The following is a 288,358-nucleotide window of genomic DNA, read 5'->3' on the forward strand; positions in this document are numbered from 1 at the left end:
GTGTGTGTAATGTAATTGTTCAGTATTACATGTTAGTGTGCTCTCCTGTATTGCAAATGCTTGCAATCAACTATGTGGATTTGGCTGTGGAACCTGTACAGTGCCACCTGTTGGTTGCAAGGAACTAGCAGCCACTTTATGCACAACTTGAATAGCAAGGTAGCAAAATCTTGTGTTAAATGTTGTCTTCCCCATCCCTTTATAAATATGTTGTTATGTTATTATAATTCCCTGTATGCTTTCTGACACGTTTTGTTGTCACAGCAATCTAAGTGTAATGAGCGTATGGGCTAGTCGCGAGTTATGTTAGTTCTTTAATGTTAGTTCGTTTTGGAAATGTGTCCTGTGTGAATTTTTGGGGATCCCAGTGACAGAGTCTTCGGACCTGTTGGCTGGCTGCGCAATCCCTCTAACCCTGGGATAAATCAAGAGGGCTAGGCTTGAGAGATGCAAGTGTCTTTGCAAAGGCAATAGCAAACACTGTAAGCAGAGCTGCAAAGGAATAGGCAGAAGGGATGACACTTGCCTGCAAGAAGGGCTGCATTGGAATAGGCAGAGGGGACGATACCTGCCTGAAAGGAGAGCTGCAGCCTGGTCAGGTGGAAAAGCTCCAATAGGACCTGTCACCTTGTGGTGTCCGTGAGGATAACTACCTTCCTGGCATTGGTGGAGATGCTGGTCGGCAGCCCTGTGCCAGTGTATCTGGCTCCTGCGGCATGCTGAAAGACACCGGCCGCTGCAGATCCGTGCTAATTTGTAGCCCCACATCCGCCCACAGTATTGACGATGTCAACGTGCGTGTGATGTCATGCAAAGGACGTGCACGCACATTATGGGGTCATAGGCTGGGTACGGACAATCAGATTTAAAGGAGACTTATTTGCCCTTGGCATGTTGTGGAGAGAGTTAACACAGTGACATGCCTAGGGTACTTAGCAACCAGGGTGAAACTGTATGATGGTACCTGCAGAATTTTCTTTTTTTCTGTGTGTATTTCTTGACCCCCTTGTGTTCTCTCCTAATACTCTCTTAACTCTTAGCCTACTTGTGCATCTCTTAATCCCCCGTACCCATTCGTGTCTCCTACCCTCCTTTATACCTTTCATGTATTTTACCTTCTCTTTTGAAATTCTAACCCTATTTTGTCTATCTTATCCCCTTTTGTATCTCTTTTCTTTTTTTAGCCATCCTTTTGTGTCTCTTACCCATCCTTTTATCCCTTTTGTGCATTGTATCATCCTTTTGTTCCTGTCACCCTGTTATTCCTTCTTTAGCATTTTGTACTCTCCTATTGTGGTCTCTTTCCGTGCCTCTTGTATCTCTTACGTCATTACATTTTGAAGAGTGTGGTACAATCCACCAACAATGTATCTACAATTTGAAAGTGACAGCATGCAGCCTAATATAGACCCATAAGGAATATCTTTGTGGGAAGGATGGTTACACAGTCAACAATCATGTGGATACATAGCTTTTCGGGTAAGAGACAGCGTTGGATAACTGTGTTGTTGTAAGATGTTGAGTTTACCACAAAATGTGAACTGTGGACTATATGCCGCCTCTGGATTGAGGCAGGTTGAGTAGGCAATCCCTTTGTTGCCTGTGTCTAGGGGTATCCCAGGATGCTTTACGTAGTAGATTGATCCAGATACACAGCATTGGGAACCATACCAAATGTATACCAAATAATGCCATTTCTATGTAACGATATAAACAATAGCAGTGTTTAGTGTAAGAACTAAAGTGGCTGTCGCTGTCACGCCAACCGGGCTGAAGAAAACCTCTATCTAGAGCTGGTAGTTCCATGGCTCTGGTGAATGGTGCAACAACTTGGTGTGTCACTATGGAGATCATCTTGTCTCTGTGATTCACATTAAGAGCAAAAGGGAAACCCATTCCCTGACTTTACGGCCCCTTATTGCAAGGATCTGTACACAATTCCTGGAAGCTGAAAACATCCTAGTTTTTGCATGGCCAGCATACTCACTGGACATGTCACCCATTCAGCCTGTTTGGGATGCTCTGGAGCGGTGTATACGATAGCGTGTTCCAGGTCCTGCCAATATCCAGCAACTTCGCACAGCCATTGAATAGAGTGGAACAACATTCCACAAGCCACAATCAACAAGCTGATCAACTATATGCGAAGGAGATGTGTTGCACTGTGTGAGGCAAATGGTGGTCAGACCAGGTACTAACTGGTTTTCGGACCCTCCCAGACCCCCTAATACAGTAAAACTGCACATTTTAGAGTGGCCTTTTATTGTGGCCAGCCTAAGGCACACCTGTGCAATAATCATGCTGTCTAATCAGCATCTTGATATGCCACACCTGTGAGGTGGATGGATTATCTCGGCAAAGGAGAGGTGCTCACTAACACAGATTTAGACAGATTTGTGAACAATATTTGAGAGAAATAGGCCTTTTGTGTACATAGAAAAAGTCTTAGATCTTTGAGTCCAGCTCATGAAAAATGGGGCAAAAACAAAAGTGTTGCGTTTAGAATTTTGTTCAGTGTATGTCCCCGGTCCGTGGTCACCATATCTGAGTTAGAGCAATAGCTGACAATGACTGGGCTTCTACCACAGTTAAACATTAGGTAGGGAGTGTTATATGTGATATCAAGTAGACAAAGTGTTGGCTAAGGGGTCCCTATATACACAACAAATCAATAAGCATCAGATTCGCTGCAAGCACATACAACTTGTTCAGTGATCTCACAACGATTCGGTAGGTGTTCGCCCACTGAGCCTGCACAGTGTAAAGTTCAGACAGTGATCTAAGCAGCAGTCTATTTGTGTGCAACAGGCTAGAACCACCTGATAACCAGGGACTCAGTCAACGGAGGCATAAAGTCACTGTTCATGGTCCCTATGAATGTCTTTGGTCTTTCGTCGCTTAATGTCCATGATGTGGAGCCAATGCTGTAAGTCTTGGATAAAGACGGAGAGGCATCAAGCCATCCAGGAGAAGGAAATGGGAAAAGTTGTCAGTCCAGGAATCCAGGGTATAGTCCAATGCATGGAGAAGGGATCATGCCAGTGTCGTGTTGTCTTTTGGCCTGGTCTGAGGCATTTGGAGGCTCTGTCCTTCTCTTCTTTAGGTGTGTGCACCCCCTTGGTGACTGCTGATTGCTGATGTGAGTATTTTCTGGCATGTACCAGTCCAGAACAAGGCTGTCCAGCAGTTCCATGGCTCTGGTGAAGGGTGCAACTACTTGGTGTGTCACTATGGAGATCATCTTGCCTCTGTGATTCACAATAAGAGCAAAAGGGAAACCCCATTCCCTGACATTACGTGCCCGAAGTTGATCTTTTATGGTCTTCAGGGCTCGCCTTGCTTGCAGTGTAAGCCAAGAGAGGTCAGGGTAGATTTGCATCTCGTCGGCATGGAACAGTAGTGGGGAGGTGGTGTCCCGCAGTGCCTTTAGTACTTCTTTCACTGAGAAGTAGTGGAGACAACAGATTATATCACGTGGTCCTGTCAAATATCATGGGTTCAATGTAATATTGAGGAGCTCTGTGTGGTGTAACACCAAATTAATATAAATATTACTCAAGGTTCGTCTACATTAAAAGGTATTTATTTAGAAGACAACAACACAATACTATAAATATATCACAAACACACAGCCCAGACCCACGGAGCAACAACCCTTTTAAATCTATCTATCTATCTATATAGTAATCCCCTTCCCCACAAGTTTGATCTCACCCACGGTTAGGCCTTCACCATCCACCAAGGAAGAAAAGGAAGCAACAGAGTATAACATGGTTCACCAAGATAGCACATGGCGTCTGCACATCTGCTCTGCACAGCCAAGAAGGAACAGAGAGGAATGAGGATAGAGGGGGGAGTGGCTATCTCATTCCTGACTTGTAAATTACCATATCAATTACCATATCAAAGTAAAGCTTATCCCCCTGTAAGAAAGATCTACATGAACTTGATCACATGACCCCTAGTCACCATGCTAGTTTGATGACAGAATGTCACCACACTCTGTTACTATTTTCTGAAGGTCCTCATTTGCGTCCTCTGGTAAGCCCCTAATCCACAGGTTAATTTTGCGACCCCTGTTCACTACGTGATCTACGTCGAAAGAGTGTTGTAGCTGAGCTATATACATTGAGTGGGATTCCACTGTTGAGGTAAGTGATTGTAGTTGGGTCTGGATAATCTCCCTGTCGTCTTCCAGATCCTGGACCATGAGGCCTACCTGGCGAATGTCAGAGCCCAAGCCTTCTAGCTTTGATTGTAGCAAAATTTCAAGTCTGCCCAGCATCATTTCCAGATCTCTATGGGACGGTTAGTTTCTGATAATATCCTTTAGATCTGAGTCTAAACCACATGGAGCCTTCTAACAGTGTTGGGCTAGGCGGGTTGTAATCCGCCTGATAGGCCGTCAGTGCCATGTTGGAATCCGCCGAGTCCGACATGCGGTCCGCATAATCCTTGAACAATTTAGTTAATGTGCTGGCAGCCGGGGTCTTTCCAAATATTTTGTGATCTTTTGGGGTTCTTAATCGTCGTTTAATACCTCCAGTAAGTTGGATTTAGAGCCTGCAGTGCCCGGAGCTAAATCAGCCATTAAGCTTGGTAGTTAGCAACGCCCCCCCACCACACCTTTTTTGTTTCTCTTATTCCCCCTTTTAGCCACTGACTTCTCACTTATTTCTCGTAATCAAACTCTTTCTCTTGTGTCTCTTGCTCTTCCCCTCTTCTGTAACTTACTACCTTCCAATTATCCGGGGTAGAGTGAACTTCCAGATTGCAAATCTATATATATATCCTCTATATGCTCTGGCCTGTACTGCAGTCCACATGGCTATGCTACAAAGAGTGACTGGCAGGATAGGGGAGCTCTGCACACCCCACCACTTCTATAACCTCGGGCAGGCCCCCTCTCACTGCTGGTTTGTATATCAGTAAGCTAACATTTTTTTTTTTTTTAAAGGGTCAGGTTGATGGTGGAAATGTCTATGAAAAATATTTGCCTATTAAAATCAGTTTAACAAACTATGGCCTTGATTTAAGGGCAGACAAAGACTAAGTGATGGCTAAAGTTAATAGAAAATGGATCTGTATTTGGGGAAATGTTGGTAGAAAGCATGAGAATAGAATCAGAAATAAATGTTTTAGCATGGCTAATATGGAGTAGCCTAGGCGGTGGAGTCAGCAGCCTTCTCAGTCAGACACATGCAATGGGAGCTCCACACAGGTTTCTTGAGAAACACGGTTACCAAACTTACAATCTTGGATTGTATGGCAGAGCAACTATCTCCGTAGCTGATGGGGAAGAAAACAAAAATATTGCAAACCGAACTGAGCCATGGTTCCTGTGATAGTGGGCTCTTCTGCACCACGCCCATTAAAATGGGGCCTCGATCTCAGCTTCCTCGGATGAGGAGAGCTTGCCTGAAAGGCTATCTACCTTCGCAAAAGCATATGCAGTGTCACAGGGGCCGCTTCCTGATGGGGACACTGCCCCTTTCACTAAGGCAGATATCAATGCATTGCACCAGGTACTGTTTCAGGCAGATGTAGCAGTAGTGAATGAAGAAGTAGCTACACTTGCCAGCAGAATTATACAGCAGAGGTAGACTTGGGTACCAAAAAGGTTGCACAAACAGCTATGGATGTAGTACTTTCCTCATTACAAAAAGATAACCACACGGCTGCCCTGGAGGACAGAACTAAGGCCAGGAATGTCAGACTCAGGGGGTTTCCTGAGACCATTGCTGCAAATGAGTTGCCTCACCTTATTCAATGGTTCTAAGGCAACACACTTACCTTCTATCGGGATTTGTCCGGACACACCGTTCTGTGGAGGCAGTCCCTTCAACAACAAAATAGGGCATGTATTGGGGAAAAGGGTGACAGAACCTGCTCCCTCGCACACCTCTGCCAACAGCCTCCTGTGTGAGATAAATGTCTTATGAGAAAACTAAAAAAAAAGTCTGCACATAACACAAGGACAGAATCAGAGATCATACAACATTATTGTAAATATATCTATTTTCATAGTTTCCAAATGAATTTAAGATATATTTACTAAACTGTTATTTAAGTAAGTATTCAAAATATGTTATCTTGTGCTCCCTCTTTCCACAATACTTCTCTATGAGAATCATTTAATAGGACACTGACAGCAAGCACTAACAAGTATGCTTTTGTTGGCCAAAAAAGAGGGAAGGTCAGCTCCAAAAGCAACTTCTGCAACGAACAAAGTAGGATTTTACAAAGTAGGATTATGAACACAATTTAGAAAAACTAACAAAACAATTTTTTTGTTTTAACTCTTTTGTACATCTTTAAATTATATGCATTATTTTATACTAGACATTGTAACCTAGAAGCATTACAAACACATGAGAACCTACAGGTGATACTCGAAAAAATGTTATATTGTGCAAAAGCTCATTTATTTCAGTAATGCAACATAAAAGGGGAAACTAATATATGAGATAAACGCATTACATGCAAAGCAAGATAGTTCAAGCCGGGATTTGTCATAAGTGCGATGATTATGACTTACAGCTCATGAAAACCCCCAAACCACAATCTCAGTAAATTAGAATATTGTGAAAAAGTGCAATATTCTAGGCTCACAGTGTCCCACCCTAATAAGCTAAGTAAGCCATAACACTTGCAAAGGGTTTCTGAGCCTTTAACCCCTTCAGGACCGGCCTGTTTTTGCGATGTTTGTACGTTAAGGACCAGAGCAGTTTTAACACTTTTGTGGTGTTTGTGTTTAGCTGTAATTTTCCGCTCTCTCATTTACGGTTCCCATACAAGTTATATATTGTTTTTTTCAGGACAAAAGGGGCTTTCTTTACATACCATTATTTGTATTATGTCCAATATTGTATTTAAAAAAAATAATAAAATATGGTGAAAAATTAAAAAAAAAAAACATGTTTTTGGACTTTTACTTGAAAAATCTTTTACTTATCTACAAAAGCTAATGAAAAAAACTGCTAAATAGATTCAAAATTTTGTCCCGAGTTTAAAAACACCCAGTGTTTACATGCTTTATTGCTTTTTTTTTGCAAGTTATAGGCCTATAAATACAAGTAGGAAATTGCTGTTTCAATATATATATTTTAAATGTATCAATAGTGACCTTGTAACACCGTTATCTGTCATAAATCCCTGAAACACACCTAACATGTACATATTTTTTTAAAGTAGACAACCCAGGGTATTCAAAATTGGGTATGTCCAGTTTTTTTTAGTAGCCACTTAGTCACAAACACTGGCCAAAGTTAGCATTTATATTTGTTTGTGTGTTAAAAATGCAAGAAACGCTAACTTTGGCCGGTGTTTGTGACTAAGTGGCTACTAAAAAAGGCTGAACATACCCCATTTGCAATACCTTGGGTTGTCTTCTTTTGCAAATGGTATGCCATCATGGGCTAATTCTCATTCCTTGGCTACCATACGCTCTCAAAGGCAACCTAACCAATCCGACAAATTTCAATTAAAAAAAAAAGTAAAATCAAGCCTTATATTTGACCCTGTAACTTTCACAAACACTATAAAACCTCTACATGTGGGGTACTGTTATACTCAGGAGACTTCGCTGAACACAAATATTAGTGTATCAGAACAGTAAAATGTATCACAGCAATAATATCCTCAGTGAAAGTGCTGTTTGTGTGTGAAAAATGCAAAAAACTTCACTTTCACTGACAATATCATCGCTGTGATATGTTTTACTGTTTTGAAACACTAATATTTGTGTTCAGCGAAGTCTCCCGAGTAAAACAGTACCCCCATGTACAGGTTTTAGGGTGTCATAGAAAGTTACAGGGTTAAACACAGTGCTAGCAAATTAAATTATCTGGACTTTCGGCCTGGGTTGGCAGGCAGGTCCCTCAAATTGCAATCATTAAAATTACTTAATTAGGTAAAAATATTACATAAATACACATGTAGAATTTTAATATATATACATATTTATATATTTGACGTCTACGTGTATATTTATGAAATTATTTATGTAATTATGTATATGGACATATGTATATTTCGTATTGTTTTTATTTAATTATTTATACATAGATATATATATCATTACATTCTAAGTATATTTTGATATAAATATATATATATATATATATATATATATATATCAAAATACTGTTAGAATAAAATTGCATATATAAATATTTTTTTATAATTATTAAAAATTATTTTTATTTTTTGTTATTTATTTTTATTAACATATTATTTGTATTTTATAATAATATATATATACCATATATATAGCAATTATATATATTGTATATATTCGTGTGTAATTTAAATATAAGTGTATTTTTATATTAATATACGTATATATATAAATATAAAAATACACTTAATATGACATTATATATATGATACATATACATATATTATATATAGATATAATACATGTATATATATCATATATATATATACACATATTATTATTATTTTTTTTTACACTGATTTTACACTGTTTTTTTTTAACTTTATTTTTTTGATTTTTCACTTGCAGGGAGACTGCCTGTCAGCACAGACAGTCCCCCTGCAGGCATATACACAGACACCTATTGCGGTCATGTGATCGAGTGATCACATGGCCGCAGGGTCCTGATCTGCCGAGGGGGGACTGCCCGGGCAGACAGGCAACCCCCCTGGACTGGGTGGAGCACTGATCGCCGCCGTGGGACCGACGGCGATCAGGTAAGTAGCCCCAGACCGTTATGACGGTTCAGGACCGTCAGCGGTCCAAACGCATGTTTTACCGCTGACGGTCCTGAACCGTCAGCGGTCCTGAAAGGGTTAAATGGTCTCTCAGTCTGGTTCAGTAGGAATCACAATCATGGAGAAGACTGCTGACCTGACAGTTGTGCAGAAAACCATCATTGACACCCTCCATAAGGAGGGAAAGCCTCAAAAGGTAATTGCGAAGGAAGTTGGATGTTCCCAAAATGTTGTATCAAAGCACATTAATAGAAAGTTATGTGGAAGGGAAAAATGTAGAAGTAAAAGGTGCACAAGCAGCAGGGATGACCGCAGCCTGGAGAGGTTTGTCAGGAAAAGGCCATTCAAAAGTGTTGGGGACTTTTACAAGGAGTGGACTGAGGCTGGAGTCAGTGCATCAAGAGCCACCACACACAGACGGATCCTGGACATGGGCTTCAGATGTCGTATTCCTCTTGTCAAGCCGCTCCTGAACAACAAACAATGTCAGAAGCATCTTACCTGGGCTAAAGAAAAACAGACCTGGTCTGTTGCTCAGTGGTTCAAAGTCCTCTTTTCTGATGAGAGCAACTTTTTCATCTCATTTGGAAACCAAGGACCCAGAGTCTGGAGGAAGAATGGAGAGGCACACACTGCAAGATGCTTGAAGTCCAGTGTGAAGTTTCCACAATCTGTGTTGATTTGGGGAGCCATGTCCTCTACTAGTGTTGGTCCACTGTGCTTCATTAAGTCTAGGGTCAACGCAGCCGTCTACCAGGAGATTTTAGAGAACATCATGCTTCCTTCCGCAGATGAGCTTTATGGGGATGCTGACTTAATTTTCCAGCAGGACTTGGCACCTGCCCAAACTGCCAAAATCACCAAAGCTTGGTTCAATGACTATGGGATTACTGTGCTTGATTGGCCAGCAAACTCACCTGACCTGAACCCCATAGAGAATCTATGGGGCATTGCCAAGAGAAAGACGAGAGACATAAGACTGAAAAATGCAGAAGAGCTGAAGGCCGCTATTGAAACATCCTGGTCTTCCATAACAACTCAGCAGTGCCACAGGCTGATAGCTTCCATGCCACGCCGCATTGAGGCAGTAATTGCTGCAAAAGGGGCCCAAACCAAGTACTGAGTCCATATGCATGCTTATACTTTTCAGAGGTCCAATATCGTTCTATGTACACTCCTTGTTTTATTGATTGCATGTAATATTCTAATTTACTGAGATTGTGGATTTGGGGTTTTCATGAGCTGTAAGTCATAATCATCGCACTTATGACAAATCACAGCTTGAACTATCTAGCTTTGCATGTAATGTGTCTATCTCATGTATTAGTTTCCCCTTTTACATTGCATTACTGAAATAAATAAACTTTTGCACGATATTCTAATTTTTCGAGTTTCACCTGTACATGTAAGACTATTTAATTTTGAAGTGACTTAAGGGACTTCGGTGTTGTTTTTATGAAATTATTATAATAGACATATATAAATAAAAGGTTAGTAGGTAATCACACAAGAACAAAATCAAAATTGAAAAATAATATACAAGTGCTATCTAGAACCACGTGTTTTGTTTTGTTTTGAGTTTATGCTGTTCCATAGTATTTCCTTTATGTTGGTAGTTTTTGCAATAATACTGTATCAGTCGTGCCTCTTGTTTTCCTCTGGCATTGATGGGTTGTTCTTTTTGCTTATTTGCAATCTCCAGGATTGGTGCCTTATCCTTTTGCTAGATGGCAGTCACTGCATTACATCCAGCATCTCCCAACAAGATGACATGCACATATAACCATAGCCAGTAGAAGAACTCTTCTGAATTCTAACCACTGGAAAATACTACAGAACTACCAGCAATCATCACAGCAAATAGCTTTGCTTTTTTTTAACCTCAGGTACCCAACTATCTCAATTTGCAAATCCAGAATCCAAGAGATTCACAGTGCCACAGTAATCCTATTGCATAATTTATTTCAATTCCAATATCTTATTTTTTAACAAAGCTTCACAATGATTTCTCATTTATTTTTAAGAATGTATATCTTGGTTCTGTTATGTACTTTATTCTAATATAAGTTACTCTCAGCAGTGCATTACATTATGCTAGTAGCTCCTTCAGAATTCTCGAAAAATTATGTTTATGCCAGTAAAAATGCCAAAGCAAAGTTCTGCCAACATCACAATTTAGAAAATACAACTGCCATCCATCATCCTTTTTTTTAGAATAAAACTTACAGGAAAATAAAACATTTTCAATATAGTCTTTAGTATATAGAAATATCGATGACGACATGGTACAATTTACCAACAAAATAATATGTGAGTACTAGATTACACAAAAACAACTCAACAAGTGAAAAAAATATTTTTAAAATGTTCACATCTGAATTTTTTTATTCAACATTTATAATTTTACTTATGGATATTAATTTTATTATGACAGCTCAAATAAACAACCATTTGGCTGTATGAGTGTGACTATCCATGACCTGTGTACATCAAAGGTTAGTAAGCTGAAAAAAATATTTTGTTGGTATAAATGATTTCCCTTTAGATTAAACACAAGAGAAAAAAATATTTATCCATTTAAATAGATATTGAAGCTGCCTACCTATTGCGATTAATTGGCGCAGTGCAGTGCCCACTGCCCAGTTCCCAACAGCTGGCCACACTGGCACATGGCAGCATCTCAACAGTCTTTGAGATAATGACTTTGGCATCTGTCTATGAATCCCTGCTACTGCCCACAGAATTTACAACTCACAAGTGGGAGACATAGGCTCCAACAGAACTTTTTTCATGCAAGGCCTTTGAAATCTATTAATGTAATGCAAACACAAGCCTTCCAACCCATTAAATTGTTGATGTTATGCGAATCCACTCTGGAATTGCAGATCCTCATTAACATTATTTGCATGTTAATCTGCATCTTTTTAATTAGTGATATTATTTATGCACATAATTTTTGACTACCGGTGCCAAGGCTGAAGCGCATTAATTAATCTACTGAGATGCCAAACTGTTTATTTTCTCCCATACTTTTATTTGTTTACATGGTGTTTTGGATTCATGGAAAATAAAAAAAGAGCCCGAAGAATAAAAGCAGAAACACAAGATTAACTAAAAGCTCTTTTTGTTTTCATAATTTAAATTGTAATATTAGCCAAATGTTGTGATTCTTCCCTCAGAGATCGGTTATTCAGTTACATTACCTTGATGTATTATTAAAATTTATAATGGACTCTAGAGATTTCTTTTAGTTCTCTCCTTCATTTACAGAATATACTCAATGTTATTTTAATCTTCCTACAACGCTTCCATGCATAGGCAATGAGTAATTCTCCCCAGTGAATCTCCGGGGCTGCTCTACTTTGCACAACTGATAAACATTTAAATAAGCCTTTTCATAAAGGAAAAGAATGCTAAAATTATTAACCCATGAACGTAGTTAAAAGTTGTCAGAAACATCATATTTTCCATATGTTGCATGCAAAACTAGAACTCTTTTGTTATTTTATTTTGTATTCATATTATTATAATTTGTAATGTCAGAAAGGCGCTTTACTTTTGCATAAACAAAGCGCATTTGGTATGGAAATGAAAGCTGTTACCTTGCCACGCTTTTACATACACTTTATTTATTTATTTGACTTGTTGTGGATCAAAAAATAGAAGCACTTGGGAAAGTTGAACTTGATGGACTGTTTTCTTCTTTTTCTTCAATATTTTGTTAATTAATAATGTAGCAAGCCAGATAATCAGGAATTTTTTTTTTGCATTAAAACACTGTCTCGTTAAAACAGTATATATGATTTAAGCTCTATGTTGACTGTTAATACATATATTTCAGAGCGTATATCTGCTTGCATTCATTATTTATTATTTTAGAAATACTAAATGGAGAGTCATTGTAAGAGTTTGCATGTTTAATTTTCCACATTATGTCTTTTTGGTGCCAATGATAATTTAAGTACATTAACAATTGTCAATAATAGTATTGAAAAAGGGATGTAACATTGATCTCATGTACAGTGAAGAAAAAAAAAGTATTTGATCCCCTGCTGATTTTGAATGTTTGTCCACTGACAAAGAAATGATCAGTCTATAATTTTAATGGTAGGTGTATTTTAACAGTGAGAGACAGAATAACAAAAAAAAAAATCCAGAAAACGCATGTCAAAAAAGTTATAAATTGATTTGCATGTCAATGAGTGAAATAACTATTTGATCCTCTATCAATCAGCAAGATTTCTGTCTCCCAGGTGTCTTTTATAGGTAATGAGGTGAGATTAGAAGCACTCCTTTAAAGGGAGTGCTCCTAATATCAACTCGTTACCTGTATAAAAGACACCTGTCCACAGAAGTAATCAATCAATCAGATTCCAAACTCTCCACCATGGCCAAGACCAAAGAGCTGTCCAAGGATGTCAGGGACCAGATTGTAGACCTACACAAGGCTGGAGTGGGCGACAAGACCAGCTTGGTGAGAAGGTGAAAACAGTTGGTGCGATTATTCGCAAATGGAAGAAACACAAAATAATTGTCAGTCTCCCTCGATCTGGTGCTCCATGCAAGATCTCACCTTATGGTGAGGCATCAGCTCAGAACTACACGGGAGGATCTTGTTAGTAATCCCAAGGCATCTGGGACCACAGTGAGCAAGAAAACAATTGGTAACACACAACGCTGAGAAGGACTGAAATCCTGCAGCGCCCACAAGGTCCCACTGCTCTAGAAAAAACTTAATTTATTATATATAAAAAGAATCCGTAATTGTTACAATAAAATAAAATAATTTATATCAAACAACACATCAAATGTCCAGATCAAATATCTGCAAAGTAGATAGTATGGGGCCCCTTATTTGTTTTTATTTTCCACAAATAAGCTGATGTTAGGAACTGGAGATGTGCACATGAAAAATATAAAAAATTGGATAGATTCAAATGTATTCCAAAGAAAAAAATAAAGTTAAGAATAATACCCAAATGTATGCACCGTCTCAGGTGGAGGGAGCTCGTAAACCAACCAAAATACCGGGTCGAGACTAAGGGGGTTGCGGTCAGGATATCCCCAAGTGTAAAGCCATATCCGCAAGATATTAAACACTCTGGGGGTTCACCAAGGCAACTTACCCTGTTCGTCCAACCTCGGATAAGGTAATGGGAGCACGCCAACTCCAAGCGATGGGAGGTGCAAACGATGCTGTTCCTGCCAGGCCAGTCGCCGAAAATCAATACCAGATCGTAAGTGAAAGACCGGGTGAAAAAACCAGGTCGGCGGTGTAGTGAAGAAGCAGACAGCACGTCTACGCGTTTCGTCCTTACTAGAGGACTTTCTCAAGACTTAAGAAGACTTACAGTTGAAAATCACTTTGAATTCACCTTGAACTTTACACTTTAGTAAATATGATAGTTTATCATTTCTCCCTATATTTAGTGTAGAGATTAGGTTATATATATGTAAGCTTTCATGGCAGCTTGCAATTTCCTTTGGAATATAGGTGCTTGTATGTTATCATTATGAACACATATACTAAGTAGGTTTGCTTTCTAATGGCATTTGAGGAATCTGCATGCCAAAAAAGGCCAGCGTAACTAAAAACTATCCATCAATAGGGCATGCAAGGCCGGTGCAAGGATTTTTGCCGACTTAGGCAAACAAAAATGTGCTGCTCCCGCCCCCTCCCCCCATCACAATGCCCCACCCATATGATCTGCCAAAGCCAGTGCTGTGCACAATGTATTTTTTTTTGAAAAGTCAGTGTTTACATTAAAAAGCCTGCAGGGACAGGCTATAGACACCAGAACCACTACATTAAGCTGTAGAGAGTTCTGGTGACTATAATGTCTCTTTAATGAGGTAAATTAGGAATTAGTGCCACTAATAATATACTGGATAGCCTACTTACCACCAGATGAGGAAAAGACGATAATGATGGGTTCAGGCTGCAGTCTGACTCCACTGGTCTGGTGTTAAAACAGGCTTTTTGGACGCAGTGCTCACAAAAACAATGATAATTTTTGGGGCCCCTTGCACAGATCACGGTATGGGCCCCCAGGGCCTGACCCTGAGTATGCCTACAAGACCTGCTCATAAACCTGATGCCTACAAGGACCACCCATGAGTTCGTTCACAGGATGTGGAGTGTATGTGTGTAGGGGATGTGTTATGTGTTATTGTAGAGGATGTAATGTGTGTGTGTTCTTATGGAATGTAATGTAAAGGGATACCAGTTTGTGTAAGGGATGTAGTGGCTGTGTATAGGGGAGGTAGTATGTCAGTGGCATACATAAAGGGGTCACAGGGGTCGTAGCTGCGACCGGGCCCGTCACTCCAGGGGGCCCAGCCGCCCTGCGGACCCCTGCGACCAGGTACCAGTCGCCATGTTTTGCGGCCCCAGCTCACGTGGCAAACAGCCGGGGCCGCACGTTCAAGGGGCTCATCGAGTGGCCCATGCTGCTAGGGCCACCCAATGGGTATGGATTTCCAGGGGGCCAGGTCGCGCTGGAGGGAGGAAGTAACTGCCCATCATTCCTCCCAATCTTTAGAGAGCCGCACGGGAGGAAGGAGAGGGATTCAGAGTGGGAACTCTAACTCCCATCAACTTGAGCCACCACTAGAAGCCAGGGAAAGTTGTTTGTATGTATGTATGTGTGTATTGTGTGTGTGTGTGTCTGTCTGTGTGTATGTATGTGTCTTTGTATGTATGTGTGTCTTGTGTGTCTGTATGTATGTGTCTGTGTGTATGTATGTGTTTTTGTATGTATGTATATGTGTGTGTATCTGTGTGTATGTATGTGTATGTGTGTGTGTGTCTGTATGTGTCTGTGTGTATGTGTGTATCTTTGTATGTACAGTATGTGTGTCTTGTGTGTGTGTGTCTCTGTGTATGTATGTATGTATCTTTGTATGTTTGTGTGTCTCTCTGTGTGTATGTATGTGTGTATGTGTCTGTATGTATTTGTCTGTCTGTATGTATGTATCTATGTGTGTGTCTCTATGTATGTATGTATGTGTTTGTATGTATGTGTCTGTGTGTATGTATGTGTTTCTGTATGTATGTGTGTCTGTATGTATGTGTGTGTGTGTGTGTCTGTCGGGTGGGGAGTAAGAGGGGGGGATAGGGCGGGAAGGAGGGGGGAAGAGGGTGGGAGGGAGGGGGGGAAGAGGGAGGGAAAAGGGAGGGAAGAAGGGGGAGAGAAGGAGTGAGGGGACCCCATGGATCAGTTTTGCACCGGGGCACCATGGATTGTGTAAAAGCCACTGCAGTGTGTGTCTGTTTGTAAGGAATGCACTGTGCGCTTCTGGGTGTGTGTGTGTAAGGGATGCATTGTGTGAATCTGTGTTTGTATGTGTAATGGATGCAAGGTGTGTTTCTATGTATGTTAAACAATGTGTGTGCCTGTAAGAGATGCATTAAGAGAAGCAGTATGTGTGTAAGAGATGCATTGCGTGCTTCTGTGTATGTGTGCAAGGGCTGCATTGTGTGTGTGTCTGTGTGTGTATTTGTTTTTGATGTCTCTCCACAAATTAGCCAAATATTACAAAGCTTAGATATGTCACCACATTGACAAAATGTAACTATAACTTGCTCTGCCCTCATACAAACCCTTCACCTATTCTTCATGCTTACTCAGAGGTAAGTAATTACCCAGCAAATTATACACTTTATGCTAAATAGTAAGGATTTATAATAACAAAGTGTAGCATGGATAACACATTATCTATGGTCATATTACCATTTTAGAAGCATAGACAATGCATTAACATTGATCTGTGGACATGATTAATCTTTAAGTTTTTACTTTGACACTCTCACTACTTAAAAAAATACTCCAAACACCATGAAACTTAGGTGTTTTGAAGTGGTCATGGTGAAGTCTGTATGTGCAGCATTTACCTGTCTTCCTTGGCCGTCCTCCCTGACATTTCTCCCCCTCCAGCCTGGGGTGAGTGACTTCAACAGAAGAAGATAAGGCTGCTGTGAGAACCTGACCTTGGCGCTGTAATGGAAGCCAGTTTTAACTCTTTTTTTTTCTTTCTTTCTATAATTTCTTAGTTTGGAGTAACTCTCTAAGGGTATCTCTGTACAGTAAAGAATGCTTCAGGAATATGTATCTCGTGTTCCTAGATGTTTTATTCCTTCTTTTAACATTGTCTTGAAATCAATTTTCTTTTAAAGATTTCTATTAGTGAAAATGTGTTACTAATCAGTCTAGAGTAATTGCACAAATTAATAGGTTTAATAAAAAGATTTAGATCCTAATGTTGTACCCTTTAGAAATAAATAGGATCACAGTTTTCTTAATGTCTCAGCTATTGCATTCTGATCTAAACAGCGTTCTTTTAAATATGCTTGAGACTGCAACTTAAAGGAAGATAACGTTAGAATAGACATGTTAAACAACTCACAGCCTATAGAAAAAACTAACAAAAAATGCATTGTTACTTTAAGAATAGTTCACTAACCCAGGTAATAAGAAGCAAACATGTTGATACATAACAAGGAAAATGTAGGTTTGGGCTTTCAGCTGTATGTTTTATAAATAATGAATAATTTTCATGTTAAATAGTGATTGACGCAATTAACTTCTTCCAATTATTTCATATGTAGGCTACTATCATTTTAATTTAAAAAAATAAAATAAAAATAATGTACTCAGACAGAATTATCCCCAAAATTACTTTACATATCCATGCTTTTAATAAGAATCAGTCAGGAATCAACTCATTCACAATATGTCAACTAGCTTTTAAATAAATAAATAGACCCATTTATTTATTTAAATATCTATTTAAATAAATAAAAATGCTTCATCTACCACCTATAACTTTACATTTGTACTTAATTGGGCAAGATAGAAATTATATTCTTCGCTTTAAAGCTTGATACCTCACCATAACCCCTGTTGACTCACACAAGGGTCTTTGAACAGTCTCTGACATCTCACGATCATTTTGTCTACACCGATGCATAGCCAGGCCTATCGTGATCATAATAATGCAGACACTCTGGTGCCTAGGCTTGATAGGCCCTAGGTACAGCTATATACAGCTTTACACCCTGCAGAGTACTTATGAAAGCTTTAGGGCGCGCAGCAACTGTTGTGTTTCTGATTCCTTACTTTACTGTACTCCTGATCCTTAACAACACAAAAAACGGTGCACATCACAAGAATGCTATGCCGTTCTACCATGTCATTTTTCTTGTAACTTGCAACCATTTACATTGTATTCTCATTTATGCCTCCATGCACAACTAAAAATAAAGATTGTAACAAAAAAAAAAAAGCTTAGTAATTTTTGGCAACATTTGAAAAAACTTCAAATTGGAGTGTTAGGAGTTTCATTTAAAACTATTAATGTCATCATTAATAACAGATGTAGTATATTGATCGAAGTGAGGTGGCAGTGGTCTATGACCTCCTATTTGTCTATTTGAAATATGTTAACACTTGTAGAGAAACCTTTGGACTCCGACTTTGCTGCCTTGGACTCTCATTTGACCCGTTTAGTCTATCCTGAATGCCTTTGCCATGCTTACCTGTTTTAACCATTGTTGCATATCTGCTGCACCTCTGTGCAAGAGAGGTATCACAGCAGAATGAAATTCAGAATTCTCACCATGACCTATAAAGCCCTTACTAACTCCACTCCCCACAATGTGTTCTCACTGATCAAAACATGCATTCGCGGACGCTCCCTAAAATGATAATAACCTGCTCCTTGATTCCCCTTACCCAATAAATGCCCTCATCACACTCTGTATTAACATCATTTTCGCCTTTGCAGTCCCCACGAACTGTTTCTCATACATATTGTAAGCTCTCATTTGAATATGACCCTCCTGTACTTGCTTGTATTTTCTCAGATATATTCCATCTTTGAATTTTTACTAGTTGTATCCATGAACAGTGTTGCAGAAAGTGTTATTGCTTTGAACAAAAATAATAATAAAAAAGGAATGGACCACATATATAATTTTACTAATGCTCACATTCCATTGCTAATGGGATGGGGGTAATATTGGTTGATCAACCATTGACCTATTAACATCCCTACTGCTTATGGATAGGAGCAAAAGAGGGACAACAATTATTTAACCCCTTAAGGACGGCGGGCGTGCTATGCCGTCCTTGGGGACATGGCTCTAAACACTGGGGGCAGCATAGCATGTCCCCGCCGTCCTATTTACTTACCCGCTCTACGACGATCCCACGCAGGCGATCGCGGTGAGGGGGACTCACCTGGCATCCCAGGGAGTCCCCCTGCTGCCGTACTGGCCCTCCTGGGCCATTTGATCGCGAGGTCCTTGCGAGGACCTCATGATTACATGGACGGCATAGCTGTCCATAGCAGTGCCAGCCGGGGAGTGCCTGTAATGATAGGTACTTCCCCTGCTGCCTGTAAAAAGTTAAAATAACGTTTTAAAAACAGTTTAAATTAAAATATATATAAAATATATCTGATCTAAGTATATATATATATATATATATATATATATATACACATACATACACATACAAAGTCTAAGTGTATTTTAATATTGATATATATAATTATATATATATTAATATCAAAATACACGTAGAATGATATTGATTATATATATATATATATAAGTATAATTATATATTTATATATAATATCAAATAAATTCATATGTAAATACGTTAAAAAATAAAACGAAAAAATTATAAAAAAGAAATAATTCAAAAATATATGTGTGTAATTTCGTTCTAACTGTATTTTGATATCAAAATACATGTAAAATGAAGTAATATATATAGGCATAAGGCTATCCTAACTATAAGATAAGGCCAGGGACTAATGAAAGTATTTAGAAAACTGGGCAGACTAGATGGGCCGAATGGTTCTTATCTGCCGTCACATTCTATGTTTCTATGTTTCTATATACCTATATATGAATAAAAAGAATTATCAAAACATTATATACATATATATATATACACATTGATCCTGATGAAAGTCCTAAGAGAGGACTGAAAAATCTAGGACCTTATGTTATAATTCTTCTTGAATAAAGAAGATTTTTAACTGAAGACCTTGAGTGCTACCATCACTACTTTTCACTGGATATTTAAAGTCCCAGGTTAAGCACCCAGCAAGTATACTTTATTATTATAGCCTGAGTGCATTCTAAATAATGTGGATTTTCAGCTGTTTTGAAAAATCAAAAAAAGAGACATGAAATGTCAATATCAGTGGCCAACTTGTTTTATATAAAATGTAGTAGAGGGGAATGCAACCCAGTAATAATTGGGTTACTGCCCTGGTAGATGGAGGGAGTGTAGCGGTAAGGTCCTAAATAGTGCTCAACTGGATCAGGATACACCAATCCTGTACAAGAAAGTAAATATAAAACACTGAAATTATAGTGGGGTATCCAAGAACTACTATTTAGGGTGTAAAGGGAACATAGTGATATAATAATACGTGAAGGCAGGAGAAAGATAAGGAAAACATTACTTTGCTGCAGAAGGATTTAGATAGACTGGAGGACTGGGCACTCAAATGGCAGATGAAATTTAATGTTGAAAAATGCAAAGTTATGCACTTCGGCGTAAAGAATACACAAGCAACGTATACCCTTAATGGAAGTGAATTAGGGATAACAACACACGAAAAGGACTTGGGAATTGTTATAGACAACAAACGATGCAACAATGTGCAATGTCAATCAGCAGTGGCCAAGGCCAGTAAGGTATTGTCATGCATGAAAAAGGGCATTCATTCTCGGGACGAGAATATCATTTTGCCTCTCTATAAATCACTGGTAAGACCACATATTGAATATGTTGTGCAATTTTGGGCACCTGTTCTAAAGAAGGATATCATGGCACTAGAAAAAGTGCAGAGGCGGGCTACAAAATTAATAAAAGGAATGGAACATATCAGTATGAAGAAAGGTTAACAAATTTAAACCTATTTAGTTTAGAAAAACGTCGCCTGAGAGGGGATATGATAACATTATACAAATATATTCGGGGCCAATACAAACCATTGTGTGGAAATCTATTCACAAACCGGACTTTACATAGGACACGAGGCCATGCGTTTAGACCAGAAGAAAGAAGATTTCGTCTACGGCAAAGGAAAGGTTTTTTTACTGTAAGAACAATCAGGATGTGGAATTCTCTGCCTGAAGAAGTGGTTTTATCAGAGTCCATACAGATGTTCAAACAGCTACTAGATGCATACTTGCAAAGACAGAATATTCAAGGATATAATCTTTCAATGTAGGGTAATATGTGCTTGATTCAAGGATAAATCTGACTGCCATTCTGGGGTCAAGAAGGATTTTTTTGTCCTAGCTTGTTGCAAAATTGTGCTTCAAACTGTTGTTTTTTTTTTTTTGCCTTTTGGATCAACAGCAAAAAACAGGTGTGAGGAAGGCTGAACTTGATGGACGCAAGTCTCTTTTCAGCTATATAACTATGTAACTATGTAACTATGTAACTATGTCTCTAATGCATTATTAATATAGAAAATAAAAAAGTAAACATATAGAAACTACATAAGATAAATTAAAACCAAATGATATTGTAAAATAGTAAAATACCTAAATGGTAAAACTCCTGAATTAGAGACAGTATAAAACATGAGACTAAAATAGGTATAAGAAAAATAGCATGAACTAGGGTGGATAACAGGAATATATATCTCAAAATGCATATTAAGTACAAGTTCCAGAAGCTTCTGCCTTCTTCCCATAGAGCATCCTGTTGCCATCTTTTCCCCAAGTAAATGATGCAGAGGCACCTGACCACCCACCTGATCTACACGAAAATGTGTTTCATCAGACCAGGCAACCTTTTTCCATTGTTCTGTGGCCCAGTTCTGACACTCACATCTCTACTCAAGGTGCTTTCACCAGTGGACAGAGTTCATCATGGGCACTCTGACTGGGCTGCGGCTACGCAGACCATATGCAACAAACTGTTATGACAGCATTCTATAATGGCCATTTTAGGTTTTTCATCAATTTGGGCTACAGTAGCTCCTCTATGTGATCGAACCAGACTGGCTAGCCTTTGCTCCTCACATGCATCATTAAACCTTGGGCGCCCATAACCCTGACACCGGTTCACCTGTTACCCTTATATGTACCACTTTTGGTAGGTACTAACCTCTGTATATTGGCAACACACCAAAAGACTTGATGTTTTAGAGATGTTCTGACCCATTTGTCTAGCCGTCATAATTGGGCCCTTATCAAGGTCACTCCGATCTTTTCTTTTGCCCATTTTTCCTGCTTCCAACACATGAAATTCAAGAACTGACTGTTCTCTTGCTCCCTAATAATTCCACCCCTTGACAGGTGCCATTGTAACAATATAATTAATATTATTCTCTTCACCTGTCAGTGGTTTTAATGTTGTGGCTCATCAGTGTATATTTAATATTTATTATGTGTAACTCAAGTTCATTTAAACAATAATTTTTAATTGTTAATGTGTGATGGTTGTGATAAGTCATGGTATTATTAAGTTGGAAAATGTTATACACAAAGTAGAAACTACCACAAGATTATAAAGACAAATATTTGATTAGAGTAGCATGATGGTGGTATTCAAAGAGCATAGGTAAATGGTCACACTTGCACTTTGTATTCCCATTTATAACCCTTTTAATTATAACCAGACTATAAAGTACTCACCCAATGCTTTTAAATATAGCTAAACCTTTTTATTTAATTTCATTTGCCTGTTAGTGTTTGGAGAGTATCCAGAAAAGCACTTCGGTAAATTCAATAATGCGTATGCTATAATTAATATAAGACACAATAAACCTGCGTGGAAAACAAGGTTCTACTGTTATATCGGTATCAGGACATCTTGATTTGTTTATCAATATGTTATTAAAAGAAAGATACAGATGGACATGAAATGGAAAATGCAGCAAAAATATGTCCCATTCAGCAACGAGTATATGGCAGAACAGCATCACTTACTAGGATATTTTAATTAAAGAAATATAATATGCTGAATAATACCATTAAATGTATTTCATAAAATTACATAAGGAATTTAAATTATAAACAAGCTGCACAAAACATACATACTTCTTTATTCTTTATTTCTTTATGTATTTCTTTATTTATTCATGTATTTATTTATCCTATATTTTACTCTAGTTCAGTGTATCAGAAAATCAAGCTAATGATTTTTTTATATAACATAAACAAAAAAATGTGGGACATCTTCCATTCGATGGCTAACCCCGTACTACCTAATTAATAACAATGACAACTTTACAAATATTTTAGATCATGTATTGATATGTTGATTATGGCAAAAGTTTCAGAGATTTCTTTACTCTAAATGTCTAATCTTGGAATATCATCAAAATGCATTTACTGTATACAGATTCCTATATTAATTTTTCTGTAGTATCAAACAAGCTTCTGAAAAGTGAACCAAGAGTGAAAATAGGCTGTGAAACAAGGCAGCCTTTACTTCAAATAAATGGTTATATCTACTTTTTAAAAAGGATAGAAAGCTATAGTAAAATTTAATGTGTCACTGTCATGGCCGCATATGCTTTTTTTAACACCTCACCCAATTCCTCTACACGTTATTGTCCCCCTTGTCACCTCCAAATGTCTCTAAGTCCTCAATATTACCTATTTTTACTGGCTCATTTCTTCTTTATATGTCCTAAGCACCGTCATCTTTGTGTTCCTGGATGACGTATCAGCATTGCCCTTATCTACTCACACTAGCCCATGCTATAAAATTGTAAAAATAATTCCCTCCCCACCAGTGACTAGGGATCCCCAAGCCTCTAGTGACCCCTCTAGTCACCCCCCTTATATACAAATACCCTACCTAGTCCCTTTACCATACTAGTAGTGTGGGGGACAAAAATATAATACAAATATATAAATATAAATGGATATATAAAAATCCATAAAGTCTTGTTAACAGCTGCCACTTCAAACTATAATAAATATGTAGAAGTATGTCTATTAAATAGTGAGCAGCCAGTGACTGCTCACTGTAATGAAAGCAAGTGACTGGGCAGCTATTAATGGCTAGTCACAAGTCATATAGTAGGGGAAGCCCTGTAAATAGTTCCCCTATGCCCCTACCTGTAGGCTTAGGGGTGGGGCAGATATTAATTAATGGGTGTTGACACATCATTATCCACCCACTGCATCAACCATGACAATAAGGGGATGAACATGCCATTGCCCACACCCCAACATTTATGACCATTCTCCCCCTCTCCATCAGTATCTAGGAATCCCCAAATCCCTAGTAACCCCCCCCCCCCCATTCCCCCCCAAAAATAATTTTACCTAATATTAAAACCTAATAATATTGTAGGGGAATATATATATATATATTTAATACATATTTTTCTTTATATTTAAGCAAAAATATTAGGGTGGCTAGGGGTTCTGGGGCCTCTAGCCTCCGAATGTCAGTGAGTAAATGCCTACTCTTACTTTATTACAAATGGATAGAAAAATTGATGGGATAGATTGCAGCCATGTCCTGGATGAAGTGAACTTTTGAGTAGTTGGGTCAGAATGTGTTAATGTAAAACTTTTCTGAGCTTACAAATTAATTATGGGCATTTAATGTCCCTATTGGTAGCATAGCGATGCATTTACAGGAAAAAGCAATGAAAAAGAAAATTACTCGGTTCGGCTTTTAATCTTCATAGTGATGTGGAATTATTAAAAATTATTATTGTATTTGTATTGAATTATTGTACTAACTCCATTTTTACTTTATACTGTGACTTCTTCCTCCATTTTGTCCTCCTAACCTGACTTCTTCCATCCTCCATTTTGTCCTCATGACTTAACTTGTTCATTTTAAAACTACCTTACGTGACTGAACTTCTCAACCCAATTAGTATAGTAGACAAAGACTGTGTTTCCTGCAAGGACAAGCACCAGGAGGTGCTGGCTACTCCTTAAACCTTGCTGGCTACTCCTTAGAACTTGTAAGATAATGCAGTTTGAAGGCCACGAGAACACAGTAGTAATGAAATGTTCTATTCATAAGAGACCTTGCACCTGGACATGAAGCCTGATATCATTGACCGTGTAAAATGACGCTCAAGACCCCCTTATCCCCACCCGTGTCCAGAATAATCCCACCTCTGATGGGTGGGCACGGGACTAACCTCTTAATTTTTCGAACCAATAGGTAAGACACTAACCCCGACACTTAACAATTAATCCAATTGATGATGTTTATTTGCCGATATTCTAATAATCAATGATGACGCAAAATGCCTCTTAAAAGGGCCTGCGTGCCCGCTTTTACTTCACTTGCCAATAAACTTTCTCGAAGTTATTTTAACCTGAACCTTGTGTGTCAAACTTAATTACTTCAGCGTATATACGCAATTTAATTTTATTGATTTGGACAGGAACAGATAGACATTTGAACATTTTGGTTTACTTTCAAAAAGTACCATAACAATCTTGGCGCCCAACGTGGGGCATCGGGCTATGTCCGGCCGGTGAGCCGTCCTAAGGAAGACAAGGGTGGACGGAGGAATCCGGGGGGAAGGAAAGGAGATTGATCACCTCCAGGTACACGGTAGAGACTTCTGCAGAGCCACCGGTATGTTCCGGCCCCTTTGATTGACCCGTCCACGTGTCTGTGACTGCTTCCCGGGAGGACATCAAAGACAGGTAATATCTTGCCCGGTGTCTCGTTACTCACTTGTTTACCTGCATTTTAGTCTATCTGTTGCCTGGGTGTGTTTGAATTGTTTGCCTGTTTCCCCATTTTGAGATAAAGGGGGGTGGACCTGCAGGGGATTTGCCTGGGGTTCTCTGTTTTGCTTGTTTTCCCCTTTTTGGGATAAAGGGGGGTGGACCTGAGGGGACTTGCCTGGGTCTTCAGTATATCTGTCTGTTTGTATTTTACCCCTTTTGGGATAAAGGGGGGGGGACCTGAGGGGATTTGCCTGGGTCTTCTTTGCCTGTTTACTTCTTTTAGGAGCCTCGTGGCTGTGGCTGTATGGAAAAAGAAGTTTGTGGAACTGTGGGATCTGTGTAGAATCATAGTTTCCTGTGATCCAATTTTGTGTCACTTTGATAGCCTAGCTAGCTTCACTGTGCGCTTTCGGACCATCCAGCTCTAGTTGAGTTGGGGACGTCCTGACCCGGACCATCCAGCTCTAGTTGAGTTGGGGACGTCCTGACCCGGACCATCCAGCTCTAGTTGAGTTGGGGACGTCCTGACCCGGACCATCCAGCTCTAGTTGAGTTGGGGACGTCCACTGATTATTTAATTGTGGTAGGAGACTTAGCCTTGTGGCAAGGGACTCAGTTTCCTGGGGGGATTCAGGCAGGCATTGCTTGTTTTCCGCATCACGTGGTAGTGAGACTTATAAAGTGGGTTTTATAGGGGCACTACGGGAGTGAGGGTGGCGCGGCCACTTTAAGTGGACTGCTGTAACAAGGGAGGCTAGAAAGGATTTCGGACCGGTGTTAGCTGTTATCCTTGGCCGCTGGTAGTGAGACTTGAGGAAGTCATTCTCCGAGCGGGGACACTACGAGGTTGAGGGAGGTGACTTTGGAGTAAGCACATGTAGAAGGAAAGGGATTATTGTTGATTTCATTCGAACTGTGATGCATGCACTGTATTTCAACTGTATTGTTGTCTTGTTTGTCTAATAGGAGTCTTATGAACTCCTGTGTCTGTCTCTAAGGATTTTCCTTGCCTTTCATCTTTTCTGTACTTCCTATATTATTATACTATCCACTCCCATTCCTCTTAAAAGAGAAGTGATTGGTCACACACTTCTCACCTCGCTCCAATCCGTGTCTACCACCCCGGGTAGGCGGATTCAGTGACTAGTCTACGTTTTGGGAAGACGCATCTGAGAAAGTTCCACGGTTCTCAGGTGGCAGTCGAGCATTGTAGACGTTCTTGTTCAGTTTTCTCTCTCTCTCTCTATATCTAGGACGCTGGTATAGGGGTAGAGGGATTATGGGGCAGGATTTAGGTAAGCCCAGTAAGGGCTGGTTAGCATGTGATTTGGTAGAAAACAGAGAGGGTGAGGAGATGGTTAAAGGTGTTGTAAAGATTGCAAAAGTATGTAAAATTACTGTACCAACGGGTGGAAGATTACAACCAGAAAGTTGGCGTAAGTTACTGGCAGAAATGAAAGGCAAGCTTACAGATAATGGTTTATTAAAGACTGCTGAAGCATGGTACAGAGTAGCGAAGGCTATTCAGCTAGAAGGTTGGGTTGAGGAAGAAATAAATCACAAAGGTGTGAAATTGTTTGTGTATCATAATAATTGTGTTACTGGGGTCTACCCTCAGCCAGCGCCCCAAAATGGCGCCCAGGGGATATCTATCCCCAAGGTTCAGTCAGCCATAAGTGATAGTCAGCTGACTATGTTCCCCACTCCCAACCCTCCCAATACCCTTCCCATCACCTCCCCTGTCTGCCCGGTCCTGAATTCTGATGGATCTTTCTTTTCCCCTTCCCCGTCTCTAACATTCCCATCATCCTCATCCATCCCTACGCTACCTACTTTACCTTCCCCTAACATTTCATCTGCCATTCCTTCCCTCTCCGTTCATGATCCCCTCCCCTCCTCATCCGCCCAGCTAACCACCTCTTCCACCTTCGCCCCGGCTCCTCCCTCTACACCCACCCCGACCAATCCCTCTCCGTCCCCTCCTATCTCCACCCCGATCCAATACCCCACCTCCTTCCCCTCCCCAGCCTGGCCCTACCCCTTCCCGTATCCCATGGCCCTGCCCTATCCCGGATATCCACTACCCCTTCCCCAAGCCACTCCCCAGGTTCCGGTCATGCCCAATCCGGCACAGTCTGCTCCGGATGTGCCCACATCCAACATGGCCGCCACTTCTTCCCTTAACCCTAATACAGTACCTTTTCCGGCCACCAATATGGCGGCCCCCAGTACAGCCCTGATGCCGGTAATTCCCGGTGACTACCTATCCCCAGGTTATGACTCGCTAGCCACCCCCGCATCTGGGACCCCCGCTCATCCTCCGGTCCTGTCACCTTACCCGGGCCCTGCACGAAAGAAAGCTCAGATCATAGAATTAGATGAGAGAGATGAGGATAGTTCATCCCAGGACTCGTCGGAGGCTGCAGGAGCCGCTGCAGGAGCCTCAACTCATCGTTCCATCGATGATCCCTTTGGACACAAGGGCCGGGGAGAACGGACCCCTCCTAAATATGTTGCCTTTAACCCCACTCAAGCTAGCGCATTAATGAAATCGCTCCCTGACCCAGAAAAACAGCCTATGCCTTTTTACCGAGGGATAGTTCAAATCCAAAAGACCTATTCCGCCGCATGGCGTGATTTGCTGAGCATTTGTGCTATTAAAGCAGGGGATGCATACTGGCCGAGCATGGCCCGTCACCTCAGTACAGATCTGCTTTCCAGTGATGTTGATTACCCCTCCGGGGTAACCTTTTGCACCCAATTAAGAGAATGGGCTAAAGACAAACTTGCAGATCAGGCTGCTGGCCTTACTGATGTTATTCAAGATAAAGGAGAATCAGTGGAAAGGTTCCATGCAAGACTGTATCAAATGTTTACAGATTTAGGATTTGATCTTACTGACAAAATTCATTCACAAATGCTGTCAGGTGCGTTTGTCCAAGGTGTTAAAGACTCTATACGTAAGGGAATCATTGCTGCACGCCCTGAATATAAGGTTGTTCCCCTGGATACCCTGCTTTTAGTTGCTAGAGGTTTGGAATCTGTTCAGACCCCAAGAAGACCCAATCCAGCTCCCCTCATGGTGGCCCGCGCTACCCCCATCACCTCTGGCACCAAGGGAGTCAAGTTAGAGGATGTAATTTGTTTTAATTGTGGGGCTCAAGGACACTACAGAAGTGACTGTCCGGAACCTAAAAGGGAACCAGGGGCACCCAAAAAGTTCTCCAAGCCTGCCCCAGGCCCCAAGACCGAGAAAAAGGTTCCAATTGTTGAAGAACCAGATGATTAGGAAGTTGGCAAGCCTGTGTCTGTAACCCCTGTAATGGCAGTGTCTACAGGGGATAAAGGGGGGCCACTTGCCACAGTGACTTTGCCCATTGAAGGCCACCCTACCACATTCCTTGTTGACACAGGTGCAGCCCGTAGTGTTCTGCAAGAACAAGACCTGCCAGACCCATCTTTTCTGTCACACATCGATGTCTCTTGTGTTGGAGTGGATGGCCAGCCGAGACATAGCCCTCTAACAACTCCACTACGCCTGCTCGCTCGCTTTGTAGTATCCTCCACATGCCCAATTAACCTGTTAGGTGCTGATGTTCTCTCACGCCTGCAAGCATCCATCACTTTTACCCCAGATGGGCAGGTAGAAATGTTTACACCTCTATCTGTATCAGACACTTCAGCCCTGTGCTCCTTGCCTCTGATGCTGCACTTAGAAAAGCCCCGTGAGGTAGCAGCAGAATTAAAGTCTAATTTCCCAGAGGAATTAAAAACACAGGTGCCCGCCAAGTTATGGTCCTCAGGCCCAGAGGACATAGGTCACCTAAATGTTCCCCCTGTGGTGGTAAAGCTCATTCCAGGAGCTAAGCTACCAAGAAAACCACAATATCCCTTAAAACCAGCGCAGTCTGCTGCCATTTCTATCCACATCAAGGCACTCTTAGAGAAGGGTGCCCTGGTAAAATGTAAATCTGAATGCAACACCCCATTATTTCCTGTGAAAAAGAAAACTCCAAAGGGTGAGCCAGAGAAGTACAGGATGGTCCAGGATCTCCGTGCTGTCAATGAAGCTACTGTCCTGGATACCCCTCTTGTACCAAATCCCCATACTCTGCTCTCTGGAGTCCCACCATCTGCAAAATTCTTCACAGTCATTGACCTGGCCAATGCCTTTTTCAGTGTCCCACTGGACCCTTCCTGTCAATACCTGTTTGCTTTCACTCATGAGATGCAACAGTATACCTGGACTGTCATGCCCCAAGGGGCACAAAATTCTCCAAGTCAATTTGCAAAGGCCATGGGTACTATCCTTGATCCATGGCAAGCCGAGCACCCAGAAGTTGTTCTGCTCCAGTATGTGGATGATTTGTTACTCTGTGGAGATGATATACCCACTACTGAAAATTGCTCAATTAGTCTCCTTTGCTATTTGGCAGAACAGGGATGCAAAGCTTCGCTCATCAAGCTACAATTCTGCCTACCTTCAGTAATTTTCCTTGGACATTGCCTATCTCAAGGTACCAGACATCTTACTCGGGACCGGGTGAGAGCTGTGCTGGACATTCCGCCTCCAAGGACTTCAAAGTCTCTTCATGCCTTCCTAGGCCTCATTTCCTACTGCAGAGCATGGATCCCAGAAGCCTCTCTGCTTATGCAACCTCTCTATGATGCTCTTAAGTCTGACCCATTCTGTCTGACCAATGACGCTCTGGACAATTTCAATGCTCTCAAACGTGCCATTGCTTCTGCTCCTGCCTTGGGCCTACCTGACTACTCCAAACCTTTCAAATTATTTGTCTCTGAAAGACAAGGCCATGCAACAGGAGTTCTCACCCAAACTAATGACTTAAGAGGCCGCCAGAGGCCTATTGGATATTTCTCATGTCAACTGGACATTGTGGCCAGAGGGACTCCTTCCTGTCTCAGGGCTGTTTTTGCCGTGAGAGAACTCATAGAAAGAACTTCAGACCTGGTCCTTGGCCACCCTCTGGTTGTTTTGGCCCCTCATGACATTTCTGCTATTATCAACCAAGTCCAGCTTAAGCACGTGTCTCCAGCCAGACACCTGCGCCTACAGTGTCATCTTCTTTTGCCTGACAACATTTCCATCCAAAGATGTCAAGTGCTTAATCCGTCCACTCTTCTTCCACTCCCTGAGGGGGGTATCTATTATGGGTTTATCACGGATGAAACCTACATCTACCTGCTCTGTGGATGTATCAAGAAAGTCATGCATCCACATTTGTCATTTTATGAAGATGAGACACCTCTTTGTGAAGGCCCGGATTACGCCTTCTGCACCATGTGGTACAAGCCGAACATTACTCCTGAACCTTGCTATGAAGATGAGCTTTACCACTGGACCAATGTAAAGCTCACTGCACAAGACTTCTATTGTGACTCTGAAGGCAATAGCATGGTCTTGGTCCAGCTACCTCAACAACTTAACTACCTTTACCGTCATTGGGATACCGCTATCCCACATATTCCTGTTACCAAGTTGAAGACAAGGTCATGGAATGATCTTGGGCCCATGGCAAAACTATGGGCCACCATGAATGAAGAACAGCTACAGGAAAATGGTATTGTCAAATACCCAACAACTGACCTTCTAGAAGCATGGCCACGCCATTTCCTGGAAAAGGAATTTCAAGATCTGGTCATAAAGAATGACTATGACCCAGAAACACCTCATGACTGTTTCGAACAGATGAAAATGGAAACAGTGCACTTACCAACTGTGCATGAGAATCCATTACCAGATCCGGATTTTACCCTGTTTGTGGACGGTTCAAGATATGCTGATGAAGAAGGAAGATACCATACAGGATATGCCGTAACCACAACAGATGAAGTTATCAAATCATCATCCTTACCGCCAGCAATGTCTGCGCAAGAAGCTGAATTACAGGCTCTGACTTCAGCATGCAAAATTTCCGAAGGAAAACGTGCCAACGTCTATACAGATTCAAGATATGCTCTGGGTGTGGCACATGACTTCGGCCTAATTTGGAAGACAAGAGGATTCCTTACCACCGCCAGTACACCAGTCAAACACAGCACTGCAATCAAGGAGCTAATGGATGCCCTCCTACTCCCCACAGAAGTGGCCGTTTTGAAAGTCAAGGCCCATGGAAAATTGGATACAGATGAAGCAAAGGGCAACCATTTGGCTGATCAGGCTGCTAAGTTAGCGGCCAGGGATCTGCAGGAAGTGGACGAAGAAGTGTCCGGACAAGAAGAAGAAGAAGTTCCTATTTTTGCTCTGCAAACTCTTCCTACTGATTTACGAATTTTGCGAGAACAGCAAGCTGCAGTCACTCCTGAGGAAATCCAGAAATGGAAAAGGAAAGGAGCTGTCCAAAGGGACGGAATACATTACAACAACTCCAAATTTTGTCTTCCCAGAAATTTATACCCAGCAGTGGTCCAATGGGCACATGGGCCTGCACACCTGTCAAAAGAACTGATGGCCGCCCTCATACAGAAGTATTATGAAGCACCTGGAATCACAACATTGATCAGCAACTTCTGTAAAGCCTGTGTCATTTGTGCAAAATGCAATCCAGGAAGACCAGTCAAGGTGCCTGCAAAACACCTGGCAAAGCCCATGTACCCCTTCCAGCGAATTCAAATTGACCACATCCAAATGCCCAAGAGTGGGCCCCATGAATATGCACTAGTCATAGTGGACATGTTCTCAGGATGGCCAGAGGCATACCCAGTGGCCAATATCACTGCAAAAACAACCGCAAGACGCCTACTTACCGAGATAGTATGTAGGTTCGGACTTCCAGAAGTCATTGAAAGTGACCAAGGCCCAGCCTTTACAGCAACAGTGACTAAATAAATTTGGACTGCTCTAGGGGTGACTCTAGCCTTCCACACCCCTTACCACCCACAAAGTAGTGGTAAAGTGGAGCGCATGAATGGCACTCTAAAAACCAGAATGTTAAAAATGTCACAAGAAACAAAGATGCCCTGGCCAGAAAGCCTGCCAATAGCTTTATTTAGCGTTAGGCACACACCTAGAGGGAAGTATTCACTGTCCCCATATGAAGTTCTATTTGGGACAGCACCCAGACTAGGTTGTTATTATCCGCAACAGTTGCAGCTCCAATCAGATGTTTTAGTAGATTATGTAACTGAACTTGCAAGTGCCTTAAACAAAATACATGCCCAAGTTTTCTCTTCAATTCCAGATCCCGAATTGGATACAGGTTCCCATAACCTGCTTCCCGGAGATTGGGTCCTGGTCAAGAAGTTTGTGCGGAAAAATACCCTGGAACCAAGATTTGACGGTCCATTCCAAGTTCTTCTGATTACCGCAACCTCCATCAAACTGGCCAGTAGGCCAAATTGGATCCACGCTTCCCACTGCAAGAAATCTCCTGCCCCAGAGGAAGCGAATACCGCACAAACATGTATCTCTGGTACACCTTCTCCCTAATTAGCCTTATAAAGGCCCAGCAAGTAGCCATTACCAAAGATATTAGTGGGTACACCTTCTGGTATAATTCATCGTGTACCCAGGTGGCTACTTATACCTTTGATTACTGTGATATTGTAGAATGCCCATTTCCCACACCACAAATCCAGAGCATCTATAGAGATATCCCTCATTCGAAAGACCCATATGTTTGTGTAGTTGACAAGCAATGGGGGCACAATTGTGACCATTGGGGGGCGGCGGGATGGAATGCCGGGCCTGCCTGGGGTTACAAACCAAAAAGTGCCGTAGCTAAAGTAGATGATCATGGTAGATCTCTTCTCCAGAGAATGACTTTAAGAAAGCCTGGGGGGAGTACACCAATGAAATTAATCCTTAACATTGAACATCCAAGCCCAACAGATGCAGACCAGTATGTGATGGGAATGTATTGGAAAAAGGGTTCCTACCAAAAATTAGGGCATTTCTACCTCAAAGATATGTGCAACTCTTCTGAGTGGCAAGGGGCCACCCATATGGTCCCTAACCCATTAAAACCTCATATCCAGACCTTTCAAGACATGATGGCCATTGCTAACCCCACCTTTGAAGATACCATGGCCGCTGAAACAGGTTTTAATGATGTAAATCTATGGTTAGAATGGATGAAATATAATGCTAATAAGCATAATAGAACTGCATGTTATGTGTGTGGCGGTGCCCGGCCTCACCTGGGTACTGTGCCTTTAATCCTGCCAGTAGATATAGAAGAATGTGTTTTAAGCCTTTTTGCCTATCACCATAATTTTAACAGGTCCATATGTATTGCATGGACAAAAGAGTATCCTCTCCTAACCCAGGACGTCAAACCCCCAGATGGTATTACTGTGTATAAAGGTAACTACACTTGTTATGCCAATTACGATGGAATAGGTAAATTCCTGGGTAACTTCTCTAAGGGGTATTGTGCTACCTACAGAAATGTTTCTATGGACTTGTTGCAGTTTCACACCAGGTCATTAGGGGATATTTACTGGTTGTGTGGGGATTTACAGCTAAGATCCAGAATGGACAAGCAGTGGTGGGGGGAGTGTACTCTAGCTAAAGCTATTATGCCTATACATATCATCTCTGACACACACCTCATCACCCATGGGTCCAAACACACTAAGGTTAAACGTGACGCCCCAGTGAAAGGAAGTTTTGATCCTCATGTGTATATTGATGCCATTGGAGTGCCTAGGGGGGTGCCCAATGAGTTTAAAGCAAGGGGTGAAGTTGCTGCAGGATTTGAATCAATTTTTACCATAGTTACCGCAAACAAGAATTTAAATTGGATAAATTACATTTATTATAACCAACAGCGTTTTGTTAATTATACTAGAGACGCCCTCCAGGGGTTGGCCAAACAGTTGCAGGCCACATCCCAAATGGCCTTCCAGAATAGAATGGCCCTAGATATGATCTTAGCCGAAAAAGGAGGGGTTTGTAAAATTTTGCCCGACACCATGACATGTTGTACCTACATCCCAGAAAACACAGGCCCTAATGGTAAAGTCACATTAGCCATAGAAAAATTAAATGACCTGTCTGAAGAGTTAAAAAGGAATTCTGGGATAAAAGATCCCTGGGAAAGATGGTTTGGTTGGATGACAGGATGGCAAAAGGCTTTAATGCAGATTGGTATGGCTATACTAATTTTCCTTTTTATTTTTGCTCTTCTCTTTTGTTGTATCCTCCCATGTCTGAGAAAATCCCTCATGAAGACTGTTGACCAAGCGGCACCCACTTTCACCCATCTCGAAGTTGATGACCAAGAATCCCAAGACATCAACTCACCCTGTCTGCCGCTGCAAACTATCCCTTTTGTTGATAAAGTGCAGGAAGGGACTAGCTTAGGGACAGCATCTGTCAGTGAATGGTAAAGGCCCCGTGTGGAGAAGTGGTGGGTTAGCTGCCATGGGACACCCATGGGTGTGAAGTGTTCGAGAGCCATACTGACGGATGAGTTAGCCTATTAGGGTCAGTTCTAGGGACAGACTTGCACTTTGCATTAACACCTAGCTAGCGGCCACGGGGTTTCTGTGCCTTTGGGTTAACACGTCTTCTGATACTAACATAATAAAGTTTTATCTCTTAGAATCTAACATTTCATAGGGGGGACTGATGTGGAATTATTAAAAATTATTATTGTATTTGTATTGAATTATTGTACTAACTCCATTTTTACTTTATACTGTGACTTCTTCCTCCATTTTGTCCTCCTAACCTGACTTCTTCCATCCTCCATTTTGTCCTCATGACTTAACTTGTTCATTTTAAAACTACCTTACGTGACTGAGCTTCTCAACCCAATTAGTATAGTAGACAAAGACTGTGTTTCCTGCAAGGACAAGCACCAGGAGGTGCTGGCTACTCCTTAAACCTTGCTGGCTACTCCTTAGAACTTGTAAGATAATGCAGTTTGAAGGCCACGAGAACACAGTAGTAATGAAATGTTCTATTCATAAGAGACCTTGCACCTGGACATGAAGCCTGATATCATTGACCGTGTAAAATGACGCTCAAGACCCCCTTATCCCCACCCGTGTCCAGAATAATCCCACCTCTGATGGGTGGGCACGGGACTAACCTCTTAATTTTTCGAACCAATAGGTAAGACACTAACCCCGACACTTAACAATTAATCCAATTGATGATGTTTATTTGCCGATATTCTAATAATCAATGATGACGCAAAATGCCTCTTAAAAGGGCCTGCGCGCCCGCTTTTACTTCACTTGCCAATAAACTTTCTCGAAGTTATTTTAACCTGAACCTTGTGTGTCAGACTTAATTACTTCAGCGTATATACGCAATTTCATTTTATTGATTTGGACAGGAACAGATAGACATTTGAACATTTTGGTTTACTTTCAAAAAGTACCATAACAATCTGCCAATCATGATTGCTACTAGAATGAAGGAAATCTGCAAGGGGGGCACCACCAATGACAGGGGTCACTAAAAAAATGGCAGCTGTGCAGCATTTTCCACAATTATTTTACTAAACCCAGATGCTTCTATTAGATTTACATGTGTCCTTTCATTATGAAACATCCATGGTTGATGCCAGTTTTAAACATGGACATTCACTGTGCTTTTACATAACTAAAACTATTTAAAAACTGAATGCAGTATTGAGGCCATACTTTTGTCCTCTGTCTATGTATTCAGCTTGCACTTCTATATGATAATTTTGACTAATATATTGGGGATAATTAATCTTGGCAACTGAAATATAACTTTCATTTATTTATTTTTTTATTCTTTTTCTTTTGCAATGACAACAGTCAATAAAATAGTACATTGAGAGAGGAAAAAGCACAATGGTATACACAATACAATATACAATGCAGTACTAAACATATAATTGTATAATCATGCAGGATCCACGTATCGGAACAAAATTGGTTAAAATACATCAAGTAGTGTACTCTTTTGTGTTAAGAGTAAGTCAAGCCGTCAGGATTTTTTTATTTAAAAAAGAATAAATAAAATAATAGAAAAAAAAACAAGAAAAAATGCAACAGTATGAATATTGGTACGTATATATTTTGCTCAATTTCTTATGTACCACCACTAAAGTTGTCATGTTTTCTTTTTATTTTTATTCTCTATTTTGAGACAGGCATAGTGTTTGGTCTAGGTTTGCATGGAGTTTTGGGAATTAAAGACAATTAGAAACAAAAGAAGTGCAAGACTGTAGAGTGGCAGACCTCAGGAATCAGTGAAGCATGGACTAACAGTATAGTGAGCCCTCCAGCCAGGTCAGCGTATATAGATATGGCGTAGAAGCTAAATTTATACGGTTATACAGTTATACAATATAGAAGACACTGGTACAGTATAAAAAAAGGAAGGTAAAGAAAATTAAAGGAAAAATTAGGAAAAAGAATCCCACAGCATGGGTAGTGGTGTTTTGTGTTCGACCCCCACTACCGTTCTCCTGATAGATTACCCTACAATCCTGCATAATGCTCCCACAGGTCCCAAACCTTCTGAAAGGTTATAATAGAGTTGCAGACATATGACATCAGCTAATCCATAAGGTAGTTGTCTTTTATCTTGGCTACTACAAATAAGAGGTAGTGTTCAACCTTTTCTGTGCTAGAGCTCACCTGGCAGCCAAGTAACCATATTGAGTAATTTCTGTTCATGGCGGGAGAGTCCATCAGTAGGCTTGGATAGTAAGCATGCCCATGGGTGAGATCTAGTTCCCTCTGTAACATTTTGGAACCCAGCTCTACCACTCCCTTTTAGAAAAAACTGATTGTGGGACATCTCCACCATATATGTATGTAGTTTCCCTTTTCACCACAGGATCTCCAGCAGGTATCTGTGTGGCTAAGTTTCATGCAGTGTTGTTTGACTGGGGTGATCTACCACCAAAATAGTGTCTTGAACGATTGCTCTTGGTTACGCAGTTGGAGGATTGAGCGCATGCTTCACAGATATCCTGCCAATCTGTGCCCTCTAGCACCTCGCCCAGGTTGGCCTCACATAGGTCGGTATATCTAAGGCTTCCCCACTCATTAGATTCTACACTAAGATGGCTGTACAGGAGAGATATGAGACCTTTTGGTTGTTTCTCCTGAAAGCATATTTTTCCAAAGAATGTCAGTGGGTGGGCCACTGCTGCTCATACCTCCATCTTGGTCACAAAATCAAGTATTTGTAGGTACCTAAAGTAATCCCTGTTGGTAAGAGGAGCAAGCTCCTTGAGCCTATCAAATGTGACTGGGGCCTTGTTGATGTATAAGTGTACATATTTTTGGAGTCCTGTGAAATGTAACTTTTCTAAGCCAAAGATTGCCAAAGACCACACTCCCCATAAGAAAAAGTAGTACCTTTTACTCAAGTATGACTAAAATACTAAGGTAAAAAGGTAAAAGGGTAATAGAAAGTCAAATAGGATTAAATTAAAAGCAAAACTTGCATAATGAGTGTCAAAGTGTTAGATGGAATTTCCAATAGGAACTCGGCACTGCTACAGAACTCCAGCGTCTCAATTTTTTTTTAAAAGAAAAGAATTGGAACCCAAGTTGGAACTTGAGCCAATTCTAAACAATGTTACCCCAAGTATCGCACATTAAAATTTTAAAATTTTTAAAAGGAAGTCAAATTTTTATCCCTTGTTCTTGAAATCTGATAACATGAAAGTCTTCGATTGAGCATGTTTGGAGAAAATTTATAAGATAAAACCCCTTTACAAATATTGCCAAAATTTATCTTTTGAAGAGAAAAAAAAGGGACAAGGAGGGGGGATGAGGTAATAATGGATAAGGAAAAATACCTACAAGAGATTGAAAAACAACCTAAAGATGAAAAACTTGAAAAAAAAGATCCCACCATTGACATTAAAATAATGTATGAAACATTTTTATAGAAGGGATTAGAGAGTGATATTTTAAATAACAGATAATTTTCATTATTTTAACACCCAAGGATACCAGTAATTTACATACTACCTAAATTACACAAAGACTATGTCAATCCTCCAGGTCGCCCAATAATATCGGGCATCAATTCTGTACTATCCCCTCTGTCACAGTATACTGACTTTCATCTCCAACCACTGGTAAAAGGTTGTTCCTTATATCTTCAAGATTCAATGAGTCTTGTCAGAATTTAAAAAGTGGGAAGATGACTATCTCCTAATTACGTGTGACAAATAGCTTTTTAGAAAAAGAGGTTTTGAATAATAATAGCTTTTTAACCAATTGGTCACAAAGTCAAAATGGTTTCTTTCACTGTGGTATGCGCAATGCATGTAAGAATACAAATATATCAAATTAAAATGTAACAAAATGTAGTTCATCCGTTAAAATTAAATCTTTCATTACATGCCATTCAAGTAATGTAATATATCTACTGAATTGCACATGTGGATATCAATATATTGGAAAAACATCAAGACTTATAAAAATCTGAATTAGTGAACATATAAGAAATATTAAAAAAAGAGTTCATTAACCACAGTGTATCAAAACACTTTCTTGAGAAACACGGATCAGATCCGAGATTTCTAGAATTTTATGCAATAGAAAAAGTACATTTGCACTGGAGAGTAGGTGACCTACCAAAAAAATTAAATACCCAAGAGGTAAAATGGATTTTCGAAATGCGGACCTTAACACCTATGGGTCTTAATATTGACTTTGAGATTAATAGTGTTTGTAACGGATCGCCTGGCACCCCGACTGGGTACCTCCGTTGAAAGATGCTCCTAGCGCTTCCAGAGGACTCCAAGCACTCCACCAGACACCATAAGCACCGCAGGCTGCAGCTATCTCCCTTCAGAACGAAGCAGGAACAAGCTCTTACAAGAGCTCAGTGATTATAGCAAGGGAATATGCCTAGCATAGCAATCCCTTGTAGCAGATTCCCCCAATAAGAGACAGGACTCAAGTTGAGGGTAAAAATAGAACTCTCTGGCTGCTAGCTTGCAGCCCTTTTTATTCACAATCCACAAAACCTAGTACTGCTCACAGGGTTTTGCAGAACAACCAATAAACACATTACAACACATACAATGCAAGTACAGCAGCCAATCAGACACAATGGGACAATAGAAACACACCCAGCATATTCCTCCCCTCTGCTTAGGAGATAATTGAGTCAATTACTGTATCTACTCAATTATCTCCAAGCTGAAAAGTTACACTTTTTATACATTTTTATAACTTTGTGAGTTAACATCGTACATACATAAAACTTATATTATTTTAACCAGTATAACTTGGGGACAAACATATCCAAAATTCACTTGAATAGGTTCAGGGGTTTAACGGTTAGGTCGAAGTCCTTTGTTTTCACTTGCAAGCATGGCTTTTCCTTGTCCCTGGGACAACACCCTGCTGGAGAACAATGGATCCGGGGGAGGGGAAGAGGAAGTGTCCAAAAAGTTTCAGTATGTCCATACACTGTTTTTAAAAGGCCAGCACAGTACAATAAAAGTCCATTCACTGTGCTTAAAGGGCCAGTAGCCGCACGATAAAACACAGTATGCCCAAATACCGTGCATAAAGGGCCAAATCGCCCAGGGACCGTAGTCACACGGTAAGAGGCGGGCAAGCAGCCCCCTCCAAAACACAGCGGCGAAGTGGCTTTCGCTACATATCTTCCCATTCGGGGGTAGACTAAACAGGTACCTGACCTTCTGCCGGTCAGTACCTAGATTAGTCGGGCAGCCCACCCATAAAACAAAATTAGCAGAGTAGCCCACCCACAAAACAAATTTAGCAGTGTAGCCCCCCCACAATAAAGAATTCACAGAATAGCCCCCCAACAATAAGTCATACTGGCCTGTAGGTCCCAAGTTGTGGGGTGAAACTGTGGCACCCTCGGCCTTGCTGGGCAAATGGCTGTGAGTACTTGGGGGCCAGATGCCCGATGTGCTCTGCTCCGGGGTCAGAGCTGGGGTAGTCTCAGGGTAAGGAAAAAAGGAAGGACAGAGGCCAGCGGCGCTCTGCCCAGTTGCCAGCTCTTCCGCTGAGGCAGCCTGTAGAAAGTCAGGCTCAGGGGAAGGAAACAAGGGAGGACAGAGGCCAGCGGCGCTCTGCCCAGTTGCCAGCTCTTCTGCTGGGGGGTCAGGGAACAAAGGAGTTGACTGGGGAGGAGAAATATCACTTACCTCCCCCTGGTACTCCGGCTGCTGCTGGGGGGGGAGGTCGATGCTCTCCACTTTCTGTAACTCCAGCTCTAGTTGGGGATCTGGGCCGGTTGCCCAGCATCCCTGTAGGGCCGGTGGAGAGATCTCGGTCCCATCTCCACCTGCCTGCAGAGGGTCCTCCCAGGACCAGTCTATGAGGTCCTCTACCTCGGGTACCTCTGGTTGCTGTTGGGGAGGGAGACCGGTTGTCTCTTCCTCCAATAACACATTCTGCCGCTGGGGAGTGAGACCGACTGTCTCCCCTCCCTGTAAAACATACTGCCGCTGGGGATCTGGGCCGGGTGCCCAGCATCCCTGTAGGGCCGGTAGAGAGACCTCGGTCCCATCTCCACCGGCCACCTCGGTTTCTTCCTCGTCCCACTCTACCTGTGGCTGGAGTTTCTCCCAACGTGCCCACTGGCCTTCCCTCAACGCCCTGTGTTGTAGGTTCCGGGTCACCATGTCCCACACAAACCGCACGTATTTCTCCTCTGGATTGGGTCCGTAAAACTTCAGGCGCAACCCTACCATCGTGCCAAACTCTAGTACGGAGTAGCTATACGCCATGCTTGCTGTAGCCACTGCTGGTTCCATTATGTTGCTGAAGATAGGGACGCTGCACAACTCCACAAGTTACCGGTGTCTCTGAGCTGCTTCTCCTCGCACTAGGACGCCATCCCACCGCTTGCCACCAATGTAACGGATCGCCTGGCACCCCGACTGGGTACCTCCGTTGAAAGATGCTCCTAGCGCTTCCAGAGGACTCCAAGCACTCCACCAGACACCATAAGCACCGCAGGCTGCAGCTATCTCCCTTCAGAACGAAGCAGGAACAAGCTCTTACAAGAGCTCAGTGATTATAGCAAGGGAATATGCCTAGCATAGCAATCCCTTGTAGCAGATTCCCCCAATAAGAGACAGGACTCAAGTTGAGGGTAAAAATAGAACTCTCTGGCTGCTAGCTTGCAGCCCTTTTTATTCACAATCCACAAAACCTAGTACTGCTCACAGGGTTTTGCAGAACAACCAATAAACACATTACAACACATACAATGCAAGTACAGCAGCCAATCAGACACAATGGGACAATAGAAACACACCCAGCATATTCCTCCCCTCTGCTTAGGAGATAATTGAGTCAATTACTGTATCTACTCAATTATCTCCAAGCTGAAAAGTTACACTTTTTATACATTTTTATAACTTTGTGAGTTAACATCGTACATACATAAAACTTATATTATTTTAACCAGTATAACTTGGGGACAAACATATCCAAAATTCACTTGAATAGGTTCAGGGGTTTAACGGTTAGGTCGAAGTCCTTTGTTTTCACTTGCAAGCATGGCTTTTCCTTGTCCCTGGGACAACACCCTGCTGGAGAACAATGGATCCGGGGGAGGGGAAGAGGAAGTGTCCAAAAAGTTTCAGTATGTCCATACACTGTTTTTAAAAGGCCAGCACAGTACAATAAAAGTCCATTCACTGTGCTTAAAGGGCCAGTAGCCGCACGATAAAACACAGTATGCCCAAATACCGTGCATAAAGGGCCAAATCGCCCAGGGACCGTAGTCACACGGTAAGAGGCGGGCAAGCAGCCCCCTCCAAAACACAGCGGCGAAGTGGCTTTCGCTACAGTGTTTTATACAATTATGCACTAATAGGGTACTTTATATATAACCTTTTTTTATATATATTTATATTTTAAAGTTTTAATACTATATCATAATTTTTATTTCTCCTATATTCCACATCTCTCTCTGTTTTTTTGTTTTTTTTTAATTCTTTATTTTTGTGTGCAAGGAGTCACAAAAGAGCTGTGGTGTCACAACAGCAGTCACAAACACAATGTCACCGTACATTTTACATATGGCACATAGAAGGTCTGCACAATTTTTATATAATGATAATGTTTAAGTGTAATACAGGCATAGCTTAGAATTACAATTTGCTTCTTTGGTGTTTGTCCAGCTTAGTCAAGTTAAGTGTTTGCAGGCTTAATCAAGGCTTAGTCAGCTTAATCAGGTTTAGTGTTTGCAGGCTATAGTCGCGTTAATGTTTGGTCTCTAATGCGTCGTTTGGACTGAACGGTTGATTTCTAGCTTGGTCTGCCTCGGGTGCCACCTTGAAGTGTGTGGAGGTCTACACGTTGTTATAGGGGTGTTTGTCAGGGCTTGTGTGCAGTAGTATCGTCTGTGGTAGTATGCGTCTGCCTGGTGCTGTGTCATGTTATGCGGTTGTGAGTTACACTACCTACTGGTTGCGCTGCATAATTGACAGGTGAATTAGGGTGTATGTGGGTCTGTGGGTTCCGTCCGTTGTTTCTGTGTGTGTAGGCCTGGAGCAGCGTTTCAAGTGTCCATCATAGAGTTCAGAGGTAGCGTCCAGTATTAGCCGATGCCTCGGCTTGGGAGTGGGCATAGATGGCTGCAGTAGGCCCGGTGGCAGAGTTCCAGTAAGCCCTCCTCGGGGCCTTGGGTCATCCTGGGGGTCTGCTTCAGTGGATCGCAGTGTCGGGTGCTTCTGACGAGGGTCGCGATCTTTTCCGTGTAGGGGCTGCCGAGGGTTCCCGTGTGGAGTCTCCCTCTGTGCCCTCGGGTGCTCCACGCCTGTGGTTGACGTTTGGGGTAAAGGCTTCTAGATGTCTCCGGCTTGAATAGGCTTGCATGGCGAGGTCGCATGGTCCGTGCGTCATGGGTACCCAGGGGGAACCCCCTCTTTTCCCGCCTTTGGTCTCTCCGCTCGTGTTCCCTTGCTGGTGCTTGTAGCCGCTTAGGGTGTGTTGTTGGCTTGTCTTGGTGACTTGTGAAGCCTGTAAGTTGGCTCTGCCGCCTGGGTAGCCCCGCATATCGTGGTGAGTTGCTCTTTGTGTATCCATGTGGCTGCGTGCTATCCGCCATCTTGGAATGCCACTGGGCTGGGTTCGTGTGTGGGCTCGACAGTTATCTATTGTCTGCGGTGGTCGCCCGTGGGGACCGGGATAACCCCCACCGGTCCAAGGGGGGGGGGACAGCAGGACGCCGTTCGGAGACCCGGGGGAGCGGCCGTCTCTCCCCGGCTCAAGCTCAAATAGGCCCCAGGCCCTAATCGGGTTACTCCAGTGCCGTACCGGTTCGTGAGTGGTATCGCCGTGTGCCCCTTCATCTTGTGGACAGTTTGGGAGTCAGTTTGGGTCGGTGGCTGCTGGTGGCACGGAGTTGGCTCCGATTCTCTGGCCCAGATCCCAGAGCTCAGACGACACACGTCTGATCTGTTCAGCGGTCAGGCTCCGCCCCCCTCTCTCTGTTTTTTCCACCACAATGCACAAGTCTGTTTTTATGATTATATTTTTATAATTATATCGATCTTACTAGATGTCATCCTGTTATATAATGCATCACCTATTCTATTCATATGTCTGTTAGCTAGAACACGTTTTGAATACATATATTTGCTCTTCTTTGATTTTAATATATTTTCTTTTCATTATATGATATATTTCTATGTGCAATACGAACTCTGGTCATTCTTGCCCTCTGGAACGAACAGAATATTAAGCTGAACCACTCCCACCAACATTAACTGTGAATCAAACCACTCCCACCAATGAAACCACCTGATGCCTAGCATTATCAAGTATATGTCACAGGAAGTGACGCAATGGGATTTGGTGCAAAAGAAAGGTGAAAAATATGGAACATGCAAATAGGTAGAATAATCAGAGTAAGCTGAGGTCAATAATGTCAGAGCTGGTAAATATAGCGATGTGCTAGTCAGGGAAAGCAGATTACAAAATAATGTGATATCAAGCAAAGTCAGAGAAAACAGGGATCGGGGTACATATTATAGAAGCCAAGGTCAGTAACAGTTTGAGCAACACAATATAATACACTAATAGGTCATGAAACCACAAAAAGACACTGATCTAATGCAAGATTTTAAGGAGTCCACTGAATTTTTGCTTTATTACAACAGTTCGGCTGCGCCAGAACTCATAGGTACATATGTTTGGGCAGAGTTGCGTTAATCTATGGGATGAAGGTAAGTGTTCAAGGCAGTCAACACTCAAACATGCTTTTATTAAAGGGATCCTATAGTGCCAGGAAAACAAAACTGTTGTCCTGGTACTATAGGGTTAATAGGTCCCCCCTGCCCCTGTGTTGCTGAAGGGGTTAAAACTCCTTCAGCCACTTACCTGAATTTAGCTCCTCCCCCGCCTACGTCAGCCGGCAGGGGAGTCCTAATGCACATGCGCGGCAATGGCTTTCCTATGGGGAAAAATATGATGCTGGAGGCTCTCATGCAGAGCGTGAGGACGTCTAGTGTCAGATAACGGACCAAAAGTCTGTTTGGATTCCGCAAGCGCTTCCAGTGTGTTTTACATTGCAGCACTAGGTGCAAAGGGGACACAGCACACAGACCACTTCAATAAGCTGAAGCGCTCTGGGTGCCTACAGTGTCCCTTTAAAACATCTGTAATGCTATAGAGTAATTATATACTTTGCATCCTGTTTTTGCTTCTTTATCAATGTTGCTTTGTTATTCAATTTTTTTCACTCACTTTGTATATAATTTGTACTACTGCTTAATCTTATTAAGTTTTGTAATATATTATATTTTTTATATTTGTGTAATATATTTTAACCCCTTAAGGACGGAGGTAATTGTCCAAGTTCTGAACCAAAATAAAACCTAGATTTTGAGCATCAAATATTTATATATGAAACATAATTTAATACAAACAAATTGTAAAAAAGTGTGAGACAGGAATAAATGTTATTTTTTAAGTTCTGCATGGCATTTTAACTATAAATGTCATAATTCTGTTAGCTTATTCTGCATTAAAATACACATATTTGTATGCTGTGATGCCCCATGATTACAATGATGCCCCTCCCCTCTCCTGTCCCCGCCTCCCCCGGTGTACAGGTTTTATAGTGTATTGGAAAGTTACATGGTCACATAAAGAGTTTGCACATTTCAGTTTTTGCACATTGAAATTTGCCAGATTGGTATGCTGGATGCATGTTGCCTTTGAGACTGTATGGTAGACTAGGAATGAAAATGATCCTAATTATCATATAATATTAGCAAAAGTAGATAGCCAAGGGCAGGGGTAGGCAACCTTCGGCTCTACAGATGTTGTGGACTACATCTCCCTTGATGCTTTGCCAGCAATATGGCTGTAAAAGCATTATGGGAGATGTAGTCCAAAACATCTGTAGAGCCGAAGGTTGCCTACCCCTGGCCAAGGGTATTCAAAATGGGGTATGTCCAGTCTTTTTCAGTAGTCACCTATTTACAAACCCTGGCCAAATTTAGTGTTCATATTTGTTTTAAAACCACATTTTCACTGATGATATCATTGTCATTTTACGTTTTACTGCTCTAAAACACTCGTATTTGTGTTCATCGATGTCTCACGAGTACAACAGTACCCCTCATACACAGGGACTATGAGGTTTTAAAAAGTTACAGGGTCATATATAATGCTTGCAAACTAAATTCTCTGGAATTTCTGCCTAAGTTGTCGGGCATGTCCCCCAATGAAAAGCGCTGCAGAGTGTAGCATTAGGGTTGGAGGGAGGACCCATTTGTTAAAGTCCTCCATTTGTAGGATGGCAAAGCACGCTCTAATGTTAGGAAAGAGTTAAGGGTTGGTATAGAAACACAGCTGCTGTGTACCATGTTGCACAAAACAGGAAGGCTGTTAGTCTTCAAATAAATAAAGTTATGATTATGTATGTGTATTGTAAAGTATGAAACAAATGTTTCATAAAGAAAGCAAAATGTGTTTTAATTGTGTTTATTTTTTATGCACTTTTTAAAAAATATTTCAAAATAAAGAGGTCGAGACTTGACTTGGCATGATTTGTATAAAATGTATAGAGGAACAATGCAGTTCAGAAGAAACAGCAACACTAAACCAGATTGTCAATGTTAAAAATAAGCATTACTGCTCAGTAATTTAGTTGAGTCCTCGTGAATAAGTGCCTACATGTAGCTCCTCGCATAATGATGATGATCCCAAATGCCAAGTTTGGTATAATGACCTATCTAAAACCGGTGTGAGCTCTGCACCGAACAAGTAAATCTGTATAGGAAACACAAACAATAAACTCCATACAATCAGCTTGTTTTCCGGATACTGGCAATGTCATTATTTCATTAATAATACATTTTTGCTTGTCAGAACTTATCAGCATCGTATTTCTTTCCAGGATACTGTATATAATAAATCACATTGCAATACTTAATTTATACAGAATAAGGAAAGGGAAGCTTTGTCAGTTGCTTGGAATTAACTGTGAGAAATATATCTTTTACATTCACCCCCTCAAAATTAATTTACAAATTATTATCAGAAAACAGAAAAACAATGTAACAGAAATATAAACTTAACAAGAAAAATTAAATGTTTTTATATGGCGAGAAAATTAATGGGATCTCATGATTGCTGATTATAATTGGATCAGAATTATTTTATAATAGGTATTTGTAATTTGTACTAGATATATACTTTATGCCTAATACTTATATTTATAAATATGTATAGCTCTCATGTATAGGACAAACATTAAATTATATAATTCTCAATTGATACATAATATAATTTATTATTTATGTTTATATATGTATATATATATATATATATATATATATATATATATAGTGTTTAAGTAGATATTCTAGCCGTATTAGTTTAAAAAATTATGTTAGTCATTTTATCTGTTTTTACATATATATATATATATATGTATATATATATATATATATATGTAAAAACAGATAAAATGTGTATCTTGTAATGCCTTTTTTATTGGACTAACATAATTTTTTAAACTAATACAGCTACAATCTCTACTTAAAATATATATATATATATATATATATATATATATATATATATATATATATATATATATATATATATATATATATATATATATGAGAACTGCACTCATCTGAACATATTAGGTCACAACATATAATTTATTTTTTTCCAAAACACCTAACCTAGGCAAAAATAATGCTGGTTTAATTACAGTATCATACATTACATAAGCCTGCCACCATGCCAATTAACCACTTTCTCACCAGTTTAACCCAACCTGATATTTGTTTTCCTAACTTCGGTCACCATCATGTGTTTTCAGTAAATATAGTACTTGTTGAAAGATCATCAAATTAAATCTTTACTAGCTGTAACTTATTTATCCAGAAGCACGAAAAAACTCATAAGTCATTCCAATTATGTCCTGTGGAATCTCTCATCCCTCTCTAGGCTACATATTTTCTTAAAGTATACCCTACTTATGCCTTAAATAGTCTATACCTGAATACGTTTCTAAAAATTTTTTCAATATTTCATTTAGATATACAAATATACAATACAATGCATTGCAGTTTTTTTTCCATAATTGAAATATTGAATTTATTTGATTAATGCTGTAAGTCTTTGAATAGTAGTAGTACGGTCATGTCTTGCCTGTGATTTGGTTCCCAAGACTGTAATGCAGTTTTAATGTGTAGACTAGACTCAGATGCCCCCAAAAGTTCATGACTGAGGAGAAAAAAAGGATGAGTGATGGCTAAGAGACAGTTACTGAGATGAAACGTCACCAGGGATGGGGGTCTACCAACGAAGACCGTTACTGAGACTGTTGGTCAAGACAGCAGCTACAGCAACCCCAGCTGGGCTGGCCTCCAGAATGGCTTGTCCTCCAAGTCAGGTATGGACCCCTCTTCCTGTGCCTCAGTCTCCCAAGGAATTATGGACCCTTTTGCCTGTCCTGTTTCCAACTACTGCCTTTACAAAAACATTTGTCGCTCTCATGCCTAGGTCTTTTTTGATTTGTTTATGGGATCAGAAAATAGTGCAGCCAGCAAGCAGGGAAAACTATTCTACTGTATTCCCTGAGCAAACTAGACAGGTCACAGTTCCCAATGGAATTAAGAGACAATGCTGTATTTTGAGCAAGGACCAGCCTTTGGTTACTAATCCTTAAACATGTGGTGAAAACCATTTCAATACAAATATACAGAACACTGGAGAGCAAGCAATTATAATTAATACATGAAATTTATAATACAAACAACTTTTCAAGCACAATAAATAGCAACAATATATACATTCAACTACTTGTTTGGTTGCACTAATTTGCATACCAGCATTATGTAAATTCCTGTTCTGTCAACAAAGGGCACTGCAAAGTTATCACAATGCCAATACATCATTGTACATTGACTGCTACTGTCACGGTTCCTATATTTTGATTGAATTCACAGTTTAATTGAGAAGTAAGCAGTAGAGGGAAAAAAGTGGAGCAGTAAAAATTAATCTATATTTATATATTATATACTTAATAAATATATCATATATAAATATAGATTTTACTTAATAAATATATCATATATAAATATAGATTTATTTTTTTACTGCTACTCCTTTTTGTCTATATTGGTTTTCTAATTTTCACTTCATCTCTAAGCCAAATAGCGAGAAAATACATGAATAATATTTTACAGTACACTAACTGACCCACTTTCGAGCCCTTTTAGTTTGTCTTATTTGGGTCCAGAATCAGTTTTTTAGTTCCAAAATTCTGCAGAGCTAAACCGAGATATGGCTGAAACTAGAAAACAATATTTTCGGGGAAAATGGTTCACCTGAGCTTGCACTCATCTAGTGAAGACATTCCAATGATTCATAAATGGGCAATATCCTTTTCTTATCCGTGTACATCAAGCATGTCAAACTCAAAGTCTAGCATGGGCCACATAAACAAGGTTTAAGTTTATGTGGGCGCAAAAAAAAAACCTTACATTTTTATGTAACTCCGGAGTCGGGCCTCTGCTATACCCCAAATGGCGCCGTCTGCACCCTGTGCCAAATCTGATTCTCCCGCTTCTTCTTGAAACCCTGTGAAGGTGGAGCACATCAATGCCATGTCGGAATGTGACGTGGCGTTGCGTGCCTCCATGCACCTCCAGGTACTCCACTTTCCAGTCACAGCCAATGCAACACTGACCAACACACACACTCACTGACACACACATACACACACACACTCACTGACAGACTCGCCAGGCCGCAAAGATGTCCATTGTGGGGCGCATGCGGCCCGTGGGCCGCAAGTTTGAAATGCTTGGTGTACATATTCCATAATCTTTTATGTAATACAGCCTTTTGTAATTGTGAAGTTGGGTTCTGATTGTGCAGTTACAATATCTAACAGAAATAAATACTCCCAAGTTTAAATTAATAATTATTTACTTTATAATTAGTAAACTTATTTTTTTTCCACAGATATTTCACCATTTATCTTTTAAATGCTTCTGAATTAAACTGCTAGGTTCTTCAATATTTGGAATCTATCAACTAAACACCAACTGGCATTAGGATGAGCGATAGTTCAAGTCATCTGCTTGAAACTAGCCTATATACAAGCTATTTACCAGCAGTCGAGTGTTTAATAAAATATAGAAACTTAAGCCAAAGAAAAAATACTTAAAGCGATCCATGATAGCCTTATTGATGCTGACTGGCTATTAAATAATGCTCCTTGACATTCAATTTGAAACAGTCAGCAGTCAGAAAGCAAAAAACCAACAAGTAAACGGATCTGAATAAAGGAAAAAAAGGCCTAGTGGCAGGTCATGGTGTGTATTTAACTTGGACCTTCTATTTAACCCCTTAAGGACACATGACATGTGTGACATGTCATGATTCCCTTTTATTCCAGAAGTTTGGTCCTTAAGGGGTTAAAGCTTAATTTGTCTATAGATATACAGGAGGATTTTATTTTATTTGCTTGAAATAAGCGCGTGCTTACACTAGTTCAGCCAACTGAATATGTACAAAATGACTGGATGCATTCAGTGTCTGGATTAAAATCAGTGCTTTCACATCCAAATATAAGATATAGGATTCAGGATATTCACAAAGCAAATAAAAAAAAAATATCTGGACAAGTAAGTGATCATTTCAGTGCTATTGGCCTGCAGGATTTGGCCTTGCAGGATTTATACGGATATTTTTGATTTTGCATTGCATTTTTTATTTTTTTGTTCCTTTTTTATTGTTTTCATTAGTAGTGACAGGAATTCGTTTTTTTTTTTTAGCTTTTTTTGGGAGGCTGAATAGAAGCAGATTTAATAAAAAAGAAGACTTCTATTTGTAAGTATAATTTATTTTTTTACAAGTATTAATTTTATTGCCTCCACCACACTATTATTGGAGTAATGAAGTGTAGCATTTTTTCAATGGGTGGTGACTAGGAGCTTGGGAACCCCTACCACCCGGGGGGACGTTTAAGGACAATTGAAGGATTAAACAATGGTATGTCCATCTTCATTGTTTATTTTTACACTAGGGGACATTAACTCCCTCTCTTTATTAAACGCATAGCCCCAACATGTCACCTAAGGGTGAGGACTAAGGGGACACAATTTCCTCCCACCATATAGTAAGTAGCTCTCACCTGCTGACCAGGGTGGGGACAAGGAAAGACATTAAAATGTCCCCCCAATTTATTTTTTAGTTGCCACCACCCACTGGCCATAGGTTTGGGGCAGGGGAGTAGATAATGATCTCTCCACCCACCCAATTATTTCAATTAAATATAGATAAGGATCCCCACGTTATTTTGTGGGCCACATGTTTAAGAGATGTGCCCCCCCCCCCCCCCCCCCCACACACACCACATGTTAGGAGTGTTAGGAGGGGGCACAAAGGATATTCGAAGTTACCTTTTTCGTAAAATGAGATTTGTATTGACCCCCATAGACCATTTTTTACATTTCAACTATTAATTGCAATCACTGGCCAGCTGCCAAATGGTTATCACTAGTACCACTGAGTGTTTTTTTTAACTATTCTCTGTTGGCTGCTAGCGCTGTCACTGGGCAAGTATTTGGGATTTTTAAAATTCAGGCCTAGATTTGAAGCATCCAGGGCCGGAGTTAAACAACAAATGTCTGGATTTCCGCCATCTAGCAATGTTCAGTACAGCTGAAATCCAGACCATATTCATATTCATTTAGATAATACTCTGTAGATTCGGCTATTGTTAAATTGCGCAAAACATGTCTGGATTTTGCATTCCAAATGTTATGTACAGCAGTGATTTTTCCTATTCTGTACAGGGCGTTGAGTTTTGTGAATATCCCTGTCAGTGCTAATACTAAAGAGATAGATAAAAGAGCAGGAGGATCCCCTGTATTTCTAAAACAGGAAGTAGTTGCAAATCTGTCTACTAATACCATCCACCATCGTTATATTGCAAAACATTAAGTATAAAACTATATTTATGTTTAGATTTTGCCTTGGCTCTTTCTGTCCATGAAATTATATAAGATTGAATGTCTAAAGAAGTGAACACTGAGCACACATAGAATGATGCATTTATTATTCCATAATTTGGGAATAAACTCTGTACTGAGTCCTAAATTCAATGTATACATAGTATTAAAGAAAGTTTGCATGTGTGGCTGGAAATCTGAAACAGCTGCCCTTTCCAGTATCAACTTTCACCCATCTTTCCTTTGAAATGATACTGTATTATTTTCCTTTTAATGATTATCTTTCAAGTCATGGCAGCCATTGCAAATTGCTATTACTTTTACATTTTGACAACCTTAAGACAGAGTTATGAGCAATGTATTGTACGTGAAATGAAATGTGTCCTAAAGCTTGGTATCTGCAGAACAGGAGCCATGTACTGCAGGTTAATCAAAAGAACATGTTTCAAGACCATACATAAAAGGACACTAGTGGTAAATCCTTTCAAACAGTCTGTGTTTTTTCCCAGTGAATATCAGTCATTTTCTTAATAAAGTAATTGAGTTAAACATTAAAGAATATTTAAAGCTGTTATTTTTAAGTAAACTTAAGGGTAAAGTTGGTGGAATTATGACTATGGGGTGGTGTTGCCAGATACTAGCGGATAGATTTTTTTAAGACAGAAACATGTGCTATTCTGGGGTAAAGTGCTAGAAAAGGCCCCATCACTATGGAAACCAATAGAATAGCTCATAACATTCAGCACTTTGCACTCAGAATATATTATTTTTCCTTGATAAACCAAGCCTCTGTATGTATCATTTCCATTAAGAACATTTGAACATTTATAACACACACTATTTCTACAAGAGGTATACTATAGCCCACAAATTAAAAGTTGTTTTGTCAAAATAAGTATTATTAATCCCTTCCAAACCACTATATTTTAATAAAAAAATGTTTGTGTGACCATGACATATATGATCCTGTTTATGCAAATTATGTCATTTCTATCAGACTTTCTTCTGAAACATTCAATAGGGTTAGCTGTGTAATCAGAGTGATTTGTGAATGAATTCAGTTATTGTGTTTATTGGATAGCTTACACAATATCGGATGCCCCCATTGGGTTACATTCATAGTATTTTATTTTCTTTGTTGATGTGCTGGTGGAAAATGAATTACCATATTTATTGTATGTCTTGTTTTTGTGTGAGAAAACAAAGGATTGCACATATAAAGCACTTTTGTGATTTCTTTTTGTCTTGTTCCCTAATGATATCCAATTTTTAGTTTAATTCCCCATCAAATATGATAACGAAATAATAAATTACATTTTCAACTACCATTTCAAGCAATGTTTACCAAATGTACTACGTGTCACATTTTTCTCACTGTGACTTCTTAGGACTAGGTACTTGTCTGTTGCAATATCAAGAGTTCTGTAATGTTTTGACTAAAATTGTGTCTCAGTGGTCACATGATTTAGACTAAAACTTACCACTTTCTCTGGATACTTTGTTGTGAACTGTATTCATTTCAGTGCCACTGTTTAAAGCACAGTGAACTTTCATTTGCAACTTTTATTTGCAACAGCGATATGACAGAGACTGTAACCAGGATATTTTACCTCAGGACTCAGCATTGATATTACTCCTTCTGTGGGATATTGTGAAGCTACTATTTGCTTCTGGTTTACTTATTTATTGTGACTAGAATTTTATTTACATTACATTATTTGTTATTGCTAATTTTATGCGTGTTTGTTTGTAAGACTTTTCAATAAATGTACACTGTTTGTTAGCATTTTAGCCTTTTTAGACTTGTTGTATTTGCATTGCTTACACTCTGTCATTTGCCTTTTTTTTTTTTTTTATCTTTCTTTTTTTCTCCCTGGATATTTGCTCCTAGTACCCCACATAATTTTGTATCCGGCGACTATATTATGTCACCTGGTTTAGGTTTACATTAAAATATTAATTAGATGATTAGCGTAATCAAAATAAGGAGACTATTTTATAATAAAATCTAATAATATAATTATGTATAAAAGGAAAAAAGAAAGTTTGCTTTTCAAAGACCCCATGCAGTGTTATAAGTTGTATGACTGAAATTGCACACTTGCTTTTCTGTGTTTGAAGCTGGCTTGGGAGCCACCTAAGAGTTTGTTTACTATAGCAAAGGCCTCCCCCATTTGAAATGAAGGTCTCCCTCTTTTAATATGGGTCATCTAGACCTACTTCATTGAGAGATGAGAATAGTGATGACCTACCCAACTCTTTTAAAAATGACTAAGTTACTAAAATGTTTTGGGATTATACTATCGCCATGACTTTCACGTTATATTTATATTGTTAACTAACTGTTAAATGAAAGAGAATGACTCATAAGAGCATCCCTAATATGAATCAATATTATCAAATATTATCAAATATTTATAATGGCTGTGGCAGTTAGTCCGTGGCTCTCCATTGACAGAGTCTCTAACAGACACCTAGTCTAGTAGCTTTATCTCTCAAACCATCTTATATCCTTTGCTATGAAGCAACCAAAGACACTTAGTTGCTTGTAATGTAATCACAAAGAGCAAAAAATGATGTTGCAATATACAGCAGGATTCCCTGGTCCGAATTATTATTATATGTTTTTTCCTATTCCTCCACAGGCACCAAGAATGATGGGACAATACATTTTCTAATGGTGCATTTTTCTAATAGAAGAGCGTATTCCCTTGATAAAATGCATTTATTTTACTAGATGTAAATCTTTGGAGAAAAAAAAATTCTAAACTGTTGGATACTTTGATAAGGCCTGGCAGACACCAATTCATCCCCTCCCTTTCATTGTGATTTATCATTTGCTTAGTCAGCCAAGTGATCAGTTGGAGTAACATCTGTATAGGTATCCATACAAAAAATACATTTCATAAAAATAAGCATGATGGAATTTTCTTTTAGATTTAACAAATTATATTCCAGAATTCCCAATTTCTTTGTCCAACCAAGCAGTTAAATAGGCTTCAATCCATATTGATGAGTGTGTACAAAGCTTTATTCAAGAGGTAGTGACCCACATCAGGGAAGCTGATTTAAATAATTATCCATAGTATTTCCTAACAGCTAATGCCAAATAAACCTAATCACCTAGGCAAAATAGTGCTTGGCTTCCTTCCATTGTGAATATCCAGAGCTGCTTGCTGAACAGACAATAACATGCTTGCATCTTTGTAAATATACTGTAAATGTCTTAAATAAGCCTGTCATGGCTCCTATGATATAAAGTCTCCAAATTTTGAGAATTTAAATGTAATCAGATTCTGAAAGATAGGCTTATTTAAATGAATAAATAACAAGACATATGATTGGCAATTCTTTAAACCAAGAATTGTGAAAAAACGTAGAATACTACAGTTTTGCCCAAAATAGCTTAGCTGTTTAGAGTTGAAGGATTTTGGCAAAAAAATAAAACTCTGATAGAGAATTTGTGTCAAGGTATTTACAATTTTTTTTTTAAAACTACAAGCATGGTATTGGCTGCCCAGCAAAACACAACCCTTTTCCCTATTTTATTTTAGTTGGCCTAGAAATATCCACGTTCATCAGCTTAGTGAATAGGATAACATGCTTCATACTGCAATGCTATTAATGTGTAATAAATGTGCTATATAATGTTGAATATTCTGAAAAGGTAGTAAATGTAAAGTAAATTAGATATTTTAATGAGGACAGGCTGTATTGTTAACAGTTTATGATTCTGCAAATATTAAATTACATTTAATGATACATATATAATTTTTTAATATTTTAGTAAAATGTTGTGTTTTAAAAAGTCTGTTCACTAGTCAAAAGCTACAACAGGAATGCAAAGTAATGGAATTTAATTAATATATACACTGAGATCATAAAGTCAGTCATATTTCAGCATATAATTGTGTATAGTGCTAGTATATCACCCATCAATACATTTCTTACTATGATATGTAAAACAAATGTTTGTATGTAACAACACTTTAATTTTGCAGGATATGATTTATGTTATAACAGTGAAAACCAGTTATTCCATATTCCCATGAGAATCCATATTTCCAACAACAGAATCATATTGGGGAATCATTTGATTTATAAAGCATGACATGCTTTTCAGGGTCCCCAAAAGTAATACAAACGTAACAAAAAAAACAACCAACGGTTAAAAACAAAGAGAAACATAAGATAACGTTCTGACAATCTATAAAGCTAGTGTTCGTATACTGATAAAAATCAAAGCTTTTGATTATATCGCTTAATGTTTACCATGTGTGGCTGGTTTCTTTATACTGGTATAATTTGGGTAATCTTATATTTACCACGTCAAGCTGTAAATCACATTACTATGTAAGTAAATCTCTGTTCCCATTCTTTTCTATTGCATAAGAAATAGTTAAAAACTAATACTGAATGGTATACCATACAAATGTGATAAAATCAAATCATGTAGGGTGAACAACACAGCTTGTCAACTGACAACTTTTAATACAAATAAACTGATTATTTGTGTGTTATTTACTTAAATAATGTATTTGTTTATGTTACTTTGTAACTAATTCTTTGCTCAGGGCTACAAAGATAATCTTTGATATCACTAGTACATCTTTTTGTTCATCATTGGTGCTAATGTTGACAATAGAGGCTGATATAGATTTACGGGGTTATTCGAAAAAGTTTAAATGGCCCTGCCATTCAACGATGTCTATACTACTTAACAAGGTTTAGATTTTGCAATCCAAACCCCAAACATGCTTGAAATTGGTCTGGATTTCAGTTGGACCAAACACTGCTGGACAGCCTAAAATCCAAACGTAATAGAAAACAATTTGCTCACTTATAGCGCTAGCTGCCAAGGGGTAAATAATTACAAACCCTTGGCAGCGCAAGAGTTAATAATGTGATGGCTGTAAATAAATAAGTAAATAAATAAGACCTTTTAACACCTCCCTAATCCCCCATCTGCCATGTGGCAGGTGGGGGCATATCTACTGAGGACAGAGTTCTCAGTACCTTTTTCCCACCCATGGGCATGGGGACATTAAAAAGATAATGAAGGGGCCACTGTCTACCCAAAGCCACCCATATTTAACCCATATCTACTAATCTACCCTGTCACCCTAATAATAATGAGGGGTGCCTATAAAACTATTACCTGTAAAATAAAATTTATACTTACCATCAGAAGTTCTTTCTCCTAACTTTTCTTATGCTCATCCCCCAAAAAGTCCAGATTAAAATCCTGCAACGCAACTCTTTACAATTAAATTAGTTCTGACTACAAAAAAAAAAAATATGAATAAAAATAACAGAACACAATAAAATGAATCCTTCTTCGCCCCTTCAGGGCTCGCGGCAGACTCAGCTCTCATAGTGAAACATTTCTTATATAGGCTTTCCCACGCTATGTCAGCTATTACATCATATCTATGTAATATCAATCCAATTGGTTAGATAGTAATCCAGCCAACCAGAACGCTCTGACAGTCATAACTTAATTCTCTTGAGTTGTTAAACTTCTCTTATTGTAATATGAGGGTCCCTTTTACCCACATAGGCTTTTATATAATTAATATTATAAGATTTAGATATGTAAGCATAGATTTTAATCTGGACACTGAACGCATATGGGTGATTGCTGCAGATTTGCACTAGACTAACCGTAATTCACTTTAGCAATTATGAGATTTGCCATTGTGGTCAGTATTTGGTCATTTTTACCCAATTTTGTTTATCTGGACATAACTCAGTGTGGTAGTTAGAGTGACATTAAGATTATCACAGGACCTTCTCATAAGCAAACATGCACAGTGACATAGTTGCTGGTGAGAGAAATTAACCAGGAATTGAAATGACTAGATAAATTGACAAAATTAAATGTTTTAACACTGACATCTGGGTTAGAGTAAACATTAAAGGTAAAAACAGTAAATGCTTAGTGAATAGCAATTCCTCCACTATGATGCTTTTCAGTAAACAGAGTAAATCCTTACTCTACTAGGCAAATCCAACCCCATTTGTTTTTGCATTGTAAAAATCTGTGCAGCTATACCACTATGTATTTTTGCTAAAGATGCAAAAAGCATTTACTAGTAATGGATCCCGTTTAAAATAGACATAACAAATTCTTTAGATTCACAACTACTAAGCTGCTTTAAAAGTCTGTATATCTTAAGCTTCTTTATCAATGAACAAAGAAAATTCTTCAATTGCAGGGTGCATATTCTGGGCTAGAAGTACTAAGGTCAGGTAACTCTTTTGATCTATGATAACTTTAATGTATCAGTTTGCTGTCTTGTCCGTGTTATCACACTGAATCATATTAAAAAAGTATTCTTTTCAGTTTACGTTTTAGAACTCTCACTTGAACTTATCATGCCAAGAGAAGCTTTAATTGGATTTTTAATCCTTAGCCAATCATGCAGCATATAGTGATTAAGTGAAAAGTTATTTCCATTGCTTTATTATGGCAAAGTCAACTAGGATGTAACCTGAATCAGTTGAAAAATAATGCCCCTCTACTGTATATATATTACCTGAAAACAATAAATTCCTTTCTTTATGCTGTAGCCTTTGCGTGATCTTTGATGCAGCTCTGGAATAATAGCATGCCATGGGCTATTTTCTACTGGTTCCTACATTTCAATAGTTGGCTTGTCTTTCCTACTTCTTTTAATAAGTTAGTGATGATGTCTGTTGAGAATGGCTGACCCCCTGCCAAAAGAAATATTGTGTCACACTATTTAAGGAAGTTAGACCTTTTATCAGCCACCAGTGTTTGATCTAAATGGTTCTGATTTCCATAACGTACCTTGGTTACAAAGTGAGGATTATTACAGCGACTTAATATATTGTGGAAAATTAATTAAGGGAACATTCACATGCTTAAAGGGATTCTATAGTGTAAGGAATACAAAGTTATATTCCTTACGGTATAGAGCCCTCTGGCTCCCCCCTGCCTCGCACACCTTCCCCTGACTCATAAAGGTTTAAAAAACCCTTGTAACACTTACCTGATTCCATCTCCCTCAGTGCTGGGTCAGCGCTGCACCTCTTCCGACATCATCCAGTGGCGGGGGCTGATGTGCATGCCCGGCAAGCTTCAATGTTTTCCTATGGTGATTTTTCTGACGCTGGATGTCCTCAAGCAGAGTGTGACTGGGACACTGCACCCAGACTACTTTAATGAGCTGAAGTGGTCTCGGTGACTATATTGTCCCATTAAACATACGAGGAGTCTTAATATTTTTGTTCTGTGCTTTCACAACACACCTAGCTCAGCTTATACAATCAATTATATGTGGGCCAATAAATCTAGATTTAAAGAAAGGCAAACATGATATGGTGTCAGCAGTGCCCTGTGCCATCAAACAGTAAGTAGTCGTAGTGGTATCGTTTAACGTCTTACCTGGGTACCATTGGTGACCTTCTGCTTCTGATCTTCTCCTGCAGGAGAATTTTGTTACCTCTACAGCGCTAAGCAGGTCCCCACAGGACCATCCTCATTGCCAATCACTGCAATCATAAGCTACTAACTGGAGGAAGGGAAGATGCAGTGTACCTTATTAATCATAGCTTTTTTATAGTTACTACATGTTATGGTGTTTATAGCTTATAATTATCTTTTCTTCTCACTTACTACACTTACTACTGTGTAAAAATAACACATTGATGGATATTCAGAGTAGCTCAACACATATTTCTTTAATATTAATCTTTTCCCCTCTTATATTACCAACTGTGATACAATCTTGTGTGTGAATTTCTGAGCACTGTCAATATGAACTTTTTCTTTTGTTCTTTCTTTATTTTAAATAAGTGTCAGGTAAACAGATATAACATACCATATAAATGCACTGAACGTGTTTAAGCCATCTGTATAGTGTACCCCATGGTGGGTCTCTAATTTATCTCATGCTGTTGTCTTGTGACATGTTTGGTAAGAGATTTGATTATGACAAGCATCCATTCAGTTGCTGTCCTTGTAATTGTCATTGAGCATTTAACATTTTGAGCTATATAAATGATAAGAAATGTATACTAACATTTAGTATATTTTACATTTAAGTATTGTTTAAATTAAAATGCAGTGTGCAATAACCTCAGCTAGATTTTCAATTATGTAACATTTATAACGAAATTAAATATTTCTGTTAATTATGGATATAATGAAATGTACCCAAACCCCTTGTAGACCAGAAATCAATGTATCTTTGCATTATCTAACGTGCTCTCATGTGAAGCCACAATATTAGGGTTAGCTAAGAGGCCATATCTATATCTCCATGTATATGTACTAGTATATTCACGTATAATCATGTTGAATTGGGCAGTATAACATAGTTTCCATCACTTTGAGAACCTGTTGCCAATAAGTGAGAAATTCCAATTAGTCTAGTTTTAGATTTAGATTGCATCCGGTTAGTTTTGTTTTAAATCTTGAATCCACATTGCCTGGGAATTTTAACTTAAGGATAAATATTAAAGAAGTAATATACAGTGAGGGAAAAAAAAAATATTTGCAGATTTTGAACATTTGCCCACTGACAAAGAAATGATCAGTCTATAAATTTAATGGTAGGTGTAATTTAACAGTGAGAGACAGAATAACAAAAAAAAGAAAAAAGCATGTAAAAAAAGTTATAAATTGATTTGCATATCAATGAGTGAAATAACTCGTTGACCCCTTCGACTTAGTACTTGGTGACAAAACCCTTGTTGGCAAACACCGAGGTCAGACGTTTCTTGTAGTTGGCAACCAGGTTTGCACACATCTCAGGTAGGATTTTGTCCCAGTCCTCTTTGCAGATCCTCTCCAAGTCATTAAGGTTTCGAGGCTGACGTTTGGCAACTCGTACCTTCAGCTTTCTCCAGAGATTTTCTATGAGATTAAGGTTTTGGAGACTGGCTACACCACTCCAGGACCTTCATGTGCTTATTCTTGAGCCACTCCTTTGTTGCCTTGGCTGACGACCCATTTTCAATGCCTTGGCTGAGGGAAGGAGGTTCTCACCCTAAATTTGATGGCCCCGTCTATCGTCCCTTTTTATGCAGTGCAGTTGTCCTGTCCCCTTAGCAGAAAAACACCCCCAAAGCAAAATGTTTCCACCTCCATGTTTGACGGTGGGGATGGTGTTCTTGGGGTCATAGGCAGCATTCCTCTTCCTCCAAACACTGCAAGTTAAGTTGATGCCAAAGAGCTTGATTTTGGTCTCTTCTGACCACAACACTTTTAGTCAGTTCTTCTCTGAATCATTCAGATGTTCATTGGCAAACTTCAGATCGCCTGTACATGTGCTTCCTTGAATAGAGGGACCTTGCGGGTGCTGCAGGATTTCAGTACTTCACAGCGTAGTGTTTTACTTCTGTGGACAGATGTCTTTTATACAGGTAACGAGCTGAGATTAGGATCACTCCCTTTAAGAGACAAGACACCTTGGATCCAGAAATCTTGCTGATTGATAGGGGATCAAATATTTATTTCACTCATTGACATGCAAATCAATTTATAACTTTTTTGACATGCGTTTTTCTAGATTTTTTTGTTGTTGTTATCCAGTCTCTCACTGTTAAAATACACCTACCAATTAAAATTATAGACTGATAAGTTCTTTGTCAGTGGGCAAACGTTCAAAATCCGCATGGGATCAAATACTTTTTTTCCCTCACTGTATTTATAAGCTCAACCTCCTAGAACGTTTTTTGCATCTGTTTGGGCTGCTTCATCTGTTTTGAATTGTTTGGTGCATTTTCATCCTACATTTTTTAGGGACAACATATATTTTATATAGGTACATTATTTTGAGTGATTGTGTTTTTTATATTTTTGAGTGATTGTGTTTATTTCTTAGAATACCAGTCCAACCCTCAATTCAAGCATTGAAATACTTTTTCAATGGTGTACTGGTGAGATTTTCGTCTCTTAAGGAAAATCTGCCTGTACTGTTTATATAGCTCAGTACCGAACAAGGTACGATCACATCTTGCAGATAAGCAATGAGAAAATATGAAAACATTTTGACCACAAAGTCATGGCCACAGGTTCAAAAATCTCCTGTGGTAACATTTAGCAGCGATTAAATCTGTGAAGAATTGCAATTTTCAATATTTCTCCATTAATAAGGTTAGATCCTTTACCAGTTAAAACACAACAGTCTTGCTATAATACAAGTTAATCAGGAGATTGATCTCCCTTGGTTATTTTATGGGACATGTGATGGTTTTCATAAACCAAGAGTCAAGTCAACCAGTAATTCCTGACTTTGAGTCCCCGGAAGCAATGCCTCAAATGAATATAGTAGGGAGTAAAAGAGCTACTTGGATGTCACCAGAATTCTGTGAATTCTCTCTTTATTTATCTTCGATCTATCTTGATCTTTGGAGATGCTATAGATTTTTATGTTTCCATCACAGTAAGTTTAACAAAAAAGACGAGTGAGCGCATTTGTATTTTTATTCATATCGTTCTCTAATTTTCTCAATATCCGTGAGATCTCTCCAGATATGATTGAAAATGCTCCTACTGAAGTGAAGTGAAGTAAGTTGCAAAGCAAGGAGACCATCAATTGACCTTATAATTTGTGTTTGATGTAAGGTGGCAAGTGGGGTTTTGAACTAATACCATTAGGAAGTTGGGTGCAGTTACAATTACTTGTTGCTAAATCAGAGAGTTTGAGAACTTTTCCATTAAGCAAACATCTTGCTTGTGCGCTTTTATTTGTTTTGTTCTAAAATGGCATAAGTTTATAAGTGCCTTTCAATAACCTTATTCTTCTATCAGACAAAGGCAGAACTTAATAAAGGAATATTTATTATGTACAAAAATATTTACAATGTATACACATAAAAATGGTTATAAGGGGGGGGCGGGGCCGGACCGCCGAGCTGGCTGGTCGCACGAAGGACCAGCTCCTGCAACCTAAGAGGGGCTTATCTACTAACCTCACGATTTGTATCTCGAAACAGACCGGCAAAGGCGGCCCCCACCGGGCGGAGTACCCTGGGACCAGGGCGAGGCTGGCCTGACAGGCTTCAGTCCCCTGGAAGGGAAAGCCGATCTGACTCCATTGCGGCCTACCCCGGAGGCGAGCGGGGCGGACGGCCGCTGCCCTGCCGCATACCGTCCAGCACTCGAAGTCAGACCCACGGGGACACCGGCCCTGTACCACCCCCCTATGGACCGGGGGGGTGATCCCGGTCTACACCCTCGGACCCGACCACTGACAGGGGCTCTGTGGAAGCACAGACATGCAGTCCTGAAACCCGCGTTCAAGATGGCGGAGACCATGTGCGCAGGGCCTGCAATCCAAAACACAGGACGATCGGCAGCCACCACCTGAGCCTGCTTACGGGTAATGGACGACAGAACCAGCCTGTACATCAGACCTGCCTAACCCTCAGCGGTTCCTGCGAACCTTGATCAACAAGAAGCACTTGAGACCCCACAAAGCCTCCTGCAACGCAACAAGCCTGCTCACCGACGGGCAGAACAGGACAAAGAGCCCAATCATGGCCCACCAGAGAAAGAACCCCGAAGGGATACCGACCTGGCTGCACGGATGACTCCAACACCATGAGACTCACACACGGCGCCAGCAGCTCAGTAGAACAGACATCGGGTGAGCACTGATTAATCCAAGCACCGGAGGGGGCTCCTGAGCAGCAGAACAATGTTGTAATACCCTACAGACTCTCTCTACCTAATCCCTTCTGCAGTTAGTTACTAGTTAACAGATTACAGCTAAAGTAATGTTGTATGCCTTACAAACGTTAACTTTAATTTCACTTTTGTTTTGTACAGTTCACAATGAGCTCTGATGTACTGATATACGAATTTAACTAGCTTAGCTCCATAATAGGGCCACTCTTGATAACTTGGCAAACAGTGTTCAATTATGCTCATATGTCTCATGTGTGCATCCCAACTAGTCAAGCATTGTCTACCTGTACCTACTTACCTCTGAGCGGGGTGAAATCATACTATGTTTAATAATTTAAGCTTGTCGTCCCACTTGTGACTCATCACAATAGAAGTAAGACGCAAACAAGTACTTACTATGTTTCTCAGATTTACAATGTTCCTAGCGTGCTATGTTTACCTACAAAAATGTGCAGTTTATCTTTGCCGTGACCATGTATGCCGTTGAAATGCCTGTAACCGATATCGTGGCGCTACAGTCTACTCTGTTTTGTAACCTAATGCACTAGAAAAATAAAGAATTAAAAAAAAAAAAAAAATGGTTATAAGGACATTTTACATTCACAAACAAGCAGATAATATTAAATGAGAGACAATTAACTGATACCATAATATTCACTTTATTAGCACAGTACCAGTGTTTCTGTCCCAATAGAGCATCTGGTAAGTAAAATGGAAATATACTACAAATTAGTTTTGGTTTTCAAAATTGATTACTAAATTGTTTTTGTTTTTAGATGTTAAATGCACTTTTCTTCTCATAAAAGTCCTCTGCCCTTGGGGCAGAGCCTGACCACTGACGGAAGCAGACATGTAAATCCTGAGCTCCCTCTCCCTTGAGCTTACCATCAGCCTCCATCAACTCAAACGTGAACACATCCGAGCTTAAAACACACAAAAGCTCGGCAGTGACAACCTACCACGCCAAACAGTGCCATGGGAGGCAACAAAAAATGGAAAGACCTGCCACCATTGGTAGCTACACTACTCTGCGCCAAAGACCAGGGGTGGCCATCATTGTCCCAAAGCCTACCTGAATCCAAGTCCAACAGTGAGGACAGTGAAGGCCCTATGGACCTTACGGCCACCTTAACAATGGGCGACCTACAGAAACTACTTAAAGAAACCTCCGCTGACATTAAAGCCGAGCTTGAAAAACAAATGACCAGGCTGAAAGAAGAAATAGAGGCCCTCACCTCTCATACCAGCCAGGCTGAAACCCAAATAACAGACCTTATGCACAATACGAAAGCCCACGACCAGGAAATCTACGCCATGCAAGACAGGATTCTGCAGCTGGAAAACGGCCTGGAGGACCTGAATAATAGCTCACAAAGACACAACATTCATCTCTGGGGCCTACCAGAATCCATCGCAATGGATGCCATCCTCTCAAGTGTAAAGGAGATCTTTAAATCTCTCCTGCCAGAGGCCTCCGAGCAGGACCTTATGATCGAAATAGCACATTGGGCGCTGCCCTCTTGAATTGAAGGAGCATTTATCACCTGGTATTTGTTTGCGTCATGTGTGTGTCACGCTGGAACTCATATGATTCTAGTTCCTGTTTTGCGGCTTCTGCATGCGGTATGCGTTTCAGGCTGGAACGCATACATATGTGTCCAGGATGAATAGCAGAATGCGAGTAACAAGGAGGGACCAAAATACAAAAATAGAGAGGAGTACCTATTCATGACCTGGACAGTATGCTATGTAAAAAACGAAAAAGCCCTAAGAAAAAATTAATAGAAAAAAGGAGAAAAATATATAAATAATAAAATGTTATCATGAAAAACGAAAATAAAATAAAAATAAATGTAAAAGTAATAATAAAATGAAAACATGCTGCAAAATATATAAAAATATAAAATATGACAAATGATATATATGAAAATATGGAAAATATATACATATAAAAAATATACATATATATTTTTTTTATATATATGGAAGAAAATATATATGAAAAATATCCAAGTCATGATAAGGAACCCTGTACATACATGCAAACAAATATATCCATAAATATAATAAAATGGTATAATAATTAAAAAATAATGTGTCTTCCACGCGATAGAATCTCTCATCAAAATGTTCTATAACTAGAAATGGGAATTAAAAAATATACTCATAAAATGCATGTTGGTGAATATAAAGAGAGATTATGTATTCACCAACATGCATGTTATTGGGATGTTTTTTTAATTCTCATTTCTAGTTTCAGAACATTTCGATGAGAGATTCTATCAAGTGATTTTTTATTATTATACCATTTTATTATATTTATGTATATATTTGTTTGCATGTAACTACATGGTTCCTTATCATGACTTGGACATTTTTCATATATATACATTTTTTATATGTATATTTTTTATATGTATATTTTTTTGCATTTTTATATATATACTTTTTCATATTTTTATATTTTTATATATATTGCAGCATGTTTTCATGTAATTTTTAATTTTATATATTTTTTTAAATTTAATTTTTTCATGATTAAATTTTATTATTTATATCTTTTTCTCCTTTTTTCTATACATTTTTTCCTTATCTTTTTTGTTTTTTTATACAGCATACTGTCCAGGTCATCAATAGGTACTCCTATCTATTTTTGTATTTTGGTCCCTCCCAGTTGCTCGCATTCTGCTATTCATCCTGGATGCATATGTATGCGTTCCAGTCTGAAACGCATACCACACGTAGAATCCGTGAAGCAGGAACCGGAAATGACGTTCGAAAATACCCAGAAATCATATGCGTTCCAGAGTGACATGCACATGACGCAAACGAATACCAGGTGATAAATGCTCCTTCAATTCAAGAGGGCTATTTAAACGAATATGGCGAGAATAGGAGGAATATCCTTGAAGAAGTCCACAGGACGTAATGCGTAGGATACAGACGCTGGGGACTCACATCCATTTGTTTTAATCAGGTCCACTTGTCATGTCCCCTGCCCCTGCGCCGCTCACGGAAGACTTGCTTACCTCATCACAGCGAGTGGTTTCATCCGGTCCCTGTCTCCAGAGCAGCTTCCTTATACAGGTACTGCACCCGGTCATGTGACCCGGCACACAGTGATGACCTCAGAGAACACAATGGAGGGAAGAAACTCCTCCCACGTGTTGTGGTTAACACTAATTGGAGATTAGCCAATCAGACACAACCTGTATGTATATAAGCTAACCCCTCCCTTGCCTCAGTGCCCTGTTGTGGTCTTTGGTTTACCACTGAGCTTTGCACTTGTTATTTGGATTTCCTGGTTACTGATATTTGGCTTTGTCTCTCGTTATTCCGTCTCTCTATTTCCCTTGACCTCGGCTAGTGTTTTGACTATCCCTTTTTGCATAACCCAACCATTCTAAGGATTGGTATTGCAATTTTCTCTACTCCTGCCTGCAAGTTAGGGTTCCCTAGTGAACGTTACACCACTAGCAAATGGAGATATGCCTTTTTGACCTTTTTATCCTGTACCACAGTCCACGATTTCTCTGGGCAAGGTTGTATTATTCTTTGAAATTTTAAACCTTGGGAGGTGTCAATCTGATCAACAGATAAGTATTTGTAACCAGACGAGTTAGACGCACAGCAACAGAAGGGGTTGAGAGCACAGCTCAAATTAGCTTACATTCTAGAGGGAGTAGGGTATAGTGACACAAAATGTAAGGGTAGGGTGTAAAAGAAGATTGCTAGACTAGTTTCACTTCAGGCTTAGTGTTTTTTTGTTTCTTTATGGATGACAGTTGCAGGATAGGAAGCAATTTACAGAGAGAGAAAGCTATTAATTGATATGCTAATAATAGAAAAACAGCTATTAATTTATATAGGCCTTTACTATTTTATATTAAACAGTAATACGTACATGACTCAAGGACGGAATTATATATCTATGATAGATTTCAGATTGAAAAATATTTGGTAACTGAGTGACAACACTTTAATTAAAATCACTAATGCATAGTAATATCTAATGACTCAGCCCGAGGGTAGTAAATCCATAGTCAAAGCATGAACTACATCCACAACATTAAAAATAATCATCTGCTTTTAATAAATTATAAAAGAAAGAAAATATTAACTATTAAAAAGTTCATTGAAAATTGCATAAAATAAATTCAATAATTTACATAAATAATCATAATTTAGATATTAATTATAAGTTTTTTTTTATAAAATGATATATTCAAATGTTTAAACTGCACACAAACAAAAGTATATTTTGTTCAGAAGACGAGAATAATAAGTAAAATAAATATTAGGAAAACATATATAGAACAGTTGTCAGTGTGATTTTATCATATTAAATAAAATCAGTAACACATCACTAAATTCCCTTCATTGTTATATGATAAAGGAAAAGATGCACAGAACCACTTAAACATGGTGATTTACTATATCTGTGAATTTTACCAAAATAACTGAATTTTATTTATTTTTCTACCTGGCTCTTTTTTTGCAGCATCACTATACAATTTATAATTCTCTGGAAATTTCCTGACACAACCTGTTTTAATGAATAACCTAGTTAGAGATTTGCACCAAGAATACGATTAATGGTTTGTATTAACAAGCAAGCTGATTGACTCACCATAGCAACCAGCACTTCTGGTCCGAGATTCCCGCCAAACAGTTCCCATTGCCAGCAGTGTCCTCTGCCTCTGACCTCTGGTCCTTCCACCCGGTTTTCTCCCCAGGAGCGGCATCCGGCTTCCGCTCACGAGACTGGCACGTACACGTAAGCAACATGTGGGACTATTTCCGACTATTTCCCACGTTCGGGCCTAAAAATGTGGGGATAGGCTCCCTTATTCCTTTCCATTATCCATTTGTGCATATCTATCCGTCCATGCATTCTTTTGTTTGTGCAGTTAATCAGTCGACCGCTGCTGGTATTATGCTTTTGTTTCGTTCATCCATTCGTGCGGTATATTAGTCGACCGCTGCCTATAACATGCATTCATGCAGTTCTCACATTTTCGTTCAAATTTAGTTGAACACTCTGCCCGCATGGTTCACGCTAAACCCTCTTGCATTGTGTAGTATCCTGCTATATCATTCGTTTATACGAATTATCTAACCACTGAATTATTGGTCTTTCACCATTTACTGCTTCACGGGCATTTGTTCAGTCTAAGGGGTCTTTCACCTAGCTATTCACTTAGTCTTTTTGGTTAAAGCAGTAGAACTATTGTAATTATTCATCTACTTATTCTCATGGCTCTATGCTGCTGCATGTTTTCACTTAATTTGGCCATTGTTAAAAACAAAGCACTATGTCACCCCACTCATATTTTTAATAAATAAGTTACTAATCCAGCAGATCACAGCACTGGCTTTGTCATAAATCCACTTCTTATGCCTGAGGCCAATACGTTGAATTTTTTCGGTTACATGTGACTATAGTCTAAGCACGCACAACTAACAATTACTGGCCAAAGGTCTGTCCGATCATTTACGATATCTCTCAGCAAATTTCTGGTACGGTACTTAAGCTCTATGTCATGATTTTAGGCTCCTCAATATTCATCAAGTAGACTTCAGGGATTGTCAACCTGGTATCCTTTCCTACTGTATCAGGTATTGTTATTTTACTCGTTACATTTATCTTGTCCCCCGAGGCCTCATTCAGCCTCCACTGGTTATGCCTCCCCTCACCCACCGGGTGGGTATCTATAAGCTTCTGCATGGACCAACGGTCAGGTCCCTTACTATGTACTGACTCACACCTTTTTTTGTACAAAAAATAACGACTGTGCATCACTTGATTTGTTGTTTCTACGTTTGTTGCTTAAGCCCCGTGTCATTATTACAGGCTCTTCGTTTTACTACGCTTTCAATCACTGACTACCAACCTGGTATCCTGTCATTTAGTACCAGTTTTTATAATCTCACTACGATTACGGTTCTCCTCAAGGCCTCACTCAGCCTTCCCTCATTACGTTCCCAAAATGGTAATTAGGGGCTTGTCTCTTTGCATGGACCAACGTTCAGGTCCCTCATCTTACAAAGGTTCTCACATTACAGTAGTATTTGTACACACATTTTCTATATGTTTGGCCACTTTTTACGTACATTGTACATACCAGTGGCACGCTCTAGGCCCACTAGCATCTATCTTACCCCTAGGATACCTTGGTCGGACCAGTATACTATTGGGGCAATACTCATCTATGAACTATTGCATCACGCAATAAGCTGGAAGACAAATCCTCAAGGTTAGTATCCACATGTCTTCGGTCACCTCGTTCTGAGACAAGCCCCATCAGGAATAGAGAACTGGCATACAGGGATAGGTGTGGGCCTTAGCAAATCAAAGTAATTACACCGGTTCCACAAGGCCTACACCCCACCTCACCATGGAGGTTTCGCCCTACGGCCAAAATCATAGTTAGCCGCCTCACAGGGCTTCACAGGTTACGGCCACACATATTTGAATCTTTTATTGTCATCGAGAGGCCAACATCCCGCCACCACGTATCGTGGCCACGAATCCCCTTGGTCCAAATCATAGGTAGAGCCTCTCACTGCCACTTGGCATTAGCAGGGCCTTAACTGTCACGTGGCTATAGTTAAGTTCTTCACCTCGGCACTAGTCAGCAAGCCAGTTCTGTGAATGTCTTATTCTTTTTTCCCACCCCCCCTACTATATCAATCATTATTCCTTTTTCAGGATGTCGCAAGAATCCATTCCTATCGATGACCTACCCTTTGAAGATTTACCCAGCACTCCAGCAAGGCCTGGGTCCCCAGAAGTATCCCTCACCCCCCTACCCCCAGGTCCCTGAGATCTTGGACTATTCCTAAAATTTTAGCAGAACTAAGACTCAAAGGGGATCCCTTTTCCAGCCACTGCCAGGAAGGCTGAGCTTTATAGACTGTTGACAGCTCAGGCCAGTGACCCCAGGCCTGGCACAAGCTCGCAAGGGCCATCTACCAGCACCTCTGAAGCTATTTAGGAAACCCTGACAGTTATACTGGCTAATCTCCACACCCTGAATTATTGACTGTCTAAGGTGGAATCAGTCATTGCCACTCCAGGTGACCTACCAGGCCTTTCAGGTCCTCCCCTGGTAATCTCTAACCTACCGAGTAGCACCAATTCCCCCTCCCCACCCGCCACCACTACCCCTTATGTTTCACCGGCTCACTCTGTCCCAGCCTCCATTAAAAAAGAAATACTGGACAGGAAGGATGTTAATTTAGTTTCCCTCCTCATAGCCTCACAGGATGTTTTAGAAAACAGAGCCTATAATTATGGGGACATTTCTGTGGTGTTAAAAACAAGAGACCCACAACTCAACAAGAAATTATCTATCCCGCAATTTGTCATTGCTTTCGGGATCTATAGAGATGTAATCTGTTAAGTATGTCCTTGTGAGGCAGCCCCTTCCTCTTCTCACCACTCCTTCACCTCACAAACTAGGCAAAAAGGCGGGCAGAGGGACAAGCTGGGCAGACCCATTGCATTTCTGGGCAAGGCACAGGTGTGCAACTATTTTAATGCTGGCACATGCAGCTTCAGTGCATGCAGGTTGTTGCACGTCTTCTCCATTTGTTTCAGAGCACACACTAAGGCCATGTGCCCAGCCAGACTTTCCCCAAAGAAATGACTGACTGAGGTCAATATTGACTTAGTGGCCTACTATCTCCATTTTTACCCAGCCAGGCATTTAGTGGAATTTTTGGTGACAGGGTTTTCACAGGGTTTCCACATGGGCCTCATTGCCATCCCCACAGGCACACTTGAATACCCAAATCTGCTATCAGCGTGTAATGACCCTCTAACGGTGGACCACCTCCTGTCCATGGAAACTCAGGCAGGTTTTATGATTGGCCCTTTTGCAGTACCCCCCTTCTCATCCTGGCGTGCAAACCCCATCGGGGTAGCTATAAATAAATACACCACTAAAAAACGCTTAATAATTGACCTGTCAGTGCCTCATTCTTCGGACACACCCAGCATAAACTCTCTCATACCCGCTGAGGAGTGTTCGTTACAGTATGCAGAAATTGACGATGCAATGCAAGCCATTATCTTAGCAGGCAGTAAGGCATGGCTGAGTAAAACTGACATCAAAAACGCCTTTAAGCTTTTACCTATTCACCCCTCACTATGGCACTTATACGGTGTTAAATGGAGGGACAGTTACTATTTTGCTACCCGGCTCACATTTGGGTCTAGGAGCAGCCATAAACTGTTTGACATATTCGCGGAAACCCTCTGCTGGCTGCTCCTCAACATTGTCAGGTGTCCGTAAGTCATTCACTACCTAGATGATTTTTTGTTGGTAGAAACTGGCTCACACGCACCCACAAGCATTCACAGCACCACAGCCCTCTTCACAGCACTAGGGGTGCCCCTGTCACCAAGCAAAACACTCGGGCCCGCCACAAAAATAGTCTTTCTGGGCATCACATTGGACACAGAGTCATTTAAAGCTAGTCTGCCAACAGAGAAATTGGTCCGCATTAAAGATGAAATCAGTTTGTTCCTGCGGAGTGATACGTGCACAAGAAAGGGACTACAGTCTTTATTGGGGTCCCTTAACTTTGCTATGCAGATCATTTCGCAGGGCAGACCATTAGTCTCTAGGCTACTGTGTCTATTCCACAGGGTGCCCGACTCCTGCACCATCACCTTAAACGATCCAGCCAGGGCAGATTTGCTCATGTGGAGGAACTTCTTGTCCGAGTGAAATGGTGTCTCCCTGTTCATTCCCCGCTATCCGATCAATCTCCCACAATTTACACAGATGCAACAGCTCACACCGGGTTTGCCGCTATATTCGGCAACCACTGGTTTAGGGATAACTGGCCCACTTAGACATATACCTTGCTGGCCTTTAGAGAAACATCCTCTTTGTTTGAGATTTACCCCATCGTGGCAGCTGCTCATACATGGGGTCATCTATGGACCGGCAAGGCAGTCAAATGCTGCTCTGACAATTCAGCAGCCTGTGAAATTAAAAACAAGGGGCAGTCCTCCTTTTTAACCATCATAAGGTAGTTACGCAGGCTGACTTGGCTAGCAGCAACCGCTCAGTTTCACCTTGTCTGCGAACACATTCCTGGCATTCGTAACACAGCTGCTGACGCTCTTTCCCGCTCTCATTTTCAGGTGTTCTTCCAGGCACTCCCTACTGCCCACCACCTACCATCCAGGAAACAGGATACCACCATTTCACAAGTTACTAATGGACTGACTGAACTACTACATCACGCTCAATCACTCACGCACCACGCACTTTCACCCAATACCACTACCACTTACGCAAGGCTACTGACCAATTTCAACAAGTTCTCTGCCAAGTTTCACTTACAAGGAGATTTCTCTATTAAAACCATGGTGACTTTTGTCTCCTTCTGTCACTTACACCTCAAATTATCTCACAACACCATTAAGCTTTATCTCACTGGGGCAGGGCCGGACTGGGGACACGAAGCAGCCCTGGAAAAAAATCAATGGCAGCTCCATAAGTCATTGTGCTATGTAGTGTGTGTTATATAAAACACACTACATACCATACACACACACACACACACATATCTATATATACACACCAGTATATATATATTATTGGAATATTTATTTTTCAATTCAAAATATTAGTCCTTTTTGGGTAATTAAATTATACAGTAAAGCATACTCATATGCAGACACAGACTCTGATGCACACAAATAGGCTCATTTACAGACAATCTCAATGACACACACAGACAAGGTTACTGGTACACACACACATTTAGTACAGACAAATTCTGATACACACTCAAGCTTACTACAGACAAGCTCACTGCACACACATGCTCACCACAGACAGGAGCAGACACACCCATGGTCCCTACAGACAAGCTCACTGACACACACACAATCCCTACAGACAAGCTCACTGACACACATACAAGCTCACTCACTAGCAGGCACACACACAAACTCACTAGCAGGTGCACACACACAGAAACTCACTCACTAGCAGATGCGCACACACACACAAGCTCACTCACTAGCAGATGCACACACACAAATAAATCCACACACACAGAGGCAGGCACCCACACACACACACACACACACAGAGGCAGACATCTACACACACAGAGACAGGCAAACAACCACACACACACCAAAAGCCACACACACACACAGGCAGACAGTCAAACAAACACAGGCAGATAGCCACACACACACACACACACACACACAGGCAGATAATCATACACACACAGGCATATAGCCACACACTCACACAAGCAGATAGTCATACACACACAGGCAGATAGCCACACACTCACACAAGCAGATAGTCATACACACACAGGCAGATAGCCACACACTCTCACACACACACACACACACACACACACACACACAGGCAGACAGTCATACATACACACAGAGGCAGACAGTCACACACACACACACACACAGACAGTATCACACACTCACTGGCAGTCACACACGGACATGCATACACACAGAGGCAGACACACACACACACACACACAGACATACATACACACAGAGGCAGACAGTCACACACACACAGACAATGTCTCACACACACACACAGGCAGACAGTCATACATACACACAGAGGCAGACAGTCAAACACACACGCACACACACACACACACGCAGACAGTCATACATATGAACAGAGGCAGTCACACACACACACAGGCAGACAGTCATACATACACACAGAGGCAGACAGTCACACACACACAGACAGTGTCACACACACAGGCAGACAGTCACACACACACACACAGGCAGACAGTCAGGTGAGTGCATGTGGTGAGATTTTTTGGAAAGTGTTGAGTATTTTAACTGGGCACCAGGCATGCCCAGTAGGGAAGAGAGGAATGATAGTGGGATTACTTGTGTGGCTTGTTTTGGTCGAAAGTAATGCAAGGACGTAATGATCATTGACTTTCCTTAAGTGAGAAAGCTTTAGATTTAGAATGGTATCTAACTGGTGTACAATGGTAAACTCCCTAGGTCTGAGAAAGCCATAGAAAGTGATAAAAATCACGTCTTTGATGACTGAGTTTGTCTGAGAATCGAAAGGCAGGCAGTCACACACACACAGACAGTGTCACACACACAGGCAGACAGACAGTCATACATACACACAGAGGCAGACAGTCACACACACGCAGACAGTCACACAGACAGTCACACACACACAGACAGTGTCACACACACAGGCAGACAGACAGTCATACATAAACACAGAGGCAGACAGACACACACACACACACACAGGCAGACAGTCATACATACACACAGAGGCAGACAGTCACACACACACAGACAGTGTCACACACACACACACACACACACAGAGGCAGAAAGTCATACATACACACAGAGGCAGACAGTCACACACACACAGACCGTGTCACACACACACAGGCAGACAGACAGTCATACATACACACAGAGGCAGACAGTCACTCACACGCAGACAGTCACACAGACAGTCACACACTCACAGGCAGTCACACACAGACACACTGACCTGCTTCTTACCTCCACATCCGTGTGAGCTCCTGAAGGCTTGTTGTTGGGGAAGCAGGGGCTCCTTCCTGCTTCCCATGCTGCATTAACCAGACCCCTGCTGCACGCTAAGCCCCGCCCCACCCCACCTCACCATAAGCCCAGCCGCACGCTAGCTCCGCCCCGCCCCGCAATTTTTAAAAACAGTTTTTTAGTGATCCCGGCCTGCCATGTGTGAGCTGTGCCGGCCGCCTGGCTCCCCCTGCTCCCATGGGGCCCTGTGCGGCCGCAAAGCTCACACATGGCCGGCCAGGATCACAGGAGCCTGTTCAGTTCTGAATGGGGCTGTCAACCCAGCCCCAGGTGTCACGGCCCTCGGGGGAAATTTCCCGGTATCCCGGTGGGCCTGTCCGGCCCTGCACTGGGGTACAGCACCACGTTCCTTCCATCTTTCCCAATAACACACCTGTTCTAGCATCTTACCCATTAAAAAATGTCCTTAAAGTTTTTCCTAAAGTCACAGTCCCCCCTGCAACTAGCATATTGCCCATCGATAAGCCTATCTTTAGACTACTCAGCAACCTCCTAGACAAATCCCCTTTCGATTCTCAGACAAACTCAGTCATCAAAGACATGATTTTTATCACTTTCTATGGCTTTCTTAGACCTAAGGAGTTTACCGTTGTACACCAGTTAGATACCACTCTAAATCTAAAGCTTTCTCACCTAAAGAAAGTCAATGATCATTACGTCCTTTCGTTACTTTCGACCAAAACAAACCACACGAATATTCCCACTATCATTCCTCTCTTCCCTACTGGGCATGCCTGGTGCCCAGTTAAAGTACTCTACACTTTCCCAAAAATCTCACCACATGCACTCACCTGACACCCCACTACTACTACTCCAAGGGCACCCTCTCACCACAGCTAAGTTCACGTCTCATGTCAGAACTCTGCTGTTACGGTTAGGCTACAACCCTGCTTCCTTCTCTGGTCACTCCTTCCGTATAGGCGCAGCATCATCAGCATCTAGCTCCAAGACACCAGGCCACATCATCAAGAGACTGTGCCGCTGGAAATCTTCAATTTACAATACTTATATACCACGACCAGAGATAGAACTAAGACAAGCATTTAGATGTCAAGCATTATAACAAGCAATAAAGTGTGTTCTTTTTGCATCCTCCCTTTTACCCTCTTTTATTACAGGCCTACTCGTTCGTTGGTTTCGGCACACCTTAACCAACTATGCATCTACTTATACATTCCATAACCTATTAAATTCCGAGCACAAGTTAAAAGGCCATTAGGCCTGAATTTGTGGGAGTAGTTATGTCCCCTTCTTAAACTTTCAGCCCATACTCACCTCTGCCGTTCAAGCTGACTGACCCCCTCCCACCTGCACCCATCACTCGTTCGTTGGTTTCGGCACACCTCAACTAACTATGCATCTACTTATACATTCCATATCCTATTAAATTCTGAGCACAAATAAATATATATATATATATATATATATCAAACCTACCTCTCTTAAAATATCCTTAGCTATTTCACAATACCTTAGGGTTTTGAGAAATTATTCGGATAAAGACACGTGCATTACAATTAGAAAGCATGACAAGATAATTTTTGGAACGTGGATATAGACAAAAAATCATACAAGATTGCCTTAAGAAAGCTAAAACTATGGCTGAAGGTAAACAAGAAAGAAAAAACAACAATCCTAAGATCACCATCCCTTTACAATATCACTCAGAGTGCAACAGATTATCTAAAGCATGGGTCGTCAACCTGGTCCCTACCGCCCACTAGTGGGCGTTTCGGGATTCCAGGTGGGCGGTAGGGATTTTCACATTTTTTTATGGATTGGGTGAGCGGGCGGGCGGGCGGGTGTGAGCCGGCGGTACCCCTGCGATCGGGTACCGCCATCACCACTTGCGGCCCCGGCCCGGGCGGCAATCCGCCGGGGCCGCATATAGAGGGGTCCATCGGGTGGCCCATGCTGTCAGGGCCACCCGATGGATGTGGATTGTGAGGGGGCCCGGTCAGCGCTGGGCGCTTTAACAGCGCGACCGGCCCCCTGTGATGACATCATCTCTGCTGGGAGGAAGTGATTCCCCGGTCACTCCTCCCAGCATACTGAGAGCCCGCGCGGGAGGAAGGAAGAGGAGGGAGTCAGAGTGGGAACTCTGACTCCCATCCACCTGAGCCACCACTGGACCCCAGGGAAAGTCACCCTCCTGCACCTTAAAGGTAGGAAACAGGAGGGTGACTTAAATATAATGTGTGTTTGTTTGTGTATGTGTCTTTGTATGTATGTCTTGTGTGTGTCTGTATGTGTGTCTTGTTTTTGTATGTATGTCTTGTGTGTGTATGTGTCTTTGTATGTGTCTTGTGTGTGTCTGTATATATGTGTCTTGTTTTTGTATGTATGTCTTGTGTGTGTCTGTGTGTGTGTCTGTGTATGTGTCGTGTGTCTGTCTGTATATATGTGTGTATGTATGTGTGTCTTGTCTTTGTATGTATATGTTTCTTGTGTCTTTCTGTATGTGTGTATGTGTCTGTCTGTATGTGTGTATGTGTCTGTCTGTATGTGTGTATGTGTCTGCCTGTATGTGTGCCTGTCTGTATGTTTGTGTGTGTGTCTGCCTGTATATATGTGTGTATGTATGTGTGTCTTGTCTTTGTATGTATATGTTTCTTGTGTCTGTCTGTATGTATGTGTGCCTGTCTGTATGTATGTGTGCCTGTCTGTATGTATGTATGTATGTATGTATGCCAGCAGGGCCGCCATCAGAAATTTTGGGGCCCCTAACACAGCTCAAGGTCTGGGCCCCCCTTCAAGCCCGCCTCCAAATCCTGTCCACAGGAATACACACACACACACTAACAGATACAAATACTGAAACAGACATACACACATGCATACACACTGGCATACACACAGTGCATACGCATACACTGGCATACACATACACTGGCATATACACATACACTGGCATACATACACACACACATACACTGGCATACATACACACACACATACACTGGCATACACATACACTGGCATACATACATACACATACACTGGCATACACATACACTGGCATACACATACACTGGCATACACATACACTGGCATACACACACACTGGCATACACACACACTGGCATACACACACACACTGGCATACACACACACACTGGCATACACACACACACTGGCATACACACATACACCTCATTTTCAGCCACCCTCCTCTCTTCCTTACCATTTCGTCGCAGGAGGGAGGCTGGGGATGATGCGAGTCGGCTGCCTCTCCTCGCGGCCTTTCTCTCCTCCTTCCCGCGCGGAGTAAACTGGGAGGAAGTGACCGGACGTCACTTCCTCCCAGCAGCACTTGCTTCCGGCTGCATTTTTTTTTTTTTAAAGGGGCCCGGTCGCGCTGACCGGGCCCCTGAAGATAATAGGGCCCATTTGGTGGCCCTAAATGCTTGGGCCACCTGATGGGCCCCATAAGCGTATGGGCCTCGATGCAGATGCACCGGCGGCAGTTCCGCTGATACACGTGGGGCCCCCAGGGCCGCCAGGCCCGTGACAATTGTCACGGTTGTCATGCCCTGATGGCGGCCCTGTGTGCCAATCTGTTATACTGGGATACCTAGCTCAGCCTTCCTTCTGGGCATTGCTGTAAGGAAGGTTAAAAAAGGGGGGGAAAAAAGGTGGGGAGGGGAATTGAGGAGGGATAAGAGGGGAGATGACGCACAGATGAGAAATCCTATTATGCGCAAACAGAGAAGTCGTCTGAATATCACCGAAAGAGGAGACCTTTGTTTGTTCCTTACGAAAATCGAACCAGATATCAAATATTTAGTCTTGCAGCATCAACCTCAAGGATCTCATTAATCACTAGTAAAGGTAATTTCAATTTACTTTATTGTTTTCTCATTAAACTTTATAAAGTTAAAAACATTATAAACATGCATTAATTGGAAATAAAAAGATAAATGAACGTACATTTTTTTTTTTTTTTTTAAAACACGCTCCTTTCGAAAAACATTCCGCACTTGCGCGAAAACTGGTGGGCGGTAAGGAAAATTTTTCAACCAAAAAGATGCATTAGTGGGCGGTAGTTAGAAAAAGGTTGACTACCACTGATCTAAAGTTATCAAGAAAAGGTGGGATTTACTATCCTCTGATAATACGCTCACTCCAACATTTTCACAACACCCACTTATTGCATTTCAGCCCAATAAGAACCTTAGAGACATGTTAGTTAAAACAGACATGCCTAGTTGCTATAATGTCAGGAAACAAGTTGATAAGAAAGGATGTTTTAAATGTCCAGGCTGTGTCACATGTGGTCACATGCTTACAGGGTCGTCATTCACACATCCTCACACAGGACAATGTTTTAACATTAAACATCATATCATTTGTTTAAGTGATCATATGGTGTATCTTATGTCATGTCCATGTGGACTATATTAGGTGGGGAAAACTGACCTTACACTGCTTGACCGGATTCGGGGACACAGATCCGGCATTATGACGGCATTTCGAGATGGTAAGACGGACAAGCCCATTGCTAAGCATTTTCTGGAATTTCAGCCCAGACTACTCTTAAGCTTATTGCTATTGACCATATCCCACCTCTTAATAGAGGTGGAGATAGATCCCGATGTTTACTACAGAAAGAAACTTTTTGGATCAGGACTTTGGACACTGTACAACCAAAAGGACTTAACAAATATAGTTCCTTTAATCCATTCTTAAGTAATCGTTAAATTTTTTTTTTCCTGTTTATGTTTTGAGCCTACTGTCCTCTTCTACAAATGAACTAGGCAATTTTGTAATACATAGTTTTTTTTGGGGGGGGGGGTTTAGAATATTGGTAATAGTATTACACTAGATTATAATATAGTCTTATATCTAATATATCATTGCTCTGACATTACTTTTTTTCATTATTTATTTTCCAGTTATGGATTATTATACATTATATTTTTTTCTTATATATAATGATTAGTGTAAATAGATATTAGCAGTTTTGTTAGAAATTTAGGTATGCTTGCTTTAAATTGTGCCTATTGCTTTCAATAGTATCTTGATTTGTCAGTTTGTTCTCTGGTTGCACACAGCCACATTTGTCACATAATTTATTTTGTTCACTTCACATTTTTTGCACTTTACTCACATCACACTTCAGTCACTATTTACTATTCATTACCTTTCCACACAAACACACACACACACACATAAACACATACACCACACACACACACACACACTAACACGTCCTCTCACGGACATAGTTTTCAGTCTCACCTCATTTCAGACATCTTTCATACCATCTTATCTTTTGTCTCACTTTTTCTCATATACTTGGGCAGTATATTGGTGGACATATTATGTTACAGATTCTTATATTATTTAGTTTATCCTGATTTGGCCACATCCTGATTTCTGTTTATATTTAATCGTTTGTTAATCCTCTTTGCATGATTTTAATTCACTGTCCTCACGATCCATCACTTTAATTATTGTTTAGAATCACTAAGGTAACAGCATGTTAGTAACGTAACACGTCATCACGCGTTACATCATCACGCATGCATGGGTTGACGCACACAGCGGTATTCCATTAGTCGGATCAACAGGAGTTGAAAACTAAGTATATCACGGTGATTGGGTAAGTTTTAATCCTATTTCACATAGATATTATACATTTTTGCACATTTTATGACTTGAAACATCTTGATAAAGACTGCTAGACGGTCGAAACATTGATGGAATTTATGCTTTTGTAATACTAATCACTTGAATTTATTCACCAAATCCAGTAATCCAGTGAGTTCATGCACTGCATTAAGTTGAAAGTTACATGCTATACAAAAAAATATATATGATGCTTTACAAGTGCAGGTGTTTGGATGTAGTTTAACTCCTATATTACTGACCACTTTTTGATTTAACAAGATATTAGCACAATATTTATTTGAATTAAGGGATTCTTAGTTAGAATACAAACAAATCATTACACATCTAGTTTGTGTATAGAATGCTTTGCTGGTAAATAGAGTCGAGCGGTCACCTGGATGTTTGGGTCCGGCGGATTCAGCCGAACTTTGAAAAAAAGTCTGGGTTCGGGATCGAACTTGACCCCGAACTTGACCCCGAACCCAAACCCCATTGAAGTCAAAGACAAAAATGCCTCTAAAAAAGTCCTGGAAGTAAAATGGGGGTAAGAGTAGGACAAGTGCCCTGCAAACAAATGTGGATAGAGAAATCACTTAAAATAGCATAAAATACATAAAATAAGCAGTCGCTTAGTAGATAACTCCCTAATTCCCACGGTATTAGGGAGCTATCTACCAAAAGGCTGAAAGACCTAAATTGGTCTTCCAGACAAATTTACTAATACTAAGTAAAGATTACTTAGTATTAGTAAATTCAGCCCCTACTCGTTATTTAGCGAGTAGGGGCGTGTCTAGTAAACAGTGAGAAGCCAGTGGCCCTGCCTACAGTAGGTCCCCCCAAATTCTTATTTATGGCCCCCACCTGCCGCTCAGGGGTTGGGGCCAGGGGGGAGGACAGTAGGTCCCCCCCAAATTTTTATTTATGGCCCCCACCCACTGCTCAGGGGTGGGGGCTGGGGAGGAGGACATAAGGTCCCCCCCCAAATTTTTATTTATGGCCCCCACCCACCGCTCAGGGGTGGGGGCCAAGGGGAGGACAGTAGGTGTCCCCCCACATTCCTATTTATGGCCCCCACCCACCGCTCAGGGGTGGGGGCCGGGGGGTAGGACAGTAGGTTCCCCCCCTGATTGTTATTTAGGGCCGCCACCTGCCGCTCAGGGGTGGGGGCCGGGGGTGGACAATAGGTCCCCCCCTTATTGGTATTTAGGGCCCCCACTCTCCACTCAGGGGGTGGCAATAGGTCCCCCCTTTAGTTTAAAAGCCCCCACTCGCGCGTCGCGGGTGGAGGCTCAGGAGGGGGGATAGCAAGTAGGGGCATAATTTAATAACACTAAGTAACCAGCTTATATAGAGGCTGGGTCACATGCTGCACTGGCCAATCACAGCCATGCCATTAGAAGGCATGGCTGTGATGGCTTCTAAGGGCACACGAGTCAAAGGCTCTGCAGCCTTTCAAAACGCGTCATTAAGTCGCCTAACACCAAACTCTAACCCGAACATACAGTGATATGTCCGTGTTCGGGTTCGGGGTCCAAAAAACTTTTCAGTTCGGGTTCGCTCAACTCTACTGGTAAACTTAAAAATATAAATGTACACAATTTGTATTTTTCACTTATTCACTCATCCTTTATAAACAATATTTGGGAAATGAATAGATTTATTGGTGAAATACTTTGCTATATGTATACCCTTAAGGCATTACAAACAATACAGCTTACTATAAATGGCAAAGAATGTAAAAAGAATGTCTGCATTTGAGCATTAAACCCACATACAGTAAATACAGTTAAAACATAAATTTCTAAAATAAAAGTATGCAAAGCTGCTAGACCAATATTTATCATTCTCTGAACTAATAATTTAATGTTGACAGTGAAATTGTAGAATCCATTCACTATTCCACTCTCTCTAACTATAGGAATGGTATGACCCATTAAAACCTCCTGTACTGTTTAAAAGCAAAGCAGTTGGTGAGCTTACCATTGTCAGCAAACTTCAAGGCATTACATCAGTTAATGGTAGCTTCAGGCAGAGAAAATGGTTCCCATACAGGCTTGTAAAATGGCTGGATTATAAATGAATGTGAGAATTTATAGACTAGATTTTATAACGCAAAATACATGAAGATAAAAAAAGTTGCTAATCGATTTGGTTATTGAATTATATCGGAGTAATAAACCCTTACTATGTTTTGTGGTTCCCAATGGGATGGACATGTATCCCTTTTCTTTAGATGATTATGGTACACATCGTACATTAGAAAGTAAGGTATCATAAACACATTAGTCCAGAGTATGTTCAGGAAGTCCAGGTCAGTAAAAGTTGCAATCAGAAGGTTTGCAAAAAGTTTACATTTTTACTTGTGAGACCACTGTTCAACTATATTGACAGTTTGGTTGCTGCCCAGTTTTTTCTCAGTTCAGACTGCAGTATATGCTTCCCCTTGCTAGATACACACTATGTCATTTACATTTTTCTTGTGATCAACATAATGATAATATAATTCTGAGACTACATAATTTTCAAAAATGTATTTAGTCACCATAAGATGATCTAGCAATAATTGTCAGTCTTGGTAAAGACCCATCCAGTGTCTCTCTCTCTTTTTTTTTTACATTATTTAAAAAGAGGAGGTATCGTTTTCTATATGTCTTGTCTTGCAGTGTTAAGACTCTGTACATCTACATTAATATGCATTAAAAGGCTGCCTTTTTTATGTTAAGAATTTAAAATTTCAATGTCAGGAACCACTCAAAAACCTGTAAGTCACTTAACGTTAGATTAATATAATCATTGGTAGTTATGCATCTGGCCATTTTTTGTTTTATTTGTTTGTTTGTTTTTGTTCCGTTACTTCTTTTTACTCATACACTTCCACAGTTACAGACAAACAGGAGGAACAGAATTCCACACAGTTCTTACATCAGAAAGTGAGTATTGTGATATCAGGACATTTTGTGACAACTTCACAGAACTATAGTTAGTATTACAAATTGAAAATAAATTAAAGATTTAAAAAAATACATGAAATTTATGTTTCTTCCTATAGTGTTCTGCCACATTTTGTTTAGCAATAAAATATAATTTCCTCATTCTAATTTGCTTATCAGTCTATTTAGATAACAAGACTTATAAAACTATCCCTATAATTATCATAAATAAACTTATTTTAAAATTGCATACAATGTAGTAGAACCTACCATTAATGATATGAGTAAGCCAATATGAATTTTGATAATGTTTGTATCATTGAACTGTTTTATGATAATGATTACTTAAAATGTAGTTCCTGTGGAGCTGTTCATTAGCTCAGAATATTCATAACTATTATTAATAGCATGCATGTAATGCAGTGGAATAATGAAAAACTATTTTTCGATTGACTTGTTTTTAATTAATGCCAACCTTAGAATAGACATTTACATACTATTACATGAGAATGTGACCAACCAAATGCCGTTTGTAAGAATATACAGAAAATGTCAGGAGAATATCAGCTAAATAACAAAGACGAGTTCTACAGTATCTACCTATATACCTATCTACCAATATGTCTATGTTCTAGTTATCTATGAACAGTATGTCTTGATGTCATTACAGTATACCAGCCTTATCTCATGTAAATATATAGATCAGTGGTTCCCAAACTTTTTAGGTTCAAGGCCCCCATAATATTTCAATACTTTTTCAAGGCACCCGAAGTCAAAATTTCTAGGTTGTATATCTGTACAGTGCTGCAGCATTTACTGGTGCTATACTGTAATGTACAGTGTTGGTGTTTAAAGAGGTGCTTGTATATAGTTTTAGTGTTTTGATATAGAGGTGTGTTTGCATGTAATGTTTGATTGCAAGGGTGTGTTTGAATTTTATGTTCACTTTTAAATGCAGGTGTACATTTGTGCAAAGTATTTGTGTTTGAGTGAAGGGTTGAGTTTGTGTATCCTTCTGGAGTTTGAGTGCAGGGGTGTGTTTGTATGTTAATATTTGTGTTAGATTGCAGGGGTGTGTTTGTATGTTGTCCTGGTGTGTGACTGCTTGTATGTATTCATTTAAACTACCACATACATACATACATACTTAAAAAAGATATACATACACATACACACACATAGATACACACCGACACACGCATACACCAACATATACACACACATGCACCCTGATACATACAAACATTGATTCATGCACACACCATCATACAGATACACACACTGACATAAAAACACATAATGACACCCAGATGCACATACACAGATGTATATCCTGACATACAGATTTGTGCTCACACAGACACACACTGACACAGAAGCACACTGACATATATACACACAGATGCACAACCTGACACCCACACACCCACATGCACACCCTGACACACACATGGATGCACACCCTGCAACAAACACACACACACACATACACGCACACACACATACACACACACACACACACACACATACATACACACACACACACTCATACATACACACTGTCACGTTCCGTTCCTGGCTGCGGATCATTCTGGTAGTGGCTTCTGGTATCCAGTACTCCTTTTGCTATTCTTGTTTAATATTTCTTGGTTTTTGGTTTTCTATTCTATGTCTGGTTTTCTTTATGCTGGGATTTCTGGGTTCATTCCTATAGTTCGTCCCTGGATTTCCCAGTCTCCAGGTTTCCTTTAAATGTTTGTTTTATTTGCCACACCCTTATGTTTCCAGCTTTCATTATGTGTTAGAGTTCCTGCAGGCAGCGGCTCAAAGCTTCTGTCCTTTCTTGCAGGTAAGTGCTATATATGTGTTCTTAATCTGTGGTTGTTTTAGCATACATTAGGCAGTGTAGGACCTGCCAGATATGGGGTACATTGGCGTTGTTGGCAGGCTTATGCAATGTATGATCATATAGTGTGACTAAACCCCCATGATTTCCATATGTAGTACTTAGTTATTTCTCATCTTGTTTTGCCTATGTTATCTTGTCGTGTCTTAGTTTGTATATACCTGTCCATGTTCAGCCCTGTCCAGTCATGCCCATGTTTAGTTAATGTTCCCTTATGTATTGTGTCATGTTCTGGGTTTAGCTTCCTATCCTTCTCTGGTTCTGGGTTCTTATAGTTATGTCTTGTTTTCATGTTTGGTGCCTGTTCTAGCTTTGTCTTGTTTCTAGTACTGGATACACCCTTGCTGCAGAGCCTCCCTATTCAGCTCCTGGGAGGTCTGCTTATTTCCTAGCTCCTAGTTCCTTGGATCCGCAGAAGCTGAATCAGGGTTCTGGTTGTGGCTGCACAAACGCTGGTGCTCAACACCAGGGGGTGTGCGGTTACCCTGCACCAGACCCTGCTAATCCACCTCCACGCTGAAGACTCCCACTTAACATCAGGCATATTGGGTCCCGGTCCATGCACCGGACTACCACCCTGACACACACACTCATTCATACACACACTCATTCATACACACACACACTCATTCATACACACACACTCATTCATTCATACACACACACTCATTCATTCATACACACACACACTCATTCATTCATACACACACACACTCATTCACTCATACACACACACACACAATCATTCATACACACACACACACACAATCATTCATACACACACACACAATCATTCATACACACACACACACAATCATTCATACACACACACACACACACACACACGTGATATTTTTAATATCTCCAGCCACCCTCCTGTTAGCTTACCTTGTGTGTCCATAGGGTTGCTTGGAGTCCTGCTTCTGCTGGTCGGAGTGAGGGGTCTGGAGCTTTTTGTGCTCCTCTTCCCTCATGCTGTGGCTGCCTCCTCTCCCTCCCGCATGGCGCTGGAAGGAAGTGACATACTGTCACTTCCTCCCAGCCGACTGACGTTACAGGGGTCCTGTTCAGCAGTAATGTTTCTTCGGTGCTATGATTATAAATATATCACACATTCCGCAGCACCCCTGTGTGCCTGCCTGGAGCGCCGCAGCACACAGTTGGGAAACCGCTGACATAGATGAAAAGATGCTGAACTATACATTAGTTTGACCTTATTTAGCTGTATAGCTAGCTATGCTGCAGATAAATAAGAGGATTACAGGAACAATAAATATATTTGTTAGATTACGAACCATCCCTCTTTAATGTTTTAAATCCTGAATACCTTTGTCCAATCACATGCTTCTCATAGAAAAGAACTGGAAACACATAACGTATGTACAGAAAGTTCTCTGGGGAAGCATTGGAGACTCACACAGGATTCGGTATCAGCACATTTTACAAGCTGATGACGAATGTCAAATAGATTCAATTAATTTAATATAATTGTGTTGGAAGTCCCCAACGGCTGTCTGACTGACAGTCACTAGTAGGTGTGGGGACTGCAAAATGTAAGCAGTGCCATTTCTCAGAAACAGCACTGTTTTCATTTGCAAGACACAGAGGAAGCATCTATGCTTCAAAATCTATTTATTAAGATGAAGTGATTATGATAATTAGACTATGCCTTTAAGGTATATCAGTGATTATGTCATTTGGCTGGTGCCCTGAAACCAATATAGAGGTGAAAAATCCTTGATATGTATAGGTGGCCTCCACACCAAAAAACAAAACAAAAAAAACCCAAAACATTAATTAAGAGAACACATGTAATATGTATTAGTTATTTCATACCATCTATAATATTATGGGGATAAAATAATGCTTTTGGCACCATTACAAGCAATCCTCCATTGTGTCTGAGCTTTTCAATTAACTTTACTAGTTTACTACACTGGTAGCTGATGTCCATGATAAAACTGTAAATGTATGCATAGTCATTTTTCTTAAACACTTCAGTTGTAATTGCCCATGCTGTAAACTGTAGGAAAATGTATCCCGTGTGCTGTCAGATTAAAAAAAAACATGGTTGTGATCTCCAGTACCTCTTTTAAAACTACACAAGAATTGAACCTTCCACTTTGACATGATCACATTCTTGAAGAACCTCTTGTTTGCCCCAAAGTCTTTATTTCCCCATCTCATTATAGATAAGGATCCCATACAAAAATATCAACCAGGAGATTGTGGTACCTGTCTCAAATGTTTGACGGCAGCAGAAGGACCTTGGTTTTTGCACCTTTAACACAGGCAGGAGTCATATAGAGACCGTGTTCCAATATAGGAGATAAGTCGTGTTTTTTTTTTTTTTTTATCTATCATTGTTAGTGCTCGGAGATAGCAAAGGATAGTATGTGAACACCTAGAAGTGTAGTACGGTACTTTCAATGTGCTTGGGTTGTATCCTAAATCAGTTTTTCCATAAATATACTTTTTATAATATATGTAAGGTAATTAAAGGAACACTATAGCCACCCAGGTCAGTTCACTTGAATTAACTGGTCTGAGTGCCATGTCCCTGTCCCCTTATCCATGCATTGTAAAATAAATTGCATTTTTAGAGACTACAATGTTTATATTGCAGGGTTAACTCCTCCTCTAGTCGCTGTTATACTGACATTCGCTAGAGATGCTTCCATGGCACAGACTGAGTAAATCTCAGTCACATGATGTGGAAGCCCCATAGGAAAGCATTGATTCACTGCTTTCCTATGGGAAGTTTGAATGTGCACATGGTGCTCACCATGCATGCACATGTTCACCGGGCATGCACATTAGGTCCCCCAATGCTCTTTATGATTGCACCCCGCTGGAGGCATTGAAAACGAGGTAAGTAAAAATTGGGTTTTAACCCTTTTACTGCTGAATGAGGAGTGAGAGGTAGTAATAGGAACACTATAACATTACATTGTTTCTTTGCTAAGTGGTAATTGTGTTGCAAAACAACAGATTATTTATCATAGTGTTTGTTTTACAGCTTTTATAAGTCAATAACATGAGGCTTGATATGTGTCTATGTTTTAGAAATTAAAATTCAACTACAAAGAAGCATGATGTACTCTGTTTGGACAATTGAAAATGACAAGGGATGTAGATTTGATTCTTAAATTCTGACATATTGCCAAAATGCTCTACAAACCCAAAAATGGTAATGTCTGTTGTACAGTATAGTAACAAAAATGCACATATTGACTTGTTAGGGTACATGCAGGATTAAAATGTAGACAAGATTGCCAAGTAACCACCAGCATTATAGAACACACCATAAGTCGAAGTGCTAATTTGCAATTTATAAATTTAAGATGCCAACAAAAACCTTCCTGGCAAGTTCTAATTTCCCATTTCATGTATTATCTGCCAATGCTGTATTTACATGCAGAAATAATGATAAATTAGCTACACTAAAAGGCAAATAAAATAAACTGAAACATTTTGAAAGATAATTTGTAGCTTATTCACTAGCATAGTCGATTGTACACCAAAAAAATGTATCAAACCACTCCCAACCAGTTTGGCTCATATGGTAACCAAATATTATAGGTACATGTATTAGATGGATAGTATATCATATTGGAAGTATAGTTTGTGTATCATTATACTTAGTATCTATGGGCTAACAAGTCTCATGTAATATGCAATGTTGAAATAACTAATAATTACATTATTCTGCAATCAGTATAGACAAAATACCAATGTAAATATTACTAAATGTGATTCAACTATTACATTATAGGATAGATTTTAATTTTCCATTTTTTTTTAAAGTGAAAGTAAATAGCAATACAATAAATATAGTAATCTGTAAAGTTTTAATTTTATGAAAAGTATATTTATGTACACACACACATATATATATTTCCTGGCCATATCCATGGCAGCACAACAATGGGTTAGCTCCTCCCTATCCCTAATTAGACAGGAATAAAATTAAAATCAGGGGTATAAATACCCCCTCCCACAATAGTCCCTTAGTCTTTTTTTTCCTGTCCTATCCCTATAGGACTCCAGTCAGTATAGACTGTGAACACACTTTTTTATTTTTTGGCTTACCTGAGGGTTTTTACCTTCGGCCCCAAGGGAGTTCAGCCTCTCTTCCTTGGGAAGTCTCCAGTACGTGGCCCTGCGCAAAGGATAACCCCCTGGAGATGCTCCTTTAGTGACCGGGAGCCGCTTGCAGTGACCCTAGGGGTAGCAAGAAAAAATATTGCCAATAAGGAACATTCCCTGCAGTAACCAAGTGGTAGCAGGAAGTGGCAGAAGAACCTCATCTTTAGAAGATTCTTCTTATCTCTACCTGGCAGGCACAGTAAGTTTAAATACATATTCATGTATTATATTACATGGCTGTCAGGTCTCCCCCTTCCACCTCTTTGTATGTGCCATATGTTCCCCTTCCAAATTAAGACTTTGTATGTACCATATTTTTTTTTTGTTTTCCTCTCCTTTTTCCCTTTAAAATGAATTTTGATTTTACCGGGCTTTTTTTCCGGTCGGCCGCCATCTTGGCAGCGTCCTTTCGGTGCTCTGCGCCTGCGCTGGTCTGCGGGCGCGTCATCCTCGGTCCCATGCATGCGCGGTACGGAGGTCGCGTCATGGCGTCTTCCACGCATGTGCGGACCTGTGGCTGCGTCTGTAGATGTTTGCGCGGATCGGGGGGAGCGTCATGCGCATGCGGGAGTAATTGCGCGCATGCGCGGGGCACTTTCTTCTGGGTTCTCGGTGACGTCACGGTGACGTCATTCGCCACCTTTAAAAAGGCACCAAATTTAAATTCCTTTACCTGTTTCAGGTTGCCTGGACATCTGGGAGTTCTTGCAGCTTCTTTGGTTCCAGTTTTGTTGGTTTATTTTCTAGCTTCCTATTTTCTGTAACTCAGGTATGGTTTTATTTCTTAAAGGCACATCCCCTTTTCTTTCACAATTGAATTTTTATACTTTTTTGGATATAAATATCTCAAGTCCTTCCTATATTATAACAGGGAAGATGGATAAATCTTTCTCATCAGACTCTGAGGCATCTGTTCATAAACAAAGGTCACAATCCAAAGGTTATAGGTAAGCTATTATTATTATTATTATTATTATTATTATTTTCTCTCTATATTTTTATACCAAACAAAAGAGTGCTTGGATTAATTGTATTTCCCTATCATGACAGCTCTACGGGAATTAAAGCATCCAGAACTTCCAAAGGCAAGTCGCCTATGAAGAAGAGATGCGAAGCCTGCAGCAATAAACCGCTAGAAAGGAAATGTCTCTGTGCGGATTGCCTGTCTACAGCCGCCGGAGCTTCTACTACTGCCCCTACGCCGGATATGATGGAGTTTATCAAGCATACGGTCTCCCAGGGCATCAGAGAAGCTGGGAAATCCTACAAGAGGCCCAGATTCACTGAATCCTTGGGGTTTTCTCAGGAGGAATCCTCAGATGAGTCCATGGACTCCTACAGGGAAGGGCTGTCCTCTTGAGAAGAAGAATCTCATGTCCCGGAATTCATGGAGCCTGCTCAAGTAGATCATTTAATAGCCAGAGTTCGTAAATCCTTGAGCCTCAAGGTAGTAACCTCAGAGCAACCTTCTACTTCCAGTAGATATTTCGCAGATCTAAAGAAAAAGAGAGCCACATTTCCAGCTCATGAGACAATCAAGGAGCTGATTGAAGACGAATGGTCTAATACTCGCAAGAAACTGACATCTCAAGGCAGACTTGCTCGTCTTTATCCATTTGAGAGGAAAGACTCCAGCTGTTGGGATTCGGCTCCTAAGGTAGATGTGGCTGTAGTAAGACTGGCCAAACACACTACCCTACCGGTTGACGACGCAGGCTCATTTAGAGATCCCATGGATAGAAAAATTGATCTAAACCTCGCCAAGGCTTACGTGGCTGCAGGCACAGGCCTACATCCAGCAGTCGCTCTTACTTCAGTTTCCAGAGCTTTAAAAATCTGGATGGAAAATTTAGAGGCAGACATCCAAAGAGGCAGGAGCAGATCCAGTCTTCTTAACAGTCTCAAAGATATAAAGCTTGCAGTAGACTTTACTTCTGACGCTTCGGTGGATCTGGTTAAGGCCTTTGCCAGAAATATGGCCCTCTCCGTTTCAGCCAGAAGGGCTTTATGGTTAAGGTCCTGGATAGTAGATACCTCTTCTAAATCTAGTTTATGTGCCTTACCTTTCCACGGAGACATGTTGTTTGGGAAGAACTTGGATGATTGTATTAAAAGAGCAGCCGAAGGCAAAAGAGCTTTTCTCCCACAGGATCATAAACCCAGAGGTTCCTTTCGATCCAAACGATATCCAGACTATTTTTCCTTCCGAGAGGCCAGATCTTACAAGCCAGGTAGAGAGCATGGAAGATCCCATCCTTGGAGAGGTGGTCAGTCATCTACCAGAGGCGGCAAATCTAGAGGCGCCTCGTTCCACAAGAATCCCAGTGCTCACCTACAAGAACAGTTTATCCAAGGGAAATGGTCCTTTCCAGCAGCAGGGACACCCTCCAACCAATTAGAGCTTTTGGCAGTTCTAAAAGCTCTAGAAGTTCTCCTTCCTCTCATACGCTTCAAGTGGATCAAGATCAGATCGGACAATTCCACTGTAGTTGCCTACATAAACCATCAAGAGGGAACAAGGAGCCAGAAAATGATGTCTATCATGAAGCCTCTAATGTCCTTCTCCCAGAAACATCAAGCGGGCCTTTCGGCCATTCATCTTCCGGGAGTCCAGAATTCCATAGCGGATTTCCTGGGCAGAGTGGAATACATTTTCATCTATATTGTGTGTGTGTGTGTGTGTGTGTATATATATATATATATTATGTATTATATGTTGCAGTATTATTAGAGATGCATTCATATTCAAATACTGTAACTGGCTTTAATTTAAATACATATTTTTTTTTATTTAATTGACCCTTGAATGCAGTTTTCATTGCAGCTCTACACATGTTCCTATTAGTAAACTTATTTTTGGCAGTCATTGACATATTATATCATAAGTATGAAGATTCTAATGATGTCAGATATGATTCTATATTGTCACATGTTCTTGAGGAAACAATGAGTAGACAATGACAATTTTAGAAAAAAATCTATTTAGATTTATTCCCACAGGTGTTATGTTACATTTGTCAACTTTTTAGTGTCTTTCCAGAACATTCATAAAAACAAACTGTCGGGACCACTTTATTAACTCTATAATATAAATAAAATAAACTGTTTATGCGAGCAGAAGTGACCGGAAGTGATGTAGGATGCAGAGGGAGGAGGGATGGGTGAACGATAACCCGGCTTGTACGACCTGCAGAGCTACAAACAAAGGAGGAGAGAAGGAACGCCCGAGAACAGAGCAGAGTTGGTAGCTGGTAGCAGTGTTGGAAGAGTGGAGTGAAGGAGTCTGGATCCAAGAGGCTGACAGCTTCCCCATAGAACTGCAGAATAGAGAGATTATGCATATGCTAAGTACCCTAATATCAGTGCCGGGAGGTTTCTGTGGATCCCAGAGAGAAGCTTTATGTAAGGAGGCGGTTGAAGTACAGAGCCGACATACTGACGGATACTGCTGCTTTATTTGGTTACCTGTCCGTACTAAACTAATTATTCTGTGATAACCGGTAATAACAACCTGCTGGTAGATAACCTATTGGAGTTATAAAGCTACAATAAAAAATAAAATCTCAAAAGTCCTATTAACTCACTTGAACAAAACATTGGGGATCTTAAGAGTTTAAGTACTGGTTAGGATCTGCCTCACTCAATGATAGACATTTTAGATGGAAATAAATTGTTCCCCCAATTACAACAATCTTTTACCCTTCCTCCAAATGAGATCTTTACTTATATAAGAGTAAAAAAATGATCTGGCTACACACTTGATAATAGATGAGAAAAGTCTATTAAACGAAAGAAATAATGATTTATTTAAAAACAAAACAAAATTTTGATCAATAGCATATTGCTATGAAATAATGACCTTTGAGGAGGTGGAAACTAAGCCTAGAGCATGGAAGTTGGGACAACAAAATTGGATACACTACACAGCTCAACGAGTTGTTTAAATCTACTTGAGGGATGAAAAAATCTATACATTGCCTAAATATTGTTGAACTTTACTGTAAGATTATACATCATTGGAATCAGGTTCCAAATATATTAAACACATTTAGTCCTAATAATTCAAAGTTATGCTGGAGATGCCATAATGCTGAGGGTAGTTCTAAGCATATTTGATGGGACTCTGCACTGACTATGGACCACAGTAATAAAATACATTTTCTGTTTGGCTATGGATGATTGGGATCTTGATTTTACGGCAGCGCTGTTCCATTTCAATATGTCCAGATTTCCATTAACAACAAGATATCTAATAATACAACTACTCATGGTCACAAAAGTAGTCATATGAAGGCATTGGTTATAACAAATTTCCCTAAGCTGGTCTCAGGTCCTATTACAACTTAAACACCAATATAACATGGAAAGGGGTAGGCATGTGCATGGGAAAAAATTTGATGTTAGCGTGGGCATCAACCTGATATTTAGGCAATTTCTGATTTGGGTGATGGAAGATATGAAAATACAGTTTATTTTATAACAGGTTTGAGCATGAGGATAGTGTGTCTGGAATATACAATACTTTTTCCTATATTTTGCCATGTGAAATGTGCATGGATGGGTTCCATGCTTGTTGATTGTGCTACCTTTTTTTTTGCTCAAGAAGAGAAATGTATGCAACAAAAATCCCATTAAAAACATTAAAAATAAAACAACCCTACATTCTCCCCAATAAGGGACATATCTAACCAAATTTAACTAAAATAAAGCAAAAAAATAAAACTGAGGGAAGCAATGTTTACACAAGGTGTTCCTTCAAGGTGTAGTTTACGCGAGCAATGCCTAAATTATCCAAGACTGTCCCAATTGTCTCTATATTACTTGGAATATTAGGAGACCAAGTGAAAAACAAATGAGTGGAAACAAACTTTCTAAATGCTGTAACAATATTATACAATACCCAAGAGGGAGAGAGAAGGAAACAAAGTATAGTATCAATATACAAAGTAAGAGTAGAAAGAAAAGGATTTGTATTAAGCAGGAGTCATTCCTACAGCAGTCGCTAAGTGGGAAACCAGAAGGTAAATCACTACTATCCACCCTATTGGCCCTATTCCCTAGTAGATCAAGCTTATTTGTAAAGCTGCTATTAATCTCTACAGGTTACCTTGACCTGAATATTAATGCTGAGGACACCCTCTTCTATCTCGACCTCTCCATGTATGGAGGGACTACATACCCTTCCAACACTGATCACTATATTATCCTAAGGCTAAAATTCTAGCAACAAGAAATAAAAATAATAAAAAAGACACATAGTAAGTGCTCGGCCAAGGTGAACAAAAAAAAACGACATCCCCCTTGGTCGGACACATGTTTTGGTGCTGTGTGCATGTTCGTTAATGACCCATGAAAGTGAATGAATATTGACTGGAATTGACTCCAGCTTTTGCAAGTCTGCAGAAGCTGAAAGTGTGTGTCATCCAACAAAATATGCATCTCGGAGTCTGACAACGATCCAGGTAAGAGGTTTGCAGAATTGCTGGTAAACTGGACCAGGGATCCACGTGCAGGCCGTGTGGCTATGATGCTTGGAGTAACCCTTTAAAATTCCAGTAGCAGCATTAGATTTACTAATGCCAAGTCCAACCCTTTTTTTCAACCTCTAAAACTTAAGTGAAGTGCTGTCATTGAAGTGAAAGAGATCTGTTCTGTCTGAAACATTGCTGCTAAGTTTGGTTAATACATTTGTGGGTTTTTTTAATGTTGTTTTTATGTTTATTTGTTCAAGGAAAGGTGAGCTAGCTATTAATTATTTTTGTGCACTTTCTGTGGAGTAGAAGAGACCATGTTTCAAAAAACATGGCTGCTATGAGATTCCACTATATGTAGTGTTTTGCCTAACTTGCACAGTATAGGAAATGTCATTGGAAGGTACCATGAAATACATTACAATAAGTGAAAATAATAATAACTGGCTGTGCTTTTCACCATTTAGTGTAGAATATTTTTTCTATTAGAGGAAAATGTAAAGTTACAGCATCTAATGACATTTCTATACTAATCTCAGCTTCCAGCTAGAAGATCCTGTTTTAGCATGATATTGCTGAAATGCACAATTTGAGGTCTGCTTGCTGAGTGTGGAAGAACTTGACATAAATGATCCCTTATCTTAGCTCCAGGATGAATTGTAACACTGACTATTATTATTACTGCCATTTATATAGCTCCATAAGATTCCGCAGTGCTGTACAATATTATAAGAGGGGGGATTTAACTATAACTCGGACAAGAAAACTTACAGGAACGATAGGTTGAAGAGTACGCTGCTCAAACGAGCTTACAGTCTATAGGAGGTGGGATATAAAACACAATAGGACAGGAGATAGCAATCAAATAGGGTGGGAGTGAAGCAAAGCTGGAAAAGAGTGCTGCCCTTTAGGAGAGAGCAAGGGACAGGTATGTGAGGTTGATGTTCTTCTGGGAGGCCATAAGCTTTCCTAAAGAGATGGGTTTTAAGGCACTTCTTAAATGATGGCGGTAGGCAGGCTGTACCACAGGAAGGGAGCCGCCTCCGAGAACGCTTGTAAGTGTGAGTTATTATTATTATTATATTATCTATAGAGCGCCGTCAAATTCCGCAGCGCTTTACAATGGGTGGACGAACAGACGTAGTTGTAACCAGACAAGTCAGACACACAGGAACAGAGGGGTTGAGGGCCCTGCTCAATGAGCTTACATGCTAGAGGGAGTGGGGTAAAATGACACAAAAGGTAAGGACAGTATTAGACTAGTGACAGTTGCAGAAGAGGAATCAGTTGGGAGCTATTAAGAGTTTAATTGATACGCTTTTATGAAGAAGTGGGTTTTTAATGATTTTTTGAAGGAGTGGAGACTGGGTGAGCATCTAGCGGAGGAGGGAAGCGAGTTCCACAGGAATGGTGCAGCCCTCGAGAAGTCTGGTGGGAGTACGGACAGAAGATAGACGTAAGTCTTCAGCAGATCGTAAGGGCCTAGACGGGACATACTTGTGTATAAGGGAGGATAGATAGGTGGGAGCAGCATTATGTAGACATTTGAAAGCAAGAACCAGAATTTTAAATTGAGCTCTATATTTTATAGGAAGCCAATGTAGGGACTGACAGAAGGGTGAGGCATGGGAGGTGCGGGCGGACAGGAAGATGAGCCTCGCCGCCGCATTCACTATGGACTGTAACGGCGCAAGTTGGGAGCACGTAAGACCACTGAGAAGCGGATTACAGTAGTCATGGCGAGAAAGTACAGTGGAATGGACCAACACCTTAGTCGCATCTGGCGTTAAGTAGGGGCGGATGCGCAATGTTTTTGAGATGGAAATGACAGGATTTGGCGATAGAGTGAACATGAGGTTTGAAGGAGAGGTCGGAGTCAAAGAGAACACCTAGGCCGCGAGCCTGCATGGTGGAGCTGATGGTAGCACCATTGACTTGGAGGGAGACAGATACAGGAGTAACAACAATTGAGTGAGGAAAGACCAGAATTTCAGTTTTTGTCAAGTTTAGTTTAAGGAAGTGGGCAGCCATCCAGTTAGAAACAGCAGAGAGGCAGTCAGAGACACTAGTCAAGAGGGACGGGGAGAGATCAGGAGAGGACAGGTAGATTTGCATGTCATCTGCATAGAAATGATATTGGAAGCCAAAGGAGCTAATGAGTTTACCAAGGGAGGCAGTATAGATGGAGAACAGTAGGGGACCAAGGACTGAACCTTGAGGAACACCAACAGAGAGGAGTTGGGAAGAAGAAGCAGAACCAGAGAAAGAAACACTGAAAGAGCGATTTGGCTGTTTATGGTTCGAGCAGCAGAAAGGAGAAGATCATGGGCAGAGCGGAGAGACTGAGAAGGGCATACCTATGGATTTGTGAAAAGATATAAAAGGAGCTAGAATTGTTTACTGCTATATAGGTATGGATTAATACTTTGAATTGACTCCTATAGTATACAGGAAGCTGATGTAAGAACTGACAGAGGGGTGAGGAGTGAGACAGAATGTAGCGGGGTAATGCAGCTACCAATTAGGAGAAGGTTACAAAAAAAAAAAAACATGCGAGAAATTACTAGAGCATAGACAAGCTCCACATACTATCAGCTAGATCTGGTCACACAATATAAGAACTCAACTTTATGAACGTTGCTGAACGAAAACAAATCTCCAGTGCTCTAAAATCCAGAAAAAAAAACCTTCTCAAAAAAGACACTATAATAGCAGTAATGTGAGGACGAAATATGATTACCTTCTCTCTTACGATGAGATGTCCAATGAGAATGTGTCCACATTGTTATGGCCATGTATTGTTATGGCCATGTATTGTTTAAGCCTACAATTCTAAAAATGCCCAAGCTTTCAAAACAATTATAAAGGTATACAAAATATTTAGCGCTTGAAATTTGATGTACACATGTAAAAGTTAAAAGCATCAATTCTCTATGCATGATCAGTCACTATTCTTCCGCTTCGAGGAATCTGTACTAAACTTGTTAATTTGTGAGATGGACAGGCTTTTTAAATAATTCGACAAGCACTCAAAACTTAAAGCAAGCACAAAAACATTCTAACATGAAATGATACAATCTGTTGCTGTCTTACCGTGTTTAAATAGACAGACTAGTAAAGGGGAAAATAACAACAGCTGAAAACTGTTGCAGAATACAAACCCGCTATAATGTAAAACACAATTCCCTGTGTAATCATATGCATATACACTGATATTAATTCTGCAAATCTTAAATTAATTTAAAAAGGATAATTAGTGTGCAGTGTCTGAATTGGTTCCTTTGAGGGTTAGTGTCCATTTTGTTTGTCACTGTTTCCAGCATAATCCTGTCTAATGAGGTTTATGTTAACATGGTTAAGTACTTGCAGATATAAGCTAGAAAGTACAGTAAGCTTATATATGACATGATGTTTAAATGTAACTGCCGTCGGCGATCCAGCAATAAGTTTCTGATTTCTTATTTATATATTTCTATTCTCTATCATATGCCCAGATGAATGTCAATTTGTAATTAACTATTATTCATTCATTTTTTTAAGTGACTGGGTTTGAGAAACTGTTACAAAATATATGACTACCCTTCTCAATAATCTCCATTCTGCACACCAGATAAACAATATTTTTTTTTTTTATGCATTTAAGTTCGTGGCTTCAAACAACTCGCAGACTTTTAAACACAAGCTTACAGACCATTACACCCTATATTTGAGTACTGGTGTACATCACTTGCTCCCACTTCAAAGAGATTTTCAGCTAAAAGGTGGGGTAAGGCTTATCTAAAATGGTCTGAAGGTTTAGAGATTAAAAACTCTTTTGGAAATCTATGGAGGACTTCAATTTTTCACCACTTTATGTATAGCTCTGTCAAACACTTATGTTTAAGTGTTTGTGCAGGAAGAATTAGTCGTTGTTGCTTAGTCTGTATTAAGCTTTGATGTTCACAGAAACTAAAAGGTAATGTAGTATTTCCAAATTACGCACCATCTATCTTGTGTAAAAAGGTAAATAGGAGTACTTCATAATGGCTTTGTCTGTTTAATTCAGTCACTTATTATCGAAAGAATGTACAAATATGTTATATTTTCCTATTAAATATCTTCAACAAATACACTTCTATTTCATAAAAATATTAGCTTAATGATTTTATATACTGGGGCCAGTTACCTGTTAGGAATTTATGCACAAGTTAAATTCAGCTAAAAGCAGAGTTACTTTTTAAATGCAGGTATTTGAAAATTATAAATTGTCATAGGATATTTGACTCATTTAAACTGTAAGAATATTACATTTTTGCAATGTGTGTTAGAATTTTCTGTGCTATGGTATCTATTGCCCTATGATCAAATGGGCATTCTGTGGGTACCATAAATATTTATTTAGCATAATACACAAAAGGTATATAGTTAATTGATTTAAAAACGTAACCAATCCATTAAGTTTAACCTTTCTAAACATGGACATTTGTGTATGCAGATAGGCAACACAACCAAAAACAAACAAATAAATAATATATATACATACATACATACCAGGACTCCATGCTATTGGATGGGATAAGAACTCTCTGAAGTTTTTCTGCTGTGTGTGCAAACATCATCAAGTTTCTGGTGTTATTTGTAATTTCAAGATAGGACATATTGGACAAGTTGCCTGGGAGAGGATGAGGGGCAAAGACAGTTAACAAAATATGTCCTTCGTAGTGATGTCGCGAACACAAAATTTTCGATTCGCGAACGGCGGACGCGAACTTCCGCAAACAGGGACTCTTTCTGGCCACAAAAGTGATGGAAAAAATGTTTCAAGGGGACGAACACCTGAGGGGGATCCATGGCAAAACTCCCATGGAAAATTACACAGTTGATGCAGAGTCTGGTTTTAATCCATAAAGGGTATAAATCACCTAACATTCCTTAAACCACAATGGATATGGATTGACACCTGACATATGACATATTGACACCTTGACATATGGATTGACACCTGTCCTCAGAAACCCTTATACACACTGACACAGAGCAGAATAGGGACTGTCCCCCCTACATAGGGTCACTTGGCAGATATGGATTGACACCTATCCTAAGGATCCCTGATACACACTGACACAGAGCAGAATAGAGACTGTTCCCCCTACATAGGGTCACTTGGCAGATATGGATTGATACCTGTCCTCAGAGACCATGATACACACTGACACAGAGCAGAATAGAGACTGTTCCCCCTACATAGGGTCACTTGGCAGATAAGGATTGACACCTGTCCTCAGAGCCCCTAATACACACTGACACAGAGCAGAATAGGGAGTGTTCCCCCTACATAGAAACATAGAAACATAGAAACATAGAATGTGACGGCAGATAAGAACCATTCGGCCCATCTAGTCTGCCCAGTTTTCTAAATACTTTCATTAGTCCCTGGCCTTATCTTATAGTTAGGATAGCCTTATGCCTATCCCACGCATGCTTAAACTCCTTTACTGTGTTAACCTCTACCACTTCAGCTGGAAGGCTATTCCATGCATCCACTACCCTCTCAGTAAAGTAATACTTCCTGATATTATTTTTAAACCTTTGTCCCTCTAATTTAAGACTATGTCCTCTTGTTGTGGTAGTTTTTCTTCTTTTAAATATAGTCTCCTCCTTTACTGTGTTGATTCCCTTTATGTATTTAAATGTTTCTATCATATCCCCCCTGTCTCGTCTTTCCTCCAAGCTATACATGTTAAGATCCTTTAACCTTTCCTGGTAAGTTTTATCCTGCAATCCATGAACCAGTTTAGTAGCCCTTCTTTGAACTCTCTCTAAGGTATCAATATCCTTCTGAAGATAGGGTCTCCAGTACTGTGTACAGTACTCCAAGTGAGGTCTCACCAGTGTTCTGTACAATGGCATGAGCACTTCCCTCTTTCTACTGCTAATACCTCTCCCTATACAACCAAGCATTCTGCTAGCATTTCCTGCTGCTCTATTACATTGTCTGCCTACCTTTAAGTCATCAGAAATAATCACCCCTAAATCCCTTTCCTCAGATGTTGAGGTTAGGACTCTATCAAATATTCTGTACTCTGCCCTTGGGTTTTTACGTCCAAGATGCATTATCTTGCACTTATCCACATTAAATGTCAGTTGCCACAACTCTGACCATTTTTCTAGTTTACCTAAATCATTTTCCATTTGGCTTATCCCTCCTGGAACATCAACCCTGTTACATATCTTAGTATCATCCGCAAAAAGACACACCTTACCATCAAGACCTTCTGCAATATCACTAATAAAAATATTAAAGAGAATGGGTCCAAGTACAGATCCCTGAGGTACCCCACTGGTGACAAGCCCAAGCTTTGAATATACTCCATTGACTACAACCCTCTGTTGCCTGTCACTCAGCCACTGCCTTACCCATTCAACAATATTGGAATCCAAACTCAAAGATTGTAGTTTATTGATAAGCCTTCTATGTGCAACAGTGTCAAAAGCCTTACTGAAATCTAGGTAAGCAATGTCTACTGCACCACCCTGATCTATAGTTTTAGTTACCCAATCAAAAAAATCAATAAGATTAGTTTGGCATGATCTCCCTGAAGTAAACCCATGTTGTCTCTGGTCTTGAAATCCATGTGTTTTTAGATGTTCAACAATCCTATCCTTTAACATGGTTTCCATCACTTTCCCCACTACTGAAGTAAGGCTTACTGGCCTATAGTTGCCCGACTCCTCCCTATTACCTTTCTTGTGAATGGGCACAACATTTGCTAACTTCCAATCTTCTGGGACTACTCCTGTTATCAATGATTGGTTAAATAAATCTGTTAATGGTTTTGCTAGTACACCACTAAGCTCTTTTAATAGCTTTGGGTGTATTCCATCAGGTCCCATTGACTTATTTGTCTTTACTTTTGACAGTTGAAATAGAACCTCTTCCTCTGTAAACTCACGTGTAATAAATGACTCATTTATCCTTTTTCTTAACTGAGGTCCCTTTCCTTCATTTTCATCTGTAAATACCGAACAAAAATATTCATTGAGGCAGTCAGCTAGACCTTTATCCTCATCTACATACCTTCCTTCTTTTGTTTTTAATCTAACTAATCCTTGTTTTACTTTTCTTTTCTCATTTATGTATCTAAAAAAAGTTTTGTCCCCCTTTTTTACTGACTGTGCTATTTTCTCTTCTGTGTGGGATTTGGAAGCTCTTATAACTTGCTTAGCCTCTTTCTGCCTAATCTTATAGGTCATTCTGTCTTCCTCACTCTGGGTTTTTTTATAATTACTAAATGCTAACTTTTTGTTTTTTACTATTTTGGCCACATCTGCGGAGTACCACAGTGGTTTCTTGAATTTTTTGCTTTTACTGACAAGCCTAATGCAATTTTCTGTTGCCTTCAGTAGTGCAACTTTTAAATAATCCCATTTCTTTTGGACTCCATATAAATTGCTCCAGTCTGATAATGACTCCTTTACACATATTCTAATTTTAGAAAAGTCTGTTTTTCTAAAGTCTAAAACTTTTGTTTTTGTGTGGTGTGACTCAGTCACTGTTCTTATATTAAACCACACTGACTGATGATCACTGGATCCTAAACTTTCACCTACAGTAATATCTGATACCAAATCTCCATTTGTTAACACTAAATCTAGTATGGCCTCTTTACGAGTTGGCTCCTCAACGACTTGTTTTAGAGACAATCCCAGTAGGGAGTTTAGAATATGTGTGCTCCTGGCACAAGTAGCTATTTTTGTTTTCCAATTCACATCAGGAAGATTAAAGTCACCCATGATGATAACTTCCCCCTTCATTGTCATTTTAGCTATTTCTTCAACTAGTAGATTATCTAACTCTTCAATTTGTCCTGGGGGCCTATAAATCACACCTACACGAGTTACTGTGTGATTACCAAATTCTAACGTAACCCAAACGGACTCTATGTTCGCCTCACTAACCTTTATTAGGCTAGATTTTATGCTATCCTTTACATACAGGGCCACCCCTCCCCCTTTCTTGCCTTCCCTGTCTTTTCTATATAAAGAGTACCCTGGTATTGCTATGTCCCAGTCATTTTTCTCATTATACCATGTCTCAGTAACAGCGACTAAATCTACACTATCAGTTGCCATTATTGCCACAAGTTCATGGATCTTATTCCCTAAACTGCGAGCATTTGTAGACATGACTCTAAGCTTATCATTTTTTAACACACTTGCTACAGGCACCTTCTGTCCTTGTTTTGGGGGACAATTGGATTGATGTTTTATCACCCTTTTGCCCCCCCCTCCTAGTTTAAAAACATCCTAGCAAAACCTCTGAACTGCTCACTGAGAACATTTGTTCCCTTTTGAGAAAGATGCAAACCATCTTTTTTGTACAGTTTATTTCCATTCCAAACAGAGCTACCATGAGCAATAAAGCCAAATCCTTGCTCCCGACACCATTCACCAAGCCACAAGTTAAAGTCCCTAATACGCATCCGCCTGTCGTTCTGAGTGTTATGCACAGGCAGAACTTCAGAGAATGACAGTGTGGAAGCAACCTGCCGTATATCATTGGCAAAAACACTAAAAACTTCCTTAACCTCTGAAACCTCATTGCAAGCCAAGTCATTTGTCCCTAAATGGACAAGTACATCCAATTCCCCTTCCTGCTTTGCTTGCTTAACAATATTACAGATACGTCTCCTGTCTCTGTGAGCAGTAGCTCCGGGAAGACACCTCACAAGACCACCATTGTCCATCTCCACACCTCTTATGATGGAATCCCCCAACAACAACTGCTTTCTATTAGGCCTCACCATAGTCTTCAAGCCTCTCTGCACAACACCACTAGCCTCAGTGCCTCTCTGCACAACACCTCTAGCCTCAGTGCCTCTCTGCACAACACCACTAGCCTCAGTGCCTCTCTGCACAACACCACTAGCCTCAGTGCCTCTCTGCACAACACCACTAGCCTCAGTGCCTCTCTGCACAACACCACTAGCCTCAGTGCCTCTCTGCACAACACCACTAGCCTCAGTGCCTCTCTGCACAACACCACTAGCCTCAGTGCCTCTCTGCACAACACCACTAGCCTCAGTGCCTCTCTGCACAACACCACTAGCCTCAGTGCCTCTCTGCACAACACCACTAGCCTCAGTGCCTCTCTGCACAACACCACTAGCCTCAGTGCCTCTCTGCACAACACCACTAGCCTCAGTGCCTCTCTGCACAACACCACTAGCCTCAGTGCCTCTCTGCACAACACCACTAGCCTCAGTGCCTCTCTGCACAACACCACTAGCCTCAGTGCCTCTCTGCACAACACCACTAGCCTCAGTGCCTCTCTGCACAACACCACTAGCCTCAGTGCCTCTCTGCACAACACCACTAGCCTCAGTGCCTCTCTGCACAACACCACTAGCCTCAGTGCCTCTCTGCACAACACCACTAGCCTCAGTGCCTCTCTGCACAACACCACTAGCCTCAGTGCCTCTCTGCACAACACCACTAGCCTCAGTGCCTCTCTGCACAACACCACTAGCCTCAGTGCCTATCTCCAGGACACCACTACACTCTGAAAGTGCAGAAAATGAATTATGTAGAACAACAGACTGTGCAATATGCCTTTTATCCACAACTCCAAGTCTACCAGATCCTACAGTAATCCATCTGCCATTCCTAGTATGTCTCTGCGGCAATGGCTTTGCAGCAGTTCCAGCCTGAATTTGTTTACCAGATAATTTACAAATCTCAGACTTCAAAAATACAATCTCCTGCCGCAAGATAGAGAACTGTCTACAGATTAGACAACAACCAAACCTCCAAAAAGTGGAACGTGAAACAAATGCAAAGCAACTATTACACTGAACTAAGTCTGCCATTCCAATGAGGCGAATAATTTAAATCAAACAAATTTTACCTTTTTTTTTTTTTATTTATCCTCCTGGATACCTCAGATTACCTCCAGTTTATCTCCAGAATATCTCCAACCACACACACACTTAGAAGCAACACTCTCCAGAATATCTCCAACCACACACACACACTTAGAAGCAACACTTAGAAGAAGCAACCAAGCTCTATTAGCCAAGCTAATGACAACTACCCTTATATACTCCTAAAATCACCTCCCACTAGGAATGTTTAACACCTGGGTAGGCCTCTGCTTATTAGCAAACAATAGCTAATTTAAATAGCAATCAATAGCAAGTAGCTACCTAATCCAATCAAATGCCTTATAATTACCAACAGGAAATCAAACCTTGTGCAGTCAGTAACCTTTTCCTACAGATGAATCTTACCTGTAACAGTAAAAAAGAACTCTTAGCACAGCTCTTAGACAGTTGAAGCTTCTGTAAAACTCTCCAGAATATCTCCAACCACACACACACTTAGAAGCAACACTTAGATGAAGCAACCAAGCTCTATTAGCCAAGCTAATGACAACTACCCTTATATACTCCTAAAATCACCTCCCACTAGGAATGTTTAACACCTGGGTAGGCCTCTGCTTATTAGCAAACAATAGCTAATTTAAATAGCAATCAATAGCAAGTAGCTACCTAATCCAATCAAATGCCTTATAATTACCAACAGGAAATCAAACCTTGTGCAGTCAGTAACCTTTTCCTACAGATGAATCTTACCTGTAACAGTAAAAAAGAACTCTTAGCACAGCTCTTAGACAGTTGAAGCTTCTGTAAAACTCTCCAGAATATCTCCAACCACACACACACTTAGAAGCAACACTTAGATGAAGCAACCAAGCTCTATTAGCCAAGCTAATGACAACTACCCTTATATACTCCTAAAATCACCTCCCACTAGGAATGTTTAACACCTGGGTAGGCCTCTGCTTATTAGCAAACAATAGCTAATTTAAATAGCAATCAATAGCAAGTAGCTACCTAATCCAATCAAATGCCTTATAATTACCAACAGGAAATCAAACCTTGTGCAGTCAGTAACCTTTTCCTACAGATGAATCTTACCTGTAACAGTAAAAAAGAACTCTTAGCACAGCTCTTAGACAGTTGAAGCTTCTGTAAAACTCTCCAGAATATCTCCAACCACACACACACTTAGAAGCAACACTTAGATGAAGCAACCAAGCTCTATTAGCCAAGCTAATGACAACTACCCTTATATACTCCTAAAATCACCTCCCACTAGGAATGTTTAACACCTGGGTAGGCCTCTGCTTATTAGCAAACAATAGCTAATTTAAATAGCAATCAATAGCAAGTAGCTACCTAATCCAATCAAATGCCTTATAATTACCAACAGGAAATCAAACCTTGTGCAGTCAGTAACCTTTTCCTACAGATGAATCTTACCTGTAACAGTAAAAAAGAACTCTTAGCACAGCTCTTAGACAGTTGAAGCTTCTGTAAAACTCTCCAGAATATCTCCAACCACACACACACTTAGAAGCAACACTTAGATGAAGCAACCAAGCTCTATTAGCCAAGCTAATGACAACTACCCTTATATACTCCTAAAATCACCTCCCACTAGGAATGTTTAACACCTGGGTAGGCCTCTGCTTATTAGCAAACAATAGCTAATTTAAATAGCAATCAATAGCAAGTAGCTACCTAATCCAATCAAATGCCTTATAATTACCAACAGGAAATCAAACCTTGTGCAGTCAGTAACCTTTTCCTACAGATGAATCTTACCTGTAACAGTAAAAAAGAACTCTTAGCACAGCTCTTAGACAGTTGAAGCTTCTGTAAAACTCTCCAGAATATCTCCAACCACACACACACTTAGAAGCAACACTTAGATGAAGCAACCAAGCTCTATTAGCCAAGCTAATGACAACTACCCTTATATACTCCTAAAATCACCTCCCACTAGGAATGTTTAACACCTGGGTAGGCCTCTGCTTATTAGCAAACAATAGCTAATTTAAATAGCAATCAATAGCAAGTAGCTACCTAATCCAATCAAATGCCTTATAATTACCAACAGGAAATCAAACCTTGTGCAGTCAGTAACCTTTTCCTACAGATGAATCTTACCTGTAACAGTAAAAAAGAACTCTTAGCACAGCTCTTAGACAGTTGAAGCTTCTGTAAAACTCTCCAGAATATCTCCAACCACACACACACTTAGAAGCAACACTTAGATGAAGCAACCAAGCTCTATTAGCCAAGCTAATGACAACTACCCTTATATACTCCTAAAATCACCTCCCACTAGGAATGTTTAACACCTGGGTAGGCCTCTGCTTATTAGCAAACAATAGCTAATTTAAATAGCAATCAATAGCAAGTAGCTACCTAATCCAATCAAATGCCTTATAATTACCAACAGGAAATCAAACCTTGTGCAGTCAGTAACCTTTTCCTACAGATGAATCTTACCTGTAACAGTAAAAAAGAACTCTTAGCACAGCTCTTAGACAGTTGAAGCTTCTGTAAAACTCTCCAGAATATCTCCAACCACACACACACTTAGAAGCAACACTTAGATGAAGCAACCAAGCTCTATAGGGTCACTTGGCAGGTATGGATTGACACCTGTCCTCAGAGACCTAATTGTGTAATAATGGTAATACCTATACCTATTACCTATACCTATTATATAATATTGGCAGGGGCAAGGAAATTCCCTCTAAATGGATGGGTATAGGCAGAGAGTATGGAGACCAGAGTGATAAAGTGTCAATAAGGTGATACAAAGTTAAATGTATCACAGACACACAGCCACCCTTTCTCTTAGCTAGTTTCCAGAAATGCTGGATAGGTAGAAGGGCTATAAAGACTCAGAGAGGTCTAAGAAGAATCCTCTAAACTAGCCCTAATCTCCTTAAACACCTTCAAGGGTGTTCTAAGCTAAAGCTCAATCTAAACGTTTAGATGACTGCCTGATTTCCCATCACAGATGCTGGCTAGGAATAACAGTGTGCAAGACAAAGAGTGGGTCTAAATGCCCATAGTGCAGTAAAGTGTCCCTTGTGAAGTGAAAAAGAGAATAATGAGCTGGCGCCCAAGAGAATAATGAGCTGGCGCCCTATCAGGGGACGTGTATATGGCATCGATTTTAGGAACTGGGAGATGGAAAAAGATGCTTGGTCGGTCCTCCTACTTCAAATTTGGGGCACTGCGCGTGCAATCTAATGTGCCACCAGATAGGAGTGGTGTGTTAAGTAGTGCTATTCCTATCAGTGTAATCCCTGTTATGTGCCTTTTTTTTGGTTTGGTTTTTGAAGCCACACTGCCGCACCAGAGGGGCGAAAAATTAGGCATGTACACATGCCTGAAAAATTAGGTGCTGTAGCAGCGGCCATAAAAATTGATGTTTTTTTCCCAGGCAGAAAGTGCCCTAAAACACTTAGCCCTAGTTGGTGGCGGATAAGTCACGCAAGTCAACCGGCATTCAGAGCTAAACTACAGCAGCGTGTGGACCATTTTTAGCCCAAGGCAGCTCATCTCATCAGGCCTTTTTTAGTCGAATGTATCGCCCATTGTCAGTCCCTTCGGGATCCATCCCTCATTCATCTTAATAAAGGTGAGGTTATCTAGACTTTTTTGACCTAGGCGACTTCTCTGCTCAGTGACAATACCTCCTGCTGCACTGAAGGTCCTTTCTGACAGGACACTTGAAGCGGGGCAGGCCAGAAGTTCTATTGCAAATTGGGATAGCTCAGGCCACAGGTCAAGCCTGCACACCCAGTAGTCAAGGGGTTCATCGCTCCTCAGAGTGTTGATATCTGCAGTTAAGGCGAGGTAGTCTGCTACCTGTCAGTCGAGTCGTTCTCTGAGGGTGGATCCCGAAGGGCTGTGGCGATGCGTAGGATTTAAAAAGCTCCGCATGTCCTCCATCAACAACACGTCTTTAAAGCGTCCTGTCCTTGCCGGCGTGGTCGTGGGAGGAGGAGGATGACTTTCACCTCTTCCCCTGTTAGATTCCCGTTGTGCTGTGACATCACCCTTATACGCTGTGTAAAGAATACATTTTAATTTATTTTGCAAATGCTGCATCCTTTCCGACTTGTTGTAATTTGGTAACATTTCCACCACTTTCTGCTTATACCGGGGGTCTGGTAGCGTGGACACTCAGTACAGGTCGTTCTCCTTCAGCCTTTTTATACGAGGGTCCCTCAACAGGCACGACAGCATGAAAGACCCCATTTGCACAAAGTTGGATGCCGAGTTACTCATTTCCCTTTCCTCCTCCGCAGTGAACTCAATAAAGGTATGTTCTTCCCCCCAGCCACGTACAACACCACGGGTACCAGATAGGTGACAACGAGCACCCTGGGATGCCTGTTGTGGTTGGTCTTCCTCCTCCTCCTCAAAGCCACATTCCTCCTCTGACTCCTCTTCCTCACAATCCTCTTCCAGCATTGCCGCAGGTCCAGCAAGCGATGCTGATAAGGCTGTTTATGGTGATGATGGTGACCACAACTCTTCCTCTTCCTCTTCACGCTGATCTACGGCCTGATCCAGCACTCTTCGCAGGGCACGCTCCAGGAAGAAACAAAATGTTATGATGTCACTGATGGTGCCTTCGGTTCGACTGACTAGGTTTGTCACCTCCTCAAAAGGACGCATGAGCCTACAGGCATTGCGCATAAGCGTCCAGTAACGTTGCAAAAAAATTCCCAGCTCCTCAGAGGCTGTCCTAGCACCCCGGTCATACAAATATTAATTAACAGCTTTTTCTTGTTGGAGCAGGCGGTCGAACATTAGGAGTGTTGAATTCCAACGTGTCGGGCTGTTGCAAATCAAGCGCCTCACTGGCATGTTGTTTCACCACTGGAGGTCTGCAAAGTGCACCATGGCCATGTAGGAACGCCTGAAATGGCCACACACATTCCTGGCCTGCTTCAGGACGTCCTGTAAGCCTGTGTACTTATGTACAAAGCGTTGTACGATCAGATTACACACATGTGACATGTGTCAACTTGCCCAACTTGCCCAATGCCGCCAACAAATTTATTCCATTGTCACAAACCACTTTGCCGATATCCAGTTGCTGTGGAGTCAGCCAATTTTTCACCTGTGCATTCAGGGCAGACAGGAGTGCTTGTCCAGTGTGACTATCTGCTTTCAAGCAAGTCAAACCCAAGACGGCATGACACTGCCGTATCCGGGATGTGGAATAGTACCTGGGGAGATTGGGGTGTGCCGTTGATGTGGAGCAAGACGCAGCAGCAGAAGAGGACTCAGCCGAGGAGGTTATGGAAGAGGATGGAGTAGGAGGAGTAGAGGAGGTGGCAGCAGGCCTGCCTGCAAGTCGTGGCAGTGTCACCAACTCCTGTGCAGAGTCACACATTCCATGCTTGGCAGCCGTCAGCAGGTTTACCCAATGCGCAGTGTAGGTGATATACCTGCCCTGACCATGCTTTGCAGACCAGGTATCAGTGGTCAGATGGACCCTTGCCCCAACACTGTGTGCCAGACATGCCATTACTTCCTTTTGCACAATCGAGTACAGGTTGGGGATTGCCTATTGTGAAAAGAAATTTTGTCCGGGTACCTTCCACTGCGGTGTCCCAATAGCGACAAATGTTGTGAACGCCTCAGACTCCACCAGCTTGTATGGTAAAAGCTGGCGGGCTAATACCAGCTGACAAACCAGCTGTCAGACGCTGGACAAGGGGGTGACTTTCTGACATTGGCTTCTTACGCTCAAACATGTCCTTGACAGAAACATGACTGTGGGCAGATGAGCGGGAACTGCTCAAGGCGAGAGACGGAGTGGTGGATGGTTGAGGGGGGGCAAGGAGGACAGCAGTGGCTGACGTGACTGAAGATGCTGGACCAGGAGGAGGATGGCGGCTTTGAGTTTGTGTGTTGCTTGTACTCATGTGTTGATCCCATAGGCGTTTGTGATGTGCGATCATGTGCCTACGCAAAGCAGTTGTACCTAGGTGGGTGTTGGACTTCCCACTACTCAGTTTCTTTTGGCACAGGTTGCAAATGGCATCGCTGTTGTCAGAGGCAGACACACAAAACAAATGCCACACTGCTAAGCTCTGCAATGACGGCATTCTGGTGGTGCACACAGCATGCGTTGATTGGCGTGCTGTTGGGCTGACCCCGGGTGCCGATACATGCTGTCTGACTGTGCCACTAGCTCCTTGCGACGACCTCCCCATGCTTCCAACTCGTCTCCTCCTCCTCCTCTCTGTCTCCCCATCTGAACTTTCGCCCTGTTCTTCTTCTTGCCGAGCGGGCACCCACGTGACATCCATGGACGCATCGTCATCATCAACCACTTCACTTGTATCTGACAAATCAGCAAAGGAAGCAGCAGCGGGTACAACATCATCATCATCACACCGTACGTCCATGTGTGTAATGACGCCTGCCGGAGATATATCCCTGTTATCTATATCCTCTGGCAATAATGGTTGCGCATCACTCATTTCTTCAAATGGATGTGTAAATAACTCCTCTGACATACCAAGGGAAGCGGCTGTGGTGCTAGTGTTGGTGGTGGCGGCAGGCGGGTGAGTGGTATCTTGAGAGGTGCCCGAAGCTAAGCTGGAGGAGGATGGTGCGTCAAGGTTCCGAGCGGAAGGAGTAGAAGATTGGGTGTCCTGTGTTAGCCAGTCAACTATGTCCTCAGAACTTTTCAAGTTCAGGGTACGTGGCCTCTGAAAACTGGGCATTATTCTAGGGCAAAAGGGAATCACAGCACCACGACCATGATGGCCCCTGCAGGGTGGCCTGCCTCTGCCTGTCATTTGTTTTTTGATTAGTGGTACTATGCGTGCAAGCTACTGTGCGACCAGATATGAGTGGCACTGTGCAGTGGCAGAGGTTGGCAGAGTACACGCTGTAGGCCTGACACACCCGCTTGAAGACAACTAACTGCTATTCAATCTATAACAGTGAAACATTTTTTTTTGTTTTTAAATCAACGCTATTGAGACACCAGATATGAGTGGCAATGTGCACTTGCAGAGGTTGGCAGAGTAAACGCTGAAGGCCTGACACCCGCTTTAAGGACACTGACTGCTACTAGCTTACAGTGAAAAAATGTTTTTCTTTTTAAAGGCACGCTATAGAGACACCAGATATGAGTGGCAAAGTACACTGGCAGAGGTTGGCAGAGTACACGCTGAAGGCCTGACACCCAGACGCTTGCAGACAACTAACTGCTATTAGCTTACAGTGAAAAACTTTTTTTCTTTTTAAAGGCACGCTATAGAGACACCAGATATGAGTGGCAAAGTGCACTGGCAGAGGTTGGCAGAGTACACGCTGAAGGCCTGACACCCAGACGCTTGCAGACAACTAACTGCTATTAGCTTACAGTGAAAAACTTTTTTTCTTTTTAAAGGCACGCTATTGTGACACCAGATATGAGTGGCAAAGTACACTGGCAGAGGTTGGCAGAGTACACGCTGAAGGCCTGACACCCAGACGCTTGCAGACAACTAACTGCTATTCAATCTATTACAGTAAAAAAAATGTTTTTAAATGCAAGCTTAAGCTATTGTGATACCAGATATGAGTGGTGGCACTGGGCAAGTGGGCACAGTATCCACTGTGAGCCTGACACAGAAGCTGGCAGGCAGGCAACTGCAATTACATTACACAGAAAAAAAAAAAGCAGACTGATGTTCTAGCCCTAAAAAGGGCTTTTTGGGGAGCTGTCCTTACAGCAGAGATCAGATGAGTCCTTCAGGACTGTAGTGGACACTGAATACCCTAGCCTAGCTATCAATTTCCCTATCAAATGAGCTGCAGCTACACTTTCCCTCCTCTATCTAAGAATGCAGCTTCAGAATGAATCTAAAATGGATGCTGTACAGGAGGTGGGAGGGTCTGGTCTTCTGCTAATTTGCTGGAATGTGTCTGCTGACCGTGAGGCACAGGGTCAAAGTTTACTCAATGATGATGAATAGGGGGCAGATCGAACCGCGCATGTGTTCGCCCGCCGTGGCGAACACGAACACGCTATGTTCGCCAGGAACTATTCGCCAGCAAACAGTTCGGTACATCACTAGTCCTTCGTTACTTCTCACTCCCCACATTTTACTAAACTGTGTTGCTTCCTCTTGTACAGCTGTGTCATTTAACTAATAATATTCGATTGTAGTCAAGCAGCTCTTCCACACATAAAGTACATCTTAACCTTACCTCTTATGTCACTATACCCTCAGAAGTTAATTTGAGCACCACGCTGAGCACTTTCTGTCCTTTTCTGTCCAAATTGTCTTGCTGCAATAAACTTCTTTATAAATAAAAATAATAATATACACAAACACACCAGAGCCACTGGTGACCCACCACAACCTATATCAGGGATAGGCAACCTTTGGTATGCCAGATGTTGTGGACTACATCTCCCATAATGCTCTTACAGCCATAATGCTGCCAAAGTATCAAGGGATATGTAGTCCAAAACATCTGGAATGCCTACCCCCGCTATATATCCTTCAATAAGTGGGTGCTGCAGAGAGATTAGTTGTGACCTATGACTGTTATAGATTAATACTAGCATCGCAGTTGCCTAATAAGTGTCTCACTTACTCTAGATTGTTTCTAAAACATCATCATAAATCATAATCTGACAGCACTCTATAACATTGCATTGGCCAAATATATGTAGTAACCTGTAAGTATGTATTGCATCTTAAAAAAATAGAAGGCCGGGGCGGAGCTTACCTGCCGAGCAAAGCAGACGTGCCTGTTAAGAGCTCCTGAGCCTGAGGCCAAGATTCTACCCGACCACCCAAACATATCAGCTGTGGACAAAGAAATTCCTGACTAGGAAGTGATGCTGCATCGAGGGCCACCAGATTTGAGACCTCCCGTGGCTGAACCGTCCACATCGAAGCCTGTGGCCTACACAGGTGGGAGCCGCGGAGAGACGGCCGCTCTCCCGGTTCTCTGGCTGAAGAGGGAGCACTCTCGCATTGCCTTTCCACCCCCCCCCCCTGTAGACCGGTGGGGGACATCCCGGTTCCTGCTGAGCTGGGAGACCGCAACCCTGGACAAATCAGTGGAAGCGGTGACAATCTCAGGCAGCACAAAAGCGGCAGCACCCAAGATGGCGGACACGCCTAACTCCACTACACGCGGCAAACAAACATTGCAACCTGAAGCAACAGGCCCTAACACCAAAACGACCGACACAATCAAGGAGATCTTTAACAAATTTTGGGCAACTATGTCACACAGAGCAGAGCAAACTGCAGATATACAAGAGTTATCCATCGGTGAACGCAAAGGCGGGATTCCCCTGGACGGCGTGAGGAAGCCCCAAGCACATACAACGAGCAGATGCTACCAACCCGGACGGAGAGTGCAGAGGGCCCTAATCGGCAAGTACAAACTATCCCCACGGAGGGCTGCAACATATATACAACAGCCTAAACCGAGAGCATGCAACTCAACTTCACCAAAACCCCGGGGCAAGAACAGGGCCGGACTGGCCCACCGGGATACCGGGAAATTCCCCGGTGGGCCGGTGCTGCTGGGGCCAGCAGTGCTGCACATTACTCATTTTTTCCTCCTCTGACCTTCTTGTGTGGGGCTGGAGCCTGGGGCAGAAAGTTTGCTGGATGGCCGCAGTGAGGCTGCCAGAGGCCGGTAACAGAAACAGGTGACAGCTGGTTTGCAGCAGAGAGCAGTGAGAGAGCACCTGCATGTCTCTCTCACTCACTCACAAAATCAGCTTCTCTCCAGCTCTGCACTGACAGTCTGCAGATCCAGCCCGCGCACTAGAGCTCCGCCCCCAGCCTCTCCCTGGTGACCTTTCACACAGGAAGTGGAAGCTCACACTGCACTCAAAGTCCAGCTCCAGTGAAGTTACAGGTAATTATATATCCACTAAGCAGCCCATGATTGATAGTGTGTGTATGTATAGAGCTTGTAGTGATCCAGTGTGTGTGTGTGTGTGTGTGTGTGTGTATAGAGCTTGTAGTGATCCAGTGTGTGTGTGTGTGTGTAGAGCTTGTAGTGATCCAGTGTGTGTGTGTATAGAGCTTGTAGTGATCCAGTGTGTGTGTGTGTGTATAGAGCTTGTAGTGATCCAGTGTGTGTGTGTATAGAGCTTGTAGTGATCCAGTGTGTGTGTGTGTGTGTGTTTAGAGCTTGTAGTGATCCAGTGTGTGTGTGTGTATAGAGCTTGTAGTGATCCTGTGTGTGTGTATAGAGCTTGTAGTGATCCAGTGTGTGTGTGTGTGTGTGTGTATAGAGCTTGTAGTGATCCAGTGTGTGTGTGTATAGAGCTTGTAGTGATCCAGTGTGTGTGTGTGTATAGAGCTTGTAGTGATCCAGTGTGTGTGTGTATAGAGCTTGTAGTGATCCAGTGTGTGTGTGTGTATAGAGCTTGTAGTGATCCAGTGTGTGTGTGTGTGTGTGTGTGTGTGTGTATAGAGCTTGTAGTGATCCAGTGTGTGTGTGTATAGAGCTTGTAGTGATCCAGTGTGTGTCAGTGAGTTTGTTGTGTGTGTGTGTGTGTGTGTGTGTGTATGTATAGAGCTTGTAGTGAGCTTATGTGTGTGAATTATTCCCTATGGAAAACACTGGCAGGTTTTTTCATTAAACTGATAATTGACAGGAATTTAACACAGACTTTAAATTTAAAGGGACACTTGTGAATTTCAGACAATCCACTGTTTAAATCAGGGCTGCCTAAAATGTAAATCCCCAGATGTTGTAGAACTACAACGTCTGGGGATCTACCTATTGGGCAGCCCTGGTTTAAATAATAAAACTTTGTGTAGTATATACAGTAAGCACCAGTTTATAGTAAACCGTAAACTGAAATTCTAAATTGATAAAAACAATTCAAATACCACAACTACTACAGCATGCTACCATGCAGATTGAGGGCAGCACTGATACTCTCAGCTTATGACTCCAGTCATAGTTTGTTCAAAGCAGTGAAATATGGCTTCTCCTGCTGTAGAATACCAGATGTAACAGTTGCGGGATAGGCGCCCAGTAAAACCTAGATAAATGTCAATCCATGCTAAAAAAGTTTGACACCTTAGTGATGAATGGCAGCAGGGCTCTCCTGGCACCATAACCACTACAGAGGTCTGTAGTTGTTAAAAAGCATTTGTTTATGGTATTAGATGATGTAGACAAATTTTCCAACTTAGCAATAGTCCCAGCAGGTTGTAGTGGTTAGGATGCTTGGAGTGTTCCTTTAAGACACTAATAGATGTAGAAAAACCTAAAAAGTTAATCATTATTTTCTAATCACCCGTTGGACGCATGTTACCTTTGATATAAATATTAAGGGGCTTATTTAATAAAAAGTGACTTGTGCTGATGAATTGTCTTTCAATATTTAGGACAAATATCCAAGTTGTAAAAAAATATATATATATTTTTTTAATAGAATTGGAATTTTTTCCCCAACTTTGCTATTGTGGTCTTAAAATCACCAATAAACACCTTAGTGAATAGTCCTTTTTTAATATTAGATAAAAGGTTCAGATGTAGTTCACAATTTTCGGGGATAGTTAGCGTCCTTAAATTTATTGTCACATTTCTTTTTCCCTAGAGAACATGTGAAAAATAATGTCAACCAATAGCTTATGTGTGTGTCAGTGAGCTTGTAGTGAGCATGTCTACTGCGCTTGAGTGTGTGTCAGTGAGCTTAGTGACATTGTGTATGTCAGTGAGCATGTAGTGAGCATGTCTGTAGTGAGGTTGTGTGTCAGAGAGCTTGTAGTGAGCTTATGTGTGTCAGAGAGCTTGTAGTGAGCTTATGTGTGTCAGTGAGCTTGTAGTTAGCATGTGTGTGTCAGTGAGCTTGTAGTTAGCATGTGTGTGTCAGTGAGCTTGTAGTGAGCATGTGTGTGTCAGTGAGTCTGTAGTGAGTTTATGTGTGTGTGCTTTAGGGAGCTTGTAGTGAGCGTGTCTGTAGTGAGCTTGTGTGTCAGTGAGTTTGTAGTGAGCATGTCTGTACTGTGCTTGAGTGTGTGTCACTGAGCTTATAGTGAGCTTGTTTGTGTCAGTGTGCTTGCAGTGAACTTGTATGTATTATGCTTTTGTGTGTTTTAGAGAGCTTGTCTATAGTGAGCTTGTGTGTCAGTGAGCATGTAGTGAGTTTGTTTGTAGCGAGCATGTCTGTAGTGAGCTTGTGTGTGTCAGTGAGTTTTTAGTGAGCTTATGTGTGTGTGAGCCTGTATGTGTCAGTGAGCATGTCTGTAGTGAGCTTATGTGTATGTGAGCCTGTGTGTGTCAGTGAGCTTGTAGTGAGCTTATGTGTGTGTGAGCCTGTGTGTGTGTCAGTGAGCTTGTAGTGAGCATGTCTGTAGTGAGCTTGTGCGTTTGTAGTGAGCTTATGTGTGTGTCAGTAAGCTTGTAGTGAGCTTATGTGTGTGTGAGCCTGTGTGAGTGTCAGTGAGCATGTCTGTACTGTGATTGAGTGTGTGTTAGTGAGATTATAGGGACATTGTGTATGTCAGTGAGCATGTCTGTAGTGAGCTTGTGTGTGTCAAATGAGCTTGTCTGTATTTGTGTCAGTGAGCATGTCTGTAGCGTGCTTGTGTGTGTGTGTGTGTCATGGAGCTTGTCTGTACTGAGCTTGTGTGTTTGTCATTGAGCTTGTTTTAGTGAGCTTGTGTGTATCAGTGATCTTGACTTGAGTTAGCTTGTGTGTGTCAGCGAGCTTGTCTGTAGTGAGCTTGTGTATATCAGTAAGCTTGTCTGTAGTGAGCATGTGTATGAGTAAGAGAACTTGTGTGCGTTGTGGAGCTTGTCTGTAGTGAGCTTGTGTGTTTCAGTCTGGAGGGTGGGTATTACAGCACTGTAATACCCATGGATCATATGGAGTCAGGGACTGCGGGTAAGAAACAATATAACAGCTCCCAAAGCACATCGAGATAAAAAACATAAACACTCTGTGGCACGATGAATTATAAGGCTGGAATATTTTTTTTTTCCAGGGCTGCTTTCTGTTCCCAGTCCGGCCCTGGGCAAGAATGACACCTCGTTTCCACATCACCACACTACATGCCTCTCCGACAGGGAACAGAGGAGTACCGGCCAGAAGGCATACAACTAGACACATCCAGAAACAACCCACCATGGTACACCTACTATGGACCGCAAGCAGAGAACCGGGCTCAGCACACAGCCTCTCGTGCTTCTGAGTGACGCACACCTGCCAGACAAGAAGTCAGCTGGTCTCCACTGGCCCACCTGTGGGATCGGATGGAAGACTACCCTGAAACGTCCTACCATACCACTGCAGGGACATTTACTCACCTCAGGGCACCTTAGTACCCAGCAGCTAAGTAACAGGGATACAGTTGATGATTATTTACAGTTAACTACAGTTTAGCATGCACTAATCTTTATCTTACTGCACTAGCCTGTGTATATCGGCACAATATATTTACACAACCCTGGAGGTGCACTTCTCTACCTAATGGCTAGCTCAAAGAAGGACTTATATCTGGGGGGCCCCAGAGGACTTTAGCATAATATCTGCTTCTCATGATTTGATACATACAGCTGCCATATTACTGTACTGTCCACCATTTTACAGTTTTATTTTTATTCTCCCTACAAGCACTAACACATCCATGTTGAACGATCTACCTGTTTCGTTGTTGCTTAAGCACTTCACCTAGCCTAGTAGCACTCAGACCTGCACTAGCCCTCATAACCACACGCGGCATGATTAGCCAGAGTTTTTATATGTGCCTAGCAGTCCACCACTCTTGACTACCACTCAGGCAGTAAATGCATAACATATAACTCTTCAGCTACCCACTACATAGCGCGCAAATACGCAGACAAATACATGCCTACCTGTCATTAGTTTAGCAATCCATACCTGGTCAATCAATATAGCTTCCATACCACAGTGATAGGTTCTACTTGCTGACCGACATTATAAACACAATGCATATATACATTCTATTAGCTCTTGACGCAGCATGATAATTATATGTTTTAGATAGTGCAGCGATGTTACCTTATATATTACACAAGACGCAGCTATGTTCAGCTAGCATGTTAATCCCCATAGGTTGCAGGATTAATCAGTTTACTGCATTACTAAACACTGAGACAGGCAGATTTTCTATGCAACCATGATCCATTGTTTAACCCTTATCGTGTTTCCTATCTTGAATATAAAAAAGGTGCAATGTCTTTCAATGCCATACCTATTTTAATGTATGTTTTCACACCTGCTTGCACCAGCTATCGTGGCAGTGCAAACATGATGCACAGATTCGCACTATGCATGATTCATACTATGCACAGATAAAAAGAATAAAAAAAATAAAAAACATAGCAGGCCAATACAGTTGTCTGATACTTTGTGAGAGGTTATCTAGAACAGAATTATTGATACCTATGTAGAGTCGTAATAGCAAGTGGCAGCCCAAAGACTCCGTTGGAGAGATGAATGGCTGAATTAAATGATAAAGGAACTGACTCATGACCAGAATCCTCCTCTAGCACTTGGTTTATTTAAATGAGATAACATAAAAACAAACTACAAAAGTCTTCATCAAATCCTGATCTTATGTAAAATTAAAAAGTAATATTGTTTAACATATGTACACATAAAATGCATTGCATTCCAAAAAACACAATCAGATCAAGGAATCAGAAAACATCTTTTAAATTCATACTGCACCAAGCTCAACTTTGCTTTGAAATGCGTACACAATGAGATTATAATGAAAGTATTTATACTCTTGTGACATGGTTCACTTATAAAGTGCTTAAATACCAGATGATGGGTTTGAGTGATACCTGGTTTGCAGTGTCTATACCCAACATCATGCTGCACAATGTTCTAGAAATGAGAAGGAAGCAGAGCACACATCATATGTAAACACAGTTAAACAATGTTGTGTCATTCATATAGTATGCTACATCATGCAGGTGTGTCGGTCAATTTACTGACAGCTTAAGTATACATGATATGTTTATATATATATGGCTGTGTTGCTGAGAATACCCTCAGTTCAACTCTGATCATTTAAACTAGGAATTTTCTGAACTGAATGTACCTCATGACAAGTGGATCATAGCCATGATCTGGAGAACACATGCTAGGAAATGCTAGAGCAATGGCATACATTTTATTGGGTTAACATTGCAAGGCTTAATATCTTACATACAGACACCCTTCTGGTTTCCAATGTTCATGGTAGTGCTCTTGTGCTGCTCTGGATTAGGTTGGTTGTTTACAATTCTTGTCTACATCTGTATCTAGAGCCTCCTGAAATAGAAATGAGTATAGCTTTGTGAGTCTTTCCCAAATGCTTATCAACTTCATTAGGCTAATTCAGTAGAACACACAGCACCAGTCCTTTTCCAAGAATGAGATCCTGAGATTGTCTTTTTAGTCCAAGTTTATGCTAGGTACAATCAGGAATAATGGGCACACGGTCCAGAAATGAGAGATCTGATGAACATTTGTAATGAAGAAATTTTTTGTACTTCAGGTACTAACAGGTGCTTATTCTTAGTAGATGTGCAGCCAGTTGCACTGTATACACTGTACCTACTTGAGGTTGTTAGAAGTCAGTCTTGACATCCACCTGGCAGGAAGGGAAAGGTTTAATATTATTAATTATATCGATAAAATTAACCGGGATGTTCATCCAGAGCTTATGGGGACTACAGCATGCCCTTATTTCTTGGGAAGCAGTATGAGTGTGCAATAAACACTTCAAACAAAGGATTAAGGGATGTTACATTTAATTAGTACATTTCACAGCATTATTGTTATCTTGCACTCTACGATAGGGACTGCCGAGACATGCATGTTCTGAGTGTTCCCCCAATTCCTCTTTTTTCTATGTATGTTTGGAGCCCAGACGAAATTCCCTTTTTATCTATAATATTTGAACAAATGTCCCACAATGTCCTGACATACTAATTTTGATTCATTTTTTTGTTTGTTTTAAATACATTTTTTTTATTTTCAAAAGCATAAAGAGTATGGGGTACAGAAGAGAAGAGGGGACATTCAGGTACTACATAAAAGGGTATAACAATACATGTGCACATAGTTAGATACTGTACTTTTCCTCGTACGTTTAATCCAATTTTGGGATGAGTCTGCACCATGAGGTTTTGGTGTAACAGATAAAATGCTAGGGAGGTAGGCGTCCAGCTCTTGTCTTTGAGGGGGTGTAGAACTATGGCAGACATAACCTGAAGTGGGGTGGTCTAGGGGGAGAGTAGAGGTAACAAAGGAATGGGGATAGGGGGTAATTGTTCTGCCTGGTAAACTCTGAATCATTTCTAGTAGATTCTCCTATAGTGCAAGATTTTAATAGTCTTGGTCTACGTACAGATGGTCAATCACTTAGCTAGGATGGTTGAGTTCCGATCATCTACTGGGGAGCGATTCCAGAATTCAAGCCACGGCCCTCATAGTTTAAGGTATGTGTTCCGTCTCCCCAATATTGACCAATGTATTTCTTCCATTTCCCTTGTGCACTCAACCCGCCTTATCCATTGTTCCCTACATGGTATGCTGGGTCGCCGCCAGTGTGTTGGCACAAGGGAGTTGGCTTCCACAAGTAGTGTGTGTAGGAGTTGTTGTTTATGAGGATCCTGGAAGGAGCGGGGCCACCCTAGTAAAACCTGAGAAGGGGTGAGGCCTGGTCTCAATGTGAGAATGTTTGCTATGTCAGCTAGTATAACCTGCCAGTATGGCTTGATGGCTGGACAGCTCCACCAGATGTGTTCTATGTCACCCAAACCCCCAGAGCATCTCCAGCATTGATCACTAACGGAGGGCCAGAATGTGTGGAGTGTAGCTGGGGTCCTGTACCATCTAGTGACTCTTTTGTAGAAGGTCTCTTTACGGGCCACACTAACAGGGGTTTTGATCCCTGTTCTCATAATGTCTGCCCAGTCCCTATCTGACATGTGAATGTAGAGATCTCTCATCCATTTCTGTTGGAATGGAGGTGGAGTATGCTCCCTGTCCGCAGTTTGGAGAATACGATACATTTTTGATAGGGGACGTTTTGGAGCAACTTCTGGGGTACACAGGGTTTCAAAGGGGGTGTCCTCCCTTGGGCGCCAGAAGGGGATGACCGACCTGTTTAAGAAGTTTTTAAGTTGTGTTCTGCCCATTATGTCGAGGAGCGTATCCTGCCTATTTCGCCTGGGAAGAGCCTTTAATGTAGGTGGATTACTGGCTTCCAGTACCTCAGCGATGCCTGGGTTTGGCGATCCCGTGAGTCTCAATAAGATGGGGCTGCCCTGTCCTCGCTGGAAGTCTGGGTTGTCTGCCAGGGGGAAATATCTCGAGAGTCCTGGGGATAAACCACATGCGTTTTTGTAATGTCTCCACGTCGTTAGGATATTGTGTGTGAGTGGAAGGTGAGTTGGTGAGATTCCTGTAAGTGGACAAGTTTGCCACGGTAGTGTATGGAGGGGGGGCTGTACGAAGCTCTGTTCTAGGTCGTACCATGATTTTTTCCTACTAGTGTTTGTCCATTCCTTTATACGGGTGAACAATACCGCAACGTAATATTTGTATATGTGGGGAAGACCCAGGCCACCGGTATCTATGGTGGATGTCAGTGCGGAGTAGGCTATTCTAGCCGGCTTGTTGCCCCAGGTATAGTGTAGGAACAGGGTTTGCATTTGTCTGAAAAAGTCCCTAGGGAGTGGAATTGGCAGAGCCTGAAATAGGTAAAGTATTTTCGGTAGGACCATCATCTTCAAGATGTTAATCCAACCCATGAGGGAGAAGTGGGGGAGGTCCCATTTGTGGAGGTCTTGCTTGATGCTGTTTAGGAGGGGGAAGTAGTTGAGTTTGTATAGGCCTTTGGACGGTGCGGTTAGTTTGATTCCCAGGTAGGTCAGCCCGGTCCTGGTCCACGGGAAGGCGTGAGTGCGTTGTATGAGTGTCTGTAGGGCCAGCCTCACGGAAATCCCCAGGATTTCGCATTTGTCGGCATTTATTTTAAAATTAGAGAGGGCCCCGAAGAGTCCTATCTCATTTTGTATCTGCGGGAGGGTTTTGATTGGGTCAGTGATCGTGAAGAGGACGTTGTCCGCAAATGCTGCAACCTTCGTCTCACCTCCAGGGTACCTGTACCCTCGTATATTAGTGTTGTTTCTGATAGCCGTTAAAAAGGGTTCCATAGCTAGGACAAATAAGAGGGGTGAAAGGGGGCATCCCTGGCGCGTACCGTTATTTATCTGAAAGGGTGTGGATAAGTGGCCATTGCCCCTGACATGGGCGGACGGTCCCCTGTATAAGGTTTGTATCCAGTTCCTCAGTCTCAGACCGGTCCCCAGGACCTCTAGGACCATGAACAGATAAGACCAGTCCACCCTGTCAAAGGCCTTTTCCATGTCTATCGCCATAAGCAGTGTTGGTGTGTCTTTTACTGTCGCCCCGTGGATGACGTTTAGAATTTTTGTGGTGTTGTCTCTGGCTTCGCGGGCCGGCACAAAGCCGGCTTGGTCAGGATGTATTAAGTCCGGCAATAGGGGTTTTAGCGATCATTTTTGCCATTAATTTTAGATCAAGGTTTATTAATGAGATGGGCCTGTAGCTCCCACATTGCGTGGGGTCTTTGCCGGGCTTGGGGATAATAGTGATCAACGCATTCAGCATCGGGGGAGGCAGCGGGTCGCCCTGGGTCAGGCCGTTAAGTGTCTTAAGAAAGTGGGGGATTAATTCCGGTGCTAGTGTTTGGTAGGGTAGTATCTCGTAGTCAGTCCGTCCGGGCCTGGGCTTTTGCCTTTTGGCAGAGTCTTGATAGCGAGGGACAATTCATCTTGGGAGAAAGGCTCGTCTAGTGTGAGGGCCGTGTCATTAGGGATGGTACATGGGAGGTTCGAGACAACATATTCCCTCAGGTCATTAGGCAGTTGGTCCGGAAGGACCAGATTGTAGAGGTCTCTATAAAAGGTGCTAAATGTTGTGGCTATGTCTTCTGTCGTATTGCATTGTTTCCCTGTTTTGTCGGTAATTCTATCGATAAAGGATCTCTGGCGTTTAGCCTTCAGAGCACGGGCCAGTAGTTTCCCGCTTTTGTTACCTTGGGTATAAAAGGAGCCTCTGGTCAGCTGGACTGCTCTGTGAGCCTTAAGGGATAGTAGTGAACACAGTTCCATAGTTTTGGCTTAAATTCTCCCTTATAATGGGTCTCCTGTAGGAATACTAGGTCAGCTCCCTGCCTGTCTATTTCTTGTGCTAGCATTGTGTGTGATGTGTGTGAGCCGCGGTGGCCAGGGGCCGAGGCCGGCAGGGGATGTCCCAGGATCTCCCCTGCCGGTCTATGGGGGGCTGGCACTATCCGAGCGCCGGCCCCGCTGTATTCCATGGAGGGCCGGTGGGGAGATCAAAGATCTCCCTCACTGGCCCACATGCTGTCAAATGCGGCCGCCGGCGGGGAGAGAGGGAGGAAGACAGCCTGCCTGGAGAGAAGACCCGGCGGAGCTCTAACTTGCAGCTCCGCCAGGTTCCTCTCGTGAGATCCGGAGCGTTGCCATGGCAACGACCGGATCTCGCGAGAGTGAACTCTAGCCCGCAGGCTAGAGTTCACTCACCACGAGGACCACCAGGGAACATCGCCACCCCGCCTCCCAGATCCAGATACTAGTCCCCCCCTCCCAGGCTAAAGGTAAGAAGGGAGGGGGGGACATAATGCCTGGTTTATTATTTGTTTATTTACCCCCCTACACACACAATCCATTCTAACATTTATACAGCACTCTCACACCCATCACACTCAGCACTCTCGCACACACAGCACACACAGCACTCTCTAACCCATCACACACAGCACTCTCACACCCATCACACTCAGCACTGTCACACAGCACACAGCACACACAGCACTCTCACACCCATCACACACAGCACTCTCACACCCATCATACTCAGCACTCTCACACCCATTATAATTAGCACTCTCACACACGGCACTCTCTCACCGATCATACACAGCACTCTCACACCCATCATACACAGCACTCTCACACCCATCATACACAGCATTCTCACACACAGCACTCTCACACACACACACCATTCTCACACACAGCACTCTCACACACACACTCTCTCACACACACACACACACCCATCACACACAGCACTCTCACACACAGCACTCTTACATACAGCACACACAGCACTCTCACACTCATCACACACAGCACTCTCACACACACACAGCACTCTTACACCCATCACACACAGCACTCTTGCACACACACAGCACTCTCACACACACACAGCACTCTCTAACCCATCATACACAGCACTCTCACACACACACACACAGCACACACACACACACACACACACACACACATACATCACTCTCTCTCACACACACACACACACAGCACTCTCACACACATCATACACAGTACTCTCTCTCTCTCTCACACACACACGCACACACACACATACAGCACTCTCTCACACACACACACACACACACATCCCACTCAGCACTCTCAACCTCAGCACTCTCACACACAGCACATTCAGCACTCTCCCACACATCATACACAGCATTCTCACACACAGCATTCTCACACTCAGCACTCTCACACACATCATACACAGCACTCTCACACACAGCACTCTCACACATCTCACACCTCACACACATCACACACAGCACTCTCACACACATCACACAAAGCACTCACACACATCACACACAACACTCACACACACCACACACAGCACTCTCACACACAGCACTCTCACACACAGCACCCTCACACACCGCACCCTCACACACCGCACCCTCCACACACAGCATCCATCACACACACATACTGCACCCCTCACATACACACAGAACCCCCCCAACACACTGCAACACACACATACATAATAGTTCCAAACACACATATACATATATATATACACACACACACACACAGCACCCCTCGCACACATACTGCACCCCTAAACACATTACATTCCAGACACACTAGATCCCTTACCCAACTCTGGATCATCTACACACATACACACACTAGATCCCTATATACACTCTGAATCAGTTATAAACACACTCACTAGATCTCCTACACATTCTGGGTCCTTCAAACACACACTAGACTCCTATACACACACACACACACACACACTACACTCTTAACATACACACTCTGGATCCCCTACACACACACACACTAGATTCCTTGTAAGCAAACACATACTACACCCCTAAACACACACTTTCTACAAACACTACATCACCTATACACACACTCTATAGCCTGTATGCACACACTTGCTACATCCCCTATACATACATTCTCTACAGCCCCTAGCCACATATGCATCACATTACACCACAAACACAACATGACTAAAACCAACCTTATTACACAATACCACACCACAATCAGCTCACTCTACACACACACAATACCACAAGCAGGCTCCAAACACATGCACAATACTCTTTCCTGGCATTTTTGTCTCCTGGTATCCATTTATAGAGACACCAGAGACAAGTTGCAAGGAAACACAGTGCACGCATGTTATTAAATTTGCTTGCACTGTGCAGAGCAAATACAGTTTTTTTTCTCATGCTAGAGCTCTTCAGCAGAGCTCTGCGCATGGTCTGCCCTGGAAAAGCATTGAACCAACATGCTCACTTTGAGAGGGGGCGTGCTTGTCATTGGTGATGACAAAACACACCTCCTCTGCCCCGCCCCCTTCTTAGTGGGCCACTGTGATAACAAAAATGCCCGGGCCGAATTTTTCTCCCAGTCCGGCCCTGCCTATAAGCGTAGATCTAATATCTGGTGCCAGAGGGCCTGGTATCGGCATATTCTACATTCTATAACGTAATATTGGCAACAAGAGATTATAACAGTTGAAACAAATATACAGTTCAGTGCATGGTGAAGGCATTAAGTCTCTAGGTTTAACGTAAAGGATATGGTAGTATAGCTCTGCCAGAGCTCAGGCCGCTCGATCTCTGGGTGAGGTAGGAACATCGGTTCCAGTTTGGGCCTGTCTGCGCCTCTTCCTCGGGGTCTTTTGCCATTTGGGTCATTGCTGCTGCTGCTTCGGTGGAGGGCCTGATAGACCGGTCCAGTCCTCCACCTCGGAGGGCGGCAGGTTCAAGGCTCTCTGGAAGTCAGGAACATCTGCTGGTGTGGTAATGGTATGTGTTGTATTCTGATGAGTCACTGTAAGAGCAAATGGAAAGTTCCACCTAAACCTAAGTTGTTTCTCCATCAGAGCCTGGGTGACAGGTCGCAGGGCACTTCTTGGTTGTAGAGTAGATGGTGATAGATCTTGGTACACGGTCACTTGATGGCCGTCGACTGAGAGTTCCTTATCTTGGCGGGCTTTATGGAAGATCTCCTCTTTCAGAGGGAAATTATGTATCCTGCATATAATATCTCGTGGCCTGTCTGGGGGTAGATTCCTGGGCCTCGCCGCTCTGTGGGCCCTGTCAAACTACATGGCCGTGTCTGCGGGTCTGGCCAGAATACGATTAAAGAGAGTAGTTTATACCTGGATGGGGTTCTCTGTCGTGCCGTCCGGCCCCTCTGGTATGCCCCTCACCCTCAAGCTGTTCTGTCGCCCTCGATTGTCTACATCCTCCAGCCTCCTTTGCAGGTGTCTGATGGCTTCAGAGTGTGCCTCCTGTGTAGTGTGACATTCAGCCCACAGCCTGTCAGTGGTTTCGGTTTCCTCCTCCAGGGCCTGCACTCTGTCCCCCAGTTGCTGGACATCTGCACTTACTGCTTGTAGTTTTTAACTAAAACTGTCTTCCAGCTTTTGAAACATATCTGCTAGGTCAGACTTGGAGGGTAGTTGGGTGATAAGTGCCCTAATGTCGGGTTCCTCAACAGAGCAATCCGATATCGAGGGGCTGGGCGGATGGCTTCCTCGTGCGTTTTCCGCGGGCGCCATCTTGCTGCGTCGTCGCGGGTCTGAGTGCTCGGTGAAAAATCTCCTTAGCAGCCGGGAGGTCCGATGCCAGGGTAATCCCGTGTTGCTACGTTTTTTTTGTTGTTGCCATAACGCGGTTTTGGATGCCGGGTATCCCCTACTATACTCGGTCAGGTACGGAGCTCGGCGTTCATGCGTCCATACACTTCGGTGTCCTGGCCACGCCCCTCATTTTGATTCATTTTTGGCACTTGAAAAAAAGGCAAATAAGCAGCTTATTGATGGACAAGAGGTATGTCCAACTCCAATCATGTGTGCTGTATCTCCTGTCCAATCAAGGGGTGGAAAACAAACATGATTGATGGTTCAGGGATAGACAGTAAATGTGTTTTTTATTCACAGATTCACAACTGACCACTGGAGGATAAGAAAGGAGGAGCAGTAAAACAATCTATACTTCTTAGTAGAACTTTTTCACACAGTTTGACTGCTACTTATATGGGAGGGACACCAGCATTGATACTGTGTGTTTACCCTTGCTGTGTGTGGTGAAAGATAGCCTGTGTTAGTGATTCTAATGTGAGACTAGGTATAGCTTACTGCTGTATCTACCTACGGTGAGGGGAAAAAGTATTTGATCCCCTGCTGATTTGAATGTTTGTCCTCTGACAACGAAATTATCAGTCTATAATTTTAATGGTAGGTGTATTTTAACAGTGAGAGACTGAATAAAAAAGGAAAAAAAAGAAAATCACGTATCAAAAAAGTTATAAATTGATTTGCATGTCAATGAGTGAAATAAGTTTTTGATCCCCTATCAATCACCAAGTATTCTGACTTCCAGGTGTCCTTTATACAGGTAACGAGCTGAGATTAGGAGCACTCTCTTTCCACAAAAGCAATCAATCAATCAGATTCCAAACTCTCCACCATGGCCAAGCCCAAAGAACTGTCCAAGGATGTCAGGGTCCAGATTGTAGACCTACACAAGGCTGGAACGGGCTACAAGACCATCGCCAAGCAGCTTAGTGAGAAGGTGATAACAGTTGGTGCGATTATTCGCAAATGGAAGAAACATAAAATAACTGTCAGTCTCCCTCGGTCTGGTGCTCCATGCAAGATCTCACCTCGTGGAGTTTCAATGATCATGAGAACGGAATCAGCCCAGAACTACATGGGAGGATCTTGTTAATGATCTCAAGGCAGCTGGGACCATAGTCACCAAGAAAACAGTTGGTAACACACTACGCCGTGAAGTAATGAAATCCTGCAGCGCCCGCAAGGTCCCCCTGCTCAAGAAAGCACATGTACAGGCCCGTCTGAAGTTTGCCAATGAACATCTGAATGATTCAGAGGAGAAGTGGGTGAAAGTGTTGTGGTCAGATGAGACCAAAATCAACCTCTTTGCAATCAACTTAACTCGCCATTTTTGGGGGAGGTGAAATGCGGCCTATGACCCCAAGAACACCATCCCCACTGCCAAACATGGAGGTGGAAACATTATGCTTTGGGGTATGTTTCTGCTAATGGGACAGGACAACTGCACCTCATCAAAGGCACAATGGACGGGGCCATGTACAGTCAAATCTAGGGTGTGAACCTCTTTCCCTCAGCCAGGGCATTGAAAATGGGTTGTGGATGGGTATTCCAGCATGCAAATGACCTAAAACACACAGCCAAGGCAACAAAGGAGTGGCTCAAGAAGAAGCACATTAAGGTCCTGGAATGGCCTAGCCAGACCTTAATCTGTAGAAATTTAGAAAATCTGTGGAGGGAGCTGAAGGTTCGAGTTGCCAAAGGTTAGCCTCGAAACCTTAATGACTTGGAGAGCATCTGCAAAGAGGAGTGGGACAAAATCCCTCCTGAGATGTGTGCAAACCTGGTGGCCAACTACAAGAAACATCTTACCTCTGTGATTGCCAAAAGGGGTTTTGCCACCAAGTACTATGTCGAAGGGGTCAAATACTTATTTCACTTATTGACAAGCAAATCAATTTATTACTTTTTTGACATGCTTTTTTCTGGATTTTTTGTTTTTGTTTTTCTGTCTCTCACTGTTATTATACACCTACCATTAAAATTATAGACTGACCATTTCTTTGTCAGTGGGCAAACGTTCAAATTCAGCAGGGGATCAAATACTGTTTTCCCTCACTGTAGCTTAGCTTCTGCTGATTGAAACAACTTTGAGTGGGAGAAAGGGATTTGCTATTGTGTCATTGAACCTTGTGTATGAGTAGATTTACCTCTGTTCCTTTGCATCCAACTTGTCTGGTTACGATTACATGTTTTACTGCAGAATATGTTGGCGCTATATAAATAATAATAATAATAATAATAATAATTTAAGGTACTGTTGTATCTAACTAACTAGCTAATAATAGCTGATGTCTGCCTGTGGCAATTAAGACAACTTTGAGTGTAACATAGGAGATTGCCATTGTGTCATTGATGCTAGTTTGAGACAAGGTTAACAATGAACAGTTTTTAAAAGTTGCTTTTTAACTTTTAGCTGAAATATTCTTTATTAGGAGGTGGTACTGTTGATGAGTAAAAAGTAAAAAGAAAATAATCCTCTTGCCTGCAACTGCTACATTGGCATTCACACAAAGTTTGAGTGGTAGAAAGCCATATTCATTCATCCTAGAGTATCATTGGTGGTTATAATTAGTGCAAAGTCCCACTGCTAGCCACTGCTGCTTAACACCAACTTGTAATCGACAATTTTTTAAAGATTTTTTAAGTGTGTGTCAGAAGAAAAATCTTTTTTGAGGGGGAGTGTGTTTTTTTAGGTAAAAATAAGAAAAGTCCCTCTTGCCTAGCTACTAGTCTTGGAAATTCATTTTAGACCTTAGCAAAAATTGGCAGAATTAGAGCCGATCATGTGATCGACTAAATTCCTGAATTCCCAGCCAAAATGTGCCTGAATCACAGACCACAGACCAAATTGCACAATGCCAGATATATTCAGTTTGTGATTATGAATACCGCCTATGGTACCAAAAAAAAAAAGAGATGATTGATTGGGAAAAGATGATGATTGATGGCTATACAATAGTCATTAAATAATAATTCTATAGATCAAGTGAGAAGTGAATAATATGTAAATAAAACTTTATTTTTTTTACTGCTCCTATTGTTTAATCGTCTATTGGTAAATTTCCCCACTTGATTCGTGAACCCCTTGGTGGGAAAATCATTATTGTACTTCAAAATATACTGATAATACTATATTATGTATATATTTTTTAAGGTCCACTAGTTGTTCCATTTTCATGCCTTTTGTTGTTTTTCTGATTCTCTTCCCAAATTAGAATCTTGGTACAAAAATTCTACCAGGCCAAACCAACAATTGGCAGACATTCGAGTGGTCCAAAAAGTTTCTATTTTCAGGGAAGATGGTTAAGCCAAGCCAAATATTCTGACCATGCATAAATCTACTAGCTATTTCCACAGTGGCACTTAGTAGTAGATAACCTGCCTCAGTTATCCTAGTGTGAAACTGGTAAATACGGTTAGTGCAGTTTCCTACTTCAAACCACTGCCACCTAACACCAACTTGAAAACCCCAATTTACAGGTGACATGTTTTTAAGTGTTTGTTAAAACAAAACATTTTTTATATTTTTCTGAGTGTGTTCAGTCCAGTGCATGTTGTGCAAGGTAATGGGATTAGCAGCATATTTATTACAACAGATTAAACACCCAGGATGTAATTGTATTGTTCTCAAACTATTCATGCAGCAATAATGTATTCTGCCACTGGCACTGCAGAGCTTTCTGCACACAGCTAGTTCAAGCAGTAGAGATTTTATGTTTTATGGTGCTCAGAGCAGGGCCGGCCCAAGACATTGTACTGTCTGGGTCCAAACATGAAATGCTGCCTTCCCCCCAAAACACTCCTAACAAAAACCATGCCCACCAAAACATGCCCACATCCACTCTGTTATACAGTATGTATAGTAAATACAGTATCTTGTGTAGGCAATATAGTGTGTGTCTGTGTATGTGCTGGGGTGCAGTGTATATCTGTGCGTGAGCTGGGGATGTGTTGTGTGTCTGTGCGTGTGCCTGCTGGGAATGAAGTATCTGTGTGTGCGGAGGATGCATTGTGTCTGCGTGCTGGGGATGCAGTGTGTCTGTGTGCTGGGGATGTAATGTGTGTTTATGTGTGGGCCTGTTTGTGTGCTGGGGTTGCAGTATACTGCAGCCACAAATGACCCTTACCTTTGTTGTATACGCAGTGGTGTGGCTTCTGACTGGAGTATAACCTGACTCCTAGACTCCTATCCTGCTCCTGTCTGCCTACTCCTCCATCAGGGTGCTCTGTTTCTACTGTCGCTGCAGCACCCAGATAATTTGACATTGAGGCTAAAATAAAGTTTTGTATTACTTTGACAGCATCCCAGACAGGGCAAATTACAAAGTGTAAACTGTGTGGCAAGGAAGTGAGTAGGAGGAGAGCAAGGGGTCATCTCACTAGTGCTGATATGACCTAACATCTGCAAAGACACCACAAGACTAAAGATTTGTTTTGGGCTAAACTGCAGTTCAGCTGAATTTGGGCCGATTTGGTGTGTGGCTAAATTCCAGAACTCCAACCCGAAATGTACCCGAAATAGAGATCACCTAAAATTAGCAATCCCAAGCATGTTCAATTCGGGTTGTGACTATGAATTTCACCTGTGACACCGAAAAAAAAGAGATGATTGATGGCTAGGGGACATCAATCATCTCGCTACGGACAAGTCTGCAATCCATAATCTATCTTCCCCACTACTTCATTAGCACTCGACCCTGTGTCTCAAATCATGCTTTATAATCCCTGCTTACCTGTACTGATTGACATACCTGTTTCCTGCACATTCCTGGATTACTACTTCTGTCTTAATAAGCCCTGGTAACATTTACTAGTTGTAAAATACCTGGTTACATCTGCCCATTGAGATACATTACAGGTTGTCCTAACCACATTAATCACCTTAATTCTCGTCTTTTAGACATAACACAAGCAAGCCACTCTGGCACAATTTACTGGGAGGGTCTGTGCCCACTGTAGGCCCCTATGACAGATCTAGCAATTATCTATTGTTATTATTTTCTGCACATGTTGATTCTTGCTAGCTAAGCATGGGCAAATTATACTGTAAAAAGAAAGAAAATTACTATCAGATCCTATCAACAACAACCAAGAAACAAGTCTATCTTTTTACTATTATACTATATTAGTATAAGATATGAGATTCCTAGAGGTTGTTTAGCGCAAATAAGCAGCATGAACACCGAAAACCAGAGTCTCTGCTTTCTGGCCATGGATGAATACTATATTGAATGATGCAAGGAAGCAGTGCATATAGGTTTCGTAAATTTTTGGTCAAAGTGAGAAAATATGGACAATAAGAGGACGGAATATAGTGCAATATTTTAATGTTATCGGTAAATTCAATTTGCAACCAGCTCCAAATCTGTGTGTCTGTCTGAGCAATACAATCCCCACCTGTGGATTTACTGGTTGTCTTGATCTTTTGATGGAGAGCTTTTAGGGTCATTACTTGACTACTGCTCTGTAATGCCTTAACTATGGTATCCTCTTACTTCCTGGTTCCACGGAGCCTAGCCACACCCCTTTATGACACGTTCTGCCTATTTAATCTGACTGCACCAGCTGATCAGGGCTGGATTATTGAACTACGTTCCTTACTCACAACCCGGCTACAACTTCGTTGTGAAAACCTCTGCTACCAGACCGGACTGAAAGACTCTGCAAAGTTCCCTTCACCTCTCCTCATCCACGACTAAAGATTAAACACTCTTCATACGCCTCTGAGGAGATCTCGGGAACCAGTGTTCTATTTGCCGGAAGCTAAGTAAAACCAATGTGATAAGAGTTGCATCTAAAAGCTGTTATTACCAGTCTCCAAAAGTCCTTCGGTAAAAACAATCCCGTTACAGCTAACTTCAACTCATAGTTCATATCAGTTATCTGCATCTGTCTTGCTTCAGTTAAAGTATGGAACAGCTATTGTAATTACTTATCACCTAAACCGTTAACTCTACTAAGAGACTCCTTATTGATTCAGTGTCTGCAATTTACTATCGTTTACGCCTTAAAGCTACAGTGCCTGTAATTGTGGACTTCAGTTATCGTTTACTACTTAAAGCTACAGTGCCTGTAACTGTGGACTTCAGTTATCATTTACTACTTAAAGCTACAGTGCCTGTAATTGTGGACTTCAGTTATCGTTTACTACTTAAAGCTACAGTACCTTTAAATTGGAATTAAAGTCTTTACCTTTTACTTTCTTTAATAAATATTCAAACTATACGAAATCTGCAGTTGTGTTCCTTCATAACAAATGTTTAGACGTGACAGAATAATCCAGCCCTTGTAATGGATCCAGCAGATTTCGATTCTACTATAGCTACGCTGAATCAAAGAGTTAATGCACTAGCCCAAAGTGTGCAAGACCTGCAAGTTACTAATGAAAGACTTCTCACTTATATCAGAGATTTACAAACTCATACTCCTCATACTACTCTGCACTCGGCTAGTGATCCTGCTGTGTGTAACCCTGAAAAGTTCTATGGAGATCGTTCCAGATACAGGGAGTTCCTCAACTCTTGCAAACTTTTAATTGCTTTGAAACCTAGATCCTATCCTACAGAAAGAACTAAAGTTTGTTCGGTTATTTCCTTTCTAAGAGGTGAACCTATGTCATGGGCTCATTCCTTTCTGGAAAACGATGACCCCATTTTAGATTCACTAGATGAATTTTTTGAAGCCATGTCACTTCTCTATGAAGATCCTAACAAACAAGCTACAGCTGATTTAACAATCAGAACACTACAGCAAAGAAATAGACCCGTTGAAGATTACATTGCTGAATTCAAAAGATGGGCTATAGAAACGCAATGGAATGACATCACATTGCGCAACCAGTTTCGAATTGGTTTATCGGAAGCTGTAAAAGATGAATTATCTAGAACAGAACTCCCTACTAATTTGAACGCTCTAATTCGCCTATCAATCAGCATTGACAGAAGATTAAGAGAAAGAAAGGCCGAAAATGCCCTTTCACATTCAAAAGACCGCAAACCTTTCACTCCCTCAAAAGCTCCAGATAAGAATTCCATACCAAGTGAACCTATGGAAATAGGGATAATAAGAAGTCCCCTCACTCCTGAAGAGAAAAATCGAAGACGTATGTTAAACCTCTGCATGTATTGTGCCTCTCAAGTTCATTTAGTCTCTGATTGTCCTTCATTAAAACGGATAAAAGGCAGAAGGCAGTCTCATGCCTCTTCCATCCTAAGTGTACTTCCCTCTACAGCAAATACTCAAATGTCCCCTATCGTTCTTGTATTACAGTGGGACAATAAAAGAATCATAACCAAGGCTGTTATCGATTCCGGTGCAAATGGAGTATTCATCGACTCAGCCTTTGTAACAAAGAATAAAATTCCTTGTGTTCGTAAAAGAACTTCTGTACCTGTTAAAGTGATTGACGGGTCCCTCATCTCATCGGGACCAATACTTCATGAATCCGTCCCTCTAAAAGTAACCATCAATCATACTCATACGGAAAGTCTTATATTTGATGTTATCTCATCACCATTTTTTCCTATTATATTAGGGATCAACTGGTTAAGGAACCACAACCCTCAAATCTCATGGTTTCCTTTCTCTCTCACCTTTAACTCACATTATTGTAAAGAAACATGTTTACAGCAAATTCCAATTCTTCAGTCTACGAAAGAACCAGCTAAAACCTCATGTTGTTCTGACACCGAACTGGAGTCTCCTCCTCCTACAGTCATTGGTGAATTAAAGAGAAAGTTTACAACAGCTCCAATCCTTCAACTTCCAAATCCTTCATATCCTTATGTCCTTGAAACGGATGCTTCGGAATTTGCAATTGGAGCTGTCCTTTCTCAACACAAAACTCCTCAAGAACCTCCTTTGCCTAAAGTCATTGTAATCTTATCTTCTCTTATTGACGACATTAAAGGTCTCAGTGAAGATGCTCTTGAACTTCCTAAATCAATGAAATTATCCAAGAAAAACGGTCTCTACTATTTTAAAGACCGGATTTATGTACCTCCCTCTTTCAGAATTAAAGTACTTGAATTTATTCATGATTCTCCTCTGGCAGGTCATCCAGGTATGAAAAGGACCCTTGAATTGTCTAAAAGATACTGTTGGTGGCCTCGTCAAGACCAAACTATCGAATCTTATGTCAAATCTTGTTCTGTATGCCAAAGATCCAATCAATTGTCCTTGTTGAAGCCTCATCATCCTGACCCTTTCCAAAGAAATGTCACTACTTCTCCTGATCCCATATTGGTCCAGGGTGAAGAAGAATACGAAATTCAAAGTATACTGGATTCAAGGATCCATCGTGGCTCCTTACAATACCTCATCAGATGGAAAGGATATGGAATTGATGAAGATACATGGGAAAACTCCTCTGTCGTTCATGCTGACAAATTGGTTTCCAAATTTCACAAGCGTTACCCTTCTAAACCAAGTCAATAGCACCCAGAGGTTGCTCATTAAAGAGGGGGTACTGTAATGCCTTAACTATGGTATCCTCTTACTTCCTGGTTCCACGGAGCCTAGCCACACCCCTTTATGACACGGTCTGCCTATTTAATCTGACTGCACCAGCTGATCAGGGCTGGATTATTGAACTACGTTCCTTACTCACAACCCGGCTACAACTTCGTTGTGAAAGCCTCTGCTACCAGACCGGACTGAAAGACTCTGCAAAGTTCCCTTCACCTCTCCTCATCCACGACTAAAGATTAAACACTCTTCATACGCCTCTGAGGAGATCTCGGGAACCAGTGTTCTATTTGCCGGAAGCTAATAGTTATTGGTTATTACCAGTCTCCAAAAGTCCTTCGGTAAAAACAATCCCGTTACAGCTAACTTCAACTCATACTTCATATCAGTTATCTGCATCTGTCTTGCTTCAGTTAAAGTATGGAACAGCTATTGTAATTACTTATCACCTAAACCGTTAACTCTACTAAGAGACTCCTTATTGATTCAGTGTCTGCAATTTACTATCGTTTACGCCTTAAAGCTACAGTGCCTGTAATTGTGGACTTCAGTTATCGTTTACTACTTAAAGCTACAGTGCCTGTAACTGTGGACTTCAGTTATCATTTACTACTTAAAGCTACAGTGCCTGTAATTGTGGACTTCAGTTATCGTTTACTACTTAAAGCTACAGTACCTTTAAATTGGAATTAAAGTCTTTACCTTTTACTTTCTTTAATAAATATTCAAACTATACGAAATCTGCAGTTGTGTTCCTTCATAACAAATGTTTAGACGTGACATGCTCTCAGGTGTATGCAGGTATGCCCTTCTTTTAGGCATTAGGGGATTTCTGCTTGAATTCACTGGTATAAATATATTAAATAAAATAGAACAGAATATAGTGCTCTCTGTTTTAAAATTAATAAATATGATCAAAGGGAGATATACTCACAGGTGGAGAGCAAAATAGGTTTTGCTCAATCCATGTAGCATACACCACCTAGGAATTCAATGTGAGAATCATTTGGATAAAATCTTCTAGATAAAATCAGGAAGGTCTAAATAGTGTAAAAAACATTAGTTTTATTGAAAACAAAAATAAAACCATACACAAGGTAACAACACTAACACATTTCACCATAAAAATGGATTTTTTCAAAAAATCTACTTTTTTTTTATGTTAGAAGATCACTCAAGAGTAAATCCTCTAATGCCTAAAAGCAGGGGCCATACCTGCATACACCTGAGAGCAGTAGTCATTTACTGGCCCTTAAAGCTCTCCATCATGAGATCAAGACAACAAGTAAATCCACAGGCGGGGATTGTAGTGCCCAGACACACACATTTGGAGCTGATTGCAAACTCCAGAAATTTGTAAGTATATTTTTTTTTTTAAATTCACGATAACATTAAGATTACTGCACTAGATTCAGTTTTAGAAATTGAGGACATCTGTAAGGCGCTGCCTCCCTGCACCCTTCAATACATTATACAATATTGTTTGCAAAGGTTGCATGCTTGCAGTTTAATGTGACTTAAACAAGTTCTAACTACTAAAGCTGAAGTGAGCCAACAATATGCTCACTATAATTCAATACAGAGTTCAATAATTTATTGCAATTACAGCGCAAATTATAGTTTTATAGAATGGCAAAACAAGTGATATTATGATCCACAAAGGAAATATATCTCTCCAAAGTAAAAGATATAAAAACAAGCAATGAAGTGGAAGTAACTTAAAAAGAAACAATGATTTAGGTCAGAGAAATGTGATCTAATCATGGAACTGACAACACATGAATCAAATTCTGTTGATATGCAGGTGTTTCTCACGTTACACTAAATATGCTGTGTATGTAACCTTCAGTGGCCTTAGGGCTAGATTTTGCCACTCACTTCTTTGTGCAGAGATTACTTGAAATAGAGTAACAAGCTAAACAGAATAATACATCAGGAAACAGATGTAGTGCTTGTAGGGACAATTTTACAGGGATGGAAGAAAAGGCAAAGAGATTTGCCCTGGGCCTTGCAAACAGAAAGGTGAGTCTCAAATTGGTTTGAGTTAACTATATAGTTTCATAACAGAGACAACTAAAAGCGCTTAAAGGTGCACTTCAGGCACATGCTTGATGCAATGCGCAGGTTAGGTTACAGTTAAAGGGACACTGCCACTGCCCAAATAATAATAATAATAATAATAATTAAAAAAAAAAAAACACTTTTTGCATTGGGATACATCTAAAACCAGCTTGCAAAAGCTATAGTTCTCTTGTCTGCAGCGTTTGCAAGCCCTTGCCTTCTATCCCTGTCTAAACTTTCCGTGACTATCCAATCACAGACTTCCCACTGTAGCTCAATGAGAAGTCTTTGCAAGGCAAGTTCTCTGGGCAATTGCAGCCTCTTGAGTTTAGTGCCACTGAGCTAACAGCCAGGAAGTAATAGGACCTGTTCTCTGATTGACCATCAGGAAAGTGTAGCAATGTTCATTTATAAAAGTGCCAATCTCTTTAGAAATCTGCATGTTTGTAGAATGCTAAAATAGAGGACACACTCTTCACAAAAGTTTAGAGTGTCCCTTTAAGTATTTATTTTTATTGTTTTATCCTATGTAATATCTCACTTCTGTATCACCGTGTACAAAAGTGTTTAGTTTATGAGGTTAAAATATATCTCTACTGTATATATTCTAGCACTGTCTGCTTCTGTACTGCATGTTACATAGTTACACAGGCTAAAAAGAGACATGTTCATCAAGTTCAACCTTTCTCACATCTGTTTTTGTTGTTGATTCAAAAGAAGGAAACAAACAAGAAAAAACAGATTGAAGCACTTGACCCTAGAATGTGAGTCAGAGTTATCCTTGGATTAAGATGCTATTAACCCACAAATTAAAAATGATGTCACTGAATATTATGCTTTTGCAAGTATGCATTCAGCTGTTGTTTTAAAAATCTGTACAGACTCTGACAAAACCACTTATTCAGGTAGAGAATTCCACATCCTTATTGCTCTTACTGTAAAAAAAAAAAACCTTTATTTTACCTTAGACTAAATCTCCTTTCTTCCAATCTAAACGTGTGACCTTGTATTCTATGTATAGTCCAGTTTATGAATAGATTTTCAGACAATGGTCTGTATTGGAACTGTTGTACAATGCTATCATATTCCCACTGCCATTTTTCTAAATTAAAGAGGTTTAAAATTGTTAATATTTCTTCAAACTAAAATGTTCCATTTCATAATGTCTTAAGGTAAGTGTATGTACACAATACAATACAAAACAATATTTAGGAATCAGCTAAGCATCTAAAGATATTTTTTGTTCACATCATTTGAATTTCAGATGGGTTTTCAGGGTATATCAATATATGCTTCATTGCTGTATACTATATATAAAACTTAAACACTTTTGTCTGTATTTCCAATCCCCATTGACAAAATGTGAACGGTAACATCAGTCTCCTCCTAGGGCCTCTTATATTAGTAGTTGGTGTCAATAAAGCTGGGTTGCGTCCCAGCGTGAAATTCCTGAATAGGCGGAGCCACGCGAACATGTGATCACAAATGAAATCGAGATGTGGAACGCAACCAAAATGGCGCCAGAATGCAGGACGGTGTTCCGGAACACAATCCATGCTGAGCACAAAAGGAATCAGCTGGGAGTGAGATGGGAACCTGGGAAATACCAGAATTGGAGGAATACCATCCTATCAAGAGCAAGTAAAGGCCAATTGAATCACCAATGATTGAAAGGAATGAGCCCTATTTAAAGGACTTGGGGAAGGGGTTATTAGGCAGCTTGACACCTAATGGGTGTTTTTGTTTGTAATAATTGTATTATTTTATTATTGTCCCTGAAGAAGTCCACATAAGTGGAAGAAACGCATTGGACACAGTTTTTATATATTTCTATTGTTTTTTTTTATAATTCTATTGTTTTTAAAATTAATTTGTACCAAAAAAAATCATACTGAAGCATGGGGAAAGATATCCTGGCTTTCTGATTGATCGTGGATTCTATCTGCAGCAGGAGAAATTAAAAGAATGTGATAGCCCCCCAGCCTTTACCAGGGGAGGCACCCCAAGGTTTCTCATACACATTGTGAGTGCATTCTAAGAAGAGCATTTCTTGTTGTATCATATTTCTATGTTTGGTTTATTTTTTCCTCTTTAGATGCTTAGCTGATTCCCAAATATTGATTTTGTATTGTGCTGTGTAAGAGAGGTGGTAACCTGGGAAATACCAATGGTACTGTTCACTTTATAGTGATTTCTGTGTTAGTTTCAAAGTGTGTGTTCACACACCCTGGCATGTCCAATGCTCCCTAGATCTCACCATACTCAGTAGAGTCAGCTTTAACTATATCATCCACACAGTCACACCCTATATACTAATACCAACACACTTATTCTCCCACCTGGCACACATTGACAAGTCTTGAGAGTGATTGACTATAAATCCTGAACCATCAACTCAGAATATAGTCCTATGTCCTTCAAATATAAACAGTTGTATGTGGGCTATTAAATTCTTCACTTTCTACTCTCCTTCAAGCTATGACTGGAGAGTCAGACGAAGTAGTGTAACTAACCTAGAATTATTCACTAAGCAACATTGCAACTATATAGTTTCTACTGTCATAACAAATAGTCCCTAGTGATAGTGTAATGGAAGAACATTTCATTGTTCAAAACTATATGAATTTCAGCTGGAGTGAGGCAACACCCGGTACTACTACAGACACCTTTATACTACATGCTCAAATGCAGGCTCAGAGCTTCTATACTATTAAGGAATTATTTAAGGAACATTCATCACTAATTGTGTCCCTATGACAAATTTAACTCAGTGAAGTGACTCCCTCAGTGATTTATTTAAAAATAAATGGTTTAACACTACAAGATAAGATGGCACCTGGGGACTCCCCAAAATTGAGATTAAGTGGCCCTTTAATAAGGGACTGATTTTGCTATAGAAACATATTCTTAGCATGCATGCCCACATCTGACTCCTCAGCTGATTATATTCACTGTATGTATTTAAATAAAACACAATACACAAAGAAATATGTATGGGCAAATTCACTGGTTGCAAAAGTGACTGATTACAATTGTTCAGGATTTTGGCAACTAGAAGTTGGCAAATCAAGGCTATACCTAGGAAGTCAGATAACTTGGTTTTTAACACCAGTAATTGTTGCTTGTTTCACAGTTCGACCAATGTAGATGGAAAATGTTCATATATTCATGTTCATCTTCAGCATATTCATTTGACATCCCGCCTCAGCAGATAATTTTTCGCTTTACCTGTTAGCAAGAGGGAAATACAACCAAGCTGAGCTCCACATGGATCAAACAGCGTCTGTGCAGTGTGGCTGAACAGGTGCCTTACACAAATATGTCCAAAAGGGTTATTAAATTGTTATAATTTGAATGATCACTGTGACAGAAGGTGAAGAAACTGGGAATTGAGCACAATCTGGAAAAAATGTATAAGATATAAAAATGTACCCCTATTCAGTAATTCAGTAAATTGGTTAGCTAAATATGTATGAGTATGCACATGTACATTTTATTGGCATGGAAACTAAAATGGCTTGTCAGTCCGTAGAGTGATGAATGGATAAATTATGTATGTATTAATGAAAATATGACAGGTGTAGTAAATGGCTCAAAGTCTTGGGAATAATGGCGGCTTAGCAGATGTGCTTGTTACTTCCTGTCATAGTCACATGATGATATTCCATGCACATGACTAAAACAAATGCAGGTTATTTAAGACTAATGCCACATCCCACTATCTTTCAATACATGATGCATTCCTATTAATTACATTAAATACATCATGTATTTTTACACTCTCAGGTGCATAGGTATAATCATTTCTAGTGCATTTAGGAAAGGTAAGAAAAATTGTGTGTTTCAGATATTTAATATTGAATGCAGCTTCCCTCCCATACTATCTTTTTTGGCTACTTCATAAATGAAGAATATTTACAAAAAAATATATACATTTTACTTACTAAAAAAATTTGGACAAAAATACACGAATATTTAAGCAATAAGAGCTTTAAATTTTGTAAAAATAATATAAATATGGTGTGCAAAAATATTAACAGTGTATACTTGTACAACCATTCAAAATATTTCTTGCTCTCTAAAAAATCATAAAACAACTCAATTAGTGTAACCTACAAATCACATTCCCCAATATGGCTAAACTCACAAAATCTGACTGGCTACTCAAACAGATGTGCATCGGAAGGATCAAGCCTTTGAAGGGGTTGGATCCAAGGTAGTGGAGCAATATCCTTTCTTGATAAGTAAAACATGATCATCAGAATCTGAATCACAAATCTTTATTGCACATGTGTATTAAATATCCAGCGGGTCTAAAGGATAAAAAAACAAGTACTGAGCCAATTTGCTTTCACATATAAAAAGCAAATATAAAAGCTTGCTACTAAAATTTTGAGCAGTCTCTCTGTGGCTGTCACTCAGACAGCTACTAGAAGCATTTCCGACAAAATAGTCAAGTAAAGCTCAGCTGTTTCAATCAGATAATATCATGAAGCCCATCAGTATTGCCACACATGCACAATGCTTTTCTATTGGCTGACGTGATCAAGATTGATGATCTTAACCAATGAAGCAGAGATAACCATGGAGGGAGCAGCATGGCATGCAAGCAAACGTGAGTAAACAAAATTTTTACTCCTTATTTGGGGGGTGGTCACCTAAATAGTGACTAGAACACTATGGTGTTAGGAATACACATTTGTATTCCTAACCCTATAGTGTTCCCTTAAGTAATTTACATACTTTGCCTGGCCAGCAAAATAAGCATGTAAATATATAAAGAAGTAAGTAAATATAGAAAGATGGACAAAAAAAAATAGTACATTAAATAGCTTATTGGTTGTGCTAAAATCTGACAGTTTGACTATAAACGTTTATAGCTCAAATTCCCACAAAATTAGAAAATATTCCTCATGACTCCACAGGCAGTCAGATTTTTTCTTGGATACATAAACTGTTTGTTTTGATAATGACAGAAAAAAAAACCTCTAAAAAGATATCTTGAGATAGTTAGGTCTAACTATTTTCTCTTTTCATTTCTCATTAACACGAGACAACTAAGCTTGCTCGGTGTAGCTATACAGACGGCAGTGTGCATTTTTAAGAGGTGTTAGCCATGTCCTAAAAGAATCTTGTAAAGTTGGTGATTGATCTCATAATTTTAAAGTCCTATGGATCTGACAACCATTTACAAGGCTCTTAATAACTGGTTTTGATGTGCACACAGGGTGTGTTCAGGCCTCTCCAAAGCTATAATTATCTTGTCTCATTATTTGACAGTGTATTGTGCAAAGCAGGCACTGTGGGAATTAGCACAAAAAAAAACCTTGCAAGCTTTCTCGCTGATCTAGAAAACTAACTGTAGGTATGTTTTCCTAATTAAAATAACAAGCATCGTAATCACATACATTAGTACCTAAGCTAAATGAAACAGCAAGATTTGTGCTTAATACATTCAGGCAACATTCTTGATCAGTGAGTAAGAATGTTTCAAGCTTGACAGCATTAAAAAAAAAAAAAACAGAGTGAGGTAGCAAGAGTTCTAAACAGTTACCTCCTCTGTAATTTGCTGAAATAATGTTAGAATAAAAATAGTAAAAAAAAAAAACAAAAAAAAAAAACAGAAGAGGTTTATCCATATCCCATGGAATTTGGTTTTTGATTGGCAACCTATAATTATGTAATAAGATGATCTTAACTGCCTTTTGCCTGTAGGTGAACAGCTGCATACTGTATCTGCAGAGTTGACACCTTCTATTCAAATATGTCAACAAACAACAGATTAGCAAGTAAGTGTGTGTGTTTTTAACAACATGGCACTTGTGATTGATGAGAGCACTTGGAAAACATTTAAGGCTCACTGTATGTAACAGGTTCCCTGTTGAGCCTGTTAGTTGTTCTCACTTTATAGAAAGACTGGCTCTTGTCCTGTAAAGAGCTTTATTAAAGACTGCCCATAACATGCTCTTAAATGGAAAGATGACTAAATTTAGATTTTTGGTTAAGAACTGACTTCATTCCAACTTGTTTAAGTATAGTTAAACTAGTTACGTAATCAGTAAAATGAAGTCAGGCAAAGTCACCTATTGCAGGCCACTTACACTACTACTCAGATTGGATACAATCAGTCACGTGATAAAAAAAGGTACTTATTATTTTAAGTATCGCAAATCAGATTTGAATTGAGCACTAGGTAATGCTGTTGTTCTGAAACTGAATCAGATTGACTTCAAAAGTTATAGTAGATTCTAGATTAGACTTAAGGAATCAATGTGTAATGCACTGACATGGTTGGCAGGCAAGGGAACTAGAGGTTTAATTGCCACTTGGGCAACTAGAATACAGGGTTTATGGGTTGCAGTCTCTCAGCACCAAGGTTTAGCAGAGTGTTTACTGGCCCAGCACTGTGTGTGAATTTGACCATGGTCTGGGGGTCCATTACCTCAGTGCTTTCCAAGGCTGGAGCAGCTCACTGGGATGTTTCCGGGTTACAGCAGGATCTGTGGCTAATCAAGCTGCTATATATGATGTGGTTATGGTTGGAATTGGCTGCAGGGTGAGATGTTACATTGGTGTTATTAGAGTCATGGAAAACATGTCAATCACCTAAGCAGCACAGATTTCAATGAATGCTCCCTCATACTGTGCAGGTCATACTGGAATATACGATGTCACACCTGGCAACTCCAACAGCGTCCATCTGTTAAATCCATATATCATTTGGGCTGTATGAGTAGGACCATCCACACAGAGATCTGTGCAATTTGTGTGCAAGGCCTTTAGTCTGTACTAGCCCCCCAGGCCAAAGGTTACCCGCATTCCATAGCCGAGCTGTCAGCAGGCGGATAAATAATAAACGTTTTTTTAAAAAATGAACAGGACATCCGAGAAACCTTATAAACCTAGGAGGCAGAGGCAGCGGCATCACCCACACCATGCTTGGTGGTCTGGGTACTCAGAAAAAAAACTACAAAATGTCTGTGCCCCATCATGCACTCATCAGTGATCTTGACTTGAGTTAGCTTGTGTGTGTCAGCGAGCTTGTCTGTAGTGAGCTTGTGTATATCAGTAAGCTTGTCTGTAGTGAGCATGTGTATGAGTAAGAGAACTTGTGTGCGTTGTGGAGCTTGTCTGTAGTGAGCTTGTGTGTGTCAGTCTGGAGGGTGGGTATTACAGCACTGTAATACCCATGGATCATATGGAGTCAGGGACTGCGGGTAAGAAACAATATAACAGCTCCCAAAGCACATCGAGATAAAAAACATAAACACTCTGTGGCACGATGAATTATAAGGCTGGAATATTTTTTTTTTCCAGGGCTGCTTTCTGTTCCCAGTCCGGCCCTGGGTTATGGACCCAAGCATATTATTTGAAAATAGAAAAATAAAAAAAATGAAGAAAAAAACAAAAACAAAACACAGAATGTTTTTTATAACTTTTTTTAAAAACAGTTTTTTGTTTTTTACTTTTTTTAATACTTTTTTCTTTTTTTATACTTTTTAAAGCGTTTAAAAACTTTTAAAAACTTTTAGTCACTAACTAGACTAACACTCAATTACCCACTAAAGTCCACCCACTCCAGCTAACTAAAGAATCAACGTCAAATTAATAAAATAACAAATAAAATAAAATTGTTTAGGGGTCAATTTTATTTTATTTGTTATTTTATTAATTTGACGTTGATTCTTTAGTTAGCTGGAGTGGGTGGACTTTAGTGGGTAATTGAGTGTTAGTCTAGTTAGTGACTAAAAGTTTTTAAAAGTTTTTAAACGCTTTAAAAAGTATAAAAAAAGAAAAAAGTATTAAAAAAAGTAAAAAACAAAAAACTGTTTTTTAAAAAAAGTTATAAAAAACAAGTTAAAGTTACAGCTTCATAATGTCTAGAAGGTACACTAGAAGGCCTATGATATTTTAGCAGCTAGCTCTGAGGCCACAGACACTGCCTCTGAGAGTGGTGATGACTCTGTACCAGATACTGCAGGGCCCTCTGTTGTAGAAGTAGGGAGAACAAGTTCTCTTTCCACCTCTTCAGCATTTGGGCGGCTGTGAATCCTCTTTTGTGGGCCTGTGCTCAAGAAGCTCTGGCCCAGCAGGGGCCCAGGGGCTGGCTGGGGAGATCCTCTGTCAGCCCATGCTCATCATCACCCACTCTACATTTTCTCAGTTTTCCTGATAGTCAGTCCAGGCCTGTTTGTGGAGATATTCACGGTATTTGTAATAGATTCACCTCAGACCATGCATGGATCTCTCTCTCTCTCTCTCTCTTAGACTTTGTAATGTCCCTCACATGCCATTTTATTGATTATGAGTACTTTCCTGCTAGATAACCCAGATATATTCTACAAGATCTCATTTCTCTAACATTTATTAATAATATAAGAAAAAGTATTCCTTTCATATTTTTATTTTTTTTAAAAACATCAGAGCATAAACTGATAACATATATTATCACTATAATTACACAGCTAAATGTGTATGAATAGTTACACAAAGCACCGATTTTAAAATTTAGCCTAAAGGCAGTCAGTAAATAACATATAAGCATAATTAGTCAGTCAAGGAGGACGTCATGTAATCACAGCATCTCATTCATCCTCTGTAGTTAAGTACTTGTCTCTCTCATGAGTATACACATTTATAATACAAATTTAGCTATATAAGTAGAGTCACACGCTGTCTTTTAGCACATTTTTTTTATTATATAAACACAGATATAGATGGACCCACATCCACATGAAAAACCATTGTTTAAAAACCCTATCACACCCAAACCTAAACTTGAGTTTGACAGTTGGCTTAAAAAAAACAACAAAAAAAGACTAGAATTGGTTGGGCAATTTAGACCAGCAGAATTTAGAAAAGCGGAAAAGGAAATAAACAAAATCTGTCTGGAATTAAATCTGAGCTGAAATTGAAATATAGCTATTAACTATGTATATATAAAGGGAGCGTATATATATATATATATATATATATATATATATATATATATATATATATATATATATATATAAAAAATACAAAAAAAGTCTTGCACTCCTACCAATAAAGATTTTAACCCGGTGCTTGGTTGCACAATAGATACAAAACCAAAAAAGGACCAGCACTCACAGGATTTGCAAAAAATAGAAAAATATTACTTTACTCCGTAGTCAACGTTTCAGCACCACTTGTGTGCTTTCATCAGGACAGCATACCACTGTCCTGATGAAAGCACACAAGTGGTGCTGAAACGTTGACTACGGAGTAAAGTAATATTTTTCTATTTTTTGCAAATCCTGTGAGTGCTGGTCCTTTTTTGGTTTTGTATCTATTGTGCAACCAAGCACCGGGTTAAAATCTTTATTGGTAGGAGTGCAAGACTTTTTTTGTATTTTTTTTTATATATATATATATATATATTCATAGACAATATCCTTGCACTCACGCTTTTATAGTCTTGCAGTAAAGTTTGCTCAATGCAGTTGCCGGGTGCCAGTTCCTTTAAGGATTCAATAGTGCAGGGGTAGGCAACCTTTTAGCAGCACTGTGCCGATATAGGATTGTGATGTCCCGTAGCGTGCGGTCCTATTTTTTTTAAATTGAGGTGTGTATGCTGCCGTATTCTGCTTGTGTTATTTTTACTGTAATTGCTTTGTATCGTTGTATATGTGCGTATATCCAGGGCCGTCTTTAATATTGACTGGACCCTGGGCAAAGCATTTGCTTGGGGCCCCCTGGACCCTGTCCCCCCCTCCCCAGGCGTGCAATCACGTCCTCCACCCCAACGCTGACACACACAGACATGCTGACACACACAGACATACTAACACACACAGACATGCTGACACACACAGACATGCTGACACACATATACTGACACACATACACAGACAGACATACTGACACACGCAGACATGCTGACACACACACACACACACACACACAGAGACATACTGACACACAGATATACTGACACACAGAGATATAATGACACACACAGATATAATGACACACACAGACACACACAAACATACTAACACACACAAAATTTACACTTTAAACCCACCCTCTGTTTCCTACCTTTCCTGCTGGTGGCTGAAGGTGTTGGGAGTTGGGGTCTGGCTCTCTCGGCCAGCCCCCCTCCACTCTGCCTACTCTTCTTTCCCGCGCGCTCCTCTCTTTGTGGGTGGAAGTGATGCGCGGCCGTCCCTTCCTCCCAGCCTGCTGCCGAAAAGCAAGGGGCCCGCTCGCGCTGTTAAAGCGCCTCAGCACGCAACCAGACCCCTGCTGACAGAAGACCACCGGGCCAGCCAGTGGGCCTCCTTAGTGTGTGGATTACTGGCCGGGGGGTGAGAAATAGTTGAGGCCAGTGGGGCTCACGGTGCAGCTGCCCCGTTTGCCCCGCGTTAAAGACAGCCCTGCGTATATGAGCTATTATATTGTATATGTTCATGAGTAGTTTATGGTATTGTGTATGATACTTATGAATGTAAGCTGTGTATGGGGGCTGCTTGTGGAATTGTGTGTGTGGATGGATATGTCACATTGTGTGTTTGGTAGTGTGTGGGACTGTTTGGGGTATTGTATGTGAGAGGCTGCATGTGGAGTAGTGTGCATGTATGTGGATTGTTAGTGGTGTTGCGTTTGTGCGGATTGTGTGTATGTTTGTGTGTGGGCTGTCCGTATTATTTGTATGAGGGAACGGTTATTCTGCATTTCTGTGTATATCTAGCAGTGTGGGTGGCTTCCCTGGGTTCCAGTGGGGACCAGGCCGGCCAGGTACATGTCAAGGACAGGAGCTGCAACAGCAACTGCGTGCTGCTCTACTACTGTATGGATTGCCATTCACAAGTGCTGGGAGGAAGTGATCTGAGATCACTTCCTCTACGTGCTGCAATGCATAAATTGAGGATTGTCCTTCACCACCTTTTCGGATTAGCAGAAATCTTAAGTTTTATTGGAACTCCTGATAGGCCAGAGTCTGTTTGGCTCTAGCAGCCTTGAGTGCCGTGCAAAGGCACCTCGAGTGCCGATCATGGCACTAGTGCCGTAGGTTGCCTACCCCTGCAATAGTGTATACAAAAAATAGAAAAGTAGGAGCTGCACTCACGGTCTTGATATCAAAGTAGAAAAATAGTTTATTCCATGTGTCACAAACGACGTTTCGGTCCGCTCAGGGACATTCCTCAGGATAAAGTGAACCACTTTATCCTGAGGAAGGTTCCTGAGCGGACCGAAACGTCATTTGTGACACATGGAATAAACTATTTTTCTACTTTGATATCAAGACCGTGAGTGCAGCTCCTACTTTTCTATTTTTGTATATATATATATATATATATATATATATATATATATATATATATATATATATATATATATATATATAATGTACATATTAGAGGAACACTCCTTTACAGATCTAGTTTTGGTTCCAGTAGTATAAGTAGTCAATCCATTTTAGAATGGTTTGACTTCTTACCAGGGGTTGGATGGGTGCCACTACTCACCATGCAATGTTTTGTGGATATTTTAAAACGAGAGAAATCTCAATGTATCCATCCTGGTAAAATATTTTATAAATAAATAAATAAATATTGGAGAACCAGCAGTTTCTGTTAGGTCTCCTGATCGACTCCCTGCAATTCATGGCTAGTTCATTAACTGACGTTATCAACTGCATCAACTAAGATAATAGTTGAGCAGTAGTAAAGGTGGGGGGCTGCTAAAAAAAAAAAAAAACAAGGACAACATTGAAATTGTCAGAATTCCATTCAAAGTATGGAATTTGGATGTTTATCATAACTTGAATTGTTTTCCTTTTAGCTAATTTTTTTTTTACAAATTCCAAGATTTCTGGTCACCTGGTTTTGCCTGTTTAGCAATCCGATTTTATAATTAGGCATTCATATGGATGTTGCTCAGAATCCAAAACCATTTCCTAATGATTTGCATAGACTTCAATTCAAAGCCTTCTTTGATGGTTTCAATAGTGGTATTGTAAACTGTAGAACATAGAATAATAATTTGAGTGTTTACATGAATATAGCCAATGATAAAGAGGAGACTCACTATAACAAACATGATAAAATAGAAGAGAGATTTTCAGAACTGTTTTGCTTTTTAATTATTTACAATTGCAATACAAAAAAAAAAGATTAGTATTTGTTACACAACCATTGCTTAAAACATAAAATGGGTAAATGTGAAATTAAATATTACCTTTGGAGTTTTTCTTTCATGTTGAGTAGTTTTGTAATAAAACATTTTTGTGATATATAAAATTGCACCAACATGTTCATTTTGTATCTGTTTACACGTGTTTACCACCAATTCAATATATAAAATATTGTCTGTTGCAAAACCGCCACTAATTTATGTTTGTTGATGAGTGCATACACCACATTAAGGTCATAGCGAAGGCATAAATTACATAGTGTTATTATATGGTGAAGGTAATAATTTTTCACTCACATCAGAAAGGCATATAATTAGTGGGTGTAACCAAGATTGTAAATGCTAATTTTCTTTCTAATGACTATTATATAGTTTAGTATAAGTAACAATCTAAAAAGAAGCTACTTGGTCACATCAGTGCAAGTAGTTTAAAGCCATTAATCTTTTGACATGTACACCCAATCCCTTCTGGTAAAAGTAAGAGTTTTTACTTTAATTCAAGCATTTATTTTTTTAAATTGAATGCACTTTTAAAAACATATAATTTCTCAGATGCAATTGTATTAATCAGAAATATAGGCGATTCGGGGATATTTGCTCTTTTCAGAAGTAAAAAGGTGATGCACATGTATACACAGCAAGATGCTATCTCCTACATCAGGTGTAGGCAACATTTGGCACTCGTGGACTACATCTACCATAATGCTCCTAGAGCCATTATGCTGGTAAAGCATCATGGGAAAAGTAGTTCCTAACATATGAAGTGCCGACGGTTGTCTACCCCTGTCTTATATCGTAAGGTCATTTGAGGTCAAACATTTTCTTGTTTCTTGTCATTTAAATATCTAATTATATATGTGCTAATAATAATATTATAATAGTATTATTTTTTATATTTCCTTATTTTATAATAATAATAATATTTATATTATATATATAAATGTTAATAATAATATTAATATTGCTAAAGGCATTTGCAGCCATGCATCTATGAAGGAGCCTTGATAAGAATATTGCCATGTGAAACTTAAATGCTTTTGCTTTACTTATATATATATATGCAAAAAATAAATAAATGCTAAATTGACTAAATAGCATTTCATTTGATCTGTGTTCCTTAAGGAATGCTGAAAAAAAGCTAACTGGAAAAAATAACAGATGTTCATTCTCAGATGAAGCAGAATATTGCCTATTCCTATTGCTGTTATAAGGCATATTCTAATTAAATATTCTTTTTTTTTTATCATTTATAGAATTATTTTGGATTGATGAAATACTTCTTTATTCTTCTTAGGTATAAATTACATATGGCAAGCATAGTGGATAGCATTATTTATTTTCAATTATGTTGATTAACTGCGACTTTTTTAATTTTAAACAGTCAAAGTAATGGACACGTTACAATGTCACAGGATCAATCAGTTTGTTTTTAGATATACATGGAATTCAGATACACACATTTTAAAGAAATTAAATGATTTAATGTATGCACATTTAACTCACTAGGGACCAAATCTGTTTTTCACAGCAATTTTGGTGAATTTGGGCACTGGATACAGTGGAAAGGCATGTGAGCTTACTTCAAAGCCTCTCACTCACTCACAATAGAAATGAAGAAAGCCGACATTTAGAAATCAATTGATAGCTATTGACCCATTGATAGCATTGATATAATATGAATACCAATGGGTTAAATTTCGTATTTTGAAATGGAATGGACTTTATGGACATCTGTGGCAATAGTGTCAGGCTTTAACCCCTTAAGGACCAAACTTCTGGAATAAAAGGGAATCCTGACATGTCACACATTTCATGTGTCCTTAAGGGGTTAAACCCATTCCCGAGGCTCCTCTACATTCATTATCCCAGCACACTTAGAATCAAAATTTTCCATGTGACTTCAGTGCACTTATCTTCCCTGATATTACTTTTTTCCTTGGCGTATCTGGTCCTTCAAAACCTGTTTTTGTCATGAGGCTTGACATCACTGTCCTTAAGGGCTTAAGAAAGTTGAAAATAAATATATAATATTAATATATATATATATATATATATATATATATATATATATATATATATATACATATATATATATATTTTTTTTTTCATATATATATATTAATATTATATATTTATTTTACATATATATATATATATATATATATATATATATATATTTATATATGGCAAATGTTTTTAGCACAATAAAGTACACAGCTGTTTAATCATTGCAAAAATTAAAGTTATTAATTCATTAACATAAAGGATTGTAGGACAAAAATACTGGACACAATATCAATAATTTGCCAAAATTGTAACATGGTAAGTTACTAAATGGTTACTAAAATAATAAATGACTCTGTATATGAAAAGTGAAAATATTATTTAACTTTTCAATTCAAAATTACTTTTGCTGATTTGAAACAAATAATATATCATGGGGAACAATAGTCTTTTTGAATTGTAAACCATTGTAGAAATGACATCAAAATAGTTTCCACAACAACCAGAACCCTACGTTATACAATTACGGTTAAACATTGTCAGAAGTTTCCATCGGCTTTCTATCCCATTTTAGCAAGTGCTAAGAGATAATCTAAAAGCTGTGTAACAATTAATAGATGCAGTGTTATCATTTTTGAAAAATGCGTTGTCACACACCGTTAATGGATGTTCTCTTGTAATTAATTTACATGCTTTTATGTTTGGAAAGAAACCTGCTGTATTTCCAACTTCCATTAACTTGTGGTCTCTTTTTCAATAGTGTGACCTTTCGGAGGAAGAAAAAAAAAGTGCTGAATCCAATACAACAAGTAAGTGATGAGAAAGTAGAATCTTCCGTTCTGCCAATTATAGATAGTAATTGCCATGTAATGAAGTTAATGTTTTGTAGAATTTACAACCTTATATTAATGGTGTTTCCTTTCCACCCTTAGTCTCCATCCTACTCAGTTTTTCTCTATCTTTGTTACAACAATGAGGACAGGACAATATGTGATGGCTCGTTAATTCTATTTAGTTTTGAAATTTTCCTTCTTTCTTTACTCCTCCTAAAGGTTAAACAAGAGGCAGAACATTTTTTTATAAACCCTGGTTCATATGAGGGTGAAAGTTACAGCCTCCACATACAAACGTGCACTGTTTGAAGAGCTCTTTTCAATTTCATCCCCGGCTATTTAAAGACCATGCAGTTTTATGGCCTTCTAGATCACCAATTACACAAGAAGGAACAATAGTACCCCTACATAAATGACTAGAACTCAAATCTGCCTTCATTTGTCAATGTGTTTCATAGCAACACTTTCTTTCAAAGTTAGGGTAGTCTAATTGCTTGAATGAAGATGGATCAAGCTTTTAAAAAGGCACTCAGCCAAAAAACAATATGCAAAGGTAACTACACCCCCTATACTTCTACTGTATTATTATTCTGACCTCAGGCTGTCCTTCTAACACTCTACATGACCTTCAGCAACTGAAAGGAAACTACACATGCCCTCACTATCTGGTGGTGTCACAGCAGAATTCAGAGGGTGCAGTCGAAATCAGTGACATTGGAATCTAGAAAAAATAAATCATAAGTCTGCTAGTAGACAAATTGAGGGCCTGCAGGATGTCTGAAAGAGTTTCATGTTTTTCTATTTTCCCATTAGTGTCTGAAACATATAAATCTAGAGGTGGTAATTCTATTACACATCGCAGGGCAAATGTCAACTAGTTTTTAGTTTCTTGGTTAGAGAATAATCAGACTGACATACCCTGAATTATTGCAGACTGACATGCACTAAATTAAACTGCATGTCTCTGAACAATAGCTGAGCACATCACTTAGGAAAATTTGTTGGGAAAAAGTACCGCATGCAGTTGTACTGTACTTGGAGACAATTGCGAGGACGTTTTTAGAATATTTGCAATTTATCGGTTATTTGGGAAATTAAATGGAAGAGGGGATACATGCCAAATTACAATCACAAGTGCATACTTGTATATATCCCAGAGCAACGTGTTTTATCATATTTTTGGTAAATAGTGGTTATAATTTAAGACACAAACAAATATGTCACATATTCGGTCCCACCTTATCGCAAATGGATATGGAAGTGGTTGCCTAAAACTAAATATCACCTGAATGACACTAAATCATAGTGAGTCTTAAGACATAGCACTATGCTTCTTCATTTGAGTGTGGCAAACAAAAAACATAATAACATTAATCTTTAAATGTGTATTATTCAGAATGCAGCAGGTGGTCAGATGTCACATTTAGTCTTACATGTCTACAACTCGTGAGGAATTCTATTTTTCACTGCTATCTCTTATGGGCAATGTTAGATCAGCGTTAGACACTTACATCTTCCACCTGTTCCTGATATTTCAGAATTTATAATATGAGTAGATCACAGTGATTTAAAAGAGAAGAAGTCACAATTGTATGTTTTCAAACTTCACAAGCGAAAGTAATAAACTGGGTTGTGTATATAATATGTATGATTCTTGCTATGTATGATTTAATCAGCAACATAAATAGTTATTGATAGGCCTATAAAATCATCACAAATGGTACACTGAAAAATTATGCCTTCTCATCAACCCCTCTAAAATCAAGCAGCTCTTTAAATTGTAGGATTCCATCATTCACTGTTGTTATACATACAATAGCATATACAAACAATAAAATATATTTTCACTCTTATAAGGTTTAAATAATATACTGCTATCACAGAATTTTGATAATTTGGCTCATGGAGACTTTAGAATTCACTATTGTTTTCTACATTACTGAACTCCTAGTTTAGAACCCACAATGAAAGAACAGTTTAGAACCCACAATGTTCTTGTTTTATCTTCTAAAGGTTATTTTTTACCAAATTCTGCAAGTTATTTGTTTATCTGTTGTAACAACAGTGTATTTGGTTTACATTCAAAGATATTCATATTTTAAACAGTTTCTTCTGAAAACAAAGCACAAATATAAAAGATTGTATTAATTTATTTATCCTTCCATCCATCTATCCATCTATAAGTCTGTCAGTTACATACCTTCAGGATCATAGAAATTGATGCCATAATCACTGTTTATTTTCCTGACACAATTAAGTAGCAATATATAGTTTAAAATGATGGTGAATCAATGGCAGTTAAGTAACATGATTTGATGTTTTTAGGAAATGTATTTAAAAACTATTTTTAGTGGGCGGGGGGGGGGGGGGGGGGTTGTTTTTTTGATTTTTGTTTCTTTGTCTTTTTTTACATCACATAGGCGCTCATTAAAATCCATATTGTCTGGGCAGGTATTTCATTTCATGACATGACAAGCTAATACCACAACCTTGTCATTGCAATTTGTCACACATTTTTGAGTGTGTTCTATATCTCACTCAAAGTTTCATCTTTAAGTTTAGTTCCATATGTTGCTCATCTGGAAGAAAGATCTGTCACACACAACAACATATAAATGTGCTGCTACAATTAAGGCTCCCAGTACATTGGAGAATGGGAACTGTGAAATTAGGCAATACAAAACTGACACTACATCCTGGTGTAGCCACCTGATCATGTCTGATTGAACCATAAATAAAAAAAATCTAGCAAAACACTTCAACTTGACAACAGCTCAGAAGGCAACTGTTATATACGACTAACAGAAATTTTGAACTTAAAGAGATACAATGTATTCTTTATTGGCAGGCAGTACACATCATTTTACTAGTAACTACACTAATGATTTGTTTTTAACAATATTTATTTTTAAGATCATTCACAACACCATACTTTGGATACATTTTAAGGTGGACAGCCTCATTATGTTTGTATAGCCATCAATAAAACTCCTGACAATGACACTCACAGCTAGGAGGGTTTTAACTGGGTACTAATGCCATTTAAAACAACTGCTTTATCCCCGGCAAGGAATTAATGGCTAGTTAATGCTTGACCAGAGACATGATTGTTACGCCATAAACCAATGTTGGAAAGAAATGTGGTGCTGTTGGACTACAAATATCTATTCTCCATAGCAACTTCTAGCATGCTCAGAAAATGGGAGGTTTACATGGTGAAAATTCATTTTCAAGAGCAGAAGAAGTCAGGTAGGTTGGTAGGTTTGTTTGTTTAGTTTTTGAGTATATGAGCTTCATGCTTCTAGTATTCTATTTAAAATGGGGTGCCACTTAAAGAGTTGCAACTTAAAGAGTACAGTTCAACATATGATATTTATGTCAAAATGTTTTATTTTTTTATTCAATTGGCTGTCCAGGCACAATCTAAGCATGTAAATCAATATAAACCTGCAGCACTATATGCATAGGCTGCAGACTTGTGGTACTACTGAAATAATGCCCCTGTATAAATAATGCTTGCGCAACATTTCTCTGTATATACACAATATAATAATAATACTAATAACATGAACCTTTAAACTGTAAGTAGAGGAAATGATGAATTAATTAAAACACTAGAGAGATTAGAACAATTGATACTGTATTTTTTTTTAAGCATAGAGGAAAGTCTTATTGGAGGGGGCATTAAATTCCGTGATAAATGGCACAGCCATAGAGAATTCTTGACGGTAAGAGTTGAAAGTGTAGGTGCAAATAGAAGACTGATGCAAAGTTGAGGAGTAGGGATGGAACATGCTTTCATTACTGAATTGAGGAAATTGATCAGGGCATTGTTGTGCGGTGCTCTACAGATGAACACTTTTTAAAACTGAACCATATAACAAATAGAAAGCAAGTGTAAAGGTTGGCAGATAGTCAAGGAGTGAGAGGAGTAAGGCTTAGATTCATTATGGATTGTGGCTGTCCAATTAGGGTAACGTAGGGTAACGTAAGGCCAGCGGTGACTGGGTTGCAGTAGTCAAGGAAATAACTAATCAGAGTACAGGCAAGCACATTTACTGAACTGGTTGCATGGCGTGGTTGGATGCTAACTACTCTTTTAAAATGAGAGTGGTAGGATTTAAAATGTTACTAGATGTGGGAAGTAAAAGAGAATCGAGAATCAAACAGGATACCAGTACAATGAGCCAACCTCTTTTTGCTCGAAATGTCAAATGTTTGATTGCTTCAAAATACCAAACATTAAAAACATTTTAAAAATTGCATCCACATAATTTACTTAAATATTTTAATGTTACTGCTTTTATTTTAAACTACTCCAAGACATGTATTGTATGCATTGCATTGTTTTTAAATCGTTTAAACTTTATTATTTTTAACTCCCATACCTGCCAAATATGTAGTGTTACTATTAAAGTATTTGCCTGAAGGCCGACAGTGTGCTTTCCTTATAATCTCGTGTTCCTAAGAAGTTTAGTACGGTTAAATATGTATTTCTTCAGGTGTTCACTGTCCATATAAGCATTAACTACTATAATATGCTTATTTATACAATGTTACCATGAATAATAATGAGGGTTTTTTTCATATTCACTTATGTATAAAAAAATTGATTATACATTTACCATTTGCTAGATACAATGCAGTTACATATTACAAGTTATTACTGCCTTTTGATTGAAGAAACAGTGAGCTAGAAATTTTAGACTGGTTTGAAGATATATTATTGTGAGCTTTATGAGAAAAGACTTGGAGATATGGGTGATCATCTATATATATATATGCAGTACACTGTGTGTTCTATTTTTGCTTCCATTTTTTTAATTTGATTAATTTTACCAAATCTTTTTCGGTGGACGAAATTCTGATGAACTGTAATTCATCACAAGCACAAATTTTGACCCACCTTAAATCTTTATTTATTTTTAGATGAGGTGATTTGGCTGAAATTAATTAAAATAGAAGGGTATATCTGGTATAAGAGTTAGCCATGTAAGCATTTCACAGCGGCAAGTTGCATAATTATATTGGAGAATAAAGTGAATGAATAAAGTATACACTATTGACTGGTAGTTTCTCATTTGCTCAATTGCTTGGTTAGATATACACTTTATGTATACCTCACAAACATTGCAAAATTAGGTTTCATGTTCCAGCATCAGGAGTTACTTGTCTGGTATTCCACTTCTTTCAATTATCATAGAACAATATATACAAAAATGGTCAAGCTTACATATATAATAAGGTCATAGAAAATAGCAAAAGTAATGTACTATCTAAATTGTACTTAAAAATACAAATTTAAAGAATAAAGTACAAAATACATATTCATCTCAAGTGATAAATAGGTGTATACAGATATAGTAAAATTCAATATTGTTTGAAAGGACCTTCTAATGGAGAATAAACATTAAACTCTCTCAACATTTTATTCAGCACTCAAAGAAGATGTGTACCACAAAAAAAAAATGCATGGTGCAATCAGACAAAATTCAATAAGGGGAAAGAAATGACTACTTTAAAATGACACTTTCTTAACAGCTCAGTATACATAGGAACCTAGAAACATAGAATGTAGAATGTCTAGTTTGCCCAATTTCCTAAATACTTTCATTAGTCCCTGGCCTTATCTATAGTTCGGATAGCCTTATGCCTATCCCATGCATGCTTAAACTCCTTCACTGTGTTAACCTCTGCCACTTCAGCTGGAAGGCTATTCAATGCATCCACTACCCTCTCAGTAAAGTAATACTTCCTGATATTATTTTTAAACCTTTGCCCCTCTAATTTAAGACTATGTCCCCTTGTTGTGGTAGTTTTTCTTCTTTTAAATATAGACTCTTCCTTTACTATGTTGATTCCCTTTATGTATTCAAATGTTTCTATCATATCCCCCCTGTCTCGTCTTTCCTCCAAACTATGCATGTTAAGATCCTTTAACCTTTCCTTGTAAGTTTTATCCTGTAATCCATGAACCAGTTTAGTAGCCCTTTTCTCCAAAGTATCAATATCTTTCTGGAGATAAGCCATTTGGCTTATCCCTCCTGGAACATCAACCCTGTTACATATTTTTGTATCATCAGCAAAAAGAGACATACCTTACCATCAAGACCTTCTGCTATATCACTAATTCAAATATTAAAGAGAATGGGTCCAAATAAACATCCCTGAGGTACCCTGCAGATAACAAGACCTTGCTTTCAATATACTCCATTGACTACAACCCTCTGTTTCCTGTTACTCAGCCACTGCCTAACCAATTAAACAATATTGGAATCCAAACTTAAAGATTGCAGTTTATTGGTAAGCCTTCTATGTGCGACAGTGTCAAAAGCCTTACTGAAATCTAGGTAAGCAATGTCTACTGCACCACCCTGATCTATTATTTTAGTTACCCAATCAAAAACAAACACAATAAAGAGATAAGATAGTAATTACATGTTTCTCCAATAGCCTAACCAGCCAATACAAATTCACCAAGTGTCCACAGAAATCTTAAGAGGAAACTCGGAGGACAATATAGGCTGGTAATAGAGTGTGCCTACAGCAGAGCTAGGGAACACCTTATGAATGCCTAGGCCTGAGACCACTGAGATCTAGCAGTGTGTGTGTCTTCTGGAAATATAAAAATATAAACGGCTGAACATACACCAACTTTCAGATTTGAATTGTGATATTACATAGATCAGTCCCACGGTTTCCTGTCCCTTTGAAGCTATTTGGGTGCATTTATTAAATGTTCTTGCTATTGTCATTAAATAGCTATGTATACATGTATTGAAAATTTATGTCTGAAGATCAGTAATTCAAATTGAACAAAATGGATACACATATTTTAGAATGATTTCTTGTACAGATTTTACCAAAACATGACTGCCCAACTTACTTAATCAATGCTAAAACATATTAGATTTACAGGGCAGTGTTTAACATTTTGCTTTAGGTTATGCAAACTGAATTGGTTAATTAGGTGTTCATTAGAGAAATCCAAAAACTCTTAAAATTTAATGGTCCCTGAGGATCATTTGGACATTCTAGATTAACATCATTCCTTGTGTTGTGCTAAGAGCGGCTCCAAAATAGTAAGTCCTGCTCATTATGATCCTGTATAATACCACACGATTACTGTAATGATTTCTATTTTGAAATGATAATTATTATTTGATATGTTTCTATTGGTAAAACCTCCTTTTTTATTGTCAAAAAAAAATAAATTATATATTCAAATAGCTAATTAGGCCCCAAATGATGATTAGTAGTTTTGAAGCATATATTCTGTGATTAGTTCATGAAAGTATGAATATAATGAGGAACAACGTTCAGGTATGAAAACTATGCATGTGTGTGCTTCAGAACAAACCTTTGAAATGTGATACATACTCTTCGCACTGTGTATTCAAATTAATATGTAGCATTTAGGTACATGTCAAAGAACACCTCCAGTGAGCTACTCATAAGATAGGAATGCTGGTAACATTTGACAAGGAACAAAAAACAAGACTTACAACTAATATTAACAGGCAGTGATTTAGTAGATCTATAGGGTTTGTCATTCATCTTTATGTGCTTATTAAAATAATGGTTGATACCCTTTGGCAAATTTATAATACCTTGCTTCATATTCACACCAATAAATCATTTGAAAGCATATGTTGTTCCTAATGCTATAAATAAAGCTGTATAATTGAAATAAAGGGGAGTAACTGGATAAGGCTTGCCAAAAGTACTACAAGCCTGAAATGGTTTAACAATTCATGTTAAAATACATAGTTAATGGTTAAGCAATGAAAGAGAAAGAGTCCCACGCAAAGAGGACAATGGGCATGGTTAATATGTGCGTCTTCAGTGGGCTATTGGGACAATAAAGTCTTTTATGTTTTTCACCTTAGGACAGATTTAGTAATGATGTGATTTATGGAGGGCAAGTTCTAGCAATGAAAGAATTGAGACTATTTGTATCTAATAGCTACTTTTTACATGCTCTATTGTGAAACTAATGTAAGCTAAGGACATGATTTGTGTTTTGCACTAGCCAATAACATTCCTGATGGCGATGAATATAGTTTAGTTACGTTATATGTCATTATTCTCTTTTTACGTACCTTTAAAGGCATCATTAGTCTAGTAAACCAATTAGCTACAATAGATCGTAAACAATCAAAACATTCAGATGAATGACTGATAACATTTTATTTGATTAAATATGATCTCACCACATACTTGCCACATATTGTTATGGACTTAACAAAGATAACATGTCATGGCATATTGCCAGCAGTATTATTAAGGACCCATCACAATAAGTTCTTGATGTTGCAATTTTAACCCATCTTCTCTCCCAGAATATTCACTTTTCTACTCTTTTATCCTGTTATCGTTTAAGTCCTACCAAGTACAGAAAAAAAATATCCATGGTAGGTAGATATATAGACTTATAGATAGGCATGTAGACAGATAGAAGCAGATTACAGTTTAAAACAAATTATATGGTTTAGTCTGCAAGTGAATAATTGTTTATGTGATTAAACATGATTAAAGACACAGTAGTACTTCAGCCTTAAGCACAGTTTATATTAATCAGCTCATTATGGGCTGGATTCTGTTATAAGACAGAAACTTAACTCTGGTGACTGCATAGCAGATCTCCAATTAACATCTTTATCATTATCCACATGTATCTTGAACTTGGAGAACTTGCTTATTTTATATTTAATATATTTTTATATTAGACAGGAAAAGCCATTGTTTAAATATTATTATACATTTTAACTGTCAGTTCACAACCACTTATTGAATAAACAACTTGAAATGCAGATTAAATTAAGCAAAATCAGGCATGCATTGTTGTGATCAGTTTGTTTTTTTGTGATGTTTTTAATAGTTGTTTAAATGTTGTGGAGCTTAGTTTTTAAGAAATGCTTACCTTTTTTTCCAAGAATTAAAATTCTAAATCAGTTTATGGAAAACAATTGATTACACATTCACCTGTGATTATCATTGTATGCCAATGATGAAATGTTAAAAAGTCAAGATATCCAAAACATGAGTAAACTACAAAATATAGTGATATAATGCCAATGTGACAGAGTGGCATGCATATGTTCCTTGTCAACGTGGAACTCAATATATTAAAGGGACAATATAGTCACCAATACAACTTTAGCTTCATGAAGCAGTTTTTGTGTATAGATCATGCCTCTGAATTTTCACTGCTCAATTATATGCCATTTAGGAGTTAAATCACTTTTGTTTCTGTTTATGCAGCCCTAGCCACTGCTCTACTGGCTGTGACTGACACAGCCTGCATAAAAAATGTTTAATTTTCAGTCAGTAACTTACTTTACAAGTTTTATCTCCTGCTCTGTAAATTGAACTTTAATTACATACAGTAGGCTCCTGCAAGGTTTAGCTACCTATTAACAGAGCTGGAGATAAGAAATTAAACAGAATTTGCAATAAAGGAAGTGTAAACATTAGATGGCTCTTTACAGGAAGTATTTAGGAAGGCTGTGTATGTCACATGCAGGGAGATGTGAGTAGGACTGGATAAACAAAGTAATTTAACTCCTAAAAGGCAGATAATTGAGCAGTGAGACTGCATGGGCATGAGCCATACACACAAAACTGCTTCATTAAGCTAAAGTTGTTTTGGTGAGTATAGTGATCTTTTATTGAGCTACAACTACAACTTATAAATACTTATAGATACTTATCCACTATTTGATCAGCCTTCCACACCCAATATGGCCACCATGCATGCTCAATATGGCTTTTCCTGCCAATTTCCCTTCTAAGATGGCCACCGCGACCATGTTATATTTATAATTTATTCAATTTCTAACTTTAACTGCTCTTAACAATACTAACAGCCTAGTCACGGCCACTTCCCTTCCCCGTGCTATTATCGGGCTGGTTCTGTTGTCGACAAATGTTATTACCGACGTGTAGTTCACTTAGCACTACAGCCCCATAAAGCATAGAGGCTGGAAATCATGAAGAGCTTTTGACGCACATCACGTGTTTCGGCAGATAATGCAGAAAATACTCCTATTCGTTTTTTATAAGAAATATATATGTTTAGATCCCTCAATGTTAGATCTTTGAACATTTTGAAGCAATATGCTGTTATTTATATGTAAACACATTTTGCTCTACGATTGTATGATGCAATTTTGGCGCCAATTTGAATTTGTTTTATACCTATAAATACCCTAACAAGCCAGGTTGAATGTTTTTACTCCATTGATAAAGCCTATATGGTGAAATGCGTTTGGATGTATTATACTGCTTTTTTTAATTATGAAATAAATAGATTTTGGTCCTTTTACTTCATTTTTACCATCATCTTTTATTTAACTTTTATTTTTAACAACTACTTCCTTTCCATACTCCAAAGAATCCTAGGTTCTAAGTGGCTAGTCAGCCTGCTCTATACTTTGTGAGTATATTTTATTATACTTTACAGACTATTAATATTTTATTGAGGTCACTATTGCTGTTTTTATTGTCTTCCTTCCAGGCTCCTGATACTACCATATTTAAGAACACTAATCCACTGTGGAACATACTGCACCATTATTGTTTCCATTTTTTATCATCCCTTTTCTGGGTCCTTGATACTACTATACACATGAGGACACTCACCACACATCCCATAAGCGGGGTTTATACCACTGTATGCCATTTTAACTCGTTTTATATTGGCACTTCAAAGAACGTACTGCACCATTATTTCTTTTCACCTCTTATCGCCTCCTCCTATATATTTTAAAAGTGCAAGAACCACAACCCACTGGCTTCGGAGACCTCCACTGGATTTCAGTTCCACACTTCTGGACTTTGTACCCACAGGGACTTATCCGAGCTAGGACTTTGTTTACTTTCCTATATTGTGGTGCAGCCCCATCTTTTGTTGTTTGTTATCTCTCCAATTATCTCCAAGGGCACTCGAGGTAGTCCTTTTTGGGGATTGCTGCCTTTTGCTCTTAGGATTTATTAGCACTGACTCTCTTTTGTTTTTCTTACCACTTATAAATACCCAGGGTCTTACCTAGAGGTTAGTGAGACCGGCGCCCTCCAGGGGCCCTCCAGGACAAAAATCAATTGTCAGTGTGAGCAGTGATTTTTGCACCCCCTGCTCAGCCTATGCTCTCGGTTCCCCTAGGCAACGTGCAACTCTGTAAGGGAACCGCATGCACAATACGCAAGGGGAGCTTCCCCTTGTGCTCTGTGTAGGAGCCCTGGTTGTCACATGACTACCTGGCGTTCAGCATGACTGAGGCACAGTGTGCTGCTCCTGACATCGAGCGCACCCCTCCCCTGCCATGACAGATAAAATGGCAGGGAGGGGGGCATTAGTCGGTACATGAGGAGAGTCTTTCACTGGATCACCAGCTTTTGAGTGCGGCATGGGAGGGAGAGAGATAAGGATGGGAGGGGGATGAAGATTGCATAGGTAGGGAGATATTCAGGAAAGGTGGAGGATGGCAAGGGAGGAGGATATTGAGTAATGGGGAGGTTGGCAAGGAGGAAGATATAGAGGGAAGGTGGGAGGTTGGCAAGGGGGAAATGTTTGGAAGGAAGGGGGGAGGTTGGCAAGGGGGATAGATATAGAATGAAGGGGTGAGGTTGGCAAGGGGGGAGCAATCATAGAGGAGCGGCTACACCTAAGTAGCGTCTACACCTAAGGTTTGACACCTTACCTACCTGACTGAGACTGCAGTTGGCATAGGGACTGAGGGAGTGAGTGGAGTGGACATTCCAGAAATTGGCATAATTACTGAGACAGTAAGAAGGTTTTGAGAAAATTATATGTATATATCCAGAATTACATATTGTGTAGGAATGAAATATGTAATTTTAGTTTGTGTTGCTCTAGGATTTACCAACATCTATACAGGTCACAGATGACCAGTTACATGATTCTATCTACTCATCAGTGGTCATTACTATCATTCAAAGACAAACACATTTAGTCCCACCATACACAGCCAGCACAAAACAATCACAAACACAAGCAGTCCTCGTCACACATTGACAGCACAAAACTATCACACACATTCTCATCACACACAGCCAGCCTAATGCTAACACACAGTTTCCATCAAATGTACACAGCTCAATAACATCACACACAACGTATTCCTATCACACACAGACAACACAAAACATCACATGCAATCCCCATTACATTCAGACAGCCAAATATATCACACACAAACTGTGGCCATTACACAGAGACAGTCCAGTACATAGTCCCCATTACACCTCGACACCCCAATACATTACATGCAGTAGCTACTATACTCAGACAGTTCATCAGTCACAACCAAGGTATTTGTTCTGCTCATCCACTCCCCCCTTCCACTGCCCCGCCCCACCCCTCTTGTCACTCCTAGGAGTCCTAGCCATAAATTCCTTTAAATAAATGTGTTTCTCTACTCTTCAGGGCCAGTTTTACATCCACCCCTGTAAGAAGCCCAAGTAATTTTACTCGGCTCACTAATAAATAAATAAACTATATAAAAAAGTAAACAAAATTGTCAAAAGGTGCTGGAGACCCTAGGTATGTGAATACCTGTTCTTCACTCACTGTGTTTTTGGCCAAAAAAGTTCAGTTGACTTAGTTCAGTTAGCTAACTTTTGGAGGCCTGTATTTTGATTTGAATTTGTAATAAATTGGAAGGGAGCAAATAAACAACAAATACATGCAAATAGGATAATTTTGTTGCAGAAGGTACTACAAAGAAAATCGAAGGGTTTTCAGCTTTGGTCCAAAAATGAGAAGTGCTGTTTATTTCATACACAAAGAAATATCACACCACAAGTTTCTCTATTAGGTATATCTGAGGACATATGTCTCATCAAGAAACTCTGCTTTTTTATTTGTAGATCTATAGCTATGGATTCCTTCTTCTATAGCAAGGTGGACATAGACCAGATCATTTTGGCAAATTATTTTTGTAACTGACTTGATCTGCTAGACTTTGATTGTGGGACAAGATTGTGGGACAATGTGATGTTTCTTTCTGGACTGTAGATGGAAACATGAGTAGCTGGATCTCTGCAAGAAATCAGCTGAGTTATTTGTGCAAAATGTCTTCAATCTGATTTTATATATGTTTAAGACATTGAAGTGTTAGAAAATAGAATTTCTCTAGTTATTTAAACAACAATGATATGTTAAAAAAAAGACTCCGTTTTGTGTCTGTCATAAAAGGGGAACTTATGATCATGAGTATATTTTCAGTATATAATATAATGCTCTATAAAATTGGCTAGTATTTGATACATAAGCACTCTACTTTCCATTCCTGGGGACATAGGCCGCAATTTAATATTGTTTGATAGGCTTTCCAAATTATTTAATATTTTTGGAGAAACTTTTAAAATATTTTTTTTCAACAAATTTAAATATAAAAACAGGGCGGACCCTAGCAGCACACTGGAGCAGTTGCCATCTCTTACTGCACCGTGTACCTGGATCTCAATCCACAAAATACTAGCTGCATCATACCACTGGTTGGCCATTGCAAGGGCAGATGCAATCACAGAGCACCGTCCTGAATCTGTAGATGCCTTTTTTTCTTGCCCCGCGCAAGAAAATCCGCAGCCGAGGCCTTAAGGCCTACCACGTGGGCGGCCAGACACTCATAGCCTCCAGAGGATCCCCAACCTGGAGCAATCCTGGCCTGACAGAAATACTGTCCAACATTCAGACCGCCGGAGAAATGGGAGAAGATCTCAAAAACTGCCTGCGTGCACCACTAAGACGCACTGCGACATTGGCCAGATGCTGCAATCCCCGACATCAGCATCAGTATTGGCCTCATGGGAGACTTCATCCTCGCAGATGCCATCACCCTTGCAGTCTGATGGCAGGGTCTCATCTCGAAGCCCTGCCCCAAAACATCGAGGGACTCCACGCACAACAGTAGAAACGCTCCCTCTACGAAACAAGAAATACAAGACATGCTTACCAGCAGGGGTCAAGTCCTGGGGAAAAAAGTGTGGGAACTTACCCAAGATCCATCTACCCCCCCTAAAAAAAAGTATACGCTTGTATACTTTTATATAGTTGGGTGAAGGGGTAGCAGTGTGTAGGGGCTGAAAGTGATTGAGAATGGTGATATTGTATGAAGGTGGTGTCAGTGTGTGTATGGGGATTATAGAGTGTGTGTGGGGGTGACAGTGTGTGTGTCAGGGTGACAGGGTGTGTGGGGAGGTGACAGTGTGCGTGAATTGGGGGAGTGACAGGGTGTGTGTGTGGAGAGGTGACAGGGTGTGTGAGAGGACTGTGACAGAGTGTGTGGGGGGGCTGTTACAGGGTTGTGGAGGCCTGTGATGGTGTGTGGAGAGACAGGGTGGGGATGACTGTGACAAGGTGTGGGTAGGAGGAATGTAAGTGGGTAGGGGGACTGTGAGTAGGTAGGGGTTCTGTAAGGTGGGTAGGGGGCTGTAAGCTGGGTAGGGGACTGTGAGTGGGTAGGGGGACTGTGAGTCGGTAGCGAGGCTGTGAGGTGGGTAGTGGGGATGTATGGTGGGTAGGGGGCTGTGAGCGGGTAGGGGGCTGTGAGTGGGTAAGGGACTGTGAGTGGGTAAGGGGGATGTGAGTAGGTAGGAGTTCTGTAAGGTGGGTAGGGGGCTGTAAGGTGGTAGGGGGGCTGTGAGTGGGTAGGGGTTCTGTAAGATGGGTAGGGGGGCTCACTGACTCACTGACGGACAGACACACTGACAGACACACACACAAACACTCATACACATACAGACTCACACACTGACACCAGACAAACGCACATCACGCCCACACACACACACACACACACATTTCCCCTCAACACTTACAGATATTTTTTTATTTTAATGTAAAGATTTTTTACCTAGGGCTGCTGGTCAGGCTTATGCTTAATTGATTTTAATCATGGCACTGTTTGGAGTGCACAGGGTGTGGAGGGAGTACTAGGATATTTATCATAGCTTCTTTATAGTTATGTATATTAAAGCAAGGGATGTGTAGGGTTTCTCTCAGGTTATCCTTGAGTCAAGTAGCTGGTAGCAAGTATACAGAATCAGTCAGTTCAATGGGGTACCGATTATAGCTTATTGATTCTCACGCAAATTAGCTCTTCAATTACTCCTATATATCTCTTTGTTAGCTGTAAGGGTCTATATGGGACTGAGTTGTTCTCTTTTGCAAAGATTGACATACCTTTTTTTTATTCAGTTATTTATCTGAACTCTGAACTTCAAATGTACTCAGTGCATCTATAGACCACTGCAGACTCTGTCTGCACAAAGCATGCCAACTTACATACATTGATAGGGCTGGCTAATTATAAGAGACCCTATATTTGGGAATAGAAGCATAATACTCAGTAAACTGTATAACGGTTTTCTTCCCAGAACCACTCAATACCTGGTTACCCACATCCCTAGTAAGACTATAAGACTCTATAGCTCCCCTCCAACTTGTTTTCTAGATGTGATGGGATTTATTTAGGTTTTCTTGATTATTTTTATTTTTCTTGGGAACTTATGTTCTATAATAAAATGTGTTTTTAATTTAATCATATCTGCAACACCCAGAGAACTCTTGTCTGTGCTCCTCTGGTTTTATACCCTTGGATCACTTCACTCTGTTGCGACAAATGTTTTTTTGCATGGACGTTTGCCACGAACTCCTGGAGGTGTGTGGAAGATGGCCTCCTGTCCACCTATGGTCCAGTTCTGAGACCCCTTTCGAGAGTTACCCTGCCCAGCCACCATTAGCAGCTTTCCCTGGTTGCCCTTGGGTCGTCACTTTCCCTTCTCACGTATGGAGCTGAACGCTAACTCCCTGGTGGCCGTTCGCATGAACAAATCCACGAACGGTCCTCAGAGGTACTCAGCCATGACCGCTATGAAACTAATTCTGCATGAGGACTTGGGGTTTCCTAGTCACCCTAGTGGTACCTAGCCATGAATATTATGGAACTGTTTTTGGCTAAGTGACCTTGTGGCTCTCAGAAAACTTGATCTGGGGTTTTGAACCACTTTGTGACCCGCCAGGAGAGCGCTTTTTGGAGGAAAGGTGCCTGAGACTAAGGGGAACAAATGCTTCCTGAGACACATGTGGAGCATCCCATATTTTGGACACAGGAGCTCCAGAACTTTGGCCTAGTGGCGTTTCCCATACACTGCATGGATCTGAGTGCTATTTGGACAACTTGGGCACTCAGATCAGGGCTGTTTGGGTATGTAGGACATGTGGAGTTATATGTTTTTATGATTTTTGGGGTACTTTTATGTTTTTATGTTTTTGTGTTTGGCTGTCTGTTTCTGGGAGATAATTAGCAGAGAAGGTCCTTGTAAGTTCTATAGCTCCCAAGACTGTGTGTTGTCCAGTCCCTGGGAGGGAATTGAGCTAGTCCCCTATCCTGTTCCCAATCAAGCCACGGCGACTGAGGCAGAAGCGCTGATGTTTTCCCTGTTCCAGCTGGAAGTGATCCTTGGGGGAGGTACCCAGCTGGGGTACAGGGGGCTCCGCTACAAATGTCTCTTATGTGATGCAAGGAAGTGTGATAGTAAATTCCAAGTTTTAAAGAGGGAAGGCTGTTTTATTGCATATCATACACTGATCAGTTATAATATTAAAACTACTGACAGGTGAAGTGAATACCATTGATTATATTGTTAAAATGGCACCTGTCAAGGGGTGGGATATTATGAGTTAGCAAGTGAACAGTAGGTTCTTGAATTTCATATGTTGGAAGCACAAAAAATGGGCAAGCAAAAGGTTCTCAGTGACTAGATGACTGGGTCAGAGCATCTCCACAATGGCAAGTCTTGTGGGATGTTCCTGGTATGCAGTGGTTGGTACCGACCAAAAATGATGCAACAGATGCAACAGGTGAACTGGTGTCAAGGTCATGGACACTCAAGGCTAATTGATGCATGTTGGGAGCAATGGCTAGCCAGTCTAGTCCGATCAAACAGAAACCCTTATGTAGCTCAAATTGCTGAAAAACCTAATGTTGTCTACTTTTAGTTTTTCCACTTGTTATTATTATTATTGTAGCATGCTTCTACTGAACATATATTTCAAGCACAAACTACTTATACATTTCATGATCATGATACTTCTTTTATTAAAAAAATATATAATAATTATTAAATAAAAAAAACAATTTTTATCTATACAATATATGTCTATATATCTTATACATATATATATATATATATATACATATATTAATATAAAAATACACTTTTAAATACAGTTCACACGTATATATAACATATATAATAACGATATATATTGTATATATACATATATATTATTATAAAATACAAATAAGTAAATTAAAATAAATAAAAAAACGTAAAAATAATAAAAACATTTTCTTAAATGATATATATATATGAAATTTTATTCTAACTGTATTTTGATATATATATATATATATATATATCAAAATACACTTAGAATCAGATTATTTATACATCTATGTATATATAAATAAATCAAAATATTACTAAATATATATATATATCCATATACAAAATTACATAAATAATTTCCTAAATATACACAGACTTCAAATATATAAATATGCATAGATATTTAAATTCTATGTGCGTATTTATGTAATATTTTTACATAATTAAGTAATTTTATTGATTGCAATTTGAGGGACCTGCCTGACAACCCAGGCCGAAAGTCCAGAGAAGTTAATTTGCTAGCACTGTATTTAACCCTGTAACTTTCTATGACACCCTAAAACCTGTACATGGGGGTACTGTTTTACTCGGGAGACTTTGCTGAACACAAATATTAGTGTTTCAAAACAGTAAAACATATTACAGTGATGATATTGTCAGTGAAAGTGACTTTTTTGCATTTTTCACACACAAATGGCACTTTCACTGAATTGTTATGATACGTTTTACTGTTTTGAAACACTAATATTTGCGTTCAGCAAAGTCTCCTGAGAATAACAGTGCCCTCAATGTACAGGTTTTATAGTGTTTTTGAAAGTTACAGGGTCAAATATAAGGGTCAAATAATTTAACATTGAAAATTGCCAGGCTGGTTATGTTGCCTTTGAGAGTGTATGGTAGCCCAGGAATGAGAATTACTCCCATGATGGCATACCATTTGCAAAAGAAGACAACCCAAGGTATTGCAAATGGGGTCTGTAGCCACATAGTCACAAACACTGGCCAAAATTAGAATTTAATTTTGCTTTTTTCAATTTTCACACACAAACAAATATAAATGCTAACTTTGGCCAGTGTTTGTGACTAAGTGGCTACTAAAAAGGATTGGACATACCCCATATGGAATACCCCGGGGATGTCTACTTTAACCCCTTAAGAACACATGACATGTGTGACATGTCATGGTTCCCTTTTATTCCAGAAGTTTGGTCCTTAAGGGGTTAGACAAATATGTACATGTGGGGTGGGATTCAGAGATTTATGACAGATAACAGTGTTTCAATGTCACTATTGATACATTTTAAAAATATATATATATTTTGAAACAGCAATTTCCTACTTGTACTTATAGGCCTATAACTTGCAAAAAAAAAAGCAAAAAAAGCAGGTAAACACTGGGTGTTTTTAAACTCAGAAAAACATTTTGAATGTATTTAGCAGTTTTTTCTCATTAGCTTTCGTCGGTAAGTAAAAGATTTTTCATGTAAAAGCCAAAAAACTTGTTTTTTTTCAATTTTTCACCATATTTTATTATTTTTTAAAAAGTAAATTATATGACATGATACAAATAATGGTATGTAACGAAAGTCCTTTTTGACCTGAAAAATCAATATATAGCATGTATGGGAACAGTAAATGAGAGAGAGGAAAATTACAGCTAAACACAAACACCACAAAAGTGTTAAAACAGCTCTGGTCCTTAACGTACAACATGGCCAAAACAGTCCGGTCCTGAAGGGTTTAAATATCATATATATTTTGTCCCCAATGTACTCCGTGCACTTCACAAACAATGATCAGCTTAAAGCTTGTATAATAAGTTGCCTTTCCTTCAGCTCTTTTATACATGCAGGTTGTCCAGGTTCGTGGAGTGCCCCTTAAAGTAATGAGATACAGTCAAAGAATTAAAGTAAACAAGATGCTTGGTGCTTTTTATTGGGCCAATATATGATTATAAACAGCACAAATTCAAGCTTCACAGGGTTTTTCATCAGGCAAAAAAGTAATTTTACCTGACTTGTAAACCTGTAAGGATAGAAAGCTTGCAATTTCCAACTATATGTTGGTTCAATAAACGGTATTATCCTATCAACTCTATCTTCCTAAGTTCATGTATTCTTCAGGGATAAACGTGTAGATAAACGGAACATCTCTGCAGATTAGGATCACTGAGGATTAGACAATTTCCAAGAGTGATTTACAGAAACATTTGTTTATTTCTCTCCTCTTACCTCGAATTGCTAGAGCATGTCACTTTTGGAAAGATTCAACCCTTGCTTTCAAAATCGACTTCTTATTATATTTATATTAATCTTGAATATTCTTATTCATGTATTATTATTATTGTTAATTTCTACTTAACTGGAACGTATTTTTCAAGATGTTATAGCCACTTTCCCAAGCTTTCGAAAATGCTCTGACCCATTAAAGTATGAAGGGTGTGTTTTGATAATTTTCCTACAAAAGGGAGTTTGTGAATTTGTGGTAAAGAAGATATTGGCAGTGTTTGTTGTGCCAAAAGATTTGGGCTTATCATTTTTTGGCATGTAGAAATGCTGTAATCAAAACCTCCATATAAATATTATAAATGTGAAAATATATCTCTACTTCTTACAGATACCCACATATTAAAATATGTATGATAATAATGCATTTAAAAAAAACCAAAAAAATAAAACACTCTTTTAAATGTTTTTCTTATTTTGAAGTACTCTCCCAGAGAGAAGAAATGCAATGCACCTGGGTGATATTTGAGAGAAACAAGAGGTGAGAACGGTAAGCCTAGTATTTATTATAGACTTTAAGAACAACAACTGGGCATGTGTAAAACCAAAGAAGAATGAGCTGAAGTAATGAAAAAAGATAGCCAATGCTTGAATAGCACTGCACATGCATTCTTGGTTAATATGGGTACTGTTTTAAGATAAATGCAGGAATATTTGTAGCACCAATTACCAAAACTGAGTTTTACAAAGAAATACTTTTTTTTTAAATGAGATGTTGATTTGGGAAGCAGGTAGTCAACCTATAAAAGATGGAGAAAAGCCAGATGGTATGATCCATAAGGTAAGGGACGAGATCAGTGAAGTAGATATATTTATGAGTGCAAATTGGTGGTACTGAAATACGGAGAGAGTAGTCTCTGTAGATTTAGCTGAGAAGAGAAAAGAACAAATAACTATATATTTGTGAATGTCTTCTAAAAGAGGTAGCAGATAGGAGGGGGTTACAGAAATATATATACCAGTCCTCCAAGGTTATCCCATGAAATCAGATAAGTATATCTCTTAGGAAGCAAAATGCAAGAATTTCTTCCAATCTCAGTATTCAAAGTCATTTCCCAGTTTTCCTAGTAAAGATTCTAAAGCATTTGGTATCCTCCAGGCACTATCAATGCTTCTTATAATCCTTCTTTGCTTACATTTAATGATCCCTTTTTCCCACTTGTGCATATTTATATTCCCTATTTTTAATGCTAGTGCTATTTTTTCGTTCCCATTTCTAAATTTAAATTACATAATATTGAGCTCTGATAAGGTCCTACTGTGTTTTACACCCTACCTCCTATAGACTGTAAGGTCGTTTGAGCAGGGTCCTCTCCAACCTATCGCTCCTGTAAGTTTTTTGTAATTGTCCTATTTATAGTTAAATCCCCCTCTCATAATATTGTTATGCGCTACGGAATCTGTTGGAGCTATATAAATGGCAATAATAATAATAATAACAAGGTGAAATTTAAGAACTCAAACTCTTACTTTCCATTATTAGGACTTATGAAACATATTAATTTAATATTAAATAATTTAAAATATCAATGATATTAAATTCAAATGACAAAAACACAAATATGACAGATAAACAACACAAGATATCCAACAGTGCAGATGGGCTACATGCCAGTGTCTTTTTTAATGTCTCTTTTATACAAAAATGTCAGAATGTGTATCATAAACACATACACAAAAGCATCTGTTTCCCTTGCAAAAATGGTCAATGTATAAAACTTGAAAAATTAGGTGACAGTTACCAGATGAACATGTCTTTTGAGTAAAAGCAAAGCAATAGAGTATGACAGTAAAATACAAATGTAAAATGTGGGATACTGATAGGTTGACTGAGAGTAGTAAATGTGAAAGGAGTCTGGTATTACTCACAGATAAGTTCAATATATCAACAGGTAAGGATGCTGGAATGTGCAAGATAACATGCAGCTCACTCAAATAATTTCACTTTTACGACAATTTCATTTATTTATTTTTATTTTAAAATATGCTTATCAGAATTAATATTTTATGTTATTAATAAATTAAGTGGATAAATATAGAATATTTATATAAAATGCCAATATATATATATATATATTGATCAGCAACAATACTAAAACCACCTCCCTAATATCGTGTCGGCCCCCCTCATGCTAAGCTCTGATGCGTCAAGGCATGGACTCCACCTCTGAATGTTCACTGTGGTATCTGGCACCAAGACATTAGCAGCAGATCCTTTAAGTCCTACAAGTTACTAGGTGGGGTCTCAATAGATCGGACCTTTCAGCACATCCCACAGATGCTCAATTAGATTGAGATCTGGAGAATCTTGAGGTCAAGGCAACTCTTGAATCATACAATTTTGAACTCTTTGTCATGTTCCTCCAACAATTCCTGAAAAGTGTTAATAGTGTGGCAGGGTGCATTATCCTACTGAAATAGGGCACTGCTATCAGGAAACACCATTGCTGTGAAGCTGTGTACCTAGGTAGGTGGTTCTGGTCAAAGTGGCATCCACATTAATGCCAGCACTCAGAACAGAAGCAGAACATTGCCCAAAGCATAACACTGCCTCTGCTGGCCTGCCTTCTTCCCATAGTGCATCCTGCTACCATCCCTTCCACAAATAAATTATGCACATGCACCCGGACATCCAGCTGATCTAAAAGAAAACATAATTCATCAGGCTAGACAACATTCTTCCATTGCTCCATAGTCCAGTTCAGACACTTAGTCACTAGTGAAGAAGGAATGGTGGACCGGGGTCATATTGGGACTGCGACTAGTTTGCGGCTACGCAGCCCCAAACACGATTAAGAACTTCTTTTGCCTTCTGGCACCTTTCTATCATGGCTCTATATACATTAGCTCTGTGTGATAACACCAGACAGGTTAGCCTTCACTCCTCACATACATTAATGAGCCTTTGGCGCCCATGACCCTGACTCCTGTTCCTACTTTGCACCACTTTTGCTAGGCACTAACCACTGCAAATTGGGAACACCCAACAAGAATTGCCGTCCCACCCCTCGACAGGTGCCATTGTAATGATATACTCAAAATTATTTACTTCGCCTGTCAGTTCTTTTAATGTTGTGGCTGATGAGTATATATATATATATTTACATATGCCCACCTAGACGACCTTGTAGCAGTAACAGCACTGCAAATGTGAAATGTCTGTGGGAAAAGCAAGTCTTATGGATTGACTGGTGTGTGCATATCTGTGTGTAGCAATGTATTTAATATATATAAATGCATGCACATTGGCCATCAGTGCTTTCATATGCTTCATTTTTGTCAGTACTAACAATATCTTAACCTAATAATTGTTCTTATGTCACAGGTTCCTTGTCTACAGGGCCCTCTTAAAACTTTGAAGTGCAGGGAGCCTCAGAGAATGGATGTCCCGCGGTCTAGGTTAATATCATAAAAGCAGTGATTATGCTGAAATAAAATAGGACATATAAAAATGGTATTCACTGGTTCTGTGGAAGAATTCTAAAATGTGTGTACACATTTTGTAATTGTTTTACCCAATAAAGTTGCTTTTATAACCTTTATAAGCTTTAAAGCTAGTTTGTAGTAGAGTAGGCTGGATCCTCAATGTTTTGACTCTATGCAGAAGAGTCAAAACAAAGCTGTCCTTCCCTGTATTCAGAGAATGGAGACAGAAGAGCTAGACAGATATAACAGGGGATTTATGTTGAAGCAACCAAAGATGGAGGGAGATTTATGAAAGTGTTAAGAAAAGTGACAGTTAAATTCCTCATTGTCTTGATTGTTTTGATGAAAGTGATTTAAAAATAATGGTTGCCTTTATAGTATATTTTGTCAGTTTTCACCAAAATTTCCATTTCAGAAGATTGGCAAATTTACTGTGATAAGATAAAACCATTGTGTTCTTGAAAAAAAATGGCATGTATTCAAAAATGGCAAATTAGGGCACAGAAAAAGCAAGAACAAAAAAAGAATTGACAGATTTAATAAATTGAGCCAAAATTATCTGCAAATTATGAATCAAAGTAAACTTGATTTATTCCTCATTTATTGTAAATGGACACTCAACTGGACAGTGTACATAAAATTCAGTCTGGTCACCGGTCGCGTCACCAGTCTGGTCACAAAGACCAAAAATTATGTGAGATGAAATGATATAAAATGACTAATGCAAAGGTAAGATACAGTTGAGAAGATGAAGGAGTAGATAAGACGTGTTTGGAATATGCTCAGTGCTCCCACAAAAAATAATAGGTATACAAAGATTGTCAGGAAGTTATCAGCCACTATCTGCACTGCTCAGGTTAGAAATCGTGGAAAAATATGATTTTTTTATTTTTTGCATATTTTCATACAGCTCTATAATACATTAAAAATTATGTCAATCCCAGGCTGGAGTTCTTAGATATATGTCAAAAACCTGTACCGAGGAGAACTGTAAAACATACATGCAAATCATAATATGTTGTATATTTGCATTTATTAATATTTCTTAAAAGAAATCGAAAATCTGAAGGCAAATCAAAAACAAAATGTGCAGTTTGTGAAAGATGCCAAATTTGTACAAACTGAGAAATTTGATCTGTGCTACTGAACTGCTGAGCAAAAACAACTTGCAAGATATCTTTATAAACGTGATTGTAGATAGATTTTGAAATGTTTGGGTTTTTTTTCTCCACTAAACTTGCATTTATGTTTCTCTTGTAACTATGTAAACTATGCAGTTTTTTTTTATTCCCATAGTTTGAGTCATCAAGGGGTATTTAAAAAATGTAAATAGACTGCTTGAAGACTAGCTGTGAGGAGAAAAAGTATTTTTGACATGTTCACATACTAAAAACATTTGTCTGTAGCTGTGTTGTTGAAGGTTGCACCATTTCTTTAAAGTTTACAGGGATGTCAATCATAATTCAATTATAATGTTGAATGTAAATGTACTTTTAATTGGCAGATCTCTTAAACTTTTTCTCTCTTAAAAATTATAAACTTTATAATTTAAGGAGCTGGTGTTAGCCAGTGACTTGCTGAGTGTGGTGAAGATGCATTTTGCCGCCCCTCCTTACCCAATGCATCTTCACCTGTTTGTCTCGCATTCCTCCCTTTGAATTTCCTACCACAATAAGTGTGTTTTTCCCCCTTTAGTGTGTTAGTTAGTCCATCTAGGAATAGATCATATAATACAGTCCTAGGATGAATGAGTCCCAGGGTTGAGTAAGGCTTCCCAATAACTGTAAACCTGTGGCTTTCAATCAGCATACCATGACCATCTATGTGTGACATGAACAATTGAAATGAGGACTGTAATGGATTGAGTACAATTCTTAAAGTGCTGTTTTTCAATTGTAAAAGGGGGATTCTCATCTTATCATTATTTAAAGAGTTAAAGAGTGTTAGAGTAGGATCTGCTAAAGATAGGGTAGATTGACGTTGTGGCAGGCTTAAGCAATGTATGATCATATACTGTAACTAAACCTCCATTATTTATGCCTAGATTAGGTGTTTTAAAAAAACTAATGAAGTCTGTCAACATTGAAGTTGCTGTTTAGTGGATAATTGAGTGTGCTGGGTATTGTGTATTGTATAAATTGGCCTCCAGCAGCACCCCATTTATACATATTCAGGTGAGTGCAGTCCCCTGGTTTATATATATATATATATATATATATATATATATATATATATATATATATATATATATATATATATATAAAGGCTTGGCCTGTAGTTGTGGGAGGGGCTTGGTTTCCCTATAAAAGGGCTACCAATCCACTCTCACATTACCGTCAATGGTCTGGCGAGTCAGAAACGTTACTTCCGGTTCTGACCGCCATCTTGGATTTTCGTCTTACCTGTTCCTCGCGGTCTCCTGGTCTCCTGGTCTCCTGGTCTCCTGGTCTCCTCTTTCGGTGCTCTCCTGCGTTGTCCGGGCTCCCCAGGGTCTCTTTTCCCGCCACCGCTGTCCGCACAGTTTTCCGGTACTCGCTGCCGCCGAAAAACCGTAAGTGGGGCCCGCCGTAAAGCAAACTGCTTCTTACTCACAGCTTACACGGCGGAGCCCTTTCGCATTTCGGCACTTCTTTGTAAATCACTCCGCCGCTCAGTAAAATAATCCATGTCCTTTTAAACTGCAAAACGATATCGCTGCATTCGGCTACACACTTAAAATTTTCTGCTTTCAACTAAACGGTTTAAATATGTACTGTATCACTATTTTAAAATTCACACGTTAATTAGGAATTTTAACACGATCCGGCACCCACTTCTTAGGTGGAATTTCGCCCCCTACCGGTCAATAACGATACTACACACAAATTATTATTATTATTTTTTTTCTCCCTCTCTTTCTCTTATTATGTATACATAAATTATGCTACACCTGAATTATGATTTCTGACGTCTTCCCACAGGTTCTTTATCAGAAGTTATATTAAGAATTGGGCACCGGAGTCGGTACCATTTATACCTTATTTATAGGTTGGTAATATTGTCACTGGTTATGTTTTATGTAATGGCCATATAACATATAATATTAGGTTAAAAAATATTATTTACTCTCCTAGGCTTAGTCAGCGGAACGGTAGCTTTTACAAGCAAGAAGCCGGTTTCTCTCGGTTATATCTCCTCCGCAAGTTATCGGGTAGGTTCTGGTTCTAAGGTCCACGATCTGGCCTAACCACAACCCCAGTTTCAGATATTTATATATCATCTTATACCCACAGGTTAACCCACCGACAATATCACAGTTTCTCTGCAATTGAGAGGTCAAGCCTGACTCACTCTTCAGGTACTACGCCAGATCCCACTATTTCCTAAAATATTATTTGAGGGGTACTGGTCCTAGATTAGGTGGCCCAATTAGATAAATATTTTCTGGTCTTAATCCTTAGGCTAGTGGTCCCGCGAGGCCAACATCCCTAACCTCACACTCGGAGGTAATACGTCCCTCGGGCCAAATCATAGCTAGCCGCCTCGCATTAATGCAAAGAGAGGGCCTCACCTGTCACTCCCAATCTTTCTTATGCTTTAAATGACACCGAGAGGCCAACACCCCGCCACAACGTTCGGTGGCCTCAAACGTCCCCTCGGGCCCACGCATAGATAGTGCCTCTCAAGCCGCTTGGCAACTAGCAGGGCCTCATCTGTCACGTTTCAAAAAAGCTTAATTGTTTCACCGCTTGGTATTTTGTTAGCCCACCAGTACCCAACCACAAAACAATTCATACGACTGACTATATATATTTACAATTTCAGTTATGTCACTAACGCCAGCTATTCCTGAAGAACTGTCACCACCTAGCACACCCGCTAGGCCTACCACCCCTGGTCCAAGTACAGACGTGAATAGCCCGGCATCCCTTAGATCGTGGACCATACCACGTCTTACAGCTGAACTAAGAAGACGCTGCATCCCTTTCCCAGCTACAGCTAGAAAGGCGGAGTTGTATAGGCTTCTGAACACTACCACTGACAACTCCGAGGCAGGGGAAGGCCCTAGCGGGTCTCAAGTACCAGCATTTCATACAATGATGACGTCCCTTATGACATCCATGGGGAAAATCACTGACAGGCTGGACATATTGGAGGCCGGTAGTGCTACTCGCTCCACTACAAATACAACGGTCGCCACTCAGCCTCTTGCTGATACCTTACCCGGTAATACCCCACCAGCCACGGGGGACATAGAATCTATAGATCCCTCACACATGGTCCCAGCTCACCTTAAAAAGGACATTCTGGAAGGCAAGGACGTTAACCTAGCTTCATTGCTTATTGCCTCCCAGGATGTCCTTGAGAACAGGACCTTTGCTTGTGGGGACATTTCTGTAGTCCTTAAAGCTAGGGACCCTCGCCTGAATAAAAAATTGAATATACCAGAATTTGTGTTAGGTTTTGGCATCTATAGGGACGTATATTGCACTGTATACCCAGGGAAAAGAGCCGAGCTGGATGCGTACATGCACAAGTTGGTGGATTTGGGGCACAAATACGGTGGTACAGCGTTCTACGATTACCACCGTTCCTTCTCTGCAAAGGTGGCCGCAGCTCTGGCTCAGTTCAATTTAAGCATTAAGTGGAATAAATTGGACACGGAGCTATTCTGTAGGCACTTTGCAGGCCTCAAGCCCCCAACTTGTGCAGTATGCTCATCAGCAACCCACAGCACTAATTTCTGCCCTAATACAGCTGAGGCAGAACAAAACCAAGCAACTACTATCCCCTCAAGGTCAAATAAAGGTTTAAAAGACAAACTAGGAAGAGATATTGTCTTCTTAGGGAAATCCCAAGTATGCAACAATTTTAATGCTGGCAATTGTGGGTTTAGTTCATGTAGACTAATGCATGTCTGTTCACATTGTTTTAGGGCTCATTCCAAGACAATGTGCCCAAATAAAGCTTTTCCTAAACCCTATCTCACATGCGTGAACCTCAGCTTATTCACTGATTTACTACATCTACACCCATCACGACATTTTAGTGACTACCTCATAACAGGTCTATCGGAGGGTTTTCACACAGGGTTGATACACTTACCTACAGGCACACTGGAATGTGACAACTTACTTTCCACACGAGATGACCCACAGCTGGTACATAAACTTATCACAACTGAGGTGGACCAAGGGTTTTTGCTGGGTCCTTTCCACTCACCACCTTTTACTTCTTGGAGAACCAATCCCATTGGGATTGTCACGGGGAAAAACTCACTTAAACCCAGGCTAATCATTGATTTATCCGCACCACATTCCTCTACAGTCCCCAGCTTAAATTCCCTCATACCATCGGAAGAGTTTTCACTGCATTACGCCACTATCGACCATGCCATTGGGGCTATCATTAAAGCAGGCACAGGGGCATGGTTGAGTAAAACGGATGTAGTGAACGCCTTCAAATTACTTCCTATGCACCCTACACTTTGGCACCTTCACGGCATTAAATGGGAAGGGTTATACTATTTTTTCACTCGCCTCACTTTTGGCTCTAAAAGCAGCCTGCATATTTTCGACACATTTGCAGAGGCCTTATGTTGGTTGTTACTCAATATATGCAAATGTCCCTCAGTGATTCACTATTTAGACGATTTCCTCACAATTGAGAACAACACACTTCCACCCACAAGTTTAAGACACATGTTGGCATTATTTGAGTCACTTTCTATCCCAGTCTCCCCACATAAGACCCTGGGGCCTGACACTCAGATGCAATTTCTGGGGATACAACTAGATACAGTACACATGCAGGCTAGCCTCCCTCATGAGAAAATTGAGCGTATCCTGGCAAGCATTGACCATTACCTACAGCAAGGTCGTTGCACAAAAAAAGATTTACAATCATTGCTGGGATCGCTTAATTTTGCAATGAGAATCATTCCCCAAGGGAGATCATTTATTTCACATTTGCTGTCACTATTTCCACAATTTACCTCAGACACATCTTACATTTCATTGGACAACCACGCAACATCAGATTTGCACATGTGGAGAATTTTCCTCACTTCTTGGAACGGGCGTGCCATGTTTATACCACCTCACTCAGACACTTCACCTACACTATGGACAGACGCTGCAGCAAACACAGGTTTCGCAGCCATATGGGGAGACCAATGGCTTGGGGGTCCGTGGCCAACTGAGGTGACAGCTCTCACAAAATTCACAGAGACCTCTGCTTTATTTGAGTTGTACCCCATCGTGGCAGCAGCCGTTACCTGGGGCCACCAGTGGTCCGGTCACACGGTTTGGTGCTATTCTGACAACATGGCTACTTGCCATATTGTCAATAAAGGCCGGTCATCATCACTGGTAATTATGAGGCTCTTGAGACGACTCACATGGGTAGCAGCCACTTGTCAATTCTTTCTAACATGTATTCACGTTCCAGGGTGCACAAACATCAGTGCTGATCACTTGTCTCGATTTCGTTTTCAGGAATTCTTCTCGACACTGCCCACCGCTTCCAGACTGGCAACACCAGCCCCACTTTTCACAGACATGATAATGGATTAAAAGCCTTGTTAAATCATGCACGTCACATTTCTCACCTTGCACTTTCTGTAAATACAAGAAACACTTACGACAGAGCATTTCACATATTCAGGAAATTTATCACGGATTTTCACATTCACGACATGTTTACGATAGAAGCAATTTTGGGTTTCACTTCTTTTTGCCACATCAACCTAAAACTATCATTCAACACTATTAAATTATACCTCACGGGAATTCAACACCACATGCTTATTCAACAACCCAAAGCCACTAGTTTCTTGTCATCATATCAAATCAAGACAGTTCTTAGAGGCATTAAAAATTAGACACACATGTCCCAGCAAAACGACTACCTATAGATAACCATATATTTCATGCCCTAATCAACTTGTTAGATTCCTCCCCGTTTGAGCCCAGGACAAACACGGTCATAAAGACAGCCATATATCTAGCTTTTTATGGATTCCTCCGTCCCAACGAATTCACAACCAGGACTATTACGACCACTGATTACTTAAGAACCATGGACTTAGAGAAACATAACGACCATTACCTACTCATACTCAAACACTCAAAAACCAGCACCATGGGTCATACCGTCACGATCCCTTTGTACCCTACTCATAACAAATGGTGCCCGGTACAAAATGTTGACAATTATCTGCAATCACTCCACAAACAACCATTACAACCTTTGCTAGAACTGCACGGTAACGTTCTAACTACAGCGAGGTTTATGCTCTATGTAAGATTGCTGTTGACTAGACTCGGCTTGAACCCTAGTCAATTTTCAGGTCATTCTTTCCGAATCGGGGCAGCATCCACAGCCTCTGCTAACCACATACCTCCACACATCATCAAAACAATGGGACGCTGGAAATCTTCCGCTTATACTCTTTATATACCCAATCCTGTTAAAGAATTAAGACTAGCTTTTTGTGACTTATCTAAATAAAGTTTGGTCAACGTATTATGTCTTATGGTATTTATTTTTGCCCACTTTTTACAGGCCTACTGCTCTGTCGGTTTCGGCACACCACAACCGACTAATTCCAACTAATTGGTATTTATGTTATTATATGTTATTATATGTTATGATCTCATATACGGCTATATGGCCACGACCACAAATATAAAGGCTTGGCCTGTAGTTGTGGGAGGGGCTTGGTTTCCCTATAAAAGGGCTACCAATCCACTCTCACATTACCGTCAATGGTCTGGCGAGTCACCCCACCCGCCACTCCCTCTATTACAAACACCCTCTAAGGTGGGCCCACTTTTTACAGGCCTACTGCTCTGTCGGTTTCGGCACACCACAACCGACTAATTCCAACTAATTGGTATTTATGTTATTATATGTTATTATATGTTATGATCTCATATACGGCTATATGGCCACGACCACAAATATATATATATATACATATATCCCAATAATAATGTTTGATTCTTCCAAAGGTCAAGTAAAGTGTTAAATATGAATGTGTCTGATTCTGGTCATTGTTATCACTGAGCTAGGGCTTTGCTATACCAAGCTTAGCACCAATGGAACTTCAATAGCTTTACAAAATGGACTAAAGATTATAGAATCTGTCACTTCCTATGTGGAGTGGTTTTAATACGTTCAAGCTGATATAAATGACCTTTGTGTCTGACAACACCATCAGTTGTTGACCTGTGACTTGAACTCTGTATCTTTTCTTCTTTCCTAATAGGTGTTTATATGACCCTGTTTTCAGTCTGTTAATGGCAACTATGTTTTGACAAATCAGGAAGTAGAAAAATGTTCTGTCATTCTGGAAAATTGCATTTTTTTTTAATCTAGCAAATGTAGCTCTATTTTTGTTTATATATAGCATAGTAACACCTAAACTTCAAGCATTGTCAATGTTTTAACCATGTATGTGAGTTAAAAAGCTAGCTGTATATACAGGGTTACTGCAGTCTTATAACAAATATCTAATTAAAAAACATTCTTGGGGACATACCCCTTCACATAGATTACAACAAAACTCTAGATAAGAATACTCTTGATATAGCATGCCTCTCTTGCAAGGTTTGAACAAACTTACAACAAACAGAATAGAAAATAAAACTCATTCTTAGATATTTAAACTAGTTTACTATGCTATATAGGGTATTTTTTGACCAGACATTATCCCAAGATGCTTGGCACCTGTGGATACTCTACGCTTTCTAAGTGGTTGCCTTTCTGTGTCAGTGATGGCTTGACATTTTTTCACCCGGGCTAACGACTCAGTTGAGCTCCTTATATTTTTCCTTTCAAGTGCATGCAGCTAGTTCTTGAGATTCCAGAGTGCATCCTCCTACCAGCTTTGCCGGCAGCCAGGAAGACTTCTAAAGCAATTGTCTTGCAAGGTGAGTTGCTTGTGGTCTTTGTGTGTTGTGTTTATGGTGAGGTTGAATTTCATGTGGGGACGGTGACTGCATATGATTATCTTCAGAGGGTGTGATAGGTTGATTAGGCTGGTGACTTTGGCAGGATGAGCGGGGTAACTATGAGTGTGACAGGGTTTGGGGAGTAGGAGTGACAAGGTGAGGGTGGGTGAGTTGAAGGTGCATGTGAGAATTGAGGGGTTAGTGTGACAGGGTGAAGGTGCTGAGTGTGACACGGTGTGTGGCAGGGTGAGGAGTAGTGAGTGAAAGAAGCCAAGTGGTGAGAGTGACAGGGCTAAGGGAGAGAGTGAGAGATGAGGTTGGTGAATGTGGCATACTTAGGGGTTGAGTGTGAGAGAGTGTATGTGGGGCAGGGTGAGGGTTGGTGAGTGACTATAGACAGTATGTGAAGAGGCTGTGTTGAACAGCCTATTTTGTATAAGTGACATTTTCCCTCCTCCTGCTTACCACCTGTGTAGGAAGGGGAGCAATAAGTCATCCCTGGTGGTCAGTTAGACTCCCTGGTGGTTTGGTAGATTCCCTGGTCATCCAGTGGGCTGCCTGCTGAAACTCTGTGAGGAAGTAAGAGCACAGGCTGGGAGTCCCAGTGCACTCTGACTCCCTCACAGAGCACTGAAACCATGAGGAACCACAGAACACCAAGAAGTAATTTCTAAGGAGCGCTAAGGGAGATCATCAGCAGTACTAGCATGGCCTCTGAACAGCTGAACACCTCTCCCTCAGCCATGAGGACTGCTAACAGTTAGGCCACCACTGCCTCCACCCACCTACACCATTGCAGCTCCTTTTATTTCAGCTAATTCAAGCATTCAAGCATTACAGTTTCTGTGTAAAAGAAACCTTAACACACAAGGTGCAAGTGAGGTGAGATGTTTTTAGTTGCTCTCTAAATAGGTGCAGCTTCCCCAGTGTTTAAAAACCACTTAAAAAACACGATTTAGAATATGAAATACAAACAGATAGGGGGCGCTCCAAATAGTGAAAGGCAAAAAATACTTATACACACTGGTTCTTCAGTTCATATGTACACCACCTAAATATCAGAGATAATAGCACATAGCATAATACTGTATGGTGGAAAACTGATTAAAAACAGTGTATCGATTGCCAACTCACAATCTGCAGAGCCACGTATAGTAGGCTCTGACTATAATCGCTTGCTCTGTTAGCTCAGGAAATACACCTCCGCTTTCGATGTCCAGAACTCAACTGATCCCAACTCAACTGAACTCAACTGGGATCAGTTGAGTTCTGGACATCGAAAGCGGAGGTGTATTTCCTGAGCTAACAGAGCAAGCGATTATAGTCAGAGCCTACTATACGTGGCTCTGCAGATTGTGAGTTGGCAATCGATACACTGTTTTTAATCAGTTTTCCACCATACAGTATTATGCTATGTGCTATTATCTCTGATATTTAGGTGGTGTACATATGAACTGAAGAACCAGTGTGTATAAGTATTTTTTGCCTTTCACTATTTGGAGCGCCCCCTATCTGTTTGTATTTCATTACAGTTTCTGTGTTTCATGGTTTCTAGAGCAAGGGATCATTGAAACCAATAGAGTCATTGCCTGTGTTGCTTAAAGCCTTCCCAAGTAGCATACAAGCTCAGCAAAATATTTGTCAGTACCATGCTTTACTGAAGAGGTAGAGCACTACCAAAGTAGAGTCCACAAAGTCTGGTCTCAGTGGTGGTGAGGAATCTAGTGATGATCATCTATAGTTGAATTGCCTCATTTAATCAAAATCGTTGGAACATCACATCCTAGCAGTGCCAGAAGTGACTCACCCAGTAAGATTATTATTAACACTACCTATTCCCTTCCCATTAGCATTAGTCAACCAAGTGCTAGTGTAGAGACTAGTGATGGGGCAGCTTTCAGACCTGCAAATTCACACTTCAACAACCACAGGGCCAAGGGTTGAAGATAATATATAATGCTGAAACAGTTTGGCATTACTTTAACAGCCTCTTATAGGAGTGAATTGCAAAGTGTAAATTGTTAGGAAAGAAAGTGAATAGGGGGAAAGTGAACTGTCATCTCACTAGTGGGAGTATGAACCAACAAATGCAAATACACCATATGTAATATAATTTTATTGAGGGAAGAAGCAAAAAGAAAAGGCACTAAGGCAGGCAGTAGGTCCACTGGTGCTGTATCTGATTCTGCACAACCAACTACCACCATCAGCACCTGCTCCACTACTACAACCCTTAGGATGACATACTACATGTTAAGTCTAGTGCCACTAGGTGACAGTTACAGACTTTCCAACCCACTTTTCAACATTTTGTTGGAATTTATGCCAGGGGCATGTCAAAACAGCAGGCTAAGAAAAACATCTACCCAGCTAATCAATGTAGGGAGAGCGTCCTTTACCATGATAGAAGGGGAGCCCTTTTAGCAGCTGATACAGGGTATTGTGATGGCAGTGGAGAAGTTCATGTGAATCTGTAGGGCAGCAGGGCTAGCACTCTTGCTACATGCTGCAGTAATTGATGAAAGTACATTTCAAACATCTTGGAGATAATCAAAATAAAGGTGGATTTGTGGTCGCAGGGGGAGCAAGGAAAGATTCCAAAAGAAGGGACTTCAATTGTGGGCTTCAGAAAGGACCCAGATAAGTTGTCAAACTACTCCTGGAACCATAGACAATTAGGACACTCCCAAATCATAGCCATTTCAGTGGGCTGGCTCTTTTAAGAGATAGCAGGCAGACTCGGAGAAGATGCCAGATAGTTTCATAGTTACATAGGCTGAAAAGAGACATGTGTCCATCAAGTTCTGCCTTCCTCGCATTTGTTTTTTGCTGTTGATCCAAAAGAAGGCAAAAAACAAAACAGTTTGAAGCACTTCCAATTTTGCAATAAACTAGGGGGAAAAAATCCCTCTTGACCCCAGAATGGCAGTCAGATTAATCCTTGGATCAAGAAGCCACTACTATACAGTTGAAAAATTATATAATTGAATATTCTGTTTTTGCATCTAGTTGCTGTTTAAACATCTGTACATTACTTTCTGGTCCAAGACCTGCCTAGTTATCTGACCTTGTTACTTTCTGTCCCCTGACTTCATATTTTTGATTACAAATTCCTGTCCTAATGTGTTTTACACCCCACCTCCTATAGAATGTAAGCTCGATTGAGCAGGGTCCTCTTCAACCTATTGTTCCTGTAAGTTTATTTGTAATTGTCCTATTTATAGTTAAATCCCCTCTCATAATATTGTAAAGCACTATGGAGTCTGTTGGCGCTATATAAATGGCAATAATAATAATAATAATAATAATAATAATAATGTACGGACTCTGATAAAACCACTTCGTTAGGCAGAGAATTCCATATCCTTATTGTTCTTATGGTTAAAAAAACTTGTCTTTGCCTTCTAGTCTAAATGCATGACCTCTTGTCCTATGTAAAGTCCTGTTTGTGAATAGACTTCCACACAATGGTTTGTATTGGCCCCTGATATATTTGTATAATGTTATCATATCTCCTCTGAGGATAAGGCAAAGATGTGAAAGTCCTATGCATCTACCTGTTCTTGTGAAGACAACAGGTTGCAACCTGTTGTGGGCTATTTCAGTTTTATCATTTTTGCAAAGCCATACATAAAATGAACATCTTGGCCATATGTCATTATTAGTCCATACAACGTAGAAATGTTTTAATGAGTGGTGTCTTTGATTAACCTTAGAGTAAACATCTCCACATGTAGACAGGTATATGTTCCGAAAAATTTCAGCATACACAGAAAGGATAACCTTTAGATATATAGATTGAAAAATATATAGTGCTTTCTGCTAGCAAACCTTTTTCATTTCTTGGTATGGATAAAAGCCATACTATTTGCCCTAATTTTGCAGAGCTTTGTGAACCTAGGCTCCAGTTGTCAGATAGAAAAATTTACGCTCAGGCCAAAAGGGCACACGTAATGCAGAGAGAGTGAGATTACCAGAAGGTTACTGCTATGCTTTGTAACATTGACATGTAGACATTGATTTACTCCTAAAGCCTAATTCACATATTTTTATGTTTACTTTCTTCAGCGTTACATCTTAACTAATTTATGATATAAACACAATAAAATCAAGCTAAAGGTTACTTGGAATGCTTAATTTAGTGGCATGCAGTTGCAACCATAAAGTATTCTTTTCAGCTATGGTGTAATCTTATCAGACATGGGCATGAGGTTTTATTACTCCCATCTCTGCCAACAACATGTATATATATATACATTGTAGGTTTTATTTCACATTGAATTACAAAGCAATGCAAAATGAAATTTGTAAAAATATTGATAATTAACTTATCGGGTAGAAATGTGGTCAGTCCCTCTACCTTTTCCCTTTTCCAGAGCCTTATATAAATAAATGTCTTGTATTAGTCATCCAGTTGTATTTATTTAATTATAATGTCCTCAGAGTCATAATGATAGCTGGCATTTTGGGAATCAGTATTTCAACAAATGCAAGAATGTTTAGTAGCTTTGTATATTATCATTTTATGTATTTATTTTTAGCAATTATCTAATATGATATTGTAAAAACTGTATTTGTGCTTGCATTTACTTTAATTAATACCGGAAATAATTAGAAGGACAAAAAAAAACAGTTTATTTAATTTAGGTTCCATTTCTTATGGGCTAATTAATACAAAACTAAAACTCAGTAAATTGTATTTTAAATATCTATTTCAATATAAGAAGTTGATGTTTTGCCCCAATTTAAGTTTCCAGCAACTCAAATAAATGTGGTGCTTTAATTTTTTTTTTTACAAAAATAATTTAGTTGTAATATTTATTATAGCAGAATAGTATGTAGTTCAGTAGAATATTAGTATTATTTTTGTTATTATTGGCATTTAAAATGCAACAACACATCCCATAGCGCTGTACAATTGTTGGAAAAAAACTGCACAATATACAATATGATAGGTTCTAGTATAGCAATGATATGTAATGATAAAACACTGACAGACCCAACCCAGCCAGAAACAACAACATCGTGATGTTACATACGTTGTTTACCCTTGTACTAGCCTAGATAACACAAAATGTATGTACCAACTAGATTGCAAACAGTATGTACGCTACATGCAAACTTGCACCAAAAATAAAGAATTTAAAAGAAAAAAACTGACGGACCTAAAGAGAAGCACATAGTTGACAAGTATACAAAAATAATTGGTCCATTTAAACAAGGTAGGGGCCTTAATATTGGATGACTGTTTCTAAATGCAACTGGTGCTTAATGGGACACAATAGCCACCAAGACTACTTCAGCTCATTCAGTGTTAGTTAAATCCAATATCAAAGCTTTAAAGCAATGCTTTCCAATATGGAGGGCGCGTTAGCCCCCCACTTACCTCCAACAGTTGACGTTGGAAAAGGTGGATCGCGACGCAGCATCGAAGGACATTGGCGCTGAAATCGGATACGTAAATAAATGTTTATTTAACTCTTTATCTACCGAAGAGGGGGCTTGAGGAAGGGAGGACCAGAAAGCATTTAAATGCTAGAAATAAAGATTTTTATTCCTAGCCCTATAATATGCTTTTAATTGAAGTTTTTATGTATACTTGCACAAACTTAAATGAAACAGTTAAGAAATCTTTATGAAATTCAAATATATGGGCCAAAAAAAAAAGCTTAATAATAAAAGACAAACATTTTCATTTATTACATTTTATTTTAATCATATTATATATGTAGTTCATATTCTTCATATTCTAAAACGTCTTTTCATTAAAATTGGAGGTAATGTGTTATTTAACCTCCCTGGCGGTATGATTATGTCAGGAATTTTGTACCAAAAGCGGTACCATTTTTTTGCATTTGAATTACCCGCCCAGTTCCGCCCCCATGTCAGGCATGTCAATCAAATTTTAATTAATCAAATCACATAATTACGTTAAAAGATTATTTAAATATACATGTAGAATTTTAATATATATGCATTTATAGGTATTTAAATTCTACGTGTATACTAATGTAATCTTTTATGTAATTATATGTATTTATCTATATATATATATATTTGCGCTTATTTGTATTTTATATATATATAGATATATATAGAATGTCATTCTAAGTGTATTTTGTTACCGATATATATATATATTAATAACAAAATACAGTTAGAATGAAATTACATATGCATATATAATTTATATTAAATTTTGTTTCAATATTTTATTTATTTATTTTATTATTTTATTTTTTTATTATTTTAATTATACGTATTTATATATAATATATATATATGTACATCTATTATATATATAATATATATACATATTATATATATATATATATATAAAAATATATTGAATTTATTTTTACACTTGTCTTTTTTTTTTTTTTATACTTCCCACCAGCAGGGGGACTGTCTGATATTTCAAACAGTCCCCCTGCTGGCATATCCACAGCCAGCTATAGAGGGCCATGTGATCGCTCCTTGAGAGCGATCACATGGCCCCCGGGGGCCTGATTTGCCGTGGGAGGGCTGCCTGGGCTGTGAGGCAGTCCTTCCGAAGCGGATCGCGGCGGAGGTAAGTAAATCTTATCTACCCCGAGCGTGACTCGGGGTTACCGCTTCTGGCAGCGAAAATTAACCCCGAGTCACGCTCGGGAATACCGCCAGGGAGGTTAAAGCCTGTACAGAGAGTAGAGCTCAGATGGAATTAACACTTTGAACTTACAGTTGTCTAAGAGTCAGAAATTAATTTTTAAGATTAAATTTATCATAGGGCCATGCAATATGGGTGCAGACCATGGAAAGAAAACAATATTTACATGATTTAAAGGACTACTCCAGGCAATGAAATTATATCATGTCAGAAAAGTAGGTAGTTCTTGGAAACATTACTTTCTGGCCAGTGATAAGCTGAGACTGGGAGCTGGTGCTCTCAGCCTATCACTGCCCATCATAAGCAAATTCTTTGTCATTTATAAGAACTGCAGGAACGGAAGCTGAACCTCATGTATAGCTATACATAGATAGAGATATAGATATATATAGAGAGAGATAGTTATAGATATAGATAAATAAAATAGATTTATAAATAAATGTCTGTTTTTTGCAGGTCCTTTTCTAGCAACCTAATGCCTGCTCTTATGAGATTAACACACTTACTTAGAAATCCATCCTCCTAGGGCTCTCTGCAGTGCAAGAATAAATAGCGTCCTGAAATTAGGCACCCATGTCAGGAGGGGTGCAAAACAAAGGGATCATATACTGCAGCTAAACATAATTCAATGTGTATCCCTGGTATTGCTTTCTACATCCTAATTTCTTTGTTTCCATACATACTTCCTTCCCCAGCTGAAAACTTTGTCCTCCTATTTAATAGTATCTTAACCATTGTTTCTTACATCCAATAGCTGCAGAATCAGACAAACTTGCTAATGTGTGAGGTGTCTAATGGGCTTTGAGGACAAGTCAAAGGTCTACTGGCAGTCCAAAGTTCCAGGCGTTATGACCATTGAAAAGGAAGTATACCAACACTTTTTAATCAAGATTTAATACTTTGGATGAACACCAAGAATAACTATGAACTGAAACGAAACATGAAGCAGAGCTTTTAAGTGAACTGTCTATATTATATGTGGGCATGTGAAAGCTATGTATATGTGTGTACGTAGGAATGTCAGTAGGTGAGAATGGTATGATGTCACTTGGTGCAGATAAGCAGCAGGTGTTACCAGTTTGGGTCAAAAAATACTGTTTTAGTTAAAAGCAGTGCAAAGGAACATTAGGATGCTTTTCTTTATAGCCATTAAAACTTGACATAAAAATGTAAAGATGAACTGGATCGGCTTGTGTCTCGTATTTTTTTCTATTGCTTCAAACTCTAATCTTTCATGAAGATCTTCTGGTACTCACTCTCTTTGCTACATATACGCAATTGTTACTTTAACATTAACTATGTCTTGTTTAAATCTTAAAATAAGAAATATACATGGGATCTTTGGTTACTAGTTCTACTAACTAAATAACAATATAGGTATAAGGAAATTAATGTCAGTGCTTAATAGGTTAATTTGTCAATAATTCTTATTATTGACTCCCATCTATAAACAAACATGCATATATACATACAAAATGCAGGGTATACCAGATGGTGGAAATAATCCTAATAAATCCGTGTGATGGTGAGGTTCCTAGCACTTATTAGATCCAGTTATGGCAGCTGGTACTTCCCAAACAAGAGTCTCTTCTCTCTGGCAGTAACTAGGTATAGGTCAGGAAAGGGTACAGGGAAGCAGCGCCTTCTGGGTGTTCTCAAACTCATATGGTGGTGAGTCGATATGGAAATTATGAAGACAGAAAACAGAAAATAATGAAGTATATTCTATAGGTGATGAGGTAAAATAAGAGAAATGCCATTTTTGGATCTGTTTTTCCCTTTGGGTGGAATCAGTCTAATATGCAAATGGAACTGGTTCTTTTTGTAATGGCACAAGATTAAGATCTAAGCATGGACCCATGGAAGGGCAGGCTATTTGAGCTGTTGTCCATTCTCAGTATTCTCTTGCACCCTGTTTTTGCTCTGGGCAATAGATCAGCTTCAAGTAACACCAGGTCAGTCTATTCCACTTCACTGTCACCAGTCTGCTTAGCAGTGTCACTCCCTGACTGGTTGAAAAGTTAATCTTAGAAAGTTACATACCTCCAAAGTGTCCCTAATTAGAAGGGACAGTCCTTATTTTGAGCCCAAACCCCTTTGTCCCTCTTTTTTTATTCTACTCTTCTGTAGGAGCTCCATATTGTTGGTGTGTCTGAGTTTATAATAGAGCTCCACAGCCACAATACTCACAGTAATGTGTATTCAAACTACAATAAATGTGTTTAGAAATAGTCTGTATAACTAAGATGATATAAGGTTCTTACTCTAGTTTACAAATGATATCTTACTCTAAATTACATTATAGCTGCATAAATGGGTATTAGTAAGTCACCTAAACTTTCTCAGAACAGCCCTGAACCTGGCTACACTTTAGCTCAATCACTAAAATGAAAGTATACTTAGTTATCCATTCTAAATGTTGGGAGGGACAAAGTTATATGTCAATCTTATTATTCTTTATATCATATTTCTGAACATGTTTTGGATCACTTTGGGTTGAAAGATTGGAGTGAAACATTGTGAGAACATTCATTCAAAGGTAGTTGATGGCATCTTTATTAAGTTGGCTCCAATTTGATCATTTTGCCCAATTTGGAGTTTGATAATGTTAGTGTGTTGCAAAATGTTCGGCTGTTGATTTTTCTGTGGATGGTTTTCTTATAAAATTCTTAGCTTACCAAGACCTTAGTAAATAATCCCAATAGTCTTACAATGGTTTGGTCTAGCTTCTAATGGGGTATATTACGGTTGTAGTTGAGAGAATAGGCTTGGAAAAATTGAAGAATAACCCACTTTACTGACTAAAAAAAAACAAAAAAAAAAACAGTAAAAATTACTGCCCAATTCGACTTTTTATTTTATACAACAAGATTATAATCCAACCCAAAATAGCAGTTGCAATAATAATAAAGTAAATTAATAAAATATTATTATTAAGAATAATATGCACATATCCGCACTAGAGGAACTAACAAGGAATGACACCCAAGTGGATTTGATAAGTGAATTAAATAAATAAATAAAATGTCAGTGCTATTTGTCTGTTTGTTTATTTAGCGTGGATTTGGCTGGACCATCAATGCCCACACAATGGATACCGAGATGGCCTCCTCCAGTTAACACAATTATATGTAACTGCTTCAGGAATCATGGCTAATGGGTTTCAGATGTGTTGGAAAGGTCTAATATGTCTAGCAGTTGAAGTGTATATTTTTTATTATCCTGGAATGGTAGGAAGAGCTTTCACTTCCCTTAAAAGCTTTATTTTTCATGAGGAGAGATAAGAGCAAGTTCTTCACATACAATTGCAGTTTAGTGTATATCTGTTACGGAAAAGGTCCTGTCTGTGCACAGATGTCTCAGATTAAATTGTATCTCACAGTCCTTACAACGCACAGTACTAGATGAACTGCCAAAAGGGCCGTAGGCAAGAACTAAATTGCTTTGGTTTCAGTACACAGTGAATTTGGCTCAGACAAGCTGAATCAGTACATTAAATGTGAATCCCTCACAGATTTGAAAGCAGCCTTTAGCACAATTATTGACTGTGAGTGATGATTATGCCTAATTGAAGGAGACTTTTGCTACCTGTAGCTCGGTTGGAGACCATGAGAGACACAGCAAGGCATTGCATCTTAATTTAATATTCCAGCATGAGAGAGCAAATCTTGAGGTGTGTACATGGTCAATAAACTTTAATAAACTTTAAAGGTTCAGTAATGAGGCAGAATGTGTATAATTCAATATTTTAATGCTGAAAAAGAAAATAGCAATCCAGTATGTTATGTCTAAAAAACAATGCTTGATTCTCAAACCAAAGTTCCTGAGTTAAATTAAATACTAGAAGCAAATATTTATTTTGCCATACATTTCCAATTTTGCTTAGTATTGTACATTCATTCTGCAGGCATAGAATGATACGACATTTCTTGTGCATAAAGTTATTAAAAAAAAGATATAACATCAAATTGACAACTAAACATCTACTATGTTATATCTGAGCCAATGAGTAAATTTCCACATATTATGATATGTTCCAAGATATAAAGGTATTTCTGGATTTCTTTTTCATAAATCAATATGAAGAAAGTCATGCTAACATATTTACTGAATTGATTTTTTTTTTTTCACTAGGTGATGAAAGCTTGTCAAAGGGAATTCAAATGTAATTTTTTTTTTGTTATAGCTTTTACTATGGTTTAACATAAAAACGCAATACACATTAACTAAGCAAAGAGTTCATACACTAGCAAGGGTGTGGTAACTGTAGGCAAAATATATTATTTTAATTTAAAATAATTATGCTAGTTAAATATTCAAGTGTTATTTGTATTGTGTATTATGATTTATTTTATATTGAATCATTTATCAAATGTCATACAGACATATATTTTATAACAGCATGTTTTTAGTTTAGCTGTGCAGTAAAATTACACAGATTTCAAATCATTTAACTTCATAATTAAAAAAAATATTTTAGTGCAGTTAGTTGTCAATTTATAATTGTACTGTAAATAATTTTATAAGCTAGTAAAGAAGCATACATTTTCAACTGCTAGAGCAATAATATAGCTAACAGCAGTGTCCTTCTTTCCTTTTGATACATATATTGTTTAGGCATGCCATATTTTTATTTTAAATATATATTATTAACCCCAATTACAATATCTATTGATGATGACCTTGCTTGACTCCCTTTTTTGAAAAACATATAGGAGTAATTTTAAACAACAGTTGGGCTTAAGGAGACGAAGTGTGTGTTTTTTTTTAATGTATATGTATATATATACTTTTATATATATTCTTCAAATATTGGAAAGGAGTAGTTACAGAACAGGACTTTGTTATGAAAAAGTAAAAAAGTTTTTACTAGACCTTGTAGGTCTTGAGAAAGGACCACGAGTAGGTCTGCAACGTTGACGCTGCACAATTAAAAACTTTTTTTAATAACAAAGTCCTGCGGGTGCCTACTCCTTTCCAATATCCTTTCCAATATTTGAAGAATGTATTATAGTTCCACTGTGGAGCACCCAGGCTATATTATATATATATATATATATATATATATATATATATATATATATGTACATATATATATATATATATATATATATATATAAACAAATAGAAAGGAGTGCACTCGAGAGGGCTCTTTTGAAAAAATCAATGTAGTTTATTTTGCAAACGTGCAAACATTCAGAAACGATCAAGTCGACGTTTCAGTCCACGAAGGACTTTTATCAAGACCTTGATAAAAGTCCTTCGTGGACTGAAACGTCGACTTGATCGTTTCTGAATGTTTGCACGTTTGCAAAATAAACTACATTGATTTTTTCAAAAAAGCCCTCTCGAGTGCACTCCTTTCTATTTGTTTACGTTAACGGCTGAGGCAGCACCGAGGCAAGTACAAGACCGGAAAATTGAGTGCGGGACATCCGATATTTTATATATATATATATATATATATATATATATACATATATATATATATATATATATAAACAAACATTCAGCCTAGAGTTAAACACATTTACACATCTAGATGGGGTTGGGAAAGAGTTACCTGCTGGGGTTTACGTAGGTAAGATGTGCAGTCTTGTATTGTATTTTTATTTCTATTGAGCCAATTGACTTTGGTTTCCCATGTGATCAGAGTATATCTTTGTTTCATATATATAGAGGTGTAAATTCAGGCCATTTGATCAGATAGGATTGACTAGTGGCTTTATGTATATATTGAACACAATGGGTGATAAAAATGACTGAGGCATCATTATGCTCAATGTCTTTTGCTTGTTTATGGTCAATCAGTAAAATTGTGACTCCTATGAGTATGTTATACCAAAGAGTAGCATCCACTTTCAACAATATAGTATGTTCAAGGGTGTCACTTACAATGAATTAGGTCTAGCATAAACAAAGCTCTATCTTTGCCATTCTTCAGGGGATGTTGGATGTCAATGCTGTTTTCATTGTTTGTTTTGGTTTGTAATCGAAATGGAAGGTGTCAATCAGAACTCAAGTGCTTTTGAAGCAAGGGAGTACAGACATTTCTGATAACCTTGGCCACAATAGCTCTGTTCTCTGTCTTCCTTCTTCTCCTTGTTTTTGACAGATATAAGAATGCACCTTCTACCCTTTCTAAGATTATTTTATTTGTTTTGGAGCAGCCCTACTCCATCTTTTTTGTGTTGTATTTGATCCATTGAAGGACTTGAGAGGTTTCCTTTGCTTGGATTGCTGCCCGTTCTGCATATATTGTGTGTTGATTAGTGCTGAATTCTGTGTATTTCAAAAGACTACACTAAATACCAAAATTCAGTAAGAGTCTTCTAAAATAAAAAGTCAATAAAGAAATAAAAAGTTTGGTATCTACAAAATGGATGCAGCCACATGCTTGTTGAAATAGCTGTACTTAATTGCATATGTTTTGTATAGAGGGTCCATCTTTTAATTAATTCCACTCTAGAAGCAACTTTTTGCGATAAAATCAAACTTTGAAAAGTGCCTAAACATTGTATAAACATTTTCATGTGATGATCCATTTTTTTAAATGAATTATTAAAAAAAATGGGTAAAATATATTACAACCCAGTTTAGTCCAGGCAAAACCAGGGCAAACACTGCAAAAGAAGAGGAGACATATATATATTCTTTCATTTTGTCACAGTGCCTGATCAGCACCTCAGTGTGACCGCACATGATCGGTATGGTCACACTGTCGCAGTGCCCTATCGGCACCACAGTGAGGCCATGCCTGATTGGCGCGATCGCACTAAAGGAGGTTGAGGTTACTCATCCCCAGAGCCTCTCCCTCCATGCTGTTTGTGGATTGGCAGCTGGGTCCAGCGTTGGGAGGGCCACCGGCCGCTGCAAGACAGCAATAGTTAATAACGCCACCCACAATGACATCACTAGTGACATGAACGCGTGTGAGGCACCACGATTTAGCCGTGCACGCACGTTCTGGGGTCATAGGACCCAAATCAGCCAATAGCAGGATTCGCTGGGTTATTTAAACCCAAACCTGCAGTTGTTCAGTGCCCTTTCATGGTTTCCATCCTGTTGGTTATCCGAGATCGCGTTCCTGATTCTGATTATTGGTTTTTGATCTTGACTTGACGTAACTTCCTGTATTTCTGGTATCACTGACCCTTTGGATTTTTTTTTTGACTGTTTATTATATTTCGTTAATTCCAGCCATTCTATGGCATGGTAATATGTTGTTAATTTTTGTATTTGTTACGTGTTTTACTTAATTCTTCATGTTGGGCCACTAGTTCGTCCTGACACATTTCTTCTCTTCTTTGTATTATTTTTCTATGCTAACTGCCAGATGCAAGGGCTTGTAATAATTCTTAACAGAAGCAAAAAAAAACAGTCTGAAGCACTTCCAATTGGTCACAGTTTTATATTTGGGTACCCATGTTCCCCATACCTTTGTTACACACAAATTGTCACACCATAGTCGATAAGATTAGTGTTTGGCGTGCTAAATGTTCCCAATATGCTCTATCCTTATCCACTTCTCCCTTAACACCCTTTGCATGAAACTGATCCTTTCTACTGAGAATGAGGCCTAGAGATTTTGAGGGTATAGAAAATGCCTCTAGGATTTGCAAAGAGGTACTACTCTAACTCCCAGTGATTATGTTAGATATATAGACAGAGATTTTGCTGCAAACAGTTTAGTTAGACAGGCTGCTATCACTGAGTTTCTTTAAATTTCTATCTGAAGTGTCTCAAAATGGATTAAGTTCTACTCTACATAATCATGTTTGACACTTCTAACGACTGGGGTGAGCTATGCTATGTTGGTTTATGGGAAACTGATTTGCAGCAGCATGTGGAGTTGGAAGATTTGGAGGAAATTTGAATGGCTGCCTGGGAAGTATCAGTTAGTCTCTTCTATAAAATCTTGTGTAGGTGGGATATAACCCCAACTAAGCTTGGTTGCTTCATCTAAGTGTTGCTTCTAAGTGTGTGTGTTTGGAGATATTATGGAGAGTTTTACAGAAGCTTCAACTGTCTAAGATTTGTGCTAAGCAGGCCCGGACTGGCCATCGGGCACACCGGGCAAATGCCCAGTGGGCCGCGGTGGCCATGGGCCGAGGAGGGCAGGGGATGTCCCAGGATCTCCCCTGCCGGTGTATGCAGGGCCGGCACTATGCAAGCGCCGGCCCCGCTGTTTGCCACGACGGGCCGGTGGGGAGATCAAAGATCTCCCTCACCGGCCCACTTAAATAGACCTGCGGTACATGCGGCTGGGGAGGGAGGGAGAGGACCCGGTGGAGCTCTATCTTGCAGCTCCGCCGGGTTCCTCTTGCGAGATCCGGTCGTTGCCATTGCAACGACCGGATCTCGCGAGAGTGAACTCTAGCCCGCAGGCTAGAGTTCACTCACCCCCTGGACCACCAGGGAAGATGTCACCGTGCCGGTCCCCCCTCCCACTCACCACCATGCCGGACCCCCCCCCTCCCCTCCCAGGCTAAAGGTAAGAAGGGATAGGGGGAGGGGGGATATAATGCATGCTTATTAGATTATTTATTTTTTCCCAACACAAAATCTCTTTTAACATTCACCCTCAGCACCCTCACCCACATGACACTCAACACCCTCACACACATCACTCTCAGCACTCTCACCCACATCACACACATCACTCTCACCCACATCACACTCAGCACCCTCACACACATCACTCTCACCCACATCACACTCAGCACCCTCACACACATCACTCTCAGCACTCTCACACACATCACACTCAGCACCCTCACACACATCACTCACATCACTCACATCACACTCAGCACCCTCACACACATCACTCTCACACACATCACACTCAGCACCCTCACACACACATCACTCTCACACACATCACTAGCAGCACTATCACACTCAGTACTCTCACACGCAGCACTCTCACACACATCACACTCAGCACCGTCACCCAAATCACACAGAGCACCCACACACAGCACACTCTCACACAGCACCCACACACACAAATCACACACAGCACCCCCACAAATCACACAGCACCCTCACACACATCACACTCAGCACCCTCACACACATCACTCGCAGCACTATCACACTTAGTACTCTCACACACAACACTCTCACACACAGCACTCTCACACACATCACACACAGCAGCCACACACACCTCACACACAGCACACTCTCACACAGCACCCACAAACACAAATCACACACAGCACCCCCACAAATCACACAGCACCCTCACACACAAAACACACACACAGCACCCTCACAAATCACACACAGGACCCTCACACACACAGCACCCTTAAACACAACACCCTCACACACAGCACCCTTAAACACATCACACACAGCACCCCCACACACATACAGATACACGGCACCCTCACACACATACACAGCATCATCACACACAGCACCCCTCAAACACAGCATCCATCACAAACACATACTGCACCCTTCACGTACACACCACACCCCTCACAGACACTCACTGCACCCCTCACACATACACACTGCACCAAACACACACACAATACTTTCAAACACACACACTACAGTACCCCTCTCACACACTGAATCCCTCACACACATATTGCAACCCTAAACACATTACATTCCAGACACACACTAGATCCCTTACCCAACTCTGGATCATATATACACACACTAGATCCCTATATACACTCTGATTCCGTTATATACATACACTCACTAGCTCTCCTACACATTCTGGGTCCTTCAAACACACACTAGACTCCTGTATACACACACACACACACACTGCACCACATTCCTAACATACACACTCTGGATCCCTTATACACACACTAGATTCCTTGTAAACAAACGCATGCTACACCCCTAAACACACACTCTCTACAACCACTACATCACCTATATACACACACACACACACACACACACACACTATAGCCTGTATGCACACACTTACTACATCCCCTATACACACATTCTCTACAGCCCCTAGCCCCATATGCATTACATTACACCACAAACACAACTAAAACTGACCTTATTACACAATACCACACCACAATCAGCTCACTCTACACACACACAATCCCACCAGCAGGCTCCAAACACATGCACAATACTCTTTCCTGGCCCTTTTATCTCCTGGTATGCATTAATAGAGACACCAGAGACAAGTTGCAAGGAAACACAGTGCAAGCATGTTATTAAATTTGAACATTTTAATAACAAATACAGTTTTTTTTTTTTCTCGTGCTAGAGCTCTTTAGCAGAGCTCTGCCCTGGAAGATGATTGACCCAACGCTCACTTTGAGAGGGGGCGTGTTTGTCATTGGTGATGACGAAACACACCCTCACTGCCCCGCCCCCTTCTTAGTGGGCCACTGTGCTAAAAAAATGCCCGGGCCTAATTTTTCTCCCAGTCCGGCCCTGGTGCTAAGAGTTTTCTTTTTTACTGTTACAGGTAAGATTCATCTGTAGGAAAAGGTTACTGATTGCACAAGGGTTAATTTACTGTTGGTAATTATAAGGAATTTGATTTGATTAGTTAGCTACTTGCTATTGATTGCTGTTTAAATTAGCTATTGTTTGCAAATAAGCAGAGGCCTGCCCAGGTGTTAAACATTCCTAGTGGGTGGTGATTTTAGGAGTATATAAGGGTTGTTGTCATTAGCTTGGCTAATATAGCTTGGTTGCTTCATCTAAGTGTTGCTTCTAAGTGTGTGTGGTTGGAGATATTGTGGAGAGTGTTGCTTCTAAGTGTGTGTGGTTGGAGATATTCTGGAGATTGTTGCTTCTAAGTGTGTGGTTGGAGATATTCTGTAGATAACCTGGAGGTAATCTGAGGTATTCAGGAGGATAAATAAAAAGTAAAAATTTGTTTGATTTTAATTATTTACCTCACTGGAATGGCAGACTTAGTTCAGTGTAATAGTTGCTATGCATTTGTTTTACGTTCCACTTTTTGGAGGTTTGGTTGTTGTCTAACCTGTAGACAGTTCTCTATCTTGCGGCAGGAGATTGTATTTTTGAAGTCTGAGATTTGTAAATTATCTGGTAAACAAACTCAGACTGGAACTGCTGCAAAGTCACTGCCACAGAGACATAATAGGAATGGCAGATGGATCACTGTAGGATCTGGTAGACTCAGAGTTGTGGATAAAAGGCATATTGCACAGTCTGTTGCTCTACATAATTCATTTTCTGCACTTTCAGAGTGTAATGGTGTTATGGAGAGAGGCACTAAGGGTAGTGGTGTTGTGGAGAGAGGCACTGAGGGTAGTGGTGTTGTGGAGAGAGGCACTGAGGCTAATGGTGTTGTGGAGAGAGGAACTGAGGCTAGTGGTGTTGTGGAGAGAGGCACTGAGGGTAGTGGTGTTGTGAAGAGAGGCACTGATGCTAGTGGTGTTGTGGAGAGAGGATCTGAGGCTAGTGGTTTTGTGGAGAGAGGCACTGAGGGTAGTGGTGTTGTGGAGAGAGGCACTGAGGCTAGTGGTGTTGTGGAGAGAGGAACTGAGGCTAGTGGTGTTGTGGAGAGAGGCTTGGAGACTATGGTGAGGCCTAATAGAAAGCAGTTGTTGTTGTTAGGGGATTCCATCATAAGAGGTGTGGAGATGGACAATGGTGGTCTTGTAAGGTGTCTTCCCGGAGCTACTGCTCACAGAGACAGGAGACGTATCTGTAACATTGTTAAGCGAGCAAAGCAGGAAGGGGAATTGGATGTACTTGTCCATCTAGGGACAAATGACTTGGCTTGCAATGAGGTTTCAGAGGGTAAGGAAGTTTTTAGTGTTTTTTGCCAATGATATACGGCAGGTTGCTTCCACACTGTCATTCTCTGAAGTTCTGCCTGTGCATAACACTCAGAACGACAGGCGGATGCGTATTAGGGACTTTAACTCGTGGCTTGGTGAATGGTGTTGGGAGCAAGGACTTGGCCTTATTTCTCATGGTAGCTCTGTTTGTAATGTAAATAAACTGTACAAAAAAGATGGTTTGCATCTTTCTCAAAAGGGAACAAATGTTCTCAGTGAGCAGTTCAGAGGTTTTGCTAGGATGTATTTAAACTAGGAGGGGGGGGGGGGCAAAAGGGTGATAAAACATCAATCCAATTGTCCCCCAAAACAAGGACCGAAGGTTCCTGTAGCAAGTGTGTTAAAAAAAATGATAAGCTTAGAGTCATGTCTACAAATGCTCGCAGTTTTGGGAATAAGATCCATGAACTTGTGGCAATAATGGCAACTGATAGTGTAGATTTAGTCGCTGTTACTGAGACATGGTATAATGAGAAAAATGACTGGGACATAGCAATACCAGGGTACTCTTTATATAGAAAAGACAGGAAAGGCAGGAAAGGGGGAGGGGTGGCCCTGTATGTGAACGATAGCATAAAATCTAGCCTAATAAAAGTTAGTGAGGTGAACATAGAGTCTGTTTGGGTTACGTTAGAATTTGTTAATCACACAGTAATTCGTGTAGGTGTGATTTATAGGCCCCCAGGACAAATTGAAGAGTTAGATAATCTACTAGTTGAGGAAATAGCTAAAATGACAATGAAAGGGGAAGTTATCATCATGGGTGACTTTAATCTTCCTGATGTGAATTGGAAAACAAAAATAGCTGCTAGTGCCAGGAGCACACATATTCTAAACTCCCTACTGGGATTGTCTCTAAAACAAGTTGTTGAGTAGCCAACTCGTAAAGAGGCCATACTAGATTTAGTGTTAACAAATGGAGATTTGGTATCCGATATTACTGTAGGTGAAAGTTTAGGATCCAGTGATCATCAAACAGTGTGGTTTAATATAAGAACAGTGACTGAGTCACACCACACAAAAAAAAAAGTTTTAGACTTTAGAAAAACAGACTTTTCTAAAATTAGAATATGTGTAAAGGAGTCATTATCAGATTGGAGCAATTTAAATGGCGTCCAAGATAAATGGGATTATTTAAAAGTTGCACTACAGAAGGCAACAGAAAATTGCATTATGCTTGTCAGTAAAAGCAAAAAATTCAAGAAACCACTGTGGTACTCCGCAGATGTGGCCAAAATAGTAAAAAACAAAAAGTTAGCATTTAGTAATTATAAAAAAAAACAGAGTGAGGAAGACAGAATGATCTATAAGATTAGGCAGAAAGAGGCTAAGCAAGTATTAAGGGCTTCCAAATCACACACAGAATAGAAAATAGCACAGTCAGTAAAAAAGGGGGACTAAACTTTTTTTAGATACATAAATGAGAAAAGAAAAGTAAAACAAGGATTAGTTAGATTAAAAACAAAAGAAGGAAGGTATGTAGAAGAGGATAAAGGTCTAGCTGACTGCTCAATGAATATTTTTGTTCGGTATTTACAGATGAAAATGAAGGAGAGGGACCTCAGTTAAGAAAAAGGATAAATTAGTTATTTATTACATGTGAGTTTACAGAGGAAGATGTTCTATTTCAACTGTCAAAAGTAAAGACAAATAAGTCAATGGGACCTAATGGAATACACCCAAAGCTATTAAAAGAGCTTAGTGGTGTACTAGCAAAACCATTAACAGATTTATTTAACAAATCATTGATAACAGGAGTAGTCCCAGAAGATTAGAAGTTAGTGAATGTTGTGCCCATTCACAAGAAAGGTAATAGGGAGGAGTCGGGCAACTATAGGCCAGTAAGCCTTACTTCAGTAGTGGGGAAAGTGATGGAAACCATGTTAAAGGATAGGATTGTTGAACATCTAAAAATACATGGATTTCAAGATCAGAGACAACATGGGTTTACTTCAGGGAGATCATGCCAAACTAATCTTATTGATTTTTTTGATTGAGTAACTAAAATTATAGATCAGGGTGGTGCAGTAGACATTGCTTACCTAGATTTCAGTAAGGCTTTTGACACTGTTGCACATAGAAGGCTTATCAATAAACTGCAATCTTTAAGTTTGGATTCCAATATTGTTGAATGGGTGAGGCAGTGGCTGAATGACAGGCAACAGAGGGTTGTAGTCAATGGAGTATATTCTAAGCTTGGGCTTGTCACCAGTGGGGTACCTCAGGGATCTGTACTTGAACCCATTCTCTTTAATATTTTTATTAGTGATATTGCAGAAGGTCTTGATGGTAAGGTATGTCTTTTTGCGGATGATACTAAGATATGTAACAGGGTTGATGTTCCAGGAGGGATAAGCCAAATGGCTAATGATTTAGGTAAACTAGAAAAATGGTCAGAGTTGTGGCAACTGACATTTAATGTGGATAAGTGCAAGATAATGCATCTTGGACGTAAAAACCCAAGGGCAGAGTCCAGAATATTTAATAGAGTCCTAACCTCAACATCTGAGGAAAGGGATTTAGGGGTGATTATTTCTGATTACTTAAAGGAAGGCAGGCAATCTAATAGAGCAGCAGGAAATGCTAGCAGAATGCTTGGTTGTATAGGGAGAGGTATTAGCAGTAGAAAGAGGGAAGTGCTCATGCCATTGTACAGAACACTGGTGAGACCTCACTTGGAGTATTGTACGCAGTACTGGAGACCGTATCTTCAGAAGGATATTGATACCTTAGAGAGAGTTCAGAGAAGGGCTACTAAACTGGTTCATGGATTGCAGGATAAAACTTACCAGGGAAGTTTAAAGGATCTTAACATGTATAGCTTGGAGGAAAGACAAGACGGGGGGATATGATAGAAACATTTAAATACATAAAGGGAATTAACACAGTAAAGGAGGAGACTATATTTAAACGAAGAAAAACTACCACAACAAGAGGACATAGTCTTAAATTAGAGGGACAAAGGTTTAAAAATAATACCAGGAAGTATTACTTTACTGAGAGGATAGTGGATGCATGGAATAGCCTTCCAGATGAAGTGATAGAGGTTAACACAGTAAAGGAGATTAAGCATGCGTGGGATAGGCATAAGGCAATCCTAACTATAAGATAAGGTCAGAGACTAATGAAAGTATTTAGAAAATTGGGCAGACTAGATGGGCCGAATGGTTCTTATCTGCCGTCACATTCTATGTTTCTATGTTTCTATGTTTCTATGTTAAGCATCATATCTCAAATTACATGACCTTTTAAGTATAATTTTTCATAGAAGGTCCATGATAGATCCATTCATAGCTGAAGGCAAAAAATATTCAGTAAAGTTGTCCTTGCAGTTCGAAGAGCCTTGGCTCAGGGATACTTGCAAGAATATGTTCATACATTGGAAGAAGTTATAATCAAATTAAATGTCGACTACCTAAAGGATAAGGTTACACTCAAAGTCAGTACGTCCATGCCTAAGGTCTTGCAGCCATTGGAAGAATATTTGGGACAATAGTCTATGTTCGGTCTTGGGACTAGCTGCTCTCCCAACCTTGCAGAGAAACCCTTCCTCACTTTTTTTTCCCCTTTTATCCCTTTTTTCCCTTTCCTCTCCTCTTTCCTTTATTCTTGGTTAGGTATTATCCTCTAGCTTTACCTACTCTCATTGGGCATATAGCCGATTTGTTCTTGTATGGTTTCAATTTGCTGCCGATATTCCGATAATGTAACAACTTGCTCTTTGGAAGGGTCTGTATTTAAGCCTTTCTGTCTATTATGTATTATTTTTTTTTCATTTAAATAAAGAATTGAACACAAATAATAATTGACTCATATTCAAAAAGACTATGTGACTAGATTGAATATTTTCACAAATATAAAACAACCTAATTACAGCTTAAATTACTTATACTGCTTACAAGTGAAATATAGAGAAATGTTACAGATGGCTATTTTAAGACTGTATAAATGAAGGTCCTTTTCTTATCTACTATTGCTTTTGTTCAAATGTGGTAGCAAGAGAATAGTTTGGAGACAGCTACCATAAGAAATCAGTTTCACTTAGAAATAGTGAAGTGTTTTTACCTTTCTATAAAGTCTTAGTCAGCTTAGCTTTAGGGCATGACATCTAATTACGGGGCAAGATGAAACTGCAACTAAATTGCAATAAAAGCATTTATAAAGATTGATACTGTCTTAACTCAACATTGCAAGCAAGGTGCTCTGCGGCTTTAAAGGATCCTGACCATTTATCCATCTTAAAATAGCAAGTGTGTGCGTGATTTTGTGTATACGTGTGTGTGCATGTTAATAAGTAGTGAAAGAGAATGGAAGAATAGTATAAACTAAAATAGAAAAATTGAATTTACATAATAATATATATACATTGACCCATCATACATTATTTTATTAATATCTAAATGATTGACTAGTTTATTAATATTTTTCAATCATCCTAAAATTTACTAAAGATATTAATGAGCAAAATGGTCTATCCATTAAAGTATACCATTTAAAGGAAATCAATAAAAAAAGTTTTGTGACGTTGGTGAAAGGTAAGTTACTTGCACAATCCTTAAAAAAGCTAAGTTTATGAAAACATGAAACAGCTGGAAAAAAAGATTTAATTGAAAAATTTACAGACAAGTGTTTGCAGCAGGTAAACAGTTAATACAAAATCATAAAACTGACTCCCCACTATGTATACTCTCACAACCATAGACATCTCGCACATGGCCGCCAATTCTCATTCCCCCATGGGGCTTCTTACCCTACACATTACATATTAGACTGATGCATGTTGGTTTAATATATCATTTGTAAAAAAATAAGTGAAATGCAATGAATTAGAAATATATGATTGGCTGGAAGATCACAGCCAATCACGTTGAATTTGCCGTTATAGCCTAGAGCTTTAAGCATTAAAATTGTATTTTCTAGATGAGGATATTTTTATGAATGCTAATTTCTATGGGCTAAAGATGAAGGAGATGATATGGGCTTTGTTGTCTGCAGGCAATACTCATTTCAGATATGAGTTACTGTAAATGTGCTTACTTAACTTCCCTCATATCCCTTAAAACATAACGAAGAAATAACTATTTCAGGACTGTCTATAACAAAGAGCAGTCATTATATTTGTACCACTAACTGGCACCAGTAACGATATGACCATGGCTCTGACATATATATTGTGAAGGAGCATCCTGAGGGGTCAGTAATATGTCAACTGTACACGATAAGTTCTTTCAATTGACTTTGAAGGAGCTGCTATCCAATTGGTCCCAACTATAGCTTTGTGGAAAAATGCATTTAGCCAGAACAAATCATTGGTAAACTTAAGGAAAATGATGAATGCTTAGGAGGCAGCAAAGAGAAAATGTTTTGCCAATGTATGTCGCAAACAAAACACAGCACTAAAATGTATTTTGAATAAGGTAGATTCCACGAATGACGGATCTTATATTGTGATAAAGACACAAGACACCCCTTATTTAGATTAGGACGTGTTAAATTAGAACAATCCTTAATTTATTAATAGAAAGATGTGGTGAAAACGATTTTAAGAATGTTATACAATAGTTCTATCTAATAGTCCTTGAAGTACTGAAGCCAATAAACATTATTAAATCAATTTAGTAGTCAGTCATCCATAAAACTGGTGCATTAGAAAATGTATACTGATGGACAGGGGTTTATGCCAAGAAAGAAAACCACAAAAAGCAATTATTCCCATTTTCTGGAAATTTGACTCACCCCCTCCCCCGTGCCCACAATGAGACAACTGGCATGGGCACGGATAGCAAATTCTGGATTCTCTCCAGAATTTGCTCAATTTAGGAAGGTTTGACTTGGATTAAAGATAAAGCTAACACATCCTTCTCCCCATTTTCTTTCTTTCTATCTTCTTCTATCCTCTATCTTCAGACCCTGAGTCATTTTTCCAGAGTGCAGCTGGAATATGCTAAATAGTTTGTTTTATTTTTTAACCATTTATTTGGTGTCTTCTACAAAAGACTCTCTTTCTATTGTTTCTATGTCCATGTGTTATATTCTTGTTATATTTCAAACTGTACACTGAAATCTGTAAAGTTTGTACATTGTATACTTTTTTTTTCTTTATTAAATGGTTACTCCAACCACCATGACCACATCTACTTTTTGCAATTGTGTGATGGATCCTGGTGCAGTGTGTGCGTTGTTGACAGAAGTTACTTGCATTTCCATTGCAAGCTCTGCAAGCTTGAGTCTCCCGTCAGTCGATCCCTTCTTCTCTGTAGCCCTCCATTCCCCCTTATTCAATTCACTATTTTTATTTTTCCTGCACTCCCTCCTTCTTTCCCTCCCCACTCCTTTTCCCTTTACTGGCTCAGAGTATGCACATGTGCTCTGAATCTTTCCAATAAAATGCTTCTGATAAAGAAACCTTTGATTGGACCTTGTGTGGCTGCCATGACGTAACATGGGGACATGCCGAGCAACACCGGGATCTTCACCCAGTGCTGGATTAAGGTAACTTCTTTTAAAAAGTTTTTTAAGATGTTTAAGGAGGAAATCATAAAGAAGAACGCCTAATAGGATATTATTTGAACAGCAAACAAGGGGTTTGATTATCCTTTCAATTCACCAAAAATTGACTTAGATTTTTATGAATGGCATCAATAAATATTGATCCCCCAAAAAAGAGAACAAAAGTCTCCTGATTGCTGGAACTACATTCTGATCTTGGAGGGGTCTGTATCTGACTCTAGCCAGTGCAAGCAAAAAAGAGGTAGGATCGTGAAAGGAACACTATAATCACAAACACAACTTTAACTTAATGAAGACGTTTTGGTGCATAGATCATGCCTTTGAAGTCTCACTGCTCAATTCTCTTCAATTTAGTTAAATCCCTTTGTTGATGCAGCCCTAGTCATACCTCCCTGCATGTGACTTATACAGCCTTTCTAAATACTTCCTGCAAAGTGAGATCTAATGTTTAAACTGTGTGGTATTGATTGCTGTTCAAAGGATGAATGGCACATATAAAAGGAAAGAGAAGTGCAACACTGTATATATAACGAACATGCACTTTTTTAGATTACACTCACAGGATAAAAATGAAAGAAATGCCCATCAGTAAGTGGTCCTATGGTCACCAAGTCTTGTCCAGGGATGTTGAAGAAATATAGGGCAGAAGGTCCAATAAATGAGAAGTCAAATAAAATAATATAATACATGGTAGAAAATGTTCAGCCCTACGCATTTTGCCTTATGCACAAGACTTCCTCAGGGGCAATAAATAATATCTGTCTGTTGTCTCCGTGATGCTTCTGTTTCCTTTTATATGTGCCATTCATCTTTCGACAAGGAATCAACACCACATTGATGGTCCTGAATTTTCAGTTATTTTGTGAGTGTAACCTTGAAAACTTACTCTATTTGGTGTCCATACTCTATTACCGTATGAGGTTTTGTTTCTTTGTAGATATTTTTCAGTTGTATCTTAGTATTTTGAGGATATAGAGGAATCCTTTATTATATCTACAAACTGTATATGAAAGAGTAATTACCATTTCATTTATTGTCACATATGCACTGCACTTTAAAGTGGTTATACGTGTTTTTTGTTTTATTTTAATGTTACTAGCTTGCTAGAGTTAATTTTTGCATATGGTGTCCCATTACCAATTATTTGATAAATGGTTTTGAAAATTGATTTTTTATAGAATTAAGACTTCAACCTATTAGTACAGAGAAATAACTGATCATAGTGATGAGGGTAAAATGATTGAATGAGGAATACAATGTAGCCATATGGGGCTCATCTGATTCTTATTCACTTGTGCAACAATTTTTTCCCATTCAATGTAGCATGGCTTGCCAAAGGTGGAGATATCCAAGTATGACCTAATCACCTCATTATTATGCTCCCAGGAAGGGCAATATTGCTTCAATGCATAATTCATATTTAAAGTAGATCAGTGTCCCACTTTACATTGTATATTCTAGGCAACATTGAATTGAGTTAAACATTTTTCCAAGCACTCCTCACCTTGGTACTAAGATAGCACTACTGCCTTATATAGATACACATATCAGATGTTATAACTGAGCTTGCCCTTCTGCATTATTTAAAAATGTATACCACACATGTAGCTATTTATAAATATATAGATCGCTATGCTTGCAAATTCGCTGCTACACTACATAGGTGAAACATTCTGAATTAACACTTGAAAAAAGTAGCTTTTATTTTTTTTACATAACCCCTCAGCTGCCAAGCGTTTTGCGAAAATAAACACCACCATAATCAAAATATTTTGGGTGTGTAATGTTCAAATGTATTTTTCATTTCAGTATGCATAAGTATTACATTATTTAATGGAAACAAACATTTATATTTTTCTTAGACTGATAAACATTTCTAAATATGTCATATAGACTCCCCCAATATATTCTATTATCACATTACCATAGAATTTCCATATCACCCTTACATTGCAGCTATGGACGCACACACACACACACACACTTATGCACGCGCACATACACACACTCTCTGAAACATGGATACACACAAACACACTGATGCACAGAGACACACATTGACAGATAGAGACAAGCAGTTACAATATGTGTCTGACAGAGTGTACATGGTTATGTGTATTTCTGGCTGGGTGTGTCTGCCATTGCTTACCTGTTTAAGAGCCTGTGTGACTATTGTGTTTGAATGTGTGTCTCTGTGAGTGTGTGCATGTCTGTGAGCATATGCTTGTGGTCCTGTTCGCATTGTGTTTATGGTGAGGCTTTGTTTTGTGTGTGGGAGGTGACTGTGTGTGTGTATGAGTATGACTGTCTTCAGAGGGTGACAGGGTAAGTGTGAGTAGGGGGCTGACTGTGGCAAAATGATTGTGAAAGCATTTATAGGGGTGACTTTGGCAGGTTGAGGCCCTAAAACATCACTTTCATTGACAACTGCTGGCAATATTTGTAAGTTTGAATAAAACCTGGCATATAGTTTTTTCTTCAAGGATAAATATGGTATATCTGCTGGAGAAATGGGAAAACAAGACTTAAAAAACAAAAAAAACAAAAAAAAAACATAGGTCCTAGGGTCAATGGGAAAACAAGAAAATTAGAGAAATAGGGTGATGTGGGAAGACAAAATGGGAAAAGGAAACAATTCAAAAAGAGAAAGGGGAATGCGAATTTGGAGCTTGGTGAAAATAGTAGAAAACCACCATTTAGACCTGAACTAAAATGTAAAAATATGGCACTGATCAAGAATGTTTCCAGATTGTTTTTTTTTACCTACATTGTGCAACTTGTTTTCAACTCACTATAATTTACTGGTTAGAGGAAAAACACTCTACTGTATATTTATGTGTATGCAATGTGGTTGTCAGTTTCTTTTCCATTATTTTGAATTATCTAAAAAAAATGTGTTTGGCATGGATAATTATACCTTTAGGTCACACAAGACTTTACCCTCTAATTGTAAAACCTGCACTGGTTGACACTTAAGGTGTTTATATAACAATATCATATAGATGTCATATAAGCAGTAAGTTATGCAATTGTCATTTAAAAGTTTTCCGTCTGCCACAGGCATCTTCCATAGAGAAGCAGCTTTCCCCAGCTAATTCATATTTATCATCTAGCCCAGTGGTTCACAAACTTTTTAGGTTTAAGGTGTTCTTAATGTTGCAAAATTTTTCCAAGGATATTTTTCCAAGGCACCCCAAGTCAAATGTTTCCCTGTCAGGGGGGGATCCAGAATGTAATCTCAGGAGGGGCACTTGTAGATTATTTAAAGAAACAATCCAGGCACAATAACCACTACAGTACACTGTTTAACCCCTTAAGGACCAAACTTCTTGAATGAAAGGGAATCATGACATGTCACACATGTCATGTGTCGTTAAGGGGTTAAGAACAGTTTGACAACTTACATGGGGTCTGCTGAGATAGGGGCTTTAGTAGGGGATAGGGGCAGTGGTTTGTGTGAGGGGTGCAATGTGTGTGGGGTTAAGTGTGTGTCTGAGGGGTGCAGTGTGTGTGTGTGTGGGGTGCAGTATGTGTACGGGGGTACGTTCTGTTTGTGAAGGATGTAGTTTGTGTGTGAAGGATGTAGTGAGCGTGTAGGGGTGCATTGTGTGTGTGAGGGATACAGTGCGTGCGTGAGGGGTACAGTATATGTGTAGGGGGCACTGTGTGTGTATTGAAGGGGCAGTGTGTTTGTGGGGGCAGAGTGTGACTGAGGGGTACTGTGCATGTGTATAGGGGCAGTGTGTGTTAGGGGTACAGTGTGTGTATGGGGGCAGTGTGTGTGTGTGTATGGGGGGGCAATGTGTGTGTATGGGGCAGTGAGTATATGGAGGCAGTGTGTGTGTATGTGTGTGTAGGGTGGGCAGTGTGTGTATGGGGCAGTGTGTATATAAGACAGTGTGTGTGTGGGGGGGCAGTGGGTGTGAGGAGTGCAGGGTGTGTGCATGGGGCAGGGTGTGTATGGGGGCAATGTGTTTGTATGTGGGGCAGTGTGTGGATGGGGCAGTGAGTGTGAGGGGTAAAGTGTGTGTGTGTGTGTGTGTGTGTATAGGGGCCAGTGTGTATATGGGGCAGTGTGTGTGTGTGTGTGTGTGTGTGTGTGTGTGTAGGGGGACCAATGTATGTGTATGGGGGACAGTGTGTATATGGGGGCAGTGTGTATATGGGGGCTGTGTGTGTGTGTGTGTGTGTAGGGGGGCAGTGTGTGTATGGGGGCAGTGTGTATAGGGCAGTGTGTGTGGGAGGGGCAGTGTGGGTGTGTGTATAGGGGACAGTGTGTATGGGGGCAGTGAGTGTGCATAGGGGGCAAGGGAGGGAGGAGGAGGGTAGTTTAATAATTAATTACATATATATTGATATATTGATATCCCTGCTTACCTTTGCCTGGCAGGGGGGACAGTACTAATCCCTGGTGGTCTGGTGGAGAAGCCCTAGTGGTCTGCTGCTCAGGCTAAAGTTCACTCTTGGTAACCGTGGCAACACTCCGAGCTCGCAAGAGGAGAACCCGACGGAGCTGCAGGTTAGAGTTCCCCCTGGTACTCTCTCCCTCCCTCCCCTGCCAGCTGTCAGCATTACACTGCTCGCGGACTAGTGAGGAACATCCCTGATCTTGTCCTGCAGAGCCGGCAGGGGAGAAGGAGGCATGGTTCCAGGTGCTATGATCAACTGGGAAAATATATTGCGGCTCCCCTGTGCCGTCGCGTCCCAGTTTGGGAACCGCTGATCTAGCCAATGATAACGGAATGTACCAGTACTCTTTCTCTATAGTCTTTGTTTAGCTCAAGTATAATGATGTTACTTTAAAGGGACACTGTAGGCACCCGGACCACTTCAGCTATGCATGAGGACTTCCAGCGTCACTAGAATCAACATAGGAAAGCATTGAATAATGCTTTCCTATGGGGAAATCCTAATGCGAGTGCTGCAGAGCGCTGGACCTAGGTAAGTGACAGAAAGGGGATATTAACCCCTTCTGCACCACGGGGGTGGGCCTTGACAAAGGCCGAAGCTATAGTTTTTTATGGCACTATAGTTACTCTTTAAAGACAAATGTGGTTGAAGCCCACAAATGGATGGATAAGTGGCACAGGTGATAGGCAGCTAAGTTGTATTAGAGGCCTTGTAAATGTACAGAGTGGCTCAGAGACACAGGGAGGGGGCTAAGATATGAAGTGTTTGCATCATAGATAGGGCAGTTATTCTGGACAAAATTGCTCCAGTATAATGATGTCATTTTAAAGACAAATGAGGTCAGGTAAAACCCACAAACAATGGATAAGTGGCACAGGTGATATTATAGATCCTAGGCAAATTAAAAAAATAATATATTAGAAAATTAGAGAAGCACTAAGTCAGAGAACAAATGAACATTTACATTTCAATATGTTCCTAGCTTATTTAAGTCTCTGGTAGCGACTGACAGCAATCTGGGCTCATGGGCAAAATTAAGGACTTTTTCCCTTTAAGGGCAAAATATACTAGCATTAAAGGAGCATTTCAGGCTGAATTAAAACCCACCAATAATATAAGTCATGCATTTGCTGCAAAATCCAATATTTACATCTTCTGTATTGAGCATGTAGTAACCAAAGGAGTGAATTGTGTCTTTCAAAGAAAATATTAGCCTTAAGGCAGCAATGATTTATGGAAGAGGTAGTTCAAACCCCCCAGCATTTTTATTCGGAGAAAGACATAAATTAATCTTCTGTCAGAAGTAGCAGTGTCTTGCTGAATAGCCCTATGCCATATCTGTTATGTATTTGAGCAGGCATTTGCAAATAGCTACATTATAAAAGCAACAGAGTGAACAGAGACAGTGGTCACTTACACGATTACCTACGCAAGCAGCATGACTTATGGGGTTTAGAGTGTTCCTCTAAATGAGTACTTCAGGCTAGTACTTATCCATTCTTTTTAGCACATTTTATAGACACGGCTTTGAGCTTTTAAAGTTATTTTTGTGAAGATACCCACATGTACCATTGCATTATCAGCCTTCATCTTTATACACTCAGACAAGTAGCTTGATCAGTCAGGAACCTTTCATTCTGGACTACAGTGTAGGAGGGAGCTGATTAGCAAACTTCAAAGGTTATAGGTTAGAAGGGAGGACAGAAAATGTAAAGGAACCTGGGAAAAGTAAGTATTTTAAGAATGACAGATAAGACAAAGCGGTCAGGTAAAGATGAAGAATTCTTCAAAACTTTGAAGAAAAAAAAATGGCATAAAGTTATTATTTAGTCGAAAAGCTATAAAGTGCATTAGAGCTATGTTGGGATGTATGCATACACACACATACACTCTCACGTGCATATGTACACAGATATAAGTATAAGTATTTGATCCCTTATCAATCAGCAAAATTTCTGTCTCCCAGGTGTCTTTTATACAGGTAACAAGCTGAGATTAGGAGCACTAACTTAACCCTTTAAGGACACATGACATGTGTGACATGTCATGATTCCCTTTTATTCCAGAAGTTTGGTCCTTAAGGGGTTAAAGGGAGTGCTCCTAATCTCGTCTCGTTACCTGTGTAAAAGACACCTGTCCACAGAAGCAATCAATCAGATTCCAAACTCTCCACCATGGCCAAGACCAAAGAGCTGTCCAAGGATGGCAGGGACAAGATTGTAGACCTACACAAGGCTGGAATTGGCTACAAGACCATCGCCAAGCAGCTTGGTGAGACGGTGACAACAGTTGGTGCGATTATTTGCAAATGGAAGAAACACAAAATAACGGTCAGTCTCCCTCGGTCTGGTGCTCCATGCAAGATCTCACCTCGTGGAGTTTCAATGATGAATGGTGAGGAATCAGCCCAGAACTACATGGGAGAATCTTAACAAGATCTCAAGGCAGCTGGGACCATAGTCACCAAGAAAAAATTGGTAACACAATATGCAGTGAAGGACTGAAATCCTGCAATGCCCGCAAGGTTCCCCTGCTCAAGAAAGCACATGTACAGGTCCGTCTGAAGTTTAACAATCAACATCTGAATGATTCAGAGGAGAACTGGGTGAAAGTGTCGTGGATGGGTACTCCAGCATGACGATGACCCAAAACACACAGCCAAGGCAACAAAGGAGCTACTCAAAAAGAAGCACATTAAGGTCCTGTAGGGGCCTAGCCAGTCTCCAGACCTTAATCCCATAGAAAATCTGTGGAGGGAGCTGACGGTTCGAGTTGCCAAAAATCAGCATCGAAACCTTAATGACTTGGAGAGGATCTGCAAAGAGAAGTGGGACAAAATCCCTCCTGAGATGTGTGCAAGCCTGGTGGCCAACTGCAAGAAACGTCTGACCTCTGTGATTGCCAACAAGGGTTTTGCTACCAAGTTCAAAATCAGCAGGGGATCAAATACTTTTTTCCCTCACTGTAAACACACTGACACATATACACTGACACACACATAGATACACACACCATGATGCACACTAACACAGATACAGATACATCCACTGACACATAAACACACCCTGACATACAGACTTCGGCATGCTTGATGTGAAAGGGGCCTGGTTGCGCTGTTAAAGGGCTGCAGCGCCAGATAGGGCCTCTTTTCAGCAATGCCCATGGGGTGGCCCTAGGTGCAGACCCCGGTGCCCCCGCACTGCTGCACCTGCAGTAGTTCCACCTCTGATTATAACACAGAAAAGTAGAGACAGACTCCCCACTGAGACCATGAAGTGCAAATACCAAGAGTCTAAGGACCGCTCTGTTGCAACCAGGTCTCCCAGATCATCACACCTTCTGTCCACAAGAGATTTGTTACATTCTTAGTATGCCGCTGTTCTGATATCCATATTCTTTATAAAAGAATGGTACGTTTTAGTGTTTGTTTTCTCTGCTTTTCAGTAATCTGTTGTACAGGATAGATAGCTATTCACATATTATTATTTTCTTTTATTATTTACTTAAAACTGACCTGTCATTTGTGAGAATATTATACTCATCCAAAGGTTTCCTTCTTCATTACGCCCATGTTGGTTTTAATACATTTTATTATTATTTTTTCATGTGTACATTATATGTTTGGAGTATGATTATCACATTGTACACACTTGGGTTTAATGGAACAGTCTAAACACCATAACCATTACATGCAAGTAGGGTGCCCAACGTCTTCTAACACCACAACCACTACAAAGGCACTTAGTGATTATGATGCATAGACTGCCCTTTTTTATATCCTTTATCTATTTGCAAAATAAATCCACTCCAAATTACAAACAAATGATGCATTAACTTAAAAATCTTGTTTGACATGATAGCAGAATTCTGAGTGCTGGTAGACAATTCTGTGTGTTGTATTGCAATTTAAGGAAAATGCTTCTTATTCTCCATAGCTCCACCCCCTGGTGAATACCCTAATTGCAAAATTGTCTGTAAATGACAAAGCAAGGCTGATGAACAGTAATCAATATTCAGATGTTTTTCTCATTTTGGGGATTTTCCGAGTTGTACGAAACACAAAGCATGTGTCTTCTGCTTCTCATGTATATCTTTAGATTGTGCAGGACATTTAGTGAAATTCAAATGCAATATGCAGTTTTTCTATAAAGATTCTATCTTTATGAAAAACTGAGAAGCGACAGGTCTGCTTTAAATAGAACCAAAAATGCAGTGCAGAGGAATCTTAAAGATAACACTTGATTGATATTTTTCACAGGGAGTGTGAAAATCAATTCACCTGAGAGCTGAACTCGTTTTTGCACAGGAATCTCTACAGGTTTTGCAGCATTATTTTGCATATATGTTATCTGGCAGTGTTGATGACATATCCATAACAGTATAAAGATATATGATCAATGCTTAAAGGTGCTGAAAGATGTTTTATGACAGCATATTTTCAATGAATTACAGATCATTTATTATTTAATTCTTGTTGTATATAACAGAATTAAAAATGATATATATTAACCATACCAATATCACTTTTGGAACTATGTTTACTTTTGCAAATAGCTAGGAAAGTTAATTTTCTAAATATATTTTGTGGCTTGTTAATGTGTTTGTATATCTGCTATCAACAGACTAAGTAGATTAATTCTTAAACTGTGTCTGGAAAGTTATAGGAGAAACATTGCAACAGTTTTTGCAAAACAGACACTTTTACACACAAAGTGATGTAAAGATGTAAAAAGTTAAATTCACTAATGGAATGTGCATGCTGGTTCCACTGATTTTCGTGGGGATCTCTAATCTCTCCATTGTGTCATTTAGCATTTTAATTATGCAAACTGCAATCAAATACGACATTGATACAATATTAATAGAACAATATTAATGCATTTATTCACATGTGAAAGTCTGTAGACATTCAATTGACTTGTTTAATACACACACTACTATGTTTTAACCACACACTTTTTGTCTCTCGATATTTTATTGCCCAGTTTTGTTCTTCAGCCAGCATATATTGCACCAGGTAAGATGACACTCACTGGTCTTTATTGTACTTTAGAAATGAAGACTTATTTATTTTTTACATATTTGCAAACACCATCAATGTTCTAGACCAAGGGTAGGCAACCTTCGGCATTCCAGATGTTGTGGACTACATTCCCCATAATGCTCTTACACCCATAATGCTGGTAAAGCATCATGGGAGGTGTAGTCCAAAACACCTGAAGTTCTGAAGGTTGCCCATGCCTGTTCTAGACCATATTTAGGGCCTCTGACTTACCTGGCTGAATATATGTACATGACCAATATTGCTAAAGCAACTTAAAATCAATTTCCACAATGGAACATACTATGGGAAACCCAACATCGGGGTCATTAGTGTCAGGTGCTGTGCTTGCATTTGAGTAATGCAAGCTATGATGTCTGGCAGAGAAAAATGAGCTTGGGCAGCATTATACTGTACCACGGTTTGCAAAAGTACTGAAAAACTGTAGTTATCACACTTCAGGAACTAGAATTCTGGAGCACTGTAGAGTGGAAGTGCATCCAATTAGAGCTGTTTACAGCAGTAAACATAGCCTAGCCTGGATAGCTGTTAATGGATATTCAACTTATTTGTTCTTGGTCCCATATAGCCACAGATTCATCCTTATTATCTCCTTACCAAAGCCATTCTAGTTCCAGAATTACAGTGTATTTTTCTACTACTGATCTGGTTATCTCTGTGAGGTTTTTATAATTTTATTATCTATCTTCCAGGCAGGCAATCCAGAACTCTTGATAGACTAGATCCTCCATTAATCAGAAAGCACCCACAAAACAATGGGAGAATTGGACTGGAGAATCACAGGCACTGCTCTCTGTCTCCACTGACTCAGCCATATTGCCAGAAGCTCTCAGGGCACTCCTGACACCATACAAAAATTGCAGGACTGACATTCAGTATCTCCAGACTCTTCCTGGAGACACGCAATGCTTCTGATTGAGATGCATTGATTCAATACATCTCTATGAGAGATGCTGATTGGTGCATCAGTGCAATTTGCCAAACATGCTATGACAGATTCCCTGTCCCTGGATTAAAACGCTTTCTGTTCCATTCGCCTGTCTGTTTGGTAGATTGCATTCCCCTCCTATTCTAACATTATCCCATTTGACTACCGAACAACCGCACGAACCAGGGACCACCCGGGAGCTTGTTAACACCTATTAACACCTTGGAATGGTACTCACTGCAGTTTTCTGTTCTGCAAGGGGTCTCGCAGGCAGAAAATGCAAGGGTTTCAAGAGTGATAATTGCCTGAGTAAACTCCTCCAATTTAATTATCTCTCAGATACAAAAATATCCCGTATCGCAAAAGTTCCCCAACCATACATACATACCCACAAAGTACATTCCCCGATAGCCCCGATCTGAGTGACCATCATATCCTAGAATCACTCAGATCGGTTTGGTAGAATGGGAATGGCATCGTGTGGAAGATTTGACCGGCCAGACACGAGGTGGTAGCCCAAAATAGTTCCAGGAGAATAGGTGCCCTGGCCGGTCTTTGTTTGTGAGGTTCCTGTGCGAAAACCATACAAGAGAATCTCTTGCTTTTATGATACGGATGCTCCCTCCCCCCCCCGTTCGGTACTTTCTATCTCAACGATTCCGTTCGTATGAAGTCTCCCGAAGTCTCCCGACCGGCCAAAGAAGAACCACTCGAAATAACCAGGGCAAAATACACAGGGGGAAGATACGGAAAGCCAACATATGGGTTAAAAAGTAGCTTGCAAATGTCCATTCCGCTACAATTATAATATGCAAATGGTGTAGATTCTCTGTATAGAGGCACAAGTAAACATACACATTTTTGAGAACTGAGTGGGGAATAACTGAAGGGAAAGATATTGAGTTTCCCTGAGATTTTACCCATTCTCAAAATTCTGAAAAGTCTTTTTGCAATGCTCAGAAAATATACCATATGTCATAGCATAAAAACTCAAATTGGGAGAACCATATATTTCCCATGCAGTATATGTTTTATATACACTGCTGCTATATCTGTAAATGTTTACATATTGTGATCAAGGTGATCTGAACTGTATTTATTTTCAAAGACAAATTAAGTATGTGCCATGTTATATTCCAAAGCAATGTCTTTATGTTATTTACAGGAAATGGTAAGGTTGTAGTTAACAGTATGCTGTTCTTTAATTAAAGACTACTAAGTTGTAGGCGTCATATGATTTCCTTCATTTAGATACTGTCATTAGCAATTTCTATTGAATATGCAATTAATTTGAAACAATTTGGGCATCCCTTACTTTATATTCAAGCACAACTCATTTTATGTAAATACTCTAAACCCTGTTATTTTCTAAGGTGTGCCTACTAACTACTTCTTAGTGTTATTAACCATAGTAAATATGTTGATCAACTTGTTGCTGTTCTAGTACAGAAGGTACTATGATAGATATAGTCGGCTTGTCCTCCACTGAATGACATTGCCAACTGCAAGGAATTTACTGCATGTACGCTTATTTATTTGTAAGAATTCAGATTATCCGGTTGGAATTTTGATTTCATACTTTTCACTTGGCCCAACCTATGTTTCCTTTTTCAGTTAAATATGCTCACATGTCTGCGTACTTAATATCATGTGATTCTCACAAATTACTTTGTATCCTAGGCTATGTCTTAAATGGCTGGCATATGAAATGTATCGAAATAAAATGTGGTTTCTAATTTTTCAATATTGCTAACTTTAGATATGGCTACATATTCATTTAGCTGTTGTCACGTAATATTTGATGTTGACAATTCTTTCATTTTTATAGAAGAATAATTGCCTTTTTTGAACAAATACTGTTACAGTGGCATTTGTCATACAATGTGAAAGAATGCAATGGCTTACTTTCTCAAAGTGTTCACTTTGTAATACACATCACCAAATACATTCTTGAGATTTGAAAAGATACTTTAAGGAAGCACTTATATAGCTCTTGCATTCCAAAAGCATGATGCACTACTCATTTTTTTGCACACTTATGTAATTTTGCAAACTGTTTTGTTCAGTGATGGAACAAATGTGATGTTCGTTAAATGTTTCACAAAAACAGTAGATACTATCAGAATGCTCTCAGGGTTGTTCACTAAACAGAGATTTGTTTGCAATTCAAAAGGAAATTGCAAATTGAAGTCCAAAGAGTTGAGCCATAAACATAGCTGAGAATATTTAGCAAAATAGCAATTTTTAATTAAAATTTGTGCTAATTTGCAAATTTAATATTCACACTGTTGAAGCTTTTCTGTGTGAAATATTTCCAGGGTTCGCAAAACATATGCATTTCTCACCAAAAATTGATGAACCTCGTGAGAAAAACCTCTCAAGGTGGTCAATTTGTCCATATATTTCTCACAGTTCATCATGGAAATAGCACTTAATTTTCATGGACACTGTAATCGTAATTAACATGTATGGAATCTGGTTGAAAAATGTACTTACAGATATAAACTACACTTTGCAGCCATAGATAAAGAATCAGCCATACGGAAAATGCAGAGACCATGAATTTTGCTACTATGTTTAAATTTTCCCGTTTCTTTTTTTTTTTTTTTTTTTTTTTTTTTGCTGCTGCAGTTATTTGGCAGGTTTTCTCTGTTATTAATGTTATTTGTCAAAAAAAATCATGATATTCCAAGAAGGATCGTTTGTTTGTGTGTTTCTGCGAATCTGGTAAATAAAGTTGCAAACATTGAATTTTTCACCCATCCTTGATGATGACAGGCATTATATACAGTAATCTTGTAAACAATTATATACTGTAAGTCAGTGGTCAGTGTGTAAAAGTAACACTGCTATCTTTAATTTGATAGACAACAATAAAGATGTACGTGATGATAACTAATGCAATGTATAATACCAAAATAGCATGTTACTTTCAGAAGCTACTTTCGTAATTTTCTAATTAAAACGTGTGATTTTAAAATATTATAAAATTGGTTTAACAAAACATATATGTTATATGAAACAAACTAAGCAGTCAGGTTAACTTGATTGACAAGATTACTTATTAGAGGTTGTAGAAACTGCATGCATCATTCAGTATTTCATAAATTAGTGAGAAAACAGAAGCATACTAATTAATAATAATAGCATCAACAAATAGAAAGTGATTGCAGGCTGAATCTGGTAGAGCAAGTTCCACATGAAACTCAAATCACTATGTATATAAATTAAGAAACCAGCACACACCAATAATTAATTATGAGGTAAATATTAATCATGCATGTAATACAATATATGTAATAGACCTTTTTGGGAAAATGCAGAATAAGTATTACGGACCCTTTGACTTCTTGAGAAAGTAGAAATGAGACAATAGTCATCTTCTCTACAATATTAAACCTCCAGGTGCACTGTATTTCACACCATAAGGTGTTTCCTTTTTTGAGCCCAAATGATCAGTACTATCATATTATTAGTTGCCATGGCTGATCAGTCGATTTCTCAAACTCCGAGTCAAAATGTAGCTTAATCACAAACCAAATGAACATGCAATGGCTCAGCATCTTTGTTTTGATTTGTGATTCTGAATTCTACCACAGATGCCAAAAAAAAGAGATGACTGGTGAGAAAATAGATGATTAACAGCTAGGGAACAGTCACTAAATGTTAATTTTATTCACAGATCAAGTGAGAAGTGACCAATAGAGGGTCAGTAAAAAAAAGTACAGTAAAAAAAATCTATATTTCTATATTTCATAAATATATAATATGCAAATATAGTTTATACTGCACCTCTTCTCTTTCCCTCTATTGATTACTTTTTCTCACTTCATCTGTGAACCAAAAAGTGCAAAATATTTTTTTTTGTGAAATCTCTTTTTATTGAGTTTTTGTAAATATGGAGACAAAAGAGTTGTAGGCACGCAGGCCCCACTACATACATACATGCAGATATTACACAAAAAACTCAGCTTGCACGGATTCAGTTACGTTATCAGGTGTTATATAACTGCGGGCGGTAGTTCCCAAGGTACATTCTAAGTAAAAATATAATAGTGACATGAAATGCAGAGCTTCCCCAATTTTATCTGCATGTGGTTCTAAAAGGCATCGTGTGTTCCTTGTGAAAGTCAGTCCTTCCCACCTCCATGTCAAAGTAGTAAGGCCTGCGAGAGAGGACAGCAAAGAAAGAAAGATGCAAGAGATAAGTAGGTGAAGAGAAAAGGAGCAAAGAAAGTCCCCTACAGGCCCCCATGTCTCCCATCCATGTAATCATTCAAAATCTGAAATATGTACTAACATATGAAACAGCGCATGCATTGCAACAAAGCATCATTTCATAAAACGGTTATTATCAAAATTATGAAACAATTATTACATGTTAAACATGTGATTTCCTGGTCGATACAGTTGTGTTTTACCACCGCAATCTTAGGAACAAGTAAACTGCAGTGCTAACATGTTATTCACAGTTCTTAGCATTTACAGAACTCTGCGTTGTATAATGTACATAGTTAAGCACCCCATCAGTAGCATCTGCCAGAGTTTTCCCTTTGCCAATTAGGCTAATATAAATATTAGGAGGGAGTGTCAATCCTTTCCTGCTCTGGTCATGAGAAGAAAATCAGAGAAAGAGAGCAACGTAAATAGAGATAGTGGAAGAAGAAAATAAACAAGAGAGGTCTGGGTGAGAAAGCGCCTCCGGGCACCTCCCACATTACCCGCTCGTACAAGCATTATAGCGTGTCTTGACCTATCCTGAGCAGAGAGGCATGCATCGCCTCAGCTGCCTGTATCTCCTCTACCCTTCGTAGCCAGGTCACTTTAGTGGGAATCTCAAAATTTTTCCAGAAAACAGGAATCAGGGCCTTAACTGCATTAAGCAAATGGCGTAAGATAGATTGCTTGTAACTCGGAATAGATTTGGAAGACAAGTGTGGCAAGGCCAGTTCCCCCGACCACTCAACTGAATCCCCAAGGATATCAGTCACCTCGTTCTTCACCATGTCCCAGTAGGGAACTATGACCGTGCATTCCCACCATATATGCCACATCGTGTCTCTAGTGGCCTGACATCTCCAGCAGGTGGGCAGCACAGTAGGGAAGATCCGATGAAGAGCGTCCGGCATCCTGTACCAGAGCAATAGTATCTTATAGTTAACTTCCTGATATTGTGAACTTATGGAGCTCTTGTGTTGCCACAACAGCATCTTATCCCACTGTGCAGCCGAAAAAGCTTTGCCAATCAGTTCCTCCCATTGCCTTTGTAACTTATTGTTCGCAGTTCTGTTCCCCACCAGAAGGTATTGATAGAGTATCGAAACTGCCTTCTCAAAGATCCTCAAACCATGTGAGGCTACTGTGTAGTTTATCCCTCTGTGGTAGCGTATGTACATAGTTCTGTAATTGAATGTACCGGAGAGTGATCAAAGGGGTTTGTGGCTTTCCCTCCAGTAACACATCCAACACAAGGAGCTGACCATCCTGCAACGCTCAATGGATAGGGATGAAATCACTGCCAGGCCGAGGATGGTAACCCCCCCACCAAGTTTGACGTAAGAGGGCACTAGGCGTGGGCGACACTTGGGGCAGTTTGCGGACTTCCCGCTATGTGTGGAGTATTTGGAAAACAGGCGCCGTCCTCGACCTGTGTTCCATGCCCTCAGATCCCCCCATCCATACAGTAGATGGTAAATTAGCTCTCATTCCTTTCTTGTCCACTAGTACCCACTTTTTTTTCAATAATAGTAGGTGCCAGTCCAGGTTCCATTGTAGAACAGTGGCCTGATGGTATATTTTAAAGTCAGGGAGAGCCAAACCTCCCCTATGTCTGGGTAAACAAAGCATGTCGTGTTGCAAACGGGAACGCTTCCTCCGCCAGACATATCCGATTACTGCTGAGTTCAAGGATGCAAAGAAAGTGGCCTGCAGAGCAAGCGGGACCATCTGGAAGAGGTATAACACTCGTGGGAACACGTTCATTAACCACTGCCATGCCAGGACACATGGGGGTATGACCATTTCCGCAGATCCGCCATTATCGTCTTCAGCAGGGGATGAAATTGCTTTGAAATAAGTCTCCCGGGGTCCATGGTAACCCAGGCCCCTAGATATTTAATTTTGCCAGAGCACCAGTATGGGAACACCGTCTCCTGTGCCACATATTCACTTCCTGGGAGTGTGATGTTCACTATTTCGCATTTTGACAGGTTGAGTTTAAATACAGACAGCTTGCCAAACCTCCCGAATTCCGACAAGAGGCAGGGTAGCGTGATCCTCGGGCTTGTCACAAAGAAGAGGAGGTCATCTGCGTAAGCAGCGACTTTTTGTTCCGTCCCCTGTAGAGGGTTCTAAGGACATGACAAAGAGTATCGGAGAGAGTGGGCAACCCTGGACAGTCCCATTGCGGACGTCAAAGCCAGCGGTCAAAGCCTCGTTCAGTCTCACCGATGCATGCGGCCTGCTGTATAGTGCTGCTATCCAAGCGAGCAGTGTCTTGCCAGTTCCCATATACTTCAGCGTGGCCATCAGATATGGCCAGTGAACATGGTCAAAGGCCTTCTTGGCATTCGTTGACAGCAGCAGCATGCGTCAGTTCGTTTGTCTCGCTTGGTGTTGTATGGCGAAAAGCTGTAAGGTGCTATCCCGCGCCGCCTGCTTAGGGATAAAACCAGTCTGGTCCACATGAATCAGGTGTGGCAGGACTGCCTGCAGCCTAGTCGTCAAGATGGACTTCAAAATATTAACATAATATTGATATTATGCATATATTTAGCAGTACACCATTTTTGCAACCTTTTTGTTTGTCAGGTGTCGAACCAACATATGGACAAAATTTCTCCATCCCGAAAAAGAAAGATTTTTGTTGTCCAAAACAAACTTGCCCAAGTCTATCAGTTTTAAACCTTTTACAAGATCTTAAAGAATCATTTTTGTAACACAAAAAAGAATTACAGGGTTTAGGTTTTACAGAGAATGTCACTCCCCAATATCAAGAATGTATTTCTTGATAGTTATTAAACTGACAAAGATATGGAAGTGTCAGAACATTACTGCATTCAGCAAAAGATGTTGAATAAAACTAATAATACAATTGGAATTGTACACTTCCATTTTATTCTCTATTTATTTAAGAAGACTCCATGGTGGAGGTCCCAACAGTAGTCAACATATAAACAGTGTCAGACTGGAAAACATTTTGACATTTTGTTACCACTAGCCATTGTATTACTTTAACCTAGACATCATTTGGTCCATTGAATTTATATCCATTTCTTGGTCCTAACTAAAGCCAGATGTACAGAGAGAGTATTAAATATAGCCATATATCATAGTCTGTGAATAATAAATAGGGCATGTTGATTTATTGTTGAATGTAATGGCATAAACTTCTCCTGAGCAGCCATTTTGCTACAGCACAATGCCAACTGTGTCTATTCCTGTTGAGCTGTTTGGCTCTTTAATTGTTTATCCTGCAGGGACCATGCTGGAAGAGATGCACTAGTTTGATATGCAGTGTCATGTTAAGGCATATATTCCTCTGCATTGTTTCTGTGTCACTTCTAAAGACCTTCCTGACACTTGTAAAAGCTGGTGATTTATGCATATCTGATTCAATACCAAAAGCCTCTTGCTCTCCATCATATGTACAAGTCTTTTACTCTGAAGATTTTTTTCTGACATAGCAGGATAACCTTCAGTAATTGCCTGTCTGCATTATGTGCCAGTTTTGGTATGACAGGTATGTGATTCTGTGGAACAGTACAGAAGACATGATTGGAGAAATCCATTGTTGAAACGCAAATTATGCCAGAGGATGCTGAAAACAATGGAGCACTGACTTCAATATTTGTTTGTATTTCTTATATATAATGCTTTCTTTATCATGCTTTTTAAACTGGAGCTATAGCTATTCAATATGAGCATGCACAAAAATTGTGTCGAATGTATAGACTGAGCATTTCACAAATTTCCAATTATATAAATTCAAAGGCAGATATGTAGATATCATTAAAGTTACAGCTGACAGTCATAGTAAATACATAATTAAATATATATAGTTACATAATACATAATGAAAAAAAAAAAAAAAAAAAATATATATATATATATATATATATATATATATATATATATATACATATACCCTCCAAGACAAAAGCTAGCACTCAAGTACTTCAAAACATTTTTTTTGCATTTAATCCAAATGGTCAACGTTTCAGTTCACAGTTGTGAACTTTCCTCAGGACACCGAAGTTTTAATAACTAGAATTGCTCTTAGATTGTAGATTATAAAGAATAATTTAGGTCCCTATATATATCTAGTCAGGAAGTGTCTTTCCTTATTGAAAACAAACAAAAAACAAACATAATGACCCTGTAAAATACATTTGTTTTATTTCAAAGCTAGCATATTCATACAATACCAATATTCTCTGCTCATATATGCAGATATGCACTAACGTGTGCAAAAGAAATATATAATCCTCACAGCCTAGATTATATATATATATATATATATATATATATATATATATATATATATATATATATATATACAGTTCGATGGTGGTTCTGCACTCCAGCTCTCCTGTAAGTTTTGGCCCGGTGCTCAGCTGTACATAGATACACCCTCCAAGACAAAAGCTAGCACTCAAGGACTTAAAAAAAAAATGTTTTTGCATTTAATCCAAATGGTCAACGTTTCAGTTCACAATTGTGAACTTTCCCCAGGACACCTTTGCTGAATTTGTCTGAATCTGGGCAGACATTATATCCCTATACACTTCAGAATTCTTCCAGCTGCTTCACTCCCATCACCAATAAACACTAGTGACCCAGTGCCATTTGCAGCCATGTCATCACACTGTCTTGCCTATATTTCACAGATGATATGGCATGCTTAAGATCATGAGCCGTTCCAAGCCTTCTCCATACTTTTTTCTTCCCATCATTCTGGTACAGGTTGATCTTAGTTTCATTTGTCCAAATAATGCTCTTCCAGAACTGGTCTGGCTTTTTTGGGTGTTTTTGTGGCAGAGTATAATCAGGCTATAATAATATGTTTTCAAAAGGTAATCCAATTGATATTAAACCAAAAGCAATCCAATGAAATTAAGAGAGAGTAATCCAGTTATAAGAGCCGAGAGCAGATCCAAATAGGCAGCCCAGAATTAAATCAATTTAGAAAAGCGGAGTCCATATACACAGTCCAGCTTGTATCCAATAATCAGTCTGAGGTAAAAAGGGGCGTAGGGATAGTACAATAATCCTACAGGAAAATCCAGTTCGGCAACATGAAATCAATCAATACTTGAAAGGGCTTTATAGTAGAATAATCAGGAAGAATCCAAGGTCGGCAACAAAAAATAAATCAATACTTGAAAGGGCTTACCAGTAAAATAATGATAAACAAGTCAAAGTCAGCAACGACAGAAGCAATCAGTTAGAAGAATTCTTCACAGGCTTACTCCTAAAATGAAGCGGTGGGTCCAAGGGTAGCAGTGCCTGTATTGGTGGAGAAAAGCAAAATACCTCTTTAAAGCACGTGGAACACATTAACTGTACGTTGAGGCCTTGAACGCTTAAGTAACATAGCGTTATGTTCCTCAGTTTCTTCTTAAAGACACAGTTCACATATTTATTTAAATAAATAAAAATAAAAGAGTAAAAATAGGGAAAAGCTTAAAATGCTTGTGTCTGTTTATCTGTGTATGTTTATACAAGTGTCTGTCTGTGCGTGTGTGGATGTGTGGCGGTCCTAAAAAAATGTGGGTATACGGAAATATTAATTTCATGATTGTCAGTTGATTGTTACTGTCTGTTGGAATTGTTTCCCTTGGGAGTGTTACAGTTAGGTCAGGAAATATTTGGACACTGACACAAATTTTGTTATGTTGTCTGTTACCAAAATAATTTAAAGTTACAATTAAATAAGGAATATGGGCTTAAAGTGCAGTTTCTCCGCTTTCATTTGAGGGTATTCACACCCAAATTGAAAGAAGGGATAGGAATTGCCGTTCTTTAATATGTAGCCCCCTCTTTTTAAAAGGACCAGAAGTAAGGGGTGTGGGTGGGATTTAAACAATTATTATGTTAGATTCAGATGACAGACAGACAAATGGGTGGCAAGGCACACAGATAGATTTTAGCGATCACCTTCAACATCTATTTCCATAAAATATGTAATAATGATATACAAATCAATGCTGTTTAGCATAATGAGCTTACCTAATAGTTACATTGTGTCTTTGGCTTCTGCCTCACCTTACCATTATAATAATAATTTGCTAGATGTTAGTCTTCAGAAACTAGGGATGAAGACACAAATGACATGTATTTATATCTATATGCAGTTCCCATTGAATAACAGTAGGCAGTGGCCTATTTCTATACTGGCATTACAATATTGTGAAATGTTTCCACTGCTACAGGGTTTAATCAAACAGTGAGCTGACAATCGTGTAGCTAAATGCAGAGAAAATTGGGTAAATTTACAAAATAAGAACAGAATTGTTATTTTGCAATTTGGTTGTTTTTTCATCACAATTCTTTGAAAACTAACCACCTTTCATTTTTATTCAATAACATTTACATCAAGAAAGCATAATTATCTTTTCTTATTCCTTTATTTTATATTTGTATTTTTGTTACATTATGATCACCTGATTGTATTTTTTCAACTTTATCCATATTTGTACATTTCAACCTCATGAAAAAGTCCTTGAGTACAGTCCTGGTAAGCCATTGGTCATGAAGGGGTTATCAAGCGGCACTGTCATGCTGAACTTACCTTTCTTTAATCGATTCCTCTTCTCTCCCTCCCTCTCTCATGATTTGTTCTTCATTTATTCCTGTCTGCTTTAGTTTTCTTTAAAACATAAAACAAAGTAGGGACTATTTGTCTTATGGAGGTTTCCTACACCTGACCATCTCTGACCAGCGGAGGAGCAAAGTGTTCATTCCGGTGGTCAGAGCAATTTTCCCACAATTATCACCTTTCCTCTGTGTTAAAGCCTCCTTTCACTTTTCCCGAATTTAGACAGAACGCCAGCGACACTACCGAATTGCATCCTAACAGAATATGAACAGTTTCTCCATTCGTGTTAGGACGCAATTCAGGAATTTGTTCGGATTGGAATTTCATTAGAATTAATGAAACTCCGATCCTATTCATGCCGTGCTTAGTAGATAACTCCCTTATTCCCCTCTTTATTGTTATTTAGGGCCCCCACCCACTACTCAGGAGTGGGGGCCCAGGAGGAGGACAATAGGTGTCCCCCCCACATTCTCATTCAGGGCCCCCACCCGCCGCTCAGGGGTGGGGCCGAGGGGAGGACAATAGGTCCCCCCACCACATTCTTATTTAAGGCCCCCACCCGCAGCTCAGGGGTGGGGCCGGGGGAGGACAATAGGTCCCCCACATTGTTATTTAGGGCCACCACCCACTGCTCAGGGGTGGGGCTGGGGGGACAATAGGTTGTGCTACCCTTATTATTATTTAGGGCCCCCACCCGCCACTCAGGGGTTGTGGCCGGGGGAGGACAATAGGTCCCCCACATTGTTATTTAGGGCCCCCACCCCTGAGCGGCATGTGGGGGCCCTAAATAACAATGTGGGGGACCTATTGTCCTCCCCCGGCCTCAGTTTAATAGCCCCCACTTACGCGGCATGGGTGGAGGCTCGGGAGGGCTCAGTGAGCAGCCCTGTTTAGAAGACATGCCCCTACTCGTGGTATAGCTTATATATTTACTTAGTATTAGTAAATTTGACTGAAAGACCAATTAAGGTCTTTCAGCCTTTTGGTAGATAGCTCCCTAATACCGTGGGAATCTTGCAGGCGCGGCATGAATAGTCCTGAATTGCATCCTAACACGAATGGAAAAACTGTTCTCATTCTGTTACGACGCAATTCGGTAGTTTCACCGGCATTCTGTCTAATTGACAGGACGTTTGGGAAAAGTGAAAGGAGGAAAGGTGAGAATTGTGGGAAAATTGCTCTGACCACCAGAAATTAAGCACACTTTGCTCCTCCGCTGGTCAGAGATGGTCAGAGATGTGGCTGTTTAGGTTGCAGGCCCCACTCAGATAGTACTGAAAAGGTGATTTTACTCACCTTTTTCTCCACCCTGCGTGGGTATTTTGATTTTTAATGTCCTAGTTGTAGTCACACAAAAAACTCAGAGATATAAAATAGCATTTGTTAATTGGTAAATAAAATGCTGACATCCAAGTGTTTGTTGTCCCACTGGCAAAGATGGATTAAGATCCAACAGGGCGCTATACTGGTTCCTGGATTGGGGCCCCACTACAATCTTCACATAGAGATGATGAATGGAGTCAAGTACATTCATGGTCCCAAGGCCCCTGTCTGACCACTGGTCCTGTGTTGGCTGCTTTTTCAATCCTATTCTACTCACTGGTATCAGGATAGTGGGGATGTAGGGCAATAGAGGCTCTGCTGGATTTATTTAACTTCCCTAACAAATTGGGAAGAGACTGGTCCTCCTATTATTTTATTAATCCCCTCACCTCTTTCCTCAATGCATGAAGGTATCAGGGGTTGCACAGCTATTCATTTTACCCCCTATCTACAGGACCTTGAGTGGTTGATAATTATATGGGCAAAGAGGCGACAGTGGCTATGCAGGCCCTGCTAGTTTATTTACATTAAAGAGACACTATAGTCACCAGAACAACTACAGCTCATTGAATTTGTTCTGGTAAGTAGAATCATTACCTTCAGGCTTTTTGCTGTAAACACTGTCTTTTCAGAGAAAATGCAGTGTTCACATTACAGCCTATTGATAACTTCACTGGCCACTCCTTAGATGGCTATTAGAGATCCTTCCTGGGTCATGGCTGCCTAAAATGCATCCAAACATTCAGTGTCTCCTCCCTCTGCATGCAGTCACTGAACTTTCCTCATAGAGATTCATTGATTCAATTCATCTCTATGAGGAGATGCTGATTGACCAGGGCTGTGTTTGAATTGAGCTGGCTCTGCCCCTGATCTGCCTCCTTGTCAGTCCCAGCCAATCCTATGGAGAAGCATTGTGATTGGATCAGGCCACCACTTATGATGATGTCAGCAGACAGCTTGTTTTTCTGAGGCAAACAGGATGCAGAGATACAGCTTCAGGCTCGAATACAAGTAAGATTTGGCTATATTTATGGAGACATGAGTGGCCCAGGGGGCTAGACGGTGGTTTTAAAACTATAGGGTAAGGAATAGATCGCTGTGTTCCTGACCCTATAGTGTTCCTTTAATTTATTAATGTATTTAATTGGGAAACAGCCCACCACACTTGGGGAACATTGAGTTGGTGTTAATTATATAAATGTTATATGGGGTCATTTTGGCTACCATAACATGTTTACAAGCTGTGGTGGATGGCTAGCATTATTAAACCTCACATTGTCATGTTGGGTACAAGGGTATGTGTGGTACAAAAGATTGACAATAATTGAATATCAAAAAGGAAATGTTATCACGTCAGCTGTTTTACTTATACGATAAAGTATAAAGCATTAGTTAAATGTATTTTATATTAGTACAATAAAAAAAGAAAAATGCTATACTCCTATTAAGAAAATATGGTTATTTTAATCAGAAATCCAGTTTAACAAAATGTGTTTTTCATTAATTACTGTGACAAGTGGAGACTGTTTACTAGTTAGTTCCAGTGAGTTAAGCATAATCTACTTCTACAAAAAAAATATATATTTATAGCTCTGCTATTTTAGCATATATTTTGTAAGCTGGTTCTCAAAGTACCAAAAATAACTGTTTAGTGAATAGACCTTGCTGACTGCAAATAACTAGGGGCCCTAGAGAAACCAACATGTAATTCTGAACATACTGAAGGCTGCATGCTTGCCAGGTTAGTCATAGCTAATCATAGCATATATTTAGATGTTTCATTACAGAGAAAAGATTGCAATACTCTCTGAAGTATACCTATTACAAATATCGCGTATACTGGTAAGAGCTGTAGCAACAAACTCGCAATATGTTACACGTTCATGTCAAATGTTAGAAAGGTAATGGGAAAAAAATCTTAAGGGATGAGGTCTGCCCCTACTGCCTGCCTTGGTTTTCGTGACAAGCATATTTTTGTAACAGTGTTAAATGCTTCTGCTTAATTGGATTACTTGCATAAACTGTTGTGCCTGTGGACATTTGATAGATGTTCATACTGTTTACCTTAACATGGTCATGTCAAGGGATACATCTGCCCAGTACTGCGGATTGCTAGTCAAATAATCCAAAACCTATCAGAATATGGAGCAAGGTTAATACTGATATTCTCCTTTCATAAACGATAGCCCTGAGTTGTCGAGGACATTATTCCTTGTATTTTCACTGAAATGAACTTGACAGATGGCTGTGTCACCTAAACCCCTACCTACCAACTTGATTATGCAGAGAACAATACAATAGAAAAGAAATCATTACTGAAGGAACCTAGTTAGTCCATAGAGGGTCGAGGGATGCAGAAGAACAAAATTACAGTTGTGGAATTGAACAGCAAGAATGCATTTAACATAAAGTGGGTTACAGCAAGACAATCAGTCATGGCTAAAGCTATTGTCTAAGCTTGCTTGCATGGTATATGAAGTAATCTGTCATCTCCCACAGAATTTATGTTCTGATTTTAGTAGGAAAATGCTAAAGGGTTTTTGCTAGGGCAGGTCGAGATATTTTTAAAGCAGTGGTTTTTCCTGTTATAGGTAATTATATATGCATATTTCCGTGAAATTCATAAATTGAAAAAATAGGATTAGCCAAACAGTTACTATAAGGAAATACACACATTATAAGTAAACAATATTTTTTATCTGAATTTTCTAAGCCTGCTGACACCTCACTGCAGCTAGTTGTTTTCATATACCCCTTGTATATTTTACGTGAACTATATGTTTAGTTATTATCTCACAATTTAATTAGATGATACCATACCATGTATAATAAGTAACTTTTATTAGAATTTTTATGCAGAATAATTGACAGTGAAAAGGTATTCCATATATATTTTGAGTTTAACTCTACTAACTGGTTGAAAGAAACACAAACATTGTTGCCACATCTGAGCAACATAAAATTAATTAAATGACAAAAAGCCACCAAGAAAATGGGCACAGTGTAGAAAAAAAAAACCTGCAGAGTGGCAAGAAAAATAATGTAAATCTGCCAAATAGACTTTGTTTGGTCCAGAAGACTACAATCTACCAGAAAAGTGATGTGGGAAAAGCAAGAAAACAGGCTGGGATACAGAATAATAAATTATATCAGCAGTATAAATGAAAACAAAAAGCTTAAAGAGATACTATAGTCACAAGAACAGCTTATTGTAGTTGTTCTGGTGAGTATAGAATGTCCCTGCATGCATTTTGTTGTAAACAATGCCTTTTCAGAGAAAATGCAGTGTTTACATTGCTCCCTAAGGACACCTCCAGTAGCGGCCACTAGAGGTGCTTCCTGTCTCAACTGACGTTCAGCGTCTTCACACTCTGCATGGTGACGCTGAATTTTCCCCAAAGAGATGCTATGATTAAATGTATCTCTATGAGGAGATGCTGATTGGCCAGACAAGCATTTGGCTCCACCCCCCCTCCCCCACCTCCTTGTCTGAGATCATCAGAATTGACGATCTATAGGAAAGCATTGGATTGGCTTAAATGATCTTAGCATGATGATCTCAGCCAGGGAGGCGGGTCAAGGGGAAGCCAGGACCGGCAGTTCTGTGTAGCACTGGGATAAAGGTAAATTTTTACTGTATTGAAGAAAGGCAAGTGGGGATCATCCACCTAGATAGTATCTTTAACACTATACACGTTTGAGCAACTGGTGTTCGAGCATGCTTACGTTTGGGCGGCCGCAGCTCAGGAATGCCGCCGGAGCAGGGATGGAATGAAGTTAAGTTTTGATACCTCCTCCACTTAAAAAGGGAGAAAATCTGAGTTAACCCTGATATGAATTAAACCTGTACATCTGTGATCCGCAGTAGACTTTTCCATGGTGGAAAAATTTAATTTGGTTGACCAAATTTCATGGTAGTTTAGTGTGTCTGATTATCGCCCATGTAAATGATTTAAGTTTTTTTCTTCATTATATTTATTTTTTTAATTTGGCTGTCTAATCATCAATCATCTCTTTTTATGGGCCATGGATGAAACACTAAATAATGAATTAAAAAAACTTTTTCGAGTAACAGAGTTTGGACTACCCCTCGACTGGCCAAAAATCTAAAGAATTGCAATTTGTTGAACACTGAATGCACAAGTCTAATCTACAGCTACTTGGAATGTACATATTGAAGAATGTGGATGTAGTGCTTGTCTATGTTGATATGCATGTATTTATATGTCAACGGGGGAGAGTGGGTATGCTGCAGGTACGTGTGTATGTATATGTGAGAGAGAGTGCATATGACTTCTTGTGTGTAGCAATGTTTAGGAAGCTGTGCATATGTGTGAATGTCCTAGTTCATATAGGTATGTTATAGTGCGGGTGTGCCTGTCTGTATGTATGTATTTGAGAGTGTTGGTTGCCTTACTTCATAGGAGAATGCATGCATGTCCACTTGTCTGAACATTTAGAAGAGTATTGGTATGCAACTAAATATATAGAGATGTATATATTACATCTGTATGTAATATAATGATATAGAAATACATTATGTATGCATATATGTATAGGAGAGTGAGTATATGTGGACTGTGCACAACACATGGAGGTGGAAGGTGGAGATAAATTGACATTGGAGAATCAATAGCTGTAAACACAGATGTTTGGAAGCTTACTACACTTATGGAAGTAAAACTACACAACCTTGGTCCTTACTGAGCTGCTAAAATTTGTATGGTCTGATGAGTCATCTTTATTTGGTGGTTTACATCTAGATGGGTTGATGTTTGGAGGCCTTCACACCACAATGTCTGTTGGCACCAGCTGAATACTTTGAGGGAAAAGTAATAGAATGAGAAGCCAGGTAGGTACAATCTTTGTACTGTAAATTTGTATTAAGTTTCTATTATCAATTAATCTGACATATTACAAGACCACGTGCATCAACATTGTTCCCTCATATGCTACCATAGTCCAGGATTTTACATTACTTTTTAAATTTTAGAATTGATGGAATTTGAAGTGAAGTTCTAATTTTTTCATCTATCAATGAACAACATTACCTTCTTCAACAGCGGAACAATATCCCACTACACACAACCTGGCACTTTTATAACCCACAAACTTTTTTTTTCACTGTAATAGATTGAATAGCAGTTAGTTGTCTGCAAGCGTCTGTGTGTCAGGCTCACAGTGGATACTGTGCCCACTTGCCCAGTGCCACCAGTCATATCTGGTGTCCAAATAGCTTGCATTTAACAACAAAAAAAGTGTTCACTGTAATAGATTAATTAGCAGTTAGTTGTCTGCAAGCGTCTGTGTGTCAGGCCAACAGCGTGTACTCTGCCAGTGCACAGTGCCACTCATATCTGGTGGCACAATAGCGTGCATTTAAAAACCCACAAACTTTTTTTCACTGTAATAGATTAAATAGCAGTTAGTTGTCTGCAAGCATCTGTGTGTCAGGCTCACAGTGGATACTGTGCCCACTTGCCCAGTGCCACCAGTCATATCTGGTGTCACAATAGCTTGCATTTAAAAACAAAAACATTTTTTTCACTGTAATAGATTAATTAGCAGTTAGTTGTCTGCAAGCATCTGTGTGTCAGGCCAACAGCGTGTACTCTGCCAGTGTGCACAGTGCCACTCATATCTAGTGGCACAATAGCGTGCATTTAAAAACCCACAAACTTTTTCCACTGTAATAGATTGAATAGCAGTTAGTTGTCTGCAAGCGTCTGTGTGTCAGGCTCACAGTGGATACTGTGCCCACTTGCCCAGTGCCACCACTCATATCTGGTGTCACAATAGCGTGCATTTAAAAACAAAAAACTTTTTTCACTGTTATAGATTGAATAGCAGTTAGTTGTCTGCAAGCGTCTGTGTGTCAGGCCAACAGCGTGTACTCTGCCAGTGCACAGTGCCACTCATATCTGGTGGCACAATAGTGTGCATTTAAAAACCCACAAACTTTTTTTCACTGTAATAGATTAAATAGCAGTTAGTTGTCTGCAAGCGTCTGTGTGTCAGGCTCACAGTGGATACTGTGCCCACTGGCCCAGTGCCACCACTCATATCTGGTGTCACAAAAGCTTGCATTTAAAAACAAAAAATGTTTTTTCACTGTAATAGATTCATTAGCAGTTAGTTGTCTGCAAGCGTCTGTGTGTCAAGCCAACAGCGTGTTAGATTGAATAGCAGTTAGTTGTCTGCAAGCGTATGTGTGTCAGGCTCACAGTGGATACTGTGCCCACTTGCCCAGTGCCACCACTCATATCTGGTGTCACAATAGCGTGCATTTAAAAACAAAAAACTTTTTTCACTGTTATAGATTGAATAGCAGTTAGTTGTCTGCAAGCGTCTGTGTGTCAGGCCAACAGCGTGTACTCTGCCAGTGCACAGTGCCACTCATATCTGGTGGCACAATAGCGTGCATTTAAAAACAAAAAACGTTTTTCACTGTTATAGATTGAATAGTAGTTAGTTGTCTGCAAGCGTCTGTGTGTCAGGCCAACAGCGTGTACTCTGCCAACCTCTGCCAGTGCACATTGCCACTCATATCTGGTGTCACAATAGCGTGCATTTAAAAACAAAAAACTTTTTTCACTGTTATAGATTGAATAGCAGTTAGTTGTCTGCAAGCGTCTGTGTGTCAGGCCAACAGCGTGTACTCTGCCAGTGCACAGTGCCACTCATATCTGGTGGCACAATAGCGTGCATTTAAAAACCCACAAACTTTTTTTCACTGTAATAGATTAAATAGCAGTTAGTTGTCTGCAAGCATCTGTGTGTCAGGCTCACAGTGGATACTGTGCCCACTTGCCCAGTGCCACCAGTCATATCTGGTGTCACAATAGCTTGCATTTAAAAACAAAAACATTTTTTTTCACTGTAATAGATTAATTAGCAGTTAGTTGTCTGCAAGCATCTGTGTGTCAGGCCAACAGCGTGTACTCTGCCAGTGTGCACAGTGCCACTCATATCTGGTGGCACAATAGCGTGCATTTAAAAACCCACAAACTTTTTCCACTGTAATAGATTGAATAGCAGTTAGTTGTCTGCAAGCGTCTGTGTGTCAGGCTCACAGTGGATACTGTGCCCACTTGCCCAGTGCCACCACTCATATCTGGTGTCACAATAGCGTGCATTTAAAAACAAAAAACTTTTTTCACTGTTATAGATTGAATAGCAGTTAGTTGTCTGCAAGCGTCTGTGTGTCAGGCCAACAGTGTGTACTCTGCCAGTGCACAGTGCCACTCATATCTGGTGGCACAATAGTGTGCATTTAAAAACCCACAAACTTTTTTTCACTGTAATAGATTAAATAGCAGTTAGTTGTCTGCAAGCGTCTGTGTGTCAGGCTTACAGTGGATACTGTGCCCACTGGCCCAGTGCCACCACTCATATCTGGTGTCACAAAAGCTTGCATTTAAAAACAAAAAATGTTTTTTCACTGTAATAGATTCATTAGCAGTTAGTTGTCTGCAAGCGTCTGTGTGTCAAGCCAACAGCGTGTTAGATTGAATAGCAGTTAGTTGTCTGCAAGCGTATGTGTGTCAGGCTCACAGTGGATACTGTGCCCACTTGCCCAGTGCCACCACTCATATCTGGTGTCACAATAGCGTGCATTTAAAAACAAAAAACTTTTTTCACTGTTATAGATTGAATAGCAGTTAGTTGTCTGCAAGCGTCTGTGTGTCAGGCCAACAGCGTGTACTCTGCCAGTGCACAGTGCCACTCATATCTGGTGGCACAATAGCGTGCATTTAAAAACAAAAAACGTTTTTCACTGTTATAGATTGAATAGTAGTTAGTTGTCTGCAAGCGTCTGTGTGTCAGGCCAACAGCGTGTACTCTGCCAACCTCTGCCAGTGCACATTGCCACTCATATCTGGTGTCACAATAGCGTGCATTTAAAAACAAAAAACTTTTTTCACTGTTATAGATTGAATAGCAGTGACTTGTCTTCAAGCGGGTGTGTCAGGCCAACAGCGTGTACTCTGCCAACCTCTGCCATTGCACATTGCCACTCATATCTGGTGTCACAATAGCGTGCATTTAAAAACAAAAAACTTTTTTCACTGTTATAGATTGAATAGCAGTTAGTTGTCTGCAAGCATCTGTGTGTCAGGCCAACAGCGTGTACTCTGCCAACCTCTGCCAGTGCACATTGCCACTCATATCTGGTGTCACAATAGCATGCATTTAAAAACAAAAAACTTTTTTCACTCTTATAGATTGAATAGCAGTTACTTGTCTTCAAACGGGTGTGTCAGGCCAACAGCGTGTACTCTGCCCACCTCTGGCAGTGCATATTGCCACTAATATCTGGTGTCACAATAGCGTGCATTTAAAACCAAAACACTTTTTTCACTGTTATAGATTGAATAGCAGTTAGTTGTCTTCAAGCGGGTGTGTCAGGCCTACAGCGTGTACTCTGCCAACCTCTGCCACTGCACAGTGCCACTCATATCTGTTTTCACAGTAGCTTGCACGCATAGTACCACTAATCCAAAAAAAAATGACAGGCAGAGGCAGGCCACCCCGCAGGGGCCATCGTGGTCGTGGTGCTGTGATTCCCTTTTGCCCTAGAATAATGCCTAGTTTTCAGAGGCCACGTACCCTGAACTTGAAAAGTTCTGAGGACATAGTTGACTGGCTAACACAGGACACCCAATCTTCTACAGCTTCCGCTCGGAACCTTGACGCACCATCCTCCTCCAGCTTAGCTTCGGGCACCTCTCAAGATACCACTCACCCGCCTGCCGCCACCACCAACACTAGCACCACAGCCGCTTCACTTGGTATGTCAGAGGAGTTATTTACACATCCGTTTGAAGAAATGAGTGATGCGCAACCATTATTGCCAGAGGATGTAGATAACAGGGATATGTCTCAGGCAGGCAGCATTACACACATGGACGTACGGTGTGATGATGATGATGTTGTACCCACTGCTGCTTACTTTGCTGAGTTGTCAGATACAAGTGAAGCGGTTGATGATGACGATGCATCCATGGATGTCACGTGGGTGCCCGCTCGGCAAGAAGAAGAACAGGGCGAAAGTTCAGATGGGGAGACAGAGAGGAGGAGGAGGAGACGAGTTGGAAGCAGGGGGAGGTCGTCGCAAGGAGCTAGTGGCACAGTCAGACAGCATGCATCGGCACCCGGGGTCAGCCCGACAGCACGCCAATCAATGCATGCTGTGTCCACCACCAGAATGCCGTCATTGCAGAGCTCAGCAGTGTGGCATTTTTTTTGTGTGTCTGCCTCTGAAAACAGCGATGCCATTTGCAACCTGTGCCAAAAGAGATTGAGTCGTGGGAAGTCCAACACCCACCTAGGTACAACTGCTTTGCGTAGGCACATGATCGCACATCACAAACGCCTATGGGATCAACACATGAGTATAAGCAGCACACAAACTCAAAGCCGCCATCCTCCTCCTGGTCCAGCATCTTCAGCCACATCAACCACTGCTGTCCTCCTTGCCCCCTCTCAACCATCCGCCACTCCGTCTCTCGCCTTGAGCAGTTACCGCTCATCTGCCCACAGTCAGGTGTCTGTCAAGGACATGTTTGAGCATAAGAAGCCAATGTCAGAAAGTCACCCCCTTGCCCAGCGTCTGACAGCTGGCTTGTCTGAACTATTAGCCCGCCAGCTTTTACCATACAAGCCGGTGGAGTCTGAGGCGTTCCAAAAATTTGTAGCTATTGGGACACCACATTGGAAGGTACCCGGACGAAATTTCTTTGCACAAAAGGCAATCCCCAACCTGTACTCGATTGTGCAAAAGGAAGTAATGGCATGTCTGGCACACAGTGTTGGGGCAAGGGTCTATCTGACCACTGATACCTTGTCTGCAAAGCATGGTCAGGGCAGGTATATCACCTACACTGCCCATTGGATAAACCTGCTGATGGCTGCCAAGCATGGAATGCGTGGCTCTGCAGAGGAGTTAGTGACACCGCCACGACTTGCAGGAAGGCCTGCTGCCACCTCCTCTACTCCTCCTACTCCATCCTCTTCCATAACCTCCTCGGCTGAGTCCTCTTCTGCTGCTGCATCTTGCTCCACATCAATGGCACACCCCAGCTCCCCAGGTACTATTCCACATCCCGGATACGGCAGTGTCACGCCGTCTTGGGTTTGACTTGCTTGAAAGCAGAGAGTCACACCTGACAAGCACTCCTGTCCGCCCTGAACGCACAGGTGGAAAAGTGGCTGACTCCACAGCAACTGGATATCGGCAAAGTGGTTTGTGACAACGGAACAAATTTGTTGGCGGCATTGAAGTTGGGCAAGTTGCATGGCACATGTGTGTAATCTGATCGTACAACACTTTGTGCATAAGTACACAGGCTTACAGGACGTCCTGAAGCAGGCCAGGAAGGTGTGTGGCCATTTCAGGCATTCCTACACGGCCATGGCGCACTTTGCAGATATCCAGCGGCGAAACTACATGCCAGTGAGGCGCTTGATTTGCCACAGCCGACACGTTGGAATTCAACACTCCTAATGTTCGACCGCCTGCTCCAACAAGAAAAAGCCGTTAATGAATATTTGTATGACCGGGGTGCTAGGACACCCTCTGGGGAGCTGGGATTTTTTTTGCCACGTTACTGGACGCTCATACGCAATGCCTATAGGCTCATGCGTCCTTTTGAGGAGGTGACAAACCTAGTCAGTCGCACCGAAGGCACCATCAGCGTCATCATACCATTTGTTTTCTTCCTGTAGCGTGCCCTGCGAAGAGTGCTGGATCAGGCTGTAGATGAGCGTGAAGAGGAAGAGGAAGAGTTGTGGTCACCATCACCACCAGAAACAGCCTTATCAGCATCGCTTGCTGGACCTGCGGCAACGCTGGAAGAGAATTGTGAGGAAGAGGAGTCAGAGGAGGAATGTGGCTTTGAGGAGGAGGAGGAAGACCAACCACAACAGGCATCCCAGGGTGCTCGTTGTCACCTATCTGGTACCCGTGGTGTTGTACGTGGCTGGGGGGAAGAACATACCTTCATTAAGATCACTGAGGAGGAGGAACGGGAAATGAGTAGCTCGGCATCCAACCTTGCGCAAATGGGGTCTTTCATGCTGTTGTGCCTGTTGAGGGACCCTCGTATAAAAAGGCTGAAGGAGAACGACCTGTACTGGGTGTCCATGCTACTAGACCCCCGGTATAAGCAGACAGTGGCTGAAATGTTTCCGAATTACAACAAGTCGGAAAGGATGCAGCATTTGCAAAATACATTAAAAAGTATGCTTTACACAGCGTATAAGGGTGATGTCACAGCACAAATCTAACACGGGAAGAGGTGAAAGTAATCCTCCTCCTCCCAAGACCACGCCGGCAAGGACAGGACGCTTTAAAGACGTGTTGTTGATTGAGGACATGCGGAGCTTTTTAAGTCCTACGCATCACCACAGCTCTTTGGGATCCACCCTCAGAGAACGACTCGACTGACAGGTAGCAGACTACCTCGCCTTAACTGCAGATATCGACAATCTGAGGAGCTATGAACCCCTTGACTACTGAGTGTGCAGGCTTGACCTGTGGCCTGAGCTATCCCAATTTGCGAGAGAACTTCTGGCCTGCCCCACTTCAAGTGTCTTGTCAGAAAGGACCTTCAGTGCATCAGGAGGTATTGTCACTGAGAAGAGAAGTCGCCTAGGTCAAAAAAGTCTAGATTACCTCACCTTTATTAAGATGAACGAGTGATGGATCCCGAAAGGACTGACAGTGGGCGATACATTCGACTAAAAAAGGCCTGATGAGATGAGCTGCCTTGGGCTAAAAATGGTGACACTATGTAGGAGGAACAGTCCCTATTCTGCTCTGTGTCAGTGTGTATCAGGGTCTCTGAGGACAGGTGTAAATCCATATCTGCCAAGTGACCCTATGTAGGGGGAACAGTCCCTATTCTGCTCTGTGTCAGTGTGTATCAGGGTCTCTGAGGACAGGTGTCAATCCATATCTGCCAAGTGACGCTATGTAGGAGGAACAGTCCGTATTCTGCTCTTTGTCAGTGTGTATCAGGGATCCTTAGGATAGGTGTCAATCCATATCTGCCAAGTGACCCTATGTAGGAGGAACAGTCCCTATTCTGCTCTGTGTCACTGTGTATCAGGGATCGTTAGGATAGGTGTCAATCCATATCTGCCAAGTGACCCTATGTAGGGGGAATAGTCCCTATTCTGCTTTGTGTCTGTGTGTATCAGGGTTCCTGAGGACAGGTGTCAATACATATCTGCCAAGTGACCCTATGTAGGGGGAACAGTCCCTATTCTGCTCTGTGTCAGTGTGTATCAGGGTCTCTGAGGACAGGTGTCAATCCATATGTCAAGGTGTCAATATGTCATATGTCAGGTGTTAATCCATATCCATTGTGATTTAGGAATGTTAGGTGATTTATGCCCTTTATGGATTAAAACCAGACTCTGCATCAACTGTGTAATTTTCCATGGGAGTTTTGCCATGAATCCACCTCCGGCATGCCACAGTCCAGGTGTTAGTTCACTTGAAACAACTTTTCCATCACTATTGTGGGCAGAAAGAGTCCCTGTGGGTTTTAAAATTCGCCTGCCTATTGAAGTCAATGGCGTTTCGCCCGGTTCGCCGGTTCGCGAACGTTTGAGGAAGTTCGCGTTCGCGAACCAAAAATGTTATGTTGGCGACATCACTAGTTATATGTATATCAATGCACAAAATATATTTAAAAGTTTATGAAGTCAAAAAGTATATATGAATAATAAATAGAACAACCTAAATGTATTCTTGCTTATGGTCTAAGAGACTATGCCAATCGTTAATATGCATAGACAGCAGCGCTTTGAAAATCATAACATCAACCTCGTTGAAATTGGTATGTGTTTCTATAAACTTGTATTTAGAGAAACTTGACTGATGACCCATATAACTTTATTACCCCGTTGCCCAAAATAAAACACACCAGACCTCAATAAGTGGGGTAAGGGCAGTGGCCACAGCTTTATTTAACCATAAACATCATGCCAGCAAATTCCTCTGTCAGCTGTTGGGGTGTTCACTAAAAGACAGCTCTACACTGTTCTTCAAGAGTCCAGAGCAGCCTGCCTCCTGCCATCAGCTCCCGGCAGGCTGCGACCCGCCGCAATAACCAACTCCAAAGCCCTGTCAAAAGAAGTGTATCGAACCTGACAGATCTCCTTGTCGATATCATTGTTCACCCATCTGCCCGATGGATAGGACAGGTGCTGAATCAATGGAAAGGAACCCAACTCTTTCTTCAGGACCAAACCCAAAGGAGACATACCCAAATTGCAAAAAGGAGGGAAATCGAAAAGGCCGGCCATCCAGCCTAGCCGCACTTTGTTGTTCAATTTTTCCATCAAAAGATCCTCCTTACCCCACACCGACTGAAGATTACTCGCAAATTGTTCGGATTCCAAGGCCACAAACAGAATCCAGAAACCTGCGTCATGATGCCTAGGGTACTGCTCGAGCCAAGGGTGCATCCTTACCGTGCTTACCAGAGTCCTCACCTCTAGAAACCTCATCTTGGCCAGTGTCTCTGGAGTCCGGCTTCCCCTTTCTAAAGCAGCGCACTGCGGGATGGGCTCCCCCACAGTGAGAGCTTTATTGCTTAAACCTGCAGGAACCCTCTGCAGTGGCTCTCGTTAAAGAGCTAGCACACGCCTTTTCTCCCCCCGCTGACATACCGGCAGGCACGCAGGCTGCTCCGGGAAAGGGAGAGGGATGGCATGGGATCATGAGTAGCAGCTAAAGGTTGCCGTCCTGGCTCCCAAAGTCCATCTCAGGTAGACTGCCATTCTCTGCCAAAACTGCTGGTCATACTTGAACCAGCACTTCCCCCTGTAGAATTTGTAAGCACCCCAGATCAGGTCTAGATATCCAAACAACGAGAGGGCACATTCTGGAAAACAGCGCACCAGAACACTAACAAAGATGGCAAAACCCTGAAGCCAGTTACCGAACATCCAAGGAAGGTGCTTACCTCTGTCCGACTCTTAAAACTCACCTCAATGTGGCCTGTCCATGGCCTCCCTATCCGTAGGCAACAATGATAACAAGTCGACATACTCACCCCTCCAGATCTTTTCCAGATATTTTCTTGCACCTCTAAAGTAACATGTAAGCCAGTGGAGCCATGACGCAGCCCAGCATAGCAGGGCGATACACCCCTGCTGCCCATCCCTTACCACTACCCGAGGAACCTGAGTGGCCCTGACCACTCGTGCCTCTCACTAACCCCCCCTGGCAGCCTATCCAGCACAGCCCTAAGTTAATCTCTCAAATCCCCAGACTTATCTACCCCTGATCAACCCAATGTGCCCCAAATGCTAGCACAGGCCAACTCACCACTCCTGGGGGAGGTACAGCTGATGCACGCAGTTATGGGCCTTCCTGAACATCCATCGCCTCATCAGATTCAGACCGAGACCTGAAAGGACCCCTCTGGGCACCCGACCTAAAGCTTGCCTGCTAAAGGTAATCAAGGTCATATTTCTCCTGTAGCCGTCCTCCCTGAACTTCGTAGTCAACTACTGGGGCCTGTAACATGGCAGGAAGGCACCTCACCACTGTCACGTACTCGCCCCTTCCGCCTTCCACCTGACTTCTGGCCTCCTGGAGCCAAAGCACTCCGATGATGTCACGTCCGGCACTCGCTTCCTTCCGGCGCTACATGTCCGACATTCTGACGACAATTCCGGCCACGTCGGAAGAGAAGGAGGACTACGGGATCTTCCGGCCAATGAGCCACCATGTTGGGGACTACCTTCCGTCCCGAGTCCCGTCTGTCCTGGATGCACTGCTTTGGGAAAAGCATGCGGTACCCGACCACGCTCACCGACCTCTCCTCAGGACTTCACCACGCCATACTGGGCTAGGAGACAGACGCAACAGTGGCCTTGATCTTCTCGCCCTCCGTCCACTCTCCAATGGTCCGGTCGCCGGTCTCCGGCCCGGGCCCCTTTGCACACTGTCAAGAACCTCAGCCAACGACCCATCACCATGGGACTACAGGTAGGCCTGAAGCAAAGCCACCTTCGATACTGCAGCCATGGTGAGAAGCTCAAATTGACGAGCATGCAAGTATAAGGCCTGTAAATTATGTTTGATATTTTTGAGGGTTTTTTTTGTACTAGATGCCAGCCAGCAGCCCCAACAAGACAGATAAGAGGCAAAGTCTGGATCCCTCTACTTGTTTGCGCTGACTAGTAAGTCCTTCCCCCTTTTTCATCCCCTGGTACCCATTTGCAATTATGTATCTATCTGGGGACCAACACCCCCCACTCTGGGGATCAGTCTTGCTCTCCCTTCCTTATTTTCCAGGGAGAGGCTATATTGTACCAGAACCATTCAAATGTATTGTAAATGTTCACAATTCTTTGTTTAGTGATGGAACCCCTAAGGTTTCATGCATCCATTTCATTGTAATTTGTTTAACATTTTTTCTATTGCAAGCACGGCCTCACAAAAATTTTGAATTTAATTTGCATCCATGAGGCATCAGCTCGGCAGATCAAAGGTAGTTAAGAGAGACTCTGCCGTGGCCTCACAATAAAAATGCTACATTTACAGCATAATCAACTGATCCATCTCTGAAATATAAAAGAATGGCACTCAAAATATTATTTTCTATATACGCTCAATGCCTCTGTCTAGTTTGTGTGCTTGGAGGCAGGCAGGTGTGAAATGAGGTAACAAAATAAAGCAGCGTTAGATTAATGTAAAAGCACATTTTAAGAAGATTATTGTCACATTTGGATAAATCATTTGTATAAACAATTGGGTAATAAGAAAAAGTGTCCCTGGTTAGAAAGGTCATTTGGTTACCGGAATTCCCTATTTGTCTTCCAAACGTTCTTTGCAGAGTTTCAATGATAAATCAGAACATTGTCTTTCCTTTTGGCAAGAGAATATACATCTGTTTTAACTGCTCCCTGAAGGTACTATTAGTGTATATTTTGTTTGTAATACTAAAGAAAAGTTTAAAGCAGCTGCTTTTTCTCAACATATGAATCTGTTTCATCTTGGCTTTATCTTCTCCATTTTAAACTTTGTAACAGTTTCTCCCTTAATTCTTGCCAAATTTTATATTTTTTTTTATTTTTAAACATCCTAGTTATTATTTGACTGCTTAATTCAATTATACTAAAATACCAGTGGGACACTGTGGTGCTATGCAACAGGGTAAACATAATACAAGTGCTTAGGTATTGGAGAAAATATTACAGAAATGCCTCGATTCTGGAGTGATCCAAATGTATCATTTGCTTAAATGTTCTAAATGCATACACAAAATATTACTTGAACTCCATGTCTGTTTATTCTGTCAGTAAAAAAAGCGAACTAACTAAAATTTAGTCAGTGGAAAGGTTCCAAATAAATATGTCCACTTCCATTTAACTGATTAAATGTCTTATTTGTTGGGACTTGTCATGTAAAGATTAAGAAAAGGAAAGCAATGCTACATTAAATGTATCACACTAAGCCCAACAGAACTTTTCTTCCAATCCAGCACCAATGTTCACCAGGTAGAGAAACAAACTTCAACACTTGGATATGATATAATCTTTATTCCCCCAATATTTCCATAGCGCATTAACGAACACATTAAAACTTAATGTTGTGTGCATTCATTCAAGGTTATTTTTTGTATCCTTAAAAAGGGAACTACTGCTGAATTTAAATGTTAGCTATGTATCCCGTGTTTTAAATAAATGACAGTAATGTTGATTTTTTTTTTTTATAATAGCTAATCAATATCTAAGCAGCATTTGAAAGATTATGTGAGGAAATCAGAAAAAAATGAATTGATTGTAAATCACACATAAAGGGACACTCCAGGAACCCAGACCACTTCTGCCCATTGGAGTGGTCTGGGTGCCAACTCCCACTACTCTTAACCCTGCAAGTGTAATTATTGCAGTTTTTTATAAACTGCAATAATTACCTTGCAGGGTTAACTCCACCTCTAGTGGCTGTCTACTAGACAGCCACTAGAGGGCACTTCCGTGTCCCTAGCACAGGAAACCTGTGCTAGAGCGTCGCTGGATGTCCTCACGCTGTGTGAGAACCTCCAGCGTCGCTCAATTCCCCATAGGAAAGCATTGAAAAGCATTTTCAATGCTTTCCTATGGGGAGCTCTAATGCGCATGCGCATTAGGTCTCCCCGGCCGGTGGGCGGGATCAGTCTCGCCCACCGGCCGACGTAATACAGAGGAGGAGCGGCGGTGGAGGAAGAAGCATCGACGTGGGACATGTCGCTGCTTCTCGGAAGTTACTGAAGGGGTTTTCACCCCTTCAGCAACCGGGGATTGGGGGTGGGAGGGAGAGGGGACCTGCAGTGCCAGGAAAACTGATTCTTTTCCTGGTACTGGAGTTTCCCTTTAAATATAACATTATGTTTGTATTTTTTTTTTATTCTATTAAATAAATTGTTAGCATTTCACTTATTTTCTTATAATTAACTTATAAAAATTTGGAATAATGTATACAAAACTGACTCTTATTTGCTACATTATATTGTCTAAAAGTAATTGAAAAAGATGGTTTTCAATTAAAACCATTTGATATATTCTCTTCTTCCATCACCCACTGACATTGCATGACCTTCAGCAGATGATGAGTGTTTAAGATAAGATTATAGCATATAATAGCAATTTTTGAAAGAATGAAAAAGCAGAATGTGCTAGGGTACTACATTGTGCTAGAGTATTTAATCTTTCTCTAACTGTGCATTGTCATTTACTTAATCTGAAAATGAACAGATTATACACATGTACTTATTGTTGGAGTGAATAATTACAAATATACTTTTACCAAACCATATAGTCTTGCACAAAATTTACACCAAAACTTTTGTTCATAACAAATGAAATATCACGCATTGTCGAATTGCTGAACTTGTCAGTAATATGGAAGTCCCATTAAAATAAAATAAAAATGAAAAGCGGAATATTTATTAAGCAGGTAAAAATTTGATATTTCACTGCATTCTATTGAAAGTTATTGTTGTTCTGTTTATCTTGATCTTTTATATATATATATATATATATATATATATATATATATATATATATATATATATATAAAACTTTTGATCACAATATACCAATGAAATAGTGAATGGAGGGAGACAAGGCAAGACAATTTCAGGACCCTGTTTCTATTATAGGACCCCGTAGGACTACATCATATTCTATTTTCATTAACTTTTATGGATCAAAACACAGTTATGTGTTAAGCCCTTTATTCCTATATCAATGTTCAGTGTTTAAGGGGTTATAGGACAGAGACAATGAATCATTCTGGCTCCCTGCTAGTCCCATACCTTCAATGTGGTGGGGTGCAGGTTAATGTAATGGGGTGAGTAAGAAATGTGAGATATATTTTATTCCCATTTTGAAAAGGATTAGAATGAGCTTCATATGTTTAGACTTGAACTAGGTTTTAAAATATGATCAATTCTATATAGAAAATATCAATAGAATAAAATATTTTATTTTGGGTTGCCTGAGTAATTACTAATTACTGTGATTTTGAAAATAAAAAATATCTGTCCTATTTGTTTGAATTGAATAGCCCAACAAATCACATTAGAATTACAGCACACATTTATATTTCATTCAAAGTACAGATTTCAGCCATAATTACACTCACAATATATTTTTTGTTTGCTGTGTATTTTTCTCTTTGTTTAATAAACAATTCTATTGTGTATTTAGTTTTATGTTCTGCCATTTAAACTGCAAAAAAGCAAGCAGATTATCCCTTTATGTATCATCAAATTACCAAACTGAGGATTTTTATGGTTAATACAGGGCTTAATACACGTAAAATTCTGCATTTTTTAAAGTGTTTTAAAACATTTAGGTCGACTTGCTCAGCAGACATTGACTTGCTTTCAACTATTCTTGCAAAATATAGAAAAAATTTGACTTTACCCCCTAATTGTCTTGTAATTCTCATCAGATTTCAGCTTTGCTGTTCAAAGGTTGATTTGATCCTAATGAGTAATCTCAATGTACATTAGTGTTAATATGCTTATGTGTGTACATTTATACCTATGCATATGCCTATAACTGTGTTACATGTTATAACCCAGGTAAGGGGTTAAACAACCTTCGGCACTAAAGATGTTGAGGACTACATGTCTCCTGATGCTTTGCCAACATTATCGGTGAAAGAACATCATAGGAGATGTAGTCCAGAAAATTTGGAGTGCCAAGGGTTGCCTAGCCCTGACCTAGGTTAGCAGAAGACTCATCCATCAAAGTCAACTTTTCACATATCTATTTCTGCTGTTTTTGGAAGACAAGGTTTATTACACAATTTGAAGCAATTTACGACTGTCCTACAAAATTGTTAAACATTATTCCTGACTCCAATATGATAAACATAACTAAATTTGGGTTAAACAAATTGTTAACCTATTTCTCCCAAAAAACATTCAGACCATTTCAAAATATATATCTATAGAATCTAAAATAACAACTTTTTAAGGCAAGTTTTTCTACATCTTTCTTGTTCTGACTGTAAGGGATCCTTTCATCTTCTTTTGCAAAATCTAATTTTATTGATTCTATGTGGACATTTGTCTAGAGATATGCACAAAGGGTGTGCTGGGAGTGCACCCTAATGAAGCAAGAGTTCAACTGTACGAACTATACTCCTATTGATTTCCCAGTTGGACCAAGATCTGGAGGTGGATCTGTGTCTGTGTAAGCATACTGTACTGCAGTGAAGAGTCAATTGCATGGGAGACATTCTGCTCACTACATGAATACCAACAATCCTATGACAAGGTAACAAGCAGCAATGTATTCTGGCAGTGATGGCCAGACTGCTCCCGGATGGCACAGGTTGCCTTGTAGCCTAGTCTCTGATTTGACATTGACTGAGCCTCTCACTACCTGAAGTGAGATATCTGTTCAGGAACCACTGTGCCACCATGAATTTAAATTTATCTGGTATATACTTTTCTATACAAGTGGTAAACATTTTCACAAATATACATTTTTATAGTTGTATGTTTTTAGTAAAGCTGACACAATGTTCTTTAGTTTAATCAATGAAAATAAATATCCTTGTAAAATCTTTGTATCTGCGTATCTTTTGCATGTGTTGCTGTGTATTGTATATAAGTTTTATATACAGTATGTGTGTTTATCTGCATACTTGTCACTTTTTGTATTGTTATACATCTCTCCATTTGTTTTTCTAATGGCATATATTATGTTAAAGCTGTGTGGATGACAGTTGAAGAGAATACTAAAACACTGGGGGTAGCACATACTTTTTTCCATGCAATTTAAAAGTACCACTTTATGACCCAGCTCACTCACAGAATATTTCCGTTGTTTCTTTGCCTTTTAAATATCCTGCAAAATATTAAAAACTATTGTTGTGTACCCTTCATTATATTTTAATAGAGCTCAAGCTTTATCACTCAAGCAAAAATTATTTGAGTGATAGTATCTTCTACAAGAAAAAAATGCTCAAAATTCTAAAATTTCACCACAATAGTATTCAAAAACATACGTTCACAACTTTGCGAGTGGTATGCATTTACTATACCTTGCATAGTATAATGTATATGCCTCACTTGTAGCAAGTAGAACTAAGGTGCGCAATAAATCTTTTTCTATTTTTGCTTATAGAATGGATTATAGACATATGGAAAAATTATTGTTAAAATTACCCAGACAGCTACTATAGTTCATGATTTAATAAGAATATGTTTCTATTGCTCTGTATATATATTGAGCTTTTCATTGTTGAGGATTTAACGAAATGCAATCATACGCTATTCAGTGCAGTTCAATATACTGGCAGGGAAACACACTTAAATCTTAAATCAATGCATTTGACCTACTGACCTCTTTAGAGTAAATCTAAGTTAGCTATCAATTGCCAACTTTCATTCTGAGATAGGTCATTTTAGCCAAATAGGTAGGATTGCTATTATTAGCTATGCTTATTTATTTATTTTTCTACTTATTTACTTATTTTGCTCCTTCTTGCACATCTTTCAAATTAAATATTTATTTCAGAAGTTTCATGAACAGCAGGACATATCTCCAATAATCTGTAAAGTATCAATCCAACAGATTCTATTTCAGCCTTCTGCTGCAGTTGAAGTCCTACGTGAGTCTAGTCTCTGTTCAAAATATAGTGTAGCAAGCAACAAAATCTGCCATGGTTTTTGAGTCATTCTTTTTCCCTTCACTCATCTGTCACTATGATGGAAGAAAACCCTATGGGAATCCGCAATATCTAAATTATAGACACAAGATGGAGAGAAGTGAATTGAAGGTCTGGAGGTATTTAGGCAGCCACCCCATAGATGGCTTCTTTATTTGTGTGATGAGCAATGTAAAGGGGCAATATAGGTAATAAATCTATCACAGTTCAGCGTACTGGTTATGTTGCCAATAGGCTTTGTGTACTGTGTACTGTCTTTTTCTATTCTTCTTTTATTTATGTCTCAATCCATGTGGCGAAACCAACCTCGCCACTATGAACTGGAGAAGCCTGGTTGCTCGCCTGCTTCCTTTGGACTATGGACCAGACTTTAAAAGGCTTATTTTCCCTCCAGAAAGGCTTATTCGTGCCTTTTCTGCCGGGGTGTTCGGTAGATTTTATCTACCGAACAAACTAACGAATGCGCGACCACCTGGGAGCTGGAGTCAATTGACCGCCCAGAAGCTGCGGTTAACCGCAGCTTAATTGATGAACGCTGGGTGGCCTTTGTTTGTTTGCCGAACACGTGGCAGCGACCATTTTAACTCCCGAACGGCCGGTGGTGTTCAGCGCGAAAACTATGGAACTGAAAACTGACACTTTATTGCGCGAACACCGCTGAGCCGCCAGCCTCCTTACCACGGCATTTGGTAGTGGAACCGACTGGCTGTTCATTCAGTAGTTTGACCGTATGAACAGCCTCACCCCAGATAGCCATGCCATGGAGCCTATTCGTGTAACGAAAGACTATGTGATAGACTTTGGCTCCAAGGGGATTGAACTATATGTATGTGATCTGAGCGCCATTCGGTAATAATGTGCGCTCAGATCTAAGCTATCTGGGGATATATTGCATGTATGTGTTTGTGTACTAAATGCATCAATAGGTAATTTTATGTATTTTACTGTCTTTTGTCTGCCATGTGGGAAATTTTTGTGGGAAGTTTTGCCTCTGTCCTTGGAGATAATTAGATCCCTTCCCCAATTATCTCCAGGGCAGAGAGGAGGGATTGTGAGGCATTGTGGGAGGTAACTCATGTGTGATTGGTGTATTGTGTAATTACTGTAAATCCCTCCCTTGCATGGTAGAATCCCATATAAGCCTGTTGTATGAAAAAATCTGTGTTGTTGCTGTTTAACCCTGAAGCTGAAGTTTTGTCTCTTTCTTGGGGGGAATTTGACTGTATGCCGATTGCCAGGAGTGTAAGCTGTTCGTATTGCTTTTCCTGTTCGGCTGCTTCCAGGGTTCGTGTGTCTCCTGTTCGAGAATTGGTGAATACGTGCAGCTTGGAGTTCGGGAGGTTGGTGATTGCAGTAGCTGCTGGTCTATGGGAAAGGGGATTATCGCCTAAATGGTTTTTATCCTCTTGTGAGAGAAACGGTCCGTTACAATCCACAAGTGAGAAATATACACAAGTTGACACAGTGCAAGAATCAATTACAGTAAATTACAGTATGCAAGACAATATTCATAGGCAAATAACTGCAAGGGTAGTGAGGGTTTCTAAAGCAAATTATAAAACAACCAATTAATTGAAAGTGGCTATCCATTAATCTCTACAGGGCACAAAAAAGTAACTGACAAAATACCCATCTCAGAAAAGAAAACGGGCAGCATAAGTCAACTGAGCTAGCTATATAATTGAGATGTGGGGTAGTACTTTGCCCAACTATCTCTAAAAACATGTATACATGTGCACACAGTAATAATGTAACCCTCAGGGGTGAACCCATGGGAAGCTGAGCTGCAATAAGAACAAAATAAAAGGAAAAAGAAAAGAAAAGCCAGAAACAGATGATCTTAGTATTATTTGGGAGGTCAGTGAATATGATCATCTTCAAAGTAAAATTGGGTTTCCCCATTGACAGCTGACAAAAACATGGTCTTGTCTTGAGTATATTGGAAGCGGACTATCGGTCCGTGTTAGCTGAAGGTGTGTGTTGTAGTCCAGTGCTCCCAAACCCAGACCTCGTGGACCACCAGCAGTCCATGATTTATGTATGTCCCTGTTTTATTCCAATGGAGATACTGACAAAACCTGGACTGTTGGTGGTCCATGAGGACTGGGTTGGGGAACACTATTGTAGTCGACTTGGGCAAGTGGAACATGCCATCCACAAGCATTGATTTTGTCTGTGTGACTGGTAGTATGGCTACTAAGAGCCAGCATATAAAATGTGGCAACTCTCATCGTTAAGTTCTACACGCCTTTATAGACAAAATGGGGCTTTAATTTCACATCAAATACTAATATATCAAACATAACTATTAAGAATATAATCTAAAGAAATGTGAGAAATTAAAAAATGCTATCTCCGAAGTTCTGCATAGCATTTTAACTGTGAATGTCATAGTACTGTTAGGTTTTACTGCGATAAAATACACATATTTGTATGCTGTGATGTCCCACAAATACAACAATGCCCTCCATGTACAGGTTTCATGGTGTTTTAAAGAGTTACAGGGTCAAACTATTTTTACACATTGAAATTTGCTAGATTACACATTTTACACAGTTTTTACTCATTGAAATATGCCAGATTGGTTTACTGGGCCTATGTTGCCTTTCATACCATGTGTCGGTCCAGAATGAGAATTACCGTGATCATGGCACACAATTTGCAAAAGTAGACAATGCAAGGCATTCCAAATGGGGTATGTCCAGTCTTTTTTAATAGCCACCTAGTGTTCATATTTGCTTTTGCATGTTTCATGTTACAGGTTTTATTGGGTTTTGGAAGGTTATAGGGCTTGAAAATTTAATTCTCCGAAATTCTGCCTGCATGTCCCCCAATATAATTGTTAAAATTGGATAATTATATATAAATGCTATAATATATAATATCATTTCATTCTAAATGTATTTTGATATATATATAATGGTCACAAAGGAGAGCTCTGACTGGATTTTTCAGCCAAGTTCAAATATGTATTGTGAATACAGTCACATTACATCAACAAAGACTTTCATCAGGATATATATATATATATATATATATATATATATATATATAATAATGCCAAAAAATAGCTGCTCAACGGTCTTTAAAAACTCAAATGCTTTATTCAAATCAGGATAAAATCAGTGACCAACGTTTCAGTCCCCGCTCGGGACTTTCATCAGGGTCAAGGATGATAGGACAACACATAATACATGCATAAAGTGACGATATATAGCTATAATAGTAATTAAGAATGACTCACCCAGGTGCATTGTGTCAATGGCGAATACCGCCGTGTATACTTCCGGGTATGCACACTCTCCGCCCCCAAACGTGCACGTGATATGTGAACACATAATGCAAGCCGGCTGTTACAGTCATAAACACCTAGGCTGCGAGGAGGGGTGCAGCATATCGATCGCGGCTGAACACCGTTTATGCTTCCGGGTATACGCAAGCACGTAACCCGAAGCTCCACCCCCAAATATGCACGTGATGTGTGATCACGTGCATATTTGGGGGCGGAGCTTCGGGTTACATGCTTGCGTATACCCGGAAGCATAAATAGCGTTCAGCCGCGATCACGTAATACGTGATCACGTGCATATTTGGGGCGGAGCTTCGGGTTACATGCTTGCGTATACCCGGAAGCATAAACGGCGTTCAGCAGCGATTGATATGCCGCACCCCTCCTCGCAGCCTAGGGGAATATTCACTAAATGCAAAACATTGTTATATAGGGGAATATTCACTAAATGCCAAACATTGTTATATTACCCTATATAACAATGTTTGGCATTTAGTGAATATTCCCCTATGTAACAATGTTTGGCATTTAGTGAATATTCCCCTATATAACAATGTTTGGCATTTAGTGAATATTCCCCTATATACCAATGTTTGGCATTTAGTGATTATTCCCCTATAAACCAATGTTTGGCATTTAGAATAAAAAAAAAAAAAAATAATAATAATAATAATGAAAAAAATAAAAAAAAATGATTGCAGCTTCCGAATTAATCTAAATTGTATGCTGTCCAGTAGGTGGGAGGGTCTGCTAGGGAGGGTCTGCTGCTGATTGGCTGTAATGTGTCTGCTGACTGTGAGGTACAGGGTCAAAGTTTACTCAATGATGACGAATAGGTGGCGAACGCGAACATGCTATGTTCGCCTGGAACTATTCGTTGGCGAATAGTTCGGGACATCACTATTGTCCTATCATCCTTGACCCTGATGAAAGTCCCGAGTGGTGACTGAAACGTTGGTCGCTGATTTTATCCTGATTTGAATAAAGCATTTGAGTTTTTAAAGACCGGTGAGCAGCTATTTTTTGGCATTATTGTATCTTTGGAGTCCAGGCTTTGGCACCCGGCTAATGAGGATCTACTAAGCGTGAGTGCAGGGGATTTTTCAGTTTTTTTTATATATATATATATATATATATATATATAGCAAAAACCAAAAAGGTTATGGTTGGGAAAAATTGTGATTGAAAACCCCTTCCACCTGAAGTCTGTGGATAGTTAATACAATGTTAAACAAAATCTACACACCAGTCGAGCCATAAGCACTACCAAGCCTCAATAAGCAAACCAGTAACCAACCTCATGCTGATGAGTTGCATTAACAATGAAACAGCTGTCCATGAGTGGTTTACTGGCTTTGCATATTTTCCTAAGTTGTGTTTCAAAGCTGTTGTATACAGCAAACACAGACTCAATGGAATCCATGATTAAAATGGAATGAGGCAAAAATGGGATTCTTTGTTAAACTAATTTGCATATGCCCACCCAGAATCCTTTGCGGTAGTAACATAACTGCACATTTTGTGATTTCTGTGGGAAAAGCAAGTCTTATGGCTTGACTGGTGTGCAGATTTTTGTTTAACATTGTATTAACAGTGTGTGTGTGTGTGTGTGTGTGTATTATTTATAATTAATATCAAAATACAATGAAATTATATACAATCTTATGTTATCAGTTATATATTGAGGGACCTGCAGCACTCCAGAGAAGCACCCTACCATGTTGAAAAGCTCATTTCTGTTGATTCTCCAACCAGTGCATGCATTGTTGCAGAGATGGACAGAGACATATAAGACGTTATATACTCTGGGCAATTAATATGCAACAGGCAACAGTGTTTACTGTGTGTGGTACTATCCTGTTCCCTTACAAACATATTTTATCCTTATTTTTCTGTACATACCTTATTTATATAAATACTACTCTTTACCTTAGTTATTAATATATTTAAATGTTTGTGTGGGAAATAGTTAAAAATAATTTATTTTGGCCTGGTACTTTAAACTGTTTATTCTTAGATTTTTCTGGCAATTAATACTGGTGAGAGATTCAACTGAAAGAAAAACAAAAAAAGATTTAAACAAGTTCAAATGTCACATTTTTCTGCAATTTTCTAGCTACTGTATTGAGCAGTATACATAACCACTTGCTTTTTGGCCTCATACTAGCCTATTCATCTTTCATTTGTCCAGTGAACATATTAATGGCTATTTTCTGCTGCTTCTATTCATTGGGCAAATCACCAGCTGACTCAAGGGAGTATGCCTTGCTATTTTTAATGTGCAATTCTTTCAAATGAAGTCACTGTTGTATGTGGCTTGCTTTGCTTTAACCCCATAGGTCTCCTTAAAAAAACTCGTCTGGCCTTTTCCTCTTCATTACAAAGTGGCCTTTTGCTCTTTCCTATAGTAAAGCATGCACACATTCACTTATGCTTCCCACTGAAATCTCATTCTAACCGATATACTGTTAAAGATACTGTTTCATTCAGAACGTCCGGAAGATTCAAAGGATTCCTGTGCTGCAGCAAACAGCTATGTTTCTGTGAAAATGGGCTCTTAAAAAAGGAAATGTCACACTACAGTGTAAGAAGTAAACAGAGGTATACCTTTAGAGCAGCATGCTGGGTCTGTGGAAACACTGTCTGCAAATGACTTTGATTCCCTGGTGTGATGAATCATGGAGTAACAAATCCTTTTTAGCTAATTGCTATCAGCTTGTGAGATTTTTCCTTCCATGTTCAATATCAATTTTCAGGGCCATAGGAGATAGCACTTCTCCCCTGAGCCTCCTGGCGACTTGCCGATAAAGCCTGCACTGGCACCACTTAACGATTTAAAAGTAGATCCATCTTTTATGCAGGACCTAGCAGTAAATGAGTGGGATGATGAGAGAATACTACATCATGGCTGACGGCTGGATCTAGCCAATTGTGGTCCCTTAGCAGGAATATATTAAACATATCCCACAAGCCAAATGTTGTCCATCAAGATAAATGAATTATCCCTTCACCCTGAGTTACTAACTTAATCCTTTAGCTTTGAAGGAATACGGAAGTCATTGCTTTCTTATTATTTTTTATTTATGGAAAACTAACGTATTCTGCAGAGCTGCTTCAGATGGAAAAGTGCACACAAAAACTTGTAACAAAACCAAAAATGGCATACTAATATAGAAGATTAGAAAAGCATGGCTCATAGGAGCTAACAGATAGTATCACTGCCATTCACACATGTGTGATAGAGATATCTTAAGATTGATGAGATGCATAGCTAAAGTGATATATAATTTACACAAATCTTTGAAACAAATGTTTTTTTTAATTTTTTCAATTTGTTATGATATTAATGCTCTTTGACTGGAGCAATCTAATGCCCTGTAGCATTTAATAAGCTAAACATGGTACATTTATTATTATAGAGTTCTGTTTATTGCAAAAACATTTTATATGTCAACAGTTAGTTCAAAGGGAGGCAATAACAAGATATACATTTTTCCACGTATAGACATGGGAGTGTGGCTTTTTACAATTGAATTAATGCCATTTATTAACAATGAGTGCTAAGTATCAAACACTTTTACACAGTACAGGACATCAATTCATGACCACTTCCTGACCAATCGTGAATTATAATTTCTATTGTAGTGTACAAGGGTGAAATTATTTGATACCAAAAGTGGTTGCTTCTTAAGAGATACAGATAATCCAAGTTTTAGCCCCTTGATTACATAGGTCACAATGGTAACCTAATAAATGGAGAAAAATAGAAGTCTACCCTCAAAAGTGAGTATCTACAAATACTTGGGAATAGAAAAAAGTCATCTACATGCACTTTGGGTCAGACAGTGTTTGAAAACCAACAGTTAGTCTCTTTAGTCTTTTCTGTTTCTGTGCAAGGAGTGAAGCCACAGAGACTAAATGTCGGACCATATATGTGTATATAAATATTGCTGAAGAATGTTGAATGCGGATGCTGTCATACATACATTTTTAGTCATGTGTTTATTTTTCTTTATGCTAGATATCATTTAATTCAGGTTGTAATATGGTGTACTTCCACCAGTGCCTTTGTACATACCATGGTTCCAAATAATAACGCTCATTTGGGTACTTGTGAGGAAATTGTTAGCTCAAACTAGCTAAGTCATTCTCGTATGACATTTCAAATTACAAATATACATTTGCCAATATAACTGACGCACAGTGGACATTGTTTGTCTATCACATCATCCTTTGTCATTGTTGTGGAAGAAAATCTAAGGAGGTCGGTTATTTCCTACCACCACGTCTTTTTCTTAGAATAATACCTGTTTGATGCATTGTTTTAAAACTATCTGTTTTAATAAGCAGGTGTATCAAAATTACAGTGAATACTGTACCTGGTTCATGGTACACTAGAAGAAAAATGTCCTTTTTCTCAAACTTCCATCCCAATTTCTTCTGTCTGTTATCACATGTCTAAGGTGAATCCTTGCCAGGAGTTTGTGGATGATTTGATGCAGAAATCTCACTATTAGAAGTTTCTATTTGGTCTTTGCATGTCCCAGCTCCAGCTGTTAGGTTGTTTTTTGGTTCATTTCTAATATGTAGAACATTTTAAGTTATGGTTCATAACAAAACTATGGTGCAAATTATTCTTCATATTAAATATAACTTTCAAATAATTGTGTTGTGTGTGGTATTGTCTTATGTAGGCATGCACAGCCAAAATAATACGTTTGTCATTATTACAAATGATAATGTAAGTAGTTATAAACAAACACACTGTAAGTACTACTACACTATGTGTCTTCTGTGCATTTACATGAGCAATACATCTTGCACACACAAGTCAAACACTTGCACATTTGTGTATAAAATGTGGCATGGATGGGCATTGCTGACTATGACTTCAGGTGCACATTCCTGTACATGAATAAGTTGAGGTTGGCACCATCAAGGTTTCTCGGGTCTGATTTTTTTTCTGCTCAGTTTCTTACAATTTATGTTTACCATCATGTGAATACATATATGTGCTGAGGCTTAAGTACCAACAGATGGCTATTACCATCAGACATACTTTGAAATAAATACATCTATGCATTTATCTATGTTGTATTAATGTTCCATTTATAAAGCACTTGAACATTTAGGAGTAGATGGTCAAGCAAACAAGTATTTGCACCAAGACAAGAAATTTAAAAAATATTACAAACATTGTGAATAACGAGTATGTATAAAGACATTCTACTACAATAAGAAAACTCCACCTTAGAATATACATAGCATGAAAAATGGACATAAATCAAGAAACTTTGCATTGACCCTTTGCTTAACAAATATAATTTATTGGTTAATACCCACATCTTTCACATTGCTTTTAAAACCATTCATAGTCAATTTGAAAAAAATATGAGGAATTTATTACTGGGATCAGTGTAGTCATAGCATGATAATTCAATTTATTATCTATACAACACCTTATAAATAGTGATGTCCCGAACTGTTCGCTGGCGAATAGTTCCTGGCGAACATCGCTTGTTCGCGTTCGCCACGGATGGCGGACACATGCGCTGTTCGGTCCGCCCCCTATTCGTCATCATTGAGTAAACTTTGACCCTGTACCTCACAGTCAGCAGATACATTCCAGCCAATCAGCAGCAGACCCTCCCTCCCAAACCCTCCCACCTCCTGGACAGCATCCATTTTACATTCATTGTGAAGCTGCATTCTTAGTGAGAGTAGGGACAGTGTAGCTGCTGCTGATTTGATAGGGAAATTGATAGCTTGGCTAGTGTATTCAGTGTCCACTACAGTCCTGAAGGACTCATCTGATCTCTGCTGTAAGGACAGCACCCCAAAAAGCCCTTTTTAGGGCTAGAACATCAGTCTGCGTTTTTTTTCTGTGTAATGTAATTGCAGTTGCCTGCCTGCCAGCCTGTGCGTCAGGCTCACAGCATATACTGTGCCCACTTGCCCAGGGCCACCACTCACTCACTGGTGTCACAATAGCTTGCATTTAAAAAAAAAAAAAACTTTTTTGACTGTAATATAATAGCAGTCAGTTTCCTTCACTAGTGTGCGTTTCAGGGCCTGACAGGGCACAGTGTCACACCAGTGCAACTCATATCTGGTGTAACAGTAGTGTACATTTAAAAAAAAATGTTTTGACTGTAATAGATTGAATAGCAGTTAGTTGTCTGCCAGCGTGAGTGTCAGGCTCACAGCGTATACTGTGCCCACTTGCCCAGTGCCAACACTCATATTTGGTGTCACAATAGCTTGCATTTAAGAAAAAACAAACTTTTTGGACTGTAATATAATAGCAGTCAGTTTCCTTCACTAGTGTGCATTTCAGGGCCTGCCAGGGCACAGTGTCACACCAGTGCAACTCATATCTGGTGTAACAGTAGTGTATTTTTTTTTTTTTTTTAAATACAATTTTGACTGTAATAGATTGAATAGCAGTTAGTTGTCTGCCAGCGTGTGTGTCAGTCTCACAGTGTATACTGTGCCCACTTGCCCAGTGCCACCACCCACTCAAAGGTATCCCAATAGCTTGCATTTAACAAAAACAAAACTTTTTGGACTGTAATATAATAGCAGTCAGTTTCCTTCACGAGTGTGTGTTTCAGGGCCTGCCAGGGCACAGTGTCACACCAGTGCCACTCATATCTGTTGTCACAGTAGCTTGCACGCATAGTACCACTTATCGAAAAAAAATGACAGGCAGAGGCAGGCCACCCCGCAGGGGCCGTCGTGGTCGTGGTGCTGTGATTCCCATTGGCGCTAGAATAATGCCCATTGTTCAGAGGCAACGTACTCTGAACTTGAAAAGTTCTGAGGACATAGTTGACTGGCTAATACAGGACACCCAATCTTCTACAGCTTCTGCTCGGAACCTCGATGCACCATCCTCCTCCAGCTTAGCTTCGGGCACCTCTCAAGTTACCACTCACCCGCCTGCCGTCACCACCAACACTAGCACCACAGTCGCTTCACTTGGTATGTCAGAGGAGTTATTTACACATCAGTTGGAAGAAATGAGTGATGTGAAACCATTATTGCCAGAGGATGTAGATAACAGGGATATGTCTCAGTCAGGCAGCATTACACACATACGGTGTGATGATGATGATGTTGTACCCACTGCTGCTTCCTTTGCTGAGTTATCAGATACAAGTGAAGCGGTTGATGATAACGATGCGTCCGTGGATGTCACGTGGGTGCCCGCTAGAAGAGAAGAAGAACAGGTGGAAAGTTCAGATGGGGAGACAGAGAAGAGGAGGAGGAGACGAGTTGGAAGCAGGGGGAGGTCGTCGCTAGGAGCTAGCAGCACAATCAGACAGCATGCATTGGCACCCGGGGTCAGCCAGACAGCACGCCAATCAACGCATGCTGTTGCCACCACCAGAATGCCGTCATTGCAGAGCTCAGCAGTGTGGCATTTTTTTTGTGTGTCTGCCTCTGACAACAGCGATGCCATTTGCAACCTGTGCCAAAAGAAACTGAGTCGTGGGAAGTCGAACACCCACCTAGGTACAACTGCTTTGCGAAGGCACATGATCACACATCACAAATGCCTATGGGATCAACACATGAGTACAAGCAGCACACAAACTCAAAGCCGCCATCCTCCTCCTAGTCCAGCATCTTCAGCCACGTTAACCACTGCTGTCCTCCTTGCCCCCTCTCAACCATCCGCCCCTCTGTCTCTCGCCTTGAGCAGTTCCTGCTCATCTGCCCACAGTCAGGTGTCTGTCAAGGACATGTTTGAGCGTAAGAAACCAATGTCACAAAGTCACCCCCTTGCCCGGCGTCTAACAGCTGGCTTGACTGAACTCTTAGCCTGCCAGCTTTTACCATACAAGCTGGTGGAGTCTGAGGCGTTCAAAAAATTTGTAGCTATTGGGACACCACAGTGGAAGGTACCTGGCCGAAATTTCTTTGCACAAAAGGCAATCCCCAACCTGTACTCGATTGTGCAAAAGGAAGTAATGGCATGTCTGGCACACAGTGTTGGGGCAAGGGTCCATCTGACCACTGATACCTGGTCTGCAAAGCATGGTCAGGGCAGGTATATCACCTACACTGCGCATTGGGTAAACCTGCTGACGGCTGCCAAGCATGGGATGTGTGGCTCTGCAGAGGAGTTGGTGACACCGCCACGACTTGCAGGCAGGCCTGCTGCCACCTCCTCTACTCCTCCTACTCCATCCTCTTCCATAACCTCCTCGGCTGAGTCCTCTTCTGCTGCTGCGTCTTGCTCCACATCAACGGCACCCCCCCAGCTCCCAAGTACTGTTCTACATCCCGGATACGGCAGTGTCACGCCGTCTTGGGGTTGACTTGCCTGAAAGCAGAGAGTCACACCGGACCAGCACTCCTGTCCGCCCTGAACGCACAGGTTGATCAGTGGCTGACTCCGCACCAACTGGAGATCGGCAAAGTGGTTTGTGACAATGGAAGAAATTTGTTGGCGGCATTGCATTTGGGCAAGTTGACACATGTGCCGTGCATGGCACATGTGTGTAATCTGATCGTACAACGCTTTGTGCATAAGTACCCAGGCTTACAGGACGTCCTTAAGCAGGCCAGGAAGGTGTGTGGCCATTTCTGGCGTTCCTACACGGCCATGGCGCACTTTTCCGATATCCAGTGGCGAAACAACATGCCAGTGAGGCGATTGATTTGCGACAGCCCGACACGTTGGAATTCAACACTCCTAATGTTCGACCGCCTGCTCCAATAAGAAAAAGCCATAAACTAGTATTTTTATGACAAGGGTGCTAGGACAGCCACTGCCGAGCTGGGAATTTTTTTGCCACGTTACTGGACGCTTATGCGCAATGCCTGTAGGCTAATGCGTCCTTTTGAGGAGGTGACAAACCTAGTCAGTCACAAAGAAGGCACCATCAGCGACATCATACCATTTGTTTTCTTCCTGGAGCGTGCCCTGCGAAGAGTGCTGGATCAGGCCGTAGATGAGTGTGAAAAGGAAGAGTTGTGGTCACCATCACCACCAGAAACAGCCTTATCAGCATCGCTTGCTTGACCTGCGGCAACGCTGGAAGAGGATTGTGAGGAAGAGGAGTCAGAGGAGGAATGTGGCTTTGAGGAGGAGGAGGAAGACCAACCACAACAGGCATCCCAGGGTGCTCGTTGTCACCTATCTGGTACCAGTGGTGTTGTACGTGGATGGGGTGAAGAACATACCTTCAGAGAGATCACTGAGGAATAGGAACAGGACATGAGTAGCTCGGCATCCAACCTTGTGCAAATGGGGTCTTTCATGCTGTCATGCCTGTTGAGGAACCCTCGCATAAAAAGGCTGAAGGAGAACGACCTGTACTGGGTGTCTTTGCTACTAGACCCCCGGTATATGCAGAAAGTGCCTGAAATGTTACCGAATTACGGCAAGTCGTAAAGGATGCAGCAGTTCCAAAATCAATTAAAAAGTATGCTTTACACAGCGTATAAGGGTGATGTCACAGAACAACGGGAATCTAACAGGGGAATAGGTGAAAGTAATCCTCCTCCTCCCACGACCACGCTGGCAAGGACAGGACGCTTTACAGACGTGTTGTTGATGGAGGACATGCGGAGCTTTTTAAGCCCTACGCATCGCCACAGCCCTTTGGGGTCCACCCTCAGAGAACTACTCAACCGACAGGTAGCAGACTACCTCGCCTTAACTGCAGATATCGACACTCTGAGGAGCGATGAACCTCTTGACTACTGGGTGTGCAGGCTTGACCTGTGGCCTGAGCTATCCCAATTTGCGATAGAACTTCTGGCCTGCCACACTTCAAGTGTCCTGTCAGAAAGGACCTTCAGTGCAGCAGGAGGTATTGTCACTGAGAAGAGAAGTTGCCTAGCTCAAAAAAGTCTAGATTACCTCACCTTTATTAAGATGAATGAGGGATGGATCCCGAAGGGACTGACCGTGGGCGATACATTCGACTAAAAAAGGCCTGATGAGGGGGACTACTTAACACACCACTCCTATCTGGTGGCACATTAGATTGCACGCGCAGTGCCCCAAATTTGAAGTAGGAGGACCGACCAAGCATCTTTTTCCATCTCCCGCTTCCTAAAATCGATGCCTTATATACACGTCCCCTGATAGGGGATATAACAGGGATTAAACTGATAAGAATAGTACTACTTAACACACCACTCCTTTCTGGTGGCACATTAGATTGCACGCGCAGTGCCCCAAATTTGAAGTAGGAGGACCGACCAAGCATCTTTTTCCATCTCCTGCTTCCTAAAATTGATGCCTTATATACGCGTCCCCTGATATGGGATGTAACAGGGATTAAACTGATAAGAATAGTACTACTTAACACACCACTCCTATCTGGTGGCACATTTGATTGCACGTGCAGTGCCCCAAATTTGAAGTAGGAGGACCGACCAAGCATCTTTTTCCATCTCCCGCTTCCTGGGTGGAGGAAGAGAGACCTTCAATGACATCAGTGAGGAAAAGGAAAGGGGCATGGCTAGCTTGGTATCCAACCTTGTGTAAATGGGGAGTTTGCGGTTGTGCAAATGGACTGTTTGCGGTTGTTTGCGGTGCGTTAAACGGGGAGTTTGGTCTGTCACTGTGAAGCGGGCGTAACCCTTACACTACCTGATCGATACAACATCATACCTGATGTTTTAAAGCATGTTATCCAAACAATTTAGGAATGTTAGGTGATTTATGCCCTTTATGGATTAAAACCAGACTCTGCATCAACTATGTCATTTTCCATGGGAGTTTTGCCATGGACCCCCTCCAGCATGCCACAGTCCAGGTGTTAGTCCCCTTGAAACAACTTTTCCATCACTATTGTGGCCAGAAAGAGTCCTTGTTGGTTTTAAAATTCGCCTGCCCATTGAAGTCTATGGCGGTTCGCCCGGTTCGCCCGTTTGCGAACATTTGCGGAAGTTCGCGTTCGCCGTTCGCGAACCGAAAATGTTATGTTCGCGACATCACTACTTATAAATAGATAAAAGAATGTAAATTGATTTATTGTATTCCTAAATGCATGATCACAACATTCTCATCTAGATTTGTTGGTTTGGAGTATCAGAGACATTTGCAGTTTCTTTTCAAATTTAATCACTGAAAAATAGGTATATTAAAAATATAGTATATGAGCCTTGTCTAGATTGAGCTCCCTGTGCTTATTTATCCTTAGGTGCAGCTACCACAAACATAATACTTCAGAAAACACTTCTATCCCAAGAACAGCAGTTATTCCAGCAATCAGCAGGAATTACATTTCAGCCCAGAGGGCATTGAACAGACTCACAAGTGTGCTTGTTTCTACAGAATGCTGAATGCAGCATGACCTTTTATGTACATGGCATTTTTAGGTTAGAAGTACGGCAAACGCCAAGCATTAGAAAACACAAGGAGCACAGGTCACCTCGATTAACTCCTAGTCTAAAGCTGAATTGTAAGTGTGAAGACCAGTGTTAGACAACCTGTAACCTTCTATCTCTCAAAAAAAAAAACACAACTCCCATAGTCCTCAGCTAACTAGATGACTAGATGTGTTCACGTGTTGGTTGCTGATGTGGCTTGATAACAGGCTGGAAAAGTGAGGTTAGACTATAATGATACATATTTGGTATTGAACCAGTATTAACTCCATATTAGTGTTTTATAATAAATTACTAAAAAAAAATGAATCTTTTAGAAATCCAGTTAGATATTTTCCCTGCTACCCTAGGTTTGAAAATATATTTTTGGCTTTAATATTAACACTTCTGTTAGTAGTATCGCAACAATTTAAGCATAATTTCAAAGCCGTCAATGCAAGACTGGTTCCATAAATATGTATAACATAAGACAGACAGATTTTGCATGTATTCCTGTTTCTTTAAATGGCATTTTTCCTTACTCTCGCCTCATGGGAGATTCATAGGCCGTAGAGATTGTACTTTGAACATCCTCAAGTCAACCATCAAAAAAAGGTGACAAGGGTTAGGGAGGCTCCCTTGACATTTGGTGCACAGGCATCAGCCTGTGCAATTAAGGGCCACCTTTTTAGCAAACAGTAATTGAAAAGTGTGAACCACATGGGCCTCAAGTCAATAATAGTGTAAGCTCACAAACGACACTCGAAGCTTTCTTCTTCAACCAAGCGCTAGCTCTTTGCTTTTCACCTTTTATCCTTCCCAGCATCATAACTTAATCCACCCTAATGAGGTGAATGTTACTGTTAAGTATGAGACCTTGTAGGATAGATAAAACATACAGAAATGTCTTCACATACTACATATCCTCAAACATGATAGCTGATAACTATATCTAGCGTTATGATAATAGATACAAATAATTTTATTACATAACCAATCTGATATGAATCTTAAAAACACTTATCTTTCCTTGAGAAGCTCCAAGCAAGGTGATCTCAGCACTTAAACCCACTTTGTTTCTTCTGCCCTGGAAGGTCATTACTGATGGCCACATGTCACCTCGGTGTTTACAAACAGCAGGTGACTGATAACATTGGTAAATGTGTGAATTTGCTTTGCTTCATTCTATTCACCCATCTGTCGATGTTTGAAGAGCACCAAGTACCTGGTCATCTGAAAATCTGCAGTCTAACTGTGCATTGTGCATGGTAAAGGCTACATGAATTATTAAAAAAAAAAAAAAAAAAAAAACACAAAGAAACAGGACAAACTACCTGAATCAATAAAAGGTCTAACACATGAGAATGTTACTTATTCAATTATTTCTCACCCTATGTTACAGAAATTATATAAATGCACCAATATTTACACTTTAGAAATTCCTAACGTTTCTCTTAACACTATTTCTTAGAACATGGTAATATTTTAACATAAGTAGAAATAGAAATATTATCATTAATAAAGTTGATGGTCCTAATAGTTTTTTTGTTACATCAGTGTTATGTATATTTTTTATCTTGCCTTACCACAACACATTGCACAGCACTAATAAATGTTGGTGTAATATAAATAATATAAAAAATATTATTAATATATCTAAATGCATCATTAATATGGGATGGACGAGTGATGTTTTTTATGGATGTATACACAAGGGTTTATTTAATAGAAGGATAATTGTGTAGAACTAACAAAGAAATCTAACATTTCAAGAGAAAATAGCCAATTGGTTAAATTGGCCTAAAATTTTCATTTTTGCCAGTTCCACTCCTTCTCCAGTTTAGTGAATCAACCCCATTATTTATGCAACTGAATGCAAAACACATCAGGAGTCCGAGAACCATGTATATACACTTGCAAAGGTCTGACTTTTAGTACATTAACTGTCATGCACAAACTACTTTAAAAAAGCATGGAATTTAATACAATGAGTTTCTATAGGATTAGGACCAAGGCTTAAATGCATACATAACTTCAAGCGAGATACTGATAATTTTGGTTCTAATGCTTTGTGCACCTCCCTCTCTGTTCTCTGAGTCTAATCTGATTTTGCCAGCTCCCTTTGATCTACTGGGAGCAAGCAAGTCATGTCCACAAGTACAGATGGAGTAAATATGGAGATTAGCCTTTTCTCATACTGCATTAGCTCCTAATACCTGATTAATCCCAGAATCATGCAATTGTCTCAGAGTTGGCTATCAGAGAAGCAGAACTCAGAAGGGGGTTGGGATGAAGGCTGATTTTGTAATGGATACTCACTTTATCCCAGTCCTCTAAGAAGATTAGGCCTGAGGGTGTCACATTAGCTATGATCTCTGGGTATTTGGTAGTCTCTTGGCACTTTCAAACACCTCAGCTTCAACCTTAGAACAAACAGGCTGCTTTGACTCTGGCCCCATGTTGTGGCATGAATAATTGCACAATGCCAAGTGTTTGAAGATCACAAAGTACTGTGTAAATTATCCAGTTTGGGTTTAGAAAAAGTGATTTGTGGTAACTTATTGCATCTTTTCACAGTTAAGAATTAAACTTTCAACATATTCTAACCAAGCCTTTGATGAAGAATGAAAGTTAAGCACGTTTCGACCATTGCCCAGCTTACTTGATCTAGAAAACACATTCATGCATCTTACTTGTTTAATACCAAATTCCCAACTTACAAGGGGCCTGTCACTTTAAGAGAAAATTGGTTTCTAAAGAGCATATAATACTTTTTTTTAATAGCATTTATTTGTATTTATGTTGCTTATTTAATACAAAGAAATGAAAAAAAAATCAAATTTAGTTTCAAAATAAAAAACGGCATGTAGTTTCAATGCCATTCTTTTCAGAGCTGCACACATCAATACTTTGGTGAGAAGCAAGCTCATTGTCCTGAGTTTGTGACAAACGTAAACATTGCTCTGACAACCACTCGTTATAGTGAAAATTGTATATTTGAAGGTTTTATCTACTTGGAACATAACTTATTTCGTAATATTTCCATTGTCCTTCTCATTGGCTGGCCATTCGCACTTAGAATAAAGTTAGTCTCTGTAACATGGTTTTTAAGTAGTGCAGAAATCTGTACTTAGATGATGGGCTGAAAATGTCATATCAATAATAATTTACATGACAGGTAGAATTAAGGGTAGAAGAATTAATATGTTAAAAAATGTGATACAGATTATTGAAATGAAAAAACAAAAAGGAAGATCTAAAGAGAGATGGGGAAACTCCTCATCCCTACACTAGATCAACCAAGGGAGGAAACCCCAATCCTAAATATAATACTAAAACTTAACCTTTATTGGTAATAAAATAAAACAATGTAAACACAGTAGAAAAAAAAATAAAAAATAAATAAATTAATGAAAAAATGGAAATAAGGAGTGTCACCACAAAAACTGTGGATGTGGACAGTAAAAATAATAAAAAATACTGTCCTTCAAAACCACCTATAAACTGAGATCAAACGTCAAAACTAGTAACAAGATGGGGAAGGTGGTATGGAGGAGAAGAAAGGAAAATAAGAGAAAAGTAAGGGTTATCTTCTGAGTCACTGAAAACACTCCTATAAAACAGGAACCTATTCGCTGTATAGCAACATTTGACTCTGGATGGGATCAGACCAAACGGATACTAGGCAGGTTCTGGCCCCTGATCTCCCAAGATCCCCAACTCAAGGGAGTTGTGACTCCATTTGTTTCCCTCACTGCACGAAGAGGTAGAAATTTAAAAGAAGTTCTCGTTTCCAGCCATCTCTCCTCTAAATGTGCCACTACCAATTGGCTTTCCGTGCAGGGCACCTACCAATGTGGCAGGTGTGTGGCCTGCCAATATATGATGAAAGATTCAAAAGTCCTGCCAAATTTGATTGACAATTCAGCGCGTCATGTGAAACACTTCTTTAATTGCAACACGAAGGGCATCATATATCTGTTGACATGTGTCTGTGGACTTAGGTATGTGGGGAAAACTATTCGCCCCTTTAAGAGGCGAGTTATGGAACACATACACTCAGTCAGAAACCTCAGAGATACCCCGGTTGCTAGACACATTAGAAATTACCATCATGGCGACACGAGAGGGATAAAATTTGCAGGGGTTGAAAAGGTGCAATTGGGTCGCAGAGGAGGTGATTTGGACCGTACCCTCCTCAAAAGAGAATCCTTTTGGATCTATAATTTCAACACACTAGCCCCCCATTGGATTGAATGAGGGGTTTACTTTCACTCCCTTCATTGATAAATGAGTTACATAGAGAGCATTATTTAACACCATCAGTAATGCATCACTACTTAATTTGTACATATATTAATTTTTGTAAATACTTTTGTTATTATTTTTTGATTACTATGGATGTCATAGCCTCTATCCCCCCACTAGATGTGAGACTTAGACGCCGTCACCTTAAAACTAATAAATATTGGTATTTTACTTTTAAGTTCAATGATAACTAACATCCAAATATTGTTCTATTATGAGAAATGGCTTACTAATGGATTTAGATCAACATAGCCATACTGCTCTTACGTACTAATAACCACATGTTACATCTATGTTCTGTCCTCATAGCTAATAAGGACTTATTTCTTTCATTTAGTTTTTTTCATTTGAATTCACTTTGCCCTATTTGATACAATTTATGAACAAGGGATTTTTTCATTGACTTTAAAGATTCTTTTTCTTCACACTTTGCTCATTACCAGTTGAGCATTTAGGTGATGGCACACTAGGGGCTCATTTACATGTCCTGTCAATCATCTAGTGACTCATACAGGGAGGCGGTACCGGTTTGAACGCCGTTTTTCGGCGCGAACGGGTCCGACACTCCCACTTAATTCTACCGGCTCGATACACATAAAAGAGCCGGGAAGGGGACAGACCGCTGCTTTACCTCTGACGAAGGCGCATTTAGAAGCGCTGAAACGCACGTTAGGTAGTTTAGTCAGGAGTTGCTACATGCTCTGAGATCTTAGTCATTCTAGATAGCGTTTACTAGCTCTGGCATTTCGGTGGTTTAAGAGGAGGGAATTTAAGAGTTATAAGAAGAGTGTGTCTATTTATTTAGCCTAGTTCGGTCCTGTTTAGACATACAAATCTTTCTCCATGTGGGTGGTCTCCTTTATTTATGCTACATGGGGTTATTTTGGTTATAGCATCCTGTTTTACTATCCCATATTATAGTGTATTTTGCTACAAGTGCAACTTAGTTGCCTGTCAACACTAGTTATTTTGTTACCTCTAGCCTTTTAGCATACCAGGATTCCACCTTTTATAGGAGTGTTTTCAGTGACTCAGGAGATAACCCTTACTTTTCTCTTCTTTTTCTTTTCCTTTCTTCTCCTCCATACCACCTTCCCCATCTAGTTACTAGTTTTGACGTTTGATCTCTGTTTATAGGTGGTTTTGAAGGACATTATTTTTTTATTATTTTTACTGTCCACATCCACAGTTATTGTGGTGGCACTCCTTATTTCAACATTGTTTTATTTTATTACCAATAAAGGTTAAGTTTTAGTATTACATTTAGGATTGGGGTTTCCTCCCTTGGTTGATCTAGTGTAGGGATGAGGAGTTTCCCCATCTCTCTTTAGATCTTCCTTTTTGTTTTTTCTCTTCAAACGTATGTAAGGGTTACCCCCTTTTAGGATTCCCCGGACACACTTACAGGCTGGTTGTCTTTGGCCACTGGCTCTTTTCTCTTCTTTTTTTTTTTAGATTATTGAAATGTTAGCATATTATTTCACGTTTTTTAATGAAAATCAATTCTGTTATCTTTTCCAGAAATTGGGTTCTATGAACACTTTAAATTAATGATATTCAAGTTCAATTCATGGTTAATTTGTTAGGTTAATACAATATTAAAAAGGAGCTGGGGAGAAGAGGGGCATGTCAGCAGGGCTGCATTTACATATCAGGCACCTGTGGGCACAAAATTCTAACGTGCCCCTTCTCCTCAACCCCAAAATAAGGCAGATATAGTATAAAACATTTATTAACTGGGCACTGCAGGCCTAAAACAACTAAAACAACATATTCATACACATTTGGGAAGCCACAATCACTTTAGAGTGGTCTGACTCGCCCCACCAATTTTGTTACCCAATCACAGACCTTGAAGATGGGTCAATACCCAGCCCTGTTTTTTATGATGTCTAGCATTCGGCATCCCACAGACACTGCGTGACCTCAGTAATCATTTTAGAGCAGACTAAACATGTCTGAGAGGTCCATACCCAGAGAATATGATTAGATGCAATTGTTTTTCAACAAATATGTGGGGAACCACCACACCTGCCCTATGGACCAGCCTTCACTGCTCCATAATAAAACATATTTGCAAAAACGTATACTGCCCAGTCTCCCAAGCACATTCATTATGTATGATGGATTATGCTGCTACTCCAATTGATGATCCAGGTTTCTCAATTCCTGTTATCGTGGACACCATGCATAAGAATGAAGCCTTTCTCTATGACCTTTAGCCAACAAAATGTAGTTTTAGAATGGTGTGAAACTTTCCAAGTATCTACTGAAATTCTTGGTCCTTAAATATCATGGAATGAAACCCATAGTGATTTCTCTAATTCTTCACAGGATGACTATATCCACTATTCCTTTTTCTGCCAAATTTCTCAGACTCGTTCCTATGTATCAAATGCATGTTAACCGGTATTCAAACAGTGATATATGATAATTATACCTCCTGATTCATTAGAGGTCTTGCAACTGTGTCCTTCGAGTTAAGCTATCATATTGGCTCTTTGCACAACACTGTAGATAACTAAAAGTAAGCTATGGGCTGTTCAATCATAAAAAAAATAAATCTTAATAAATTGTATTTTATAAGTTACTTTTTATGTCTGACTTTCCTGCATTATGTAAGCATTCAGGAACCTCATGAAGTGTATTTTTTTACTTACCTGCAAAGCATTATTTATTCCAGAAAGCGCTTTAGCAGAGTTAACATAGGTGCGGGAACAAGGAACTGTCACATCCAGAGAAATGACAGTTCTTATTTAACTCTAATATGAGCATATACAATTCTAAGTGTCTCCCAGCAAAGTCCATCCATGTAACTATTGCAGGATACACTTGTGTAATCAAAACCACATTCTGTAAATCGACTAAACTTCAAGAGACATTTTGCCTAGAGTACACAGAATGCTACCCACTCATTAAAGTAAATGCATACTAAAATCATTGCACACTCTAGTACCTTGAACTCCTTAATTATAGTGTTCAGGTAGATATTTTATCTATTATCTCTATGAATATAGTAAGCAAGGCATTTGAAGTTTTTAAAAGACTTTGTACGTAAAAACAAACATGATTTAGAATCTTGGAACATGTGGAAATCTATTATGAGATAGCGTTTATCACATAGGACAACTTGTAAATCCTTAAGTAATGTGGCATGACTTATAAGTATAGTTTATCTATGGACAACCTTCAATAAGAGAAAAAAATTGGGATTCCCGATGATGTCTTGTTGAGTATCGTCTGACTACTCTGATATTAGTCATTGAGTTTAAGTGTAGATGCTGATAACGATAAACCATTATTAAAACTTTGATTTTAATTTTGTTGGAAGACAGAAACAGTTTTTTCATGACTATTTAGGCCATATACACTAGTTAAAGAAACAGTTGTTTCTAGCAACATGATTTATTAATAATGGCTGATGGACTAGGAGAAAATAATTTTAATGAATTATTTGAATGAGTGAATGAATGGATGAACTTGTAGAATAAGGGGGAAAAGAGTAAATGACAGCAGCTGGATGGAGTTTGTATTCATTAGAATTACAGTATTTTAAGATAATATTGAGAAAAATATTAAAAGTTTTTCCCTTTTGTATCAAGATCTCTCCTTGTCACTTGCACGCCTTGAAACATGAGAGGAGACATTGGAAACATTTGCTTGTGTCAAATTATTTATGTACTGTATTGTATTGTATTGTACAGAACACTGGTGAGACCTCACTTGGAGTACTGTACACAGTACTGGAGACCCTATCTTCAGAAGGATATTGATACCTTAGAGAGAGTTCAAAGAAGGGCTATTAAACTGGTTCATGGATTGCAGGATAAAACTTACCAGGAAAGGTTAAAGGATCTTAACATGTATAGCATGGAGGAAAGACGAGACAGGGGGGATATGATAGAAACATTCAAATACATAAAGGGAATCAACACAGTAAAGGAGGAGACTATATTTAAAAGAAGAAAAACTACCACAACAAGAGGGCATAGTCTTAAATTAGAGGGACAAAGGTTTAAAAATAATATCAGGAAGTATTACTTTACTGAGAGGGTAGTGGATGCATGGAATAGCCTTCCAGCTGAAGTGGTAGAGGTTAACACAGTAAAGGAGTTTAAGCATGCGTGGGATAGGCATAAGGCTATCCTAACTATAAGATAAGGCCAGGGACTAATGAAAGTATTTAGAAAACTGGGCAGACTAGATGGGCCGAATGGTTCTTATCTGCCGTCACATTCTATGTTTCTATGTTTCTATGTAATAATGAATTTGTGTCTTCAGTAGATGTTAGAGGTTTAATGGATTATGTAGGTCCTCTTATTAATCACCATATGATGATGATATGCGATGCTGCTTCAACGAGAGGCATTTTTGTTAAACATACAGATTATCATGTATGATCCTACCTGTTTTGAATGCTGTTGCCACAGGTATTTTTATTGGTAGATAGAGGTCAGTTCCTCTCCAATTAACCTCCGTTCATGTCTGGGTTGAGACATATGCTATTAAAGCCATTCAGTAATATATTTTCTCATTATTATGATTACTATTGCTTTAATGCAGAACTACTTCTCCATCACAAATGAAGTGTAATATATACTGTAAATAAATAAAGAATGGCGAGGTGCTATAAAAGTGTGCAGTAAATCTTTAGAAACAGTATTTTTAGAGCAAATCAAATTAATGGGAAAATCTAACATGAGCTGAATTTAAGATTAATGCCACCACCAATAAATTCTTGTTACAACTAAGGCTAGGATTTTTTCATCCAAACTTGAAAGCTCTCTACTAGCTGAAGCAGGATATAAATTACTGAAATAAGCAACAAGGGAACATATAGATTCTCTATTTTCTCTGTTAAAGAAAATAAATGCTTTAAGGCAGATACAGTCTGAAGTATAGATCATAGCACTTTAGATGGAAAATGTGCGTTTTTAAGATATATTTGTAGGTATCAAAACACAGTGGGCTGTACCTCAAATACCAATAAATTACAGCATTAAAAACATAATCTAAATCTGTATTCAGTATTCAGTATAAAACACATAACATAAAGTCATTAAACTGTATAAAATGTCTTTACATTTTTTTTATTATTTGTATTTATTTTATTGCAAACTTTTACATTTCCATTCGCTCATAAAACCTTTTTTTTTTTTTAAAACGTTTATATATATATATATATATATCAGAATTGTCAATTAGATGCAAAAAATGACGGTAATAGCTGACAGCAAACATACAGTTAAAAAACAACTGCCTTCTATTACCAGGAGATAGCAAAAGATTTAAAATGTAAGGGACCAACACATATATCCCCTATTCCAAACATCCCACTTATAGGTGAATGGCGGATAATGGTTATCCATCCTACATCATGTGGAATGGGGGTTAATAATATAAGTGAATGAGATCGTGCCCATTAATTTCATCCCCTAAACAATGCTCTTGGTGTCCCTAATGTTAAAGAGTGATGTATAATAATTTGTATTAGACACATTTTAACAATCTAATACAATTATTTGTTGGTATTGTTATATTTTTCTTTTTATATTATATTTTATTTTACTGTATATAGAGTAGTTAATTAAGTTAACAAAAATAGAAAAGTGTTCTTTTAAAAAATGTTCTTGTCTGCATTTTTCACTGTTTTAAATGAATTTAGAACGCATCTTTTAGTATTTTTACGCTGGTGGCCTGGAACCAATGAACACAATAATTAATTATAGTAAAAGGAATGAGGACTCGTTGCAGATCAAGGGTCATGGATAATTTTTTATCCCACCTACAAGTCTCTAGTTTGACATAAATGGTCTATATTTGGTTTTGGCAATATAGGGTCTAAAATCTGATATATATCTTAGTATTACATTAAATAAAGCCCTGAATATATTGCAACTTAAATTATATAAGCACGGTAACCTCTACTTAGTCTTGCCAGGCCTCAGGCAACCTGCAAATCACATTTCTCAGAGTTCATCTGAAAATTATTATGCTAACATCATAAACCTTTACAGCTATCTGATTGTCTACCTAATTCTGTCAATTGCCGGCCCATATGGTGCAGTAAAATAGAAACCTATTTAAAAATTAGCACATTGCTTTAGAGTCTTTGTAAATGATTTATAGTACATTACATAATAGACAGTATTACTACTAAGGAAACACATTTTAAATTTATGTCTAATGCTGTTTCTACTTTTCAACAATCCAATGGAAGTATTCACTAATTAATTAAATCCTTTACATAAGCAAATCTTGTTTGCTAAATTGAAAGTTTATATATGAAAATAACATTTTATCACGTGTCCACATAGTGTAATTGAATTTAAAGCCTAAACCATTCCTGATGAAAAAAAACATTTCTCATAGTTGTGTCCAATAGATCTTGCAACACTATAAAGAACCATTATAATATAATATGCTAAATCTTTAATATAAACATAAAAGAAAACATATAGCTTATTTTCAGTGTTTTAATAAATGCTGTAATTTCCAGAGAAGTGACTGTTCCCATATAATGTATATTTTTGCATACTCAACTATTAATATCCTAACGTGGTTATAGTCAGGTAGAACTGTACAATGGAAACTACTGTAGTAGTCATGGTACCCGGGGTGTCCTGGCAACCCCCCAGAGTAATTTGTCTACCTATTTCAGAGAGATTTGACAACTTACTTAGGTCCCTACAGCCCCATATCTGGATTCTCTTTACAGGTTAAAAATTACCTTAATGCTAGTGCAGCCGATGCTGCTCCACCAGAACCCACACATTCAGGAAGCACATCAGGTGGCCAATGCACTTAAGGCACTGTGGTTCTTTAACATCTTTAAAGATCGGATGCTGGGAGGAACTGAGAGCAGGTCACTTCCTCCCTAATACATAATCGGAAGGCGTAGAGGAGGCATAGGAGGTGAAGAAGAAGCAAGAAGTGAGCCAGCCCAAGTCAGTCCCACACTTCCATCAGGCTCAGACACCAGCAAGACCCAGATATGCCACCGTCCTGCACATGTTCTGTTAACAGGAGAGTGGCTAAAAATCTAAACATTATTATATGTGTGTATTTATCATATGTGTCAGTGTGTGCATCTTTGTATTTGTCAGTGTGTGTATATATATATATATATATATATATATATATATGTCAGCGTGTGTGTATGTGTCAGTGTTTGTATCTATGTGTTTGTCAGTGTGTGTGTGCATGTGTCAGTGTGTGTATCTTTGTGTTTCCCACTGTGTGTATGTGTCAGCGAATGTATATATGTATTTGTGTGTCAGTGTTTGTGTTTATCTGTGTTTTTTTATATAAAAAATACCTCTTTCTGTCTCATTAGAGATATATTTGCCAGGAGCTCAAGGTAGCAAGGTGAAAAGTTAGTGTGTTACCCACCTGAGAGGTTTGCCTTGACGTGGCAGGTGGGCTAAACCATTTGTTTAAATATGAATAGGGATTTGGGAAGAGTTTCTTTGGTGTTTATGTGTGTATCTGAATGTGTGTGTGTGTGTGTGTGTGTGTGTGTGTGTGCGTGCGTGCGTGCGTGCGTGCGTGCTTGCATGCACACAAATACAGCCCTTCAAAGATGGGCACACGGTAGATCCCTAATTGGTATAGCATCATGGATATTGTATAGCAGATAGGGATTTACCTTAGAAAAACATTTATTGCACCAGGGCCATCTTTACATTAGTTCCACTGGGCAAATAAGCAGTTTCCCATGATGTACAAGAGAGCTGCCCAATAATGCGGACTGAAACTCCTGTCCAATCAAGAGGTAGCAAAAAATGAGGATGATAGTTAGGGGACAGCCACTAAATGATGATTTTAGTCACAGAAGTGGGGGATAAAAAGAAGGAGCAATAAAACAACTACTACAAGCAGGATTTTCTAGGCACTGAAGGCGCAGTCATAAGGGCTGATGGAGCTGTTGCTCCAGGCCCATGCCTACAGAATAGGCACAGTCATTTAAAAAATAATAATAATAATTAACATATATATATATATATTTATTTTTTACTACTCTTCACATGTTCTTGCTTAAATATGGAAACTTAAGAGGGATGAAGGGGAACAAAACTGAAATAAGTTAAGGTAAAACTGACTTTTCATACTATGCAAATGCTCTAGTTGTCTTAGTCTACACTAACTACCTACACTTTTCTCTGTCCCAGACTGTATAACAGAAGCTTCTGCCTGCTAGTAAGAAGTTTAGGAGAGGAGTGGACCAGTGAGTGCCAAGGGACAGGCCTTAGACGCTATCATTAGACACATTTATGCCTAGCTCAGGGTGCTGTCTGCACAGTATGCCCTTGGTTGGTCATCCAGCATGATTAGCAAGCAGCCTGACATGCATTCATGCCAGACTGACCATCGTATTCTTTGTGCAGACACGCCCCCTTTTCTGGTTACATGATTCACATCAGTGGCCCACCCTTTTTTACCCTGCCCTCCGAAGTCCTGCTTCACCAGAAACTGCTGTTGGGGGATATGGTTTTACTTGAAAGATGAACACGAGAGGTTAGCGTAGGGTATGTGTTTTCTTAAAGCTATATCCTGTGAGTTTCCCTCCAACACCACCTCCACCAGATACATGACACTTGGGAGGTATAACTGGTTTCGTGTTTTCTGTTGATAAGATTCTGCAATTAGGCTCAAAATTGTCAGCACCAAGCCCAATGGGTTCTTAATCCAGCTCTGGGTGCAGTGTGATCCTGTGAGTTTACCCTTGCTGTGTCTGTGTTAGAGTAGGAAAACAAAATCTAGCCTGGGTCATTAATTCTATTGTCAGACTAGTTTTATTTTATCCTGTATCCAGTAGCTACTACTGCCAGGAACACTAAAAAAACTTTTAGTGGGAGATAATTGATTGACACTTGGCAGGCATTTTATTATTGATAATGTGAGACTATTTTATCAAAATACAGTTGCTTTTTTATGTTAACTTTTTGGAGGAAAGAAGATCCTTTTTTTTAAATAAAATGTGTTTTTGTATAGTGTGGGTCATTGATTCTAGCGTGTGTTTAGGTTTAGTTTTCTACTGTATTTAGGTAGCAGCTTCTGCCGGAAGTGCGTGAAACAACTTTGAGAGGGAGAATTGGCAGGCATTTTGTAATTGATCCTGTTGTGTGAGAGTGGCAGGGTTATTCACTAAAGTGAGGGTGCAAGGTGAATTCAAAGGGAATTTCACATTTAATGTCAAATAGCCAAGCTGGAAAAATTCTATAAATCTGTTATGCTTCCAGTTCAGCTACTTTGGCCTTAAATTAGAAATTCTCTTTGGTTTCACTTTCATGAATAACCCTGAGGATTACTAATATACAGTTGTTAAAAGTTTTTTTTTGTTTGTTTGTTTGTTTTTTAACTATTTGGAGAAAGAAAATCCTATTTGACTTTTTTTCTGACTGTGCTCAGTCCAGTGTGTGCTGTGCAAGTGTGCAAGCAATGTTCAATATTTAACGACAAAAACAATAATGTTACACCTGTAACTCCACCAAGCACTAACTCATTTTGCAATACAAACACCTATTTTTGCTAAATAGAGTTGTGTTATTTTACACAGTGCATAATTAATGGGATAGTTCAGGGATAGGCAAACTTCCGCACTCCAGTTGTTGTGGACTACATCCTCCATAATGCTTTTACACCCATAATGCTGGTAAAGCATCATGGGAGGTGAAGTCCAAAACATCTGGAGTGCCGAAGTTTGCCTATGTCTGGGATAGTTTATTTAATTATTTGAATGAAAACGAAAACCCAACATCATCAATGTCACATATTGACCCTAAGCCGAAATTGTAAGAGGGTATAGGGTTAAGGGCTTTGTTCCCCAATTCAACATCAGCAGTAGTACCATGGCTTCTAAGAGTTAAAAAAAACGTATTCTTTAGCCATGAGAACAACTCCCCCATTGCTGCACCTGCAACCACTCACACACTGTCAATGTGACCATCACCAGCAACGCCACTACCAAAACTACCATCATTGACATCATGAGTACTGGAACCATCAATATTTCCATTAGGATTAATCAATAAAGTGCTAGTGTACAGTCTATTTCTGAAAGCTTCTACTTCCACTGATGCAAATACACTTGAGTTTTCAGTTGACAAAAGGAAAAAGGTTGCATGTACTGTACTGCGCCAAATGAGTGAAAATTTGGTATCCCACTGAGGGCCTACAAGAAGGTTGACTTTCAGAGTGCAAAATGTGTGGCAAGGAAGTGAGCAGGGGTGAGTGAAGGGTCACTTCACTAGTGGCGGCATGAAGCAACATCTTCAAGATACCAAAAGTCTGTATTACTGAAGAAAAACAGTAAACAATAAAGTACCAGGACAGGCAGCAGGTCCACTGGTCCTGTATCTGTTTCTACACAGTTGTTAAAACCTACCACAAGTGCTCCCTCCTACTACTACTATTACCAGGGCAGTCTATAATATTAATAGGACCCTGGGCAAAGCATTTTCATGGGCAAGAAGGAGCAGGAAGATCATGAGCACAGTCAGCACTCCTTCGCCGCCGCCTGCCTCCTTCTTCACCCCGCCGGTATATTGCTGCAGACAGAGGTGTCTGTCCGACTTTAAGCTTTAGTATTAGCTCAGCAGACTAGCGCCCTGCAATGTTTATCATCCAATTAATCTGCCCCACCCAACTTGTTCACAGGTGGATGTATTGGCGCAAAATGGGTACATGCCGTAATGAATGAGCCCTTTCTTACTACAATGCCATCTGATGCCTCATACTGGCACTTTCCTTTATCGTCTCCCATGCCCATGTTAACCTTGCACAGTAACAGCCTTTAATGGTCACCCATACCTTAGTTTATTCTGGTGATTATAATCTCTAACACATATATGCTCTGTACTGGGGCAAATATTAACATGGGTTTCTTACAGTTTGTATCCCCATTAATACAACATTTAGAAACATTCACACAGGTTCCCTGCAATTCTCTGACCCTGATAAACCTATTCCACCTCACTTGCCCTAGTTACTGCTAGCTGGCCTACAAAGAGAGATTGATACTTCAATTACCAGAATTTCCAAGGAGTGTCCAGTTAATTCAGTGCATGCAGGGCACTGGGCAATAGCAATAATAAGTGATACCCCACACTGGGGCATTTATCAGCTGGTCACTTCTTATGCATGTACATCTATAGTGTGGCATTTGTCCCAATTCTTTAGCTTTTACCATTTTCTCTAGCCTCCTATTAATATCCTATAGACAGGCATTTTACAGTGGGGAACTTGACCAACTCCTCATTAATACCCTATAATGGGATACTTTTCAGCTCATGTGCCCAGCTCAGTCTTTATACTCTTAGCCACAGGAGACCATTGTCCTTGTCTCTTCTTTTCCCCTCTTTTGGAATACTCCCAGGGGGCAGTTTGTTTTCTTCTCCCATAAAAGCCCAAGGACCTCCCCATAATTTTGACTTTTACTTACATTTACTGTTTACTTTCTTATTCCCCCCCCCCCCTTCATGTCCTTCACTAAATAGATACCCGACAGGGGGCACTTACCTTTGTTCCATTTGAAAATACTACTCCTCGCAGTACATGGTGACCAGTTTCAGTGTCTTCCTCTGTTCACCAGTGCCAGTGTATGTGTCCTTCTCTCCCTCCTGGCTCTCAGACCCTTTCCCCTGAGCTCCGCACACAAAATGCCCGACCCACGGCCGTTTTTTTTCGAGTATCAGTGATGTCATCCCACCAGGTAGCAGTAAGATGTGGGATTCACACTCAATATACATCAGCAGGGGTCGGACAGAGCAGCCGGTAGTTCAGCCGCTGGCTGAAAAGTAGGCACCTGCCGTCTTGGATCTGCCCTGCAGCGGACGTTTTTAAAATTATTCAGGGTGGCCTGGGGGGGTCAATTGCCTCCCTGCCCCCCGGCCCAGCCCGCCCCTGGTAGTAATAATAGTCAGGGCTGTCTTTAACATGGGGCAAAAGGGGCAGCTGCCCTGAGCCCAGTTACTCCCAGGGGCCCAAGGCAGCTGGCCCGTGGGCCCCGCTGCCCTCAACTACTTATTCACTTCCCCGCACACTAAGGAGGCCCACCAGGTGGCCCATGCAGTAAGGGCCACCCGGTGGGTGTTTGTAAGCAGGGGCCCGGTCACACTCTGGCCCTTTAACAGCACAACCGGGCCCCTCGCTTTTTTTGGCAGCATGGGAGGAAGTAACTGCCGTGAGTCACTTCCTCCCAGAGAGAGCCCCACAGGAGACACCAGGGAGGCAGAGAGGAGGGGGATGGGCCTATATTGCCAACAGCAACCCCCAACAGCCTTAGCCACCACTCTGGACACCAGGGAAGCCACCCTTTAAGGTAGAAAATGGGAGGTGTACTTATTGTGTGTGAATGTGTCAGTGTGTGTGAGTATATCTCTCTGTGTGTTTGTCAGTATGTCTGTCTGTGTGTTTGTCAGTATGTATGTCAGTGTGTGTTTGTCGGTATGTATGTCAGTTTGTCTGTGTGTCTGTCAGTATGTCTGTCAGTATGTGTGTGTGTCAATATGTCTGTCAGTGTATGTGTGTGTCTGTGTGTCAATATGTTTGTCAGTGTATGTCTGTGTGTGTCAGTGTATCTGTGTGTCAGTGTACATCTGTGTCAGTATGTCTGTCTGTATATGTGTCTGTGTGTGTCAGTATGTCTGTCAGTGTATATGTCAGTATGTCTGTGTCAGTATGTCTGTCAATATGTCTCTCTGTGTGTATGTCAGTATGTCTGTCAGTTTCTGTGTGCATGTCTGTGTGTGTGTCAGTATATGTGCGACCCCTGCGACCGCAGTATGTACGCTAGTGCATGCAGATGCACACACACTTAGAGGACCACTACAGACACCCAGACAGGGCAGCCTATAATATGAATAGGCAATGCATTTTCTTAGGCCCCCTGGGCCCTGCCCCTCCCACCGCCTCACCCCCCAATTACGCCCAACCCGCAATCACACTGACAGACGTACTGGCACATACACACAGATAGACATTAAAACATTCACAGATACATACTGACACACAAATATAAACTGGCAGACATACTGACACACACACAGACATACATACATACACAGACACATACACTAACAGATATACTGACACACACACAAACACATATGCTGACAGATATACTGACACACACAGACAAACACTGACAGATGCATTGACACACACACAGGCATAGTGACATACACACTGACACACACAAACAGGCATACTGACAAACACACAGACAGACGTACTGGCAGATACACACAGACAGACATTAAAACATTCACAGATACACACTGACACACACATACACTGACACACAAATATATCCTGGCAGACCTACTGACACACACACAGGCATACATACATACACACACAGACACATACACTGACAGACATACTGACACACACACAGGTTTACTGACACACACATACACACACAGAGACATACTGACATACACACAGACATACTGACACACACACACAGACATGCTGACACACACACACACAAACATGCTGACAAACAAACACAGACATGCTGACACACACACACAGACATACTGACATACACACACAGATATACTGACATACAGACAGACATACTGACATACACACACAGACATACTGACATACACACAGGCATACACACAAACACACAGACATACTGACACACACAGACATGCTGACACACACACAGACATGCCTACACACACACACACACAGACATGCTGACACACACACACAGACATATTGACATACACACAGACATACTGACATACACACAGACATACTGACATACACACACACACACACAGACCTATTGACATACATTTAGCCACCCTCCAGGTTCTTACCTTTTCCTGGAGGGTGGTTTCCCTGGCCCAGTGGCAGGCTGAGGCAGATGGAAGTTCTCCTCTGGAACTCCCCTCCTCCCTGCCTTCCTCCTCCCCAGCGGCTATTATCTCTGGTGGGAGGAAGTGACGTCACTTCTCCCAGCCGGCTGCAGAACAGGAAGGGGCCCGGTCGCGCTGTTTAAGCGCCACAGCGCCCGACCGGGCCCCTGCTGACACATGCTCCCCGGGTGGCCCTTAGTGCCTGGGCCACCCGGGGAGCCTGCTCAGTGTGTGGGAGCCGCATTGCCCGGTCCATAGGGGCTGTGCAAATCGCGGGGCCCGCAGAGCAGCTGCTCTGGCCCCCCCAGGAGCAACTGGGCCCGGGGCAGCTGCCCCGTTTGCCCTGCGTTAGAGACGGCCCTGCACCCAGATAACATCAGCTCAATGAAGTGGTCTGGGTGCTAGGTCCCTCTAGTTTTAACCCTGCAGCTGAAAACATAGCAGTTTCAGGGAAACTGCTATGTTTCATTGAGGGTTAATCCAGCCTCTAATGGCTGACTCACTGACAGCCTCTAGAGGCGCTTCTGCAATTCTCACTGTGAAAATCACAGTGAGAAGATGCTGGATGTCCATAGGAAAGCATTGAGTAATGCTTTCCTATGGGCAGTTTGAATGCGCGCGCGGCTCTTTCCGCGCATGCGCATTCGGAGCTGAGAGGTGGAACAGGGCGGAGGGATCCCCAGCGCCATGGGAGTCCGGCGCTGGAGAAAGGTAAGTGCTGAAGGGGTTTTAAACACACACACACATACTCTCACGAACAGACGCATACACACTAGCTAACACACACATTTACTGACAGAGACACACTCAGCGACATATATACATACTCACTGACAGACAGACACACATACACACTCACTTACAAAACATGCTCTCTCATTGACAAACACACACTCACTAACAGACATCAAACAGACTCACTAACAGACACACACAAACACACTCAGTAACAGACACACTCAACAACAGACACACACAAACTAACACACTCACTGACACTCACTAGCAGACACACACACACACTCTAAAACACACACACACATTTTCACACTAACACACACATACTCTAACACTAACACACACACACACACACACACTCTAACACTAACACACATACACAAACACTTGTTTGTTTTTTTAAATTTAGTCCCTCAGCCTCCTTACATTTGGGAGAGCTAAGGGGATTCCCTGGGGTCCAGTGGTACTGCTGGGCAGCCGGTCACCGGGAGGGCTGGCTTGCTGGTGGGCGCGCGAGGGAGCACTCTCCCCTGGTCGCACTCTGCCCAGCTCCCTCGCGCGCACCGCACTGATGCCGGAGACGGAAATTACGTCATATTCCGGCTCCGGCATCAGTACAT

Source organism: Pelobates fuscus, chromosome 4, assembly GCF_036172605.1.
Source record: "Pelobates fuscus isolate aPelFus1 chromosome 4, aPelFus1.pri, whole genome shotgun sequence".
NCBI classification, from domain to species: Eukaryota; Metazoa; Chordata; class Amphibia; order Anura; family Pelobatidae; genus Pelobates; species Pelobates fuscus.